The sequence below is a fragment of the Anguilla rostrata genome, chromosome 6, assembly GCF_018555375.3.
Source record: "Anguilla rostrata isolate EN2019 chromosome 6, ASM1855537v3, whole genome shotgun sequence".
NCBI lineage: Eukaryota > Metazoa > Chordata > Actinopteri > Anguilliformes > Anguillidae > Anguilla > Anguilla rostrata.
In genome coordinates this window covers 20783775-21061273 of record NC_057938.1, presented here as the reverse complement: position 1 = coordinate 21061273, position 277499 = coordinate 20783775, and the positions used below count along the sequence as shown (strand labels likewise).

At 39.1% G+C, this 277499-nt stretch overlaps 1 protein-coding gene across 6 annotated transcripts; it reads left to right on the top strand.

The window, feature by feature from the left end:
- The first annotated feature begins 62041 nt into the window (after positions 1-62041).
- On the top strand, positions 62042-265493 carry LOC135256806 (neuroligin-1-like). 6 transcript variants are annotated; one of them, XM_064338958.1, is made up of 7 exons: positions 62042-62133; positions 106957-107735; positions 159656-159715; positions 164621-164773; positions 257358-257570; positions 259256-260045; positions 260593-265493. In XM_064338958.1, exons 2-7 carry the CDS (start codon positions 107273-107275, stop codon positions 261413-261415), a joined length of 2502 nt encoding a protein of 833 aa, XP_064195028.1. In that variant the 5' UTR covers positions 62042-62133; positions 106957-107272; the 3' UTR covers positions 261416-265493. The 6 variants fall into 6 exon arrangements, with proteins under 6 accessions (XP_064195028.1, XP_064195030.1, XP_064195031.1 ...); XM_064338960.1 differs by lacking the exon at positions 62042-62133 and adding an exon at positions 62140-62691 and having other exon boundaries at positions 106995-107735; XM_064338961.1 differs by lacking the exon at positions 62042-62133 and adding an exon at positions 62140-62691 and having other exon boundaries at positions 257358-257543.
- Positions 265494-277499: the final 12006 nt, after the last annotated feature.

Below are 277499 nucleotides of genomic sequence, written 5' to 3'. Positions count from 1 at the left end.
TACGGTCATGCTGTTAATCATCCCTGAAAACCTTTCAGTTGGACGAGGGAATTTAAATGGCAGAACCAGGCCACTTGTGCTACTTGTGCTGTGCTGGCCGAATTGCCAAGTTTGGTGGCCCCGGGCCATCGGGCCATGCTTCTTGCCAAACCCTACCATAAGCGTGTGAAAGATCCAAAGGATCGTGTTAATCCGAGTGCTACACAAAGAGAATTGGCTGCTGCAGTGTGGACCCATGTGTTTTGCTGGTACCCATACTGTGCTAGTCGCTGTGAACTTTATCTTGCGATGCCTGACTAATTCACATTCCTTTCCAGCCCCCCCCCCCCCAGCTTTTTATCTGGGGATGGCTGGCTTTCATCCTTGAGCCCGTCGAGAGCTTCAACATAATAATTGCAAAAATGCTAAACTAGAAGAGAATCCTTAAAATTGAAGGATTGCACCACGCATGCAGCAGGCTACCACATGCAAATTACTACAAGGCTTCTAAGAGAAAATTCCAAGGTAATTTGTTTGCATGTAGGTCACTAGTTGCTTGGCTAACAGGGCAACGGACCCTATAGCCCTGGACAAAATGTAAGTAGGATTTGGATTTTAAATAGGGTTTCAAAACTGCGCCCCACAGGCTGCATCGGAAGCGTGCTAGAGCTGATGTGTGAGGAGTTCCGCAGGGCTACGCACAACTGGCCGTAGCAATACCCCGGTGACTCGTCCGGTCGATTGGACACCTGCGATCTTATTGAGCGTTTGAGCTGTCCTCCTGCGCCGTATCTGTGCAGCTCAGCTGATGGACAGACAGAGCGAAAACACAGACTCCCTTTTGCGCCCCTTCAGAATTGATTGCTTTATGTGACTGCACAGTAGAGATGGGCAAAATGATATCATTTCTCACTGTACCTCCAGTAAATACACTGTAGGTATTTTGCTTGTTTACTGACTAGCCCCCCTGAATAACTCGAATGCTATTTATATTCATTATTACTTCCGAGCTGGTATATATCTGTCGTGTGTGCAAAAGTGAACTTGCCCAGAAGCAAGTTGCATTTTATCAAACATCCAACATAAATGCGGAGGGATATGTTCTTTCGTTTTATTTTGTCTGCTGTCCCTACAACAAATCAGATTCCGGTCTCACAACGTCCCACTGCATGCATTCAAACAATGAATCTTATCCAAAGCTTTTATGTCAAAGCTTTTTTTTTTCATATTGATGCACTCCGCTTGTTAAATCAAATATTTGCTTGTGGCTGGAAGCTGAGGAGCTTGACATTAAGGCTTTTGCGATACAACGGCAGTAAAGCACTTTTCACCAAGTAGCTATGAATCTTTCATCAAATGTATTTCCCCTTGTAACGGTGAAATTACTGGTTTGACAGCGCCGCTGCTAGCATCAGCTCTGCCCGCGGAGAGACAATAACTCTGAGAAACCTCTGTCCACACGTGGGGCCGAGTCTGAGGGAGACTGAACTCGTGTTAATTAAGCATTCCCATTATGATTTCCCGGTGATTTCCCAGTACTCCGCATCCAAGAGACAGCGTCTTGGCAGTGGAACAGAGTGTAATGTCACTGCCTCTGTGAAACGGTTTCATTCTGGAAGTCAGACTGTCTGTGTGTGCATTCATGTGTGAAGCGCTGCATGTCAAGTACCCTAGAAAAGGAAGGCGCACACAGAAAGGCTTCTCGCATACATTGGAGCCTTACATATGCATACTTGTGTATAAGTCATGTTTTTTTTTTAACTTATTCATAATTATGGCGCTTGATGTATTTATGATGCAACGCATTCAGCGCTGTGCGATTCTCAAATGCATTGTATCTCTTGTGAGAACCAACGTGCAGTGCTTGCTTACTTGTCTATTATATTTGTTACATGTCAAGAAAGGGTGCTAAGAAAAGCCTGGGAAGTCTTGCTTTATACGGTGCTTTATGTATGTTGCCCATGTGCACACACTTTCATGTTACTATTCCTTCAAGAAGAAAGTCCTCCGTCAAAGTGCCAGCAGCACTGATGTATCTCAATAACCGTTTCTCTCTCAGGTCACAAGGTAACTGTGCTGCCATATTTTCTGGTATATAGTGGATTTGCCATAGCATATATCAAAAATTTAATTAAATAGCATGTACCAGTAGTGGCACGCCGAGATAAAAAATAATATATTGTCATAACTAATAACTCTTTTCGTAACTAAGTTCTTGTTGTTGGAATAGTCGAAGCAGATGACTTCTGCCTGTCAAGCCAGTTTCTTCAAAGATATACCAGACAGCTTGGTTTCTAAACTTTTTTACTGAGTACTTACAAAGATGGATTTAAAATTAAAATTTTATTATGTATATTTGCTAGAAACCATATCAAATGCATTAAATTCCAGTCTTGGGGTTGGGCACTGCCTGAAAGAATTACTTCTCTTTCACTCTGGTAAAATGAAAATTGACACATCCTCAGTTTTTTTTTCTCTCAGGTTCACAGAAAAACAGCATAACAACGTAGATTGGCAGCATCATCAAAAACTGTATAAAGTCTAGTAATGTAGGGAAACTGATTTGCGCTTGGCTATGTTAGCATCCAGTAGTGTACTCTGAAATCTTAATATTGCTAGGTCCATCCTTTTTCTGTTCCCAAGTAACAACCAAAACACCTGCACAATATCCTGTGTATCCAAGTTTCTTCATCTCTGACCCCCACCCTTCCTAGAGTTACCAATCAATATACAATACAGCCGCAAACTCCCCTGAGAACTTCATCTGTCACTATCCCATATACAGTAGTCACTCACCAGCTGCATATATGACAGTTGTGAATTTGTGGCCTGGATTCAGTTCACATTTTTATTTAATTTTGACGAATGTCAAATATGGTAACTCGTGCACACTGCTTCCAATCCTCACCAAATTTGCTACACAAGTGCAGTACTTGATTTTGGCACCTCTCTGCCAATAGGTGGCACTATAAGAAGTATATACATTTAAATGCCTATAACTTAAACTGTTTGACCTACCAGTTTGAAATTTTGTATCCTACATCTGTGTGAAAAATCCCAGCAGGGCTTCCAATGACCAAATGATATCTTTAAAAAAAATGGCCACCATCAGCCAATCAGATATCAGCAGCCATTTGATAGGCTTAGCAATGCCAATCATCATGAAACTTGGTGAGTGTATTGATCTCTTGACTTGGTACTGCCATCTAAAATTTTGGATCCTCCAGCCATTAGTGGGTATAATAGCAAATATGTAGGTTTGCAAAGAGTGTATCTTTGGCTGTGGTTTGCCAACCTGGCACTGTTAGCAAATAAATAAAATTCCTTTATCTCAATTGCTTGACCAAAAAAACTGAAATTTTGCATACTGTCTTCGTGTCAGTCTCCCATTGGAGGTATAATGATAAAGTCATATCTGAAAAATAGCAATGGGCTATCATCATGACACTTGTATGTTGACCACTAGGCTAGGGAATACCTTGTCAAATTTTGGGGCAGAGATGGTAAATGGTAAAAACATAAAATGTTTCTACCGTTCATCCAATGTGTCCTTACAGCTTAAAAATTCATAATTGTCACATATTGGTTGGACCCCGTTAATTACCGCTTGCAGTTATATTTGAGGAATTATGTTTGTTTCAAGCATCTTTTCAAGTTTATTTCGAGAAAATAATATGGTGTCTTTCACAGAGCGTGTCAGTTGAGAATTAATCACACCCTTGTGATATGATAATGCGCACATTCATTGATTTGTTTCATGTACATTCTGTGTGTTTTAAAAACTTCATTTTCATCTGTCAAGTCTCGTCAGCTTAATTTTCCCTAGAAGTACATAAGCCTGGGAAATGAGTAGACTGAACACACTCAGAAATCGCTTTGAATAAAATCAGTGATGAAAACCGGAAATGTTTAAAGAGGTCTTCAAGTACATTTAGGGTTTAATTTATTCATGTAGTGGTGTTCGCTGTTAAACATGATCCTGACCTTCTGGATTATTTATCTAGGAGGTGGGAACAAGGGGTTTTCCCTGTCACAGAATATCAGTTAACATTAAAAATGAGTAAGAATTAAGGAAGAGATCACAAACTTGAGATTTATCAGTAGAGCCCGGTCACATCATGGACTTCACACACGACTATTTTAAGAGAATGACTAATTCATCATTAAACTTAATAGTTATTTTGAAAGCTTTTTATTATAATACATTTTTTGGGCTTAGTGTAAGTATTTAAGTTATTGTGCTGCAACAGCCACTTCAAGCACTAAAGTCTTGCGTAATAGTGTGTTGTAATAGCGTGTCTGTCTGTGAAAATGTTGGAGCACTAAGCCTCCAGCTGTTGATTCCCAGCTATGGCTGTACCCATTGCTCAGTGCCGAACCACTTGTTCAAATGTTTGGATGCTGAGGAACAGGAACATCCTGTCTGCCTTGTAGAAGAGAGAAAATAAATATGTAAAAAGATGTAATTCAACAATGCTGCAACTAACACACGGTACACTCCAGTGATCATTCTTCAGATAAGTAAAATTATTGAATTTATTTTCCTTCCAAACATCGACTCCATTGACTATTTTATACTTTGTTGCTTAGGGCCATGTTACCCAAAAAGCATTTGTGAACATGCTGCTCAGATAATTGGATCTCTCTAGACCTTTTCGGCTCAGTGGAGGTTTTTTACTGTTTGCTTTCTTGTCTATTTCACCCCCTGTCTGATAAAATAGATTATTATGCTAATTAAATTGAATTAGTTTATCAGTTGTCATGACCTAATTTTATTCCAGCGTCCAGCTTTCTTAGCAAGATTTCCTATGTAAGCTGAACAAAACTGCTGGATGGCTCATTCGGTTAAGGCACCATACTGGGGTAAATGGATGGGCCCCGCAGTCTTGGATCAAATCCAGGCCGTGCCAGTGCCGACTGTGCCCAGTAGATCCATAGAGTGACACGCAATTGCCAGTTGCGATGCCCAGGGTATGGGAGGGTTCAGTCAGTTAGGGGGTCCACATTTTTTCACTCTTTGGCGACCCCTGCTGGTCGATCTGGTCCCTGTGGACTTAATTGCATGCCAAAACTGCATATGCAATACCTTCCTCTGACTCAGCTCTGTGAAAGCTTGGCTGTAGGCTGGCATGTGAAAGAAGCAAATAGGTTTTTTTTTTTTACTATGATCAAAATTTGGTTTTCTCATCCATCTTTTTGTCGTTTTCAAGATGGGATCTGCATCTTCCTACCTTGCATAAAATTGCATTGAAATGATTGATTTAATGTTCTTTAATTTTCACTTTAAAGCATTTTCCTTAAGAGGAATTATGTTTGATCTTATGTTTGATTTGTATAGAAAAAGATTTGAATTTATTCACAATGTAGCTAGAAAGGTATGGTTTGGGATTTTATAAAAAAGAAGAAACACTTAGAAAAATACTAGTATGTATGATCTGGATTTATTCACAATGTAGTGAGAAAGGTATGGTTTGAGATTGATAAAGAAGAAGAAACAGTTTTAAAAAACACGGCTATGATGTTATTATTCACCACAACCCTACATAACCAAACTTCAGCACTGAAAAAAGATCAAATAACACTTTGTGCTTGCTCAGTTTTTGTCTTCTCTGTAAGATATTTCAGCTGAAATTGGAAATCCCCGCAGATTACAAATCCCTTGAAAACCACACACACACACATACGCAAAGAATGTTTTTCTCCAGATTTATACTTTTTTTCTGCCTGCCTTCGATTGCACCGGCTTCGCCTCGCACAACATGGCCGCGCGTTTGTCACTTTTGATCACGGAAGCTCCTCTGACTTGGAAAATGTGGCGTGCGAGATGTTAACCACCCTGCTCTCTGGTGTGCCGTGCGCAGGCAGTCCCTCTGGCATTCGCGAGGACCTCGCGCCCCTCCCGAGCCTGTCATCCGAGCCCGCTGTGTCGCTACGTCTCTGACAGCTATGTATTTCTTAGTCAAACTGATTGGGGCTGCTGCGGTCTTAAGTACCATTACATTTTTTTTATTTTATTTATTTATTTGTTGCAAGATCTCCTTGCTTTGTTCACTCTCCTGTTCCCCAGAAATTCTGGACGTGTCAAACCAAAAGCATCAACACCACCCCTCCCCACCCCCCCACCCCAGAATGTAATGACAGATTAAACAAAGCTCTAGCTTCTATTGTCTCAATGGGTGCCTCTGCTCTGTTCTCAGGGTTGTCTCTGGCTCCTCCCCCCATGGGGGGCATACAGGCAGTCATAACATTTATTTAGCCCTTCCTGTTTTGCTTTCACTTAGATGGGTAATGATAAGGAAGACAGTTTGTCAACGCAAATCTTATCCCCACAATACCTAGTTTCAATCTAAAATGGCACCATGCTTTCACCTTACTTTGTTATTTATCTTTTCGTAACATGCTCCGATCAAAAGAAATATTAAATATTAACACAGTATGATACAGTTTATATATATATATATATATGGCAGAAAGAACAAGAACAATTACATAATTGTGCTCAATATTCCTAGTCATCAAGTTGAAAAACCATGGTAAAATAAAAAGAATAGCAAGTAAAATAACAATGTGCTAAAAGAAAATAGTGCCGTAATATAGCACCCAGCAATTATCATTAAAAGCAACTGCTCACAACTACAAAAGGGAGTGCAGAGCCTAATAATGATCTATTCAAATAAGCCTTTTTTTGGAGTTTATTACCATTGCCCTTAATGTTTCCTCGTGAAATCGCCGAGTCATGAAATCAAGTTTGTTCTACACAGCGACGGCCTTTGGAGAATATACAGTGTCTCACGTACTGTCAAACTCCTTTGTTACCACTAAGTGGAAGATGTGTGGCATTAGCTTGTGGGACTTGTGAGTAATGAGTTTGACTCACAAATACCTTCACTGCTCCTATTTTCACGGCAGAACACAGATTTATTTAATTTGTATGCTGCTTTTTGCGGATATTTATGAGGACACTGCTTTTGTTACATTCATGCAAAGGAAATGTGTTACAAGGGCATCTGCTCAACCATAATGAACAACAACATAAATTCATATGGACAAGCAGGCAAAAACCACTTTGGGCAAAATGCATTGCTGTTTACTATCGTCAGCGATGCAAGTGTCTAACCATTGATTGTTAACCATCCACCTTTTTCGAGCACTACCTGCATGTTCATGATTAGCATCATTCAATAAGAAACAGGTGATAATTCTTTGTTTCCATTAAGTCCCCGCAGTCACAATTGTGAGTGCCAATGAGCTAATCACTTTTCATTTCCCTCCACAGTCAAATCAACTTCAAATGTGCAAAGGTCAGTATTCAAATGGCAAAAAAACAATTCTTCAATGCAAATAATACGTTAAACCACACATGTATGTTCACTGCTGGTATACTGTACCTGTCTCTACTTATAGTGTACTTACAGCAGTATAATGGCTCAGAAATGGAATGGCCCTGTGTCTGTTTATAAGGTGGGATTTTTGTTCCGGAACCTTCCCTGCCGGCATGGCGCTTGTGCTGCACAGCGGGCGGAGCGGCTCGAGCGAGGTGCTGTTTTTCGCCGGCCCGCAGGAGGGCCGGCCGGCCGTAAATCCGCTCGTTCTGCTGAGCTCACACTGGGATATTCCCAGAGGGACTCCAAAAGGCGTGTCGGACAATCAATTGCACACGCGCCGGAGTGAAGTGTGTCACAATTTATGCTCGCTTCCACTGCGCTCAAGGCTGCGCTAATGCTACTATTATTTATTTTTTCCTCCCATTGCATTGCATTCAAGACCCATCCGGAAACATATTAGTGTGTAGTCACATTCAGTGAACGTGTAGTTTCAGTTTACTGTTTATCATCTGTAATTATATCACTGTATCATCTATATTACATTGTTTTATATTACTGTTTAATTATTATTATTATTATTATTATTATTATTATTATTATTATTATTATTATTATTATTATTGATAGTGCTTTTCACTTGATTTTTAAGTTTCCTGGATAGTTAACATGATCATATGCATTTGTATTTTGTGTCATTCAGTTGTTTTTTTATTTCTTTGAGGGTGGATATAAAAATGTACAACAGTATGGACTATTTTTACTGAACTGCCAATTGAATAAATTTCAAAGTACCATAAAATATGATTCTTAAACAGTTCTTAGGAAAAATTATTTCCTTTGTGTTTAACTCATCTAAACGGACATACATTAGTAAGTCTAAACAAATAAACATCATTACATACGCATGAGTCCTAGCTGGTGTGACGGGCAGTGTAGTGAGGCTGCTAAAATATGACTCTGCTGCTCTGATTCATCTACCTCAGGGATTGCTCCAATAATCAGACACCAGTTAATTAACTGTCATTAAAATGAATAATAATTCAAACTACTAAGGCTACCAAGGAGGAAGCTAATACTTTTAAGTGGAGCCTGTTTTAATCAATGGAGCCTGTTTATTAGAACAAACAGACACCCAAACACCACAATTTGTAGCACAATACATTTATTCAAAATAGTTCACATAGATTAAAAGATTATAAAGAAATATATGTGATATACGCTCTCTCTCTCTCTCACTCTCTCTCTCTCTCTCTCTCTCTATATATATATATATATATATACACACATATAATATACACTCAAAAGCAGTGACTACTGTATCTTAAGCCCTCAGGTCTTTGATTATCTGAAGTTGTTTTTCTCTGTCTGGTTGGTTTCGGATGACTGGGTTCGGGGTCCAGCTGGATTGGGGTCCTTTGTCTGGCGTGAGGCAGCAGGCCGCATGGCTGGATGATGTCCTTCAGCTGCACACTGACCCTGAAAGAACTCCCAGGTTGGTCCTTTTTATCCAGGGCTTCTCTCCAGCAATGGCCGGTTGGTTTGGTTTTCTCCCCAGAATCAATATACTGACCCCAGGCTTATTTGGGAGGCTTATTATTTCATGGCAATGGAGTGAAGAGAGTTTTTGAAAAGGCAAAGTCTCGTGTGACACACAGTTCATCGCAAAGGTGAGGCCTGGTTTTTTCCAAAACCTAGTCTGCTCTTGTTAGTAACGAAGGAAGGGCCGCGGAGCTCAAATCTAAACTAGTGCACTCATGCACTACACTCCAATCCAGATCTTTCTGTTTTAGTGTGCCGTATAAATTGTTTATGATTGGTTCAGTGTTAATAGGAAGTCCATCCCAACTTCAAAGTTGTGGACCAACTCCAGGGCATGTCCTCCATGTGCTGCTGGTACGGCCTCTGGCTGTAAGACAGCAATGAATGGACTGGTGTTCCAAATGCATTAATCATCTACTGGTAGTGTGATCATCTTCTAACCATACAAAGATAAAGTTTCAGATATGCTTTTTATGGGTTATTTGTACAGAAAATCATGGAAATGGTAGCTTCCTAAAATAAATAGATCCACAGAAATCTAACTATTATTTTGAAATAGATCTGGTTGATGGAAGGTTGTTTTGCAGAACCTGAAGCGCAAACATATCAGGAAAGATTGACATTGAACCAAAACTGTGCCCTTCAATTGAAGCGACTAAGCTAGTTTGTTTATTCATTAGGGTATGTAATGACGTTTCCATACACCGTGTTTGTGTGTCTGTTTGCTACTCTAATGTTACATAAATTTGCAGAGTAGCTCTATTGTAAGGGTACTAAATGGTCTGGTGCTCATAAGTGTTTAAGTACTTAGCACTCAGTAAAATACAGATATATCACTCAATCCTAAAGCCCAAGACAATGAAAAAGCCAAGCTTAAGACAATGGCTAGAATGGGTTGGTATGTGGGAGTCAATTATTGCAATGGGGAAACATTCACTAATGTTAGCTAAACACAAGCTGCAATATCACTATTATAGTGAGAGGAAGAAATGTACGTACTGGTCTCCACCAAGAACTCAGGCTAAAGGAACCTCAAAGGGAAATGCCTAATTGGGCATTGGTCCCAAACCCAGGTCTCCCATGTACTAACCCTGCATTCAAACCGTTAATAGGCTAAAAGGTCCAAGCCAATTATCAGGGTTGCAGTTACCTACGATAGCTGTGATTGCAACACTACTTCTTTCCCCAAGGCGGCGCCCTCATGCATTTTAGGGCACACCTTCTGTTCCCCAACGGTCCAGGCAACATGCCACTTCAGATGCTAATGTCAGAAATTTGGTAGTCACCAATTCATCAGTTTGCATACTAACGCATAAACTGTATGAGCATAAACTATTCTGGTCAATGCTGGTTATCATAAAGCCTGGAAACCTTCTGTGGCACAATTACACTCGGTGTAAGCAGAAAGGTGCCATCTTTCCAAGTGTGGGTGCAAGTTTATATTTTAGTCCAGCACTACAACACCTAATCTAAGTATTTAACTAATCATGGCCTTCAATCAAGACCTTTATGTGTAGAATCAGGTGTCTTAGTGCTGGGCTAAAACTAAATCCTGTACCTACACCAGCCCTTTTCGGGTAAGACTGAACACTCCTGGCATAGGAAGGGAGGGTAGTGGCTGTCATTCAGCTACCAGAATTGTACCTTTGAACGTGTAAGGGATATTTAAGACAAGAAGCACTTTTCAGAGGAAGGGGGTAGTGTACTATACATAGCTATGGAGCAATCTACAATCTGAACAATCCTAGACTCTTCAGCATAACAGTATTATTACTGGATTAGCATAATAGAAGAACTGGGTTATTATCCTGCAGTCCACTGAACTTGCTACATACTGTAATGCTTGTCAACTACAACTGAAATCCTCCACCACCAAAAAAAACAAAAAAAAAAGAAAAGAAATTGCAGCCATGCTCAAGCAGATGAAATCGAATCTACACATTAATTTCTTGCATGCATATTTGGGAAATTGCTAATGTGCATTTCCAACTCTGATACATACGCGTTTTCTCTCAAGGTTGTGCTTGAGAACCAGATGTATAGAGGACAAATAATCCTAACTCGCAACTGAGACACGGTGAACAAATGCATATTCATGCGAGGGTGAAAATGCAGGTGTTATACTTCAGTAATGGGAAAAGAATGTCTATTTCTGTTCTTCTACACGTAGGACATTAATCTTAAGATTTATCCATAGCTTCCATCTTTCAGCTACATGCAGCTCTCATTCTTTGCTCCCGTACAAGTGCAGTCTCTGTTATTGTACACAAATCCCTCATGGACCATTCTCTTGTGGTTTACTACTTTCACAGGTACATTGTCTGATGAAAGGAAGGCATCTTGCTCCTCCTCTGTAAGTTTATGTACAATACCATTATCCAGCGTCGTGCAATGGCGAGCTACTGTCCTCTGCACTTTTGTGTACTCACATACTCAAGACTTCCTCGTCCTATACTGTACGTTTGAGAAAAGTGTAGAATTGAATTGTAAACAGATGTTTACAATTTGTAGGGGGCAACATAGCTCAGGAGGTAAGAGCGGTTGTCTGGCAATCGGAGGGTTGCCGGTTCGATCCCCCGCACCGGGTGTGTCACCAAAGCAAGACACCTGACCCCTAATTGCTCCCAATGAGCTGATTGGTGCCTTGCATGGCAGCCTTTCACCATGAATGGGTGAATGAGAGGCATCAATTGTAAAGCGCTTTGGATAAAAGCGCTATATAAATGCAGTCCATTTACCATTTGTTGTGGTATACCTTTGGTTTCTTGAACCAATTTAAAGAGGTTCCTCTTTGTGCTTTGGGGTCCACTGTGTGCCTCATGATACCATATCTGGAATCTACATATGAACTCCATCAGTCTCTACTTTGACATCCTGCGAAATAAGAAAGACTGCTGAAATAATAAGACCAAGGTGCTTCATGTTCTTTTCACGCAAAAGCCCCTGAAGACAACAGAAGCTGTCAAATACATACCAAGATCTCCACTCAGTGGATTCCCAGTGCCTCCTGACCGATACTCCCAGTTCCTTTCCAGTAATAATGGAATGGCTTTGAGGCTTTCTTCCTCTGTTCTAGTAGTCTGAACATTCTTGGGCTTCTTATATTTGTGTAGTTGCATGCATGAGGAGTCCTGTGAGCGGAGTGGTTACTCCCAGCAGAACCGCATGCGTATAATCAAGCGCCATCCCCCGAGCAACATGAAAATGTGGTGAATTGATGAGAACAGACAGACCTTTCACACCCCTCGTGCTCTCATTTTGTTGTCTTGGACCACGGACTGGTCTGTTCTGTCTGGATGATCAGATGCTCCGACAGTGTATTTCAAAATTTTCCCCCACAAGCATACCGAGATGAAAATCCCTCAGAGAAAATATCACATTGTGTGGAGTTCTGTATTTGAGGTCTTTTGAGCTTTCGAGTCAACAGCACAGTACTGCACAGCACAGCACAACTCTTCGCTGTTAAGTGTGACTGCATGCGTCATCCAGAAAACTCCAGTGTGCACCGAATTTGTTTAAAAGGCTTCAAAATCTCTGGATATGTTGCACCAAATCAGAGCCCAATGAGAATGACAAGCTTGAACCCTGACTTTGGTGGACGTTTTGGTGATACAAAATTAAAGGGAAATTTAGATGTGAAAACTAGGCATGATTCAGATCATCAAAAGATAATTTTCCAAAATACGAATTGATTATGATTATCATGAGGGTGCATCAGCCCTTGCATTTCAAGTTTCTTTTAACTTCACACCTGTGTCTTGATATAAGTTTCTCTTACCTCTTGACAATTGCTCTCACTTCCTGTCTCACACCCTGTGTCACTTCCTGCCTCAATCTGTCTGTCTGTTTTCTCCTGACTGTCTAGGTTGCTCCCTGCTTCACTGTCACTGCCTTTTTCACAGTCTGATTCACTGCCAGTGTAGTTCCTCTTCTGGTACAGCTAGTGGAATAACAGCAGAGAGATTCAGTGCACAACATTAGGGAAAATCTCTTAAAACTAAAACTTAATATGACAGTTGCACTACAATATCCCTGCTATCTCCTAACTCAAGGCAAACTATGCCGCTTGTATCACTCTTCCCATCTGATTAATATCTCCTGTTTTTTTTCTTCTCTCTGTTTCACTGCCAGAGTGGTTCCTCCCCTGGTATACAAAGAGGTACAACAGCAAAGATTTAAAAATGCTCTGATCATCTGATATCTAAATATAATTTGTGCTCATAAAACCTGGACTTTGAATACATGCCAAGCTATGCACAAACATAGAAGGTGTTGCCAATATGGCAGCACAGGAAAAGAAATGAATACCTGAAAAAATGACAGATGAAAGAAAGTGACCACCTTCCATGGGAAAAAACAGGAAAACTTAATTGCATTTGTTGTAGGCTGTAGCGGTGTGCAGAGAGGGAAAAACTATCTGTATCTACTGAGGAAATAAAATGATCTGTATATACGGCATGTATTCAGATAGGAAAAAAAATAATAACAAAAAACTGTGGCCATGGCTTAAACAGAAGTTGTGTAAACAAAAGAAGCCTATGTACATTGGCATTGCAATCATTGTGGTTTTGAAGTACAATGTGATTTAACACCGACATGACATTTTTCATGAGGTATGATAACAGTTCATTTCATTTCAGGTGCATTTCAACATTACTCACCACATCTATTTCATCTTGAGTTCATTGCTAATAGACAGAAGAAGAAAAAAACAAACAATATTGGGCTTTTGCTAGCTAGCTACCAGATAGCAAACAGGCAAGGAAGCTAGCTACTACTAATAGTCATACTCTTGTGTTTTTCTTCCCACAAATTATGTTTGTGTTGGATGTGTATGGTTCCAAAGACCTTTTTATCTGATTGTGCTCATATTTAGATTGTTCCTACTCTTGAAAGGCTTTTGAAAGGCTATTTGTGATGTAGTGTTATCTCTAGCACAATGGGTGTTGACAGCTTGTTTTTGTGGGATGTGGACTGGTTGTTTGTCACTCTGAAATGTGAAAAAATGAAATGATTTGCCACAATCATTAATAAACTAATATAATATTAACTTTCATTACTGACAAAGCCCAGAGATTACCTGCTGTGCTACATGCAGCACTTTTTATATCAACATGCTCTATAATGTTCTATATAGTGAAATAGTTAGCTAGCTAGCTGTGCTAATTAGCAATGATGTACACAAGATCATGAAGTCTATCATGAAGCAATCAAATGTGTGCAAACACTCAAATAACAAGAGGTTATGAATTTAATTATTGTGGGTGACCTGCAATTGAATCTAGAATGTTTGTTTTTTTAAATGTGCATAATAAAAAATGTGAAAGGTTCAACACACACACACACACACACACACGCACACACATTTGGCACACATTTACACACAGTGGACTTCTTGCCATGCCTCAGGCTTTGGGCATCAATGTAAGACAGAAATGGTGGGTCTGAGTCATGTGGAAGGCTCAACAATACATATTGGAAGAAGCACCTCTTTTTTTTTTGGGGGGGGGGGGGGTGGAGGAGGGGGATCTAAACTTGATAAACAACCTGCTTATTTCCAAAGGTCAATCAATACAGTATAAAAAATATTGCTGACAAACTTCCAGTCACCTATTAACTATTTGACTACAGTTTAATACAGTAAATGGGGAAAAACCGCATCTGAATCATGAATTTTAGATCCAGACGTTACCAATGAATGAATAAGCTGCAAAGCATTGGGCTCACACCTACTAATTGCCTTATTTATTCCAACCAGGTTCACACTGGATCTGTATTGCTCACAGAACAGTATTAGAGCAGGAAATGTTAACTGTAGGTGGTAAAAAAGATTGAGAAGCAGCCGGCGATGTGCAAAGCCTGTGCAACGTTGTATAAATGAAATAACTTGCAAACTGGGTGCCGTAAAGAAAGGCTTGCTTTAGCTCTCTGGGCGCTTCACTTTGCAGATTCAATATTAAATTACAGACTTGTCTCACATTTCCACACTAATAATAACAATATGAATATAGCAGTACTTCCTTTCATTTGTTGTGGATCTTTTCCCCTTGTATGTGTAGCTGTACTTAATTGGTCTATCTGTGAGTTGATGTTATCTGTCCTTCTTGGCAAATAGAACAGTTAAGAGCATCATTAAGAGAACGCCTGAATGGGAGAGGAGGGGGAAAACAGGAAACTCAAATCAAGATGAACAATTCAAATGAGGATGGACCTTAAAGGAATATTTATGAAACGAGCTGAAATATTTTGTAATTTTGCAGCACATTTTAAGTTCAGCTTCCATAATTTAACCCTTGTGTTGTCATCAAATTATGTATGCACCATGTGCCCACAGGGTCAAAAGGGACCCACTCTCATTGGACCCCCTATGATAGCCTCTTCATTGAAATCAAATTAATATTGTAGAAATAACCTGTCACTGATCTATAAATCTGTGAATAACTGTTTTTCCTACTTCACAGAGCCTGTATTTCTTCAGCGGACACCACTCGTTTTGACTACAAAACCAAGATCATGCTGTAATAGATTTTTTCCTGTGCTGTAATAGATGTATGGTGCCTAACATTGATTATCACTTTCTGATTTTATAACTGCAAGGTTAAAAAACACAGAGAAGGCAATCTTTATACCCTAATGGTGTAGTGCTTCTATAATAATATATAAAAATTGGCAATGTTTAACTTTTTCTAGTGGTAGGGTAACTCTGGGAAATGTCATCAAATTTCATGCCAAAAAGACTACATTTAGGGGGTTTTCACTGATCTTAAACTCAGAAAAGGATCATTTCTGAGGACAAAAGGAGGGTTTAAAAGATTAGATTAGATTCAATCAAACATTATAGACACTACCATAAAAATTGTGAAATTTAGCCCTTCATTAGTCAATCAACTTGTAGCTGTATGTATTCCACCAAACAGCATTATTAAAGAATGCATTTTACCCATCAGTGACTACATTTGTTATCACTCTCATTCACTGTGGCAGTATCAGTGACTAGTTTTGGTGAAACAGTCTGCAGACATTGCATGGGTCTGTAGCCCTGGGGTATGACTCTGAGGCAGAACAAGTGCCGGCACTCCAGCTTCCGCTCCTGACCACGGGGATTGCCGCTGGCCAGCACGAGACGGTCCCAAGAAGGACCGTTTGGACAGCCCACCTGCCGGCGGCTGGGGCGGTCACGGTTGTGGTTTCGCGGATTCTCCTTTCAAAATTTCCCATGAAAATGTCCGCAGTCGGGAGCAAAAGCAGCCGTGCGTGGACGTATACTGTCTGAACAAGGCCTAAAATGAATTCCATTGAGGTCCCCCGGTGTTCACATGTATTTTTTCCACACCGTACTTTGCATCAGCTGATTTCACTAATTAGTTCCCCGGTTTCGTGGAAGAGGTTAGCAAATTAGTGAAATCAGCTGGTGTGCTGCATGCTTGGAACAACTACCTGCCAACACCATAGCCCTCGAAGGCCAAAATTGGCCTCCACTGCTGCATCAGTTTTCACACTCCAAGGCAGAGCACGGCTTGTCTTGCTTTAGTTATAATTGGCACAGGTTCACACTAGGGGTCTGGTTTGTCTTGGAACAGGAACTCTGGCTGTGGGTGAAATTACCTAGCATTTACAAATGGGGTTGGGTCCAAAATGACAAGGAGTACTGAACTGCGGTAACGCTCCACTTTAACATCATACAGGCGGTGTTTAAACCACAGTCCAATAGCAGTCAACAGGGGACTAGTCTAACGAGTTTATTGGCGCACTGCAATCAGGACTAAAGCAATTTAGTCATAATCTTATCCTACCTCTGGGAAGTACAGAAAGTCTTGTGTTAAACCCCCGCTAGTTTCCAACACATAGCACACTGCAGTTGACCCAGAATGTTTGAAGTTAATAACATGATTGCGGGGAAAAGGGAGAGTGAATTACATTTCCAGCACTTACCATTCTGACACTGACAGCTTCATTCTGTGAGTACAGAAGAAAACGTGAAATATGTACATGTACAAAGTATTTAATATGTGACTACTGTTGTAGTTAGTGTATATAGAATAGCTTGCCAGGTCATGTCATAGGGACAGAAACTCTGGGGATTATCAAGGCCAGGCTCGATATGGTGTCAGATACTAGGTACACTCTAGTGGTAGGGAAATGGTGAGCATTGTTGGGCTGAATGGCCTGTTCTTGCCATTATGTTATGTTATGCTATGTTAAATAGAAATACACAGGTATAGGTCCACTTAATGTTATGTGACCAGGCAATGTTATAGCTGCTTTCATTTGTTCAAATGGGGTCTGGTGGTTTTATAATAATGTGGGGCATGATTTCAGTACACATACCTTTACTAGGCAAAGTCGAAGTAAATTGTCATTCAATTGTGTATGATGTTAAAGCACTTGTTGCCTGCAAAGAGAGATGTCTTTCAAGATGATAATATCCCCATTCACAGAGTGCAAGTAGTTGCCCTGTGGTTTGTGGAGTATGACACTAACATATCCATGGCCTTCTCAGTCACTAGATCTGAACACGATAGGACATTTTATATGCTGGAATCATGTCTGAGATGGGATTTCCACATCTACCCGCCAAGAATCATGTTATTGACCTTTTCATGTAAAAGTCGTGTCATATACCTCGGCTGTCACTTGGAATGAAACGTTTAAATTTGAAATATTTATTCTAGATGGTCATTTGACTTACTTGGGATCCAAGCCATGTTTCAATTCCCTCGACCTCAACTTAGTATTCTGCGCTGACCAAATGTGTATCGTAAAACTTTACTGGCCAACAGGAGTATCTATAGAGGTTGCATGCAAAACAATGTAATGGGTCACAGCAGACTGAAGAAATTATATGTTTTTTAAACTTCCCTGTTCAAAACAGTGTGCGTATTTGAATACTGAAACCCAGATATCAAAGTGGTGTCACTTCAGAATCCAAGACTATGGTAGACTCTATGCCATGGGGCATATATAGGACATGCACCCTATCTTGAGGCTTCACACTGGTGTTTTCACTTTATTTTGTTCGGTACCTGTATGAAAATTCTCAGAGCTCTGAGCTTCTACAATCAACTTTTCCATTAGTGTGCACACCATCTCTGTACTCCTTTATGAGAACCAAAGGGTGACTTTAGAGGCAGCCAAAGTGTGTTGCCATACATAATTCCTGAGCAGGGTTACACTGGGGAGAAATAATATGATTTAGGACCTGTCAAAGCTTCCATTGCTCATGTCAGAGCACCCCCAAATGAAATCAGTTAGATTTCCTCCACACATTGTTACTTTTTAAATAGATTTTTCCTGTCTAATGAGAAATGGTTTGTCTTTGGAGTGGTGTTGTGTTTGTTTGTGTGTGTGTGTGTGTGTGTGTGTGTCTGTGCGAGTGTGTTGTGAATGATTACAAAGAATTCTTTTGAATGCAACTCAATGACAGATGCTTTCGCAGATAAAAGTCAAAGGACAAAGGTTCCCAGCGTGCATATTTGTTCAATGTCATGGACATCCTTTCAATGGTATTTATAAGTCACAATGAACATTGCAAAAATGGTCTTGGTCTTTTTCTCATTCTGTTACTCAAATTGCCATTTTACATTCATTTAAATCAGGAATGTTAATCAAATTTGCCATTATATTACTTTAATGTGGACCATTCTTTAAATGGATTTGACATAAATCCTCTAGAATGTTTTTTTCAGGAATAAATGATAAACATTAAGGAGTGTTGCAGAAAGTTTGTAAGCTGGAATGTCTGTGAATGGCTGGAATGCATGCCTGGACTGTCTGTGACTTTGACAGAACCTGTTCGGGACAATAAAAAATTTGGGGAAAACTATGTTTTGGGAATGTTCTCACTATAACAATGCCTTTGAACCAAATATGAATCTATCAAAAATCTCCCCCATTGTTCTGAACATATTTTCTATTGGGTTTAGTAATAAAATAATTGGTTTTCATGTAAGGTTTATTGGGGACTTATAAAAACTTATAAAAAACTTATAAAAGAGGCATGCACACATCCAAAATTTAGTGCAGGTGCCTGGTAAAAAAAGAAGAATAATGCAAAATAAGAAAATAATACCAGCACACTGCTATTATGCTCCCAAGTGATTTATTCAACTAAAATCCGTGAGCAGTGACAACGTTTTGACCGTTTCAGTCTTCGTCAGGTAAAGGTGGTCACGCGAGTACAACTGCGTACAAGTAGACAATACTGACACGTCAGCACCGCCTTCTTAACGAATTCAAGATGACGTAACAGTACACGTCGGTCATCGGACTTACCAAATAACAGAACTCCCGTTCAGTCTCTTTACTCATGAATAACACCAGATGTAAAAACAAGGGATGAAAACGCTTGTCTTCGAGTATGAAACATGCATCAGTTGATTTATGTGCAGCATTTATTGAAAAGGAAATGAGCTTTGCCTTTAGCCTTGTCAACATAGTCAAACAGCACACAGAACTATATAACAGGCAATGGAAATTGTTAGTGTCCAATGTGAGTATATATATGATGTAATCTACGGCCATTGAAAAGAGATTTTATGGCTTTGGGAGAATATTGCTCTATTTATTTGGTCTCTGTCTGAAGGCCAAGAAAAAATGACTTTACATAGAATCATGAAATACAGCATAGCATCGCATTACACTTTTTCATTGCATCTGGCTACTTTTCCCATTTTATATGCTGGAGGGACTGTATCGTATGACTACCAAAAATTGAAGATCATAAAACATCGGATCGTTGGCATCAAAGAAAAAAAGTAGGGTGCGTGGACATACAAAATAATTACATGTGCTGGGCAGAGCAAATGGTAAGATAGGGGTAGGCAACTGCATGCCTGGAGGGTGCGTGTTGTCGTGGTATTGGCTATTTCTTATTGCTCTGCCTTTCTGAGTTATCTACCTGTGAGGTGGACCAAGGTTTTCCTCCGGTAACAGGGAACCAGCTAACGACTTAGCTAACATTAATAATTTATGTAATTTTGGAGGACACTACCAATACCTTCAATTAGAGCCCAGTTATTAGAATAAAGAGTTGTTTTTGTAACAAGTCATTTTGTAACACAAATTACACACAATTTACTAAAGACACTAGTGTCATGATCTCAGGATTACTCTGAATATTACAGCATGAGTAAAGCAGACAATAGAGGCTCACCATGTTGCAAAGGTAAGCCCCAGTCTACTGAGCAAAGTCTCTTATGATGTACAGTTCCTCATAAAGACAAAGCCGGGTTTGTTCCGGGGCCTGGAGTTGCAGAGCACGAAACTAACCAACACAACCAAATCACCGACTCTCCATTCCATAAGCAGAGCTATTGGTCAGATCTGCTGTCACACGTGGTAGTCTGTGCTACTTAGGTGGGGGCTGGTTCCCTTTCCTTCATACCTTTGGAGGGGAAGGGGTTGCATTCCAAAGGGGAATTAAAAGCAACTCTCTCTCCATTTGCTGATGACAGAGACAGTTTCCCCTTGTTAAAGTGGAAGAGGTGAGAATAGGACTGTTCGACAAAGAATGCGACTGATGTATGTAAATATGGTTTGCAAGTTCGCTATGCAAATTTTGGGTGCAACCACTTACCCTGGTTCACAAGTACACCACAACAGAACTTTTCATAAGAGGACACAAGTACAATCTGTACCTGCCATTCAAAATCCTTTTAAGAAATTATTTTAGCTTATAAATAAATAAAAAATCCATCATCAAAATCATCAAATATTGGCACATAAGCTAAATTAATTTGTTACTTAAATAACTCAGCAGAAATTGAAATACACGAAACACAAACATGGGCCTCCTTGCCCATTGCTGTGAAATACAGGCATATACAGTGTGAGGTTCTATCTCTCCTTATAATTCAACATCACTCCATAAAATGTATGACTGCAGTACTGGCTGTTTTTTTTCCCTTTAGATTGTGCTGCAACATAATTTTTGACCAATTTACCAAGGGTACTATTTTCTCAAGCAAACACAATGCAGATATGAGAACCTGAACAAAAGTACACCTCATGTTTATAATAGTACTGTATGTGTGCATACATGGCTGTTCTGCGGAGCTGGAGCATAACTGAAAAAGAGAGGTGGCTGTGAGCTCCAAAAAACTGGGTTTGTTGTAAACATTTTCCGGGAATGAGATTGAATCTTCCCAAACACAATTTTGGCTGAGACGTGGCCTAGATTTTGAAATAAAAATACACCTTTTACTGAAGCCTGGTGTGAATACAAGTGACTGTAAAGTGTCTGGGGGGGTCTGTACGGCAGGATGATATGATTAATACTGACCATCACTGACCCTTAGTGTCATGGTTCCGCACGCTCACTTTGACCGACCCCACCATGCGTGGCTTTCTGTCAGTCAGTGTCCATCCGCTGCCCCCTTCACATTCATCATCGTCTGTGTCGCTGACATTATAGGGCTAACGCTATCCTGGCTGTTCCCCGCCATACAGCCATAAGGACTAACCTCTCCAAGGTAGAGTGTTCTGTATGTTTGCAACCAGGACATTGTTATTATGCATGCCTTGCAGTGAACATCTCCATTGGATAGAAAGTCAATATAAATGTAATTAGGACTCTTTTATTAATATGGGATGAAAACTAGATTGAACATCCACCATGAATTTTATCTGCAATTAGGGTTAAGAATCCTTCAGGACTGTTTCAATCAGCTGTGAAATAAATACCTGCTTGTTCAAAGCTTCTAAGGATTACTTGTTTAATTTGGGTCATACTTTTCACGATAAGAGTAAATTGCTTGGTGGAAGGTAATGTCCAAGCCATGCTAAATAACAGGAGAGAAAAATCATTTGGACCAAGCCGTTTAACAAAACAAATTTGAATTCTGTATTTTCAACTTTTAAAGTAAAGGTAATCGCTGATCTCTCTTTCGACCTAATTTACAATATCAATGGTTAACACTTTACCTTGTGATAGGCTTGTATCTGCATTTATGCAGTATGAAATTCTGCCAGTATACTTACACAATAAACACATACTGTAATAAGACATATGTAACTGAAATGTTATGTAAAATATGACCCTCTTCTATATTTAATGTGATACCTTGATTGTGAAAAGTATGTTTGCTTGGCAGAAACGCTTATCCTGGCTGTCTGACATGGCATATATTTTGTGAGTAATTCATGAGGAAACCCCTGCTTAAAGAAAAATTTTAAAGGCTATTATTACTATCTTATATGATATAACGCCCTAATGCACTGCTCTACTTGATGAGAGCACTTCAAAGATTTTGACAAATGACACCTGGTAATGAAGCCATGAAGAACCTTGCTCATTTCACAATACTAAAAGTACATGTGCATTAGTATTCACAGTCTCTGGTGCTTGTCATTGTCTTTACGATTTCAAATCAATCATGTGCACATGTGCAGGTGCTTGTCCAGTGTCAACTGAGGAAAATACATTTCCCCAGCCATTGAAGAGTTGTAGTTTTCCATCTGACTTAAAGATGTTTATTACGGCATTACATAAACCCAGAACCATACAGCAGGGCTATTAAAGAGAACGAGGCTTAGCTCTTTGAATAACAAGGTTAGATTTTCTCTCTTTTTTTTCGCTGCCTGTCATGAATATTCTAGAAAAGGCCTTGCTTATTGGTGTGTGTTAAAGCAGTGCACTTGAATTGGACTACTTCACTGCCTGATAATTCTACTTAACACAAGGTTATGTTATGTTCAAAGAGTCCTCAATATCAGAAAATAGCAGTCATTAGAACAAGGACGCAAGCAATCAGTGCAAAACCGGGCGAGCTGGTATGTGGTTCACGGCACATGCGCGTTAGTTTAGCTAAGGCGTCATTGATTGCTGATGGCTCTGCATTAGCAATGCGGTCACAAACCCCAGATTCTTTCAGTTCACAGCTTCATAGCTTAATGGATGGGAAGTGTTTATAATCCCGTCTCGAAAAACACTCTTGCATATCTGTTTCTTATATTAATTTAGACAATGTTCTTTGTGTTTGAGTGGGCCAGCAACAAAGCAATAAGATGTCCGCTAAAAGAATAAATGACGACCCTTGTATTTTTTTATAATACCTATTTATTAATTACAGATGAATGATGGATAATGACTTCATGATAAACACGCACGCACACACACATGTTAAAGCACAGGGGGTGAGCACAGCAGGTCCATTCATCCATACATGCACATTTTTTGTTATCTTTGGCAGGATGCAACGACCAAAGATCCTTTTACAGAGCTACCTCGTTCACTTGAGTATACTATCAATTGCTGCTTTTGAAAATCCCTCTTGAATTCACCATTGTTCTGCACGCTCCGTTATTTTTTTGTATTAACCTAAAAGTATTAGTTAATGGAAAGGGCCTGGCCTTTTTATTCCCGGTAACAAGGAAAGAGACCATGGCTTACTGATATTTTGCCCTCTTTTCCTTTGTTGAGCCCCCCCAAGGTCAGACCCCTGAGGCAGCCTACTCCCAGTAGGGTTGCATCCCAAAGGATCCTTCACAGTTCCCTCTTTTGTGTAGCATTGGGGCTGACCTGCTATCACCATTCCTGCCTGTTCGGCTCTTTGTGCCTGTTTTTATTAAAGCTACACGTTATATATCCTGAAGCGTGCGTGACTGTTCACTGAGCCTGTCTATGTTTTTGGCTGGGGCTGTTGCTATTGCCCCCACCACACTGCAATACCACTGTTTACTCTCAATACCCAAGGAGATGTATATATATTGATACTTGCTGCTAATGCAAGCTTGAGGGAAAGTTGGTTAGTTCAGATTAGTTCATATATATATATATATATATATATATATATATATATATATATATATATATATATATATATATATATATATATATCCCTACCTGACGATTGATGTTGTTTTCCTCCTAATGAATATTTCATAGGGTCCCTGGCCATTTTTAAGATTGATTTTATCCTGCCTACATATCCATATTCCACATTCTGGCTTCTCTCCTCTGAAAACAGCTGTTTTTGCTGAGGCGCACTGCTTATAGTGTCCAAACAGAACTGTTTACAGCTGTGCATTATGTGTGTTATCTGAAAAGCGCCTCCATAGATTTTTTGTATAAGTAGAAGTTCTACACAATTACACAAGAGGCTGAGTAACACAATGAACCCAGCAGCCTTGACGACAGGTGTGAAGCACTTGGGCGAACCTGATGGCTGGTAAACCAATAAAATATTAATTAATTTAATCACAGGTAAATTCAAATCTTTATCACACTTTTAGAATATTGTTTCCCCAGCGTTGAAGAAAATTGCTTTCTGATTGCCTCTCTTAAAAACCCAGCACACATCTCGCTATTGGTTTATGTATTGAAACTAGTTGAGAGTAAGTAGTTGAGACTTCCAGCTGGTCAATGGTATCTTGTGGTTACTTTGTAGCAGTACTAGAAGTGAAAAAAAATTAGTGTTGCTACAAATTCCCCTACACCAAAATCTAAAATGTATCCACAGATTCAGGACAGTATGATTTGCGGGGCTATATTCTCAATTGCTTATGGTGAGCCTAGATTAGCATCAGGCTAGATTGTTATCAGGACCTTGTTGGGGCTGTACCATAGCAGGTCAGTCAGCTAACTAGTTAATCAATTAAAGCTACCTACTGTCAATAACTAGAGCAGTTTCTAGAATTGTATTTTGTCATTTGATATTGTGGTTGCAGGAGGCTTAAATAAGTTAACACCTGAATTAACTGCTCTCCCTCAAGCTTGTATTAGCAGCAAATATTAGCAGTATAAATAGCATTGACAGATTCATTTGAATAATTGCAAAATAATAAAATAAAATTCGGGTAATTTTCTTCACATGTACACCACCATACTTAAATCAATAAATGACAAACTAAAGAGCTGTTCCATCCCTACTGTCCCCACTGCTGCAATAATATGCATCAGCAATATTTTGCCCATCACAAATATATGGTCACAATATTAGCACAAGCTTGTCTGATCCTTTCAGTTCCTTTTCAGGTTTTTTTTTTCTGGGCCCCGTCAGCACCTTTTCTTCTGAAAGCATCTGGTGACAAATTTACCACTTTGGCTCAGAACCTGGGAATTTTGCAAAGTGAATTAATTAAAATGACAGAGCTAATTCTCCCACACTGCATCTGTGCCAGTGTTGCCAGAGACCTATAATTTTTATGCCCCAAAACTTAACTCAGAATCTTCCATTTGCTTCCATACATTTTTAAGATTTTCCTCTGATACCTCAATTTAAATCCCATTGACTCCAATACATTTGCACTGTGACGGTTCGGGTGCTGGGACCCAGGCGCAGAGTGGGAAAAAAAACACGAAACTCAAAAAGGGGAAAATTAACAGACTTTACTAACGGGTAAACAAACAGGGAACAAACAAGGCCACAATGGGCAAAACCACAAACTCAAAAAATAACTAAAAGCAGAAAACAAGAGGGACTCACAATTACAGGCAGGGCAGAACACGGTCAGGGCAGAACACAGGCAGGCAGAGCACAAAGGAAGGTCAAACAAAACAGTCAGGAACAAAATACAGGCAGGTACATATAAGTCATGAAACAAACACAAGCAGGGCAGAACACGGGAAGGCAGAGCACAAAGGAAGGTCAAACAAAACAGTCAGGAACAAAATACAGGCAGGTACATATAAGTCATGAAACAAACAAAAGCAGGGCAAACAAACGCAAGGCAGCGGTAAATACAGTTTGCAACAGGATTGGAAACAAACACAAGCAGGCAGGAACATGTATGTCAGGTAACAAACACAAGCAACCAGCACCCGAGTCAAGGGAACAGAGAACTTAAATAGACAGGGGTAACAAGACACAGGTGAACTCAAAAAGCAATCAAACCAAAAGGAGGGGATAACAAGACACAGGTGAGAACAATGATAGAATAACGAGACAGACAATAATACAATTAACAGGGGGGAACAGGACACAAAACAGAAGTGCCGCCATCTGGCGGCCCAACAGGGAAAACGCAGACAGGAACACCGGAACATGACAGTACCCCCCCCCTCAAGGGACGGCTCCTGACGTCCCAGGAGGCCGACCCGGGGAGGGAGTCAACAGAGGGTGGGGGCTGGAGACAGGACAAGACAAGAACAGGGACAGAACACGGGAACAGGACTCTGACAGGAACAGGGACTGGACCCAGAGCAGGAACAGGGCTGGGGCAGGAACAAGACTGGACAGGACAAGACTCAAGGCTGGGCTGGACAGGACAGGAACAAGACAAGAACAAGACTCGGGGCTGGAGGGGAACTCGGGGCTGGACGGGAACTCGGGGCAGAAACAGGACTGGACAGGAACAGGACGGGACTCGGGACTGGAACGGGACGCAGGACTCGGGACTGGACTCGGACGGGGGAACAGGACTCGGGACTGGACTCGGACGGGGGAACAGGACTCGGGACTGGGCAGGACCCGGGCAACACGGGGAGACTCAGGGCTGGGCAGGACCCGGGCGACAAGGGGAGACTCAGGGCTGGGCAGGACTCGGGCGACACGGGGAGACTCAGGGCTGGGCAGGACTCGGGGAAACTCAGGGCCCGCACATCGGGCGACACGGGAAATTCAGGGCCCGCACATCGGGCGACACGGGGGAAACTCAGGGCCCGCACATCGGGCGACACGGGGGAAACTCAGGGCCCGCACATCGGGCGACACGGGGGAAACTCAGGGCCCGCACATCGGGCGACACGGGGGAGACTCAGGGCCCGCACATCGGGCGACACGGGGGAGACTCAGGGCCCGCACATCGGGCGACACGGGGGAGACTCAGGGCCCGCACATCGGGCGACACGGGGGAGACTCAGGGCCCGCACATCGGGCGACCGGGGGAGACTCAGGGCCCGCACATCGGGCGACACGGGGAGACTCAGGGCCCGCACATCGGGCGACACGGGGAGACTCAGGGCCCGCACATCGGGCGACACGGGGGAGACTCAGGGCCCGCACATCGGGCACACGGGGGAGACTCAGGGCCGCACATCGGCGACACGGGGAGACTCAGGGCCCGCACATCGGCGACACGGGAATTCAGGGCCCACTCCGGGCGACAGGGAAATTCAGGGCCCGCACTCGGCGACACGGGGACTCAGGAAACCAGGGGGACTCAGGAAACCAGGGGGGACTTGGACAGGGGCAGAGCAGACATACAGGACAGGACTGAAACGGGGCACGACAACACTGGACTGGGTTGGACAAGACTGAGGGGGAAACAGACTGCCAGATACTGGCACAATCGGGAGACCTACAAGGACAGACACAGGGACAAGCAGGCGGGGAGGCACACGGCGACACCGACGGACACACAAAGGGACAGGCAGACAGGGAAGGCGAGGGGGGAGCCCAACAACTGACATAGGGACTGACACACAGGCAAACAAGACAAAACACACGCGGACTGGCACACTGACAGACAGGCAGACAGGCGGGCAAACACGTTGGCCGATGGGCTGACGGCTTGGGGGGCAGACAAACAGGCCAACAAACTGGCTGACACACATACGGGTAGACCAACAGACAAACAGGCGGGCAGACAATTAGACAGGGGGGCCGGGGAACACACGGACACACGGTTGGGAGGACGAACACCAAAGGGAGAATGGACACCAGGGGGAGCGACGAGACCGGGGGAGGGACGACCACTGGGGGGAGGACGGACTCCGGGGAAGAGACGATCACTGGGGGGAGGACGGACTCCGGGGAAGAGACGATCACTGGGGGAAGGACCGACACCGGGGGAGAGACGACCACTGGGGGGAGCGACGAGACCGGGGGAGGGACGACCACTGGGGGGAGGACGGACTCCGGGGAAGAGACGATCACTGGGGGAAGGACCGACACCGGGGGAGAGACGACCACTGGGGGGGGCGACGACACCGGGGGAGGGGCGACCACTGGGGGAAGCGACGACACCGGGGAGGGACGATCACTGGGGGAAGGGCGAACACTAGGGGGAGCGAGAACACTAGGGGAAGCACGAACGCCAGGGGAAGCACGAACGCCAGGGGGAGCACGAACGCCAGGGGGCAAGGTGTGGACACTAGGGGGAGCGAGAACACTAGGGAAAGAACGGACACTGGGGGGCGCGAGAACACTAGGGGGAGCACGAACGCCAGGGGGAGCACGAACGCCAGGGGGCAAGGAGTGGACACTAGGGAGAGCAAGAACACTAGGGGAAGAACGGACACTGGGGGGCGCGAGAACACTAGGGGGAGCACGAACGCTAGGGGAGAACGAACACCAGGGGGAGCGCGAACGCCAGGGGGAGCACGAACGCCAGGGGGAGCACGAACGCCAGGGGAGCACGAACGCTAGGGGGCAAGGCAGGCGGCTTAGCCTGCGGGGCGGCAGAGCAGTCTGAGGCGGCCCTGCGGGACAACAGATGGGACCGTTGTCCTCTCCGGGGCTCGGGACGGCTCTGGAGGCCTCTCCGGAGCTCTGGACGGCTCCGGAGGCCCCCCCGGGACTCGAGGCGGCTGCGGAGGCTCCCCTGGGGCTTGAGGCGGCTCCGGAGGCCCCCCCGGGGCTCGAGGCACAAGTACAGCCCGAAACTTGGGTGTAGCAGGCGGCCTCCGCGGAAGGGTCAGAGCAGGCGAGGCCTCCGGGGCTGGAGGCGGCTCTGGGGACCTCTCCGGGGCTGGAGGCGGCTCTGGGGGCCTCTCCGGGGCTCGAGGCGGCTCTGGGGGCCTCTCCGGGGCTGGAGGCGGCTCTGGGGGCCTCTCCGGGGCTGGAGGCGGCTCTGGGGGCCTCTCCGGGGCTGGAGGCGGCTCTGGGGGCCTCTCCGGGGCTCGAGGCGGCTCTGGGGGCCTCTCCGGGGCTCGAGGCGGCTCTGGGGGCCTCTCCGGGGCTCGAGGCGGCTCTGGGGGCCTCTCCGGGGCTCGAGGCGGCTCTGGGAGCCTCTCCGGGGCTCGAGGCGGCTCTGGGAGCCTCTCCGGGGCTCGAGGCGGATCTGGGAGCCTCTCCGGGGCTCCAGGTGGCTCTGGGGGCCCCTCCGGGACTTGGGGCAGAGCAGGCCGTGAAGGCCGCTTCGGGACTTGGGGCAGAGCAGGCCGTGATGGCCGCTCCAGGACTTGGGGCAGAGCAGGCCGTGAAGGCCGCTCCAGGACTTGAGGCAGAGCAGGCCATGAAGGCCCCTCCGGCACTCGGGGCAGAGCAGGCCGTGAAGGTCCCTCCGGCACTCGGGGCAGAGCAGGCCGTGAAGGTCCCTCCGGCACTCGGGGCAGAGCAGGCCGTGAAGGTCCCTCCGGCACTCGGGGCAGAGCAGGCCGTGAAGGTCCCTCCGGCACTCGGGGCAGAGCAGGCCGTGAAGGTCCCTCCGGCACTCGGGGCAGAGCAGGCCGTGAAGGTCCCTCCGGCACTCGGGGCAGAGCAGGCCGTGAAGGTCCCTCCGGCACTCGGGGCAGAGCAGGCCGTGAAGGTCCCTCTGGCACTCGGGGTAGAGCAGGCCGTGAAGGCCCCTCTGGGACTTGGGGTGGAGCAGGCGACAGGAACACGGACCACAGCTGTAGGGAACCCGGCTGGGCAGCCGGACGGGACCGGCGGGACCCCCGCGGGCCGGACCCCGGAAAAATGGCAAGCCGAGATCCCTCAAAAGGGTCAGGATCCGCCTGCTGAGCAGCTGGAGGTCTGGCCGACCGGGAGGCAGCCCGACCACGGCGCCTCCGCGACCGCCCGCCCCGGGCACTGGGAGGCTCAAGCTCCCACCACCCCGATGGCATGTTAAACTAAACAAAAAAAAAAAAAAAAAAAAAAAAAACTCTGCTGGGTCCCACACTGGCTGGTTCCTTCTGTGACGGTTCGGGTGCTGGGACCCAGGCGCAGAGTGGGAAAAAAAACACGAAACTCAAAAAGGGGAAAATTAACAGACTTTACTAACGGGTAAACAAACAGGGAACAAACAAGGCCACAATGGGCAAAACCACAAACTCAAAAAATAACTAAAAGCAGAAAACAAGAGGGACTCACAATTACAGGCAGGGCAGAACACGGTCAGGGCAGAACACAGGCAGGCAGAGCACAAAGGAAGGTCAAACAAAACAGTCAGGAACAAAATACAGGCAGGTACATATAAGTCATGAAACAAACACAAGCAGGGCAGAACACGGGAAGGCAGAGCACAAAGGAAGGTCAAACAAAACAGTCAGGAACAAAATACAGGCAGGTACATATAAGTCATGAAACAAACAAAAGCAGGGCAGAACAAACGCAGGCAGGTAAATACAGTTTGCAACAGGATTGGAAACAAACACAAGCAGGCAGGAACATGTATGTCAGGTAACAAACACAAGCAACCAGCACCCGAGTCAAGGGAACAGAGAACTTAAATAGACAGGGGTAACAAGACACAGGTGAACTCAAAAAGCAATCAAACCAAAAGGAGGGGATAACAAGACACAGGTGAGAACAATGATAGAATAACGAGACAGACAATAATACAATTAACAGGGGGGAACAGGACACAAAACAGAAGTGCCGCCATCTGGCGGCCCAACAGGGAAAACGCAGACAGGAACACCGGAACATGACATGCACTGCTATTTACCCATCAGTTTTTAATGGACACCAACATTTAGGGGAACTCTTTCAGCCTGGCAACCCCGATCAGTGTAATTCATTGTCTAAGCTATGTTTCAGGTTTGTGTTGCATGTAAATCTCGTCACATGCTTTGTGCAGCTCTGCTCAGCCGTAGCTGGGCCCTGCCCCCACTCTAGCTACAGTAGACAACTGATAGGGATCACAACAGTATCAGCTGTAAAAATAATCACCTTACAATGTGGCATACCATTAATGGCGCAATGTATGCTCCTATCAAGGGAAACGTACAGGAACTGTTGTATACTGCTGTAAACAAAAATAAGCATGTACTCTTCAAACCATACCATATACCTACTTAAAATAGCTAAAGCCCATCACTTTGAAACACAAATTCATGAAAACCACCTAAATTCCAGTACACACAAAGTACACACAGTACATGTACAGCCACTTCCGTATGCTGCATTTTCAGCTGAAAGCCTAATGGATACTATCCACTTAATGTCTCTCCCTTAGATTTTGGAATTGTATACACTTGCATTTGAATCAGTGCTTTAATAACATCATTGCAGTATGCCTAAAAGCAAAAAGAAAAAAAAAAGGAATCATATTCTTTTATTGTAACGCCACTATTGATATGTACTCCCCCATCATGTAATAGTCCATATCCAGTGTCTTAATTCAAGTGTTTCTAAGTGTCCAAGCTTTCCCCTGATCTTTATGCTTGTTTTCTATGCATGCTCAGTCACAGTGGAAAAAGCATGTAACTCAAGATCAGCTCAGTAATTAACATTGCTGGTGTTATTTTGGGTGGCCATAGCCTATTAGGATGAGTTTATGCAACCCACATCAATCCCCCTGTTTCCCAGCTGAATATTGCAGTTACGTGCAGGTTTTACATATCAATAGACAACTCTCAATTCAAAAACTGAACTGAATGTCACAATAAATGCACCTGCTTTTTCAGAATGCAGCAAACATTTTTAACCATTTTTATCCTTGCATTTACTGGTCAAAAATGCACAATACTATAATTTTGAAAATGTTTTTTTTACTCTGAAATAACTACTGTTTAATTAAATATGATTTTCACCAATAGCACAGTCCACCATTATAGATGACATCATATTGCCATATATTTTTTTCAGGTTGCACTGAAATCATGGCACTGCAGTGTAGGTGACAAACCTGCCAGATTCTGGTTGTAGTAAGGTCATGACCTTAGTCACAGTGACATCATTTCCAGTTCGAGGTGGCAGGACAAAATTGGCTCCCTCTCTTGCAGGTGTAAAGTGGGCTTTAGCCGACCCAAGTTCCTTGGATTACCGCTGCGACACTTCTGAGTGAAGTGCCTGGTGCTTGCAGAATACCGCTGAAATAAACCTCTACTCCTTTCTGGTGCACTGTGTGACTGTAGCACACACAATACCTTCTCTGTCATGAGCAGGTCCATTAATGTCCACCCACTCTACAAACTTGCTCCACAAAGTGCTCCATATAAGGGTACGAGTAGTACAAGCAGCGAAAAAAAAAGGCAAAAAATTTCTAGAAGTATGTTGCTTTAAACTGTACCCTCCCCATGTGTCATGTCACAGAGGTTGAGTTACAGCAGGCCGACAGTTTGACGCGATAATCAAAGTGAGGAGTTTGGCAAAGAGCAGCAGCGTCTTACGCGACTGTCACCCACCGCCACCCCGCCCCACCCCCTGCCCAGTTGACATCCTGCACGTACTATAACACAATGAGAATGTCAAGTGCATTGTGCCCGTATCCTGCTGTAGTCAGGTTCCCAGTTCTTAGCAGACTTCAAATGTTTCGTATATATGTAGTGATGCACTGCTGGGGTTGTCCACTGTATCACGTGGTGAACAGACAGAATCAACACAAGAGGTAATTGGCTTATTGACTTTTAAACCCAGAACCAAAACTAACCAGAAAATACTTCTTGAAATAATAAATGAGAAGACAAGAACCAAAAACGTCCCCCAAAACAGCACCACCCCACAGCAGTCATCAAGAAAAAGGTTCCCCTATAGGCCTGGGATTTAGACCTTTCATAAGCCTGATGATTAGCTACTGAGCAGGAGCCATGGTAGTTATGATTGGCCACAGCTGCTGCTCTACCTGTGAGTAGGGGCCGGCACTGCCCCACACACTCAGCGGCCATTTTATTCAGCATACCTGACGTTAATGCAAATCGACTGTTTCTGCAAACAGTGAATAGTGTGGCTGAAACTCAATGTGTAAAGTAGGTAGACATGGTGAAAAAGTTTAGTTTGTTGCTCAACCTAACATTAGAATGTACAAGATGCGTGATCTAAGTGGCTTTGACCATGGTAAGATTGTTGGTGCCAGATGTGGTGGTTCCAGCATCTCAGAAACAGCTGGCTTGCTTGGATCTCCAAGCACTACAGTCTTTAGTATACAGTGAATGGTACAATAAACAAAATACATCAAGTGAGCAGCAATTTTGAGGGCTCCTTTACAAAAAAATCATGTGAAATTTGCCTTTTTGCATGCAGAAAATCACAATTTCACATGTGAATTTAAATATTCACATGTGAAAAGAACAAGACACATGAAGTCTTGCATCTTCACATGTGAAATGCATATGTTCACATGTGATTTGCTTTTTTAACATGTGGACTAGGATTTACACATGCAGAAACAAAACATGGGACATGAAAGAACGTGCAATTTGCCTCTTCAAATGGGAATTCTACGTTTTTGCATGTGATTGGCAGAAAATATATACTTTCAGCTTGTTGACCAGTTATTGCAATGAATTGTGTTCTCTAGTAGATCATACCCCAGACTAAGACAGCCAGAGTAACTTCCTAGAGGACTAATCATTTGTCCTGAAATTTTATAAGCATTTAAAATGCTAATTTTAGTTTTTTTATTCATTCATTCACAGTTGGTTGAATTAGTTGGTTGCCAAAATTACCTCAGCCAAACTATTTTTGTACTTATTTGTTTGTCAGAGGTAAATACAAATGTTGAATCCAGGCCAAAGGGTTGGGTTGGAGACTGAGTCAGAGACAGCATCATATTAATTCAAAAGTCTCTCCTTCCTTATTTCCTTTCATTATATAATCTTTTTAGGAAATCATCCTGGGAAGGGAAACAATTTAAGAGACTTAGATTCTAAGCATCATAATATGCATGAATCTACTGTGATTGAATGGATGAACTAAAATCAGGTCTGGCATCACTTGGGAACAATATTTTGCTGTCATGTTGGAGAGAAAACTTAATCTTTCACCCAGTTTGTGAAGATTTATTGCAACTATTTGTTATGTGACTGATCCTTCCCAGATCCAAAGCTCTGTGTGAAAGGAAGGTTATTATAGATCGGAGATTATGTTGTGTTTTGGGTCCTGCCGGGGGGGTACGGCTCCTGCTTGTGTCTCCTTCCCGTGCAGGAGAAACCATCAGGACCATGGACAGCGCTGGCAGGAACAGCCAGCTTTTCAGCACAACCCCTCCCTCGTATGACCCTCCTTAGAGTCATGTTCACAATTGACATCTCTGGTCAACCAAGGCATACTGAAGTGCCTGTTCACTTTCTCTTGTGACCCTGCAATAACCTCATTGCTTAATCAATTAAGCACTAGTTTGGGGCAGGAACTCCCCCCTTTGAGAAGAAAATGGAGAGTCCAATTTAATATGCTTTGAACATTAAAGCAGTTGTAAATGTTCAATTTCCATTTCAATGATCCAGTCAAATGTTTGAGTATCTAAAATCATTTACCAATGTGGTTCCAGGGAGAACGCTTGTGAGGTTCTGTCACGTCAGTGACTCTGTGAGCATAAAAACTCACCAAAACCTAAACAACTTTACTCTGACCGTAAAGATACTTTTCTAAACGACAAGACGCACTCCTTAAAGACCTTGATGGACTTGGCGCTGCACGCCCCAACCCACATCTTGTCTGATCAACGAGACAGAATTGGCTTGCTACCAAGCTGCTTTATTTTCCATCCACAGCTGTGTTAAGGAACAAGTAGAAACTTTTCCTCCAATATCTCCCTTGCGGATGGACCCAAGTGAAAACCCATGCACATCCATATTCATCTTCTGGCATACTGGCTAGGCTAATATATTCATTATCATAGCCAATAAATATAATTTTTCAAAACTATCGTCATGTCTACATTATTTCACTAAGTTGAGCTCTACAGACATACAGAACTCTGATTCTGATTAAGTTGTTAAACATAATTTGTTCTGAATAAAGCAGACCAAACATCACTATACCTCCTCCTCCTTCAATTCTCCAGTACTTATAACCTGGCAACTACTTTTATGTTTCCTGCTTCCACAGCCTATTTTTTTAGTGTGATGTAAACCCACGCTGTTTTTCCTGAAATATTCAGCCCCCTGCCTCGTCAGTGCCACAACTCCATAGCCCAATGCTACGGTCCCTTAACATTTGCTCTTGACAAATCTGATCAAACTGTAAGGACATCATTTTGTAACACAAATGTGTGTGTGTGTGTGTATTTGCATGCTTGTGTGTGTGTGTGTGTGTGTGAGAGAGAGAGAGATCACGTGTGTGTGTGTGTGTGTGTGTGTGTGTGCATGTGTGTTATATAACTGCATGTGCTCCTGATGGGAAAAGGAAAAACTCAATTAAAACAAGAAAGTAAATCTAGTGATCTATCATAAAACATCTCCCAACAAGCATTCGATTCTCTAAACACTTGACATGCAGGAAACTCCAGCATAACCACCTTCTATTGGATTATCTCATGCCCTCATTTAAATGCAATGTCAATTTCTAATCAAGATCATCGCCCTGGCAAAGTGCCAGCTTTTACACGAGAGCAGTAGGCCACATTGACAGTGTGTCTGTACTTGTGCTATTATGCACACTCGGACTACTAGCCCTCCACCACTGTATGTGCTTAATTTTTCATTACCATCAAACAAGGATTAATGAATTTCTCTAATTCCAAATCACAATGTGCCCAATTTTCAAGCAGTGCGCTAATTCACCACAAATACTGTAACTGCTCTTCAACAGCCTACAATCTGTTGCCTATTCATTGCGTTTCATGTGGGACTAGGCCTCATTCCGAAACATTGCCATTGATGAATTAAACGGCTATATTTTCTTGATTTATTGTTGCCTAATGTTCAAGTTATGCCAATTTTTAAATCGAAAACTCATATTTCAGGTACCAGTAAAATCACCATTTATCATAAATAAGCCTTTTAAAAAGTTTGTTGAAAGAATTTATTTTTGATTTTTCTCATATTGAAATTGCATCTGCTGTGATACTTTAATTTTTATTGGTTTATCTGACCTTTCGTATTTCTGCTTCTCTCCTGGTTCCAATGAATTCATTTATGTGAGAATTTACTGTCTTGTCAAAACAAAATAAAAAAGGGTTTATAAAATGTTTTACAGATTAAGATGAGTAACTGTTCTGGCCCCGGTTTTCTGAGTTAGGTAACCTCTAAAACTGAAATTCAAATTTATCAATATATTGACTGCAGGTCACCATTTTTGCATAGAATGTGCAGTGAATATAACAGGACTATTTTTAAAAATGCAATTTCCGCAAGTTCTCCCCAATATAGAATCATATTGACACTGCAACACTCATCACAACCGTTGTCGATTCAGAGAGTGCTGGCAATCATATGCACACTGTGGTTCACAAGTTTACAAGGGCATGCACAGGCATGAGTCAGAGGAAGACTCATTATGATTGCTGTACACTACAGTCACTCAGCAGACGCACTTATCCAGAGTGACGTCGAGAAGTGGAGAACAACTGCGTAACTCTCAGGAATATAGAAATGTCATATGAAGGCACAGAGGCCCATTGATAATCAATAAATGTAATATTAGCCTAACAAACAACAATTTGAAAGAAAGTACCACTAGCCTGATAAACAGTCTTTACATGGGTAAAACTATAACATTGTTCACAGGGAAATCTAAAGAAAGGGAAAGAGAAAAGTTATCTAGAGGGGCTCAGGCAGGGTAAAGATTAAGAGTACATTGGCCTTGGGGCTACGACAGCCTTTAGCACCCTAGACCCCCCCCCCCCACCCAAAAAAAAGAAAAAAAATCATAGTACAGAAGAGCATAAGTGCTAGATTTAACCCAGTTGCCCATGTTACTTACAAATAAAATGTAGCCAAATCAGCAACAGCTCACATCTCACAGTTATTGCTGCTATGAGACAACCGTGCACAATACAGAAGCAACAGCCTACCAGGCATGAATGCATAATCAATACTCTGCCCATATGTAAGCCTACTGCTTAAACAAACTGCTCACACATGAAAACACATCAATTAACCTATAGCCTGCAGTCAGTTGCGACTCAACAATGTAGTCATGAGTCCAATCCAGATTAAAATGAGCCGCAGCAATTTAGCACAGGCATACACAGCAGAGGAGCCACCTGCTTATAGGACCGATGTAGTCTGATCAGCCTAATAATCCAAATAATAACATAGCACATTACTACGGTGGCTCTGAAGTGCAAAACACAAAAACAAAAACTTTCGGCCCTGAGGTGCAGATACAACATACAAAAACAAAAAGGAGTGGTCCTGAGGTGCAGATGAAACATACAAAAACAAAAACGTGCAGCCCTGAAGTGCAAAACACAAATACAAAAATAAAATGCAAAAACAAAACTTGTAGGCCTGGAGCGCAAATACAACATACAAAAACAAAAAGGAGCAGCCCTGAGGTGCAAAACACAAACATACAAAAACTAGCAGCCCTGAGGTGCAGATGCAACATACAAAAACAAAAACTAGTAGCCCTGAAGTGCAAAACAGAAACATACAACAACAAGCAGCCCTGAGGTGCAAAAGTTTTTGTTTTTGCGTTTTGTTTTTGTTTTTTGCACTTCAGAGCCACCGTACATTACCATTCCAAGTAGTGTTGGGAAGTTTGATTCTTTAAATTAACTTACTTTCTCAGACTTCACCATTAAAGAACATTTACTTTATCAAACATATTACTCACTGTTTATTTCTGCCTTGCTCAAGCTCGAGTCACTGAGTTTCTGCTCGTACAGTAGCAAGACGTAGGTGCCCGAAACAATGTACGAAACGTGAAAGGCTATTGGCGGTGATGAGGTCCTGACTATGCATAATTGCAACTTCTGTGCAGCTGTGGCTCTGGTAAGCCATGGTGCAATCTAAAGAGGTGAGTCTTCGGGCTGCGTAGGAACGGGCAGGGTTTCTGCTGTTCTGACTGCAGTGGGCGGCTCAGGCCATCACTGGAGGTGCACTTCCTGTGCAGCTGCCGATGAACTGGCAGGTGCCTGATCAATCAGTGATCGGTCTCGATTGGTACTTTGATGCTGAATGAGCTTCAGTTTGCAGTATGATTTCTTTCTTTGTGGTTGTGGTTTAGAGCTTATATGGCAGAAAGTGGTGCAAATTTCATCAAAGTAAACTTACTTTCTAAGCAGCAAGCCTTTGATTCAAAGTATTTAAGTTAGTCCATGCCTATGCAATAAACATAACATTACCATCAATGGTACTGAACTCAGTGCACTTCAGAGGTTCCTGCTATGCACAGCCCTGTTTGATTATAGTGCCGGGGGAATCTTCCTGTCAACATTCATTTAAGCAGTAATCCTTCTGGCTTCTGATTGGATGAAGTACCCTTCCTTACGAGCCCTGCTGTCAGCAGTCACCTGCCAATACGGTTTAATGAGCTTTCTTATGTGTGGCTCTCTTTCCTCCTAATGAAAAAGACAGGAACATGCTGGCAGTGTTGGTCAGCATTCACTCAAGGTCTCGTGTTCTCCTTTGGGGAAACAACAAGAGATTTTATGTACGTTGGAGAGTCGTTGGAGAACTGTATGCCCGCAGTAAGAATAGCAATGGATTATATCAGATGCAATTTTGTGCTAAAATCAGCCAGATCAAAGGGTTTATTCTTTAAGATGGAAATGCATTGGAGAGATTTAGCCATAATAAACAACCATGTGGATGTAAATGCATCTTCAAATATATTTCCAGGAAAAGGAAAGTAAACTATTTCTATACCAGTTGCTATACATATTCAGATTTTTTTAGGGGTGGTGTTTAGCTTGATCAATGGAAAAGAATGTTTTCCAAGGGAAAAGCACAGTCTCTATTGTGTCTGTTAATGTTTACACTTAGTAAAATTTGAGTATGAAGTTTCGCAATACAAAGAAACATAGTAATGGTGAATGACAATCGATATGCATCACTAAATCTCAAGTAACCATCATCAGGAGGACACAGGAAAAAACACATTGCATCACATTGCATTGGTCATGAAAGTGTTTCCCTCAATATAACCCCTAGCCAAATTTGATTTCCCTTGTTATTCTGAGATAGTTCAGTCTGTAACTATGGTTACTGTTGCCCAAAGTAATTTTTTGCTGAAGTAACTTGATGGCTGTACTTTGGCAAGATTAGAACATACAACGGAGTGATGATATCAATGATATGAGAGTTAAGGGGTATTGCTTTACATTTACACCTTGTTTTGGCAAAGCCCTCGCCTTCATTTGATCAATAGATCTCCATAGAAAGCCGTTTACCATATATGATAGTGTTCTTTCTTGTGAATAAGCAGGAATGGTTTTAATATTTAAAGTGTAGATATATTATATTTTTTGAAAACTTTGTAATTGTACGTCTGTATATATAATTAGGCTGCATTTTAATAAGCAGTAGATCAAAAAATATATTTGTTCATTAAGAGGGTTGCGGAAATTTGGGAATCTCTGATAAAATGCTAATAATGAGAAACAGGTGAACACAGAGGGAACCCTTACCAATATCATGCAGAATGGCATCTCATTAAGGAAGTTCCTGCATTCTCTAGTGTTCCTGAAGTGGCATGGCAATGTATTTGCTTTGGAAGCATAATGCAGTAAAGTGTAATGCTTTAGAAGACCTCCAGGGCTGAAGAACATACCGTGTGACCTTATGGAATTTGTGTGATTTCCATACACATCTGACCAATTCTGTTAACTACACTACATTGTACATATTAGAAAATGCATGTACAAATGTATAACGTTGCATAAATCACACATGTGCAGGGTTCATCTGTGACTCACAGTTTCTCAAAAATTGTGTGGCAGATAATGAGCTCAGTAAATGCCCTGAAATACAGTGGCTTCCAGAACTATTTGCCCCCTTTGAACTTTTTCCACATTTTTCCTGTTACACCTTAAAAGTTTTATGCATTTAAATGTTTTTACCCCTTTGCCAACACAATAAATTCAACACATTTATGATCCACCCCCAGTAAAAACTTTCTAGGTAGGCCTGTGGTAGCAAATGAGCTTTGCACATTTACGAATGATTTACGAATCTTTGCCATTCCTCCATGCAAATTTGCTTCACCTCTGCCAGGTTAGACAGAGAGCATCAGTGTGATTTCTGGTCATATCACAAAGCTTCAATGGGATTTAAATCTGGGCTTTGGCTGGGATATTCCTTTGTATTTTTGCCATGTGCTTTGGGTCATTATCCTATTTCAAAATGAATCTTCATCCAAAGTGCAGGTTTAGAGTGAAACAGGTACTTCAATCAATCAATCAATCAATCAATCAATCATATTGTATTTATATAGCGTATTTCACAGCGATTGTCACAATATGCTTCACAGACAACCCTGGCCTAGACCCCCACAGGAGCAAGTCTAAAGAAACAGTGGCAAGGAAAAACCTCCCTGTGGCAGATGGGAAGAATCCTCGAAGGAACCAGGCTCAAGGGGGAAACCCATCCTCCTCTGGTCGGCTCAGGGTGATGCGGGTTCTCCTCAAGGATTTGCAGACTGAAGTGGGTTCTGCTCAAGGATTCGCCTGTGTTTGGCTCAGTCCATCTCGCCCTTGATGGCAACAAGCTTCCCAGTCCCTCCAACTGAAGAACTGATAGCGCTATGACTTTCCATTGAATTCAAAACTATTTGTCTCGTACTGTTATTCACATTTTACTTTTCTTTTTTTAGTCTCACACAATATCTTATATCAACTCAGTTACTGATATTGATGTTAGCGTGTATTTCACTTTCTGTGTTTTTATTACTGGACTGCATAGAATATTTATGACCCAAATAATTATAAATAGGCGTTTATAACATTTTGTCAGAATTTTCCCTGAACAATTAATATATTGCTGTCTCAGCCAACTGGGCTGGTGCAGCTATACAGTCCCATTCATATCACATAGATAGAGGAAAGGTTTACACCTACATTATACAAGGAGAAGTTATCCCTCACAGTCCGCAGCTTGCATAGTGGCTTGCATTGCATAACATCCCTGGTGAGGTGGTTGTACCAAGGATGAACAAATCATATTGCCCTCATCAGCACTGTTTGCTTGTTCAGAACGTCTAACCATGTCCCTGGGTGCATTATCTAGTGTGCGTACTAGATCACTGCAGGGAACTTCAGATCTGCCGTCATTTTAGGCTCTTTGTAAAAAATAGAAAACTGGTTTATTGCGATAAGCATGGTGAGAGAAGTGGGAGAAAGAGAGAGGATAGAGAGAGAGAGAGAGAGAGAGTTATACAGACACAGATAATTGCTAGAAAAGTATGAATATCGCCGGAATGTTTTCCTCAATGCAAATTTTGTCTACCCATGAAGATTCTGTAACTGACAGGTTTAATATAATGTACTGCTCTCTTTCAATTTTTCTTTCTTTGCATTATTTCCCAAATGCTCTTATTCACTCAATAGCTGCAATGATCTGAATCCTGTCCTGCCACTGGTTTGTCTATTGCTCTGAAAAACTGAACAATGTGTTTCTTCTATTTGTAATATGTACTTACAATTAAAATGATTAACTGCAAATAAATGATTTAATCAGTTTCCAAATAAAACACCAGTGGCAAGTTCAGGCATTTGACACAGGTGTTTTTATTCAATGTCATTTTTTTTTCCAAAGACATTTGCTTTAACTACATTACATTGAACCCAAAAAATAAAGAAGTATAAATCATGAAAGAACTTCATGTCAGGTAATATAAAGACATAGATGCACAGAACAATGAACATAGTGGCATGCTGTGGACTGAACACCAAGAAAGAGAAGAGGAAGAGAAGAGTTTAATCAAAAATATAAATTCATGCATCAAACTAAAATAAATAAATAAATAAATAAATAAACTGCCAATAATGCAAGCTGATTATTAGACTTAATATTTTCTCAGTGCAAGGGCAAAGTGTACACTATTAACAGATCATCTTGGAAATGTACAGTAGCTTTGACTTTTTAAATAATAATAATAATAATAATACAACTTTTCCATCACTGTTTGGCAATGGGGCTGTTTCTTCCCCTTCCCCCTTGGCATTCCCTCCTCCTTGATTTGTGCACCTTAAAAATAAATCACCTTTCTGTCAATATGTCAAAGTTTAATTTACTGCATAGCCGGGGAGTTGAGTTCACTTCAGAACTCGCTGTTATTTCTTTGGCGAGGGCCACATAGGGGAACAGCGAGAAATATGTCAAAGGGAGGAAAAATAAGAGGTGAGAAGCAGAGTCGGGAGACACACTTCCACACCGGGGACTTCATATCAAGATAACACACCAGGCAGCACAGGTTCCTGCGTGACAGCGAAGTGAAATGCATCGTGGGACGGTCGGCACACATGGTAAAGTGGAGCGCTCACAGCGGGGAAAGGAATCCAAAGGCTCTTTAATCTTTTTCAACAATATGGGTAGAAACAATGCAGGGACAGAAATGTAATAATGTTGTTCCTCTTTATTGTCACCTCCACCTTTAACAATGTATCTTTTATGCATGTAATGATGTTGATGACTTGTGTCGATGTATTGAATATTGTAAAAAAATAGTCACATATGCTTGTGTTTTCACGCTGCTTGAATTCGCAGCAACCAACCCCTGACAGGTTGAGTGGTGAACACATGTACAGTATGTATGGAAAGCAATCTCATGACAGGACAAGTATGAGTTCCTGCTTTTTGAGGTTTGTCAGCATACAACATAGTTTTTTTCTTTTGTCTGGAATACAAATATTTGAAACACAATCTAAGCACATATGTGGCCTACAACTGACAAGATTTTTGTAGAGTGTTCTTGTTCTCGATTCCATATCTACGCATATAAAATCTGAATGCATTCCAATGAACTAATGTGCTCATTTGAGTTTTATATTAGTAAATTTAAATTAGTTAATTTAATAGAAAGTAAATTTCCTTGATACTGTACAACTATTCTCAACTCCAGATGCTGTAAAGATAGGGAAATTAACTTTTCACAATTTACAGGAATGGATGTTAGATTGTGACATTGGTTTCCTGCAATCTGACCTATTCTCACAGCATTTGACCAGTATTGTGGTCGTAATACGTTGTGGGGACTTATGAACAGGGAAATGTTACATACTGTATCCAAACTTTTATTTATTTATGTTTGTTATGGTTTTGTCTTTAATGCTCAGTTTACTGTAAAGGGGTTGCAGTTACCAATGAGAAGTATTTTCTGCTATTTGGTGCAACCAGCAACATCATCTGACACCATCTACAATCACCCCCAGCTTTAGCTTCAGCATCCACTGAAAAAGCAATATCCAACCAAATGTTCCATACAATTGGTTTCAATTTATAAAACAATTTGCAATGTCAACATTAACATCTTTTTTCTCTCCAATTTTGGAATACGTAATCACATTTAAAAAAAAATCAGACCTCATTGCTGCAGCCTCTGCTGCCAATTCGAGAGACCACAGACAAGCATGTGCTTTTTGCTAAAGTACACAATGTCAGCCTTCACTTCACAATTTGGGCTTGCACAGACATTTATTTTCTATTTTATTTATTTATTTGACAAGGACAGTGCGCCGCTACTTGGCTGTCCTGGAATTAGCTTTCAAGCGAAATTTTCTCTGTCTGTTGTCCTGGGGCAGGTAGCTTGAAGACAGAGTTCCTGCCAACAGTACAGTGATTAATACAATGAGCATCTCAAAGACACGCAATCGTTATACATCAAGGTCAAAACGCATACCGTCATATTCCCATTGGGCAAAGGACTAGGACAAAGAAGAGGGCAGAGAAATAAAAGACAAGACACATCTTGTTTTATATTATTTTACATTTAGGGAGATTTCAGTCATCAAAGTAATCAGATTGCTGCACCGAACCTGACCAGGGAGGCATAAGTGTAATCTTCTGCTCTACAATTATCTGTAAGGGGGAAGAGGTCGCACATTTAAATTAAATTGAACAGGTACTACAAGGAGCTGAAGCTTAACACAGATTCCAACTTTCAGCTGAACATCGCATACCCTTACAGCTATATGTACATTACAAAATTAAAACTGGGGAACACAATGCACTCTGGTCGTACACAGTAGAGTGCACCTGGAAAATTGGGATCGCGTCAGATTCCTACTGCAAGCCAGCTTGTCTGCTCACTACAGAACTATAACTTATGGTGATGTTTAATTTCTGCTGTCAACACAAAACACATGACTAAAATGTATTTGTAATTTCACATGCAAACCTTGCATGAGTTTTTTTTTGGCTCAGAGACAAGACCATTACAAAGTAAACTGTAAAACCCTGGTCTAAATTTGCAACATTGATGTAACCAGCAAGAAAGCCAAGATCAGCATTTCAGTGAAACAACCAGCTCTCTAGATTGCTGTTATTCACTACATATCTGTAAAGACAGAATTAATGAAAAATCTGTCAATTCACCACATCACACACTTAAAGAAACATTCTCCAAAGATGAACAGATAAAAAAAACATGACCAGGTTATTTGAATAAATGTAGGGAAACACTGTTAGCAGTGTTTTTGTGAAGCATATATTTGGTGAAATTTATGTTGCATCGTGTATAAGGAAGTGAACTTTACAGGAAGTGAACCTCAGGCCTGTGCATGATGCAATTATGAAGGTAAATTGCAGATCTAACATAAAGGCTAACCAAATGCTAACACAAACTAAAACAAGCATCCCTAGGACACTATTCAACAGCTTGCCAATCGCCGCAGATGTTGAAGCCCAATAAACCGCAGTTCTTCATATGCTGTTGTCGTTTATTGTCATGCTTGCACTATAGAAACCCGCAGTCCTTGCAGTAACGAAAACCAAGCAAACTAATTGCATGTTCTTACCAACTCCAGCGCACTAATTACTGAGCAAGTTTGTTTAATTAAAGAGACACTGACACATTTCCTTTAAAGAGGCACATGAATCATCATCCAGGCCCTAAGAAGTCACTAGAAGCATTAAAAATGCCCTTCCAGGGTGGCTGCATATTTTTTCTTTAGTCTTGTCCCCTCCCCTCTCTAATAATTTCTCCTCATGTAAGTATTCTCCTACTCCTACTCCTACTAAGTATTTCGCATTACTCCTATACAGAGCAATCTACACAAATTACGTATTACTTGTCTATCTCTGAAACATTTTCCCCATCAGATTCCTACTGCTGTGTGTATTTGGAAAACGATTTTTGAATACCAGACCTGGAAAGGGAAATCAGAGAGTATTACTGAATGGTGGAAGGTCTGAAAATAGAAATCTAAAATGATTAATCACTGAAAATTATATTTGGTTTGAAACCAGTTAGATGATTGGATGCCCTGAAACATTAATTAGTTCACCTTGGAGAAACCAGAATGGTATGTTAGAGATCTGAAATTTTTGTTTGATTACTGGATGGAAGGAAAAAACACAACTAATGGTCTCTTTAAACTAAATTGGGAGCAAGTTCACAGTACTCTTTATTCTTACTGACTTTAATAAAATTCCTATTTTTATTGTAATTAATTCTCGTAAAATAATAAATTAAAAACGCCATTATGTTCAACTAGCAATAGCAAATCTAAAAGGACATTAAGGGAGAACTGTAACAGTTTTATACATTCACTAATTTCTGAACATACCCAAAATTTATATGGCATCATATAAGTCATATACCTAACTCATGGACTGTTCCCTTGTCCTAACCCATAATTATTTTGTATTTATCTTAAATTGATGATCTTTTTGTATTTAAATAATGCATACCAATGCAATGCTGTGCCACAGTACATATACCTTTCTTAAAGCACGCAAGACCTTAGTTTACCTGCTTCCAGAATTTTGTCTGCATGAAGCAGTCATCACCACCAGATGGTGTGTGTGAATATGAGTGAGAAACATCATAATAGCCTCTTATCTTCTTTGTATGAACTCTTTGACACAAGCTGAAAAACAGATCCAAAGCAATTAATGCATATAGGACAGCTAGCTAGTTAGCAAACCTTCCATCCCAAGATGCGTGCCATTTTCATTCTATTTCATTGCTTGCTAGCAAACCAATCTCTTGTACATTAACTAACCATCTAGATAGGAAGGAAGCTGGCTCGTATTGGCTCTCACTCATAAAATGAGGAGAATGCTTTACTTTTAACTGTTTCCTGTTACTGAAATCAGAATCACAATATCAATCCCCACCACCAACCTAGCAGAGCCAATGTTTCCACCACTATGGTACACCCACAAAACATCTCCCAAGGAGTGTTTCAAAATGTAAATCATTTAATTACCTGTACTATAGACAGAAACTTTGAAATGTACCAGAACATTCTGCCTATGAACAGTCAAATTTCAACCAATTAGACCAACATTGTCAGTAGAGCTAAGTCAGCTAGAATGCTGCAAGGTATTCTAGTTGTTGTCAGTGTTATGAATAATGATATTTTTTATTATTTGATAATTTGATACCATACCTAGAATGCTACACATTGCTTTGGCTCATGTTTGCTCCTGTGTCAAAACAGTTATCCATCAGCTGCTCTCAGAAACCAGGATACAATGTTAGACCTGAAGTAACCTGAAGTGAGTCTTTAAAAAAAGGTGGGAATTCAATGTAACATGTAAATGACGACATGACATTTGTGTCCAGAGGCAACAATTCGTCTGCACAGAGTATCATCTAACGTGAAAACGGTAGACAACTGTGGCTGAGAAACAAAGCAATGTGCAAATTCTGTAATTTCACAAACTTCAAAGAACCAGACCCGCCATTTTCCATCTGTCTTGTTTTTTGTGTTCCACCTCCCTGTAGAGATGAATAAGTACAAAAGGATTTTGCAGAGAATGAGGGAAACGGAATTAAGTTTTGCGTTTGCTACTACTACACCAGGCTTCAGTGAAAAAAAAACTGTCATGGAATCTTTTTCAACAAGATACATTTCAGTCAAGTTCTAATGACATTCTAGCCGATTTCACACACAGAACATTGCCATTAATTTTTTGGGTTGTGCTAATAGCCTCTCTTGTTCACACATCCAATGAAGATCCATTATTTTAATGGGTTGACAGCATTCACACATGATGTTGCCAGTAAATTTTATGTGAACGAGCAGCAGTAAAATACTCTGAAAGGACTATTGAAGCAGGTCAAGTGCCTAATCAAGGTGCTCTCTATTACAGTATTAATGAGGTATTTTTTTGTTAACTTTAGCCTGCTAGCCAGAGAAGCTAGTAAACATTAAGTTCTTTGCAGGTGAATTAAAAGTAAATCATAACAGCCAATGTCCTGGCACATTTTCATGCACATAGACCTAAAGGGAACTTTCAAACTTCTGCAAAGCCATATGATACGGATGTGTGACATGACAGTGTGCAGCCTACCGTGCAGCTGTTTGTAAGGTATAATTTGAGTGATGTACATGTTCTGTTAACATTCTTATTTTTACAGTAGTAACAAGCAATGTAGCTGGACAGATGTTTTAGTGAACAAGTTAAATGTTGCATGCTTCATTTGTTAATATTATGGCTTTGTTGACAGTAATATTAAAACAGAAATTTTCCATAAATGTTACACAGTCATGAGCTGGCAAAGTACATGTCCAGAACACTGACCCCAGCTGTCCTTCACACTAGAACCCTAAAGGGTAAAGATCCATAACATTTAGGGGTTAGGCTGCATGCATGGAAAGGGTTATTTTGTGAATTTGACAAAGAGCCACAAGCAACTATGGATTTCAGAAATTGTCGACATGTAGGATGTGATGATTAGACGATTAACTATACCTAACGCCTTTTGTAAGCTTATGAAATGTAAAAAAATATACATCCTTACCATGTCTAATGCTGTACTGTTCTGAAATAGACAATTCTGTGTGATGCCTGTGGAGGCCATAATAAATAGAAATCATAATGCGAACATTGACAGACCACATATAGTTGGATTGATTTACCATTAATTATGAATTATTCATTAAAAATGTATAACATGTTGAAGTTTATGCCTTTGACATGGCTGGATATGGTAGTAGTCTCTTGGCAGTTGGCAAAATGGCATGCCTGGATGCCCTGAATGGCCTGTTCTCGTCTTCAAATTTTTTTTAATGCTCTTATGTATGAAAGGGCTTCTCGGGGTTCTCTGAAATGGAGACTGATAAGTTTCCATTTCTCTTATGGATTAATTTCTTTCCAAATAAATGAATACCTTTCATGCTGCATACATGCTTCATCTATTCTTTCACAGCGAATACATTTGAGAAAAGTGGACAGTTTGCCCATTGATGATGCATTTTAATGTTTAGTTAGTGCCTTAGTTTGTCTCTAAATCGAGTCTACATGCCCAGTCCTCTCTGCTTACAAACTTAAATACTTGTCACTAATTGCCTGGAAAACAAAATATGTAAAAAGTGGTTGGAATCAAAGATGACTTGGATTGAATCAACATTTTTTTCTTAATGCACACTCTCAATTAAATACAAGGGTTAAATTTATTATTCACAGAAAAAATTTGCAGAGTTTAGCATTCACCAAACTGTGTGAATAAAAAATATGAACCTTGCATGCAATCATAAATTGACAAATTGCATTGAATCTTTATTGGCCTTGTGAATGGTCATGGTTTGGAGTCCTGGAGGTAACATCAATTCTATGGTCACATCTATACATGGCTACACTCCCAGCACTTCCTCATGAAACAGTGTGGCAGACAAAGAAATCAGTAGTCATTTATGAAACGGCTGGACGGACCTGAACCGGTGGCGTAAGTGCACAAGTACACACTTCACAGACAACATACTGTACAGGTAGTGCACACATTACACAACTCACACTTGACCACAGCTAGAGTGACAGGTAAGCCTATAAATGGACTGTGCCTTTAACACATATTGGCAGTACATTGGTACGTTGCCCTTACCTCTGACATATACTTCCATTGTTACCAAAATCCATTGTTATTTTTTATTTTTATTTTTTTTTAAACCCACAGATCACGTTTTGCTGAAAGAGAGAGCTAGCGCAGACTGATGGAGATGTTTGTGTTCCTCATTAACAATAACCCAAAGCCCACGGGCACTTGGCTTGTAATGCAGAGGAAGTAATATTGTGCCATTTAAACCCACATGTGTCACTTGCGGAGTGGGCGAAAAGAAGAGAGAGCTGCTTCGTCTCTTTTGGCTGGACTTCCTGCTGTTTCCCTATTGGTAATCAGACTGGGCATGTCATGTTGTCTTTGTCAGGCCCTGTATAAAGGCACAGCCTGCTGTGCTTTGAGGGGATAGACTTTCATGAGCTGCTGAGAGGGTTTTTTTTTTTTTTTGAGAGCCTTTTTTTCCTCTCAGACCCTTAGGAAGTTTTGTCAGTTTTTTCAGCTTCTCATTTTATGATTTGTTGGCTTGTTTTTATTCATTTGTTTTATTTTTCCACCTTCCCCGGGGGGAAAAAGAGAAAAGGTGTGTTTGCGCACACGTGGAGAGATGCACTGGAAATGATGGGTTTCAGTGGAGGCAATCCAGTGGCACAGAGCAGAGGCCATTTCGGGGGGCACAGCAATATGCTGTGGTGCAAGTTGGAAAAATGTAAAGTTTTGCCACACGGCTGATATGCAACCAGTCCCCTGGAGGGCAAGCTGCCACCCTCCCCTAAAAATGAAAATGTGAAAAAAAAATTCTCTCCTTTTTCCGCATTCATTTTTTATGAATCCAAAAAAAGAATGAGTGTTGTAACTGCCATTTATCAATATCCATAACTTTACCGCGTCTCTGTATACCCACACATTTTCCCTTTCACCAGGAAAAATGGACATATGAACTGTAAAACAAAACAGTAAATTGTGTGTTGCCCTGACGGACTACTAGCTACACTTGCACTGGGATTCAATACCAGACCGTGCGGCGGGGTCCATCAATGCATAAACACATAACGTAGAATACCTTTTATGAAGCTGATTGATTTATTTCCATTCACAGTGGGATTTGACTTCCCCTTAAAACTACACTGAACCAAACTGTTTCTTCAGCATTTCTAGCCAGCATGAGGTTTACGCAGTTGGTCGGGTTTTCTGAGTCAACAATTGTACACGTCTCTTGGGTTTACCTAATGCAGGTACAGAACAGTTCTATTGGAAGACTTTGTAGAATAAATTTACCTGAATTACACAACAGATCCAAAGGGAGGGGTTCAAGTCTCACAACTATGAAATATTACACACATGCATCTTAAATGGTTTATCCCAAGAGAACTTTTGTGGAGTTAGCATCTATATTAAAGTATATACCCATGGGCCTTTTGGTTCATAAACAGACTCTTTACAGTGCACGAGGAGGAACTGTAGCAGCAAATACATGGAGCTATACATAACAAAGCTCTGAAATTGGTTTTACATTTTCTGTACTGTCTGGGCCTCAGTAGAATAGCACAGCAGAGTAGAGCAGATTGTGATGAGACACTGTGAACCACATGCAGTTCTTATATTATGCAATTCATAGCCCCACTTGTCAGGTTTGCAAGCTATTGGCACGATAATGTTGATACTGTGAGATGTCGACCTAAATTCTGGTGACATGACCAAAGTTGTTTCTTTTGAATCACTAGCCAGCTGTATGTTATAGGTCAATGATTGATGATTGAGTTGATTCACCTTACCCATCACCCAACCTGTGCAAGGTCATGATTCGTCAGCAGATATAATCATTGGTTTATTAGTCAAGTGTGTCAAGTCAACCATGTCATTCTCATAATATTGTTGAGTTATGAGTGAGATTAAGTGTGTTATGAGTGTTGATCCAGACAGACACGTTCAGCCACAAATTAGGTGGACCAATGTATCTCCCTTTGCCCAGAACATATTATGTGCCAAATGACTCATTGAATGCTTGTTGCCTGGGTAAAAGCCATATTGTCAACAAATGTCCATGTTTGCAGAACACACGGCATACCTCTATTGACAACCCACATATATAATTCAAGCTGGCCAGAAGAGTCACAATGTAAAAAATATATTGTGGACTGTGGAGCCCATCCATGCACTAGATATTCTGCCTTGTTATAAAAAAACCTCTCGGGACTCTAGTGGTCTTGAGCAGGGGTTCCTAACAGGCTTTGTTGAAGTGCCTTGTGTTAGGTCTGATAATGGGAAGTGTTGTTGTTTGAGTTCATCCTCACATCCTTTGTTCTAGGCAACACTTTTGCATATGGTAATCCGGAGGTTATGGTCAATCTGGCAGTTATGGCTGTCCTGATGACATACCCAAGCACAGAAATACCCAGAGGTGCTTCCTTATTGTGCAGTCACTCATGCTATGTCTAAGAAACTCCGAGAAAATTACCCTGTTTTTTGACCACAGTGACTCTTTCATAGTCGAAAGTATTGTCAGTTATGTCACATTTACCAGAATATGATCAAACCAAAGAAAATCATCCCACCCGCTGTCTTATGTCTGATTTCCATAACTCAGGTGTGCCCACTGCATTGATCGACCAATCGAACGCAGAGGCCATGCTGGTAGATCATGTGTCATCTATAAAAATGCATCAGTTAAAATAGTAATTATTCCCATTGTGATCCCTCTTCCCTATGGCTTCTTGCGGACAGACGGGCACGCTTGATTGACATAAAATGTGGTCAATCTGCTGCTTTTGGAAACTTTACAAGATCTATATCATGAATGGACATGCTTAATCAAACAAAATTTTCAAAAGCAGCAGATTGGCCACATTTTATATGCACGATTGTGCACTCAAAATTTCATGGTATGGTCACATACGTAAATGTCCAATATTATGTGATAGTAACACAATGACTTTGCCAATGCATTTTGTATGGGGCCGAGCAGTCGTGGTGGTGGCACAATAAATCTGGTCTATTTTAGGCAGGGACTTTTACTTTCAATATCCAACAGATAGTGCCATAAATCTAAAGCTGGGATTTTGTCCAGATACGATACTAGTCTAATGATTTCACTTGTATGCCAATACAGGTTTCTATACAATTTGCTGTATATTTTTACATGATAGTAACAAACTTTATATGGCGCAGGGCAATTTCGCTTTCATTATATGATGGATAATGGTGTTTTAAATCTAAAGCTGGGCTTTTTCTTTGTCTGGACATGATACTGGTCTAGTGAGTTTACTGTTATGCCAATCCAGGTACAATTCTGCTTGATTTTGGAAATAGTTAAAGTTACACGATATACTACTGGAAAATGTGAATAAGCTAGTGGCTTAACAACACTAGATATAGAAAACACTACTACGATAAAAAAAACATTGCAGGATAGTGTTTAGATTATAAGCTGATCAATTGCTTCGTATGAAATCTGGTAATGAGTACTTTTTCACCACTATGAGCGTACACACTCATACTGAAAAATAATGGCAGTATGAGACCGTGGATCTCTACACTGATTTCGGAGAATGTAGACATCCATTGTTATCCTCTGAAATATAGGTCCACAGCTGCGTCTTTTGACACTGCAGACTACAGTCAAACTTTGACTGCAGTCTACCAGCAGGGGTTGCTAGTATTGCCATGCAGGTGAAACCCTACCCGACTGAACCCTACCATTCTCTGAGTGATGCAATCTGTAGGGTTACTGTACCAGCTGGTCAGCTTTGGATTGGATCTGAGACTGTGAGGCTCATCCATGCACCACAGTATGGTGCCTTAACTGAATGAGCAAACCAACAGCCCAGCATAAGATTTTCTTCAAAAAACAACTCAACTGATTAAGTTTCAAGCTTCCTGTTGTCAGTTTTTGCAGATGTCCTCAAACAGCTTGAAATTAACTATTGTCCCCTTGTTCATACCACCCAGAATGTCAAGGGGTCCTTGAAATATATCACAAGGCACTCAAGTCCATGTTATGTGGGTGTTGTTTGGAATTAGAAAAATATTGAGACCAGGGCATCTACTTGATTGAGGTTGTCCAGAAATCTTTTGATTTTATTTTGGCTGAGCTGGTTTGACACTTCCTTAGAAGACTGTGTGTGATTTGATTTTTGTTTCAAACCAGGTCTACTCTCCCTGCCCATTTTAGTGCCACTTATTCAGTTGTGACATGTCAACATACTGAAATCTTATCACAGCATGATCCTGTAAGCCTTTAAATATCCTTTCCCAGTCCCTCTACCTGATTGCCTTTTCGATCTACCTGTGCAGCCATCTTTATGACCAATGCCAGCGTGTAGTTGTAAAAACTCACTCGTTCAGTTTTCAATTCTATCAGTCATTCTTCAGAAGCATCATGGGAGTTTTTTATTACTTTATTTTGTTTTCTTCAGTTTAGTAAGCGGGTACCAGAGGTCTTCTTCCAGTTAATCGGCTAGTGAAAGTAGTCAGCCTGTGGAAGACCCATTTTGTTTTGTTGAGTATATTACTTAAATAGATTTTGTTTTGTTTGAGGTTAATTGTTATGTCAGTTCTGTTCTGCTCCCCCTTCCCGTTTTTAAAAAATGTATTTTTGTATTTTAATAATTTAATTTTTATGCTTGACTGATTAATGATGGGTGGCATTCTTGTTTTATGCTTTTTATTTCTTATGTCTCTTGGCTAATGTTGTGTGGGAGATTTTGGAAGCTGTTACAAAGACTTTAGTCTTAAGACAAAGATTTTCCTTCTTGAAGAGTGAGGGACAGCATCTTAATATCATTTGGGAGTTCAGATAAAACAGAATTACACTGCTTTGTTTATTGTAGAATCCCTATTAAATGATTTAGGGCTGCTCAAAAAAATGTTCTGAAAGAAACTTTCAGGAACGGCCATTTCACAGAATTGGTCATTGTTTTAGTTCAGTGGTATGTTGTAAAATGATGTAAGGTTTCACAAGTTTACCTTTCCTTGTTAATCCATCTTATTTGTGCATGCGGATTGAAACATTATCTTGGAACTAGTGACCTGTGTTTTGTATGCTTGTCACGTGCCTCATGACACCCCTGGGTGGGAAAGTACAGTGGGACACAGGGAGATGCAGTTGATCAGGCCTGAATATTAATTTCAGTATTAAAGGAGAGCACACAAGGGAACAAATTGATTATGTAAGTCTAATAAATATTTTTGAAAATTATTCTGGTTATTGATCAAACTACATTGTTAGCAAGATTTAATGAATTGAAAACTACATTGATTTCAAGGGTTTGTAGCTTAACATTTTGTATACAGTTACTTATACAACATATAACGTATACCGTCAATTGTGTGATTGAGTGACAGGGTTGAAGACACTATGGGAATGCTCATTGTCATTGCTTGAGGAGTCAGTGAGTGCTACGTTTAAGAGCTGAACCAGCTGAAGCTGGAGTGCTTTCACCTTCAGGAAAATTATTTTACCTGCTGGAAGGTCTTAAATGAACCTCTGCCAATATGTGTGTTGTATCTGAAAGGCTAAAGGAATTGCTGTGCAGAGCTTTATTTTGAGACTAAAATGTAGTCATACACTAACTATTAATATTAATATATGGTTCTTGCATATCTAAAACAGGCCACCTAAAATATGAAAGGTACTTGCTGCAAGAATTATAGCATGACTTCTGGGAACTCTGTAGTTGATTTAATTGGGAATATCTGGTTCTGGTTTTAGCCATGAAAAAGCAACTATAAATTAAAAGTGCATCTATTTGTTCCAATATGGAAAAATAAATAACACACAAATAAAGCATAAATTCTGCTGAATTTAATTTAAATAAGATGTACTGTACCACTGACGCTGTGTTAAAGCAACCGGCTACTGTCGCATAACTCTTTGGTCTATGGTTTCAGACTCCTGCAAAGCAACACAGGGCCATTTGTCAATTTGCGGTGGAACACCCAGATTAGGTTGTCTTGGGGGGGCTCCTATTTCAGAAGGTTGGCACATTAAGTGATCGGAGGCTGCTAGGGACTCAGTGAACCCCTGTTCAGGCTTGTTCTCTGCCTCCACAAGGCCTTTTTTTTGCTGGAAAACAACAGGCCTGATCTCTCAATCAAACTTTCTTTCATTTTTTTCTTCTTACAGACCAGGTGCTGCCCCTTCTTCTCCCATATTTTCACAGCTTCACTGGCTAATTGTGAGTTTGAGAGTTGCTAAATAAGCCACACCCAATCTTCATCTGTGTTTGTCTGCATTTGTCCCGAACAAGATTTTACAGTAATAAATCAATGGGGCATTTCCAGCCCAGGCAGAACCATGAAATGGACCCAAATCTTTTGCCATTACCAAAAAGCTGTGAGAGAATTCTGACAGTTATGGAGTCAGAGGCACAGCCAGGGGATTTGAGCAATCAGCAAAAAATGTGTATGTCTTACAGCCATATAAACTTCCATTCTGGGCTACCCCCTTCGAGAGGTTATTTTTGTCTCCCCAAGACAGGCTATTGGGGTAAAACACATCTGGGGAAATATACTGCACATAACCCTCTGCTGACGACGCTCCCATTTGGTCACTAAAATGACATGAAGTCCATTTTCAAGGAAATATGAAGGAACTTGATAAGTGGGTACCAGTGTCTGCCAATCATACACTGCTCCATTCAAGCTTTACCTTAGAGATATGCATATTCCCCTTTTTACTCCTAAATGGAATCTTGGTTTTATGCTGTAACCCTGAATAATTGCATCCGCTCTCACATTGCCACTAGGAATATGTGTGATACGGGCAGGACAAATCATTTTACTAATAGGACAGGCATATTCATGACCGTACTGATCATCTTTATTTATTGGAGGAAGGTTTCAGCTTTTTCAAAGCCAAGATTGGTCAGAACTCTGTACTTGGCTTAAAGATCATGCTGGCAGTACTTATGAAATGTGATTTGCATAACCAGGTGTTATCTTTTGGCATCAAAAAATGGTATGGGAAAAATCCAGCCAGTCAGTGAACTGCATGTGTATAATCTATATCACCCTTTTTTATGATATAGTGTTAATTTAATGAAAGGTCACAGGTACAGTAGCTTTAAGATGTTTGATTGAAGCTCTCCACAGAGTGGTGAAGAATGATCATTGAATTGTATAAGTTCAAGGAATTGGATTAAATATTGTGAGCATTTATCAAAAGGGATTTTTCACTTGCTAAGGGGGCTTTGCTGTTATTTAAGTTTTCAGCTTTCAAAAAGATTTTGTGTGTACTGAAAGACATTTAAGATATTTACAGAGTGTTTGTGACAATCTGCTGGCTTTACAATGGCTGGTATTGGAACATTAAGTAACTCTAAAGCATCTTCTAAAGAGAGATTATGCTTGCAGAGGTTGTATATATAAAAAGACTAATCACAATTACAACCACAAGTATGATGTTTATAATATACATGTTTATATCATGCCCATATTATATGAGCTGTAGGAAGTAGTTTCAACCAAAAATAAGATGAGAGAATTTATATATATATATATATATATATATATAGTTTTTTAAAACACATATACCAAACTGGAGGCATAACATCAAAGTGACTTTGAAATTAGTGTATGTTCTTGCTTCTTTAGATAATAATAATAATAATAATAATAATAATAATAATAATAATAAGGATGACTATAGTTTAAGCTATCATTAATGTGCACAGCATTTTCTTGCCATTGATAATAGACTAACTGGAAAAGTACAGGTTTTCTCCTTCCATAAATTCAGTTTAGATGTGCCCTGTTCCGATGTGTGTTCCATGTGGTAAGCCTACATTTCATTTCACTAGTTACTGAGCTAAAACCATTGTTCATTAAGCAATTTAAAAAATTTTTGCGTGCATCAGTGGCACCTGTTGGAAAAGCTATATTGGCAATTTAAGAACTATGAATTAATATACTTCTGTATTGAATGACGGCACACAAACAGCCAAATCGGCATATTAATTGCTTATATCACATTGATGAGCTCAAATATACAAACTACTAATGATCTACACTGTAGACAAACCCTTCAAATGGAATGGCACCACTTTTTCTTAGCATTGACAACAACAAACCAATTTCAAATATAACAGGACCAACATGTATCTCAAATACATGGTTTCCTCCAAGTGAACTGACAATTTTTCCGGAGGGAGGCGTTTGCCCACTGGCCCTTTAAAGTAAATGACAGTACTAGTTGCAAAAGTGGGAGAATTCCACCAAGGTTACAGTTCTGATGTTCACGTGCACGCCCGTCTCCCCAGTGCATACTGAAGCTTTGTGTGTCATTTTCTGGAAATTCTGGCCTCCTGCTTATTACACATTCACAAGTGAACCAATAGTACTTGCTCTTAAAATTATCCTGTGTTCAAATATGTGTTCACTGTTCACTGATAAATATGGAGCGATTGTTCCTTGTCCAACAGGTGATTTGTGCAATTTCAACAAAAACTGTTTTGCCTGATTAATTCTGTAGTACGGGAGGAACTTTTTAAGCACATTCATCCCAATTTCGCATATTTGTCACAGTGAATGGTTTCAGATCTTTAGATAAAATGTAATATTAGTCAATGGGAACTTAAGTAAGCACAAAACATTTTATTATTATTTCATTTATTTTATAAAAACAATTATCAAATACCCATTTCATTCAAAAAGTGGCCCATTAAACTTAATAACCTTTAGCAGCAATAACTACAACCAGATGCTTCCCATAATTTGATATCAGTCTGTCACATTGCTGTAGAATTTTAACCCACTTTTTGTTTGACTGCTGGTATTATGTTCTATGAAATGTTCTATTTGCCAAACATAATGGGACACGTGTTATCCAAAACATTCCACTTTTGACTCATCTGTCCATAGAACATTATCCCAAAAGGCATGGGGATCATCCAGGCAATTGTTTTGCAAATGGGAGATGATTGATGTTTCTCTCAATTAGCAATGGTTTCCACTTGCTACTCTTCCATGAATCCTATCCCTGAATGATCTTCTGGGATCTTTTGTGACTTCCTGAATTAGCTGTTGCTGTGGCCTTGGAGAAATTGTGGCCAGCTAGGCACTCCAGGGAAGATTCACCACTGTTACAAGTGTTCTTCATTTGGAGATAATTGCTCTCACTGTGGTCTGGTGGAGTCCCAGAGCCATAACAATGGCTTTGTAGCCCTTTTCAGATGGATATACTGTATTTCAACAAATTTTTTTAATCTCTTATGGAATTTCATTTGATTGTGGCATAGTATGCTTGTAGAAATGTTGAGGTGACTACTTCACTCTGATGGTAAGTTTCAACAAGAGTGAGATTTAGATTCAACAGGACTGGCTGCAGTCAAATCTGCCTGTGTTCAATCAGCTGAATCTAATTATTAATTAAATTTGGTTAATTGGTTGATTGAGTAATCTAAGTGGGCAACTCCCTTTTCACATGGGTGATATGGGTGTTTGATAACTGTTTTCAGTAAATAAATGAAATAATAATTTTAAAAAAAAATGTGTTTTGTGTTTACTCACTTTTCCTTTGTCTATATTACATTCTGTCTAAAAATCTGAAAGCAGTGTGAAAAATATGGAATAACAGAGGAAATCAGGAAGTGGGCAAATACTTTTTCATGGCAGTGTAGTAGAAATACAGTCTTCTCAAGCAATTGGGTACAGAACCAGGATTTTTTCCAGATTACCTCTAATATTAATGGCACACAGCTGTGTTGATAGCACCCTTCTATTTTTATAAACATCAGATAATTTGTTGTGACATGGGGCCAACAGTTATTACACACTGACAGTCATAAAACACTTCCTGTGAGGACAGCAAAGCTGCCGTTTAACCCAACCAGACATTAACATTCAGTCCACACAAAATAAATGAAGTTGCCAGAAAAATTAGAACTCTCGGTCATACTTGTACACTGCTCATTTTACACAGCGTAAACCTTGCATTCGAGTGGATTTTTGCCTGACTGGCTTATTCCCTCTGAACTCATTACATATGTATTTCGCTTTCCAAATCAATTTAATTCCCATAGCTGGTTGTGTTGATCTTGTTTCCAGTAGAACTAATGCAGACTGCTGAGATCAGTGTTTTACTGTGCGTGTTTGTGTGTGTGTGTGTGTGTGTGTGTGCGCATGTGCATGAGCGTGAGAGAGAGGATGACAGCACTGAGGTGTGAAAATGGATGGAATTTAGAGTGAGTTAATTGGTTCAGTCACAGCCCTCATCGTCAACACTAAAGTAATTATGCCATTCCTGGTCTCCTTGCATTGCCTTAAACTGTCAAACTGTCAGATCGGATGGCTGTAGAAATATGTTAATGGTTTGACTTGCCCAAACTTCCTTTTGTTTTCTGTATTTCACCTTAAACCATTTAATGGGCAATATTAGCGGTCGCGTTTACATGCAGAAGATATTCCAAATGTACATATGCACAGGGATTTTAGTGTAGGCTCAAGTGTGTAAGGCATTACTGAGTGAGGAAAGCTAGTTTATATATGTGGTGCATCTTTGCAGCATTCAGAGATGTGGTTGAAAGACATTAGTAATTGCCTAAAAGCATATAAGCATACATACATACATACGTACATTCTGCACACTTGACAACAAGTAATTGCATTGATCGCCAATTATACTGAATTACTAAACTGAGCACAACTGTTGCATTTTAACATTTACCGTGGCCCTGGCACCATTCCCTTAGTGGTAGAAAAAAAATGCAGTTAAAATAAATTATTGTTATAGAATGTAAAGGTCTGACATAATCTGATATTGTACTTTATCTCTGATACAGTTTAATATCTAATATTAATCATGGAATGAGTACATTATATTAATTAATGTATGTTCCACTTCTTTCCCCTTCCACTGTGTACCAGTTAAACTCACACAGACAGTAAGTCAGAGGAGGACATGTAAGTGTAATGTGTACGGGAGGTTGATGACGCACAGTGATACATGGACATCCCATCGCCTGAAACCACTCCTGTGCTGAAGAGCCATTACATACATTCATGTGCCACCCTGTGGGACTGTCAGCCGCAGCCAACGCTGGCATGGACCAAATTCGATTCCAGACTGTGGTGCTGCTTGTCCCATCCTAGAACAAGTGCCTTGACCGGATGAGCCACCCAGCAACCCCTAATACTAGACTTTAATCATTCTCAGATGATGAGCTTCATGAAACAGATGGCCTTCCTTCTCAATAGCATATTTACTGGTCTTGATTCCAGATGATCTCGAATACCTGGCGATCTTGAATACAGCTGCAGTCGTGTCAGGACAGCGATGCATTCGTCACTGTCCCTGTTGTTACCGCAAGCACGCTGCAGAGCACATGATGACTTGCTGGGATTTGTCAGAGTTATGAATAGCACAGGGGTGTGAGGCGACCATGCACTGCCACTGCCTGCACAGATTCCTATTAGTACTCCTGGCGAAATTGAATTACAGAGGGGTTAAGTAGCACTAACACACAGCCACACATCATCCTACAGAAGGTTGCTTTGCATGACTATATACATTTACAGGTATTTAAAAATGGAAATGGAAACAGCACAAAATGTCACCCTTCTGCTGATACCGTTCTCTTGGAGGTCCACGCAGACATCACCTGCTGCGACTTTGTTGGACATGAAACATCAGCAAGCTGAACTGCCTTGGTTACTGAAGCCGCAGCAAAACCTTGTCTTGTAGCCATGCTATTATAGACAACCGCACCTGTCCAGCAGCTTTGCATGACTCTATGCATAGTGGAATTTGTAATACCTATGTGGTAGAGTCTGGTTAGAATTAACTTGTGCCTCATTTACCAAGGTGTTTGCATTTTTCTTCATAGCCTGTATTGTAAGGAAAGCAAAGTTAATGTTTTCAAATGAAAATGCCAATAAATGGGTTAGCAGATTGGAAGTTAATGGATTTAACGGGAACGGATGCATATCAAAAATAACCTGCTGTATAAACAACTAAAATAGCTGCATAAACCACTTTGGATGAGATCTGTTATGCAAATAAATGGCTACACTGTGTAAATTTCTGAATTTATAAATAGGCTAAATTTTAATGTTTCACCTCAGGTATCAAATGCCAAAAGTAATATTAAAAGAGAACAAATGAGAGCTTATAACAATAATATTCAGCATGACTTGTGCTAGTGGGAAAAATATTTTAAATTAGAAGTGCAACATTAAGTTCTGAAAATTAGGCCCCAAACCAGAACATATTTGCAATAGTCATTGGCTGAAAATGAATGTACAATGAATCATAAAACCTGATTTAATAAAGATATGTAAATTCTAGCAATGGTTTCAGAACATGGTTCTGAAATTGAAATGGTTTTATGGCATATTACTATAATAATAATAATAATAATAATAATAATAATAATAATAATAATAATAATAATACAATCATGTTTTTGGCTAGAAGCACAAACTGACTGCCTTTTCAAGGCAGTTTTATGCAAGCTTGCTATGTCAGACAAAAGTCACCAGGGCGAAGGACAAGTACACAAGACAAGTAGCCCTACACAATACATTTTCAGTGTTAAATCAACTCTTACAGAGTTCATATCGTCCCTATTGGACCATATGTATGTATTTTGTCAGAGTTGAATTAACGCTGGACATTTTACTGTGTATGTTAGATTGAATCGGCACCTATGATAATGGAATGGCTTTTACGCTGCTTGTACAAGGTCATAATTAGAACATATGAATTTGATTCCACAGCTCCAATTTATTCATGCGAACGGATCTTTGGTGGTTTGTCTACCGAATCAAGTGACCAGTGGGTTTTTCATTTAAAAGATTATCCATAACGTATGCAAGACGCATTTTCAGCTTTAACCTTAAGCAACTAAATCAAATGATGCAATCTGGCATGGATAATAGCAATGGCTACAGTAACATGCAGTACATAATTGACAATGTGAACTAACAAGAATTCATGTCTACATTGTTCTGTTAATGAAAAGGAATCTTAATTACGCACAGTATAATGGAACTATACGAATGGTTTACACGAATTCGTACATGTAAGCATGTGAACTATATTGTATTAATAGATCATTTTTCCTGTAGGTAGCATGCATTAGCAGTCGGAATCCCAAAGCGATACCAATGACACTGCGTGCTCAGTACGGACCGTTAAGAGGTCCATGGAATTTCTTTCTGCGTCAACTGTGCACACATTTGGACTTGGGCGGAACTTTCACGACAGCTGCCTGCCAGTGTTCATCTTATCCTGAACGGGGAATTGCACGTGCTTCTGAAACACTTGGCGCACAGCTCAGAGAAAAGATGCAATTCAGTCAAAAATGTCATTCTCAGGTTTACCGTTGGCTCTCGCCATTCACCATTAATGTTTTATCTTTATATCCAGTTTAAAATCGATGAATAGAACTGCCGAAATTTTGTGTGAATGTCAGCATTAACCGCAGTAGGCTAATACATAGGCTACACCAGCAAACACTGGACATTATCCGTTTTTATCTCCAAGCAAACGATATTTCGTTTATGCAACAACTCTTTTAGGCGCTATATCGCCTTTAAACGTCACGTCTGACGTGCTCCACAGTTTGGCCTTTTGTACGTCTACTGTGCATTTCTTGTAGTCGCCGGTCAGCGAGGACTCGGAGCAACGCTGGCTCACCACAGGAGCAGGGGGAGTAAGAGGCTATTTTTGAAGTTTGCAAACAAAAAACAGCTACACGGGATGACTGGCTAGACACGAGAAGACTTAAGCTTTCTGTGCATGTTATATCCAAGGCTTTATACAAGGAGAATAGCAGAAACTGTACATCAGTCTTAATGGTATTGGCATCATAACATACTGAAGCATACAAACGCTAAGGGCGAAATTTGAGGCACTTTCGATCCCGTCCCCGACCAACAATGAAAAATAAATACAGTTTAAATGTAATTGCAATCGTGATCACGCGGGAACTTGTGATGCCTTGTAATTCTGAAAGGATAAAATAAACATATTTCGAATGCAGCCCGAATGTGCGCTGACACAGCATGCGAAACAAGCTTTAAGAATCAGGTGTGCGCTTTTTATAACCAGTGAGTCACTGCGGTCTCAGGAATACACTGCAAGACTTTGGCTTGATATGCATCATCTCGAGATCACGACCCAGATGAATTTCACCCGGATCAACATATAAAGCCTTTTCATTATTTGCTTTAAACGCCTGCCCAGCCTTCGTTTAAGTTTCTGTGCTAAGGTAAGGCTACATATTTTCTGTCGTTGGATTTTAAAAAGTAAATAGTAACGAGACATATTTCATCTTGTTCATACAACACGGTTGAAATTTTATCCATCTAGTACGTATATATATATATATATATATATATATATATATATATATATTTCAGTGCAAGAATGAAGGGTATTAAACACTGTTGCACAAAATATATGTATTGAAGACATTTGAAATAAGTACTGCACAACGCGTAAAGTGTCTGTTAGATACAAATAACCTTTTTAAATAATGCTCTCCAGCAGGGAACGTTTTATATATTACAGCGAAAAGTGCATGACTGATTGTATATATTGATAAATGTGTATTGGTTGAGACATCTATTCGATTTCAAATTAAGATTTGTTGGCTACATCTCAAATAGAGTTGTCTTAAAAGAAAATGGTTGATTACAAAACGGTCAAATATCCTATTTTACCGGATTGAATTTAACGGATTGGAAATGTTGCTAGTTTGAAAGGATTTCGAGGGCACATGCTACGTTGCAGTCCAAAGTGTTGTTTGTGTTTGCAGTCGCCTCGAATGCGATGAGAAACCGTTTGCTTGATGTGTTATGAATTCATGTGTACCTTTACTTAATCGTGTGCTCGAAAGCGTTCCTTTTGGTTTTGCTTTAACAAGTATTGAACGATAGTAGGCTACTGCATGCAATTCTTCAGAATTCTTGCTTTGCCGCAATTTACCCGGTTGTTGCCACGCCCGTTAATATTTCGGTGAAAGATGTTCTAAGTTATATGGTACAAAATACGCAGACACGCACGCACATATAAATCTCTAATGCGCACGAGGGTGGTCATATCAAACTATTGAAATCATGGGAGGCTTCTCTTTCTTCAAATGCGACCTTATGGACACATGACCTGTAGATGGCAGTGTGGTTCAGTTTTATGCGTGTACTTTACACGACACCATTTATCTTTGCTACTGACGACAGTGGTGTAATTGCTGGACTGTTACAATCTATTGACACATCATTTATTTATTAACTTTTGTGACGTGTTCTCAACATCACAGTGTAATATATGGTACAAAATACTCAAAATAGCGTATCAAAATGTAGAAGATGTACAAACAGTTATCAATTTTTAAACTTTTCACAATGGCCCTATTTTATTCATGGTAAAGAGGGCTAATTAAGGATAATCCAATTCATCAGTCGTAGACCTGCTATTCCGATGATGAATACTGGATTCAGACAACACAGTGCCATTTTGCATGGTACAGAGCAAGTGTATGCATTGTTCCACGTGCCAACTAAATGGCAAGTGTCAGATAAATCACAGATTGGCCTATAGTTTGCATATAGAATTTAGAGTATTTAGAGAGAGTATTTTCAGTATATCCAAATTTGTGCTTGTACCAGAACGACTGCTCAGATATGTTTGATTACTTCTACCTTAGGTTCACTTATCATGCTCATAATCATTCAGTACTGATAATAAACCAGTGGTCAGATGAATTTAGTGATGAATCATGATCTTGTGTAAGTGGGTACAAGTGGATGAGATGTCTGAAGCCAACTCAGTCATGCTTCTGTAAAGTAATGCTGGCTAAACCTAGCAAAACCAATCAGATTGCAGTAAACTAATCTCACAGAATCCCTCTCCAGGTACTCAAGGGGTCTAGGGTTGCGACTACATCTAGCACTGCAAAATATTCTGTGATGTACATGGTACATAAATAGTGCATTCAGCAAAATGGAAGGGGGGCCCAGGGATTACTGCTTACAAATCAATGCAAAATCATCAAATCTTTTTTGATGGGCAAAATCACAAGTGTTACATTTTCCTGCCAGAGATAGAAGATTCAGTGCTAACTGTAAAAAGATCAAGTTGTTGTTCATATGCTCCATAAAGTCTCTAAACAAGGTGAAAGACATCCAGTTGAAAGCTGATTTATTGAAGGTAATGCTTTGCTCCATACTGATTTTACATTCAGCTGTTACCCTTATGCTGTTAAGCATATGGTCCCTCCAAAATACGTCTGAAACTAACAACATTGTCACTCCATTTTCTAAAGACCTGACAACAAGACACATATTTTTACGTCTGAAAAGCATCTGCATTCTTAATTTTCCTTTAGGCAGAATGACACAAAATAGTTTCCATTCATACAGATGTTTAAGGATGCAATTTAAGTTAAATACCTTGCTTGGCTCAAATGGGAATTGAGGCTACAAACTTCTGAGTACAAATCGGTTTCTGTACCTGCTACCACCATACCTGTCCCATGACAAATTAACATGAAACCACTGTGTACATTTGTTGTGATTAACAGGGACTAGCCTATATGTGAAAACTGTTTATTAAAACACCCTTGAAATATGGTGGATTGGACTCAGAAGGGTTATGGTTTTCCTGTGTCATAAGTGCATAATAAATTCACAGAACCCATTTGTATTCTGTCATATTGTAATATGAAATGCTGTGCTTTGGGCTCTAGTTCACCTGAGATGTAATGCTGGCAAATCAGAAGGACCTAGAGCAATAAGGAGAACCTCAATACAATCTTAAGTATTTTCTTTGTGTGAGTCATTGTTTACATTTGAGCTGAAGCTCTAGGTTTTCAGATTTAGCTTCAATGGGAATGATTAGCTCTTACCTGGGGCATCCTTGGTTTGTGATGATAATTTATTGTGTAGGTGTGTTCGAGTACAGCTGAGATGATTATTTAGGGGGGCTTCTGACCTCTGAGGACATTATCAAGGGATAATTTAGCTGCATTTTACATGTAGTTGTTATGCTGATTTTGAAGGGTTTGATTTTTTAACAGTTGGACTCATGGCCTGAAATGGACAAAAATATCCAAGCCGTGCGCACCATAAACATTTTCTTTTATTGAAGTTTCACTTACTGTAACTATTTTGACTGTTGTTTACATTACTGTGTATTGTTTAAGTTTAAGTAACTTTTGCAGCTAGCTAAGAAGCTTTATTTTTACATGGCTGATTTGAGTGTGGGTACTACTTAGTCTGGGTCTGTTTTGATGTATTTAGGACAGCTTTGGGAAATTTCCAACAGACAACACAACAGACAAACTGCCATAGCTTCTAACATGACTTGTATTTCTCTTCATTTAGCTATGTATGACTGGAGACATTTGAATATTCTGTTCACATCCTAGGTGGCGCAATAACAGTCACTTGTTATCCTTGTTGCCCTCTGTGCCTCTTGCCATAATGCACACCTATTATTTTGAGGAGTGGTCTCCTCTCTCATACACACTCTGGGGTGCATCCCATTACTTTTCACTCTTCACCTCCTTCCATCCACTCCCCTACTACCACTCGTCTCCTTTCCAGAAGTATGGAGGAAAGGAGGGGAGGAGATGAATGGAGGAAAGGATAAAAAGAGGAGGTGCAAAGAAAATTGGGACAGCTTATCTGCTTCTCCGTCATCAAAGACAACGTCAATTATTGATGAAATAGCCCTATCAGAAGCTTTATTTTTTTATGAGCCCAGGAATAGTGCCATAGCCAATCACATATCTTACACGTGGCCATTTAAAGCTGCAGAATAACGTGTAAGTTTTGAGTGTACAATAACCATGAACCTGACATTGTAGTTCATGTTGAGACACTAATTAATATGTAATATTAGATCAAAGTAAACATCTCATAGTGTAGAAACATCTCAAGAAAAAAAGGTTTTAATGTAAAAAATCTTCCAAATTACTCATGCATACGAAGCGCAATCTATAAGGCATTAATTAAAACAAAATCTAGGCCTGCTGTTAAAAGTATTGATATCAAAATGAGGCCAAGTTACTACAAACAATATTGGATATCTTAACTCACAGAAATTAAGCAGGCTTTATTCCAAAGCAATGACACCCAATGCTTCCTCAATTAGGCTATTTCATTTAACTTGGCCCTTTTCATCTTACCGTATGAGGAGAATGTGATCATTCACAAGTTTATGTCACATGAAGGTGAAATAATTTACATGAAATAATATCGCAAACATTGGGTGGCATTGCTTTCCCACTGTAACACATTTGTTGGTAATAAATACATCCTTTGGAAACGGTTGAATAAATTCATTCATGCGTAATATTCATGTATAGGATAATCTGGAGATCTTCAGAATGCCGAGCTCATGGAATAAAATAAACTTTTCAAGAATGCAGAAAATAAACATTTAAATGCATTTGTATAGAGATGCAAAAGCACTGACTGACTGGATAAACAATCAATTGGCAAGGGAGTATCTGGATGGCTCTTTCAATAAATATTCTAAACATTTTTTAAATTGTGAGCTGGAAATTTTAGTAAGTAAAACTGTCTAGGGGATTTGGGAAAAAGTAATACAGCTGCAATGCTTTATAGAAGGAATCGCTCAGCGTTACCATAGCCAAATCTTTCTGTAGGATAGCCTATGAGCCATAAAAACAAGCTGACATTTTATTATCCGTTGTAGGCAATCTAGCCTTCCGGTAGAAGGAAATGTATGGTAATAACCTACTAAGCCATACTCAAATTTGGCTAAATGTCTTGCATAATCGAGGAAATTCAAGTTCTCCACCATCTTTCCTTTCTAAAGGTTGGATAGTATCAGATTCTGTGAGATGGTCTTTGCAATCTCTATGGGCGTGAGCCCGATGATGTCACCTAGAAACATCAAGAGAGTTCACCAGGAAGAGGCGTAAAGCCAAGTTTGAAGCTGCTTTGCTTGTCTCCTCCAATATTGGAGGGAGGATGGATGCATAGATTGGTTGCCGGGGCACAGAGGAGATGAGGTGAGATGTCGTGAGGGAAAGCAAGGTACATTGGGACGCACCCCTGGAGAGTCTTTAGTGTTGCTGCTGAGGCTGCAGCCAGGAGATCTGTGACCTCTGTCAGTTCCATTTGAGTTCAAGCAGCTGGCCTCCCTCGAATGATGTAAGTCCCCAAGCATACAATGTGTCATTTGACACAAACCCAACGTCGTTGGGACAAGAAAGCCACATTAGTGTATGTGCATCACTTAATGCAGTTCCTGTTTCAGAATCCATGTATGTAGGTAATGGAAACGAACCTCAGACCTCCTTGTGATCATGCACTGCACTGAAATTGCAGACAAAACAAATGTGAAGTTACCTTAAAAATTAAAACCAAAACATCTGAAAAATGGTAGAAAAATATGCGAAAAATCAGAGCAACATAGGTGAACTTTGCATCCAATGTGGTAATTCTTAGGTTGTTTGAGAGATTATTTCAATCCTCCTGTTGTGACTTACCTGCTGAGTGGTCGCCTCATTTTTGTCTGCAATTAAGCCATGTGTGCAACATTACTGTTTTGAAAAAGGGTGTGTGTTGAAAAGCATTCTGGGGATTGCTTTCTGTTTTTTCTCCTGCTCTTGCTCCAAGCATAATTTTTGCTGGGATGAACACAAAACACAGAGCTTGTGGAATAAAATAAACTGCTCAAGAATGCAGAAAATAAACATTGAAATGCATTTGTATGGAGATGTAAAAGCACTGACTGACTGGATAAACAATCATTTGGCAAGGGAGTAATTGGATGGCTCTTTCAATCAATATTCAGAACATTTTTAAAACTGTGAGCTGGAAATATTAGCAAGTAAAACTGTCTGGGGGATTTGGGCAAGAGTAACACAGCTGCAGTGCTTTATAGAAGGAATCTCTCAGGGTGACTTGGAAAATATTTCTTCACCTAAGAAATAAGATTGGAAAAAGAATAATACAATAGAACCTTAGAGATATGAAGCCTTTGGGAGTGGTGGCTGTTTGAAACTGTGAAATGTTTGGAACTTTGAAAATGAATCTCTGTTTTGCATGACTCAGGTGGGAGTTTTATTGGTGGGTCTGAACCTGGCTCCATTATTGCATTCCTTAGAAGCACTGTGTTGCACAACTTTCTGCTTGGACTATGCTTAAAAGCCTTTTTAACAACTCCCACGAGTTTGTCAACTTTGAGGAAATTGCTTGGCCAAATGCCACTCGCCAGCTTTGTAATGTGGTCATCGCAGGTTAAATGGACTGAATTTTGCATCCGGCCTTTGAGGGTTCTCTGGTATGCTTTCAACATATGACTTGTGTTATCTGATACAGTACAACTGTTGTCATTCTTCTGTGGCAACAGACATGCTGTCAGCTGACTTGACCAGTTCCTTTATATTCTTGTTTGATGCCCGTGACACATACTTCTGCCTAAACTGTTCCGCGGAGGGGATTGAGAATAATTTGAGGTCATGCGGTTTTTCCTAATGAAAACTGTCAAATGTCAAAAAAGATGTCAAAAATGTTGACTTCTCGGTGAAATTGTAAATGACATCTGTCCGATGCTCAGAGCTGTCTTGTACCCTTCTGACAGATGATTGCCCCTTGTGGTTAGTCATGAAACAAGACTGTGTTCGTTTTATCAGGTAAATGTTGATCTGTAGTTGTTGTTGTTGTTTGTGTGTGTGTCTGTGTGTTCATAAATTCCAAACAGGATATAGCTACTGAATCCGTCTGTATGAGGTATCAGGCAGATACTGGTGCACTCATTCACTCAGCGTTGTTTGTTTTGACATTGTGGCATTATTTTTTTGTTTGACATTACTTTCCTTCCCCCCTATGTGTTAGGAAAATGATTTGTTTTTATGAGGGTTACAATTATGAACTAAGTGTATGATTACCCATTTAGTACCTTGGGATCCCGCAAGGATATTGATTAAGTTAAAACCCCTGTGGGTTGTGACCATACTCATTAAACATTTTTTTTCTATATCACAGCATAGGGTGCAGCTTAATCATTTTCTGTCTGTTGTTGACAATGTAAAAAAATAAATAAATAATACAATTTAATTAAATTAAACAAAATTAAAATGACGTTATCACTTCAATCAAAAACAAATATGCTGTATAATGCAATATAATACTGGTTATTGCAAGAAATACTGTATACAATCACCCCATATTTATATACTGTACATCTGTGAGGGAACATTGAGAATGGAGCTGATGCATAATGTTGAAGCATAGATGGGTTTTGATTTTCTAGCTGAACTTAGACTGCTTCTAGAACTGTTATAGGAAAAAATGCATCTGTCAGTAATGTTGAGAAACATGTTAAAACATATGCTTTATTGTACACAGGACATGCTATCATTTTGTTTCTTTAAGTAGCTCCCTCAGGAATTTGCTTCCAGCTTGTTGATTTGAGACAGACCCAACATACAGTTAGAGAAAGATGTGTATTGCCAGTTTTTTATCAATGGAAAGTCAGAGCTATTTCCATTTAATGCCTGCTTTTTTCATCAGTGATACTACCAAACATGATGTCTCCGTTTTGTAATATCACCGTAATTCCTACATAGAGGAAGCAGTAGCAGTGGCGCTGCAGCTAGAATTTTTTTTTTGAAGCTATGCTTTGGGGCAAGTGGGCCCTTTGGCTCACAGTAACTTTGTTGAAACAAACGAGTGAAGTTGTGGCCTATATTATCTTTCAAAACATTTTTCCCTCGATACTACTATCAGCAGGAGATGAATCTTTTGCCATATTGTTCATATTCAGGCATAACACTTATGCAATTGGCTGTGTTCATTTGCTTTAGTTTTTAAGTGAACTGCTAATATGTAACGTTTTCGGTTGTTGCTAGCTCCTTTAGGGGGTCAATATGGGAGTCTCTTGCAGTGTTGTTCGCTACCCCAACTCATCTGTAGTGAGTGATACTGTAAGCACTTACGAGTGCTTGATGACTGGCTTTATAGTACGCATGAACAAGATGTTGGCATGAACGTCGGTGAGTTAGCTGACGTGCTAATCAGCTGCTGTTCCAAGAATCAGCTGGTTGCGTGCATGCAACATTGAGCTGCACTGTAAACCTGGGAACCCTTGTGAAACCCATTTGTTGCTGCTGGAAGTAGTCCTAGGGGAGACACTGAATATGGAACTTGAAAAGGCATAGGCTAATTGTTTATACTACCCCTGGGTATATACTGTACCCTGCTCAGGTGACTGGTCAGTCTATAAGTCTGAGATTTGCATATCTAAGGTTCTACTGTGTATAAAAAGGTCCTATATGCTTTCACTTGTAATAGTGCTATGTTACAGTGTCAAACAGTGGTTTGAGGTGGTGTGTGATGCTTTATGTTGACTTTGGGTGGAATCGTACAACACACACAGTAGCATTTTTTTCATACACTTTTCCCTAAATGGATAATTTCTTGCCAGCATCTTTACTAAAAGCCTCTGCTTCAACCAGGATCATGCACAGGACTGTTGTTCCTGCCCACTCTCCTTTTAGACAACATATTTGACTGCTTCTGTGGTATTTCTGTTTTTGTCCCATGCTCCCCTACAACAGATTTTCTAAAACAATCTGTTTTGCAACATAAGGTAATCCTTTTTCAGAAAAGAATAAGTGTAATACAACCACTTGTAACCACAATCAAGCCTACATTACAAGTGTAATTTCAGTTTGAACAAACACACATGCAAAAAACAAAACAAACAAAACAAAACAAAAAAAACCCCTGGCATCTAGAAATGAGCATTCATTTCTGCACATTTGAAGATGTTAGTACATACTCAATTCAGTTGTAAAGCTTGCAAATTTACCAAGCAAACTAAATTACTTTTTTTTTCTGATGGAACTATACAGTACGATACAATGGTGCCACTGTTCAGTGAGTGAAAGCATATTGGGTCTGGAACAAAATAAACACTAATGAGACTTTCTTTTCTGTGAGTTGTTAAAAGTCATAAGCTGCACTGGTGCTCATGTCCGCCACAGAGCAATCCTGAGCCTCTCCCAAGATAGCGACAGGCTGGCGCCATGTCTATAAAGCTTTGCAGAGCGAAAATTTACTCTTAGGCGAGCAAAATTCTGAGACTTGTGGAAATTTACTCCCGACCATTGAAACAAGAGTGAGAGAGCTATGTGTAAATATTCTTTAGACTTTAAAGCATTCCTAACTTGCCACATATTTAAGATGCCCCCTGGGGTCTCTTACCCATTTGAGAGGGGAATGGCTGCATTACCGAGACAGGAAAGCTGCGATGCACCTTTTTAACAGATGGTGAAAAGCTGTTGTTATTGGACGATGCTGATTAAAAATAATAAAAAATTGTAATAATAATAATACGAATAAGAATAATAATAACAACAACACCATTCATGCAGTAAAGCATTGGCTGTCAAGCCCTTCCGAGGTCCCTTTGACGAACGGCTCATTTTTATGCTACTGAAAGACATTCAGTGGTTGATGAAACTCTCTCATGACAGAAATTAAAGTCATTATAACTGTGTTTCTGGCAACGGTGATAAAGGCAGTCTGTTTTATGGGAATTGCTGGTGTCACTGAAGGATGTGCCTAACCCGCCCAATCAAAAATATACTAAATAGAAGTTAACTAGCAAAGCAATACATATGTTTACTAGCTATTTAGCAGGCATAACTTCCATCACTAGCTGCTCAGTCTGCAGGATTGTGATCGAGGATTGGACTGGGGTGGGGGGACTCCGGCCTCTTCCAGGGGAGCTTTATTCTTTTTTGGGGGACGTAACTCCCCCTAGCTTCACTGTAATTCAAACCCTGTGTTTAATGTTGTTCTTTGCCCTTTAGCGCTGCAGGTAGGTACGCATATTGAAAAGCACTTACTTTATTTTAGTAACTGAACCCTAGATGTTTTGACCTTTTTAAGTTTTACAACCCGTTCCAAGCTACTTAACCATTGTTCAAAGACAGCAGTTTCTCCCGGCAACATTGCATACATGCATAAATTCAGACTCCAACGATGTAATATGCTGTCACTCTTTGCATGCTAATCTGGTTTGTGGCCCACTGTGGTGATTTAATTAAAATATAGGTCATTATATGACATATCTGTGCATGAGTGTGTGCTGACAGTCAGATTGTGAGCTGTCTTTCTAGGAATTGGCTCTGGTTAAAATTGTGCCATTTACACCCATGCAGGGCTAGTCTGTCCTCCAGCTTTGAAGTTTGTCTGTAACTTTGACCCCCAAAGTATCCATGTGCTGGGCTGTGTTTCCAGCTCAAAGGGAAAGCGAGAAGCCTTTAAAGGGTGGCTTAGTTGAAAGCCCTGTTCTTAAAAAATGCATTGATAGCAACCACTTTCATGTGCTTAAAAAAAAACTAGCGATGCATAGTGAGGTGGTATCACTATCATCTGTCATCAGTGACTCATTGATTGGAACCAATAGCGCTATTTTCAGGCGGAGAGCAGTTTTTTCAGTTTCAATAGTTTTTTATTGCTTAGTAGACAGCATACTGCAGAGGCATCAAACTGTAGTGTAGGTATTTGTGGTTACCTTTCAATCAGCAACTCGCTAATGCCTTGAGAAAAATGTGTGTTGATTCTTTAGCCAATCAAATATTTAAATGAATCAGTGGTGCTGGAATGCATTACAACCCATCAGGCACTGCAGCCCTCCAAGACTGGATTCTGACACCCACGGCATACATTATAGGGTTTAAACCTGAAAAAAAATTATTTTGTTTTCAAATGTGGTTCTAAATTTGCTGAAATTTTCCAGTGGTAGTGCACCAGAAGCCTTTAGCAAATATAGCTAAAGGCTATAATTAAAAACTCATGAATCTATGTTTTATTATTCAATTGAAGTTGCGTCTATAACCCTTTGTATTTGCACTTTCTGATTACATTAGAAAACGTGTACTCTTCATGTGTACTAGTAGAAGAAACTGAGTACATATCTGTACAATGGTGCATAATGGGCACAGACACACAGAATCAATATAATTCCCTTTTTTATTTAGATAAATCTTTTTGGAGTCTAATTATGCAGATGGTTGTTGTGCTTGCACTAGCCCATTGTTATGCTGGTTAATACGTTCTGGTACAGTGAGTGAATACATAGTTCAGCAGAGGAGCTTATCTGCATTTAGAATGACTGATTCCGCTTAGTTCTTTCAAAGGGACTGGAGACTTACTGAATATGTATTGTAATAATTGTCAGCCTTATGAAAAAGAAAGGTGAAAATATGAAGTCTATTGATTTACTAAAATTGCATTTTGTCGATTAAGTCAACAACATTATGATCATACGGAGATCTCTGTGTTAATTATTCATTTAGTACCATTGTGCCGCTGGATTTAGTTAAGCATGTTTCTTGGGTGCCGAACAGCAATGTGCTACTGAGAAATTGTGCCCAAATAACCTTTGGGTTATGAGTCCAGTTCCTTTTCCATTAACTCACACCACTGGAACCACATGCCCTTCACAGCATTGAATCTGAATCTGAGTAAGAATGTGGCTTTTCAGTGAAAGTATGAAAGTACAGTTGCAAAGCGGGGTTATAATTACGAGAGGCTGCGGATCAGCTTATAGTTACATTGAGCTCCATAATGTTTGGGACATATTAGTTCTTGATATGACTCTGTGCTCCACAATTATAGATTTTTAATCAAGCCAATTCACATGTGGTTAAAGTGCATATTCTCAGCTTTCATTAAAGTGCATTTTTATACATTTTGGTATCACCGTGTAGAAATTACAGTGCTTTTTAGCCTATATGTAACGCCTCATTTCTTGGCACTGTGGTGTACGTACCATGGTTCCTGCTGCAGGAGATTGGATGGATAGACCAGCGTTGTGATTTTTCTGGGCTTGAGTGTATAGGCTATAAATCTTTTTCCTTGTGGATAATGCCAAGCTGAGCGTATGATTGTGGCTCTTGGTTCAGTCGTTGCTAAGCTCTCAGATGGGGTCTTGTCTTTTCCTCTGTCCGTTAGGGGCAGATAACTGTGGTATCTCCTTTTATCCAAGAAAGCTATATTTTTATGAATAATCCAAGTCAGTTATTATAATCTTTGTCCATATATTCCTGGCAAAATATAAATTCAAGCATCTGGAAAATATGTATGGCTAAATATTATAATGAATATTGGTTGTGGTGCTGCTGAACTGATCCTAGTCTACTTTCAGTTCATTTACAGTGAATGTGCTGTTGCTCTCACCTGCTTATCGTAAGACTGTTTTTTCTCTTGAACGTGTGTAATTCTAATTGCTGTAAGTAGCCTTTTGATTTATTCGGTAAGCAGTAAAAAGCCGGTAGCTAACATGTAGCCTAAGTGTTAACACAGCTTGATAAAGAGCAATACAAAATATGTTTTTTCAAAGAATGAAGTGATATTCATCTGGCCAGAACTATTGTCTGTAAAAAGGCCGCCAAACTGCAGGCAGTGGGCACAGTGCGGGTACGTAACAAAAGGCTGTTGAAAGACGTGCTACTGGTTAGTGCTTCCATAAATAAATCCCTGGCACTGAGGCAGAATTTTAGGAGCATCTAAAGTTAGACATATTGAAAATACGCACTCAAGTTAAATTGAGGAGCTAAGGTTTATCGGGTGCATTCAGGAAGAGTGCCATTGTGAGGGATGTAATTATTCTAATTGTTTGGATAGTAATTATCCAGGAAAGTAAACAGCCCATATTCCAAGTGAATGAATTCTCTCTCCTTGACTGTAGCGTTGCTGCCACATTCTCTGCTTTCATGTGAATTTGTTTAATTTCTGCCCCCTGAGCTCTGTTCACCCCGAGCATGTTTATGTAAGTAGATTCTTGACTCCATGCTCAGAGGCTGCCCTCGAGGCAATTATCCTGGGATTTCAAGGCAAGAAGCTACTTCACATTTATTGAGCACTGGGCACAAAGGAATAAAATATCACCGCCTCTCCTGTTTGTGTGAACCCTGTCCTTAACAGAGAGTCAAAGACCATTACAAGTGTTGGTCTGAAGCGAAGGTGCATAATTTCTTTTAGCATGATTCAGTATGCCTTTCTTATTGTGAAGCCATGGAGAATATTACATTTTCAGTAATTGAATGGATTTATGACTTAAGGAACACATTTAAAAAATACATTTATTTACAAAAATAGGTGTCACAATTGTTGGCATCCCTTTGATTAGTTAGTACTCAGTACTGCCTTCCCTGGAAAGGATTATCACATTGTGCATTTTCCAATACTTGATAAGGTTATAGCACTCATTTTGAGGGATCTTGAACCATTCCTCCATGTTGAATCGTTCAAAATCGTGCTTACTGACTGCCCTCTTCAGTCCAGACCATGGGTTGTGAATAGGGTTTAGGCTAAGTCTGGAGGCTGAGACGGCCAGCGGAAAACATTGATCTTGTTCTCGCATATCCATTTCATCATCAGAGCCCGACGAGTTTACCTCAGAATCACCGTCTGTGTTTCTAATTATTTATTCCACAGGTAGTGTAATGTTCCCACCCGTACGTATGTCTCACAACTGATTAGCCCTCTTCTGTCTACACCGATTCCATAACAAGCCTGGCATCCCTTCCTGCGCTCCCAAATCCATGCCACCCCCACTCCCAGGAAATTCAAATGATTGACTACGCTTAAAAAGAAAATAAGACCTTAACATTAGATCTTAATCACAAGGTACCATAAATAGTACTTGCAGAACAGAAAGTGTGTGTGATGTAGAATACCTAATGACATTCATTTGAAAAACAGATACCGTGTATGTGCATTGATTTGGTAAAACCATTAAATAATGAAAATAAAAGATATAAAGATGTAAAATAAGGTTCAGATATTTGACTAAACTTAGGTGACCCTGTGGAACTGAATACTTATAACTTTCTGCTGCTAGATCCGTGCAGTTTTTGAGCCTTTTTGCTAATTCAACTTAATAGGGACCTGAATTAGCTACAGATATCTGCAGATAACCTATAATGACCATTAAATTAAGTACAATGCATAAAGTATTCACTACAAAAATTTTAATTCCTGCTCAAATTAGCCTATGTCATATTATATTGAAAAGACAATCCATTACATTTCAGTAACCATGCTGTAAAATCACTGATCTGAAAAGCCCGGTCCCTGGGTTGCCAGATCTAAACATAACTGTCAAGCTCAGCTTAAGGGTGAAGTGTGCAAGTTTTCACTCTAGTGGCAATGGATGTGAATTGCATCAATATTGGAAAGAATAGCAAAATATAACTGGACTGATATATCGGGGAAGAAGCTTGTCAGCCTGTATCTTCATAAAGTCGTCAGAAAAGACTCAAATTATATTAATTGCTTTTATAACTATTAGCCAGACTTCAGTCATGATAATCTGGAAAATCCTGCAGTTTCCTCCTTCATTCAATTCATATGTAGCTTTTCAAGCAGGATTTACAGCTCAACTGACAAAGTAACTAAATTAGATAGCTACTTAACTTAGGTGTCTAGCTGGATTGGCAGCTAAATTAACTGATTTGCTACATAGCTAGCAGGCTATAAGGCCTCCTTTTCTTTGGCTCAAATGCTGAGGATGCCAGTGGCTCTGAGGATTAATTCTGCTTCTCACATTGTCTGCCATTGTGATTGTACCACTTAATATTGTCTCCAGCAAGATCTGAGAATTTTTAGGTATGTCCCAATATTTTTCATTCACAGGGAAATGTTTATAAACAGATGTTTATTATTTATAAACAAATATTTGGCCCGAACAGAGAAATTGAAATTAAATTTAGAGGAGCACACTATCTGAGGCAGTGGCGCCATATGGGGTTTGGGGGGTGGATAGGGTGACCTGACTGACAGGGACCCTCAAATATTGGATGTAGGCCTAGCTGTAGTAACTGAGAAGGACTGGGGTGGCTTGCGGTGGTGGGTCCCAATGTGAGATATTTTCATGGGACCCAAAGCCGTGACTGCGGCCGTGACCTGAGGTGCCAAATTTCTCCTGCTGAATCTCATACTCTGTGACATACAGATTTATCATGGCCATTTAGAGAGAAAACCAGTTCATACTGCACCTCAATAGAGATACTCGGGCAAATAAATTGAAGAGAGCACCCACAGGTTGGCAGTTGTCATCAGAGAGATGTGCCTCTTCTCCACACCAGATCTCCTGTAGTACTTTGTGGCCTATGCAGTGTGAAATGCTGACTAATGCGTGGGTGAATTGGAGGAGTACTGTACGCGTGATTCAGCTGCAGCGCTTCTTGCATGGGTGTGGCTAGCAAAGTGGTCACTCAGTTCAGTCATATCAACACAGTTTGGCATAGATGCCTACAGTTTAGTTATCAACTGTGGTATTAGTGATCACATTTACCAAAAAATGTTGAGTGTACTTTATTTGGTTGGTACTCTGCTGTCAGTGTATTTGGCTGAAGTCCATTTTTGAATGATTCCTGTCTGGACTCTTGTCCTTTCAAGGATGACTGGACTGAAGCCAAATGCAGTGTATGACTGAGCAGCAGCGGGCTTGCATTCTTGCCCTGAAAGGTCTAATAAAATCGCTGATAAGTATCCTTCAGAAATATGTCCAGGCATGTCTTGGGCAATCAAAATTGCAGAGATTTTATACTTGGCTGACATCTCTGTGTAAATCCACAGGAAGTTCACAGTCCCAAACTTCTGACCACAAATCATCTCAACAGCAATTGTACAGAAATAATCCAATCAAACTATTTTATGAAAGTCATAATTGTTTGTAGTACATACAAACATATGTGCATACATACAATGTTGAAGAATTCAATAAATGAAAGATAACCCTTCATTTTTTACTTGTTTTCTTAGCAGACATCTAGCGTTGTTTACCCATTGACCTACTATCCATTTGCACAGCTAGATATAGTAAGCAAGTTTAGATATAGTAAGAATGTGATATTACTTAGTGGCAAAATATCTTTGCCCCAAAAATGAAAACACTGATTCAGAAAGCAAAGCTGAAACAAGTTAGTATTCCACTGGATACTGTCATCTCATCAGATCTTGCCTATTGCCCATGTCTGTTTACTTCTTGGGATATCATACAGTCAGATGTTTGTTGCAATCTTTGGACCATTTTCTACTGCATAGGGTATGTAATTTGTGATCAGCCACCCGCCGTGCCTGACCAGGCACAGTCTGAATAAGGATGCACCTGTAATACCGAGTGCATCCTTATCCAGACTGCAGATGAGAGGCGATATGGTCAGAGGATAAAATTTGCTACTGAACGGATGCATGGTCAAGTCTCAGGTGAAGCAGTGCTTTGGTAGTTTACTGAACCAGGATTGTTATTTTTTTAAAATTTTAGATAAATAAATAAAATAAATATATAATGCAGCAGAAATGGATAACATATAGGCTACAATGCAACGGAAGTTGCCCTGGGAGAGTTTCTGATGATGCAATTAACTAAATAATTAAAATGAAAATATTAGTAATGGATCAAACCACACTGGAAGACTTGGGCCATTAAGAGTGAAACATCTCTCTGAAACTTCATGACTCGCTGTAAACTATCATGGAAGAAAGCTGCACAAAAGGGACAAGTGTGTGTTTGATAGCGAGCATTAAGTAGTCTGACTAATTCACTGAGATCTATGTCTGTTATCTGGTCCTATTAGTAACAAAAAAAAACCGAATTTAAATAATTTAAAAAGCTATCAATAATTCAAGTTGGTTGTTTGTTTTTTTACCAGCTCTATCAACATGAGGCATGTGGGCAAAAGTGTGAAATTGTGATTTTTATATTTATGAAATCCAAATTTCAAGCTTGAAAGTGATGAGCCAATCGCTATGAAATCATCCAATTTTTGACAAAGCAGTTCAACTTTGAAGGCACACAACTCAGCTCTTTTGATAAAATAAAGTTCAGGCGGGGATATTCACTGGTTGTCCAGACGCCTTCCTCATGCCCTGAGCGGTTTCCATGGCGAGGCTATCTGGCGCTCGCGGCGCTCTCTGTGCCTGGCTTGCATCTTATCAAGTTTATTAGTAATTCTGGTATTAGAATGTGACCTTTATACTGCTGTGTATTCGTTATTTTTTCGCCTGAACCGATGCAGCGGGGGCTGGGAATGAATGCCGTAGCCTTTGACTGTACTTCCTGGGCCCTTGTTTTCAGACAGAGGCCTTCAATTAGTGGCCCTCAGCCAGCGAAGGGGGAAAGAGTGCCAGACAGGGCACTGCCAACACAACCAGGGTTGCGGAGTGATTCACTAAGGTTGCACTGTGCCCAGTCTTGACAGGGCCCTGTGGCCATTGGAATACTAAAACCGGCAGCTAAGATCAGTCACAGTTAGTGCCAAAGAATATCATGAAGTGGAGAAAATTGCATAGAATAAACTCACGTATCACGTATCCTAGTATTGTGTCTTTTTATACGCAGTTCCTTAACGTGACCATCGTTGGTGCTTTTTGTTTTGCAACTGAAAATTTTGAGTTTCATTAGTTGCAAGCATTGCATGCAATTTTTAATTAATATTTCTTGCATGAACCCATAATATATTTACATTTTTGAAGTACTGATTGATGTACTGCTGTTTTAATATTATAAAAAATGTCAGAATTCGTTGGTAACCTATCTGTACAAGATACCTCATGTAGAGTGTAGAAGAATTAAAACCCTGTACCAGGTTGGACAGACCAAGCATTTGTAAACAATAGCAGAAGCAGCAGGTCAAATCTTCATTGTTTTTCTTAAAACAAATTTAAAAAAATTTTTTTAATAAAAACTTCAAAAGCAGCACATTGGTGAACCTCGATACTATAGACATCTACTCCAGGCAAAAGTTCAATGGTGTACCTTAAAATTAAAATAGCAAATTTCAAGCTAAATTTCAATTGGACATGCATATTAAACAACAATCGCGAGTCTCAGGTGTACTTTATCCTACTGTAGAGTTATAATTTCAGGGCACGTCGATGAGCACAGAAAAATCATCTTTCACTGTTGAGGGTTTGTAATTTTGTCATTGTTACTACATAAATATTTGTATACTAGGCTATATCTATCTGTCTGCTGTCTGTGTGTTTGTGTGTGTGCGCGCGCGTAATTATGGAGTGCTACTGTTTAGCCTACTGCTATCTTTACATTTAATGTAAAAAAGTCAACTTTGTACCTTTTCCAGTACACAGAAAAAGAAAAATCAACAGAAAAGGTTATGTTCACAGATGAGATAAATGAGACGTAGGTCGAATAAATTAATGTACTCAAGAAACATGGAAATGAGTAGAGGAATAGAAGGAGGAGTAGAGGAGTAGAATGAGGCGTAGAAAAAAGACAGTGTCATGGTGAATGCTTGAGCAGAGATGGTACGACACAGTTTCTGTTAAATGAAGGTTCATGCAAGCCAGCCATCCAAACGCATAAAGTTTGACAAGTTGGGTCCAGGCTGGGGGTGGCAGGAGAGTGGGGAGGATCTGAAAATTAACCACCAGGAAAGGAGAAACCGTGCTGCTCTGACGCTGCGGGGGATTGATGGCAACATGTAAAGGTGTACGTGTCACGCACAGACAGCGCTCTGAGTATGCTGCAGTCTGCATTGCGTTGCGGCAGAGCGTGATGTAAATACACAGAAACAGGCGTCACAATCTGTCCCATTTTGCCCCAAGCTGGGTGGGGACTGAGAGGGGCGTGGCGGCCCTGTGGCTCTTGAGCGAACCTTGGAGCGTCTGGCGCCCCCCACGTCGCCGTGACGGCGTGACCTTCGTCCAGAGGTCAGATCTGGAGACCGTAGAGGGAGCGGGGTTTAATGAGCCCCGTAGAGGGCGACTGCAGACTGACGGAACCACTGGCCTTGCGATCGCATCGGCGTCCCACCTCGCGTTTATCTATGCGTTGCGTCCATGGTGATGCAGTTTCTTTTCAGGACAAGAGGTTATGATTCCTTGTAAAGCACAGATGTTTCCTGGGAGGATTTCCTAAAAAATGGTTCCAGAGTGAAGAGTGTGGGGTACATCTATTTGAGATTTTTTTTATCCGTGCTTGAATTTGAAGAAAATAGTGCAAAACAAATTTTTGTGTTGTTTTTTTGTTATGTCTTTTTCTCTTGTGCAAATACTCCAAAAGCTACTTGGCTTTTTGCTGTGTCATTTTGAGGAGTTTAGTACTTTTAGTCGGGTAAACAGATGTGAATTACTATAAATGCAGAAGTGTCACTCTGCACTAGGAGAGCTCGTCTAGAATCCGTTTTGCCGTTTATCTCATAATGGGTAAGGTTGGACAGGCAAGGTAGGGACATGCAAAACTGCATTATACATTCCGGGTGAATCGTCTTCCTCCTAAGGGAGAAAGATATTGCAGTGCATAGGGCGATTAATGGAACAGACCTAATGTTGTGGTGTTGCTAGACCACTCTGAGAAGCACAGGAAGTGGCAGAGATTGGGAGAGCCCATTAGCGGTGCACAGGGACCGATCCCTGCCGAAGAAACTTTCTAAAAGCCTTTAGGTTGAAAGAGAGTTTGTCTCTAATGGCACAGTCCTCCTTGCACTGGCTGAAGTCCATTTGAAAATGGGCAGCATGAGTCACTCATTCCATGCCACACACACACATATACACACACACACAGACTATTAAACATGCATGAATCCAGAACAGAGGATCCTCAGGAGCGAGCAGAGGGGGAGGAAAGAGGTGTATTTTTTCCTCTTTCTCAGTGAGGCCACTGGCACTCGGCGATGAATCCATGTCTTGTCATCCCTTGGCAGTCCTTGAAAAAGGGCTGATGGCCGTATAAATACAGTAGCGCCAGTCTTGTCTATCGTTAGCCCGACCGCGTGGTTGCCGATTGGCTGCCTGCCTTTGCCGTGGCTCCTCCCAACCCTGGCACAAGCAGGAACTGTGTGGGTCATTTGTGCTACGGGGGACAAAAGCATCCCGGCCTTTTAAATGGCTCTAGGAGTTCCTTCGCAGACCCAAACACCCAAACAACATCTGTCAAATCACGGCTGGGAATAAATTACATAGGAGTGAGGCGATGCGCTCCTGAACTCTCTGCTGTCTGATTCTGAGAGAGACAGCGGCTGCTCTGCCCTTCTGGCTTGGCGTGGGAAAGGGAAACAGCAGCATAACGATTAAGACAGCACAACAGGCAGCAATTATATTAGGAGGTAGGAGGTGATGGGGGGAGGGGGGGTGGAGGGGGGTTGGATCAGTATCGAAATGAGCAGATGTGAGGGCCTGCTGGGTTTTATTGCTGCTAAGTGAGAATAGAGTACCAGTCCTTCAGCTCCACGTAGCCTAGATAGATCTTAGATATAGCTATAGAGGGTGTGTCCACTTAGCCTATTCAATCTTTAAGGGTCAGGATGTAAAAAAGGAATCGTTGAAACCATTTGTAATTGTACAGCTAGTTACACGACGCAGAGTTGATTATTACTTCTTAATCCATATATAGATGCCTGGTGGACAGTCAAATGCATCTTGGGAAATAAGGTTGAGAAACTCATGACCCTAATAATGTGGAACAAGTATTAAGTTCGGTGGTCCCCCCACGCCACCCACATCCCACCCACCTCCTCGCACCACCTGAGGGGTTTTCTTTCAGGGAGGGCGACAGGGACGTAGTGAACAACCGTCTCTGGCACGAACGGCTCTGCTGCTCCCGCACTGGGAGTTTAGCAATTAAAGGCGCAAACCCCCAAAGCAACAGAGGGCATATCCAAGGGCACCAAAACATAATGTGAACATTTTAAAACTGAAACGAGACTGACCTGAATGTCTGGTTGCAGAATGTAGCAGGTAGGGCAAATGGGAGGGCAAATCAAATCAAACTAACTTTGTCTTTTATACTATGGCACATTAAATACGTTAACTTGTTGGAAAATGTTATCCAACCAGCAGAGCATGGTCCAAAGCTTGCATGTGGCAAATAATGTTAAAACTCAAGCAAGGGGTTAGAAAGCTTTGAGCCTTGAGACTGGCTTGGGTAACATTTTCCAACCAGTTGAAGTACTTAATTTGAAATAGTATAAAGAGTGAAGTTAGTTTGATTTGATTGCCCTCTCATTTGCCCTACCTGCTATGTTCTGCAACCAGACATTCAGGTCAGTCCCATTGGCTATAAATAGCTGTATTAAATAAGTATTGTGCCTTATCAAACCTGTGTTTTGTAGTTGTTCGAATGACCATGATATGCAGTTTTGTGCGTTGCTTTGGATAAAAGCGTCTGCTAAATAAATGTAATGTAATGTAAGACCAAAATTGTGTGATCTTGCAGAAGAGGTGGAGTGGACCTGGAATACATTTCTTGCTAGCAGTTTCCATTTTATATTTTATATGGATACAATTGGATGCATCAAATCCTTATCAGTACTTTTGTGCTTCTTAAACGTTTAGCATGTGGAAGACTGTTCCGTAAAATAACATTTCTCTAATCCTTTAACAGTGCCGACTCCTTCCGGCTATCTGGCCATAATAATGTTCAATTACTGAATATTCAGCCGCAAGGTATGGGGAGGTCTGTAATATCCTGGCTGCTAAAAAGAGGAAATGTTGGTCTGCTACCAAGGAATCATTTCTGTTTTGATGGGGCATTTTGGTTCTGGTGTGAAAAATTAGCAAAACTTGACAAAAGCACACTGGTCCCTCAGTAACATCAACATCATAGTTCTTTCTGAGCGCAGAGGGTTTGATTTGCATACACTTTTGATGCAAACAAGGATCATTTATTTCGCTGCAAAGTTGCTGATGTGAAGTAAAGCAACGGTTAACTACATCGTTGGCTTTAAGACGATAGAGGGAATTGCCCTTGACTACCGCAATGAGGTTTTGAGGATGCTGCCCCATGGGCATCCGCTAACTGCAGTCACGAGAGGACGCAGCTGCGGGAGATTGTTAGATTTGCGAGAAAAAAAAAAAAAGTAACGACCAAATGGCGGCAAATTGAGCTCGACTTGTTGAATTACCCTGCCATTGAAAATAAATACTCTGTGTTTCAAAAAAGCTGGGTACCTCAGGCTGCTAAGGCACTGACTGTTCTAGAGCGTAGATGGGCTCCACTGCCTATCAAATCCAGACAGTGCCAATAGCATCTGTGGATGGCAGCCCTTCAGAGTGGCGCACAATTGGTTGTAACATCGTCTGGGTAAAGAGGGTTGTCACGCGCCCATGACTGGCTGATACAGTATTCAGCATACACTTGAAGTTATTTAGCCCGCCACATTTCACATTCATGAATTATTCTGCCGTATATTCATAGTTATTGTACTACATTGTGTTTGTGGGAAGCAGAGTGATTTCTTCAGGGCATTTTTTCCCCCAAGAAAATAAACAAATCTCAAAACAAATTAAGGCCATTAATATAGATTATAAAGATTTCATGTGAGGATAAAATGTCTTCTAGGCCGGTTTGTGGGAGGAAGTAACATGGTACAGTAAGCCCTGTTCAGGTCTGAGTGGCAAAGAGAGCCCAGGGCTTTTTCAGATTTTCATCGAGTGTCGATCGATTGACATCAACGCACTCTGTGGCCTGGACGTGCATCCATCCCAGTTCCATTATCTCCAGCACTGCTGAATGTCAGGCAGGGAGGCCATTTTTAAAATGTCTTTTTATGACTCAGCTGAAAATTTAACCCTTGACCTTCTAAGGCAGAGACTGACAAGATAAACACAAGGCTGCTGTTCTGGTAGGAGGGAAAACAGAAAAAATGTTCACATTTTCTCAGAAATGTAGCTAAGTGGTATTTTTTCCACTTTGCAATGTGCATCCATAGCTTAATTAACATAATGCTGTATATATATATATATATATATATATATAGATATATATATATATATATATATGTGGGGGGGGGGGGTGCATGTGTAAAAAAAGTGCTGTAATTTCTACATGGAAGAATGAAAATGTATAAAAATACTCTTTAATAAAAAATTGTACAGAGCCAAATCAAGAAAAAAAAAGTATTTGTCTCAAACATGGAGTTCACTATATATGTGTGTGTGCGTGCGTGTGCGTGTGCGCGTGTGTGTGTGTCTGTGTGTGTGCGTGCATGCTTCTATCTAGTATCAGGCAGGACTCCCTTTTGCTTCAGGACTGCCTGAATTCTTTGTGGCATGGATTCAAGCAAGGTGCTGAAAGCGTTCTTTGGGGATTTTGGTCCGTGCGGACTCGATCCCATCACGCAATTCCTGCAGATTTTTAGGCCACACGTTCATGCTGTGAACCTCCTGTTCCTACCTGATCCCCTTGGTGCTCTATTGGATTGAGATTCGGGTACTGTGCAGGTGATTGGAGTAGCCTGAAGTTACTGCCATCTTGTCAGCTTGAAGTGATGCATGCTTTGTGAAATGGTGCATTATTCTGCTGGAAGTATCCATTTGGACATGGGTAGAATGCGGCCATTAGGACATGCACATGGCCATCAACAACACTTAAGTATGCTGTGATATTCAAATGATGCTCGATTGATATTAAGGGTCTATCGTGTGCCAAGAAAACATTCCCCGCACCACCACCACCACCACCACCACCAGCCTGCACCATTGACACAAGGCAGGATGGGTCCACGGATTCTTGCTCTTTATGCCAAGTTCTGACCCTACCATCTGCATATTGCAGAAGAAATCAAAATTCCACAGACCGGATGACACTGAATCATCCAGATTTGGTGATCATGTGTCCACTGTAGCCTCATCTTCCTGTTCTTAGCTGACAGGAGTGGAAATGTGATGTAGTGTTCTTAACAGCGGTTTACAACAGTTCTGTTATTTGAGCATTTGTGGCCTTTCTGTTAACTTGAAGGAGGCTGCCCATTCTCCTCTGACCTCTCTCATTAATAAAGTGTTTTCACCCACAGAACTGCTGCTCACGGCATGTTTTTTTGTTTATCGCACCATTCTCTGTGAACGCTAGAGACTGTAGTGCATAAATATCTCATGAGGGCAGCTGCTTTCCGAGTTGCTGAAACCATCCTGTCTGGCACCAACAATCATACCGCAGTCAAAGTCGCTTAGATCACGCCTCTTGCCAAATTGAATGTTTGGTCAAACAACTAAACCTCTTCACCATGTCTGCATGCTTTCATACATCTAGCTCACCAAACTCTATTTTCCTTATAAAAGGAATTCTTATAGAGGCCATTCTCAGATGAGTATCAATTATCTGTAATAAACAGTGTGCCCAACGGAAGCTTCTTAATTTTATTTTATTTTTTACATAAAATAGATTAACAGTTGAAAGCATTTCTATTTGCAGGCAAGTGCATTTCAGTTTTACAGTGCTGTGTTGTTTTAAATGAGATCGCACCCTAAGAAAGTGTAAAATGGTAAGATGAAAAGTCACAAGGCCAAGTCACATGAGGGAGTGCTTGCTTACTTAATATATCTGTACCTTACCGTAAATATGATGGCTTAACAAACTCATTTATTAGGTGACTGATAGTCAATTAAACATTTCTGGAAAAAGTAGATTAGTATTTAAAAATGAACTACAGGGATCAGGTATTTCATCTGACATACCAATTAAGCATCAGTTCAGTGATCATTATGAGGGCAATTTGCAAATGCTTGATTTGTTGAAAGTAATGATTTCCCTGTGGTTTACTGTTTTCTCAGGGAAGTGTATAATTTCATTTGAAGGCAGCATGAAACATTACATTTCACACAGATGAAACATGAAATTTGAATTCAACAGAAAGTAAAAAAATCCACATACTAATAAAATATATACCAGTTGTCAATTCTAAGATCTAAAATACCATGAGGCAGTATTTAGTCTTTCAGTTCAGTCTCACAAGGGTGAATTCCCAGTACCTATTTTCAGACTAATTCATGCTAACCCATATACCTGTGATTTTGAGTTTATAGTGTCGAGCACAGTTTCCCATCTCATTTCCTGCGATTGTGGCCTTCTGTCTCCTAACTCACTCTCTCTCATAATTCCAAAGACACCTCTCCCCCCATCAGTTCGTAATCTTTCTGAAGGGAATGCTAAACATCTTCAGGAACTCCACCAATTCATTATAGCAGTAATGAGGCCAGCCAGTGAGATCTGGAGGTCAAGAATATTTTTTGGAGCAATTTTTCATGGACTTGTTTCCCACATAATGTGCATCAAATTGAAATGAAGCCCAAGGTACAGAAATAAGGTGCACACTACAACCACTGCATCACTTACATTTTGAACTGACTCAATGCACTGTGCGTCATATAGATTAGTCAAAGGACATTTCCACTTGGCCAGGGGGAAGGTCAAAAACGCTTGGATCCTTTCCAGCAATTGTTCTGTCAAGTTATGGAAAACATATTAACACTTACCGAATTGTCAATGGACATTTGCTTTCTTCCATTTTGTAGTTAATTAATAATCATTGAAATGTCATAGGTGGGCTGCCTAAATGTTTTTTCAAGCTGCCTGAGCTGCCTATAGGAAAAATCGCAAAAAAACACCACATTTGAAACAATTAGAAATGGTCTGTGCATTTGGTGCAATTTGTTCGTGAATGAAAGTTTTGACTGCTTTCAAGTTTACCCGCAACCTTAGGCATGCTAAATTGACTACAATAGAATCTGCTTAATTGCAGAAAAGACAGTAAACAAGACTGTGTGTATCGATATAATTGATACGATTTTCAACAGAAACCACCTACCTTTGCCAATTTCAGATGATTAGTGTCTTTCAGGGCAATTGTCGGTTTATTTATGCTATTTATGTGGTTGCCGTTTCACTATAGGGGAACTCCTTGCTTTCTAGTTGCGTTGGGTTCTTCCTGTAGTTGTGGCGCAGTTTTACGATGATTTCTCTTGCTAGACAACACATGATATTTGTATTAGGCTAAAGGTATTAGACAACCTGGGGGTTTTAAAAAAGCTTAAGTAGATATGATGTCACTCAATTTAATTACCCCTCCATCTCCTTCCCACCCCTCTACCTCCCACTTAGCTAAAGCTTGATAGATGAATTTAATTGTAATTAAAGCCAAAGGAGGCTATTTTGAGGGAAGTCATGTCTGAGACTACTTTAATGTAAAACTCATAAGGCATAAAACTCAAAAACTCATAAATCTTTTTGTGTCATTGTAGGTAAAAAATGAAAAAAGAAAAAGTTAAACTTTAAAAATTAAAAAAAACTACAGGTAACCTAATACTTGTCCTGTACTGTATATATTACAGTTTGCATTTTTATGGGAAGAAGAAACATTCACAAAAAATAATGTGGGAGATATTAATGCTGTGCATTTTCAGCTGGATTAGGAAGTTTAATACCCAGATATGAGCAGCTTGGTGGTTGTGCTACGTAGATGTGGGACATGTTAGATCAGATGTGTCAGAATTAGCTGTGGGAGAACAACTGGGAGTGACAAGCAGATGCAGTAAAGGTATTAAAGTTTGTATTTACCTGTTCATTTTGTGACAAGAGAAAGAAACCAATTTGTGAGATGGTAATGCTTGAGTTGGTTTGCGTCATTACAAAGATAAAAAAGAATTACAATTTCTGAACATAGAGAAATGATGAACATATCTTTAATTTTATTGGGTTTAATGATATGATTTTTTACAAGAGGTAAGAGTAAAAATGGAAAGCAGGATTTGAAAATGTGAGCAGCTGGTGAGTTCTTTTGGTAGAACCCTGGTGGAAGTGTTTTTTTACTTGACATTTGAAATTTCTCAGTGATCATCACATAGAGTTGTTGACTGTCTTCAGTCTTCAGAGAAACAACCGCAGGCACAGCAGGCTATAGGGCAAATGTGGGCAGAATGAGGCATGGCCAAAGAATAATTTGTCACCACCCCAGCAGGTGCTTCTCTCTAAGCTTTTTTGTACTTGTAATTATCAGTTTTCACCTTCAGTACCATTTTGTTTTAGTATCCCACTTTGGTTAAAGGCATACGGTGTAGGATTCTTAACTTTCAAATATTATAAAATAACCAATCGAAGGCGTATCTGTGACAATCTTTGTCTTAATGCACTTTCACCGAATCTGTGCACATTACCTGTATTTGTTATTGTAAAATGTGTTTGGGAATTATCTGGGCGTGGTGCTCTTTTCTTACATTACATTACATTAAATTACAGGCATTTAGCAGAAACTCTTATCCAAAGCGACTTACAAAACTTCTACACAGCATTTACATTGCATCCGTTTATACATCTGGATATAGGCTATACTGAAGCAATTCAGGTTAAGTACTTTGCTCAAGGGTACAATGGCAGTGTCCTACCTGGAAATCGAGCCTGTTACCTTTTGGTTAGAAGACCAGTTCTTTACCCATTGTATACTATACTTTTATACTATATGGCTATACTTTTCTGTGTGGGGAGGGGTGGATGTGGCCTACAGAGCTTGTGTTTTGGGATCAGATTGGTTTTGAGTTGGACCTAACGTTACCTCTCGCTATGCAGCTAGGGGTTGCTAGGTCAGGTGTTTGACCTGAAGTCTGTTTTGATTGGAAAAATGAGTTTGGGAGGATAAAATTATAACTACAGCAATAATGCTAAAATGATTTCAGTTTTAGATAACTAACTTCTTGTTTATTGGTGAACTTTTTTCCAGTGTACATGGATGAGGCCATGAATTTGTATTAGGACACAGATGCCAATAATATGGTACATTGTAACAATCAGCAATGAGAATGACATTGTATTTCTTCAGTATGAAAGAGACTGTACACAAAAATAAGGGAAAGAAAGAAAGTCTACTTGCAAAACTCCATTTTGTTTGTTTTGTCTCAAGTTCGTATGGTTCAAATATACTCAAATGCACCCAGCTTGTGTTTCCGAGATGACATCTCGTAAGTACTAGTTTCCAATGACCATGCGAATGCAGCATTAGTACATGTCTGGTCCGAGTAATTCATGAAAAAAAGTGTGCCGGTAGTTTCTTATGAATAATATGATGTCTGTGGCTCGGTCGAGTACTCAGGGGTGAGTGGGCGGGGTTGAAGACGGAGGAAGAGACTTTTGATTGTAAACACCGTCTAAAAACTCCTGTGGGGCATGCCTTTAAAATGTCCCTTCCACTCACAATTTTTGTGAGATAGATCTATGTCCATCTTGCTTTTAAAATAATGTCAGTCTTTGAAACCAGTACTATCCTCAAGTGTAAAGGTCATGCAGCATTCATGATGGATTTATCGAAGCTGCCCTTAAAAGTGTCATCGTTTTGAACTACCTTGATGGTTACAAAAGCTGGGAAAAAAAGCTCTCTGTTGGAGAACGTGCCCCGATTTAATGTCTGACCAAAAGCACAGGCCAAACGGAGTGTGTATTATGAAATGTTACCTGATACTCGCAAAGTTGCTCTAAGATGAATCGGTTCTTCATGTAAGAATTCCCTACCATATGGTGTTTAAAAATAAATGATGAGGAGAATCACGGTGATGAGGATGATGATATGGATGATCGATTATGATGAGTTGTGATTGAAGGTGCCAAAGCAATGGAGTGGCAGTAAGTAAATAAGCGTCAACAAAAACATTTCACACATGATTATAACTGCAATTACAAACCAGCTGTGAAAAAGTCACATTACTGAACTTGCCCTTCCTCTGCAATATGACCAACCAGATGTAAAATGTTGATGACCAAACAATAACTGAAAATATATTTATTTTTTTGGATATCATCATGAACATTTGCAAAATGTACATTGCATTACATGTTTACCGATAACCGAAGAACAGACTTAGAGGAAATGCAGTAGCAATATTTTAACTGTAATAACTGTAATAATTTGACTGTATATTCATTTAGTGGAGAGAGAGACAGATCAACAAACAAAAACAAAAGTGTTCAGCAGTTTATGTTGATTGTCTGTGATTTTCCTAAATCCAGATGCTCATTCCTTTTCCTATAGCCTAAATCCAGAGGTTCAATCTGTAAGATTTATTTATTTATTTTATTTAATTTTATTTTCGGCAAGGTCCGGAGCTCTTGAATTATTAACCTGGCAGCGCCGCAAACCCCAACACTGTCACAGCATCTGCTTGGAGTGGCGTGTGATACTTCAGCACCCCGGACAGCTCCGGGCAGAGGCGCGCTGTGTAACTCTCCAGCTGTCAGCCCGCTTCGCCGGGAGTGGGTTACGCCGCGCACTTGTTCGCTCTCCCCGGCCAGAAATAAACAAGATTTAGTGGGCGGTCAATACGTGGCAAAGAGCACCGGCTCATCACGATCCTGATGTAATTGCAAAGGAGCCCGGGGGGCTGGAAAACTCCGCCGTCATCTCTCCCTTTCCTTAATCGTGTTTTGCAGGGATTTCACGACCGGCTGACGCCGCTCGACTTTGTTCGGGTTTCCTCATAATGAGATGTTTTCATAGGCGCGTCCGCAGTCCAACCACCCTTTGCTGGTGGTCCTTAATTTTGAGTTACAAAGACCATGCCTAGGGTGGATAGACTGAATAGAGCAAATAAAGTAGATGGATGAGCAGTATGCTTTGTCACTAAACGCTGTGGCTTGAGGTGCCAATGACATATTGCGTCCTCCCTTTCACATCAATTGAGTCCTCGGGGTAGTGCACATGCTGGTCCTGTGGACATCTGTGCTTCTTCAGGCTTTCCTTAAGCACCAGAGCCACTTTCCTTCTCAGGGGTGGCGAAATATAACACTAAAATGATGTGAATCAGTGTGAACACAGCTTTCATGGATTTTTATGCATGTTTACACCATCTGGTTATAGTTTGTTCTGTAACATTCAGTAAGGATCCTATTTGTTCATGGAACTTGCAGGTCTGAACACCAGCGTTTGAATAACACGCCAAATGAAGATACGTAGTTGCAATCATTTTTTTTCTGTTTCTATATACATCTTTAGTTTTAAAGCCTGACTTGGTTTAAAAAAACTATACTACAAGTTATGCAAGTTCGTTAGTAATTTATTAGACCAGAATTAGGCCCTCAGCTGAGGAGCAGACAGGTGATTTTTCATGCACTTTTTATCCAGGGTATTAAACTATTTATGAGTCATGATGACATACGAGAAGCAAATGTATAGTAGGTTTAAAATGTGGGATTTGACAAACATGAAATGTTTATGTTGAAACCAATTTGTCAGCTGAAACAGCTAGGCCAAAAATAGTCAGTGGAACAATATATGTCTTGGCAGAAAAGGCCTGTAGGAATAGCTATCTGCACACTGTGGCTCATCCTGCTAAGTCACTGTTATGGCACATGGAAGGGCCCCAGGATTAAATCCTACTATGCCACTGCTGACTGGCTTGCTGCCCAGGGTTAAGGAGGTTTCCGTCACCTTGTTGCTCTCTAGTGACCCCTGCTGGTTGGTTGTGCACCCTCAGTCCACTTGCTAAAACTGCACATGGAGTGTCTTCCCTCAATTCATGTCTGTGCAAGTTTGGACTGCATGAAAATAAGCAGCTGGCGACATCACCTGCTTGGGAGGAGATTGCATGTTTATCTACACCACCAGCTGCAGTGATTGGAGCATTAGCTCAGCTATAAACGATTAGGGATTCCAAAATTGGGGTGGGGGAACATAAAAAAGACTATACAATTCAAAATAATGTCAGAGGTAATTGTTTTAATATGACAATTACATATTGAAAACCAAACAAAATGTGAACTGTGGTGATCAGTGCCAAAGCAAATGCTTCAGTCACAAGCTTTCATTGGTGCTTACAGCAGGGATGCTCAACAGGGCTGGTGTGTATGCTGCATTTTGTGCCAAGCAATTATTCTGTCTTACTTTTCAGAAAAGCTGCAAGAGCCAACTCTGTTTCTCTCCTATCAGATCACTGCAAAACATTTTCAACAAAAGCCACATGTGCAGTGTGCTGCTGAAGCTTGTGGCTTTAGAGAAGTTGGCATGAAATCCCGGAATAGGTTTGCCCTTGCCATGCACTTCCAACTTAATGGAAGTTCAGCAAGGCCTTGCTTGTATAGACAGAGAGATGTCTAAGTGAAAGCAAATGTTGTAGATCAGACTGTACCCCATAAAAAGGACCGCCCCTCCTCTATTTGAGGCACATAGCACGTCAAATTAAAGAGAAAATATTTGTGCCTACGTCTAGTTCCTAATACTTTTTTTTTTTTTTTTTTTTTTAACACGTAATGAATACATTGCCTTGCCAATTATACCGGGCGTTCTGCAATGTCAGTTAGAGGATGTCAATTTTTATTATATTTGGATTAACTTGGACCCCGGACGCAACCGCTAAGCACACAATGTGCCTTTGGGAACTTACGACGGCATCTGCAGGTCCGCTTAGACTTTGAGCTGATGAGGACACATGATTTTAAATCCAATCCAGCCGCTTTTTTTTTATAGTCCATAAGAAAATTTGATGTGTTTTCTGAGCAACGGGAAGCGTTCGTACTCAACAGTCACACCGTGCCTTGGGGGGTCAACAGTAGCATTACGGCAGGTACATGCAGACCGGATAGGTCGGCAAATGGCTGCTGGTCCATGCAGCAGGGAGAGGGTTATTTATAGCCGCGCCTTGGCTGGGTAGGACTAGCGCCGGGCGGCTGTGGAGGAGGAGGGAATTTACAGCTGCACCGGGCTCCCGGGAGGCATATCCCCCCCAGCCCGGGAGCATCGGCGGTTATTACCGCGCCGTCTGCTTGGCACGGGGGTGTTCGACTCGGGGCTACGTCGTCGCCACAGCCGCCCTCCCATCCGAGCCCCCGCGCGTCTCCCCAAACATCTGCCAGCACTTTTGCCCCATTTTTTGTCATTAAAAAAAAAAAAATCACCGATTTATACTATAACAGTTTTGAACATCAACGCTATTAAAGAGAGGAAGCAGCTAGCGGAGTGTTTCTTGTTTTTTTTTCTCCCCCGGCATCTCTTCTAAATGCCAAGCATGCCTTTCAGATGTTTTTCTCAGCTTCAGTCTTCAAAAGGGTTGCATTCAATCACGATTGACAAAGACAACATACGCAGGCTACAGGGGCTGGCGTGGGGTATTGCCTCAGTTTGCATTAGGCTTGGGAGTGCTCTGTTGTGCGCACTGGTGCTATGTGGTGTTTCCGCTTAGAATTTACAGTAGCAAGGATAGCAATGAACTGCTCTAGACAACAATGACACATACAGAGTTCATAAAGACATAGTAGTCTTTCATCCTGCAGAAATGTCTGAGGTCAAGACACAAAGTGGATACTATGGATATTTCTGTCAAGCATTGGTGGCAGAATGGTATAGTTTGGGAATGCAGGATCAAATCCTGGGTGCAGCACTGATGCTGCTATGCCTCTTATTTCAGTAGCCTCACTTCACAGCACTATGACAACGTCCTCATAAACCAGTGAGCTAGCTCTGATGAATCACAATCTCATGTAGGTGGTGCTCCAGCTGGACGTGGTGATTCAATCCAGTGAAACCATGACCCGTCATATTGCAGGAAAACAGTCTCACAGACAGCTTTCACATCTGGGATCAGATTCATTCTGTCAAGATTGCAATAACTTGAATAATGTTAGAATGGCTTGTTAACAAATGTCTTAAAATTACTTTTAAAATGTTTGTTTTGGGAGTTTTGCTATTTCTATCTCAACCCACAGGGCAATGATTGTTAACATAATTTGAGACACCTCCATATGCAGAATATTAATAGGTACATTGGTTAAAGTCAGATCTATCAAGGTTGCTTTTTAGGGGAATCTGGGATTGGGTTGTGTGGGAGGGTTGACAGGCTGTGAAAGTTTCAGAGTATCAGGGTAAATAAGAGCCAACTTCAAGCCAGATGGTGCCTTATAGCAGCCTATCACTGTTAGGTGAGAGTTGTTAGCAATATTAGCCATTCCTGCCAATAACTCAAATTGCTTTGACTTAATGTTTGTTACTGTTGTACTATAGCCTACTTCTTTTTCACTTATGTTACGACCCTTCTAGGGGTTAAGGGTGCAATATTTTAAATGATGTTTGATATTTGGCACCAGGAGATGTAACTAAATATATATAAGCTTTCTTGTGAGAATAATGAGAGACACACAAGGCGGACTACGGTGAAAGGGATTTTACTGTGTGGGGGGGGCTATTTACAAGTACTTACAGACATTTCCAAACATAAAACACGTCAAGACACACGACCGAGACCAGTACAAAAAAAAGGGAGTGGTGCCGAAAATAACAAACAAATACCCTAACTACGATTTTGTAATATAACTAACCTATTAACAATGCAGAAAACAAAACTTGTCTAACTAACCTAACTGCGACCCGCAGTCATAAATACAGGGGCAACACCACCACTAAACTAATGTATTTAGACAGAGCCCTTACCCTACGTGTCAACACGTGTATAGGGGCCCCCGGAACTTACCTAACACTGGTCTCTGAAGCGAAACAGGGAGGACAAAATTTCAGACCACACAACTCTCTCAAATAACACACACAACCTAGCATTTGCCCAAACACACAGCACAAATGAGGAAACGGAAGGCTCCTGCAGGAACGAAATGGGGATATTTTAAATTGAGAGCTGAGGCATGATTGGGGGAGACATGATTGCAGGAGGGAGTTGATTGGCGGATGGGGGGGATGAGCGGGAGAACTCTGATGATGGACAGCGGGGATGACCAATGGGAATAACGAAGGGCGGCACACGGACTCCTGCGGAAATGACAGCAACCGAGAGAGAGCAGAACGAAAGAGGGGAGAAAAACGCACGCCCGCATCCCACACGCGAACGTAACAACTTTGTTCATTACCCCCCTCCTCTGCGTGGGCAAATATGATCTACACATGATATAGCCATGTATGGTCATTAAATTATCGGAGACAGATTTATTCAGCCAGGTTTCAGACAAAGCCAAACATCAGGGTCAGAGTGAACCTAGACATTAATTAAATCTAATTTAGAAACAAATCTAACATTCATATGTAAAAAAAAATCCTGGACCATTTACCATTTCTCAACTTAAATTCAGACAGTACAAACAATTAAAACCAGGATCCTGCCCAGTATTGGAATTAAGGTGTACAGCAACACCAGGTTTTGGCCTGTCTCCACTCACTTCACAGTTTTAAAAGATGCAAATTATGGTTGAATGAGAGCACGGGGACGGACAACAGAACCAGTAGGTAATGCATCATAGACTAATAGGCGTAGCCAGCGAGGTGGAAAACAATCCCGCACCTGTCATAAAAAATTGCGTCTGTAACTTTTCTGAATAGTGACCCGTCGTCGATCAAGCTATCTCCAATTGCTATTTTATTGTAAGCAGCAATGGTATCTTGGGAAAATATACAGAATAGGACTCGAGTGCTGTCCTTTTGCGGTTACAGAGTAGTCAAATGATTCGACTGTATCATTCCCTGACATCAACTAACTCATTTACTTCCTCGACAAAGAACCACGTCGATGATCCACCATGAATTGTAGATGAACATTAACCAGCTACGAATGGTTTCACTTTGAATTCAATTCGACAAAGGAAGTCTTAATGATATCATTTTGTGAGTAACTTGGTGACTCTGACAGCCACATATGCAACAAGTGAAACTCATGCTAGCTATCTCAGCTAAAACTAGAAAACAGCCAGACGTAGCCTACTTATTGCGATAGAAACTAAAATTGAAAAAATAGTGCAATTACAAAAGACTAATGTTACAAATGCTATGTACAATTATAAAAACTAGTCTAACTACCAACATCGTGACAACGAACAAACTATAAAATGCTAACGTTGTTGCTACTAACTACTACTAACAAACCAAAGTGCCACATATAGAGGAAAGAATGATGTAGAAAATGAAACAAGTAAAGACTAAATAGGATTTATAGGTAATCAAATTTAAAGAAAATGAAACACTGTCCAGGCTGTCACATCTTGACTGCAGGTGGTTTAAAATGAGCAGGACAATGTGTGTAGTCGTATTAGACGAGTTGAATACATAACATTTACCCATCACTCAAGAAGAGGGGAGCTAAGGGGGCTTTGACTTGCTTATGTAAAAGTAGTTTTTACCTAATCCTACGTCATGGATGTGGGCTGGGCTCCAGGGAATACAAAACAAATCCTTTCACCTTTGGGTGGCAGTCCATGACAATTTTTTTGCACAAAATGCAGAGGCAAGGCTTAATAAGATTTTTATATATCAACAATAGAATTAATGTGATGTATGAAATTGAGAGGTTACTTGACTTTAGAACTTAAAAAATGTGCTTTAGTGTTTATTACCGTTATAATAATCCGATATTAAAAGTGAGAGAATGGGCAGGTCTGTTGCTTTAGTACAGTGGTAACCAACCCTGTTCCTGGAGATCTACCATCCTGTAGGTTTTCACTCCAACCCTAACAAAGCACACCTCATTCAACAGCTATCGGATATCTCACTGAGCTGCTAATTAGTAGAGTCAGGTGTGCCAAATTAGGGTTGAAATTAAAACCTACAGGATGGTAGATCAACAGAGTTGGTTACCACTGCTTTAGCTTTAGTAGAACCCGTATGATAACGTGTTTCATTTGAAGGTTTAACCCTGAGAGTGAACTTGTCAGAGAAAACCAAAAAAATATTTTAAAATACTCCAAAACTTTAATAATGCTTTGGAGAAACAGCAAACTGTGATAGTGTTGCACCAATTCTTTCAGCTTTGTAGGTTTGTGGGCATTCAATAAATGAGAAGCAGCAACGACAAATGTTGAAAATCAAATTTGGTTGTTTGTTAGAGATCAAATTAATGGGGCATCTCTTTGGAGATTGGAATGAATATACAAACCAAAACAAAGAACAGGAAAGTGAACCAGTCCTTGGCTGGAGGAGTCGTCCTTGCAGAATTTATAAAAAGGGCAGAGTAGCAGAAATGTGTGCATTAAAGAGTACCTTTTTTGGTGTAACTGGGGACAAGTACAATAATGGTTCTGACAGCAGCATGGAGTTTCACTGCACCTTGGTGTAAGTCTTCCATGTGTCGATGAGAGCGCATTTACTGCCCATAGCCTGATGTGCCTCTTCATCCTCAACAAGGCGTGCTTGAGCTCTGCTGTACAAGTAGCTCTGCTGCTCATTCACTCCTGTCCTTAAGGGCTTACTGCCTCAGGACAGACACACCAAATGCTATGATGAAACTGGAAGTATTGGGCTGCTTTGTGTGTTTGGCTAAGGCACCACGCTGTGGTACATGGGTGGATGAGCCCCACGGTTTCAGAAACAAATTCGGCCTGTGCCAGTGTCGACTGTGGTCCGTGGCAGCATAGTGGTGATGCACGGAAGTGGTTTAGTTGGTTAGGGATCTGCGTTTCACCGCTCTCTGGCGATCCCCACTGGTCAATCATGGACTGCATGTCAAAGCTGCACAGGAAAGGTCTTCCTCCGACCGCACTCTGTGCTAGCTCCACTGTGGGCAAAGGTGTGACATAAAAGTGTGAATTGTTGATACCCCACCAGGTGCAGAAGTGTAGGAGCCAGCAGGTGTGACAAAGTGCCATAATCAGTATGACCAACTCCAAAGTAAAAAAAAAAAAGCACAAAAACTAAAATATTTATCAAATATTGGTAAGCTTTAAATTTGCCTTCAGTTCTTTAAGAGAATTACCTTAATTATGAAGCACAGTATTTAAAACATTAAGCTCTCCGATTTTAGGGACTGGCATGCAAATTGCAGTTAGACTGGCTGCCATCTTGGAAAACTGATTAATTGTGGCCAATTGCGTAGGCTGCTGTACCACGTTGAGTGCTACTTTTACTGTCAATTGTTCATTAGATAGCTGGATGAAAAATGGCTCACATTCTCTCATGCCTTGTGGAGCAACATAATGCACTTTTTCACATAATGCAGGCTGCTCAATTTTATGGATATAGAGTTTCCAAACAATACTCCAATGACAGAATACCCTCAAAACTTCTCATCTCCCTCATCTCCACAATATTGAGAAATCGTTTTTTTTTTAAACTGTTGCAATAGGAAAAATGCATGTGACCAAACAAATTGTCAGCTCATGGTTTTACTGTCTTTTCATGCCTGTATGAGGGTGTGCATCTCAAATCAACCTAGTCTGCATGGGCCCATGTACTAATAAAATAGCTAATAAAATAAAATACTAATATAATGTTGTATGTATTCACAAATGAAACAAAATTCTTTCTTTCTGGTACAAAATAACCATCATTATTGTTTCTCTTCTTAACAAAAAAAAAAGAAAGATTTTAAATTAAAAACATGCCCCCATTATATGCTGCAGTTAAAACAACAAGATGAACAGTGCTCTTATTTCTTAATCCGTTCAGCTCCTTTTTTTAATTACATTACCAGGAGGGTAGGAAGTCATTTTGAAGTAGCAACAATCTGTTTCACCACAGCTTGATAGCCTCCTGATGCCGTGGAACAAAGATGTAAGCAGTGAGCTGAATTTAACATGCTGGAAATGTGTGACTTAAACCAAGCGCGTTTCACACAATAAAGCTGGTATCTTTGTTAGGAGTATGACCAGTCAATCAAAATTCAAGATGTCAAACATGATAAAAATTCATTATCATTGGCAAGAAACTTATTTATTTACAACTTTAAAAAGTAAAGGAGACCTTATTGAGATATGGTGTTTGAATAATTCTGTAAGCTTGTGGTTTGAACTGCCCATTCCCTTAAACAGACTGAATGTGTTAAATTGATTCCCATGAATGATCCAGGACAATCCCATAAGTACTTTTAAAACATTGACTTCAGTACAAAGTTATATGGATGTGAATATTTCTGTTAAGACAGATTTAAAATATTTTCTTTTTTTAAATGCATTTAGGGATGATAACAATGAAAACGGTGCATGTTGTAGGATGTTTATTCCAATGGCCCATTTCTCATGGACGAGCTGAGTAAGGTGATAGGAAAACTGATTTTAAGTCAGTGATTTTTGATTTGAAACAAAAATCACTACTTGAGTAAATCTCTGGTGTACTGCAGAATAATCTCATGCATTGAAAAATACAGCATCTGAGAGCATCTGGAGAAAGTAATATTTTGTCATATGCAATGGGAATTTGCCCTTTTAAATGGCACAGATTTTCTGATGAATTTAGTAATTTAGTTTTATATTTGCATATGAGCCATCCAACTAAAGAACGGGTCCAAATGACTCATGTGCACACTACGCTCACACGTCTTGTCTGGTGATGACATTTCTTAGAGCTCCCCAGGAAATTTCTGTCCTTTTTTATTCATGCTACTTCTTCACTAATAGGATTCCGTTCCTCTTGTGAATTCTAAACATCTTTACACAGCTTCTGGGCCCTTGAATTATGTGCTGTTATATCATAATCGACCATAAAATCGAATCTGTGTGTCTGCACATGCCATGTCACCAGCTACGACACACACACACACACACACACACACAAACGCACACCCCGCACACACATGCACACAATTACACAACAACTTTCTTACCTGAAGAAAAACATATTTTCAACTTATAAAAATGCAAAGTTACTCACACATACAAAGCACTGTCTATGAGTCATTAATTCAAATTTCCAAAAATCTAGGCCTGCCATTAAAAGTATTGATATCACAATTCGGCCAAGTTACAAGAAACTATCTTAGCTCACACAAATGAAAGCTGTATTCCAAAGCACATTTACAGACAGGTATTTATACAAAGAAATATACAATCATTCCCACTACAGAAAGGGGGTTGAGTACATAAATACAGCTGAGAAATATTTAGGCCTATGAAATAAATCTAGAAGCTTACATTAATGTACTCCATGCTTGTGCACACTGGGCCAAGTTACTTGAAATGATTTAGGGAACATGTTTAATTTGTGTGAGGTAAGAATAGCCAATATTATTTCTTGTAACTTGGCCTAATTTTGATATCAATAATTTAAATGGCAGGACAGGTTTAACATGTTTGAATTAATTACTTATAGACAGTGCTTTGTATGTGTGAGTAACATGGCATTTTTGTATGTTGAAAATGTGTTTTTCTTCAGATGTCATTTCTTTTTCCACTGTTTATTATGAGTAATTAATAATAGCAAAGCATAAAAATGTAGGCTGTGAGAGACATGCATACACATAAATACTTGCAAACAGACATTCTAGCGGAAAGAAACACTTAGGCATGCATTCAGTCAGTTTTACTTTACTATGAATGACAAATAAATGAGTGTTTGTCATTTAAATGGAAGTGTTTACATGGGGTATTGTGAACATGACAGACCTAGACATTGTTTGTATATATTATTAGTCTATATCCTGAGAAAGATTATATCCAGTTTCTTCATACATTGTGAAGCAGTAGAATTTGCCTACTGCCTATATTGGGACTCTTGTAAGGTGTAACAGCATGATACTGTATATTGACTAATCTTCATTTTTCAATATTTATAAAATCTCCATGGTAATGTTTTAGCAATAGCAAACGATTTGAAGTACCAACCATGACTAATGTAGCTTCTATACATCACTGTTATGTCCTCTACACCTAGTAATAGTGAAAATCCAGATTGTTGAAGACTGAATATTTTCTGTACAGCATGCTCTGAAGCCTAACCTTCAGACTTAATGAATCTGCACAGCTGAGATAATGTACGCTATAAACAAACATTTAGTTATTATACATTGTTCTTTGTCCCGCTTTGATTTGCTTCAAATTAGTGACAAATAAGAGCTGACAGCTGAAATGCGTATTGGTAGAATAGCGTTGTGTCATTGAGTGATTATTAATTTGCTTTGGAGATTCCCTTATCCTGGGTAATTGACTCAGCTTTTTTTTACATGCTGCCTGTTTACACAGCTGGATGTTTACTGAAACTATGGCTTGCCTGAGGGTATGACATTAGTGTCCCACCTGGACACCGTGGCGACAGCGCTTTGGGCCACAGGCCAATTTGCAACCACCGCGTCAATTTACAAAAGTGTACCGAAAATCCCGTGCCCTTTCATACTGTCTTTGTTCTAATTAATGGTGTTGTTTCTTGATTCGTTTGGGCTCCTGGCATTGTTTTGATCTCCACCCACGCCTGCCATTTTGAAATATTATCTCAGGGAATGGTACGGCGTTATGAGTTATGAGTCCACTGGCTGGAGCACGAATTGCGTTATTCTCACTGTTTGAGAAGTCCTTGGTAGTGACGGCTTCCCAGTGCCAGTCAAAAAAAAAAAAAAACTTAACTGCGGAAATTATCAGTGATGTGCAAGTGAGCTGTCTGTCCTCTTTTGGTCATTCTCAGACCTCTCAGTCTGTTCCTGGCAGCTTAAAAGCCTTCAAGCATCCCATTTAAAAGGCTGGTTGTGGTCATGTATGAATGCATTAAGATTTTAGATTAGCAGACTAATAGGTCTGATTGTGTAATGGGGAAGAATGTAATTGTCTCTCTCTGTTATAAAACCCGTGGTTGGAGAGGCCTGAACACCTGGTGTATTTGTTCAAAGGAGCCAGCTGTGAATGGCTTTCATAAGATTTGACTTATAATGGAATAGTGCAGGTGTCAATGGTATTCTTTGGTTTGATCATTTTGAGTAACATGAAAGTGGGCTGCAATTTCTGTTTGTGAGAATCTGTCTTCATTATAAAGTTTTATTTGTTCTTTGCTAAAATGACTGTTAGTTAATGCCAAAGGCAGAGCTGTCACAGTAGATGCAGTCAAGCAAACAGTAATCCTCTGTTTCATTGGTAGGCTTGCTAATGACAAGATATAGTTGGATATAGAAGTTCTCTCCCTCCCCTATTTGCATTTAACAAATACTTTGAAACGGAGAGAACAATTGTTGGTTCCTTTCACAGGAACACACAAAGGAAGTAAACGGAGCAGAATAAATAGGAAGGTGAACTGAGAAACTGGCCAACTTGCTTAACTGACCCTTGTTTTGTCTGAAGCTAGTTTACCTTCAAAGTGAACACCATCCAGATTAACTGTTGTTGTTGTTGTTCAGAAAGTTCCAGAATATCTAGTCTAACGATTACTAAATTTACAGTGTAATATGGTCGATGTGGATTTGTCAGTGATTTGGAGCCTGCATTGGAGTTCCGGAAGTCGAAGCCTGTTGCAGACTGAAAGACTTGAAAGGCTGAATGTTGTTTTATCAAGGGCTGCCACTTAAACAACATACATTTTTTAAAACTTGGTGGTTTATTGTCATGCACTTGGTGTAGAGCCATCAGTTATAATCTGGTGTCACATTACATTCTGACCACAGACTAGGGTAGTTTCATTTCAAAGATGCACATGTGCATGATAGCATATGCCTAAACAAACAATAGTTTTGTTCCCTGCGACTGTGTGTGAGTGTGTATATGTATATTTTTCCTTGAATTTGATTTGACAATAGACAACACCTTGAACTGAAGCCTTTGCTGCTATTGAGTAATGGGAGCTTAATGTTCTGTGCAGTGCTGATTTTTCTAGGAGAGAAAAATCTGATTCATATTTCCATAGAACACTAAATCAGAAATTCTATTGGCAAATGTCAAGAATGTCTGAGCTCATAGAATTATGATGTCTCATCCTTCGAGCTTATTACCCCGCTGTTTTGGTGGGGTGCTAAATGAATATGCATAACAGGTGTGAAATTTTTTCTTTACACCTGCATTGTGAAAAAGGTTATTTATATCCAACGTTTAATCGCATCTAACAGCGGTTCTAGAAATGTTTTGCATGAAACTGAGAATAAGACAAAAATAACTGATCTATCAAGGGTACTTTATCAAGCATAGCTACAGTGGACTCTCCTTATAAAGCAGTTTCAGAGCTTTATTCAATGTCATTTACTTTGCAAGTGAAAAGGGAAGCACAGTACTAATATTTGAATAGTATTACCTTATAGGCCTACTTTGAATAAGTGTTCTGTGTGGCATGTATTCTCTGCCATACAGGAATAGTTACCTGAATGCCACTGATATTTTCATTGTATTTGGTTTTAGATGCACTTACATCTTTGATTTACACTTCCTGCAAACGTATAGCCTATGTCAGGACAAACAGTTTTTACTTTTAAAAGCTAGGAAAGGTATTAAGAAATCTGAAGCAAACAAATATTACAATTTACAGAATAAATGAATTAAAGAACAATGAATTTCATTGTATGATTACAGTGAAGGGAGTAACTCACCTCAACCAACATCAATGCATGTAGGATCATGCTTTACTTCCTGTTGCATAACTGTTGAGGGAATTGGAGTTTCTGACAGAATGACCAATTTCCCTACATTTCCTGTTGTGTCACCTTTTATTCTCCAAAACATGTGGTTTGTTTTCATATTCTCTCACCTTTATTTTATTCATTTGATAGGATACAAGTGATAGTCTCCGTTGGTTTTATGAAGGGATAGTCATGCGGTTTTATGGAGTCTCCAAACATGGTCTGTTTTCATAACCAGAGATCTAAATAGTCACAATGAAATAAACAATATTTTGTGTGCCACTGCATGCAAAAAACCATGTCTCCCATTTGCCAGCATATTGAATGTGCTTGTGTGCATGCATGCGTGTGTGCCTGTGTGCCTGTGTGTGTGTGTGCGTGTGTGTGCGCGCGGGTGCACGTGTGCATGCATGCGTTCATGCGCATGTGTGTGTTTGTGTGTGTGTGTGTGTGTGTGTGTGTGTGTGTGTGTCTGTGCCAGGATGTGCACATGTGTGTGTGCATATGCTTCTGTGTGCATGTGTGAGAGAGTGCAGTTGGTAGGTTTTCCCTGAGGTTGAAACACATGTTCCCTGTGATTTTTGTCATAGTGCCAACAGAGGGCAGTGTCACTTTCAATTGTTATCTTGTTCCAGAAGACCTGCTTTTGCTTGCTATGGTATAGCATTGACCTTGTAAGAAATGTGTTATAAAAAATGGACAGACTGTTTCAGTACTACGTAGTAGGCCTAATACAACATCAATACAAAACAACTCCAAGCAAATTCTATGCAGTTTTCATTTGCAATTATGCACCCCAGGCAAACTTTACAGTTGACTGGCGTGAGCTCCGATTTAAGCATTCTCACTGTGATTTTTAACCAGCACGAGAGCCAAGGATCCTCAGGTGTTGCATTTCAGCATAATGCGTACATCAGGGGAATGTAGGTTAAAGGTGCTAATCTCCAGTCCTGTTGGGTTGGAAGGTGAGTGGGTGTCATTCCGGCTCAGTGGCCGATTATCCAGTGGGCTGAATTAGCTGTTTGATTTGGCGGCTTAATCGTGGCCCACATTCTGGAATAAATGAGGAGCACTTGCAGCCTTCATAGACATGGGCTATGTATCTGTGCACCGCATCATTTTACTAAGCAAGTGGAGAAGATGTGAAACATTACTTCACAACTTAAAGCGATGATTGCAATTTAACTGATGAGTTAAAAATGTCTAATTATACAACACATATATAAAAACAATTTTAAAAATCTTTGCATTGTCTTTTTTCAGGTTGATCTTGCATTTTTACATATGATGATATGATGTACTTATGTATAAGTATCTGCCATAGCCATCAAGGTTAAGAGCTTTGTTAAAGGATTTAGTTGTTATATACTTATTATGAATGTAATGCACTATAGCATCATCCACATAAATCACAGAAACCTGTATAGCAATTAATTGAAAGTCATGCTATGCAGAATTTTTAGCTTTTCTGTGGTCCAGTTTACAATCAAAGAAGTATTCTCCTCTGTACTCAACCTCACCCACTCACCTACATTTTTAGATTTATATTTGTTTTTTTGTATTGTTTTTATTTTTATTTTATAATATTTTCAAGGTAAAAATCCTACATAGTATGCCTTTAACACTTGAGTCAAGAACTCAGTGAGCTATAGAGTATTTTAGCAGAGGATCAATAAAATGGTAACACTGAAGAAAATTCTGAGTGCTTGGGTGAAATTTGACGTCACATATGCACAAGTCACACGTCCCACAGTAAAAAGAAACAACTGCATTCTTGCTTGTTTATTAACCAATTGCATCTTATTCATGTCCCCTAAAGATGCACCAGAATGGACAAAAACTGTGTGTTTACTGCTGTTTGTTTTTTCTGGCTTTAGGCTTTTACTTATTTGAATGTGCCATTTGAACTTCTTGTTTTTCACTGCTGGGTGTTAGTGTGCTGTCCAGGACAAATTCTGTTGAGGGAGAAGGCTAAATTCAGTGTGTTGTAGTTAATGTGATAAATATAAACAATTAGCATTCTGTATTCAGCTGTTGACATCTTTTTTTGTAAATGATAATTTAACTTCCATACACATACACAAGAATAGAAGATAATATTGGGAAAAACAGAAGTGCAAAGTGGTTATTAGAGCAAGGAATGCATCTGTGACTGCCCCTGCTATCGAGATTTACGCAGCCTGAAAGCATAGTGTATTCGAAAGGGTCATTGGACCCTGAATGCGTTCTTACTTGATTTTGTAATGACTCTTGCATCGTTCCACAGCATCAAGTACCGACGTTTCCACACCTATTTGCATTTAGCCTGTTTGTCACATTAGAGCCTAATTGGATAGTTTGTCCTGTATGAAATGCCTAATGTCTAATTCTCCCACTGCCCTGGAGGAATGTGCTTCTTCAGAAACACGTAAATAGTTATGTAAGCCAGGGAGTGATTGATAGGCTGCCACGCCAGTGACTGAATGTTCCCGGAGCTAATGAACCTTGTCCTGCCCATATATTGTATCTAATTAGTCATTTCATTCTTTCCCTCGCAGGATGTGGTCCTGCGGCTAAACTGGATTTGATTTATCAGCCAAGCCCCCACTGCAAACGGCTGTGCTTTTCATAGCGCCAGGATGGAAACTTAATCACCGGTAGGATGCGCCTGATGAATAGTGCTCAGTGAGGATGCTGCCACTGTGAATGTGAAATCGATGGGAAATACTTGCCATGTGAGAGAGCCTTTGACAGCTGAGCAATCCGGAGGTTCGATCTTCCTGCGTCGCGAGTGGATATAGACCGGAGTCGCTTCCTAAGTGCCGCTGCAGCGGAGAGCGCCTCCTCTGGCCGGGAGGAGGCGGTGCGAGCAAAATGGCGGCCGCAGCGCAGACGTGGGCGGGGCTTCGGGCGGGGCCGGGGCTCCTCCTCCAACTGTGGGTGCTGGGCGTGGCTCTGATGGGCTTCGCGGCGGCCCTGGAGAAGGTGGACGACGCAGATCCCGTGGTGACCACCGTCTACGGGAAGTTGCGAGGGTTCAAGAAGGAGTTGCACAACGAGATCCTGGGGCCAGTGGTGCAGTTTTTAGGCGTGCCCTACGCGGCACCCCCTATCGGAGACAGACGATTCCAGCCCCCGGAGCCGCCCACCTCGTGGCCTGACACCCGAAATGCCACCCAGTTTGCGCCAGTCTGCCCCCAAACCATCCAAGAGGGGAGGCTTCCGGAAGTCATGCTGCCTGTGTGGTTTACCAACAGCATGGAAATTGTGTCTTCGTACGTCCAGGACCAGAGCGAAGACTGCCTTTACTTAAACATATACGTTCCCACAGAGGATGGTGAGTTAACGGGAGTAACAGTGGAGGGGTTTTGCAGTTGGTTGCACTGCAGTTCAGTCCATACAGGAAATTAATTGCAATTCAATAAGTTGAAAAATCCCCGTAAGACATTATGTGCATTTTTCAATTCGTTGGATTGCATTTCAGTTCAATTTAATTCACTTTTAAAAAGCATGACCTGTGCATGTTTTTTTGTTCTATGCTTGCATGATACTGTTTTTTTGTGTTTGTGTGAACTAACTTCCCATACCACTTCACTCTCCTACCTCCTCCCCACATTATACACAAACCCAAGTAAATCCCCCCCCCACCCCCTCACAAAAGATGGCTAACAACATTATCTAATCCACTGAGTTAGGGTTATAATGATGCATCATGATGATGGCTGATGACAATACAGAGGGAACAACCAAGTTTTTTTCATTTATTTTAAATGATTGATATCGCGTTAGATGTTGTTGCATGGTCCCACATTCTATAATGGAGCCCCATGTTATTTTTTAGTCTTTTATTCATTTTTCAGTAAAAAGAATATCCAAGGAATGTGCCAGAAAACCGGGCAAGAAAATATGTAGGAAAGGAGGTATGTATGCATGCCATTGTATCTCAGAGGAGCCAGTGTGTGACTAAGGTGAAGTCCTGAAGTCACAGGCCAGATGGATTTCAAGTCTGCAGTGAGCTTTGAGAAGCAATATGCAGGTGGGCAATGGATTTAGATTAAACTGAAAAATGCTGAACCCCCAAAGTTTAAATTAAAGAGGAATGGCACCGCTGTTCCGTTGGTCCAGCCTGACTGTATTGATCACAGTTTCGTCAAGATATTGCTTTGGTTGAATGCAGATTAATTTTTGAAGAAGGAGTTTGAGAGTGCGACTGTGGGGGACAGGGAAGTCGTAATGATACACTTGATTAGATTCACAGCGTATTCACTATGGTAGAGCCATTCTATTTCAGTCTTTTATTAGAAAAGCTCCTGTTATGTTCCTGATGTATACTGAAAGTACTCAGTTGCTGCTTTCGATCAGGTGTCCCAAAAAATGGACAGTTTTAAATGGTGGTTTATTGTGACCAAGTGATTAACTAATTTCCCTCTGAGGATTAATAAAGCATAAAAATGTGACGGGTGCTGGAGAAAAGGTCCGCAAGTCGCAAATCTTGAAATCGCGCTAGGAGGCAAAAAAGGTTTTTTAATTTTTTTTTTACTGTTTTCCTTTTTTTCATATTACGAAAGTTAAAGTGTTGAAGAAGTCACTCAATAGAATAAACAACATTTTTATGGTCACTAAATACTTATAATTTGTCAGCAAAGTCAGCTTGTTTTAGTGATTCTTACAGCCGGGTTTTGGAGGCATGATGGGGGTGCAGTTTAATTAGCATGTTTGATTTCGTTGGCTATTGTCACTTTGTTTCAGTCAAGCCACCGCCCATAAATAAAGCCGTGTGGTAGTAGCCTATGTTTGTTTACTCTGTGAGGTTGCTACAATGGCGGATGCTCAATCAGTAGGTGAGAGTATAAGCTTTCTAACGATGTATAACATGTCTAATTTTGCTTTTGGAATAGCGTTTTATAGGTTAGCGTAACCAAACATTTTCTTACCATGGCATTCGCTCTATATATGGTAGCATTAAAAGACGTTGCACCTAACGAAACATTGTCAACGATTTTTCGTAATTCCTTGGAAAATACCATTATTATTGAGGACTTCTGGGCATAGCTAAGCCATATGTTTGCTGATAGACCTATCTGACATCGTTTTCTGGAGCAAAACAGAAGCGGATAGAACTGTCATTGATTTACTGTCTGTGTCTCCATCTACTGAACATAGATAAGATTTCATCATTGCTATGTAAGTATTACTGCTCAAAATATTTTGGTTATATACGTTATTTTAGAAATTGAGTGTCTTTAAATAGGTTAGTGGTATTATGTAGCCTAATGTTTAAATTATATCTATGTTTCATCTTAAACCTTCATAAGGGGCTCATATGCTTTACAATGGACAAAAAGCATTATATTCCTTTTTGGAGGGATTTTGGATTTGTTTCTGGACCCTTAGCTATTTTAGACCAGTGTTAATAATTTAGACATTTTGGGTAGATTTGGAGATGCTGGGTACACTGCTTAGTTTTTGCTTCATAGATCTTTAGTAGTTCTACATATCCACCCTTAGATTTTATGAACTTGTGGTCAAGAAGTTTTTGATCCAGGACATGTATACTTTAACCCGCAATCTCACAGTATTTCATTGCAAACTAAAAAAGGAGCAAATTCATTTTAGATTTTTTACCTTGACCATTGCATTTGTGGCACTTTATTTCTTACAAAATTATGAATATAAAGTAATCTAAGCTAGTATTATAAATGGTACAAATGTATTGCTTCATTTAAGACATTTTTCTAGTCTCTGTGGTGTTCACATCTGGAGTTATAAAGCTTTAAATAGGGTAATCCCTAAATGGACAAGGATTTACAGGTACTCTAGTGGGGGAGTGGTTGGGGTGGAGTTAACTAGCTATTGTTCCCACCCATTATCTCCCTGTGAGAAGTGTGAAAAGTTCAAGATCTTTCAAGGGGATTTTCTCTGCTACTTGATTTTAGGAGTACCAACATTCAAATAAGCATATCTTCTTCAACTATTTTCAGATTTCAATGTATGACACATCATTTGAAAGTTTATAATCTGCACTTTCATAATCTGTAAGAAACTGAAAAATGACCTTGCCCTACTTGAGGACCAAAACACCAGCACCTGTCACAAATAATGTGCCAAAATCATCTGCCAAAAAACACGGTGATCTGGTGCTTCTCAGAAACGGGACGGTAAACGGAGATGAAGGAATAGGCTACATGTGTAGCTATTCATCTTTATTGTGAACAAACTGTGAGTAAGACAACAACCGTGTCTTCATCAGAGTCCAAAGTCATCAGAATTTGGACTGTGATGAAGACATATTTAAGTCTGAAAATGTAAGTTTGGTTTTCAGTTTGTTTGCAATAAACCTGAATATTTGTAAGCTTCAGACTTATTCCTTCATACATAATTTACCATTTAGAGATTAGTAAAGTCTCTCTCTGCCTGACGAACCGGCTTAGTGGATATCAAACTCGGGCCTGGTGACTCGCCGTATTGGGTTCTGTCACTGCCGACATCTTGATCACTTCAGGCTGATCAACACTAAGGGTTGATCAACATAAGGAAGTTGATAAAGGGAATGTTTAACTCAGGAAATTAAAGCATGAGATGATCTGACTGATTCATAGTCCTGGGGTGTGATTGTGGAATATTTATTTTTCATGGCATACACAGATATTTCTGACATGATGTGATCATAGGTAGGGGGTAAATCATCATTCAGTAGACATTAAGTGCCTGATTAAGAGCAATTAACAGCTCATTAAAGGTTGCAATTGAGCTAGGAACAGAAATCAACGTACAGTATGCACAGGGTCCCTAGGACCGAGGTTGAAGACCTCTGCACTATCATATGCAGTGACTTTGAATTTGATGCAGAGCCCAAGCACGTCTGAGAACATTCTGTGTTAGGCAGCTAGTTTCTTTATCATTGATATGCAGATTACGTGGGTGGCTCTTACTGTTCACCAACCCCACCAAATGAGCACGTTGTTTAAAGAGTAGCAAATCTTGACAATTTGTGCATTTTTGATCCAGAAAATACACAGTGAAGTCTTGTAAACGGTCTCTCACCACCCCAGTCGTCTCTCACCTGCCCTTTGTCCTGTGCAACTTGGATTGTTTTGTACTTGCATTTTATATTTCCGCTCAAGACAAAAACCACCTTTAAGGTACCTTAACAGTTAACTAAGTGGAAAATGCGGAGAAATTCAAGCTGACTCTTATTGAGCTTCTGTTGCGTGAGTGCTTTCCAGCTTACACTGGATTTCAAAGATTCTGATGTGAGGCCAAAATATTGTCTTGGAAGCTTGTTTTTTTTCCTCGTGTAGCCTACACATGCATGCTTTTTAACTGTGCCTGTCAATGAAATGGCTTTTTTGAAATGAGAATTTTTCTTCCTGTAAAAATCTTTTATTCCAGTTCAGTTTGCTTGATATGGTGGTTTAAGGATTACTGCAGTCTTGAGAAAGCAAGTACCGAAGTTGAAATGAAATGAATCAGTGTAGTGTGTTTCATTGCTTTGAAGATCCAAAGTGCAGTGAATTATGTTACAGGGAAAATATCAGTTTTGAAGCTTATGAATAGCAGTCAGTGTTTTTCCACATCTACCAAACATCCCTCCTTAATACTTTGTATGCAAATAGATGTATGAAATGCGTAGAACAAATTTAATTCATATTCCTTACACATGACTAGCAATCATAAGTGTATGTGTGAACAATTAATTGTTTATTCCTGATCGCTCATGTAGGACTGATGCATCAGTATATACATCAGTCTGCGGTGATAAAAATTGCTATGCATAAAGAGGCTATAACCCAATTTTTTCAGTATAATTCAGTTGATACTACATCCATATGCACAATTTGTTCTGTGTTTCATGCTATAAGTAGGAGTACTGAGCTGAGAATTTACTTTCATGGACATTTTCATGGACAAAACTTAATTATTGGGAATATATTTTACGTCAAGCTTCTAGCTCTACTGACAAAAGGAATCCGTTCTATAGCACTGGCACGTATATGTTTATTCTAAGAGTATTTGTTTTGTGTTTCATACAGCTTGCTGGTTGATGTTTTTCCCGCTGACTTCCATTCCTGTCACGAAGATAGCTTATTTCTAACATGGGAAATATAAACCTTACAGCTATTTTTAGAGATATAACTTTTTTTGTGCAGAGGGTAAACAGTATTATTGTACTATAAGTCAAGTACATAATACTGCTCTGGTAAACAATGTCGCTCAGTTGCAGAAAAAAAGTCTGAATATTGAGTGGATCAATAATGCTGCTATATGACTGTGTGTGACTGCTGGTTTTAATACCGTTGCTTTCAATACTGTTTAGATATGACACATGCAATAGCAATAAGCCAGGGATCAGGGAGAAATCCACTAGGGGAGGATGACAAATCTGTCAATAGCTTCTGTGAAGAAATGTTGCTCTCCTGAAATCTGGGAGCTATGGCCTAGTTTTGTGGCTCCTGGGAGATGGGTCTGTGTTGTACTGCTCACATTGAGGAGGTTGAAATAGATTTTACAGCTCCAATAAGTTTCCATCTCACTGCACCTCCCGTGGGAGAGAATCTGTAAGAACAGGGATGAAAAATATGGTGCATGTGTGCATATGTGTATATGTCAAGTGTGTATATGTTGCATAGACTTGAGTCAAATAATTCTTTTAAAATTTTATTTATTTATATATATATATATATATTTTTTTTTTTTTTTTTCAGAACAAAAGTTGTCCTTCAGATGATTGGTTTGGGATAGTGGCATTCATTGATTAAAAACTGTAAAGGATCTGCAGTCTTTAGTTATCTATTCACCCAGAGCTATGGTAAAGCTGTCTTTGTCAGTATATTGTCCGGTTTCTGCTCTTGGAAAGTAAATGGGGAACATTTGTATAGTTTCATCACGCCGGATTCAATTTGAGGGCGGAAATGGGAACAAAACAACAGATCGACTCAGCATTCTGGCAGCTATTGAAAGGATATTAAGTAGCATAGCTTTCATATGTTAAATATTCATGGAAGAAATGATGAGAATCATGAAGAGCTTCTGCTTTTTTAAAGGATTTGGTTGTCAGCTGTGTTCCGGTAGAATTGCAGATGCGACGTTGGTTCTTAAATGCTCAGTCCATTACTCAGAAATAACCTTAGTCACAGCTTTTGCATGGTATTAGAAGGGGATGCTGATTCAAAACACCCAACAAATTGATAAGAAAAACAAATTATTTCTGTGGAACTCAACTGTTTTAACTGTTTCTTACTTTATGAGTAATTTCTGGCAGTATTTTTGAGAGTGGAGCAACACAAGGCTCTGTTGAATTGATAGCTGGGATTTTTTTTTTAATGCAGGTATGCAGAATGTGGGTGATTTTTCACTAACTGAAAACTGCAAATTTGGTCACTTCCATTTCTTGTTTAAGCAGATGCTTTGCCTTTACAATGCAAGGACAGAATAAGGGAGTCCAAATATTTACTTGTTGGTCAGCATCCCGATGAACCAGAATGTTGTTGAGGAATTCCAGTGTGTTTGAAGTCTGATAACGTAGGGAAAAGAGAAAAGGAGTCAACCAATGTTTTGTTTGGCAGGGCCGGTGTCAGCAGCTTCGAGTAATTCCAATCACAGCGCTGCAATCCGTTCAACAAGGCAGGTCTGGCTCGGGTCCCAGCTCCGTTGGCAATTGCTTTCATTTTTGCCGAGTTTTCAGATGAAGTACATGTGTGCGTTACACATAAACATTGTGTAGTATGCATAGCCAGGGCAGACACATCAACGGCTATTTAATTAGAATCAGCATTCAGCATCGTTATTAGGCTGGAGCTTTTGAGCAACTTGGGCGGCGAAGGCTCTCACACTGCAATCGTTCCTCCAGCAATGCGCCTAGTACCCACAATGTACACTACTTGGCTAAAAGTATGTGGACACTTGACATTGAACATCTCATGCAAAATTATGGGCATTATTATGTAGTTGGTCCACCCTTTGCTGCTGTAACAACCTCCATTCTTCTGGAGCATTGCTGCAGGGATTTGCTTCCATTCAGCCAGAAAAGCATTAGCGAGGTTGGGCACAGATTGAATGATTAAGCCTGGATTGCCTTTGGCTTTCCAATTGGTCCCAAAGGTGTTGGGTGGGGTTGAGGTCAGGGCTCTGTGCAGGCCAGTCAAGTTCGTCCTCCCCATTCTCAACAAAACTTTTTATATGGACCTCACTGTGGACCCGGGGGTATGGTCATGCTGAAACAGGAAAGAGCCTTCCCCAAAGTGTTGGGGAAGCACAGAATCATCTAGAATAAGATTGTATGCTGTAGCCGGATTTGCCTTCACTGGAACTAAGGGGCCTAGCCAAATCCATGAAAAACAGCCCCAGACCAAAGGGTGTCCAGATACTTTTGGTCATATCGTGTACCTGTCAACATCACTAATCAGTGATGTACCTTGCATCCATGGGTGCTGGCCATTCTGTAGTGCTTTGTGGCTTGTATGGTGAAAAACAATCACTAGCTCACAGGTGAGTGCCCACACCGAAGCTGTGGGTGACACAGGTCTACCTCCGAGCACAAATGGAATCAAATCTGGGAGAAAAGAACGGCCAAAGGTAAATATCAGACAAAAGCTATCAGACAAAAGGTAAATATCAGACCGAAGCTGGTGAGGTGGTAGAGCGAGTGAGTGATATAGATGCACAGCAGTATGACAGCCTCTTCCTGGTAAGGAAAGATATCGGATTTAGAAAATGGCAATATCACATGCATTGCAAAAATGTTTGCTTTACGGTTAACTTGACAAATTTTATTCAACTGAATAAACATATTACAAATTTAACAAAGAATGGAACAACAAATTTAATTCAAATGGAATAACTTTTTATATTTGAGTTATTTTTTAAAAACTAATTATTGTTATATAGCTATCATTATTTCCTCATTTTGTTTTAGTGTCTGCTTTGGATTGTCATTCATGAATTCCTTTTCTTTTCCTCTTATGCTGAGGAGGCCAGTGGCTCTTGTGAGAGTAAGGCTCTGGCTCACATTGTTTAACATTTTCCTCACCAAAACCAGAGGAGTTTTGGGCATACCTCTAAATTAGTCACTTGCAGTGATGCCATTTTGTTTATAAACCAAGATTTAGCCCAAACAGAACAATATAAAATATGAATTTAGGGGACATAAACATGGGGTGCTGAAGTTCTCCCGCTTAATGCCATTCTCTGTTAGCTGCATCATTAATTTTAATCCATTTATACCGCAAGCAATTTTTGGTCATAAACTATACCCAAGTATACTATCCATCAAGATAATATTATAACAAATATGCAGGCTTATATTGATGTGTCTCTTATATTTGTACCTCTTGTTTTTTATCATGACAAACTAAGCAGTTGGGATATCCAAATTTCTTTAATTACAGTTAATGGTGAATGGGTGCAGTGAGTGGAACAAAATGGCATGCTTCCCATGACAAAATTCTTTGGAGAAGGAAGCCCATATTCTCTTAAAACCGATGGCAAATAATGTACCTGGAAAAAGAGTGAAAAAATAAAATGGAAAAGCATCCATTAGTTTGAGTGACTTACTTCCACTGAGAGTGTATGTTGTGGAAAACCTTAGCACGTGCTGGAGTCACCTTGACATGGTACTAGACGTAGAGACCCTCGACTGTGTTTACATTAATCGCCTCTGCCTCCAGTCGCTTTTCAGCTGTTAAACTGGGGCTCAACTCCAAGCCCTTGCACGGCGGAACTGGCAATGGCAAGAAAATAAAAAAGGCCCAGTGTTAAGCAGCTTGATCTTGGTGACATTGAAGGTCTTGGCCCAGGTGTTTTGCAAGGACATTAGCCTGCTGTTTGGTCTACAGTGCAGTGTAGCACTAGTGAAAACAAGCGTTTGATTTTTATATAATTTTCAGACGGGACATTAGAGGAAAATATATGGCTTTTTTATTACCTATTGCTTTCATTGCTAAATGTAACTTAAGTGTTGTATTATAACACTTAAATTACAGCTTAGTACAGTTGTGCAATTGAATATTTATTTACAGGCATATAGCCTACTGTATAGTAGTATGCATTTTGTAGCAGTAGCAAATAAGACTGTTTGGGGACAAATTTAGATATATAATTAATTGAATATATAATTTATAACTTCTGACACTGCATCTAATGGCTGTGATTGCCAGCAGCCCATTAACTGTCTGCTCAGCTGAGCGGCTGAGTAGCTGACAAATAACAAATAATATAAATATATATAATTACAGTTTGTATGTGAAAAGAAACTCTGTCGCTCTGGCGAGCTTCCGTTCAAATCAGGGTCTTGGCGCTACACGATATAATAAGCTGTTACCATGTTTAAGAAGTATCAAGTTGACATTTGTCCGCTCCAGTACTTACTTTGAATAAATAAACGGTGCTGAATGAAAGGGGGTGGAGGCAAACATCAGATGCCTTTTGGCATTTGGTGAAGAGCTTAAGCGGTTCTTTTTTTTGAGGAAGGGGGAAAATGATGGATAGTTTTATACAGCATTCTTCCTCTGGGCACAAATTGAAAGTTACATGTGAATGACCTGCCAATTACCCGGTGCTTCAGTTCACGAACCTCCCTCTTTCAATCACACATTTCATTATTTGCATGGAGCAAAGGGAGCAATTATTTTAACTGATCTTCAACTGTGTGACAAATTGGAAATGACGACTTCTGCCAGTCAAAGCAGAAGCGGTTGGTACCTGCTGATTTGCACCGGTCTTTTCCACTATAAGAGGCAAATGCGAAACACTCATATTCTGCACAATCCATTGAATTCTACTTTTTTCCACTGCAAATGTAAAATGGGTGCAAGCTGTGAACATGTGAACCTTTAATAATTAATCTCTTCAGTCATAGCCTAATTAGTAGTCATTATATATTCAAGTAGTATAGTAGTCATATTTATATTCAAATACTGTTTTGGCCAGAGCTTGTGTCAGATTGGTGACCTGCATGGAAAAAGTTACCCGTGGGGTATTTCTCTATAATAGAAAAGTGACCCCACTGATAAAATGTGAGTATCCATTCAATTTCATAACCTATAGGCTAATTAATATAAAGAAATGGCTGTGCTATGGAAAATTTGATCCAATCCCATAAACCAAACCTACATTACAATGCATGGGTCATTTTTCTATGCTATGGAAAATAGATGTTATACCAAAATAAATATGACTGCTTGGCAATAAATCGAAATACAACGGTCATGTTTCTATGAAAATCAACACCTCATTTATACACAACAATGCATTTATGTACATATACTTACCATGTTTTATTTCTGATATTTTACCTGGTCATAATTCAGAGGAATATTGCACTAACCTGCAAACTCCCTTCCCTGAGAGCATGCACAAGTACTGCTGGGCATTAAAAATTTGGGGAAAAGGAAAAAAATAATTTGCATGAATTTAAAATATTTAATGAGCGATGTTCCATTATTTTGGGTTGCGAAACACGTGGGCTGGTTTGGATTAGAATGCTCTCTATTTATGTTTTTCTGTCCTCTCTAATCACCACTAGCTCCAATGCTTTTTGTCATCTGCATAGTTAGGCTACCTGCTTTACATAAGAAGTGGAGTAAATACTGCTGTAATTTAGTGGTGATGGCTGAAATTTTTGAGCCGTGCATTTTAACACTCGGAAGCTGGTATTTCATCTTCATGAGTATGGTTTGCAGTGTATTTAAAAAAAAAAAAACACTGAGAAAAAAACAACTGTTTTCCCCTCATAAAATGCAACCCTTTTAGACCAGATATTAATGTTGAAAATAAAAATACTGAGTCAAGCCAGCAGCCAAAATCTGTCAATCTCCCTTTCCTTCTCCAGTGACGTTGGTTGAGCAGCCGCGTTGGCGTACCTAGGGAGCGCAAGTTGGTAACGAAGGAGTAGTCCGCTGCTCGTTAAGGGTCACCCTGCATTGCAGGGTGGGAGCAGAGGGAAAGTATTCATTTTGCAGGCTGGTGGGGGAAATCTCTGGTGTGCGGTTTTTATTTATTTATTTTTACATTCCAGCATTGTACGGCAGTTATCAAAGGGCAGCGCTTCTCTCCTTTTCTAGTGAACTGAAACATCTGTTAAACGAGTGTTTAATCCAGTCCCTGTTCCCAAAGCTCGCTTTGTGAAAATCCATCGGCATAGACGCCGTTGAAAGGGGAAATGACACGACGCACTGTTTCTGCCACTCACTATGTGGAATCTTTTTAGGGAGGAACATGGCTGAATCAAATGTGTTCAACATAAGGTAGTTACCTGCTGAATTCATTTTGCCTTGACACTCAGATTTAGTTGCTTTAGAAGTCATCTACTTACAAATGAAGAAAAAAAGAACTAATCTCAAATCTAGTGAAGAAGATTGATGCATCTATCTTCGTAATCTCTCGGGTGGCTTGTCCAGTGATTGTGCTGGTTCTCTGTGCAGTATTGATGAAGGGTACTGCTATGAGGTGCTGTCTGTGACATAATTTAAGCACATGCACACAGACATGGATGCACACAAATGCACTTTATTAACACATTATTTGCTTTATATCAGTGGTCATTTTTATTGGCTGTTTCATGCAGTCTTGGATTAGGAAGACCAGTGTTGTCCAATTTAAGGATTGAGGTTCTTGAAAAAGCAATTACCTGACACAACATAGGCTATAGGCTACTATTTATTGTGTTAGGCCAAGGTACATACTGTAGGTACAGAGCAAATGGTGACTGATGTTTTCATGGTATTTGGATCCAGTCTTTACTGTTGCATTGGCTTGCTATAATCCATAACCCAGCTCTGATAGGACATTGTACTCGAAAAAACAGTATTGCTGAAAATGACTTGTGATAACAGTGTTGGTGTCACCCATTTTCAGATCCTACATTGTTTTATACTTGTGATCCTACTCCTGAAACTGTCTCCCTCCTAGCTGAAGATAAGTTGGACTGGACTTTCTTGGTACTTGAAAGGGAGACATCCTGGAAGTTGCTGGTAGAGGGCAGTCTTCCCTCTGGACCAAGCAGAATATCATCCTGGGGTGGTGATGGGGATACTGTGCTGTAGGAGATCATATCTTTTGGTATCAAACTGAGGCCCAGATTCACTGTAGTTATTTAAGATCCTGTGGCACTTATTTCAGAGTAGAGGTACTTTGGTTTCCTAGAAAATGGGAATTGGTCTTATAGTGTTGGTCTTATAATTAGCCCTAGTATATATGGGTTCTCGGTATGTCCCCCTTTTATTTGTGTGTGTGTGTGTGTGTGTGTGTGAGTGACAGAATCTGGTGCATATAGGCTGCTATGATTCACCCATATGGCTATTACACATCGGTGGCAGATCAGTTGAGTTTCTGCCCTTTCACGGTTAAGTGCTTTGAGATCCTGAGATCAGAGGGGCTGTATAAATTCAATTTAATTATTATTCATTGTCTTCATAAGAGTATGGGCGGGGGGTGGGGGGGTGGCTGAATCGTTAAGATTTTCTTAGTTTTACTGTTGTCCCTTGTCAGGCAAGTCTTTTGAGCTTTCTGTTAAGGACATTATGACAGAATAAGTGAATACAAGGTAAATGGTAAATGGACTGCATTTATATAGCGCTTTTATCCAAAGCACTTTACAATTGATGCCTCACATTCACCCATTCACACACACACTCACACACCAACGGTGAAAGGCTGCCATGCAAGGTACCAGTCAGCTCGTTGGGAGCAATTAGGAGTTAGATGTCTTGCTCAGGGACACTTCGACACGTCCAGGGTGGAGGATCGAACCGGCAACCCTCCGACTGCCAGACAACCGCTCTTACGTCCTGAGCTATGTTGCCCCCAAAGGGTTTTTGTGTTTATTTTTGTACATTGTATCTACTGTTAGCGTGTTGAAGGTCCCTGTAACAGTGAATAGCTTTTGTACAGGTGTACTGTTCTTAAAATGAGAACGTCTGGCAATTTATGTCTTAGGCAGTAATCTGTCAGCATGCACTTCAGAAATACGGTGCATTGTATTAAAATGGCAATTAAGGATTTGCTAAGTAGGAAGAAGGATGAAAAGTTCTTTCATTTATGTCAGAGTGTTGAAAATCGTTTTTTTTTTTTTTTTTTTTTTACTGACACACTTAAAATTATGGCAAACAGAGCCCATTGTTTTCCTCATGGAGTCTTACAGCCATGCTCCTTTTTCAAAGTTTTTTTTAATGAAGTTATTATTATTTTCATCTCGGTCTTATACATATGGTTGTATCATAATATTTGGTAACATTCTTAAATATTGTTTGGTCTGATTGGAGATGCTCAGATTTTAAAGGGCTGATTCTATATATACTATACTCCTCCCAAATTTTCTGCATTGATTTCTGTCTTCTGCTCTGAAACCACGAAATTACAAGAAGATTGTAAGATTCAGCATTTTGTTTCAGTTTCACTGTCATCTGGCTCCATAAACACTCATTGACCTGGGGTTAGATTTTATAAATAAGGTAGATTCGGGCTCTTTTGATGAGTGAGGACACATCCTGCGTGAATTGACAAATCCGGCATTGCGCAAATGCATTAATCGTACCTCCGGTTGAAAGCCAGATGGTCCGTTGATACTATGACTTCACTGCTCATATGCAACTCCATATTTAACACAACAAACGGCGTGCCAATAAGGCATTTCTTTTTGTTCCCCCGATAGCGCTGAGGATGAGAAGGGCGGACGATTCATGGGGAAAAAGCACCATCTGTGGGCTTTAGGATCTGGGATCACCTTCAGAACACTTGGAGGCACCCCGCTTCTGAGAGAGATCCAAACCATTTGGATTATGCGCAAAATCGCATTGGCAAGCGCCAGACAGAGCGATACTGAAGTGGCTGCTGTGAAATCCCTGTCTGGGCATGGGCTTTTGAGAATGCTAAATAAATTCTCTCTCGGAGCTGCATCAGCGGCGTTACGGGGGCTGGGCAAGAGGGGGGAAACGCGCCATGCAGATGTCAGTTCTGTCTGGCAGGGGGCATGCGTGGGAACAGATCAATGAAGCCTGCTCTTCCAAAACCAAGCGAAATGACCGTCGGCGGGTCTTGTTACGAAGATTAAGGTGGCGATGCAGTGTGATGCGGTCGTTTACAAACTGGGCTCTTAACCAGGAGGATGTAGGTTTTATTGCCTGTATCAGTTTACCCTTGAGTCAAATGCTTAACCCGTTTCACTTCAGTATTCATGTTCAGTAAGCTCACAGTGTCACAGTATAGACTGCAAAAGACCCTGTAAAAGCAAATAATGTGTTGCAAAGAGACTGTTGGTCTGCCCGTTAAGAAGATAGACACCAAAAAATGACTTCAAACATCTGGCTGTTGTTTTGACACTGCTTCCATATCAAAATTATTGCTTCAATTTCAAGACCCAGACTAATGACAGAATGCATTTCAATGGATTAAAATGCTTTTCACACATGGTCCATGTGTGGAGTTGCATTGCACAGCGACTGTTGGCTTGCTCCTGGTTTTTTCAAACAGACTTCACAGCCCTTTCAATCACTCGGTGATTAATTCCATGACAGCCAGCCCTGGAGCACTCATCAGCCTCAGAAGGCCAGAGTAATCTATCAGAATTCTCCTCTTGGCTCTTTTTTGTCACCTCTTTCTCGTCTTTGCATCCGTTTGCCTCACGTTATTCTCCTCTCGGAATACAGGATGGCCATGGCCAGGGAATGGCCAAACAAAGGCTTCTGTGAAATTACTGGGAACCGTGACACAGAGAATCCAATGATTCTGCCAGCCAACAAGCAACAATAGTTTCACAGGTGGTTGGTATTGGTATGAGAGGGAAAGTAGAGTGATGTTGTGGGGAATCTCATTGACTCCTTTAGCGTTTCCCTTTCACTTCAGGATGTGAAGGCGATGGTTTGCAGGGCTGTTACCTTTGTGATCAATGATCCTATCACAAGCCTCTGATGACCCACCGTGTACACTGTACTGGCTTTCGACCCATCAGAGATTAAGTAATTAGGATTGATTTGCGTGTTAATTGGATGCTGATCTGGATTTGATATCAGTTATCTGCCAAGTCCCCTTGTAAAATAAATGTGCTTTTGGGGTATAAATTAGAACAGTTTAAAGCTTGCTTTTCAATTTGCCTTCATTTTTGACTTTCTAATGGATTATCACCAAGAAAGTAGTAATCCGTTTCAGATTAATGCGTTGTAATATAAACCACGATCAGACACAGTCTAATTGAACAGCTGTTGAAATTTTCTTGATGTATCTTCCATAAGTTAAGACAAAAATAAGTTTAAGGAATGTGTTATCTTTTAAATTCAGTAATGTCTGTATATATTTTGGATTAATGACACACTTCAATGCCATGGTTAAAGCAGACTGAATGATCACAAGCAGAAAATTGCAAATACATTTTTTTCAACTTCTCTATGATAAACATGGAGTGAGAAAATAGTGGCCCTGCAGCCGTGCCCTTACTACTGAGTGTCATTCATGACAGTTCAGTACTGGCTGTATTTATGAATTATGACGGTGACTGAGTCCTGTGGTCTAACCCTTGAAATTCCTATAGAAATTAACTGCCTTATGAAATTATTATTAGGAATGCACTGATATGCCAATTTCTGACTGATACCAATTCCGATTATTTGAGGGTAACATTGGTCGATATTGGTTGTTTTGTGGTTCTGCTGGGGTCATTCCTATGTTCCCAGGGTCCTATGTTCCCCAGATTTATGTGGCACATAATGGGAACACGACAAAGGGTCCTATGTTCCCCAGCTCTACATAGCTATGTGTTCTCCCAGGGTCCTATGTTCCCCATACTCAAATAAAATGATAACCATTGGTTTTGTTGTGTTTATATAGCTGTTTTGAAGCCTTGTTCCAATAAAAAAACTGGATAATATTTAAAAATATTTTAACTTGAAACGAGTCAAATTTGACCAGAACACAATAGGAGGGTTAATGTGTGTTAACAGAATATTGAACTGGGGAACATAGGACCCTGGGAACACAGGACTTTGGGAACTTCATTATTTAATTATTATTCATTGTCTTCATAAGAGTATGGGCGGGGGGTGGGGGGGTGGCTGAATCATTAAGATTTTCTTAGTTTTACTGTTGTCCCTTGTCAGGCAAGTCTTTTGAGCTTTCTGTTAAGGACATCATGACAGAATAAGTGAATACAAGGTAAATGGTAAATGGACTGCATTTACATAAAACTTATGGAAGCAGAACGGGAACGTATCTATGTTCCCGTTCTGCTTCCATAAGTTTTATGAACACAATTTCAGATCTTGCCATTCTAATAAGCACAATTTTAATTACACAGTTTTAAAGTAATGCAAGTTAAACATTTATTTTTTTATGACATTTCTTCACATTCATCCAACTTAAAATGCATCCTTTCAACTGAAAGTGCATTTCTGAAATATCAGTGTTTCCCCTAGAATTTTTTTCAGGCCTGGGGGTACACACTGACAAATTCCTAAACAGACACGGCACACAGGGTGGCATGTTGAGGTGGTAGGATGGTGCAGCAGGCAGTCTGCAATTTATATTAACTTTCAAATTTATGTTTGCTCTGTATATTCAAGACTGTACATGATCACAAGGGAAAGGATACCTTAATACACTTCGTTTATTGCATAAAATAAACTGTGTAACCCCTGCCACATTATAATTAAGACTGCATACAGAGCATATTTAACAATCTTGCAAACTTGCAAAGATTATTTTTTAGAACATTCAATAAAAATATATGACATAAAATAAATTTACATTAGATTAAATTAAAGTGCCAAGGAGTAGCTTGGTCTGAAGCATTGCTATTGGAGGAAAAAATAGGGACCCACCTGGCATTACTTTGCAGGTTTGCCAAAGTTTTATGCACCTTGTGCATTAATATTATCATCCTCTAACCTTTACAAAATATTAGCAAATTATGAATATAGAAGAAAAATGTTTAATACTTGATTTCCCGTCCCCCGTTTTTTCTTACAGTGAAAGATGCCTGACTAGGTTGCATTCTGGATAGAGGTGAAAGCAAGCGAAATCTGTCACTGTTACTGTCGCAGCACTTTCAACACAAGCAGTGCTAAAAGCACCGTTCTAAAATTTCTTCTTACCGTGAAAAGTGCCTGACCCACAATTGTAGGAAATGTTGCCGCGTGGGTCTTATACAATTCATCGATAGAACACTGCAGTAATACTCTTATCGCATCAAGTTTCCCAGGCAACAACACAGAGGTTGGCTCATATTTTGGAACAGTGCCCCGCAGAGGCACCCAAGCCAAATGATTATTGATTTTCAAATGAATGGATATTTGACGCTATTTCGGCATTTAAAAAAAAAAAAGCTTTTTGTTGCCTGGCTGCCCACCAAGTCAGTACAATTGTTGGGTAAACCCTGAATATGGAAAACAAAGTGCAATTATTTTGTATCTGACAGGAAAGTGAAAACCTCTTGAATTACAAGTAAACAATAGACATTTGATTGACAGGACATAATTGGAGCTGACCATCAGTTGTTTTCAAACCATCGGTCGATGGCCAATTGCTGTATTAACGGCCGATAACGATTGGTGGCCAATCAATCGGGGCATCCCTAATAATAATAATAATAATAATAATAATAATACTAATTCAAATGAGGGAAGGGGGAGGTGTTGTTATAAGTTTAGGTGTCATCAGCATAGCCTTGAAGGGGAAATTCATGCTACCAAATCATTTTCCCAAGGGGTGGAAAATGGGATATGAATAACTGGGGGACAAGAGGGGCCACCAATGGTGGCACTGTGCTGTCTGTTGGTGATGTCTGGTTTACATCAAGAAAGTGCAGTGTGAGAGGTGCCATTTGCAAGGTGTGAGAGGACAATGTTCTCATCAGACATGTAAAAAGTAGCCCTAGGGATTATTCGTATGAGGATAAGTAAGTGTGAGGTAGCAGACAGCAATAAGTCACTGGTCACCTTATTAAGGAAAGTACTGTGACTGGTGTGAAATTCAGATTGAAAAAGCTCAAGTTCATGTGAGGGCATTTGTTCTTGGATGCAAAGTGCAACTCATGATTTTCGCTATAATTGCAAGATTGGAAATGGGTCTATGGTTCTCAGTTAAATTAGTCAAAGTTTTTCCCCCTGAATGAATGTGGGAAAACTGCTGAATTTTCAGTGCCAGTGGTGCAGGAGTCTAAAAACTTAATATCGTTGAAGAGTAGGAGGGGGGAGAGCGAGGAGGCTTTAACAAGAGGATGGACTAGACTTGCAGATGAGCTCATGTCTAGATGGGGTCTGTAGGCTTAAAGCACTTCAAGGCTTCCCATTTAAGGTAGTCAGTTACAGTATTAGATTCACAGGGAGCACTGTCTATATATAACAAAGAGCGCTCTAGGTTCATTTTGTCAGTATTGGTTTAGAAAAACTGTTGACAAGGCTTGCACTGAAGGACTAGTGGAAATGTAATTTGTGGGTGGTTGAAAACTAGACTGTTTTCAAAAAGTATTTATGAAATTAATTTCATACTTTATTTGATTTCCCATGATTTGTTTGAGAAGAATACTTCTTAATTTCTTTAAAGTAAATTAATGAGCGATGTACATGAAATGTGCAGAGCAAGTCTGGTCAAGAAACTCTTGACCCTTGGTCAGCCTCAGTGACCACATGTTCTCATACTCAAACTATTACATGCACACATCACTAACCCTCCACTTCCCCAGCTTCCACCTATTGTTTGGATCTGCTTGTATAGGCATACCTAAAGAAGATCTATTTAGCACCAAATGGGACAAAATCTGCTAAGCGTTGTCCCATCCCCATGCAACAAAAGATTATATACCGTAGAGTACTGAGTACAGAAAAAAACATACATATTTGCTTTATAATGCGCAAAAAACATTTTATTCCTTTTTGGAGAGGTTTTGGATAGGTTTTTGGACTCCTAGATATCTTAGACCTCTGTACTGACGAAATGATATGAACTGCCTCTTGAAAATTATTTAAAAGTGTGTTTCATGAGTAAAGACAGTTGATTTGTAGTTAAATAAATGATTATGTTATGTTATTTTCAGCAATGCTCAATTTAGACATGTTGGATCGATTTGCAGACAGTGTACACTAAAAGGACACTGCTTACTTTTTGCTTCATACATCTTTAGTAGTTCTGCATATCACCCTCAGATTTTCTTCTTCACAGATATAAAACAGTTCTACCTGTTTTATATATGTGATCTCTCAGTATTTAATTTGCTCACATTTGGAGTTATAAATCCTTAAATAGAAAACGCTACTTTAATGGGTGAGGATTGGCCATATTTGGCATCTGGGGTTTAGATACAAGTAACACCAGTGACAAAAATTATGGTGCAAGCAGTCATTGAGTGAATGTATAAAAATAATTTTTAATACAGCAAGCTGGCATTTCTGTGAATTAATTTGAATACTAATCAGATATTTCTCACGAGACATTCTTTTGCAGGAGGTGGCTGTCACTTTTTCCCCCCAAAAAAACTTCAAAGGAATCTCATAAATAAGAGAAATTTGTTCAAATTTGTTCAAATCTAATTCAATCAGAATTAGAACATTGCCTGTACTGTTTATTATGAGTTTTAATTTCCCATTAAACCTGTAGCTAAATAGATTACATTTTCTTAAACTAAGAAAGAAATAATGACAACAGTATCGTTTCATTTAACGAAACAAAGCCAAGAGGGTAACTTGTTGTTGCTCAAATGAGGGGGAAAAAAATTATAATGCACAAGTCTGTCATTAACTCACAACAGAATTTAAAAGATATTAAACACTTTACCACATGATGATGAAAAAACATTGTGGAGCTCAGTGTATATGAGAGGACAAATATACATAGAAAAAACCCATGTGCCGACAGACACACAATGTGACGTTCATCGTTTTTTATTGATTTCATTTTGTATAATGATTGTGCCTAGTAATTTTCATGAGACAAATTTAAAAAAATCTGATTCAGATTAGGCCTATATTTTTCTGAACAAGTTTAATATGCCAGCCAATACTAAAGTATACACTCCCACCCATATTACATATTAATATTTAAAAATAACTTTATAGCCTAATCTTTCATATTCAATAGCTACATATCTGGGCACAAGTGCAAAGTGAATGTGTGTTATTCACACAGGGCTCTTTAAGCCTTTTAGCAATGACATTACACCGTGCTCAGTGTCTTTACCAAACCATTCTCAGACCACCCCAGGAGAATGTCTAAATTTAGATCTATTTAAGCAAACTGTCCAGAAGGTCTGAGGGCTTTCAGAGCATTCACACTGTTCCAATTTTAATTATATGTATCGGGCTTGGAAAGGTTGGCTAGAACGAGCGAAGTATGAAAACAACCTTGGAAACCTGAATCAAAGCGGCATCTATGACTTCTGAACGTTCTTTCAATTCAGACGCACTTGAAATGACTGACAGTGCATACATTAAATATAATTAGCACTGATCGTCGTAGATGAGTTAGTCAGAGGGGGTTTTGTTTATGAAAAATGAGGGACGGGAGCTCTGCTGCGAGTTTCAACTTGCGGCCCTTGCCATCTGCGGTGCAATACACAAGACGCAATTAGCTCGCTGCACTAAAGACCCAGGTCCGGAGCCAAGGGAGCCAATCGTATTCCGCTCACTCTGGGGGGGTGACGCCGCCCTCTGTAGCAGACTCGCATGCTCCTCCGAGCCCTGCTACATGACCGTGGCGCAGTAGCGTCGACCGTAATTAATTGCTGTGTCCTATCGGCGGATGCCTTCAGAGACTCCAAGCACAGAGACTGAGGCAAATTATTTTAGCCTCTTTGCCATTAAGGACATGGCGCCAGCTTTTTGGTAACATTTAATGAGAATTTGCTTCAAAGAGACTTTAGAATATAAATGATCTTCAGTGTGGAAATGATATGATGTGAAGTGTTGTTTTAAATTTGTCCCCCCTTTTCCCCCCATTTGGAATCGCCAGGTTTGTGCAAGGCTCTTGAATGGACATTATTATACCCTATGCTGATTTTATCTTTCACTGAGATGGTGTTCATTTGTTAACACAGATTTACAAGTTAATTAAAATGATTACAGTACTGTGAATATCAGAGCAAATTTAATTCAAAGTTAATGGAAGATGCTGATTGACACTTGTGATGTCTTTTCACTCTTAGAACAACACCGGGGGAGGCGTAGTATCCTAATTGTTTTGGAGACGCATCTCTCACTGATAAAAATGGAAACTGGTATACTTTGAGTTGCCTGGCAGTGATTCTGCAGCTTTAACTTCAGAAACCTTGGTCAATTTAAGCCCACTTTACTCCATTGGGAGTCAACTGTGCCCCATCAATATGGACTCCCAGTCATTATTGACTAATGTCATAGACCACACTCGTACTAACAATAGAATCTGTTGGGCACACCCTATGCTCATTGTGAGCTACTTTACCAAATTAGCTGTTTAGTCGTGGAAAATTTGCTGCTGTTATCATTCTGTGTTTATATTTTAAATTTTTCATATGGGTATTTATATTTTATATGCATGTTGGTTAAATGCTGACAAGGAGTATAATAGCAGTTTAGTTATTCATTCAGTTTGTTTAACTACAATATGCCTTATGAACTTCTTTTGGACAGTGTGGAAGTAATGATGTGTGCCTCAAATTTCCCCATAGTGACCTCTAAATATGCTGTAAATGTACAGTAATTACAGCTTTTTGGTTTTTGATTTAAGACTGAGATTGATGTTATGCTTAGGGTTTCATGAACAACCATGGGTTCATTCATTGTTTAGGATAATGATTATTAAAGGGACTGTATTTACTGTTAGGTAACTACAAAATTTTTTGTAATAGTTACATTTACACTCCTTACAAGCTGTAGACAATTTGTAAAGGAATATTAATTGATTTATGTAAGTACAGAATATGTTTATGAAGTGTCATTGTATTGAACATATCAGAGAACATACTCTGTTTTGATTGTCCTGTCTTCTTCTTGTTGCCTGACAGATAATATCTGACAAGCCTAATGAATTATGTATGCTCTGACAAAACATAGGCAGGGCTACTGATCTTTGACTTTTTTTCCACTTTATTGATCCTCTCGTCCTTCCTCTTCAGATTAAAAATTGCACTCAAATTCTCCACAGATCTACAGGCACTCTAGCATACTCTTCAGTAAAGGTTTATTGCTGAGAGGCAGTTTAGAAAGCGCCAAATGAACCTGACATCCACCCAAATTTGGATACCTTACAAATGGGCTTTTGCATAACTGTAATACATTTACATAAGCACAATAACCTTTATTCTTATATTGTTCCTTTGACTTTGCTCCTGGACAGATGGTGTCAAGCATAACAATGCATGTGTGATACACTCCCTTTGTTCTAGTCATTTGTCTTCACTACCTTCTTCTGTAAGCAAGAAACCAGTAACCATTAGGCCTAATTAAACATAAGTTCAAATAAACATTGACTCAAGGCCAGTGTCTAGCCAATCCATACTCAATAACTGTCGGTCATCATCTTGAGACAATCCAGCTCAATTAAAATTCGGCAAGGTCCTCGTCAGAGAGATACGTTTTAAGTATATTTTTCAGTTTGTTGTTCCTGCCTCAGGTTCAGGTTACCATCTGGCAGTGGTGGAAGGTTGGCGCAGCCTTCAGTGTATCACATATGCGGCAGTGTTGGTGGTGAGTGGGCTAAGCTGAGAATCCTTGTCGGGCAGGGCATTGGACCTGACAGCCTGCCAGGTCGCCGTCTTCATTTCCCTTGGACTCCGTGTGTGAGCGAACCTTGGCCAAATGAAAAAGTCACCTAGAATAAATGTACCACCGTGACTGGTGCTAATGCGGCTGTCTAAGCTAATGAGACTAAGGCCTAGGTTCAATCAGCATTTATCCTTTACTTTGACTTACAATATAAATGTAAGCAAGGTTTTTTCTTCGCAAAGATGGTTTGCCAAGTTCGTTTTGGTGATTTCTGAACCCGCCAAACTGTTTTTGTAAAAAAAGAAGCACGTGTTTTTCATTTTAAGCCAACATTCAGGATAAATACTGAGAGAATCTAGGGCTAAGGATGTGTGTTTTTAGTGTGGAGTAGCGGTGTATAATTTGCATTTGCTACCTGAAGGTTATGTGTTTACATCCTAGTTGGGGAACTACTGTTGAGAAAAAGTACTTAGTTTGTTGTGTGGATACATGTAAAACTGTATACAATTTACAAATGAAAGCTTTGCAAATCACCTAGTTAGATAAGGCGGTTTGCCAGGAAAACATGCAGTTCTTACAGTACTGTGCATGGTCTTGCCAATTAAATGTGCCCCGATTTCAGGAGAGAGCATGTTGGAATCTCTGACAAAGGCTCTCATTTCATGCTTTCGTGTGGTGGGACTGTGCAGCCACACATGATAACGTTGTGCGTTGAGGAGGGTATGCTCTTCTCTGGCAACACAAAACCTCATTCCATTCCTCAAAACTGCTAAATTAGTATTACTTACAGCTAGGGGTGAGACAAAATATCGTTGTATCGAGTTTCGCCATACAAAACAATGGCGAAACGATTTGTGGCACTGTATCGCATCGTGAAATGATCACGTGATTTAATCATAATAATTTTTATTTTTATTTTACATTTTATTGTTACTCATTACTTATTCGCATGCTAATATTCTTAAAGTAAAACATGACCTTGTCCTAGAATTGCCGCTAAGACCAAGTTGCTGATGATCACAGTTGTAGCCAGGGTGTAAAATTAACACCCGCCAAATGCAAGTGATTTTGCTGAGTGGCTGGTAAATTTGAGGCTCACACACTACTGTGGCGATTGCCCAAACTTTGTCTGTACTGTGTTATCGCGTTATTTACATGGCAGTAGCCTGGCAACCCATCTCTCGTCACGGCCACGAGACTTGTCGAACTCGGCTCCTCATTGGCCGGTTCCGCCCGTTCTTTCGCCTGACTAGGAAGCGAATAAGCCAAAAATGAGCTGCCCCTTAACTATCGAAGCTTCGCCTGTGACTTTACGGGAGGATTTTAATCACAATGCCCGTCAACGCGATACACAATCTAATAGACTGTATGCCACAGAGCAGACGGTGAACCCGAGCACAAAGGTCTTCATCCGTGGTCACACGAAGACAACAAAGTAAAATAACAAACAAAGTTAATTCGCCAAATAGCTTTGAAATGGCGGAGTAACCCTACAGCCTAAACAGCGCAAAACTCAGGGTATTTTGTTTTTACTCACCCTGCTTATGAGCGGCGTGTTGGAAGCATAGAGCAGAGAGCACAGAACGACAGCCCGGCGTTTATAAGATGTCACACCGAGAGTCAACAACATTGTTGTTGTCAACATACTTAAATAAATACATGAAGTATAGCCTATTGAGTGTGGCTTATGTTTCATTTGGATCATATTTAGCCTTTAATATAGATTTTTTAAAAGTTGATTTTACAGGAGAAGTACATTGAGTCAGTGCAAATAATTGTCTTGTGTTATAAAAAGGTAATCACTGTAAATTAAACTAAACTAGGTTGGTTCTATGTGCATTAATATTTATTTATTTGTTAATTTATTTCATTTATATTCAATGGTTTAAAGGTGGTTGGCATTTGAATCCAAACATATCTTATTGTTGTTGCATGGTTATTATTTATTATTGTTAACCTAAACTTGCACTTTATTTTGAGATGTTAGAATTTGCACTGCCATTACTCAGTTCATTTGACATATTACAGTGACATTTTACATTACATTGTTCAATAAATAAGAAGACTAGTTCAATTAAGTGTTTTTTCCATTTTTTTTTAAAAGGAGTATCGTATCGTGGGAATATCGTATCGTGAACTCCGTATCGTGATATGTATTGTATCGTGAATTGTGTGTATCGTCTCACCCCTACTTACAGCCCAGGAGTCCTGCACTTGGCTCCTTCTGCCTATCTGTCTGACTACATGAAATAATATTTTTACCACAGGTTGGATCAAAGGGTAAGGTCACCCAATTTTGGTTTGCATTTGTTATGTAATTTTCTTGGCAGGCGCCCAGGTTTACTTACAGTATATGACTTGAATTTTACAGCTTTTATAAATGTATACAGCTTGATTTTTACTGAAGCAATTCAGGTTAAGAGCCTTGTTCAAGGGTACAAGGGCAGTGACCCATCTGGGAATTGAATTAAAAGCCCAGTTCCTTACACTGTGCAACACTGCCACCTGTTTGATATAATAATGGGATGTGCGCCCAGAGGAGAAAAATTCAGGGAATTTTATTGAACTGTTGGTTGGTTCTTTGTTGTCAGACAGTAGTTGCAGTGAGTGTATGAAACGGTGATAACTAATTCATTTTACATCGATTGTACTCAAGTGGAAGCAAGAAATGCATATTGCAAGTCATTGTTTTCTATTACAGAAATATACACTGACAATGGCAAATGACTATATGGCCATAAAGCTGTATGGCTTTTTATTGCCGCGCTACTACCTATTATATGGAATACATTAGAAAAATAAGGGAATGTGTTTTTAATGGGTAAACTGCTTTTAGTTTGACTACACCATGAAGAACTTTATCTTTATTTAATTATGTGGTGTCATTATAAGCAAACACACAGCTACAGCTAGCCAAGAAAATGTCCACATGATAGGTGATTGCTAACATTGGTTGCGAGCTAGAAGCCTTTTCCTCTCTTAGTTAACCAAGCTATCCCAGTGCTTTCTAAAATCAGGGAAGAACATGGTTTCAAATCACAATCAGCATTAGACATTACACTGCTGTCTTTTTTTATAGTATTTTCAGGGGGAATTCTTGAATTTATTGCTGAAATCAATGAAATGTGTCATACATACACATCAATATACAATACATACAACGAGCCTGCAATACAATATACAATACAAAATCAAGAACCAAGGTACAACACCACATTTCATGGTAGGTATGACATCCTTGTCAGTGTGTAAGTGTCCTTACAATGCTGAAGCCACTGCTAGTGTGTGTGGTCAGAAAACATAATTTGCCACACCTGGACCATCGGACCCATTTCCAGTCAAGGTCCAGCATTGGTTTAGCACAGTTATAGTTAGTGTGTAAAATGTAGCCAGTGTAGTTTAAAAAGTTGCAAAATGATTGCATTTCCAGAAGGAGAATTTCACAAGGTGGCTCATTGAGTATCCAAGGACTAGATTCTTGGTTTTGAGGATCAACTTGTTGGGTTCCATTGCACTGCAGAACTATTCCAGGACTGGGGCATCATGCCTTTGAAAGAGATAGTATGCATGCCACAGCAGGGCAGGGAGGACTGTAAAGGACAGGAAGATAGAAAGAACTGGGTGATGCGGGGACATAGGCTTAGAAAGGGGTGTGCACACCATACGCAGCAGCATCTCTGGAGATCATGGTGTCCAACAAATTTCAGCCATTGCAGGAAGGGGATCTTACTTATGGCTCCTGAGAGTAGGAAGATCGATGAGCCCCAGGCCAGCCAGGTGGCTACATACTCCAAGAAAAGGTAGTTTGTCAGAATGCGGATCTCAATGAAAGAGGTAAAGATAACACAGCGCGTCCATATAACAAGGAATCTTGTGTAGTCCGTCTGGTGTCCAGATAGGGGACCTCTTGCAGTATGCAGACAAACTTATGACGAGGATGGGCATGGATACAGTATTAATTATCCATGACAGAATAATAAGATTGTTCTAATAAGATCCATGTTTTTAAAAAATAAGGATATAGTGTGACAATGAATCCCACATGGTTTTTGCCGTAATCCATGAAAAGTATTTTAAGGGACGGCCAACATGATTTTGTAGGACGTTATGTCAAACAAACTTCCTTGACTTATATGAGGAAGGTAAAAGGTGCTTTAACTAAAACCAAACTTAAACTATTATATATTTCGGCATGAAAGTCTCACTGCCAAAATGGACTATGTAGAAATTACTGGAGTTATTTAAATATGGATTTGGTAATGCAAGGAGGGATCATATCTTCTCGGGGGAGGGATCGTATCTTCCCTATTTAAATGCACTTTCTTTAGAAGAAACCTAGTTAAAGCTAAAGATCATAAACTGGAGGTTTAGTAAACAGGTTGGAATTTACTAAGCAATGAACCTAAGAAGATATGAATGAATCCAGAAATGGGTGTGAAACTTAAAAATGATGTACAATGTAACTAACTACATGTAGTTAAGTATTAGTTGGGGCAACTAAAAAACGTGATTATTTATGGGAGGAGTAACATGTAAATGTGTTCAGTTTGAAAATGACGGGGGCTATAAGAATGCAGGCATTGTCCTGTATCAGTTACAAAGCAAATAGGATGCTGTGAGATATTTATGTGTGCTGCTTTCTTGGCCATATCCCCCTCAATCTCTATGAGACTCTCACGGATAAATAAAGGATGAATGAAAGTTTTGAAAAAAATACAGCAAAGGTATCGTACAAATCAAGGGAAGCAATATTGATTTGAGACAGTGCTTTTGTCAGACCATATTTAGGCCCTGTTTACACTCATATCAGATGCAGTTGACATCGGATTTCTGTATATGTGGTTGTATGTTTAAACTTAAAAAAAAAAAAAAGATTCCTCAACCGATTCAGTTCATTTAGACAGATCAAATTTCTCCGGTTTTTTTCATTGTCTTGTGTTCAGATGACACTCACCAAATGTGGAACACATCAGATTTATGCAAAAGTTGGATGTGCGGTAGGCGGGAAAATAAATAAATAAATAAAATGTAAACAGAGACTGTGAGTACTATGTGCATTTCTGGGTACCGCACTAAAGATATAATAAAAATATAGAAGCTCTCAAGAAAGTACAAAGAAGGGCAACTCAGTTGATTCACTGCATGAAGTACAAAGACACATTATGTTGCTAGCGACAAGTCCTTTAATGTATGCTGATAGTCAGAATTGTGCTTTAAAAGATTTCAACAATGTTTCTCAGAGTTATATGTTATGATAGAATGCTAAAAAAGCTGTTTCAAAGTGAGTGGCAACACATTAATACATTCTTAGAAATAGTCCAATAACCTTGCAGGTTACATTAGTTAGAGAGCTAATCTTAGAGATGGCGCATTAATAACAAGGTTGCTAATATGAGGGAGGTAGCTTTGCTCTCTAGCTAGTGAACATTGAGGAACAGAACAGTAAAGATCTGCAAAAGGCAACTTTAACAGTAGATGCAATATTGCGAAAATGAGTAAAGCTGTACTTTATAGCCATACACAGTTTGTTGAGCAGTTTGCAAAAAAAAATACATTTCTGCCAGGTTTATGTTTTATCCGGTTAAGTTCAGAAGTGATGTGGTTCCTATTGGATTCATATTGATGGACTTAATAAATTAAAAACAGCAAACTTTCTCAAACAGCTTAATATTCTATATAACTGTGTATTGGTTAACAATCAATACTGTGTGGAAACCGGCTGAGATGTTGTGATAAAAACATGAAAATAACATTTTCATTTTGTAAATATGTTATCCTCCCCAGAATTATGGAACTGATTAACAGGCTCACTTCTTTTATTTAGATGATAGGAAAATAGGAAAATGATAGGGAAAATAAATATTCTGTCATTGTTAAAATGATTTCGAACATGCTGTTTAAAGTCACAGAAAATAAATTCCACCCATTTCTAGCGCAGGGTTCTTTGTTGACTAACATACTGACTCAGATGATGGTGTGTGGGATTTAGATGAAGTGCATCTTGGTGTTGAAATTCCTACACAGTGATTAAAAATGTAAATCAGTGCAACATCAGTGTTCTATATGGCATAGGTGGTTGACATGGCATTATTATGTTAAACAACAGCTGTTAATTGACTTACATGCAAATAGAGTAAGTAATGAGAATTGAGTGGGATTTAAAGGAATACTGGACATTGAGTTTTGGAAAATTATAAGAATAAGAATGTCCACCATTAAATTGTGAAACTGCTTCCTTATACATTTTATTCGATACAGGGGAAACATGGAGGATTCTGCTATAACACATTTGTTCTATTTTTTATGCTTCAGAATAAAGGACACTCTGTAGAACATCGTTCAAGATGAGCCTTTTGGGCCGTCGTTTCAGTGGTCACAAGGTGAAGCAAGGTGTAATCTTTCAGTGAATCCTTTTTTATATTCTTTGTGGTTCCCTACTGTGCTTTGATGGGTTAAAATCATTTGAAAACATTGTGATTTAATGTGGCACTAATAGTTATCATATGTAAATAACTGTTGATGCCCTTAAAATGTTTAAATAACTTTTATGCAAGAAGGAGAGGTTGCGTTTTATTTTCTAGAGGAGCAAAAAGAAGCATTTTCCCCTCTGATGGTTGTTCCATTATGTACCGTGTTGTTGCAGTCCACCAATTTAATGATATATTGATTTTTACCTAAGTAGTTAATCCTGCTTGGCCTTTTCACTTTGAGCAAATATAGCCGACGTAAATTGCTGGCTTGAAAGGGTGTCTGTACCAGAGTTCTGCGGTTTTTTTAAAATCATAAAACTTAATTTTTAAGAATTGAGGAAGATTTACATATCCTATTTAACATATAATTATATCCTTTCCCATTGAAAGCATGCCTGATGTCACAATAGTGGTCTTCATTCGGTGCTCTATTGGCCTCTGGAATTCCTGGTCCCTTATTATTGTGTCTCTGGGTAGGAGTGGGTAAGCTTGACCTTTCAGCTCATAATGGATAAGGCTGTAAAATAAACATGGGAGGCCTGATCCTTTATCATCTCTCCTACTCCGGGACACTGTATGAATTTGTGCTCAGGTCGTCCTTCACACTCAATTAATTAATTAGGTGATTGGACCCATTAGATGGGTGGTATCGGTACATCCGAAACATATACTTTACTAATTCCCTAGTGGTGAAGAGATGTTTGTAACAGAATACCCTAGCCAGTGGTACACAAGATTGTTACCAGATGTTCAGCAGATGCATTTTGTAGTTCTATGTTGTATATATTGATTGTATAATGGTGTCTTTTTTAAACTCGGAACTTAATGGATCCATTAAATCGGTTTATTACAGAGTTCACTCACCTCACATGGTTTATTGGATGTAAATTAGCTGATGGTTTTTGAAGTGAAATCATAAACTAACCGGATGGCCTCCAGGTCCAGGGTTGGGGATTCCCATACAGTACCTGTATAGCTTTTTATTAATGGATTTATTTTAGAAAAAAAAATAATATTCACCAGGCAGCCACAATTTTATTTTGCTCTGGACAAAAACTGATTACAGTGGTATGCTCTGGCACAAACAACTTTTATCATCAGTTTTAGTTGACAGTGCTTTAATTGACCTCGCTAATTTATTTGATTGGCCTGCCCACACCTAGTTATTTCAATCAGTTAGTAAAACAAAGATTTGCTTTGATATACCCAATGTAAATGTTTTTTTTTTCCACTTACTGTGTGAACACAGGGTAAAGCAAGACATGCTCTAAAAAGACCTGACCCTGGGGTGGGGTGCAGCATATAACAGTCATTCATTCTGCTGTGTGCACGCGTCCATCATTCAGTGCATCCGTTGATGTTTTTTTATTTTTTATTTTTTATTTTTATGTCTTGGCTAAAGACAGAGGTTACATAATTTGTGCTGCACATTGGAGCCTTTGCAGCCAACCACTTTGACGGCAGCTGTATCACTGCAGCCATAACAGTCTGATAAATGACTGGATGCTGATTAGTCAACCAGCCTTCCCAGCAGTGATAATATTCATAATATAGTCAGGCTTAATAGAGTGTTTATGCAGAATTGTAATATGATTTGTGCCTTCCACTAACTGAAGAATTCTAGATATCGAAACACTGTAAGCAGTCAACCATAAAAATATATTTATGACTTTTTATCCTACTTTTCTCTCCACGGTTCAATGTCCAGATCTTTAAAGTTGGCTGCCTAATTTTTCAAGTATTGGTATGCGGAGAATAAAAGAGCCTTTAACTTCAGAGCAAGGCAGGATGAAATGAATAATATTCTATGTGAATTCTCCCTCAGAAATGGACTTCTCCTCATTTACTAACTGAAAAAAAACGTAAATTGCGGAGTGAAGGATGCACATACATTTTATTCTTGGTTTTCTACCCACAAGTTTCTTGTACTTGTCTGAGCTAAGAAGGATAAGGTTGGACGTACGTGTATTGTAAGACTACAAAAACCCATGTTTGGCACAGCCATGGGGTTCCCAGTACTTCACTTTGTGTTCTGCTTAAGAATACACCCTAGCCATTTTATTCATGTGATAACATGAGTTCTCTTCCCATATTACTTAATTAAAGTACGAACTGGCTTTTATAATGTTTGGCAGTATTCTCAGTTACCATAATAAGTGTTGCCGATTTAGTTAACCATCAGTTTTGAAGCACACAAAGAGTTTAAATGTTTAGTTTTAAAGTGTTTAAAGTTTTTTTTTGTTGTTTGAAAAGTATAGGCTAAATGAATAGCTTATGGTAGATTAGTCTGGTGTATCTAGGTTATAAATTGTAGGATTAGTTAGATGTGGAAGAACTGCAATAACAATAAGTAAGCATGCTGTAGAACTTTACTAATTTTCACCTTTACTAAACAACTGGATTTCAAGAAATATTATGGATAAGAACATTCCTTTGTGCATTCAGCAGGCAAGGTAATTGATATATTTTGCTGTATTTTTTCAATCTCAGCCTACTTGATTGAGTAATTATTGAGTTACTATTGAAAGGGAAAACTGATACAGCTCCGATATTTATCTGAGATTTATTGCACTGTACAACATGTGATGAATTACAGTAGTGTAGTGTGATAGATTTGGATGGAAATTAGTTCATGATTGGTCTTCAGAATAACTGGTTATCTTTGTGTGTGTGTGTATGTGTATATATATATATATATATATATATATATGCACATACATTTCAGCTTTGTTTTTAAATCTGCACAATATGTGTCCCAGATAGTGATTAAAAAGAATGTAATGCGGTTGCACTGTTATCTATCATTATGTACTGCTGTTTTAACTGGTGGTCCAGGGGTCCCCAACCTTGTTAACTATCCATTCAGGCCCAAGAAAGCTTTTGAATTGAGTTTATTGCCCTGCTTTAATTGATCAGTTGAGTGCTTAGTAGCAACAAAGACTGGCTTTCCAGGAACAGTGTTAGCACTTCTGCAGTAGACAGTGTTTGTCTTTTAAGAAAAAAAAAAAAAAGTATATTAGATTTTGACACTTAGCTTCAAATAAATTATGGAGGGGAAATGAAATCATAAAAATTAAGGCAGAAATATCTAACTTGGTCTCTAATAAATTCGAGTTGCAGTATCACTTGTCCTTAACATTGAATAGTGCCATATTAAAGCATGCTTATACTTTTTGTTGTTTGCAAAATACTATTTTTTGATTGTTGCTGAAGTTACTTAAAAGCATGAGGACTGAAATAATGTCATTTATTTTTAACAAAGGTGTGGAAAATGTGGATTGCACTGGCTCACACAGACTGTTGTCCCTCTGTCCTTTCAGGGGAAATAAAGATTAACGGATGGTTTGTGAAATTAAGTTGCCAGACCTTGAATTGATGAGGAAGGTGGTCAAGCAATCAATATATTAAAATACACTGTGATACACTACTTAAAGGCTTCTCCAATGAAGGAGGATAGATATTGCTTAACTGCACGTTAAATGATTAAATTTTATATTACATTATTACATCACGTATTGTACCAGGACAACCTTAATATTTTTGCCAAATAATCACATAAAAAATTGCATGTTTTTGAACCCAGAGCTGTTGATGGTCGAACCAAGGACGTTGGGATTTTAGCATAGGTTGCTTCCCTCATTTCTGGGTCTGCTGGCTCTCCACTTGCACTGCTAATGAGGTTTAGGTTCCTGGGAGAGACTTTGGTAAGTGGAGTCCTTTTTTCCGTGGTGGGACGTAGCCTCTGGCTTTCCGTCACCTTTGGCTCGCTCCAGCCCAGACAGTTCCATTTATAAGCCGGATGTTCAGTTCTTCCCAGCGGCTACCACAGCAACCGAACAGTTAACTTGATCTGTGTCAAACAGGATTGCCAGGGAAATGGAATCTGTTTGGTTTCTAAGGACCCAACGCAGTGAGTTTTGACCGCTGTGCCTGGCGTAAGTTCATGCGCGCACACACACCACACACACGCGCGCATGCACACACAAACACACATGGACAAACACTCGCATAGGGGGCCCCTGTGACTGCAGAAATGGTGTGCATCTGTCAACAGACAGACAGAGCCCATTCACACATGTCACCAAATCAACAGCTGATTGCTGTGTACTTTGCTGCCATGGTGACCAGAGCTTGTTATTGCAGAGCGACTGGCAATTGGCAAGTATTTTCTCCCTGAACAAAAAACGATTTCAATGGCAGTACGTTTTATTCAGCAGCTCCCTCATGTTTAATGGTGGGGACTCATTAAGCTGGATTGATTTATTAAAGCTATGCATGCATAAGTTATACACAATTGAAAATGTGAAAACATGGACACACACACACACACGTTTGTATATATGAGTAAAATGGTTAATAAGAGCATACGTCGTGGACTGAAGTATTGATTTATGCACATTTTCTAAATTCAGCGACGTGAAAAAGTAAAGTACACCGGCTTTCAATTCTATGGCTTTACATATTAGGGCGTAATTAACCCTCATCTAGTCCTAACTGTCGGAACATTAGATAAATCTGTGACAAATAATACATAGATAGATGGATAGATTTTCCATGTTCTAATACTTAAACGCATTGAATTGAAAGCGTCTCTTTTCTTTTTCACATCCCTGCAAATTCAGAATTCCTTCAGGCCTTTTTATGTGGAATCAATGTAAACCGAAGCCATTTTCTACAAATTAGAATTGTAGTGGGTAGTGAGATGAGATCACTGCTCTTGATGCCAGAAAAAACTGTTCACCAGCTGCTCAGATGCACAGATCAAGCCAGTATCAATTCCACTGCCAGATAATACGTTTTCATTATTAGAATTTATATGCAGTAACAATACAAAATAAACGGTTCTAAAATTCCATTTGCCTCTTCACTTTATGTTAATTGTCATGTATTTAAATGACAATTATTTTTTGTTATAATTAAATGAGAAAATGATAATACTTTCTGTTCATAAAATAAATGCTAAATACTATCATAAATACACGTTTCTTAGCACTGTTATGTACACAGTAAACACACGTGCAATGTAATATGTGAAATGACACAGATTTAATCAGGCATTTAAACAGACAACTTTAAATGGGACTCAGTCTCAATGTCAAAAGTTCAGTTTGGAATTACAAAGCTCCATACTTACCTTTTTCCTAGAATTTTCCTGTAGAATATATAACAGGATTGTAGGAAAATGTTATTCTAAGAGACAGGAGAGGTGCAAAAAAAGCTGTAATATTTGACGTCTGGAGGTGTTAAAGTCCTTCAATAAATTGTTTGATGGCTTTCTACGTCCTGTAAAATAACATGTTCCACTGCTGAGAGTTAGGTTGCCTTCACAGTTAAATTGTGAAGCTTTTCGCATATTTGATGAGCTATAAAAAGCAAATGTTAGAGAGAGGCCAAACCAAGCAGCCATTTTCAGGTGAATACATTAAAAAGCACTGTGAAATGAAACATGACAGAAAAACAAATATTGTTTAGTCATGTATAAAAATGCATATTAGGTGTTGTTCCGTCAGTTTTGATATGTGCAGTGTGAAAACAACTGACTAACTGGAGCATACAAATATGACATTGAATTCCATTTATTTGGCAGACGCGAACGAAGATGAAGATACGAGTGTAACATGAAAGTGCTATAGAGGATCAAGATAGAAGGATACAGGTGATAAGAGCGATCCTAGATTGAGTCCCCTGCAGAGTAGTGATAGTTTGTCCAGGTACAGTCTGAAGATATGTGTCTTCAGACCACGGTGTAACTTGGGCATGTACCAAGTGATTCACAGAGGAGTGGGGAGTTCTTTCCACCACTGGGGAGCTAGGGTAGAGAAGCTCCGTGGTCAGAATGAGCGAGAACCGTTCACCCGGATAGCAGGAAGTGCAAGTCATCCTGCAGAGCGCAGTGGTCGAGCTGGCTTTGTAGGGTTGAATCATGTCCTGTAGGTAGGCAGGGGCTGTCCTGTTGAGCTGCAGAGTCGGCCAGAGTCAGGACTTTGGACCTGACCCTGGTAGCAATCGGTAGCCAGTGGAGTGACCTCAGCAGGGCAGTGAAATGCAACCTTCTAGAACGTTGAAGACAAGTCTGGCAGCAGCATTCTGAATCAGTTATAGGGGCTGCATGGCACAGGCTGGTAGGCTTGCAAGAAGGGAGTTGTAGTAATTTGTGTATTTTCTCATTATGCATTTTAATAGCTAATTTGGTATAACTACAGAAATAAAAAATCAATTTTAAATAAATGAAGTAATGTTTATATTGTATACTATCAGGACAGGAAAGTAGAATCTTATCAGAAAATGGTTTATTGGAGTTTAAACACCCATAGCCCTTCCCATTGGGATGTAGGCTTTCACTGTGGAGCTGTTCTCAGTTGCTGCAGAGATGGCACATTCAAAATGTGCATTGCACCATGGGATCAGTGCTGATGCTGTATCAAGCTGCAACGCAATGTGTGGCATGGCTCCCTTTTATGCACCTCCTGTTTGAAAGTAAAAAAAATAAAAATACACAGAAGGTATCAGGAATAAACATATATCATCAGGAAACTTGTTACTGCATTACTCCATTTCAGCATTGTTTGAATGAATTGGCAGCTGGATGTGTTGTGTTGGAAGTATACTATATTGTTTTCAGTTTATTTTCCTATCATACAGTGGAAATTAAGTAAAAAGAAACCCATTTTACTTTGAATCATTTACTGGAATGACTACTTGCATTTCTCTAAAGTTTAAAAAAAATTTAAACAGGCTCTCATTTTGTAGCTGTAAGCCTTTTTTAAGTAAACAGTAATCTCTCAAACTGTGAATGGGCTTTCATTATAACATTTTCTTTTTCTGCATCGCAGTATAACCTGTCTGCACCTGAAAATGTTTATCAGAAAAAAAAATAATACAAAAAAGCTGTCCATCTCGCATTATCAAGCAAGAAAACAGATTTTTGTGAAAACTTGTAGTGAAATGTCAGAAGGGATGCATGTGTCAGTTAAAGAGAAATGTAAAACTATTGACCTAGGAAAATAATTTGGTCGAAGGGTTCGTGGGTACTGAGGATGGTCAGTGACTGCAAAGTAAGCTAGATATGATTGTAGCCACATAATGAAAGACACAGCATCTCTGAGGTAACATTGTGAGGGAATATTGAGAGGAGAGGAGCAGCCTGACTACTCTGCAAGTTATCCCTGATTTATACTGGCATGCAACATTTCTACAACTATCGCTTAATAAAAAATACTTATTTTCTCCTGTACAAAGTATTGAATAACAAGTTTTCTCAATATTTTGCACCTCTAGAATTTTATGTTATTTCACAGACATTGTCATACTTTGTCATGCAATATGATCGGACTAAGCTAGTTTCTATATGGGCTGTTCCAGTATATGGTGAACTTGGTTTTATCCTACCGCAAGGCCATATTTTCCTATATAGCCTAACATTTTAGCATCAACTTGTAGACTTTACAATGGCCATCACTGCTCTTAAATATCCTATATAGCCAAATAATAGGACTAAAACACAACAAATGATTAAGCATACTTAGTTTGTGATTTTAGACATTACCTTGTGAAACAAATGCATTATTACAGTGATAGTTTAGCGATACCAATGCAAAATGTGCAGATGGCAGTAGTAGACCACAGAAATTAGCAGTATGCCAGGGCGCTTTCAACCTCAATCTTAAAGTGGATGAAAAGAGGTCATTTGATTGGCTATGAGTAAATCCAGCTGCGGCACACCAATTTACATAATAAACACAGCATAATCAAGCCCATTTTCCACCTGCCCCTGCGCACATTGAGCTGTGAGCTCCTTGCCTCTGGTCGTAAAAATGCCAACATTCAGAAGCCATGCCCAGTGTGTCCATGCCCAGTGCACCCATGCGCTGCGACATTGACGGCACACACGTGCCATGCAACATTGATTCCGTAAAACAGAGCCCTTGAACTTAGTTTCTAATTATTTCCTTACTGAGAGAACGGGGGTGGTCATTCAGTTTTGCTTACAGTAGTCAAGTATATGTAGCTAACTGGTAATTATTATGGTGCATTTGTGCATCAGTTACAAAGTTCTTACTGTGCAATACTGTGAGAATCACACTATGTTTGGAGCCAACACCACATGAGCGAGTTATTAAGGGGCCATCATTGAAGTTAAGATGTGTCAATGCTTCTCTTGGAAAAGAAAATCTTTTTCCCCGGTGACTTCCTTCATAATTTGAGTCGATTGCTTGTGTAATAATTAATAAGCATTCAAGGTTTGTTCTTTGGATTGTGCTTTTCAAGTATTGAAAGCAAGAGGAAGCAAAATTATGGGCAGACTTCAACTTGGCATACTTTAATACAAATGGTAGCTTTCTGAAACTAATTTACTAGTTCATTACCCTTCCCTGGAGTAGTGATACGTAGTCATTTACACAGACAATTCTCAAAAGTGAATGCAGTTAATAGCTCTTAAAGGAACATTTAGAATTTTTGATTAAAATTCCATATTCAGTGATCTCTCTCAGTATATCTCCATCATTCTCATTTGAAATGTATTATATACCTTTGTAGAACTGTGAGTCTGTGCCAGCATTGAAAGTAAGATAAAATGCCATTCTCTTTCCACATTTGAAAGATGTCCAATAATTGTCTTTGCATTGCTGAAAAAGGCTTTGCACCTCTGTGCTGTTTTTTTTAACTCTCACTCTTTCTCTCAATCCTCTCTCTCTCTCTCTCAACAAAAAGTCTTCTCTCTTGGAAGAACTGACTTTTTTCAATCTATCTTCTCTCTTTAGGACCTGATGGCTTTTTAATTTCTGTTGTTTTGACCTTGCATTACATCACATAACGTCTGCCAAATATGCTAAAAATGACTCCAGCACTGACCCATCCTTTGTTTTGCTTCATTCATTGTTGCTGTGGATCGCTCCAGGAGAATAATGGAATGTAAATGTGATAGCCGTACTTTAACTAAAGGAAGGTTAGGGGTAAACTACTTTTGTGGAATGGCTTTTTCCACAGCAGTGAGGTTAGCCAATAAAAATGTGTTATTATGGACAGATAACTCCAGTGTTGATGTGCCATTTAAAAGAAATACAGCATGGGGTGGCTTTATCGCAATATGAATAACATCAGATACTGTATTGGCAACATCATCCCAAAAGGTTCTTGTAACTGGGCACTGCCAGAAAAGTGTTGTGTTGAAGATTACATAGCATACAAAAGGGATTTGAAGATTTTTATCGGATTTTGCTTCAATGGAGTACAATAGCCCCTTTGTATAAGTTTAAAATGAGCCAAATCAAGGTCTTTGCAGAGAAAAAGGTATTTTTTAAGACCATTTCGTTCCTTATCCCATATAGTAGCTATGCTGAGTACTCCAATGTTATATTCCTTATATCGATCACATAAGCAAGATATCAGTCCTTCATCTTTTGTAAACCATCCTGCCGTTGGATCTGTAAGCAATTCTTTTTGTAAAGACACACCTGCCACACTAATAGTGGAATGGAACTGGAAAAAAATGACAAGTTTGGGTGAGAAAAGGAATCCTTTAAGTTTTTGGAAAGTATGAAAGAGCATGTATGCTCCTGGAATATCAATGACTTTGCCAAAAGGGCTGATGCCTCATCAGTCGGAGTGTTATTCCACGATAGGCTGAAAGCAGTAATTGAGTTAGATATATATATATATATATAATTCTCTATGAATTTCATTACTGCATTTATCAGACGCTTTTATCCAGAGCGACTTACCCAAATTTTACATAGCATTTGCATTGCATCCACTTATACAGCTGGATAGAGTATATGCTGAAGCAATGCAGGTTAAGTCCCTTGCTCAAGAGTACAACGGCAGTGTCCTAACCAAGGATCGAACCTGCAACCTTCACAAGACTAGTTTCTTACCCATTGTACTACACCGCCGCCCATTTCCATATGTTCGATGTGTGTGTGATCATTTTATGACTTGTAAATGGAACATCTTGTAATCGTTAGGGGTATAGCAGTTTTCTCCAAGGCACTTACGGATTCAGGTTCCATCAAATTTCCTAAACTGTAATTGGAAAGTGAGATAATGCTACTTAAAATTTGGAAAGGCCAGTCTGCCATACTCATTTGGCCATTGTAAAGTTTTTAGGCACATTCACAGCTTATCCCCCCTCCAGATAAACGCTGAAATTGTTGAGTCACTTGCTTTAAAATAGATCACACTCGATGGAGTGTCATTGCTGCTATGGAAACAAGCCCAACTAATTAGCAAAACAATACACACCAAATTATGTGAAAGATGCACAACACTACAACAACCCTCTAAAAAACTGCAGTGAACTCACAGAGTAATACAAAGCATAAAATAACCACAGTTGTTTACAGTACCGCTAAAATTCAACATTACAATAGCTAATATGAAATGCTACTTTGCTTAATATAGATGAATAGCAGTAGCTCACTCCACACCAGATGAAATTGCGTATATCGCAAATTCATTCTTAAATGTTGTCACTGTTCACAAAGCACTCACAGTGGGTGGAAAGCTCAGGCAACTGCACTACCAGGTACATAGCAACACATTGTGCTGTCTAGAGCGTGCATAAGTACTTTCTGTACTCTTCATCTATTTCCGTGTCACAAAAATTATGTAGAGCAGGATATGTTTGATTCACAAAGATGATCATAAATTATCAATGGCAATAAGGATGGATTTTTTTTATTTAAGACCACCTGAAACCTGCCGACAGCTTGGCCTGTACACAAGCAGCTCAATGTGTAAACTTGTCAGTGACCATGGCAGCTTTCATAGTTGCAAGAGGAAGATTAACTCAACATTTTTAATGCGCAACAGAGTGGATCTTCTGTGAATTATTCATCATTACAACCGTACTAGGGTAGCCTGTCAACAAAGATGACATTGAACCTGCCCCTTGGAATTTGTTTTCTGCTATAATTTAAGTAGGCTATTTCATCATACAGAGACAAATATTTTGATTACATCAACACCCATGTTACTTTAATAAAATCACTAATTTGAAATGTTCCAATTCTTGGAAAGAAGATAAATAAGTTGTTCAGAGAAATACTGGAGCAGTCAATTTGCTGGTCATTCAAAAAATCTTGTTTGTGGCTCAATGGCAATACTTGTAGTCATTATTATTCCTGCGCCATTATTTTTGTGCAAAATAAAACATCCCTCGTAAAATGACAGGCATGTTTCCAATTAATATTATTGAATCAGCCTTGCTTAACTACCCTGCTGGAAACTCCAGTTTAGACCGGTTTAAACTAGGGTGGTATTGCGCAACGAAGGATTACTGAAATACCTGGATAACTGTTGAGTAAAATCTGTCACAGCACTTTTTACTTCAGTTTTATGTTCCAGATTTGGGAGCGTTCCAGTTTCTATTCAGTGCAGTTATCCAGCTAACTCAGTAATCCTGCTTCATGAAACAAGGCCCTGGTCAAGATGGTTTAAGCCAGTGTTTCCCAACCGGTGTGCCGCAGCACTCTGTTGTGCCGTCAGGCAAGGTCAGGTGTGCCTTGTGAAAAATCCTTTAAAAATTTTTTAATGTTCAAATGAATTAAAAAAAAAAAAAAACTTAAATGAATAAATCCAATTCACAAAAGCCAAAATAAATGTCATTAAAATGCATATTGCTTAATTAAACCCCCAAAAGAACATTTAGGCCTACTGTTGGCACGTCACATCAATGTCAGTACGTCACCCCTGGTTTTTTTCTGTTGAGAGTGGTGTGCCATGAGATTCTGTAAATTTGGAAAGTGTGCCGCGGAAGGAAAAAGGTTGGGAAACGCTGGTTTAAGCTGTGTTTTTAGCTGGTTGTACCCTGTACATATATCAAAGAATAGGGAACTTGCCATCTATATATATATATTTTAGGGATGGTAGGAGTAATGGATGAATCGATTACCTGTCAGATATGTGCTTACTCTTTTATCTCACAAAGGCTACGTACAGCTATGTATGTGTTGGAACTTGATTCTTTTTGTTAACGTATTCTTGGATATATGGGGTTTAGATTATGATCTTGGAAAGAGAAACAATGTAATTGGATAGGGAAAACTTGTTCAATGTTCATATAATATAATATTGTTTCTAAGAATGCAGTTTATTCTCTCCCCTCCCAACTCACCTCCTCCCCCCCACACACCAAAAAAACACCTAAGGAAACATTCTTGGTGTAATTAAAAGTCACGCTGATACCCTAATCTACGCATACAATATTTGGGTACAACCTCCTGCAGAGTTTAACCACAGAACATAAAACTATTTATGGGGTGTCAGCACCCAGAATGCAATAGCGGTCATGGTTTCCTTTTTCCTATGCAGTATGAATGCTAAACCACAAATTTTCGATTTAAATTATCAGCTGAAAGTTCTAATGTCTATGACATGGTTGTTGAGGCTGGCCCTTTGGAATTTACAGCCTTCACATCAGTTGGTTTTTAAGCCTTGGAGAAGAAGGGTTTTCCTGTTTTTATTTTGGTGGTGGTTGGTCCTTGGTTGTGTGATTGTTTTTTTGCTTGTTTACTGTTGTGCTGAAACTAGAAGATGGTAATACATGGTCAAGGTCTGGCGTATCAGTCTCTCTCTTTTCTGGGAATTGCAAATTTGCCTCTCATTTAATGTCTTCTGTTTTTTTAAATTATAAGTAGGGAGCCTACATTCAATAGAGAATGTATGATTGTCAATTAATTATTCTGATTGTCTCTAATTAAATTATTGGGATGGCAGGTATGCCATCCCGCCAAGTTACGCCTTGGTGGGGGCATGCCCCATACCTATACAGCACAGAGAGTTTGGCACTTTTCAGGGTTCCCCACAGAAATAACCACAACAGCCACAGACACTCAGCCCTTAAAAACATTCAATTCTGTACATTCTAACCCCATTTCAACAGACAGATTTCATAAGCAACTTCACATGTCCACACAATAAAGCCCCAAACTAAGGGGATTTTGTGTTTTCTCCTTCTTCTCATTCTTATTTTTCCTGCCGCCTATCCCACTAACAACATGTCTCCCCATTGGACATTTACCGACACCAGCCAAATCTTCACCTACACGACCCAATCAAAAACTCTCATACCGGCAGGAAATTCCCATACCTTTTTACTCTGAAACATTTCCAGTTTAAACAGCTCGTCTGCCTGTGGCCTAGTGGGCGAGGTTACAGGCTTGGGAACATGGGGTCAAGGTTCAAGCCCAGCTAGGAACATGTTTCTTTAACCTGCTTTTACCCCCACTAATAATTGTCTACTACTTCTCAATTATTGCTTTTGCTCCATATCTACCCGCCGTTCACCGAACGTATACACTGCATTATGATTAACAAAGTCACAGACTGGTAAACCTCCGGTTGAAGGATTGAATCTCGCCTTGCCCTCAGCATATAATTTCCTCTTTTACACTAACGTTTTCTTACGCTTATATTTGCTTTACCGAAACTCACTCACGGCCACCCATATGCATTTCATGACGGCAAATGTATTCCTTTTATTAAAAAGTTACACCAGCTCACCACTGTGACATTTCTACTAACTATATGTTTTCACTTGGCTACCGTACAAAACCTTCTTATCAGCAAACGCCACGGTTCTACATTCCTGTTACCTCGCTCTGTTCTCTATCTAGCCACATACAAACAATTACTACGTATGTACGTTCTGCAACTCCCCATTAAAACATTACATTTAAAATCATGACTCACTCATAACTACTAGCACTGAACATGAGAAAAGCACATCAGTGCAATAGATTTCACATGTTACTTAACCCTCCACTTTAACGACTCATGCTTTGTACAAACTGTTACATATACTGTTCGATAAAGAAACTAAGCTCGCTCATGGTCACTTCATTTACTTCGCACTATAGTCTGTGATCATATCAACCTTCACCTACGTGCCCATTCTGCTAAAAACATATTGTTTCAACTACGCAATTTCTCTTACACTGTTATTTTCTCATATGCAAAGCCTGCTGGGACATATGCATCTGCTCCTATTCTCCACTATCAAGTTTTCAGGTTCTAGCTCCAGACACCAGCAGTTATCTACATGAATTTCAATGTGTTCCATGAGGCAATTCGAAATATTTGACACTTTGATCTGACACAAAGTTAGCATGACATTGTAAAATGGTAAGATTACAAAACACAGGGCCAAGTGACTTGAAAGAATTGAGGAAATATTGGGCGTCATTTTGATATCAATACTTTTAATGGCAGGCCTGGATTTTGCCAGTCTGAATGAATGAGTTATAGACGGTGTATGTCTTGTATGTGTGATTAACTTGGCATTTTTGTATGTTGAAAACGTGTTTTTTATGAGATTTTGTCTACCTGATATAGAGTTATTTTGACTTGCTGGTTGATTCCACCTGGTTACTGTAGACTTACTGATCAACAAATTCTTGGATTTAACTGATGATTATCATTTTCAATGATAATTATTAAATTAAATAGTGTAAACGTCATTTTATATGAAGGTAAAGTGAGGGGTTCAAGCACACATTATCACTTGTGTTTAGCATTCAGTGCTGAACATTTAACATTGACTGTTGGAACCGCTGGATATATACAGAAAATATGCATATTTTTTCTTAAACGGGAGTGAAACTCTCCATTTTAGTCAGTAATATCTTGAAAAATGTGATAATATGGCCATGGAGGAAATGCTGAGAGGAGGGAGGAGAAGGGGGGGGGGGGTGAGGGGATGGGGGTGAGTTGGAGGCAAGTGAAGCTTACATACAGACATTGAAATGTCATCTGGTTGGCTGTGACATAAGATTGACTGCAATGTTATCAAGTAAAAATGCTAGTTTTGCATTTTCCCAATATTCTCTCACATAAACAAATAGCTAAGTATGCTTCAAGCTTGAAACGAAATGTAAAATCACTAGCTAACAAGCAGATGAAGTATCAATCAGGAGTAGGTCTTGCTTACATTGAAGTAGGTTTTTAATTAGATTTTTACTATTTATACGATTAATAAAGCGACATTTAGCTTGATATTTGTAAGTGAGTCAGACCGATGTGCATCAATTTAGAACAGTGAGTGAACTTTTGCTGGTGCTACATCATAGTCCCACGTGAATGGAAAAATAATGTGCCAGCCAATCAGAATTGAGTATTCAGCAAAGTCGTTTTTTATTGGTTTTGTGGGCGTGCAAAATTTGTGAGTTAAGAGTAAATTTATTTGTATCATATCTGAGACTGTGACTTTGTGTTTATTGACACAATAGGCCTAGCATTAAGGCTTTATTATGATGGAAAAACATGGGTATTGATTTGTTATGTGCACATGCATTTACCATGACACATTCTAAAAATAGATTCTTCCTCAAGCAAGCAATTGCTTTGGAATCGAGAATATTATGCAATCGCTTGGTGGGGGGGGGGGATTTCCTTTCGGCCTCCATATTTTGCTCTTGCCATCACTCCGATACAAGTAAATCCTGGTCTCATCAAGACCTTTTTCCAGAACCCTGCAGGCTCTTTTAGGTAGTTCTTAGCCTACTGTAACCTGGCCATCCTGTTTTTGCGGTTAACTAGTGGTTTGTATCTTGCAGTGCAGCCACAGTCCTGTTTTTGAAGTCTTCTGCTGACAGTAGTCACTGACACATACATGCCTGCCTCCTGAAGAATATTTCTGATCTGCAGGAAAGGTGTTTGGGGGTTGTTGTACATTATGTTGATCATTCTTTGCTCATCACCTGTACAGGTCTTCCTTGGCCTACCAGGCTTTTTGTAATTACTGAGCTATCCACTGCTCTCTTTCTTGTTAATGGTGTTCCAAACAGTTGATTTTGGTAAGCCTAAGGCTTGACCCATCTCTGTGATTGTTTTTTTTTCTCTTTTTTTTCTCAGCCTCACAATGGCTTCCTTGACTTTCATTGGGACAACTCCGGTCCACATGTTGTCAAGCACCAATAACAGAAATCAAAAATTTAAATTGTGCAGTACAGAGCCATAGATATGTCTTTGTCCCAAACATTATGAAGCTCACTATATATCCAAACGGATGACAAATTAAAGGAAAATCCTGAATAAATGAGTGCAGACACATAACGAATGCAGATGCTTCAATACAGGTGTACTGCATGATATAATTAAGCAATGCTCTGTGGCATGTATAAAAATGCTGAGCAGGCCCAGTTGACCTTGAATTTGGATCAAGATGGCAAGAGGAAAAGATTACTTTGAAAGAGCATCATTATTGGGCCACAGATGTCAGGAGGTTCAGTCACAAAGACTGCTCAACCTGCCTAATGTTTAAATAAGAACAGTGACTAAAGTGACATCTGCATTTAGATCGATGGGAAAGACATCAGTAATTAGGTTCAGAAATTGTGCTTTGATGACTGTGATGCTCATGCATAGTGCGATATGTAAGGAGAAACAGAAGAGCAACTCTCCTTCAGGTGACTGAGAATGTGAATACAGGACGTGATCAGACTGTGTCAGCAAGAACAGTCCGTCGACAACTACGCAGAGGGATATTGTTGTGGGGCTGCAGTGCATAAACCCCTCATTACAAAGAAAAATGCACATTTGAGAGTTCAGTGGTGTGAAACCAAAGGGACTGTTCTACAGAGATGTGGAAAAAAGTGATATGGTCAATCCTTCACCATATTCTCGACAAGTGGGCGAGTACATGTGTGGTGTAGACCAAGAGAATGGTAAAGGCCTGAATACTTGACCCCTACAGTTTGGTCGCTCTGCTATGCTGTGGGGGGCATTTGGGTCCACTTGTCCCCTTAGAGGGAAGGGTCACTGCAAATCAATTCAGTTATTCTAAGCAATCCCATTTTCCTGTGATGAAACATTTCTATCCTGATGGAAGTGGTCTCTTCTGGGATGACAATGCCTCCATCCACAGGGAACGAGGGGTCACTGAATGGTTTGATGAGTATGAAAATGATGTGAATCATATGCAATGGCCTTTGCAGTCATCAGATCTCAACCGTTGTCTTAGCGCTCTCCACCACCATTATAAAAATACCACATCAGGGAATATCTTTTGGAATGAAGGTGTTCCATCCCTCCAGTAGAGTTCCAGAGACTGGTAGAATCTATGCCAAGGCACATTGAAGCTGTTCTGGCAGCTTGTGGTGGCCCAACACCTTACTAAAACACTTCATGTAGGTTTTTCCTTTAATTTGTCACCAATTTATCTATATATACTAAAAAGGTGACCTGTATTATTGTAGCCTACTCATGAATTGTGCTTGCTAACTATTTGGTTAAGGTTGTATGGCAAGTCAATTTACATCAATACTTCAGTAAATGAGTCCATAATATGGCATGGATAGCATTCCCTGCCATTGCACAATTAGCAGAGCAAGACCTTCACTCGCTCCTGTTTCTTAGTGGATCTACCCCTGAGTGTTTAATACAGCCATCCTGTCATAATAATAGATACCTTTGATGGAGATCCTCTTATAGCTTTTTTAACGACTTATCTTGCTTCACACTTAATACCTGTCCCTTTTGTAATGGCTTCTTTGTTCTTTTAATTTGATGTAATGCAGTCTTCGAAAAGGAGTTTAGCTTTTCAATGAGCTTTATAAAATGTATTTTTTCAAAGAAAGTGATTGTAAAGAGATTGTAAAGGGATTTACAAGTTGTTTTACTTATTTGTCATTTTTTTTATCAATAAAGAAATCAAGGAGGGATTGAGTGATTGAACACAGATATGAGTTTGTACCAAATTAACCTTATATTTCCTTTTGCTTGTATCTCTTGAATGAAATAAGTTTGATAAACAAGCAGTTCTCAAAAATAAAGATTTATGAAATAAAATTAAATTAATTGTTTTTAGTTTTTCATTTAAAAAAAAAAGGATTTATTGAATTTTTTCATTTATCAGAATGTTTGTACCATTTTGATAAAAGCTTTATCTCTCTTCAAAGACAAATGCATTCATGTTGTGCTCTCAGCATGTGAATGCAAGTCAAATCAGCAATTATTTCAAGTAGATTATTATTTGTCTGTTCTTCTAATCTATTTTTTCAAGATTTCTTTGAGAACATCAACGTATTAGATGTACACACAAGGCAGTCAGTAAAACAATGTACTTTCTGTGTTTATTTAATTATTTGTACCCTACTTCAAATTCGGGGGTGTGACCTGGCTGACAGGCTGAGCACTCATTACAAGCATTTTCATTTCGCCTTGTCGCCCGCCATCATTCTGCCACTTGCTAATGAAATCTCTGCCGATGTTACCCATCGTAAATCCTGTCACCTCAAACTAATGAGCATCGAGGCTGTTCACAGTCAGGAGCCACCTTGACATTTTGGTTCTCATTTTCCCCCTTGCTCTCCTTGAGGGAAGTTCTAAGAAAATTACCTTCCTTTCTGTGGCATTCAGCCTTGGTGTTCAGGTGCGGTGTTAGGTCCCTTTTTATCGGAGGCTTTCTAGACCTTTCTGTCAGAAACATAGAATGGTGACGATTTGAAAGGGAATCTAATATTTATGAAGTGTTAAATTCTACTTTCGCAAGCATATGCATGGAGGATATGGGAAACAGAGATGTTTCTTGATTTGAGAGATCGGGAAAGTAATCAGCAAACCAATGTGTGTGACACCTTGAAATGTCAATGTCTGATATGATAATCTGAGAAATAGACCCAAATCTGATTTTGAAAAAATGTCAGGCTTGCCACACTTTGTGTCTGTACCGATTCTAGATGCCCATTAATGATGGTATTTCGAAGAGAGATGTCAACCTGCCGTAGGGGATAATGTTGCACTTCAGTGGCAGTGGGAACAATGCACACGAGCTGTCTCCTTTCAGTGTGTTTCTTAGGTAGAAAATCCTTGTTGTGTTCGGACAGAATAGAAAAAAATAAAAAAATCCCGTGAGAAATGTGTTGCAGATTGTTTTGAAAATGGGTCCAATCTTCTCCGGTAGTCTAATTTTGCTGGGTTTCGTGTTTGAATGTCGGTCTGTGTGGTTAGATGAGTTCTACTCTCGGGCGGTGGAATAAGTGGCGCACGAGCGTGGAGGATCGTAAGGATGGTTGCAGAAGCTTTTAGCTCGAGTCAAGAGTCAGGTGAAGCAGGTGTGTATAGAGGTCCTGAGAAAAGCATGCTGATGACACAAGATGCTGAAAACCCATTATTCCCCACATTCAAAACTACAGACCCACATGCAAGTTCAGTGCTGATAAAGTCATTACAGGGATCCATATATTTTAAATAAGCTTTTCATCAGTAAATATTCAGGCTTGAGTAGGTTGGGAGTGAATATTTGTGTCTGTTCCAACAAGTGCCACATCACATTAATTGGACTTGGTTCCATTACTGTTGTTTCTTGTATACACTGTAATTAGATCTTGGTAATTATTAATGTAGAGTTTATAATTGGCTGTGATGTAGTTACATGGTGATTCACTAACCCAAATCACAACCCTAATCTAATTTATATTATGCAGTACTGATATGGTGCTACAAGTTAATCACACAGGTCTGCTTATTGCAAAGTATGACTCAAATATACATACTGTAATGACAAGATACCAAGTGGGAAAAAAGCTTGTTTTGAATCCAGAAATCTTTTATAGGGATGAAATTCTGGAAGCTCAATTTGTTATTTTCTCCATATTTTTGGTGCATTGTTGGTATATATATATATATATATATATATATATATTAGATATTGTGCTGTATGTCTCATGAGCAGTACTTTTCTTTGAGTCAAGTGTACTCAAGATGGCACCTCAGTTTCTTTTGCTGAACGTACAAGCTAATGGTATTCTCCTAGCTAATATTCTTTATGGTATTTGAGGTCACTTCGGTCAGATGTATTCTTTATATTCTTTTTGGTTGCTAGCTGTAACTTGCTGACATACAACCATACTCCTACCCAGAAGGTGGTTGTAAGCAAAACTGTCGTCGTTTGCAAGCTAGCCAGCTAACTGGCTAATGTGAACGTACTGTACATCACTGTTTTATACTTAAAATGAAAGGAAATGACTAACTGACCATTGTAACACTCTCTCCATACAACTCTAATAAAAAATCAATTCCCTTGACACATTTATTTGCTTAAGTTTCAGCTGTAGCTGGATTCTATTTTTGAAACAGGACTTACCTTCAATGGACTTGTTAAAATGGCCTTGTATCATCACTTGGCCTATCACCCAAGCTTTAAAAGAAATATCTTCTGCAGGAACTTGCATATGCTATTCCAATACCTTTAATAAATTTGAACTAACTACAACCCTACATGGTGTTGGTAGGATCTGTTGTAAGATTTTGTTGAATTATTTAGTCTCTAAATTATTAAGTATACTGGCAGGAGCTTGAATCAACACACTATAAGGACTATATAAGCACTATAAACCAGGGGGTAAAACAGGGGTAGGTTGAGCAGGATTTCGCTGACTGATAAATTATTAAGAGTTTGGGCCCGAGTATTAAGGGTCTGGATGGTGAAATGCTGCATACCTCCAGTTCATGGTCAGTTGCATTCCTTTAGCCTAATAGTTACTCCATATATGCAGTATGCAGTCTGGGGTTTGGATGGAGGAAAAAAAAGAAAACACCTAAAACATCTTGCATCTTATTTTATTTTTTTGTTACCAGGGTAAAACTGAAAACATTTGCATTGCGTTTGCGTGGTCTCCGTATGAGAACAGGAATGACTCAATGAGGAGCCCACTTAGATCATGTTGTAGGCAGTGCGCTGTACATAACACATCCATTTTTTATGCATAATTGTCTCTCCCAGGTACCATTTGGCCTGGAATAATTTATTTGAGAATCTATCTCAAGTTGTTATCCTGAACAAAATTGGGCTCGTGGGATTTTCAGACAAAAATAAATCTATGTACTGTGAACCATACTTACAAGAGTGATGCTGAGAAACATTGATTTAATAGACTTCGTTTCATATATATATTCTGATACAGAACAGCATTTTCCAGGCCAAGTTGCTTGTGACTCGAGCCTGAAATAGCTAATGAATTAACAGTCTGGAAATCAGCCTTCCGGCTGACTATTGATTGCCTCCATCTTTAGGGTTTAAAGTTCATTTAAGTGTTTAGTGCCTCTTGAAGTGGACCAGTGGAGCGATACCTTTACAGTAAATATTATGCATGAATTTAGTCCTCTTCAGCCATAGATAAAGGTAATTAGTATGGTGATTAGACATTTGGAAATTCCTTAAACATACAGTGAGCAGCACCTATTTTTTATTTTTTTATAGTATGCGCAAAATTGGTTAAGATAAAGGTGCCCACTAAGCAAATGCATAATGTAAATGGGCAGAAAATCCTAACTTTACAGCCAGTGTCCCTGCGGCTATGTGGAAATCAAAAAAGCTGTCCATGTGCCTTCAGTTGTCCCGGTTTAACGATGAAGTACAATGTTGACAGAAGACAGATTTGATCAGTCTCCCCCTCAGATTGATGGGCACAAAGCAGTAATGTACCTGGGAACAGCTGTGCAAAGCTAAAGATGGAGTGGATCCAGGTTTCCTGAACATTAGAACAATATGTGTGTGTGTGCCACCAAGGCCATCTGTCTCCGCTCTTAAAGCTACGGCACCTAGAAATCAAGGCAAAGTGGAAAAGTTACCATCACTGCCATAGTTACCATAGTTTACGGACAGTTTTATCCTTCCCCTGGCTTTTCAGTGCATTGTACCTTTCGTCTCCTGATTCTAATTTATTTTCATCACTGTTCCTAATTTGCAACTGAACAATAGAAATGATTTTATTCATTAGCTTTATAAAGATAATGCTGGATGCAACAAATGCAAGGCTTATCAGAGCTTGAATTGCCTTTGCTGAAGAAGAAAAAAATAGATGATCCAGCTGATTGAAACATATTAACTTTAAAAATTGTTTGTGTTACGTTTCCCACTCAGGCCCTGAGTAGGTAATTAAACGTTTGAAAATTAAATTAACGTTTTAATTTTACCCCTGAGGTAACATTTTGCTTGAATCCACAAGCAGTGTTTAGAAGGACAGGGCTCATTCATGCAGTTGAAAGACTGAATAGGTCTTCATTATTTGGAAGAAGCAGTTAATTTTATATCATAATATTATAACTAACCCTAACCATGATCCCACAATTTTGTATTTCGTTTTTACCACACATGCACATGTTGTCATAACATCAAGTTTCAGCAATGTGGGGGTAAAAAATTATCAAATTAAAATAATTATTAAAGTGAACTTTTGTAAAAAAGTTTGGATAAATGTGAATGTTGTCTCTTTTTGTTGCATGGCTACACTGTGGATGTAAAACAACTGTGGCATGTCATCCATATTCCCCAACTGAGTATAATGTTCCATAATGTTCCCCTGCTCTTTCATCATTTGATAATCTGGAATGTGTTTTAATACCCATGCGCGAAAATTCAGCTCTTGTGTGAATTTTCTTTGATTTCATGTCTTCCTGCCTGTGGAATCAGGAATACTCTATGCTGTATTTTGCTATATGTACTCTACCATGACCTTTGACTTCCTTCCTGTTTCGATAGTTGGTAAATTAACGACAGTTAATCGGCAATTAATCTCTCCTTGTGCATAAACCAGTAACACATGCTATTTATGTTGCCATTTTCATTTTTTGCTAAATCCAGTCTGCTGTTAAAGCACATTCTCTCTTGGATTCATTTTCAGTCTCAAAAATCCCAATTAGCAACGGTTAAACTAAGCATGTGTATGACTTAACAAATAATTATGTGATAGGTTGTCAAAGCTGTCAAGGATGTCTACTGTTGAAACTGCTAACTGTGCTTTGCCTGCATTACTATTAACAAGTGGGGATGCTGAGCAATGTGCAGTTTACAGTAACTTCCGCAAAATGTATTTTTGTCTCTTCCACGAAGAATGTGAAAATGATTTTAAATTCTTCAAACTCTACTCTTTTTGAAAGCTCTTTTTAAATGGAGTATGTGTTTTGTGTTTTCTCTCTTTCTTGGTAGAAAAAAAAAAAACATCTTCCCTGGGTCACTAACCTATTTCTACCTGGCCCCTAATTGAAGCTTATGTAATTACATGTGTTAGACTTTTTTCCATGATAAAAGAAAATGAAGCTTTTCTTTACTTTTTTCCTTTTGCTTTTTTCCAGGCTTATATTGTTCTTGAATGCTTTGTTTCTTCCATTGTCTCCATTCTTGATCCTAGGTCCTCTTACAAAGAAACAGAATGAGGATTTAGGTGATAATGACGGTGCTGAGGATGAAGGTATTTTTTTGACGCCAGACCGATATGCATGACAAGGACTTCCCTCATTTTTTCTTCTTTGTTTTTCTTAAATTTCTTGTCTTTTTTTAAAAAAAGTGAAGATTTTTCTTCTTCCTCATTTTTTGATGGATGTGTTTTGTCTTTTTTGCTTGGTGTTTTAGGAGTATGTTAATGTTTCCTGTTGTTCTATAATATCCCTTTGTGGTAATCTTCCTATAGGTTTTTGCTTGAATTCTATTTTTTCCTTTACTTTTTTTTTTTACATGTTGCATCCCACATATACAGAACTGGTTCAAAGTGGCTAATGCCTACTATAAACACCTTTTTGCATGTCTTTTTGGTCCGACTTTTGTTTTTTTTCTATATTCTGAAACACGAAAGAATATAGAGCAAAAATAAATGCTAACAACACACATTACAGTGCTCATTGGACTGGTGCCGCAAAACATGGAACGTTTCCAAAGCAACATCATCTTATCATGTTCCTGGGTTCAATATGAAAACTAAGAGGGTTATTTAATCCTGTCACGCTGGATGTTATCATTAATATAAAAATAATCCATTTGAATAACAGCAGATGATAAAAGTAGAAAAGTTTTATATTTTGACGCCATGTTTTTTCTGTCACCTGTGGTGGACTTCCATTGCAAAGAAAGCCTGGTCTGATGGATTTTTGACTTAGAGGTGTAGCTATATGTTCAATTGAACATATACATTACATTTTATATTATATTTTAAAATAAAACTCCCCACCCCAAGTGTGAACATCTGAAATGGCCACTTACTGGATGTGCAGTCAATCAGAATGCACACGTCCAGAGGAAATTTACTGAAATTATTCAAGATCGGAAAAAATACAGACTAAGTGTGAATAACTGAAGTTATCACAGTCTATGGAAGAATATCGGGACCTTCACTAGTCATCCATTCTGCATATTGCTTGAGGATCACAACACTAGTATTTCTTTGGAAACAGGTTATGGAAGCAAGTCAGTGAGCAGCAGGCCTTTGTCAAAGTGAAGATACTTTATTCCTTCTGATTTTCTTTTTTCAAAGAAAATCCTTTTTTCAGTATTGAGAAGAAAAGTCTTTTTCGTGTGATGTGTTTTTTGGTTAGTCATGTTGAAAAGTATTGGGGGTCATCATATTGTACAAATCAAATCTCCATTTCTTTTTCAGTTCCTAGTATTATGAGTGACAAATTCTCAATAGTGCGTGGGGACGGATGACCTCGATTAGACATCTACCGCAGAATGTTTGTTTGAAAACTGTCCTTTTTGACTTTCATTTATTTGTTTCCAGATGTATGTTCTTAGAAATGTAATGTCCATATATTCATACCAGTAAGACTGCACAAGGATGCCAAGGGCAAGCAACATTTTTAGTCTTTTCTAACTTTACCTGCCACTCGACAAATAAATGGCAGGCGCCTGGAACTGAATCTGGATTCTGGAAACCCATAAAGATCAAACCCATGGAATGATCGATGGAATGGGAATCTGCATTCAGTGGATGCCACACTCAGATTGCCAGAATGCCAGAAAATGTATGGGTCAATTTTCTTTTGCCAGCCTTGGCAGGAAAATAGAGTTACAAGTCGCGACAGAACACCGGACTGGATGGCAGCTGCCACTCTTGGGGACCTGTCGCTTGACAACAGTGTCTGGCTTACAGGTCAGAGGGAGGAGCCGATGACTTCGTCTGACATTGATAATGATGTCTAGGGCTGGGGCACAGCAGTTCTTCTGCTCTAACTCTGCACTCACTTCAGTGGAAATACTGTGACAACATCAGTTGTGCAGTGGTGTAAAACTGCTTCCCACCCTCAAGATTAGGGCTCTGCACTCCCATCCGTGAAAAAAATGAAAGCAAAAACCAGTGCATTAACACAGACAGAATGCATTATTATTTATCTGATAAGGCATGCAGGCTTCTTAGTTTTGTGTATTTTTAACTTGTAACTCAAATTGCTTTTTTTGTGTGTTGACACATCAGGGTCCAGGTTTAGGATGAGCCAAATGCCAATGTCTTCATTAGCAAGTGAAGTTAATTTCAGTTGGATGATTCGATGATAGGATGATACAATACAAAGGTATTGTAAAGTAAATGGGAAAGCCCCGTGTGCTGCAGTTAAATGTGCTGTTTGGTGTGTTGTGTAGAGTGGCGCGTCGCTGTTGCTTAGCAGGACACATTGCCTGCTATTTAAGAATAAATTACAGTTGTAGCTCAGCTCAGCACTTTGGATATATTCTGTGGAGAAGGTACTGCCCAGCACTCTCAAACAGCCAACAGAGATGATTACCATATAGAGATAAATCAACTTCCAAGCCAGTGGTCAACATTTACTATTTTCCCCCAGCTCCACTGTGATAAAAGGAGATAGCAAACTTTTCAATTTCTTCTGCCTTCAAGTTCTCTGCAATCACGCACCCAGTGATGGACTGATCGCCTCTTTTAAGCCTAAATAAATTGATTTATGAATTTTCTGTCGTTTTCAGTAAATATAAGCCAAAACAAAACCGCTATACTGGATGAGAGAACAACACATTTCAGTGGTCTTTTGTCAGACTCTCTATCAACCATATATGGATGTTTAAACACTGTAGAAGTGGGACTATTCAGCAAGCAGACTATGGGGACAGATTTGACCCACCATAGATGTACTCTTGACTAGTGGTGTAGCCAGCTATACTGAAAGAAACCCAAGCTCCTCTAAAAACAATAAAAGTCTATGTTTAGGAATGGTCTTTAAAGTAACAAAGTTACTGCACTTCATGTTGGTGATCAACCCCTCAAACCCCCTGACCCCGGTCCTCGACTGCAGAACAAGGAAAATAACTTAAATGGAAGGTCTGAACAACTAAACTGGATTTCAGAAGTGGCTCCATTAATCGGAAGGCTGAAAGAAAGCCATTATACGTTGATTCAACTTATACCTGCCTATGTCTTATATCTTCTAAACAGTTCTCAACAGTTTTTTTCCAGATAAAGCTCACATTGCCAATCGAAACAATTTCACATTCAAAATACATCAATACATTGCATTATTCTGCTGTTGATGCTGCACTTTATCATACGCCATGTACAAACTGGCACAATAATAACGAAGATGTGCGTTTTATAGATGTGCACTCAATGTAGCACTATTGGTTTTTCAATTTCTGACACAATCCTGCAATTTTCAAAATAACCCTCTGAAATATGCCTCCAGCACTAATGCATGGTTCGTTGAGACTAATTTATATTCATGCTGTGATGTCCTTCTGGTACCATGGTTTAAATGGTCAAAGGCAAAACTAACATTGATCACTTTCATTCTTACAGTACTCTGAAACTTTATATCTATATCTTCGCAGTTGGCAGTTGAAATGTGAAAGCCAATGTACATACCTGTACATGGGACAAAAAGATTTTACAATGCCAAAAAAGAAGGGAAACTCTTACCTTGCTTAATCTGAATGCCAGTGCTTTTGAACACACTGCGCTTCAGGATTCACAAGTTCTCTTTATTCTAGATATTATCTGAGAAGTATGTTGGCCTGCTTTTGCAATAAGTAATAAGTCATCTAAACAGGTCATGATACATATTACACATCTAAATGTAAATAATAGGCTTAACTCAGCAAGTTACTTAACTCATTTGTTTTTCAGTGGGGTGTGCATAACCTAACCCCAAAAGAGAATTTAAGCCTTTATCTTTTTTTTTAACTTTTCCTCAATGAATGTGCAGATGGAAATTAATTTGAGTTGTGTATCCTGCCCAGCAGGTGTTCTTTTTAAAAATGCGTCCCCACCATGTGGCTGAGCATCTGTAACTGGCACCCCGATTTGGAATGGCCAGTCTTCTTCAACCGCAAACACGTTCATGCTGCGAACCGCATTGCCTATCCAGAAGATTGTAGACATCCACGGTTCTTTTTTCACAGACTACACCCTTTCTTCTGCAAACTACAGCTAAGCTTGCACAGAGTGGAGTCAGATGAAGACCTATTACATGCGGCTTCAGCAGGGTCACGAGATAGTGTTGAACGCGGATCCCAAACCAACTGAATCCTTCCATACCCTGGACTTCGCAATCGCTAACTACGCATCATCCTATGAATCTACTGGCCACAGTCAGCACTGGAACGGATTCAATCTATTATGGTTTTCTTCCATCCATAGAACATAGCTTGCGACTTCCTGGGTGAGTTGTCGCTGCACCATTGGAGTAATTTTGGAAGACCTGCCACTCCTGGAAAAATTCTCCATTTGGAGATAATGGCTCTCACTGTGGTTGGATTGAGTCCCAGTGCTTTAGCAAATGGCTTTGTAGCCCTTTCCAGATGGATGTATTTCAACAACTTTTTTTCTCATCTGCAGTTTCCTTTGATCATGGCATAGTGTGTTTGTAGAAACTTTGGGGTGACTACTTCACTGATGGTAAGGCTCAATATGAGTGAGGTTTAGATTCAACAGGGCTGGGGGCAATTTATCACATGGGTGATATGGCTGTTTGCTAACAGTTTTCATTAAATAAATGAAATGGTTTTAAAAATGTGCTTTGTGTTTACTCCGTTTCACTTCGTCTAATATTACATTTTGTCTATGGATCTGAAACCGTTCAGTGTGACAAATATGCAGTAATAGAGAAAAATAAGGAAGGGGGCAAAATAGTTTTTCATGACACTATTTTGAACACCTGTAATTATTGAATAAATTCATCTCAGTCATGGATTTTTACTCACCAGGAACATGACTTAGGGGACATGTTGCTAAGGAAACGAATGGTTGAACGTGCAAAGTCACATTTCTTTCAAACCACTAATTATAAGCCTCTGTGCTTAAATTGATGACAGTTCAAATTGAACTATCTTGTGTGGTCAGGATAAATTTCCTCTTTAATCAATTCTTTTCCTTCCCCAGACATCCGTGAAGGTGGGAGTCCGAAACCGGTCATGGTGTTTATCCATGGTGGATCGTATATGGAAGGCACTGGGAATATGTTTGACGGAAGCATCTTGGCGAGCTATGGCAATGTCATCGTCATCACAGTGAACTACCGGCTTGGAGTGCTAGGTATGATTTAAGCAGTTTTTTTAAAAATGTTGTTACACCTATTTCTGAAGCACTGAGCTTTGGTGCACAATGCTCAGGACAGCATTGACTTTACTTTGGAGATTTTTTACCATCATTTATTTTAATAATACACACTTTCTTCCAAGATAGCATCGCTTTTGAGTGGCAATACGTGTTGAAAAAATGTGCCAGTAGAAAGGAGATATATGATTTACTAAATGTCAAAATTAACGTTTTGGAAGGTTAAACAAATTAGTATCGAAAATTATTGTGGAAAACACCTTGTAAACATCATTAGTGCTAGGAGTCCACATCTGTGAAAAGCACATTTTCTTCATTGTTTTGACAGTCTGTGTGTGGTATATGGAAAAGTTCAGTATCAACAGAAATATGCTGAAATGTACTGATGCATTTTGAACGTGAAAATATTTCAATGGGCAAATTAATGGGCACGTTTCATCTGTGGAAAAAACTACTTTTGAGAAAATCTGGCAGATAGAACGTGTTGGGGAAATTGACAAGTCTTTTGTTCTTGTGTCTTGCAATGGGAAAATCGCCTTTTGGCTTTGCACATTGGAACAAGAAATGGATTCAGTGTGTGACTGGATGTGGTCAGATGCCGTCTTTACTGTTGTTCTTGAAATTAAATAGCAATTAATCAGCTATGCTGTTAGCCTGTGGTTGCTTGTCAAGTCTTATACAGTGAAGGATGTGTGTAATTGCATTACAAGCAATTTGCACTGAGGAATCTTGATTTGTTATAGCGTCTTGTCACCTCCTAGTGCTGATGCATAAATGAATGAATGACTTTAACTAGTGCTGTGGATTTGCCTGATTAACCTGTCAGTTGTTTGAAAGTAATTCTCATTCCCTTATTTAGATAATTACATTTTATATATCGGATTTGTTTTATGACATGTGTCTTCTCTGGTTGTAGATTGATTTACTGAACAACTTCTGCAAATGATTACACGCGTTTATATTTGCATATTATTTATGCAATTTAGCATTTTTGAGTATTTTTGTAATGACTTAACAAAGTAGTTTAGACTCCAGGATGTCGAGTTCAGATCAGCCAAGAATGGATAGGGTTAGGTATGTAGACAGGGGAAACTGATGAGCATACTTACTCTGAGACAATTCATAAATTCTTTCATGCTGCCTTGCACCGTCAGAGGTTGAATGAGTCTTCAAACTGATTATATTGTTAGAGATCTACCGCCTGTAGGTTTTCATTTCAACTCTAATTAGGCACACCTGATTCTACTAATTAACAGCTGAATGTGATCTCTAGCTGTTGAATGAGGAGTGCTTTGTTAGAGTTGGAGTAAAAACCTACAGGATGGTAGATCTCCAGAAACTGCATTGAGCATGCCTGAGTTGGACTATAGATTATGGAGGAACCAATGCAATATAGTGCAAGAAGCTGAATGTGTGCCTAAATCATCATACTTTTTGTGATCATTTCTGTGGCAGACTTGTTATAATGTCCTCCTATCTCAAAGATCTTTATTTTGACATGAAATCAGGGTTTATTTGCATGGTTTTAACCATGACTTCATATTTAGTTGTATATTTGTATATTAATCAAATATGATGTCGGAGGAGAATGAATTGGACTAGGGCAGTGCAAATGAAGTTTGGGCATCCCTGGTCAAATTTGATGTTTTGTTGAATCTCATGAAAAGAGGTTAACTCAACCTCTGCATGGTACAAACTTGAATGTGACATATTCCTGCAACCTTTAAAGCACAATTATTATTTGTCTGCTTGAATAAACAGGTTTGCAATTTTTTTTAAATTAAAAAATAAATAAATAAATGTAGCATGAGCAAAAGTCTTAGGCACCCTTCTGCTTGATCCATTAATACTTAAAAAAAAACTCAAACCTTGATTGACCACTTAGGCCTTACGTTAAGCCTGGTGAAGACAGTTCTGCAGCTGAACCTTCTGTTCTCACAGGCTGTTGTGCTACTCTCAACCACCATTGGCATTACAAAGCAGGGGATGGTTATAAGATGTCTAAATGTTTCCAGCTTGAAATGCAATTTCTGCTGTCATAAACATTGAGAAATGGAAGTTAAAAAGATCAAAGTCATGCATGATCTGAACGACTGAAAAAAAAAATCTCTGATAGATCTCATAGACTGGTCAGGTATTCAAATAAAAACCCACATACCACTACAAAATACCTACACAAAAGTTTAGCTGACACGGTCCACTGTGCTGTGTGGCTTACACAGAAATGTTCTGCATGGGAAAGTTGGAAACCTTTCCTGTGATCTGAATACAAAAGTCAACATCTGAAGTGTTCAACACAACACTCATAAGCCAGAGACTTTGGAAAGAAAGCACTGTGGACTGATGAAACAAAAATTGAAATCTTTGGACACAAAAATCAAAGATACATTTGGAGAAAAACAGGGGAAGAAAATAAGTTTTTTTTTTTTTTTAAAGAACAGAACACTTTTGGATCTATTATGCTTTGGGGTTGTGTGGCAGCCTGTGGCACAGGAAGCACTGTATAGTTGGGAGGAAGAATGGATTCAACTAAATACCAACAAATCCTCAAAGCTAATGTCCCAGAGTCAACGAAGGAATAGAAGCTGAATGGAGGTTGGACATTTTAAACAAGACAATGATTCAAAACACACTTCAAAATCAACTATGAACTTCTTAAAGGAACAAAAGACTAAGGTTTTTGAATCGCCTCCCAAGTCCCCAGACTTGCATATTACTTAAAAACCTAAGAATATTTCTGAACTAGATGGGCTGTGTGAGGAAGAGTAGGGAAAAAAAGATCCTAAAGCCAAAATAGAAAGATTGTCAGTTGGCTACAAGCAATGTCTGGAAGTTGTGATTTATACAAACAGGTGTTACTTAGGTACTGACTGACATGGTGCCAAAACCTTTGCACATGCCACATTTACTGTTTTATTTCTTCAACCTGTTCATTGCAGCAAATAAATCTAATTTATCATTTAGATGTACAGAATTATCTCATGTTTTGGTTGGTTCCCTACAGTAGATGTGTCAACATGCATACCTCTGTATGTATGTTGGATTATATTATGTCATGATTATAAGGCAGCAATGGAAATATAAATGATCAGTAGCTTTTAATTCCACATGGATGTCCTTCTACAGTGTGTATCTACAAGGTGGTAATTAAAAAAAATACTGAATTAAGTCACGGTGTGCAAGCCATGCATTTAAAAAAAAAAAAAAGTTTTATCTTTTGAAGTTCTAGCCCCCTTGCAAAAAATAACTTTTCATTGGTTTGAGCTGAGTGTGTCCTGCTGTCATTATTATTATACGGTATGCCAGTTGTGATAATATGCCACAATCATTTATGCACTTGCAATGAATGGAATAAGCTGAATTAACATGTGCCATTGGCATTTGTAATAGCCTGACAAATAATAACCACTTCAGATTAGTCAAAGCCTTGGAGATATAAGCATTCATAGCCATGGCCTTGAAGTATTCATGTATCAACTGTAGCAATGTGCATTAACATATAACACGTTTGGAATAAATGTTGACTCAGTTTAATTATCAATAAGCCATTTAACTTGCAGGCAATATAAATTGGTTTTCTGGTTGTTCCGTTATTTCTTGTGGTGATTATTATTCCTGCTGACTAATAGTTTTTTTTACTCTGAAAAGAATACCATAGATATTGGTGTATTTGCAATATTTCCTTCCTGTTGCAGGTGTTTAACATGCCTTTGTAGCGGGCGTAGCGTGGCTAGTGTGCTAGTAAGCACAGTGAGGTGCAGTACAGCGAAGGCCTTGTAGCATGCTTCCATCACAATACTCTCTGGCGATGCAACCCTTTGGTTCAAAACAACATTGCCGTTAGCTAGGGGCGATTTCACCTTTAGCTGACTGGTAACACATTTGTCTTTGGTGTCATTGGGTGAGTGAAACTACGAATGGGTTCAAAACTCACCTTGGGTGAGTGCTTCTCACTCACCATGCCATGCTTGTAGTGGCTGCTTGTAGCCATATTATTTTACTTTAAACGTCAGACTACACAATGGAATTTTCTGGAACATGGCAAGAAAAGTCTGACCTATTCAAAAAAAAAAAAAAAAAAAAGAACTGGATCATCCCGGCATATGCACGCTGTCATTGATCTTCTCTCAATGCCTGGAACACTAGCATAACTCTTCCCACATACACTGGTGTTGCCAATACAAACTGTGCCAAAAGAAAACAGCTCCATATGCATGATTACGTAGACAGTCAGTTATGTCCTCAGCTCTGCCTATAATCTGCTGCTTTAGTGTGTGATTTCCTGCAACAGTAACTAGCTCACAGGTGACTGCATTGGAGGATTGCTCTTCCTTCAGGTATGGTGCTTGTCGTGTGGGTGGCTCAAGACACATTTAGCAAAAAACGAATTGAGGAGGAAAAATAGAAAAACAAGTTTGTCATCAAGAGGGAGCGCATAGATTCATCCGTTTCAATCAGATAAAAAAAAATATATATATATATATATATATATATTTTTAAACAGGGGACTGCAGTTGGCTGTGCTTTTGCTTGATAAAAATAACCGTATGGAATGACTAATTTAAACATACTAAAATATATACATAAAACATAGATAGAACACAGTGGTGCTTGGAAATCTGTAACCTCTGATATTTCAACACCATACTATTTTCAGATATAATAAGCTCACAAGCTATTATGAAATGCAATAACTTGACTGCTACTTTCACTTGGATTGTCTACTGTTTCTATACAGAAAAATGTGCATTTTAAACCATAAATGCAGTATGGCGGTTGTACATTTCACCGAATACCCAGTGTTATAATTTAGTGTATTAAAAATGATGAGCTATGTAAATTGGACAAGATATTTCCATTTACAAATATCTGTCACTTATTTAGAGATTGCCTTAACAAGGTTGATTAGGTGCATGCAATCCGCACTACCTTCAGTAAAGAGTGTAGTGCCTTGATGTCCAAACTCCACAAGACTTAGGTGTACTGTTTAGGTCTTCATATCTATACGTTCCATTGACATTCCAGCTATATTCTTAATAATCAGTCATTGGCTTGGAATGTTAATATGTGATTCTACCCATTTTTGATTTATTTTTTGCTAGCTAGGTCTTGGTTAATAAAATAGAGAAGTAAAATGTCCAGCATTTGGAAATGACAAAAAATAATCAAATCTGACCTTAGACCCCCAATCATTTATGGTCCCATTTTTACTGGGATACATTGCTGTAAATTGCCCTCAAAACGTGCTTAGTTAGAGGCACGGCAGAGTCCAAGCAGATTAGGATTTATTCATCTGGCCAACGGCCCAGAGCCCAGCTCTCTGCCTCAGATAGCATTCACCTGTTTCAGAGGCACTGCAGACAAACACGTCCCCTCCCGATTTCAAATGGCAGAGGCTTGGCCGAGGCTAACCATTAACAAGATAAATTGACTGCCGGGGAGGGTCTCGCTGAACGGGGGAGGTGGGGCGGCGGGGAGGTGGCAGCGGTGTCTGCGCGAAAGGTTGGCTCTGATGATGATGTAGCCGGGCTGCGCGTGCCGACGTGCCTCTCTGCTCGGCGCCTCGGCCCGAGGCAGATCTGTAGCGAATCCTGCCTGAAACGTGTGCCGCCACCACTGCAAGCAGACGCGCCATATTAAATCCCATAGACACGTGGGGCCATATTACCTTACTTCCCTCCTTTTTTGCAGGGTTGGGGGTTCATGGCTCCTGTAACCTATGTGTGACTCTAATGCTTTGTTTAATTTTGTCTGTCTCCATGCGGGAAAGCACCCTGCCTGTGTTGCTATTTTGACTGCAGGCATTGACTGATACCATACTGTTGTTCTTTGCTGAACTGGTTGTGTAGTGTGTATACCCAGAAATATACTGTTCCTGTAGTTCAGCCACCTCCAAGGCACCACGCTTGTGTGCTTTTCCTTCTCTAGAGTAATTGATGCAATGTTGGGGAAGAACAGATGAGCTGTACAGAACTTTGTGGAATTTAATTAAACAGAACTTTAGCTCTGTTATCAATGCAGATTTTATGATCCGGTTGCTTCAAAGTAGGGAAAAAAAGATAAATAGTAGCATGCAGTCATCAGTATTAATTGGTATGATTATTGTGTCTTCTATTAAAAATATTTTGATACATTATTAATATCCCCCCACCCCCAACTAATGCACACACACACACACACACACACACACACACACACATACACACTGTGTGAAATGTCATCGCCCTTCATTTGATGAATGTTTATTTATTTGCACCACTGAAGAGTCCAGTTTGCTGCTAGGAACTGGGCTTGTAACCGAAAGGTCATAGGTTTGATTCCTGGTGTAGGACACTGCTGCTGTACCCTTGAGCAAGGTGCTTAACCTGAATTGCTTCAGTACATATCCAGCTGTATAAATTCATACAATGTAAAATGCTATGTGAAAAAAGTTGTGTAAGTCGCTCTGGATAAGAGCGCCTGCTAAATGCCTGTAATGTAATGCTGCCTTTGGTTGCCTTTCGCCAGAAGGTCGAGTCAGCCCTCAAATCAGTCTTCCGTGTGTGTTACAGATGATCGATGTCACTATGCATGTTTGAATGTAATTATGACCGTTATGGTACTGTATTTGGAATTTAAATAACAGTGTGAGAAAATTAGCTATTTTTCAAATACACAAAAAAATATATATATATTTTGCATTTGACGTGTTTGTATACCCAAATGCTTTGCCAGTCCATATCAGTACTTTGAAAAATGCATTTCAATGTGTTAATTTTGCATTTTTTCAAAGATTCTAAGATTTAAGATATGTAAGTTTAAAAAGTTGTGGTTTTTATGTGTAACTTCCCCGCAGAAATAATTTCAGTTACTATTCACTCTCAATCTCTTTCAAACCCTCGCATCTTTGAAGTTTTACATAGTTTACATGGGTTTCTGTAAATCTGGAAAACTTGTGAGTATGTTTGTTAGTTTTGATATTTTAATCATATTTCAATAGAGAATACATTTAAAAAGTAAAATACAGCAATACAATACAAAACACATACATCACAGGCAACAAGACAACCAAATTGGAATCTGCCCTTTTCCAATCAAAGTTCACCTAAATATTTTGACCAAAAACCTGGTACCACTTGCCAAAAAGAAAAAGTAGAAGAAGGAGGAGGAGGAGGAGGAGGAGGAGGAGGAGGAGTTGAGGGTGGTGTGAGAGTGGGACAGAGGAATAAAATGCTGGATTTGGCTCCTTCGCTCCATCCTCACAGCTGATTCATTTGTATCTCCTGCCAGTGTGGGCATGTAACAAGCCCCCAAGCGCAGGCAGGACAAAGATCTGAAAGCCGGGAGCTCTTCTTATGTTGAGTCCAGGAGCTAATGGCTTCATCTGTTTACTGACACGCTGCTTCATAGATAGTTGGCTGACACGGAAACCTCAGATCTCATTGACTTAGTGGGATACGTGCCAGCCACGATGAATAAGCATGTTTTGCTTTCCTGCTCAGTCCTCGCGATCGCATCTCGGCAAAGCGAATTTCACACTGTTCGTATAGTAGCTATATGACGCAATCACAGCTGTCACTATTACGCCGTGCTCTCGCAACTCTTATACGATCATCAGAGTCCGTGCCTCGAATAATGAATGGGGCGCAGTTTCGCTGTGCGGAAAGGCCACGACAGCTCTGGCGAACGGTCGTAACGAGCAGACGAGACGCGGGGCAGGATGTAAGCGCCGGGTGAGATGAGGATACGGGCTGCCATGAAAGTTTAAATAGAAGGTGTCAGTCACCGCACAGATGGAATGCTCAGCGGTGGCTGCTTCGAGCCATGCCCGTGTCTGGGGGAAATGTTCAGCATTTTACAACAGCTCCCACAAAAGCTTGGTCGTCAAAGAGCGAAGGCTGAAAACCTTGTAGGTGGCTGCAGAGGGCTGTTAAGTCTCTTGTGATATACTGGGCGGTTGTGATTCGCATGTGAACTTTAGATCACGAGTCTCAATTCTTAGCCAAAGTGCAGACTGTTCTCCCACCCCAGCACAAACAAGCCTGATTCTCCAAATAAAGATCTTGATTGAAGACAGCATTCAGTTGACTGTAAGGATCAGGTGTTTTTGTGATTATTCAAGAACAAGTCCTTTTAGGATTTGATACCCCTGCTACAGATATATATGGGTATGTATATATGGTGTTTTCACAATTATTTTCTCATTATATAACGATATGGTCTTTTAGGAAGAATAGATTGCTGAGATGCATTGGGAGTTATAGGTATGTGAGACCAGATGCAATTACCCTAGAATGGCCTACTGCAGAAATGTCCATAGCTCTTTTTTTAAACTGACACATGGATGTGAGCTGAGGCAGGGACAAGAACTCCCACACATTATACTGTGAGAGAAATTTGCCCGCCACATTTGTTGTAATTTCATGGAAGAGAGGGAAATCCAGGGAATGGACCATTATTTGCACAGGCATAGCTGAACCAGTGTGGCATTGCTCACTCAATGCTCCATATTGCTTACCCTCCAGGAAGCCATTGCAGCCTTTGACAGTGAAAGCAGTTGGAAGTTGATGCATTTTAGCCGCTTGTTATTTTTGACCTGCACACTATTTTTCATTAAGAATTAGTCATAAAGGTGGGTCTTCAACAAAGCCAGTAACATTCTAAGATGATTTTTGGTTGTAGAAAATTGTGAAAACGTTAAATTAGTCATAAAGGTGGGTCTGCAACACAGCTAATACATTCTGAGATGTTTTATGTGTAATCCTGCGTAATCTTGAACTGTTTACAGTGTAGCAGGGAACTGTTTAGTTTTCTTGAAAAATGTGAAAATTCCCCATTCAGTTATGGCAGATTTATTGCAAACAGTGGTTTGCGACCGCATCGTTGATGAGGTCAAACAGGTCTTAATTAAAATATAATGTTTTTGCTTCCTAATTATACGCTCTGGCACTGTTCAGAATTCTGGTTTGAACTTTATTATCCCGGTTTGACATATTGGCAGAACAGTCCGTAGAGACCACTCTCTGATTGTCTGTGAACATTTGTTACACTATTTACCAGCATGGCCATGCATCTCTCAGATAGTGCCAGCAAAGCCTTCAGACCTGCAGTTGTTCTCATCTCTTCAAATGCATGTCTTGTAAAAGCCGGAAAACTGCCCGTTGAATATATTAATAGTCCTAAGAGCTCATTACACAGACCTAATGTGGTTTCTGTGTAACGAGCTGTTATGAAGCACCCATCAAGCAGAATCAGGGTAGCCTTCCTTGAGGACCGAGGTGGAGAGGCAGCCATTTCCCTCTCTGTGCCGCACAGCAACAGTTTTGTTCAAGTCTGGCAGGAAGCTATTCTTAGTGACGATAAGCAGAAGACAAAATGGAGAAAACGATGGGTCCGGTGAGGAAAGGAAGTTGTCTCTTGCTTATAATCTACAGCAAGCCCAATTATTTTCACTCTGAATGTGTGAGCTTAGAGAATCCTCACGATGCATTTTACTCTACTTTACTTTGTTAATAATTTACTGGTTGCTGATTGGATGAGTGCTGAACTCTCATATTTAGACCTAAATATGGATAATTTCCAAGTAATGATGACATGCATGGGGTATCAAACATGGAATATTATTACAGATCTAATTAACAGAGCGGGAACGGTCAACAAGGAAAATTGGGGCATGTGCCTTGCTCTCCAACTTCAATTCATTGTGAAATTGTTTACAGCCATTAATTATGGTTCACTCACTGTTTTCTCTGTATAAAAGTTGTTTGTCAGAAGTGCACTGTACCCTGATGAGTTATGATGAAACATGTAAGATGTATGTTGTTATTTTATGTTGGTTTTTCAATAGTTATTGTAAGTTTTGTGTTTTTGGAATACCATTTTGTTTATGTTCACACATGTAGCCTACATTTTTATTAAGTGTAATGGCAGTTATGCCACCTCAGTGCCAATGCATAATTCCTTTATGCCATCCCAGTATCAAGCATTAGACTGAAAAGGATTCACTTTTCATGATAAATCAAAATACTATTAACTATGAACAGAGGGGCAGGCATATGTCTCAGCACCACAGCACTACTCAAGAACACAATTTGAAAAAAAAAAAAATCATTGTTTGATAAAGTTTAAAGTTTCAGTGAAAATAAAGATGCACTCAAAAAGCCATATACTGCAGAGTAAGAAAATTACACGATCTTGTAATCTGTATTGTAAAAACAGTGCAATTTTTGCAGAACAGAGGTTATTAGTAGCAGCAGTTGCACAGTAAACATGCTCAAATATATTCAGCAGTGCATGTTTGAATATTGTCATTATGATTTTTTTTTTAGATTGATTGTTTGCCTGACCCGTACTCTTTGGTTAAGTCACCAAAATAGCACAGGGCATCTGCTTTTCAGTTAAGAGATGGTCTGGGTGGATTAACATAAACAATTTATTCAACACCAAATTAGTAAAGTTCCAGAAGTTTTATAGACACACCCCCTATTGCGCTGCCTAGCCGATGTTGATGTAAATGCCTTGATTGCAGACAGCAAACTACCAAACTGGGTGGAATCAAAAAATGTTTTGTTTGTGCCAGACAAAATGAGCCACCCAGGTACTTGTGTTCTACCACTGCCACCGAGATAGGGCCCAAAATGATTACAAGACATTTCAAGTCTTCCAAAAAGATGTTCCTTTGCTGAATAGTTTTGGTTTAAGCTCCATGTAGCTCAGCAGTAACTCCCTCTATAACAAAAGCAGAGTAAAGATTAGATAACCAAGCCACCATTTTACATTAGGAACCAGCACAGGGATTCATCTGCTCAGATTAGAGTTTAGGATTAAAGGCCTACTGTATATTGTATTATCTATATGCAGCTTTAATAGTTTTTGAATTTTACAATCATATGTAATGGCATTTTCTGGTATATCATCTATGTGATTTCAGTTGTTTAGTCTGTTGTATAGCAAAGACACAACACTCCCATGTTAATGACTAATGGCTTTTTTTTTTTTTCGAAATAGAGCCATGAGAGAAGTGCTACTGTGCCCACGTTGCAAAATATCCACTATTTAAATGATTTTGCGTGCGTTCAAAAGGAAAACTGCTCCCTGCACTTACACTTAGTACAGTACATTGTGCATTTCACATAATCTTTATGTAAATGTTTACATTATTATTTTTCTTTTGTGCTCAAACAGTGGATGCGCTCCCATCAAAGCTGATAAGTTAAATGTTCATATTAAAGTGTTCAGGCTTCTTTGAAAAGTGACAGTGGAAAGCAGTACGGGACTACAGTGCTGTGAGTTAGACGGCTTTCACAGAGTGGCAAGGCCAGGCTGTGCTGTGGATCAATGGTGCTATGAATGGTCTGGTAATGCTGGCAAATCCTGTCAAGAGTGGCTCTGTCAGCCCTTAGTGAAGCCATACAACGCACAGTGGCCTTTTAAGCGAATCCTGACCATGACGGTGCCGGTTTTGACCGGGATCGCTTGGGGAGGTGCTTGAATCAACTGTAGTGTCGCTCAGGGACGGAGGGTTTTTTTTTAGACAGCGGGTTATTCACCAGCCTCTTCACACACTAGCGCCCGGTCAATTGGGAGGCTGCAGTCTGCCTGCCCTGCCCAGCTGTCCGATGTGTGTAGTCCTCCAGTGCATTACCTGTACAGCGCATCTGGTACACTGCGCAGTGAACAGGAGTAGCAGATGGCTGCCCATGCCTTGGAGTGTGCACAAGCCAGTCCGCTATCACATTCTCTCACATCCTCCCAGTTGATGGCAGTGGATTGGATGTGGCTGTTCCTTTCTTTTATAGTGAAGGAAAGTGAAAGCAAAACATATTTGAATACTGATCAATAATGAATGCAATGATCGCACGCTGCATATTCTTCCAGGGCAGTGACATGACTCAAATTAAACATTGCTGTAGTTACATTTGCCCCAATGAAGTGTACATTACATGCTCTAACATGTTAAAACATGAAGTTCCATATTTGAACAAATGTTGGACTGTGTTTTAATAAAGGATGGGTCACAGAAAATATATCTTCTCATTAAGTCAGTGCTGAAGTCCCTGCAGTAAGGTGTCAGTGGGCTGTTGAGCGTGGGTAGCTTAGATCCTATTCCTGGGCCGATGGATTGTGATTCTTGTGATATTGAGGGACTGGATGAAATGTCCACCGTGCTCCGTTAGATCCGCCTCTGAAAATCATTCCCCAAGCCGTATCTCCAAACGCCGCTACACTAGGGAGGGAGGATAACACTGGCTGTCATGTTGAAGGAGAGTCACTAGACCTCTCTGTGCATATCTGGTAAATAAAGGGGAAATAATACAACCTTGATCTAGGCACCAAGGCTCTGAAATTTTAAATGACTTGTATTGTTCTAATTCCCTCCTGGCAGCTGTGAGGAGATGGGTAGATACGTAGATACGCCGTGTGCAAGAGGGCCTCGGATAAAGCTATTCATCATGTTGGACATCAGTCGTGCATGTCAGGGCAGAGTATGCATGAGTTCATTAAGTCTCCTTGCACTTCCCCAAGCTGTGCCAAGCCTAGTGCCCTGGCCATTAGCCTCCGGTGAGCTAGTGACGATCTGAAAATTCTGGAAAAGGTCCTTGTTGGGTTGTTTAGTTGATAATCCAGCTGTTGGGCTTTTCACATTGAACAAATTGTTCCTCTCATTTTTCTTGCAAGAGAAAGACTGCTGCATCACATTTCTTATGAGCAAGTGATCTCCCTGAGTAGAAAAATGATTTAAAAAGATTTAAATAACAAAAAATAAAATTGCGGCATAAAAACTGGTAAGAGTAAAGAGTTTGTACTCCAACATCATCCATTATTTGAATAAATGAGGCCTTGTCTGCCCATTGCTTGTTAAAATTGCTCCAGTGATCCATCTGTCGGGTGAGGTGCTGGGCGGTCAACAGAAGGTGGCAAACCCGATATTTTTACAACAATGATTCATGCTGCAAAGGAAGCTCATTACGCTATGAAATATTATTCTTAGATTGTGACTACCCCCACCCCTTTGCTTTTTCCCCAAAAGATAGAGGATTGATCATCAGCAGAATCATTGAAGGTAGAAAAAATAAGAGAGCATAGGGCATTAACTGCAGTTCAGCTATTGATTAACATTCATCATTTCAAGAGGTGATTTTCATTCTGTCAGATTTGCTTATACTCTCATTTTTTTTAATCAAACCGTTGCGTGCTTACTTGATGTTGAGAGGCCATGTTCGGCCTGTTTGTTTAATCTATGAGTGTTGATTGATGAATTTGGGATGAACCCTTTCACACGCAAGTTCTTAAATATTTGCAACGGCCGCACAGCGTGAGTTTTTTTCTGTGTGTGCATCAGCTATTCTAGAATTCAACTGTTAAATCACACTAGCCTTTGCATGGTTGAAGTTGTCTTTGATATGAGTGCTGATAATTATTGTAATTATAATAATAAGTGTAACCTTGCCCATTAATGAGGAAATTGCCAAACTGCCCCCACATAACCAGATACTAGCCACCTTCACCCTATTCCATGTGACCACACTGCTGTGTGTAGCCTGGCTGTTCTCTGTTTTTCTGCCTAACTTATCTTCAGTTTTGCCTGCATTGGGTAGCCAATTATTTAATTTAGCTCAATATATAAATATAGCCTACAACAAGTACAACAACACTGGATAGCTTATATTGTGTCAGGCATGATGGGATTGTCTAACTTGTTCGCTACCAAACTGCACTGTCCGTTTCATTTATATCAATAAAATAGACGTGAGCTAATTGTGTATTGAAGATTTATTTATTTGCAATAATATTATTTTAAAATGTTTGCATGTTTTCAAATAATTGTTACAAATAGTTTGATCAGACATTGTAATGGATTCCCATGATATTTATGTACTTTTTTGGCTGGACTGCAACAGCGGGGCCAGCCCTACAAACGTGAATGTCTGTGACTGAGTGACTGGGTGAGAGTGATGAATTTACACCATTGGTCGACCAAGTTATGAAGTTACACCATTGGTCGGCCGGATCACGTGTGTTAGGTCCAGCCATGTACTAGGTTTTAACCTGGTCTTGTTGAAGGTTCTACTGATCACGATTTTCTAAAATTAAGGTAAACACATGCACAGCCATATAACGTCATCGTGACTAAGATTACTCATTTTTTCTTCCCAGAAGTCTGGTTGGGGAATTGATGGGGTTATTTTCGGAGCAAATGGGGCATGTTTATCACACATCATCTTCGGTTGAATGTGGAAAAACGAGGCAGTGCCGCAAAACAATATTATTGTCTGATTATTTTCGACTTTTGAAGAGTGTTTAGTCAATTATTTTGATTGTAGGGTGGTTTACAGAAGTGAGCCCCTTATCAGACCCCCAAAGGAAAACAGACTGTGTTTACAGTGCTGACAGGGAGTCAGCAGGTTTTGATAAAGAGACAACTATGGGCCCAATACTGCACAGCCGTAAAACATTCTACTAGATCAGCATTATATAAACCTTAGGTTTTCCATATACAATGTAATCATGTTTGGTGTTGTTGAAAAGCTGATGTCATGGGGAACAGGTTGGTGTCATTGATGCTGTGGTACAGTGGGTGCTGAATGAAAATCTTGGAACACCATTCAACAGTGAACAGTTGTGCAGTCAGCTGTTCTACAAAGGTTAACTTGGTTTGTTAGGCTTACAGAGATAATACAAGCTGGATTGTTGATGCTACTGTTTTGTTGTGATTGTGTGTTTTTCTCTGATGACTTGGGATTTTTCTTTGATCCTTGGGTATATAAGGGGGGAAGTGGAATGGTTCGGAGAGACGTGTCAACATGACTTTCTGTTTGACATTTGCGTAAGCCATTTCACCACTCACATTTTGCTGTGCGAATTTGGGACGAAAATGGCACAAAATGCCTGTTTTTCTTTAATGAGTAAATTATTTTTTACAATTCTAACAGTTATTTTAAGCCCAGTTATTTAAGAAAAGTTGTGGAAGGAAGAGGGTATTGCATTTGCGGTCTTAGAGTACCCAAAAAAGTACCGCAGTTGGTGGACATGTGGGGGTTGACCAATCCCTGACAGCTGAAACCTGCTCTAGTTTTGTCTGTAGACCCCTAGCCTAATGTAGTGCCCCATGAATAAGGCCTCCTGCCACAAGAGCTGGCACTTCTTGAGCTTCTGCCTGGCACTTTTAATGTGCCCCAGGACTTCCTGAATCCCTCCAGTGACACTCCAAATGTGGGACCATATACCACCATGTCATTGAGGTATATAAGGCACCGCTCTTGCAGTACCCCCTGGATGACATTCTCCATCAATCTTTTAAAAGCGGCGAGGCTGTTGCAAAGGCCATAAGTCCCCGGACAGTTGTGATAGTTGTGTGTTTTTGCCCTCCGGGGCCAGAGCGAGCTGCCAATAGCCACTCTGAAGATCCAGGGAGGAGGACCATGCTGAACCTGCCACATAGTTCAGGGATTCGTCAAGCCTGGATAAAGGGTAGGAGTCCTTTACTGTTCTGTCATTCAGAAGGCATACATCAATACAAAATCTCCCCTTTCCCTCCTCTGCCTTGTGTGCCTAGTGGACTGGTAGTACCCAGGGGAAGGTTGAATGATGCCCTCTGCTAGCATATCTTGCATCATCTGCTCAGCTAAAACTTGCCAGGTGTAAGGGAGGCATCTGGGGCATTGACATATTGGCCATGCATCCCCAGTGTTCATGGAATTTTGGACCAGGGGAGTGCGACCCGCATTAGCTGAACTTAGTCACAAGCTGAAGCTGTTTCTATACTCCTCCTAAAGTTTCTCCTGTTGTTCTGGGTCAAGGCACTCTTTGCTCCTCTTCCACAGGGTCTTCACTATCCCTACAGTGGCACTGTCCTTCTCAGGGTCTGCAGCCACATTTTCAGCCTGGATTCTAGCAGCATGAGCAGCCGGGTTTAGCTGGTCCCCCTGGCCTGTTGAATCTTTGGCTTCCAATCCTCCGGCTAATAGGGGTACATAACTAGCTTGTGGGGTTTTTACCTGGCTCTGGGACAGGGGGAAGCCATATGGGGTCCCAGGCTCTATGGCAAGACAACTGTCTTACAACTGTTACAATGTTTGCTAGAATCGGAATAATTCATTTGTAACGAGTATTTGAAATTGCTAATTTAAAAAAAACATTACCACACAAACCATTAGCGGTCATAGATTTTTTATTGATACAAACTAAATTTAAAAAATTCACCCTGAGGGCCGTTAGAAATATTTTGGAACTTATGTGCAAAAAGGTTAATTGCACCCTGGGGGCTATACTCAGCATCAGCACAGTTTGCCCTGCTAGTACTAGCATTTGCATTTCTGGGTGTGGCAGCGCTGGGTTGAGCTTCACCAGTGCAGGTCCACCCAAAATGAACATCACCTGGCCCATTGAGAATAGCTTCATTCACTTCCTTTGCTGCTGCATGCCTCTCATGATGTCACCGCATTTATGTACATTTCCCTCCAAGCCGTATGGAGTCACTGCCGCAGGAAACAGCGAAGGCACCTTCTCACCCATGTGGTTCGCCTCTGTTAGCAGCATGGCTAACGGAAAATGAAAAACTTTATCTCATCTCCTCACCTTTCGCTCGTCCTTCCGCAATTTTCCCACCAGTGTCTCTGGTGGAGTGTGCAGCCCAAATTCTGGATGGTCCGGTTTAGTCACATTTTGCTTCGTCCGCAGTAGATGGCAAACTAGCTAGCACAGAGGTATGAGGCTGGGTTATTCACCAGTTCTGACACCAGTATAGCGTTGCAGTATTTTTTTTTGGAATCCACAGCAATGTAAGTACAATACTTGGTGTGAGTTCTTATGCCTCCCATGTAATTTGCACCTGGTTACAGCTTTCATCCACGATCAGTCGATTGCCCCCCTGCCATTTTAAACGTCAGCATTGATATCTGCATTGATGTATACCTTTAAAAATCCATACTTGTAACCAACTGTAACACAGAAAGATGCATTCTTTACATGGACAGATTTCACAAAACAACTAACCATGATTATATGTAATCACAAAGGGGTAGCTCTTCTAAAAATAAATACCAAACGTAGTTCAGGCTGCTTACTATGTACCTAACAACTATGCACACTACCTGCAGTACATTAGCGACTGATTAGCTGAAGTATTATGCAAATCAAGTAACCAGGCAACCACAGCCGAATAGTTAATGAGCACAGATCAGAGGTGCAATAATGTGCTACATTGTTAGTTGCAACATATTTTGGCCATAGGACCAAATTTCATTAATGAATTAATTAATTCATTAATTAATTAATTCATTCATTCATTCATTCATTCATTTATTTTTGACTAGGGGTTGCACCTTGTTAAATCTTTCGAACTGCATTAGTTTACATTTGATGGTGTTGTTCATCTGACAGCAAATAAAGCTCTCAAAGCTAAGCTAAGAAGCAGGAGGTATACTCTTACTCCAAGTAACAACTGTCAAGTGTGCATTGAAGACAAAAGTAGAAAGCACACATTTTCATGTTGTGCCTTTCTTTAATAATTCATAACACAATGGCTATAAATTAATATGTATGACATATTTCACATAGAAAGTAGTATATATTTTCAATATTATATAAATGTGCATCTAAATGACCAGCCAATAGTAATGTAATTTCATGTATTATTTCTCTTAATGCTCTGCCACAGTTTTTGTATTATGAAGTGTGCAATGTTACTTTTTCAGTATTCTCAGATCATTATATATTACGTATCAAAAAGTCTGAAGCTGAACATATTGAACTCACAGTTTTTTTTCTGTGCTCTTGTTAATTTGGATAAAGAAAGTCAATTTCAAGGCTGGACGGTTAGATAATTGGCTTTATGTAGTTTATGAAAGAAGAATGAATGCATCGTAAACTCAATCATATCATGAAATACTGACTCATCTGAAACAGAGCGCATCTTATCCTTAAAGAAAGGCCACATTTGCCATCCCTGTAGTATATTTCCTCAAGGGCATTATCTTGAGACAAAAGTATAGTCGAGTATATTGAGCTGTTTTTTACCTTGTCATGCAATGTTTAACCTTACAAGGCATTCAGCATTTTGGACTTACAGTATACTGACCTGGACAGGGATAGATACGAGCAAACAGTATGAGAATAAATGTCACTACACCTTGGATGAATTGGTTTAAGGGATTTTGTACTGTTGGCTCAATTCTAAGCTTTGCAACTTTGGATGTCTCTGAAGGGACATGCTGTAGAGACCCTACCTCTGCTCCAGTGGGTGACTGAGAAAAAGGTAACTGGCTAAAAATAACAACAACAACAGAATATATTTTCCATGAGCACTGCAGTTCCCGTCTGTGTGGTGTTGGGACCACTGTAGTGACTCATTAAATTATCACCGTTAGACCCTGATTGCATTTTTATATATATATATATACAAATATACCTGATATATGTCACACTCGTCAATATCCCAACCTGCTTATACTTTAAACAGCAACACATACAGTAACAGTGACCGTAATAGCCCTCACTCAAGCAAGCTGTAAGCATGTATCATTTATGCTAAGCTAACTTAGCTGAGCTGCTTTCTCTGTGTTCTTCTATATTTTTATTTTTTATTTTTTGTACAAATCATTATCTTATGTAGGTGATACTCCAATCGGAGGTGTGATCCAGTTCAATTCAGCCATTCTAACAACCTATAACACGAAGTTGGCTAAACCATGTTAGAGCCAATCAAACTGCTGTATTTTTGCTGCATTATTCCGCAAATATAAAGGGAACAGGGACATAAATGGCATTACATGCAGCATGTAGGCTGTGTCTAACCTGCACAGAAATGGAAGACTCTCTTCCCTCATGTGTGTACTCAGCTGTACTGTCTTTTTTGTTGTTGTTGTTTTTTTTTTGGACCCAGCTGGCCACATCACCCTGTCAGCTGGAACACTGTTATGTTATGACCGCTGCTTGACATAACTCCTCTCAAGGGAACTAGTGTTTATGGATTTAATCGTTCATGCTCACACATTACTGTGCAGTTCTTTGACCTCCAACGCTTGCATATTTATTAATTTCTCACGTTGCTGACATTAAATAGGCTATAGCCTGAAGGGACTGCCTGTGTATTCCATAAAGCAGGAGGGAAAGGAAATGTCATTATTTGATAACAATTATTTTTATCCCTATATGCTTAAAATGGTCATGATTTTTTTTTTTTTGAATAGGAATGGGTTCCAGGGGAACAGAATGTCATGTAGGACTGCATAGCTACAGGCTTAAGAATCCTTGATTTTTATTTAGAGCTTTCAAGCACAAAGGTATTTTATTCAAATTTAATCAATAAAATGCTACAAAATATTATTTTTTTAAGCATTTTTTATAAACCCTGACCCAACATACTGTTGAGGCTGTTTTGAGACATAAAGCAGCCAGAAATAATGTCTTAAGTAAGAAATACATAACGTTTTACATACTTTATCTGTTAATGTTACTGCGTTTGTTCACGTTAGAGCCATTGAAAAATTTCCATAAATCTTATTAAGTACTGATCTGAAAAATTGCAGGAACATCTTACATGGAAGATCAACTCTGGCTTTGTTCACACAGGAAGCCAGCATAGAAATCTACCAAAATATTAAAGGATTAATATGCATGTGTGCTGAAACTGGGACTGTATATTTGTGCCTTTGCTGTTAAAGATGGGTGCTCACGAATGGAACAGCCGAGACTGTAGCCGTTCTGAGTCAGTGTGATTGACAACCTAATGACCTATCATTTCCCGGAGTGTGCAAGGTGGCACCCGGGGTGGTCAGTTGAATTTCTCTGGGGGTAAATGCCACCACATGCCCCCTCCTGGATACGCCAAGTCCTTAGCCAGAAAGTGAGCCATATTAAATTTTGTGTCAAAAATATTTCCAGGCAATCCCCACTATTTATGTCCCCTTTCCTTATGAAAACATTCTTTACTGTTAATTATGAACTTATCATGTGCTCTTAGCCTGTCACTGAAGAGAATAATCTACATTACAGTTCCTTGGTTGCCATAGATGGATGACACAAAGAACTAAGCAGTAATATATGCATATAATAATATCTGTTTGGGCATGGAAGACATGTTGATGATGCCTACCCAGGGTCCCCACATAATTTGCTTGTTTTCATTGATGCCCAGCAACTGATCCATTAAAACAATCGATTACACAGTTGACTCAGCTGTTTTTTTGGATCTCAACTGGCTGCTCATTTTATGCTGAAACTTAACCTGATCATATTTATGCGGAATGTTAATGATGTGTATTTATTTACAGGTCTTTAACCTATTTGAAATCCAACTATTATTGTAAGTGCAGCCGTGGGAAACCAGCAGTAAAACCAGTTCTAAGGGCAGTGGCATGGAATCCCATGTGGTATTTAGAGAAATCCCAGAGTTTCCAGCAGGGTTGTTCCAGTGAAAAGGAATGGCTTAGTCAGTAATGTTGTAAAATAGAGAAGTAAGTGCTTCAGCTGCAATGCTTCTTCTGCAGGAGTGGGCAATTCCAAACTGGCAAGAAAGATGTGCTCATTTTAAAAAATGTACCTTGGTTGCAGTTTTGCGTTGGTTTTTCTGTGACAGTAATGGGCGACTCATAACCCCTGAAACTTTCAGCCCTGTCACAAGTGGGCTGGGCCTCTCAAGCCTATGCTTCAAAAATTTCTGTGTATGTCAACATCAAAGGTATACCACGTATTAACTTCCATATATGTACGTAGGGATTGAAGTGACTGCTCTCAGCATACATGTTTTCCTGCTATTTGGGGGCGTCAGCTACATATAATCTGTCTTTTCCCCAGATTATGTGAATTATGTACCCTAGTTGCTATACAATTATGTGATTGTTACTTCCAGCAGTAAAGATAACCTGTTAAGTTTTAAATGTTTTTTATGTATTTTTTATCTGCATAGACAAAATTTGTTTCTGTGCTCAGCCATTTTCTTTTGCTCTTTTTCTGTTAGAGGATACTGACATTAATTGCTCATGCTGTTTACTTATGAAGTATTAACTATATACTTTCTGAACATGACTGGAAATGATTCCTTGTTCTCTCTCTCTCTCTCAAATAGCAATATTAATCATAACAGCAAATCATTAATAAATGGTCTCTCTTTCAAGTGTAGTTATATGCTATCTGAAGGCTACCCTACAGTTTTTTCAGCTGAAATACATAAAGCCACACTGCAGCTGTGACCAAATAATGTGTAAAAACAGAAGAAGAACAGATTCTCTTACTGTATATTAAAAATAAATACATATATTATTTATATTATTATATACTCTGTTTTCTCTTGAAAATCAGTGTATGATTTCTTCATCAATGTTTGCTATTTTCACTTTTCTAGCAAAATAGCATGGCATCATAAATCATAAATGCAATGCATTAGTTACAAAGACAACATTATGCACAACAAATTGTCATTGTTCTAATTTCTAATTGGTCACCTTTTAGAAGAAAATATATCTATATGCAATGCATTATTTGTGCATTTCTGAATGGGATATTTGGGTTTGGATGCACCCCTAAAGAAGACTAAATAACAATATACCAAACATGTGGCTGTTTACCATTATAATTGGTGGTTTATTAGTGACTGCAGGTACATTTAATGACACAATTTGCACTTTTATCAGTAGTGTTAGTTTTTGTCCGTTTTGACCAAAATAATTATCCAGTACCATAGAAATGCAGCTGATATCTGTTAACTAGAAGTAGCAATCAGAGAGCTGAATGGTCTTAGAAGTCACAAGCCTCAGGGGAAGAAGATTGTTAATTCAGACTTCACAGCACCATTCTAATACAGAAGATAATGTGTGACAGTTTTCTGTATTATATGTAAGGTGCAGATGGTCAAAGATCCCAACACATGTTGCACTGAAAGCTGGCTCTGAAATGAAAGAAAATACAAGGGGTTCACACAGGACCTTTGCTGGATGCTTATTAGAAGTGTATGCTTCCAACAGGCTGATCTGTGATATTTGCTGTCACCATGGCAAAAAGGTTGCTTGGGAACCAGGCCAGTTATGTGTACTTGCTCTGGGTGACTTGTCTCGGTGAATGAAGGACTTCTTGACAGCATTCAGTCATCCTGCTTTGTAAAAGCTATTGGAAGGGCGGTAATTGGTTCTGTAATTAAGTCACTCTGTTGTATAGCATATTGCAGAATCGCAACTGCACAGTTGGTCGTCTTCTTCTATCAAGTAATCTGCAATGTATTAAAATAGGCAGGTGTGACCCAGGGGAGGGCTTTGGTCATGTTGATTAAAAAAAATTTTTTTTAAAAAAAGTTATACACACTCAGTGGCCACTTTATTAGGTATCCCTGCTTGTGTTTGTGCTGTCTTAATATTTCAGTTTGGCAAATTTACTGTCTAAGTGTCTATAGGTTAGAAAAATGTACTATGAGCTGCTGTTCAGCAGTTTCAGTTTAGTCTTATAAAATCTAGTATTATTTGGTCTTTTTGTCCTGCATTCACATTTAGAAAGGAGCCTAAAAACAGCGAAAATAGAACAGTGTGATCGGCGAACTCTGCCAGATGGTGACCGCCTCGATAGCTAAAAGTTGTCTGTGAGAGAAAATAATAAATAAGCAAAAGGAACACAGCCTTGGGTGACATACTGGCTGAGTGCAGAAAATGTCAGGGAGTGGAGTGTCAGAAAAGGTCTCATTTGCCAAAATGTTTTGTGGTACATTTGTTAGGAAGTCCGTGACAGAAGTAGCTGATGGGGGAGTTTGACATTGTGCTACAGCTTGTGCTCTTTTGATATGGAGATGCATTGTGTTAAAGGAATATGACAATCTGACAAAGAACCTTGCTGAAACCTTACTATTTTCCAGGGGTCTGTCAATGGTGTCATGTAAGAGTTCTTTTTTTCCGTTTCCTTCCCCACTTGCAGGACAGTACAGAAATAGGAGAGGGTTGAGTATTGTACGTACCAGCTATGAATAGAATGTGGGGATTGATTATTTATTTCCAATGTTTTCATGAACAGTGGAATAAATGTGATTAGTCTGTAGCCATTCATGGTTGCGGGTTTATTCTTTTAGTGGATTCTGAGGGCGTGTGACCCATATTTGCTTTGGGCCAGTAATGTTTGTGGTATTTTCTCTTCGGAAGATGCAGAAGCTGAAAGAGAATCCGTTACTTCCTCGTAATTCTGGCTAAATTTACGTGCAGCAGATGCTGCACTTAAATTATGAAACGCACATGTATATGTACATGCGCACACACACACACGCACAGGCACACACACACACACAAAACAAAATATATACTATACACAATTGAAGTCCAGCTCTGCTGCACTGAAGAGAAGTATTGCACATACCCATGTCACAAAGGTAATAAAACATGTATTAAATTGGCAGGGGGGCACTATTTTAAGTTGGGGATCCATGAATGTCTATTGAACCCCAGAAAACTTAAACCCACCCCACCCCTGGTGGGATGAAAGCACATGCGCCCTCCCCCATGACTTTTGTTCATAGTCTAATGTGAAATAACAGGTCTTAAACAGTTTTCCATTTTGATAGCATGAAAGTAGTGCCTTTGCCACCTAGCATCCAAAATGCCTAAATGCAGTTCATCTCATGTTGCACTTTAACAACAGAATCATCCAGGGAACTGGGCAGATATTAATGCAGAGCTAAAAGACAGGCAATTACACGTAATTCAATTTGGAGGAGGGGATGTGATTGAAAATAGAATTTTTAGTGCCATCTGCTTTCAGACGTTCTGTTCTCTCTTTTGCTTTCCCTCTCTTTTGAAAATGCTATTTAGCCCTTTCCAAGGATTCAAGATATAACCAAAATGGCTCTGATGTCATTGCTTATAAACTATATAAACTAAACTTATAAAGCTTGTACTGATGAACTGAACTCGCCAGATAGCCAGGTTGTTACCTTTCCTTTTATTGGCTGTCAGTGCTATGTTTTCACCAAAGATGATGTTGCATGGCTGTTGTGACCTTTGGAAAAGCACTTACTCTGCGCTACTGATCTGTGCTACAGAAGCGAGCCAAACGTCTCAGAAATGTCATGATCTTCTAAACAGGAGGATATGTGCATTTGAGGAGATTAAGTTGGAATATGTTTTGCCGTTGGTTTACTTACTGCAGATGACTAAGTCTACATGTTGACATTTGCCCCACTTGAATTGCTTCTAAGCTGAGAGTCATCCGCAGATGCCTCGCATCAGTGTTAATGCATACGGAAATTTCAGTGCTAATCTTACAGGAAAATGGGAGGAGGGCTTTATTTTCCCTCTACAGAAAATCTATGTAGATTTATAAGCAAGGTCAGAAACATTCTTCACTCATGCCATTGCCTGAGGGTAGCACCAAGCATGTGCATCTCTGCACGTGCTCACTGCAAGCACCTCCTCGAGCAAGCCCATGAGGTCATTTCCAAAGCTTGTGATAATTAGGAAATGACATGATTGTTAGATTATTTTTTCCAAGCACTAGAGCTGTGGGAAGAGTCATTTATTCTATAGACTGAATAACAGAAGAAATGCTTCAGATGTTGATTGAAGAGATGGAGACTGATTTAAGTTAGCATGCACCTCACCCTGCAGCAAATAATAACACTCTGCTACAGGGGAATAGGTTTTGATTGGCATATGACACAATTTTCAATCTCATGTTTCTCTCCTAGCCACCCGGCCATAACCTTATCTTTAGGCCAGGGGAATAATTGTGTATGCATTCACTATGAGCTGCATTTTAGTTCCATTTTATGGCCAGTACCGATTGTCATCATAACCATTTTTGTGGAGAAGTGTTCACAAAACATTGTATAGTAAGTTTGAGGATGAAATTCATAATGTACTAGCAAATATACACTACACTGGCCATGGTTATCTGCTCCAGACTGTAACCTTGGCCATGCATTCTCTCAGCTCTAACATAATAGCAGAACTAGCCCAATAAGAGGACAAACAAGGTTCAGCTGCTTGGTCATCTGTTTTTGAGTCATATACTGTGTGTGCTACTTGAGGGCAAAGTGCATTGTAGTTATAACTTGGTTCCAATTGCCCACAATTTTTTTATTTTGTTATTTTTTTTTTTTAAGAAATGTATTTGACATTTAGACTTAGCAAGTGGTTTGTCAGACTGAAGAAGTCTAGATTTTGCCTCATGCTTTAGACATTTATTGGAGTTGGGGAATGACCTTTTTTTGTGCAAGTGTGTCCTTAGTTTCAAGCCTTGGGGAATAACGGCACAGGATTTGTTATTTTTGTGTGCATGTCCGGTCCTTCGGGATGCGTCATGAAAGCAGCTGCTCTGATAATATCGCTCTGCTGGCTCTCTGTGTGCTTCTGATAATATTATAGCAGAAAAGGTTGATTTTCTGTGGTTGAATTACTGATAAAGATTACTCTTCCAGTTGCATTTTCACTCACCCAGAGGTCAAATTCATTTTACAGAGCATTTTATCTGGCTTAATCAAACATTGTTAGGCTGTCTACTTGGTGAATGCACTGGTTTTAACGAATACGATTTGCATGTGTGTGCTTGTGTTCCTTTGGCTATCTCTATTCTTTGCAATATGAAAAAAATAGTGTAAGCATACCTTTCTGAGTTGGCACGATGTCCCATTCTGGTATTTTGCCACAGACAAACAACAGAAACTAACAAAATCTGACTGAAATCTCTTGTTCAGAATTGCTGTTGACCCATTGCTTTCACCCACAGTGAATGTCTCAGTGTTTCCACAGCTGAATGGCTAACTAACTAAGCTCTCTTTTACAACATGGAACACAGCCATATGAACTCTGCCACTTTTGAAACCAAGCGATTTCAGAGATTATGGAAAATGGCAGCTACAGTCGGATTTGTTGTAGGACTAATTTACTATTCTGTGTTCACCACAGAGGTCAGTGACTGAATCATTCTCCTGCTAATTATACTGTACAATGTAGTACACTCAGCCACATTTCACAACGTTAACATCTAGTGGCTAGCAGTTTAAAGTGCCTCAAACTGAGCTGCTCCCTTTATGCGTGAAGAATATTGCATTATTTATTCTCAGGAAATGGTATAGGAAGAATAATGTTTGCAAGCAGATGGTAAGGACAATGGAAAGTGTTTCAAACTTTCAGGCTTCAACCTCAGTGTCAGACTGGGCAATGAGGGGGAGCTGGGTTAATGTGGATGCTGGAGAAGGAAGGCTTCATAGATGTGGGAAGGAGGGCTTAAGAAGCAGTATTTTTCCATTATTTTTGTTTTTTCTTTTTCTTTCTATTAGTTTCTTTTCTCTCAACCTTAGTTCTTATTCTGTCAATAATAGCTATAAAGATATTTTAAAAGAATAGTGTTCCTCTGGATGGGGGTGGGGAGTTCATTACCTTTGCTATAGGAAATTAGTTCCCCCTGCCTTTTGCATTAAGTTGACTCATACCTCATTAAATGCGCACGGCAAACATTTAATGACAACATCCCCGTAGGCAAAGTCTGGGCCTACCTGTTGTGAACCCTTATCCAATGTCCTGATTCATTTTGGGCTGACAGAACAAACATCAAAGGCACTGGTCATTTGTATGAAACCTGCTCAGCGTATGGACTCATCAAAGTGGCAAGAGCCTTTGATAAACAGACCGGCTACACAGCCGATAAGCCTAAATTGGCTCATGGTATCATCGGTGGCAGGGTCAGTGGCACTGTGCGTAATTGGCTCGCTAAATGTCACCAGTCAAACATATTTCAGATAACGCTTACAAAGGAGAGACAAAGTATACATTAAATAAATCTAATCCAAATGGAAAAGACAGATACAGCTAAAGATTCACTATACCTTCAGAATGTACCTATAGCTTTAATGCGAAGTTGTAATCTTCCAACAAATACAAAATACTTATTTTTTTATCATAAAAATATATAACCAAATCACTCCAAAGTATACTTAAATCTGTATTTTTAAATATACTTTAGTGTTTCACTTATGTGGTTATTTGCTTCTGAAATAGCATTATTTTCTAAACACATTTTAGTGTGATATTATAGTTATCTTTGCAGGTGCCACAGCTATTGGCTAAACAGTGTAACCTAGCAATTTACTAGTTAGCTACCTATAATGTCAACAAACCATATTAACACTGTTTTCAGCTTTTCAAAGATAAAAAGTTCAATGCCTATGTCCCTGACTCCTGATGTCTTTTTAAATAAGGAAAGAATAACTGGAGCGACATAAAGTGTTTGTTACTTAGTGCACTTATGACACAAAAGTACGATGGCCCAGAGGTGCAATCCGCAATCCAAAAAGAAATCATCCTTCTTAAAAGAAATCCTCCTTCTTAAAAAAAAAAAGAAATCCTCCTAATTAAAAAGAAATCCTCCTTAAAAAAGAAATCCTCCTAAAAAATCCCCTTAAAAATAGATACTCCTTAAAAAAGAAAGATAAGGTATCGTTAGCCTATGCGCAAAGCATACTGGGAGCACATGATGTCTGCTCGAGTGTCTGACTGTGCTGTTTGAGGCTAGCGAGTGGATATGGATATATTTTCTACATAAACAAACCTTTCTTTGCGATAGCTAGGTCACTAGATAGTTGTTTTAATGTGTGTTTAAGAAGGAGTACTTCTTTTTAGAAAAAGTATTGCATCTCTGGGCCAAAAAAGTCATGTTATACTAATTATAGAGTGCCAACTTAAGTCAGAACATTTTTTTTTTGGCATATTTATACTCTCTTGATGAAATTTAAATTACTGCTTTAAATAAAAGCTTTAAATTACGGGGAGCTGTCTCAAAGGATTAACGGGTAGGCTATGTTGCTCAGTTTCATTCTCTGATTTTTAGCCATGTTATAATTAAATTTTGAGATTTCTTTTTAGTTTTTGGTATAGGAATATATACACAGGACGAGGGGCCTCTGGGCTTTCTACTCCCACCCTTGCCTGTGGAGCTGTAAACTACAGATTATTCTTTGTCTGTGTGTGTGAGTGTGTCTGAGTCTGAGTCTGTGTGCGTGTGTGGCATGCTTATGTTTGTTTATATACATGACTGAGATGTTTGGGGATGGAGCTAAGCTTCTTCAGCCGTTGTCAGTCTTACTTGTTCATATTCAGTTTATCATGTTGTTTCTGTCATACTCTCTCTCTCTCACTCATTCTTGCCTTCCCTCACTCTGTTATTCTCCATCATTGGCTCTAGCTTTCTTTCATTGTCTCTATCTATCCGTTATTAATAGTTCGTTTAGATGTGAAGGACAGTGATAAATCAAATTAAAAGCGGAGTATCAATCTCCGTGAAAAGGCCTGTGGTCGTAATTAATTTCTGTCATCAGCGTGATCAAATTTGAGATGACATAGACTCTCTATTCATGATTTTGGATACGGCAGTTCACCAACCTACACATATGCTAATGATAGGAAATGCTCCATCTTATTCACCACAGGCTCAAGTGGTTTTTGTATCGAAAGAACGCTGCCTCAGTGGTCATGCTGTGGCAACTTATCAAGTGCAGATGCAAATCTGCTTAAAGCGTATCTATATTCACACAATGCAGTAGTAAGCTTAATTTGTGCCGGAGCTTGCCAGAGCACTACTTCTCGGTTTTGCGAGGGTGCCAGTTCTGGCTCATTCTCATGTACAATCTTGAATGCATTATTTTATATATGATCACACACAAAAATGAACATCTCACAATACAGTATGTGTATATGTCATGGAAAACCACACAAAAATCTTTCTTTTCTTTGAGTTCTGATGAACTGCTCCTCCAAAAACCTTTTTTTGGTAAACCCTTTTTCCATCTTTATAAAATAAGAGATGATTCCTCTGTATTCGGATGAAAAATGCACTTCAATAAACAGCTAATGATGCAAGGTCATGACAGCTTCTTTTGTTGAGAAATGTTTTATCCACACAAGCTTAATGCATGCTGATGCAAATAGTCTTTTTCATCCTGTTCATCCTGTTGTGCTAAGCATATGTATCTTTGTGTATTTAATTTTAAATTAAAGATTTAAGATGAAATAAATGTAGTTTTCAAATAGTTTCAAAGTCCAACAATTCAAGATTGCATTGCTGCCCATTCTTACATAACACCTGTGCCTATTGTGCATGCATTGATAACAGGTATGTCCAACAAAAATAAATAAATAAATAAATAATCCTAGTGTGAGCTCACATGCAAAAACATTTCCCTTGGACCTTTACTTTTTTATGTTTCTACTTACTATACTGATGATATTACCGTTTGCAAAGTAGTAATTTACCCACTGATACCATTATTTACCTATTAATAATAATAATAATGTCAAATATTTGTTTATATTACTAGTGGTACAGTGGTTGGTAATACTGTAGAAAGGCAGATGAACACTGACGAGACTGTTCTGTCACAGTGACATGAAGCACAAGTTGAAACTGTTTCTGATTTTATGGCCTCTGCTCACTCAATACCTAAATGCTTCGCTGCTGTGTTGGTGATTCGACCACGTTATCTCCACACAGTTACGTGCGGTCTGAGGAGGGGATGCACAGATAGAGGAATTACTGCCGTTGCTTTTTCCTGTTTTGTTTCATACGGAGATTAAACTGATGTCCTGGGAGGAAATCAGCGCTAGCACGGCCTGCCTGAATATCATTAGGAGGCCTGCTGTGCCTGTGGGCTGAGCGTTTCTGGTGTCACCAGCGTCCGTGCGGCTCGAGCGGCGGCCACTCCTCAGCCAAGGAGCTGGTGGTGGTGGCAGTCCTAGTGGTGGCAGTGCCGACCACGGCCAGCAGCCCTGATGGGGAGCACTGGGTTTTAGTCGATGGCATTGTCCGTGCCCCATGACGTGGGAAAGGCCCGCTCTAGGCGATAGGGCACCTGCCCACTCAGACGCATGAGTGCTTCACTGAGCTGGTGGACTGAGGACTGCTGGCGGAACGCACCTCAGAGAATAGCCACTTGTCTAAGTTTCACTGAATTGACAGTGGCAAAGTGACAGTGGCAAAGAGACATTGTAGCAAAGAGACAGGTCTACAAATTGAAATAAACACAGCCACTTTGTCAGAGCTAGTCAGTATATTATGGAAATAAATGGCTTATGATATCTTGTGCGGTGGGGACCAACAATGGTGGTATTCTCTCTCACTGAGAGAGCATGTTTGACCCATGGGAATAGATGTATACAAGCACTCCTAGATGAGTGGCATATGTAAGCAGAAAGAAATTATAAATGCTTACCAATTGCTAGCCAGTCACAAAAGTGTAAAGAATGAATGCTTTCATATTGTCAACGAGGCTCAATTTGTCTGATTAAAAAAAAAAAAATTAAAAAAAATATGCAATAGGAATGGCGTACGGGTGTATATGGCAACATATGAAAAAAACTAAGATGATCTTGATGAGAATGGGCGTGCGGATAACAACAGGAAATTAGCGCTAAGTGACGCATCTTTGTGTACTCTACCTGGCTGTTAAATGGAGTGCAAAAGCCCGAGGTTGCTGCTAGCTGGCCAGTATTTTCTCCTTTTCTGCTCACTCTCTGTGTTCACTGTGGCCTTGCACATAATTACAAAATGAAAATGCCTTCAATTTATAGTGTACTGTAAGTAATTCAGGAGTAAAATATATTAATGAGGAACTTTGTTTGTCCTCAGGACAAAGCTTGTTTCACCGTGGTTTGTGGTGTTTTCTTTCACAAATTCTTAGTGGTTCAGAGCTTCAATTGGGCATGTATATCTGTGTGGAACTTATTAGAGGGCAGTTGCTAAGAGACGGTGAGAGTGCAGTAACAAGCCAACTGCAGTCACCATGACAAAAATCCAATCTCATTTTAAAATATAAATCAGCGTGCACACATTGGTGGCTTCCTCTTCAGCCTACAATGAGATGAGCAAAAAATGTTGTTTTCAGGCGGCAAGGCTCTCTTGCCTCAGTAATTGGATTGGGAACACCTGCATTTGCAAGGAGAACTATAACAAGCCCTCACGTGCCCATGCTTGTGATGTGAGTATCTGGTACCCTCTCATGACTTTCTTGATGATTATTTTGCCGGAAAAAGTCTAAACATTTACTTATGTATTTATTGATTTTTACTTGCTGAGCACATGTACTCATCCAGGGCAACGCAGCATAACGTACATTATGCAAATGGATGTTTCTCAAGGGAATGCGGGTCAACGTTCTTTTTCATCATTATTATTATTTTTAATGGCAGTGTCATATCATGGGAATGGAATAGCAACACCTCACAGATTCCTCACTTCCTCACTCGTGTAAGGATAAGTGTGAGAGTGTGTATTACCAGTCCATAGATTCATCCAATCAACCAAGAACAAGTTGACACATCAAAACCTTCAGCTAGCATGAAGACACTTAAATGCCCAAAGGAGGGTTGACCAGAAGGTGACCTTGGCAATAATGGAGAAAATGGGTCCATGTCAAATGAAGTGTGGAAGAACACATTTGCAGTGCCTGAGAGAAGAATTTAATGGTCACTAAATGATGCTAATTGAAATCAGCAAGAGTCCAGAGGAAAATTAGCATCAGCACACTATCTCTCATTTATTGACTGAATAATTTATTTGAAATACATTAATTCTATTGATGTGCAATAGACCCGCGCACTTGATGGATGCTCTCTGCACAAAATATGTACAAAAAAAACGTGCAGGTTCATCTTCCCGCCTGACACTTTGATTAGCCTTCTTTGAATGAAATTACAAATACTTTAAATATATGTGTCATTTCTGTCCTATATATAACTTATTTGTAAGTTCTGTCCTTGGTTTTCTTTGGGGGAAGACAAAATATTCTGCTGTATTGGACCCAGAACCCAGCATGAGGCTGGTGCTTGCACACCGTTGTGTTTTTGGAAGCCAGGCCCCAAGAGCTAAAGTGGGTTTAGATGCTCTGAAAGGCCAGCAGGAGACATACGTGTCTGGCTTACTATTGGACATTTGTCATGACCCCCAAACTAAAGTCTTTTTCTGGTGGTATTCCCTGATAAAACACTTGTTTCGGCGTAATAGCCTGCCTTATGGTCTGGAATAAAATCCTGGCCATGTAGGCACCAACTGATGCCTACAGTGCATTATTGGCTGTAGAATCTCACAAGAATGAAGTGATTTGGTCACCTAGATTTGATCTGTATGCACCAACTGGATTTGAAGTGTAGTAACATTCTTAACAAAATTGTTTTGTGAATGCAGATTTATGTTTCAAATGCCTGGATCCAGCTTTGACTCAATCAATTTGTTAAAATCAGTTTGTTTTTTTTTTTGCAGTGGCAAATTCATTTAATACACCACTGTGTACTCAAGAAATATTCCCTGACTGAATTATTGCAAAACAAAATCATGTGTTGTGTTGTAACATGGTTTTAAGATTTTAAATATAGCAACACTGCAAAGAAATTGTATGCATTTATGCACAATGGCAAATCATAAAAAAACATCTGTGACTGCACCTATTTCAATCTCTTTGACCGCAAGTATAACATTACGGGTGATAACTGAGTTTTGCTCAAATTTTCACATCAATATCTACCATTCACATTTACATACATTGGCATCATTTGTGAAATGCCTGGCACTGTGTATGCAATTGTGTACAGCTGCATCACTGCTCAACCACATTTCTGGTTGTAGGGGGAGGGGAGGGTAGAGCCACTACATTTGCACAGCAAATTATTTGATTAATCTCCAGCAAGGATGCTACCAAGCATGGATATACACATTCCTGCCATTTTGATGTAAAATGCAGATTACACAAATGAGAGACTCCCAGCTGTTGTGTGAAATGAGTTTGTTCAGTAACTTATTTGTGCAAATTTAAACTTCATCCACATTAATCCGTCGCTGAGAATTAAAACAATTAATGGAGTGCACGAAGTTCACGTCTGCTCTCCCATCAAATTTGCTTTAGCTCCTTGAGATCAGTCATTTTCCAGTTCCGTGAGATTTCAGGAATATTGATGTGGATTAATTTCCAGCTACCATGCTAGATTGGATCCGAAAACGCTTTTGGTACGAAGACTCATTTGGTGTGGTTGCTCATTGTTCATTTGTGTAGATTTGCATACTAATGAACCCGGCTGGGTGATTAAATACCATGCCACTTACCTTGAATAATGCTGCTTTGCAGCTGCGGTTGATGCCAGTGAAATGTCGGATCGGGTTGTTTACCCGTTTTGTAAAGTCCTGTTGAGAGGGGATACAGATTATTAGAAAAGAACTGCATTGGAATCCAGACGGGTTCCGAATCCTCTGTGGTTTGTCCATAACTTCAATCTGAAAATTTCAGCAGGTGCACTTAGTCTGGCTGAGATAATATTAAAATGTGTAATTCAAGCCTCACGGTACAAAACTTACAAAACAGCAGTACAAAAAATTAACAGTTTTTAAAGTTTGAAAAAGGTTTAAATGGAAAATTAAGCCTTCACTTTTCATTTGTCTCCTTTTCACAGACTGCATTAAAAACTACTTCACTATGACCTCTGATCAACCTAACATAAATTGTATGACTATTTATGTCTTACACAACATTTTCATCAAAATACATCGCTGTTCTTCATGTAGGCTACTTGTTTCACATGCATTAGCAATGGTTCAAGGGTTGAGATTGAAGGACAATATGCTCTGAAGTGCCCTGAAGTTGAGTGTTCAACAAAACCATGTTATAATATAAATTATTACATTGCTTTGTTGAATACTCTATTTCAATATTCAGTGGCTTTGCTGAGTACTCAATTCTGATTGGCTGGGGGTGTGCATTTATATTGAGTTGCTGCCTAACAAATAAATGGAAAAACACTTCTGTGTTAATGGTTTTTGATGGTCAAAACATCCCTATTTTGCAAAGGCGATCAGCTCTTGCACTGTCTTGTTATTTTATATGCAGTTCTGAGACAATCCAAAGGAACATTGTTTCTGTGCTGTAACATAATCATTCACTTAATATGCTTTTTATGGTGAAATTTTGCCTTTTCAAGACTGCATTAGCAGGTAATGTAGGTGGTTGCGCTTTGTATGATGTGTCTAGAGAGCAATCCTGCCTCCCACAGACACTGTCCAGTTGGTAGCAGGCCAGCTTCTTAACAGCAGTGACATTCAATCTAATTGCAGTGATGTATTTTTTGGTCCTGTTGCATCTTCCCCACATTTTTACATGGCTGTCCTTCTCAGGCTTTTACTTGTATGAAAAAAGTGATGCTTTGAATTTGTAGATCCGAATTAGCCTGGCACCCAAACCCTCAGCCATACTGCTACAATGAAGCAATGAAGACTGGAAAGACTCCAAAAATGGCCCTTTTTTGTACGGGTTCCCTTACATCATAGTGTAACTCCACTATCCAGATAGGTGCACATTGTAATTCTGGAAACTTTCTGTTAATATCTTAGATCACACAAAAATTAAGCTCTATTCCAAAGCAATGCTACCCAATGTTTCTTAAATTATTTCTTGTAATTTGGTCCTGTATGTTCATCTTACCATCTGAAGAGAATGTGGTCATTCAGACTTTAAGAGTACCTATAGTAATACCTTTTTTACTAGAAGGTAAACTACCGGTTCAGGATGAGCACCGTTTAAGCACCACATATGTCCATTTTGCTTGTGTATACTTTGATCAGATGTTATTAGCAGAAGGTGTACAGTAACTAAATGTCCAATGGGGAGAATTGTTGATTATGGGACTGCAGCATTTGTGATGATGAAATTGGTGAGATAAATGAGCAGAAGAAGGAGAAAAATGCAAAATAATTCAAATTTGGGGCTTTATTGTGTGGATGTGTGACGTCGTATCTGAAATGTGTGTGATTACACGAGGTCAGAAGTTACATAAGTTAATGTCATTAAGGGCTGAGAGTCTGTCATCATTGTGGTTATTTCTGTAGGAAACCCTGAAATGTACCAAACTCTCGCTGCTGTATAGGTCTATAGGGGCAAGCGGTAGCCATCATGCTAGCTTGACATTACCTGGTTGAGAGGGACTAGAATGACGCATTCGTTGCTAAATGTGATAGGGTTTGGGGTATTTGCAAGAATACTTAATCAATGTTTTCAATGCAGTAGAGTCACATATACTGAGACACTTGTTTTGATTATAATTATGTTTTTTGTTGGTCAGCTGTTGTATAAGTGGGAAAATGACCTTGGGGCTGTGCATTATGCAGCTTGAATGGCCATTGCCGGTGGAAAATTACTACCTATGCATTAAATGGCATAATGCACCGCACCTGATTATCTCTTACACATTTTGTATCTTTGTACAACAGCCTTTATCTTGTACATCCTAAGGAAATATGACCTTATTTAAGGTTTTCAGGTCAGGGTTTTCTGGTTGTCATTTAATAACAGTGAAAATGGTAGAAGCAAGGTAACAGCTAAGCTTGAAAGTCCTGGACTTTCATCTGAGGACACAGAAAAGTGGATTTCAGGAAGGATTAAGACTGGCTGGTATTTAGTCGGTACCAGGAGCTTTAATTGTACATTGTACAGTTCTGTCACGCCCAAAACCTTGGCTCTCTTCATTTTGACATTTTATATTTCAACATAATAGCTCGTTGAAACAACATTTAGGTTGCATGTTACTTTTTCCTTTTTGAGATTTTGAGCCTTCATATTAAGATGAATTGCGTTGTAGAATCAAGTGATTAATGTGCTTTAGTTTGTGCCAATAATATGTGTGAAATAAAATGAAAGCTACAGTTCAGTCATTTCCTAAAAGGTCACTGACCTAGGACTTTTAACATTGAGATCATAAATGCTTCTATCAGCAGCTTTTATAATGGATTACCAACCCTGTATTACATTCATGCAAGAGCAGCCACAGTGCTATGCATATTGAATTTCGGTAATGTGTTATGATTATTCAAAGGCAACCTTTTATGAGAATAGTAAAGATGTTTTTTTTGTTAATAAAAATGCATAACATGGAGCTCATATTTTTTAATTAGTCAGAATATGAAAAATGTAATGCCCTGCTTGACGAGATTTAAACAAATTACTGCTGGTGACACAGGTTGAAATAACTCCACTCTTGTGTCATAGAAGAAATTATATGCACATCAGCATTCATGTTCTCGGCTACTTTATCTTTAAAATGTCAAAATCAATAATCTATGCATTGGTATGCACTTCTCTGCTGCCATTCAAGCAATATGGCAAGTCAGTATACAGCCATTTGCATGTTTCCCTTGGTCCCTTGGTTTCCACAGCACACTACAAAGTCACAGCAATGTCTGTGATGTCTGAGATACTGGTGGAATACTTGATTGGGATTGCATTACATTCTCAAATCAGAATTCCCATTATTATTATTATTATTATTTATAGTAGCAGTTGTAATATTGGGCCTTTGTGCTGCTTAGTATAAAATAAAGTAAAAATATGCCATAGTGATTTTAGTTGTGATTGTTATACTTCATGCTGTGCATGTCTAGGACTTGATGATTAACTGGGTTCCTGACCATATGGTTGCATGTTTTATTTTCAGATTTAGACTTGACCCAGTGTTTCATCTTTAAGCAAAGAACTTTCTCAACCTAAATATAGGCTGTGTATAAATGGATAATGCTTGCTATGTGACCCTGATGAGAAAATAATTAAAAATGCAATTATAAATAATGTATCCCATGTTACACATAACATCTGTGCCTGGGTGATCTAATAATTGAATTAACTTTTGAAAAGGGGATTGCTATTATATTATATGCTATTATAGTACAGTTGGGAGAAAGATATATGGATTGGAAATGATTTGTTATATATTTGCAAGCACCGTGGCTCGCAGCACGAATGGTCATTTTAATGCTTCGGCTATTTTTAAATATCTGTGAGTGAGTGAGTCTGGTAAAACGGCTTTTATCCAGACATAACCAAATATGGTAATGAATTATTGGTGACTTAATTTCAATTAGGCCACTAAGCAACATGTTGCTGTCTTGGGACTTAATAAAAGACCTGGCAAAAAGTTACAGCAGTGCCCCGTTTCATTGACGTCATTGTAATTTTGCTGTAATTTGCGTGTCAATCTGAATTTTACTCATGAAATTATGTAATTTGAATATGAATAGAAACTTATTATCTGAATAATGTATGGCCATTTAATAATTAAGTACTATAAATAATAATTTCAGAATAAACAATGCTGTATAGAATTTAAAAAGCACTGTATTTAAAAAATCAAAAACAGAAAAATTGGAGTAGAAATATTCTAGCTGCCTTACAATTAAGTGTTAATCAGATTAACCTACAGGGTCCAAGTTAAACTACGTGGTCGTTCCCTGCACTTGGAACTGTTCTTCCCTCTAGGGTTTTCAACACACTTGTTCCTGGTTATGGTTATACACTTCATTGTATGTCGCTCTGGATAAGAGCGTCTGCAAAATGCCTGTAATGTAATGTAATGTATCCCTTGACCTAGACTTGTACTTACATGCAAATTGGCTAGTATGCCTCAGTCAGTATAGCCAATACAATAATTTCCTTCTTAAAGAAATATACAAAGGAGAACTTCATAATTATCAATGGCTTGTGACAATTAAATGGTTTCCGAGTCTGTAATTTGAGTGAATTAGGCTACATGATAATTTAATGTTAATTGATGGTTTGATACACACTAGAAATCTTGATTATAATCAAGGGCACGTGAGCAAATACTACTGAAATCACTGCAACATATTGCAATTTTATCGTATTCAATTTAACTAGCCCTTCAATTTATTGAATCTCCAGGGAAACTGATTAGGGACATCAATCTTTCTCAACACAGTCTTTATATGTATATTAATATTATGCAGAGCAATTTTCTCTGGACACCTCGGGCTAGGAGCATTTCAGCCCTATGTCATTAAGTGTGCTAATTCTGAATTCACAGATATGCCTTACTAGTGCAGTTTATACAACATCTTCATTTTATGAAATAATTATTTGCTATTGTATATTTTCTTAGATTAAATTTTTTAAATTATTATGTAATACTTGTCCTATATGTTGAATTCATTTGAAAATGAGAGACAGCAGCCATAAAAAAACAGTAATTTTGTGGTCAGTTGACCATTTCTCGGTTGATTTTGAAGTATGCTTGGGGTCATCCATCTGTGGCCAAGTTTTGGGTTCCTGAAGCTACAATAGATTTTGGCATACGTGTTTTAGTCCTTGCTGGAATTCATGATTCTATTAACAAGAGCTCCAATACCTTCAGATGCAAAACAACCCTATAACTTCTAAGATCCATAAACGTATTTCACCACTGCTGTCGTTTGAATATAAGGGAATTTCTTCTGGCGTACAGAACCAACTACTATTGTGTGCAACCAGTGATTCAATTTGGGGCTCATCTGACCATAAAACCTGGTTTTGTATTGGTCATCTCAGTCTACAGATGTGAACCTGACCAAAACTGTGGTTTGAATCGAAGAGGCCATTACACAAGCACACACAAAGGCATAAAAGAATATTTATTGAGGAATGATCAAAGATTAGCCCCAATGTGTTCATCAATCTCAAAAAACACTATATTTTCACTATAATTAAAAAAGTGAAAAAAGTACTAAAAAAAATCAGCTTTGACATACATCTTTGAGCATGAAATACAGCTCATTACATGGGTTGTTTATCTTGTATTGCCTTTTTTGCTTATATTCATTTAGAATGCCCATAATTTTGGTGGTCAATGAATATATGAAACACTATGTTCTTGAACATAGTAAACTCTTGTGCCTAGTGTGCCACTTAACTTTATGCTGTAAGGGATGACACTTACATTACAGTTATGTGGTTATCCATAGGGAGCTAATAATGTCCTGTTTTTTCGCCAACCTTTTGGTATGCACTTGGATAAATGGGTCTGCTAATTGATTAAATGCAAAAGCAATGTTCTGTAATTGCAAGTGTAGCTTGATTTTGGCTGAAGTAGCTGAAGTACAGTCATTTGTTTAAGGGTGCAATGGCATTGCTCATCTTTCATAGCCCAGAGCAACTACAGGCTGCCTTGTGCATGCCATTCAGTGCAGTGCTAATGCTCTGTACTCCATTAATGTGGTCACCGACAGAATGTTTGAAATGTTTGTCCATAAATTCATATAAAGTGATAATTTCAGCATCCATTTGATGGCAGGACAGAAATTCTCATTTACTTTTCCAAATGACGATAAACCAGCAAATGAATCGTGGTAATAATGTTTATCAGTATTTGGTTTTATATAATCTATCTTGTCATCAGTGTGCAATTTCTCTTTTCTCCTTATGTTTAAGGGATAAAAATCTTAAGCACATCTTAAAGCACTAGCCAGGTAATCCAAAATGCAGAATTCCTAGACTGCATTTATTAAAATCGGCAGCAGGAGGAAATGGAATCTTTGACATTTAGAAGCTGTGTTGGAAATGCAGCACTGCATCTAAATCAGCATGTCGGTCTTTTGAATGTGTTATTTTGCATCTTTTCTTCCCTGAAATAAAAGCCTTATGTCTGAAGGTTCACTACCGCACCACCTCCAGCAAAATTCATGTTCCTGACACGTTGGCAATTTATACAATAATAATCGTCTCCACAGTAAGTCTATATCCTGGCAGGAGCTTGCTGCATAGCAAAATATTCTTATATGTCATTTTTTTTGTATTACTATTTCATGGCCTAAAGATGGATTTTGTTCCTGCAAAGGAACCCACTGGTGGCATATTGAATTAATTACATGCAGTGCTCCTCCAAATCATAGAATATTTGCATCCATTATGTTGAATTTGATGGAATGAATAGGAAACATGTTGCATTTTTGTATTGAATCTGTTGAGACTCGTTGATAATTTCCCATTTTCAGTGCGGAACAACAATAAACTACCATATGCCAGTTACTACAATGTGAAAGCATTCAGCTGTCTTATCACTTTGCAGTTTGATTGGTCACTACTACTGTAGATGCTGCATGACTACACTCAAAGGATTTTTTTCTTTTGGGCCCAATGGTGCTGTTCAGGACCCTTATAAAATGTAGCAAACTGGCTAACATTGTTCTATAAATTATCCATTAATAAAAAAATACTTACTTACATAAGTGAATACTATTATTTTCATGTTCTTTTTTCAGTGTCTGGTAAAACCTTTTCGATATTCTACACAACTGACTTTTGAAGGCTCGTTGAGCTCCATTAACGCTAAACTATAATGCTTTAGTTTTTGATGCAGGGTGGCTCATACTGCTGGATACTGGATTTCAGTGTCCGGTGAGCCCCGTGGTGTCATATGAAATCCTCACCGTGACAGTACTCGCGGTGTCCGCCACCCCATTCGGTGACGGTGACATCTGGCAGGACTGTCCTTGTCACGTTGCTCTCAAGGAACTACTCTGGGTGCCTGGGTGTTTGCTGTCGAGCAGGTGGCAGCATGGCCGGCAGCACACACATCAAGCTGTCAAACTGGGGTTAAAATTAATAAAAGGATAAATAATAGATTAGTTGACTTTGCAGTGCCTGACCTTAAGTCACTTTTAAGCGATAAATGATACCTGCTCTATGACAGGCGCTGCAAAGTCAACTAATATATTATTTATCCTTTGTTACCAGAAAGCTGAAAATTTAAGACAAACCCAACAATAATAAAAAGAAGAGATTTTTAAATGTATTCTTTGGCTAGGATCTTCTCAAAGTTTAGCCTTTGTGGCTAATAAGCACTCAGATAATTTAAATGTACATGCTTTATAGTGGGTCAGCACCCAGTAAAGGGCTGCACCAGGCATGCTCACAGTCCTAATGAACAGCAGTGTAGTGAGATTAAGAAGCTGTTTCTAGCATGAGAATATTGGTCCTGACATCCATCTCCCCAGCAGAGGCCTGCTTATACTCCAAGGGCAAAAGTCTGATTTTTGCCACTGACACTGATTGTATAATTTGAATGAGATACGGCTGCCACAGTAAGAAATATCTCCAAATAATTATGTTTATTTGCTTTTCATGCAAAGATTATTAAGTTATTACATTTTATATAAATATTTACTCCATTTTTTTTTTTTGTTGTTGTTGAATGCTCAATTCTGATTGGTCACTCATCAACTCGTAGTCGTACATTTCCGGGTTTACCGCTAGGAAGTTGTATTCGAACGACAAGGTCGTGAATACCAGTGGTAAACTTGGGCAAATTCAATGATAACCAGTTGTGATGTATCACATACCTCACCCTGCTGTTAACAGTTGCTGAACAATAGCAACAGTGTATCAGATTAATGATAAATATATCCATATATCTTGAATTTATTTATATAGCAGAGTTGCCAAGTTTGGTGAGAGCATGAGATTCTGTTTTCCGTTTTCCAGCTTCTTGATATCTCAGTGGTCATATGTATTGTTCATGTGATAAATTTACCAATTGCTGATGACCACCTGAATGCAAACACATAGTATATACGATTATTATTTTCGACTTAACAAGTTGACGAGACTGACTGAATGCTGTATAAGTACAACTGGCTAGATTAAAATACACATGATGTCATTAATTTACAGCTATTTGATTGGCTGTTCAATATGCCTGTCGACTTTCATAGAAACGCTGGCCCGATAACGAGCTACTGGCCTCTGTGTAATGTTGTATTAGGTTGGTCTCCTAAGCAGGGTGAGGTCACTGGTATTTACAACTTTTTCGGCTGTTGGAATGCAACTTCCTGGTGGCGAACTTAAGGACTGGCCGAACGCAACATAAGTCACTAAAATCTTTGTATTTGCCTTGTGCAATAAGGAGACACGGAAAGGCCAGCAATGCGAGTTTCAGTACTTGGGGAGATTGGGGAGCCAAATTAATGAATCTTTAACAGAGAAGACTCCGGTCAGTCTCTTCACTGAAAGATTATTTTGAAGATTGGTTCATTCACGAACTGCCCAGCACTTACAGCAAGGAACTTTCATGAGGGCCATGGCAATTTAACACATGTGTTTGATATAAAAGGAGAGATTTTTCTCTGACATGAACTGTTTATATGAAGGTCAAATATAGTTAGGCTTTGATATCTAGTTTTAATTCAAATTATGCTTTAATGCTTCAATATATAAAACATGACGTTTCTGGACAACTGGACCTATATATACTGTGCCTATATATATATACCTATATATACATGGTACTCACTACTTTTAAGCATAAAAATGAAATTTACAATATGTTTCAACAAGTAGAAACACGACTGAGAAAAAAGGTCTTCCATTTAGTTACTACATGTACGATCCACTTTTAGCAACTGGTCCAATCCTTAGCTCAGTTTAATGTAGTCTGTCTTACAGTTGCGTTAATAAAAAGGCCACTATATAATATATTATATAGGCAATTAAATGTATACAGTACCGTATGACTCCCCTCAAGGTGTAAGAGTATTTCCTAAGATTTTAAATTATACTTTCAATTGATAAATTATGTAAATGATTTGGCAGATTATTCCAGATTTATTGAACTTCATATGATAGACAGAACTAAAAAATTGATGGCATCGGCATAATGGGTAAAAAGGGATTCTCTTTCTCTCTTGTATTAATTCCTTTGGTGTTGCAGTGGACAGGCACATGCAACACAGCTAAAATTGAAGGTGACCCTTCATTTGTCCAAGTTGGACAGGGTCTAAATTTGAAGCAGAGGATGTGTGGAGTTTAATGAATAGATAACCAGAGAAAGGAGACTGATTTAAAGGCAGAGCTGTGGAGAGCCTATCACGAATCAGCAGTCGGCACAGTAGTGAAGGCTTGAAAATCACCATTTGATTATTCTGGTCTGGCCGTCACAGTCTTGGCCTGGTAATTTTCTTTGCTTTTTAACACACAAAAGGTCTGCAAAAAAGCCCCAAGTGCTGTTTACACACCCATAGCTATAATCCTTTTATTTCTCTTAGCTGTTCTCATTTTCAGCTTTGTGTAAAGGGCCCATCAGAAAATCTGAATTAATTTGTGATTATTATCTTTATAAGATATATTATATAATGCAGGTGATATATATTTAACAGAACATTTTAAGAAAAGCTTGCACCACTGCATATCAAATCTATCAGCAGTTGCCCACTCTTTCTTTTGGGTACCCTAATACCACTTTAAGTCTTCCATCCTTCAAATCGACAAATAAATTACAGCTGTGTCCTCCAAACAAAAGTTACCAGTAGTATTTGTTGCGATATGATAGAATGCCTCCAAACTCATTGGATGGTGCTTCATCCTACAGCAAGACAATGATCTCAAATCTACTGCTAGTTTTTCAAATCCAAAAACTGGAAAATTTGATGTGATGCATATGACATGGGTCTCATATGCTGAAGAGAAAAATAGCCCCCCCAAAAAAGCAGAAGCTGAAGATGGCTGTAGTACAGGCCTGGCAGAGCAGAGAAGCTACTCTGCACCTGACGATGGCTATGGGTCACAGACTTCAAGCAGTCATTGCATGCAATTATTATTATTATTTTTTTTTTTTTTAATTGTATCTTGCTGTATCACCCTGTCTGCTATCCACTCGTTTGGGAAAGAAGATCAGAACCTATATTTGAAAATATATTTGCTGATGGTATGTTTGAAGCAGATATTTGTGCAATACTTAGTGCCTCACTTGTAATCCTCGATGTGTCATTCTTGTAACTCTTCTCTATTGCGCCCACTTCGCCATTCTTCAGTAGCTGACAGTCGTAAAATGGTCACGTTCATCAATATTAAATCAAAGATCTGTACGCTGGAAGCATGGCAGTATACCTGCCTTCCGTGCAGATTCACTCTGTATGGCACATGTGCAGAGGGATTGCACGTCCTCCATCTGTCTCTTTTTATCTTTCTGTCACTATAATATAGATTGGAACATTTGCGTCAAATCAAGAGGCTCAAAATGTCTGAGGATCTCAGAAAGTGCCTACCCCCCACCATGCAGACACACGCACACACATACACACTCGCGCACACACACACACAAGCATGCACATGCAGTCCATTTCCAAACATACTCGACATTTTAAGTGTGAAAAATCTCCCTGCTCCCCAAAAATGGTTATATTTGATACATAATTTATGTACATGGAGGCACATTCCTTAGTTTTAAATTACGGGTGCATTAAATTGATCCCCGCTGTCCTGGAAAAGAAAGCTGGGTGGCTGGTTTATATTGTGAGGAAATGTTAAGTTCTAAATACATTTAACAGTCCATTTGGATAGACATGGGTTGCAGTCTATCTGCTACATTGTTTATTTGAATGGACATAATATAATTTGAGTAAAAGTCTTTTACTTGCCAAAAAACACAAAAGCGCTCCCACTGCTGTGCATGCACACTCGAAAAAAGGCTTTGATAGAGTAGAAAGGCATAATTTATCTCGCATTCGTTCAGGGCATGAGTTCGGTCTTAACTTTTGCTAATGGATTGAAATGATTTACTCCACCCCATAAGCATCTGTTATCGCTAATGGCTTCTGGTCACAACCATTCGGCATACGGCTCAGAACAAAACAAGGATGCCCTCTCTCACCATTACTCTTTAATTCCGCAACAGAATAGCTGGCGCAGAAAATAAGGTCATCTACGAGCATTAAAGGGATCACTGCAGGAAATTACACACCACTTCTGTGTGGAATGATATATGCAGATGCCATCATTATATATGTGATGTAGGCAGTGGGATTGTATTAGGATTTTAAGGCAGTGATTGGATACATGTGTGGTTATGGAGAAAAATCTTAAGGCTGTAAGGTCAATTTGGGGGAAATGGACATCTGGGACATTGCCACTTAAGTACAAAAGTGTGCTTTTCAAAAAGTACAATATTGTCCCCAAACAAGATAAATTACTTTCAGTAGCTAAACTTTCAGCAAACCAGAGAAGAAAATCTCAGCAGTCAAACAAAACAAGAGAAGTAAGTCAAAAATTGGAATTTCCCTTTGCAGGAGATTAAATACAATAACTACACTGAGTGAGCTATCATTAATCATACCAAAATAATTTTTTGACAGATTTCTTTTTTGACTCAGAGCTAAATTCATATCAGGAGGCAGAGGGCACACTGCTCAAATTCCCTTATGTATTGTTCTTGACAAGAAGGTATTAAAGCCACCTAACTTGTACTGTTATCACTTAGCATTCAGTAACATGCCAGGAAGAATCTGGAACGCATTCACACAAATGACTGAGTACATAGAAAGTGAGAGTAGCGAGTATAAAAAAAAGTCCTGAATTATTCTTAAACTTACACTGGCAGCAGAATATAAGCCATTGTATACAGTAGATGATAAAAGTCATCCAAAACCTTTTGAGTATAGCCTCTTAAGCAGGTCAGTAAATCCACAGCCCCTTAACCAAGCATGAAAACATTTGTCAATTTACACAATGAAATATTCATTGAAAACAACTGCTTTGTACATTTCTTGGAATTCATTTTAGAAAAAAAGAAAAAAAAATAATCAAAATGTAAATGTAGTACAGATCCATGATTGGGCTTATTTTTGGTGTGCCTACCTGTGTTGGAGTGTCTGGGTCGACAGTGAGTCCAACATTTTCCTCACAGGCTCATGTTTTTTTCGGGGAGAAAGTCAAGTGCATTTTGCATTTCATAGAAAGCACCGTACGCTATGACGTCACTGTCCGCTTTCGCAATTTAATGGTCACACTTAAATCCACAGCTAATCCGCCTCGTTCAGACAGCCATGAAGGTTATGGGTGTGAGGCAGGACCCTTCGCTACAGACTGTCTATGAACAGACAGTTAGACCAGGGTACTGATTTCAGACCTCTCTCATGTATTCCATTCCGTGGGTTGCGGATTCTGCCCTCAGGCAGATGCTCTAGGGTCCTTCAGTGTAAGGCGAATGGATACGAGGACTCCATTTCCCCCTTCAGTAAAACTCCTTAACAACAGCAGGTTGATAATGGGTGAGGTCATTTATATATGAAATGAATGTGATTTTTATGGGAAAGGTCTATGTATGATACAGGTGAATACAATGTTTATATCAATTGTTTTCCAGAATTGTGTTCAAGAAAAATTTCCCCCTTGGGGACAATGATGTGAATCTGAATCTTGAATAACTAAGTGAAAACACATCCCTCTAAAGAATATTCTCAGTTGTTTTATGACATACTCACCAAAGGTACAGACACATTAGTCATTGACTGTTTCTAATTAGGCTCTTACCTCTTGTCTCCTGAAATGAACTACGCTGGCAAACCATGCACAGAAATGCACAGAAAGCTTTAAGATCAACAATAAGTTCAAAATATTCAAAGACTACAGAAACTTAATAAAATGATTTCCATGGATTAAATTAAATTAAAAATTAAATTACCAAATAGTTACACTATATTATCATTGGATTATGTAAAAATCAAATGGTACATGCAATATCCTACTGAGGATATTTAATTCTGGACAATTTATTCTATTTTAAGTGATAGTAAGAGTTAACAAAGTTGAAAAAAAATCTAGGTAGAGTGCCATGATGCGCTTTTAAAAAATAGCACTATACTCTATGTGGCTTCATTTCAGCCATAATGTGCCCACACACTTCTGGTCAGTATGGTGGGGTGCTGAAGATTCAGACAGTTTCAAACCGACTACAGTACTGACTTTAGAAGAGGGAAGAAGCTGTATGTGTAATTTCTTTGTCAGTTGTGCCCACAGAAAAATAGCACATGGTATGCATACACCCAGCTACCTTAGATTACCAACGTTAAAATGACACACAGAAGTACTTCTGAGCTTCTGACCTAACGATAGCCTGTTTGTACTATGGACGTTTACTGCTGAACAACGCACAGTGATTCAGTTTTATTGTTATTAAATTACATTTTTGGCAAGACCAACAACGGTAGTTATTAATGATAATGTCAAATTAAAATAAGGTTAAGGCTAAGTAACAGGCTAAAATGAATATAATAAAAATGGAGCCTGCCTACTTGGCACTTGTTCTCCTCGTCCTCTTGCAAGTCCCATGGCACATTTTCTCTGTTGATTGCCACTATGTGATTAATATTCATTGGGATTCTTTTTCCTTGAACGTTTTGCCTGTAGCCTTTGGAATTATACGGATATGTCACGGCACTGGTGGCCACCGCACTGGATTAGCATTTCCAGGGCCCTTTCTCCTGATTACCAAAGCTTGGTAAACATCTGCTGGTCCCTAGCATTCTGTTTTTTGCATTGCTGGGATATTCATGGCGGATGGAGTTTGTTGGTTTTATTTTCTGCTCTGAAGTAAAGTGGTAAAAGTAAGTATTTATTTATATTTTTAATCCCCTTGAAATTTTTCTTTGGTAAAATGTCAAGCGATATCTTTATTTTATGTTGTGCACAATGTGTGCCGGCATATGACTGAGGATGCTACTGTTTGTATTTATTTAGGTAAAATAAAGTGCAAACTAAATACAAACAGTTTCACCATCTGTGATGGTGCTAATGGCATCTTATTGGACCTCCTGGCACATATCCATTCACTGCACTGTACTATTAATCTATAAGAAAACAAATCGACTTTCAATGTTGAGTTCTGTTAAGAGTATTACAACGGGCTTCATGAATTGACCAGACCAGAAGGCTTGCAACACATTTCTCACAGCTATTTATCCTGTCTCTGTGATGAACAGTGAGCCTGTATTGCCACATCAGGTCTCTGATAGTGTGTATTGATTCTCTGGCCATGTGTTGCTACAATAAATGTTTGGCCTTATTAATCTATTAACTTGTCATGTTTTGGAGAATAGCTTCCTTTGTTGCTACACAGAATTACATCAGTTGATTTAAAGTACCAATTCTTCTCATAAATACTCTCTTTCCGGCAAAAGAGGATGCTGCACCTTGCACATCTATCATCAAAAAAAGAGAATTTCTCCAAAGGAGTCCTGAAAGCTTAAAGAAACTGGGAAAAAGAAGGGGGGAGAGAAGAAAATGAGGAAAGAAATTATAGCACATGCTGGAAAAAAATGTCCTGAAGCATAAAAGGCAGGACATTTGAAAAAGGGCAGTCATACTGTAGCAGTTAAACACTAGAATAATCTTGCTTTAGACAATCCTGACCATGGTGGCTTATGAGCTTAAAATAAAGACCACATTTTAACCTTTAAATTGCTCATTTCTCTCAGCTTGTTCTCCTTGATTAACACATGTAGCAATTAACTCAATACTCCATGCCAGTCAGCAGGTAATTCAATTTCTCTTTATACTCTCTCATTGATGAGAAAAAAATTGGTAATATCAATTTAATCATAATGTTGAATGCACATTTAACTTAAATGGCTGAAACACCTGGTTAACTGCATATCACATTAGCTCTGAGCATGAAAGCAGTTTAGCAATTGTGAACTGGAATAAGGATGGATAGTTTTCATGTCACTTTTTAGGCCATGCAGGGGGGCAAGATTCATTTCAATTTCAATCAATCAATCAAATTGATTGCAACACAAATCTAATGCACAGTGTATATACACACACAAACACACACACACATATTTATATATATATATATATATATATATATATATATATATATATATATATAATCACTGTAGTTAGAGATGCATTGGATTTAACAATCCAAAGTTTGACTTGTATGTATGGAAAGAGAGCCAGTTTTCACTTTCCTTGGATGAAAGTAAGCAGTGTGTGTACTCGCGTTTCCTATTGGACACAGCTGAAGATACGAAAACTGATTGTGTGTAACTGGCTCCACTAGCTGGATCGCTAGCAGAGGGTAATGTAGGGCATTGTGCCTGAGGGTTATGGCTGCGCATGGATCAGTTTTCTCAAGCAAATGCCAAGTGCTGTTTATTTATAATGTTCATGCTCATTGTACAGTGTGTCATGCCCAGCGCCTTTGTTCCCTTCTTGCTTCTTACAGTATGTGACCCTGGTGACTAACTAGCATTGTTCCAATAAGGGGCTCATCCCAGGCTTTTGTGAATTTGATACACTTGCTTGGGGGAATTAGCCTCACATGATGTTTTTGTTGGGTTTGGTTTTGATTCATGTAACTGGTTTTGTTCTTTTCAGTTAAATTAATTGGTTTTCAAAACAAACTGTAAACCTGCATTCGTTCTCCATTGCAATATTTTCCCTGTCCTCTGTATTAATTTAGTTAATAAAAATCATGTCCCTCAATGCTTTAAATCTACTTATGCATTCTGCTTTCTTTCATTTCTTTCATTTTGGTACGAAATCTAGACGTCACACTCCACTTACTATTGGTCCATCTCCTCAGACTAGTTGTGTGGAGCAGGCCCCCTAATGGCACACTCAAATCTCAATTTATATTAATTGTTTTGCTAATGAAGTGCATCATTAATAAAGCTAAATAAATGACAACAAATAAGTATTGGTTATGGGCAAGACATTAGCCTGAACTCTCCAATCCCCCCACTGAAGCTGGCATACCCTATCTGTAGTATTATTTTGGCATAGCCTCTGGACCTTTTTACTAGGGTTGAGCAAGATTCCATAGCAATTATTACTGAATATGTATTGAGCACAATAACAACCATAGATGTCATGGGGTGTATTGTCTTTTCATCTGTTTTATGTAATCATATGTGATGCGATAATAAACCCCCAAACTTGAAATGAAATGCCTCCAGGAAAAAAACAAAACATCCCCACTCATATCTATTGGGTGTTCATACGCTATCAGCAGCAAGATCATGAGATTCTGTGGAAGCTGCATGGCTGTGTGTCTGATTGGCTATCATACCAACATCCAATAGACACAAGTGGGTGTGTTCTTTTCTCCTCAAGGCATTTCACATGGTCTTTGAAGTATGGAGGTTTACCTAAGTATCGGGTATGAATAACGACAAAAAAAAAAATGCAAAATGTGTGCCTCATGTCACCAATGATTGTTATTTTTCTCAAGAAATACCCTGTATGGTATATTGCCAACCCCTACCCTTCTTTCAGAGATTCCATGTGAAGAGCAGTAGCAAGACACCGTAGACAAGGATTCATAAACATAAGCTGGTTACCTTTGTCTAATACATGCTGCATGGTGTTCATTGGCAAAAATGATTTGTCCTTATCATGCATTTGTTACACATTTGCTTAGTTCAGCTCATTGCTAAATGCCAATTGACATTATTTTCAAGTTACTCTCAATCAAGTGCATGCTAATTTGATATGTTCTCAGTGTTTCCTACATATTGCTTCATTGATACAAATGTAATTGCATGTACTGAAAAGAAAATTAGGTAACTTGCTAAAGCATACAGCAGCAGTGCTCCGCACTGGATTTAAACCCGCATTCTCCCCATTATAGGCCCAAGCCCTTAACCGCAATAACAAACTGCCATCATGAAGGCATGGCGAGCATACAAATTTTTATTGCATACCTTTCCTCTGTTCCGCTTGGCAGGAGGCGGTCAGGCCCAATTTAATCCCCTCTTTCTTTCCTGCTTTCCTGAAATCTCAGTCGTTACAGCTGACATTGAGGGAGCCTTGGGTTCACTGCCTCTTGCTGCCATCCCTTCACTTTTCAAGGGCTTAATAAAGTAGAAACGGTTTTGGACAGCAACCTTCACTGGGCAAATGGAGAACTCTCCAAACACAAAAACCCAGCTCCACTCCAATCATATGCCGCACAGCCAGGTAGGCTGCTAATTTGATTTCCTCGCAGGCATTCCGGTTGATTGTGGGTGAAAACAATGGCCAGTTTAGCTCCATTTTACTCCGCCTTTCTTTCACCGACAATGCCGGTGATGAATTGAAAGCTTTGTACGGGTTTATGGATTGGCAGGTCCGGCTCAATAAAGTTTCTCATTAATCTTGGGATCACTTGTAGTGCAGAGTGGAGAAGCCCCCCCATGTCTGTCTCCGTCCCTGTTCCCCCAATCCCAGGATGAGAGGGTAATTCATTTCCCATGCCATCCCATTCCCCAGAAAAACTACAGTAGAGGCACGCAAAGGGGGAGGGACAAAATAGGTCTACTTTGCTGGCCATGCTGTTGTTATGAACAGTGAAGCATTGGCCTCTTCCCTGTGTCCATAGTACTTCAATGTTACTGCTTCTGCCTAATCAAACATGCTGGAAATAAAGGCATTATTCTTCCAACATGATGATCTCTGTAAACTGCTCAGCTTTAAGACCATGACAAATTGATTTTTGTAATGGATTGCATTGGATGGATGGATTTTAAGCCCCTTGCTATTCTTGCCTTTTGTTGAAGAATTTGGAAGTAGCAAAACAATTGGTCATTACTGTGGAACTGTGGAATTCAGATTGACCATATCTCCCAAAATACATCTCTTTATACTTCTGCATTCAAGTACGCCCTGGCAATATTACAGTGTCTCTGCTTTGGGATATGGCTTGTTTAGTTTCTGTGAAGCATTTTGGTGCAAGTTTAGCTGTAAATTGGTATTATTTCGAAACAATATTTTGCTCCATGGAATATTTGTTAGGTCTACATATTTTCAGGAATTGTGTGTTTCTAGAGTGTATACTTTGTGTATGTGAGTAACTTGGATTATTTTGCTTTGAATTTTTTTATTTTATTTTATTTTATTTTTGAGTAGCATAGAGCCTTTGGGTTGCTTCCAGTGCCTTTCACATTTATTTAGCTATTGCACCTATTGTGTAGAATTTAACTCCAGCATTGATTATTTGGTGTGTGTGTGTGTGGGTGTGTGTGTGAGTGCATGAACTGCACATGTGCTTGAGTGTGTTTGTGCACGCCCTTCTCCTGGTCAGTACCCACAGTATGTGAAATGTGAGATCCTTCAGATAGATATTCAGCGATGCTGTGGAGGTTGAAAAGCGTCTTTATGACGACTGGCACAGGGTGAGAATGAGCCCTGAAAAAGAGCAGATGCTGCCTTAAAGAGAAATCAATAACGCCGGACCCACCTGCAGTGCTTACATCAATGAAGGTGGTGAATCTGCTCTGAGACGAAAGCCGACATCAACTGACCCTTCTGCAGTGATGTCTCCGCACTATTTACAGCGCAGTCAAAGGACCAAAAAGGCAGAACTCTTTTTTTTTTTTTTTTTTTTTTTAAACTACCCGAGTAGATTTCCATCAGTTGGCTGAGGTGTTTGCCTGTTCTTGCGGATTTAAACTTTTTACACAAAATAGTTCCGCGGGAGTCTGGGACTTTCATAACATTTAAAAAGCCAAAAATGCTTAAAATACTAGAGTTCCTACAGATCCTGGTAAGACTTTTTCCAGGCATGGAAGACACTGAGAATATCATACTAAAAATGGAGTATTCTTGATAATGTTGTCATTGTATCTGCTGATAATTTGCGATTGTGATTTATGTTTTGAAAACAACGTATTAACACATTAGTGTTACTCCTTTCTAATGTAACTGCAGCATGCATAACTGTAAGTACTCCAATGCCTAGATTGAAGAGCAGAAACTTGGCTGCATAGCTCTGTGGATTTGCAGGACAGAGCCATAAGGAAATAGGCGAGGTGCTTTGTGGCACACAGTGAAGATTTCCTTAGTGGCATCTGGTCAAGTAGGCATCCTTACCCTCAGAGCCAGAAGTTGTTAGGCTTTTGGTGAGTTTTTATGCTCACAACGTCACTGACACAAACATTTGATTAGCTTGTGATATTGGAGCAGTCAATAAAACATAGATGGATAAACCATTGACTACTGCTTTAATGTTTAGGCCTGTTAAATCAGGCTCCCTATTCCTCCTAAAACTGGTGTTCCTTGCCCTAAGCTGATGCCTAATTGATCAAGCAGTGAATTCATCGCAGGGTCGCAAGAGGAAGGGGACAGGTACGTTATTATGCTTTGGTTGACCAGAAAAGTTAATGTTGAACCTGACCAGCAGAGGGTCAGGAAGCCAGAGACCACAAATGACCTGCGTATAGCTACGCTGTTACATCACTGTGAGCTACATTGCTCTCTCACTAAAGAAATGATAAAGCACTCATTTTAAGTAGAAAAAGCTGCATTATTTAATGGTTCAAACTTAGCAACTATACTGTTCTGAGGAAGCAAGCAATGTGAAGTTAAGAATCATGAAACAATGTAAAAATATAATGTGGGAGTGAAACAACTGAAGAGATTTTGAGGAATATTTTGGGGGATGAACTGCTGGGAATCTGGATATGTTTAACTGCCGTGAGGCTTGCTTGTTTCAGTTATTTTAAGTCCTCTGATGGAAACTTGTTTTTGTTTGCTTTTTTCTGTCCACATAACAATCAATGTGGGGACCAAATGTCCTGTTTGTGACTGTATTTCAAGCCCGTCTTAGTGGCCAGTCAATAAATGAACTAATGACTGTTGGAGCGCCACACATTTGAACGTCTATTTTCAGCCTTTCTGTCTTTTGCTCCATTATGTTACCAAGCAAGATTTGTCAACGAGTTGATTTACACTGTTAGGCGTGTAGTTACTCAGAGTCACTTTAATAAGAAATGCAATTTATGATTGTGTGGTTTAGACAGGCTTTGCTAAATGCTTATACCTTTCATTGTTTTGAGTTTTGTTGTAAAAATGAGCATAGCACACAATCCTTTACCCCTAAATGTTAATGAATTCATAAAACAATTTCACAAGCACTGCCTTGTTTGAAATATTACTACCACGGTGTATTTCATGTCCTTTGATTTTTGTTTTATCAGCCAGGTGATTAAACAAACCGTTTAAGTCCATTTTAATTTCCATCTCCAATAAAGATATAGGCTAGTTTGAAACTGCAAAAACATACTGCTAAGACATATTTTTAATATTTCATTTATTTCATTTTATTAAATCAGATTTTAAAATCAATATTTATGTACTTCTGTGTAAGGTCGCAAATTGTAATGGATGACAATATGTCTTATTGAGTTTACATTCCTTTCACTGGAAGGCTTTAATGATCTATCGCAAGGGTTGTCAAAGTCAAGTCCTGGAAGGCTGCAGTGCATGCAGGTATTCCTGGCTTACTTTCAATCAGCAGTCAATTAAGGCCTTGAAAACAAGGTGTACGGATTCTTAATGACTTTAATGAATCACTGATGCTGAAACGTACCCAAAACCAGCAGACAGTATATTCAGTTCACCGGCCCTCCAGGACTGGGTTCTGACACCCCTAATCGATAGTGTTCAATATATGTTGGGGTATATATTTATTTATTTGCATAATCCTCTTGTATGCCCTATTTTCTCCAAATTTTCGAATGCATAAATACCGCAACCCCCCTCTGCCAATTCTGGAGAATGCAGACGTGCTCTCCTCCTAAAACCATTGATGTCTGCTGAAATTTCGCCAACTGAAATGCCTTCCATCCTGCCACCAAATGTGAAATAAACACCTCCAAATGGAGCCCCACCTACATGTGATCATGATTCATCAGAACTAACAGATTAACATTTGTGTTTAAAGCACATCGCTGGACGTTGGATGAGCTTTTCTCACATCAAATTGCAAATCTGGTCAGTACTTTAAGAGTCAGATGATTGCAGCTAATCTTAGAACATAATTGTGATGAAGTAATAACTTATGAGTCAGCACTACTACATGGAAACTATTAAAATAAGTTCATCAGATGTTTTACTTCATCATTTCCTTTACCAATCCCTAAAATCTTAGAGTTTCAGGTTTGGTTGATAATCTGACATTGTCTTTAAAAAAATGAAGCAATTTCATTGTTCTTATTTGAACAAACCTGAAAGAACTGACAAATGCCATGCCATCAGTGAATGCTAAAAAGCCCAGTAACAAAAATCAGCTTTTTTCCAAGAGAAGTGTCTTCCAGCATGTTTTCTTCAGACAAACATGCTCAGTGTAAGAGCACCTATGCTGTGGGTATTTGTCTTTCCCACTTGAGTAGTGGTGGAGAGTTAACACAAATTGTCATCAAATGCAATGGCTGAAACAATTTGTGTGAGTGGGCATCAACAATCTTTGATATTGAAGTAACAGTTGTTATTTATTCCTGTCTGTGGAGGGGGCATGGGAATCGGGGCAAAAACAGGATTTTGGAACATACATATAACTGAGATTTTAAAGCTTACCCGGAGGCCTTTGGTTCTGCAAGCGTAACGGCACAATTGAACATGAATACAGATGTGCCATATATCAAATGCTGTCACTGTGAATAGTAACAGGGCCACTGCTGTGCAAAGCACACTCCCCCTTGCAATCTTACATCTCATGCATATCAATGAACCTCGTGCTTTCACATTGGACAAATAAGTAAAATGATAAACCGAAAGAAGCTAACTAAAGCAGTGCAGTCTCAATATGCATGCGCAGCGCAAGCTTGCCGGAGAAAAGTCACACTCCTCATGTGTCTATTCTGGAAACTCTAAAAATACCTAATCTGTGAAATTTAAACAAATGCTTTTTAAAGCTATACCTCTGCTTTGGTTGCTCGTTTTTTTTTCTTTTTTTTTTCAATTTTCCTTTTCTTTGTCTTAAATCCACTGCATACATGGGTAAGGTAAGGTTCATGTTCTTACAGCAATTATAAGCAAGTCAAAACATTATATTGTAGTAGTTTCATGAAACCTGCTGGTGATGACGTATATTTAAAAATTTTATTACCACTGTTACTTTGTTCACATCCAGTTCTCTCCCCTAATCGTTAAGTGCATGGGTCACTGCTCAGATAGGATATGACTTGCCATTAGAAAATCACATGACTATAACATAATGTTAGGCAATACATTTGTATAAATAAATCAGTAAATAAAACCTGAACCAAATGTGCTAGTAGAAGGAAATAAGAGTTGGAGCAACTGGGGAATTATTAAGTTTAATTAAGGAATACGGTGCAACTGGTTCCTTGAATTAAGGCTACATAACCTCGTCCACATGATGCACCAGGCACCCATATTAGCTCCACCAAATGATGCCCCAGGCGCCCACATTAGCTCCTCCAAATGATGCATCAGGCACCTGCAAGTTACCAGCTGTCGTCTGCGAGAGAGGCGCTCCCCTTCTGCTCTCTCACGGCACTCTGAGGCCCGTAGTGTGGAAAATCGTCTCTGGCTCACGGGCGAGCGTGTCAAGAGTGCACTCGCTTCAGCCGCACGACTTCCTCTGTGGGCGTGGGTGGCACTGTGGAGACATGAGCGGCGCAACTGGTGACTCCACGCTGTGGAGAAAAAAGGGGGGAAGTAGTACTTCTGAAAATCAGTGATGCATGAGGCTTCATGAAGCTCTAATAATGGGTGGAGCCATAGTGTTAACACCCCTATTTTAAGCATGTGTAGTGTTCTGCTTTTTTATTATTTACTTTATTAATGCAAAACGCACCCCCCCACCCCCACCTTTCCTTTCATGTGGCATCGGGTGTTTCAGAGGAGAACCACAAGTTGTCTTCACTCTACCAAAGCCAGCAGCAGGGGGGTATATGAACACACTTGTACATAGTTGGACATCCCAAATTTCGATTGGAGATGCCAATTTTTTGAAAAACAACAATAAACATACTAGAACAGGCAGGACATACAAACTTACCAACTCAGAAGGGAAAACAGATAGTTTCGGCAATGTTTTATGCAGAACTTTTGGTGTTGAATTTATTCATTTTTTCGGCAACATTTAAGGATAATGTTTTTGGGATATGCAGTCGGTGAGTCCTGGGTAATTTTTTCCTCCAAGTTACCAAAACTGTGCAGATTATGGAATTCTGTGACCCAGAAGGATGGATAACTTCCCAAATAGTGTGAACTGTTGGGCACAGCCAAGTGGATTTGAGAGTACTTTCTTTGCATATGTCACAATCTGTGAACCCCATCCTGTACATTCAATGTTGTGCACAGTATTTCACATACATTGACTTTATTTGAGCTGCCTACCAAAATAGATTTGGCCCCGCCCAAAAAGATGTGTTTCCCCTACCATAGACTCATCCCCCCTCCCCCCTCCAACAGTTTCTAGTTTACCACAATGCAAATGCAGTCCCCCACCATCATTCCCCTCAAGAATTTCAACCTAAACACTTATATGTAAAGCAAACAGCACCCATGAACATTGTTCTTAACTTGTACTTATATTAATAAACTAGCAATAAAACTAGGTAGACTACATATAGGCCTACATTCAAAATGAGAATGCATATGTGCAACAAAAGTTCACTTTAATGTAGCATATAATTATAGGTTTTCAAAGGATTAATCTGTAGCTCTCAGATTATTTTGTCCACAAAATGGGACTCAATATGTCCATCCAGGAGACTGTTGTAGCTGTTGATTGCTTGAAGGTCACATCTACTTATGGTGTTCACCAGACCACGGTGGACGGCTGAACGTGGTCTTTTCCCTGGAGACTGCTCACACTTCATGCAGTTTAAAGATGAGTTCAGACCAAAGATTTACAATGTGACGAGCTGAAACTGGCGACTCTTCGGAAAACCCATAGTTTGCAATGTTCCAAAACTGACCTGTTCACATCAAACTTTGTTTCAAAGCAACAGGATGAGACTTTGCTTATGGTTGCCATTCTCTCCACTATCCTTTTTTACAGTTACTTACATGTGGGATGCAATACTCATCTGGCAAATATCTCAGTCAATATAGAAAAAATGGACTAAAGTTGTACCGATCGTGAGATGCTTGCTGTAGCAGCAGTATTGCTAATAAAAGCATGGCTTCGTAAGACTCAAACATCCAGTTCTTGGTGGAAGCCATGAGTGCTTCAGCGCCCGGTACACAGAGCGCATGCACAGTTGCACAAGGACCTAGACATACTATTGTTTCTTAATTTCACCTGTCTTTTGTCTGAGCAGTGTGTGTATTAGAACGAGTGTCATTGTTGATTCAGGAAAAGAATACTCATTTATCGCAAAGAAAATTTTTTATGATGTCGCCAGTGCAAAAACCACCATCCCCTCCCTGGTCCATACCCTCCCACCCCCACCCACACCCCCACCCTCCCCATCAAAACCACCACCCACTAATGAAAGTTGTCTTGGGGAAACACTAATGTGCTCTGTGAATGATCTCCTGAATGAATTCTGGTTTTGGGTTGGTCGTCATTGTGAAGATTGTATTGCAAGTTTGTTTCCATACATTGATGTCAGGACAGATATAGAGATATTTTAGTATTTTGAGGTTGACAGCCAATAATTATAATTATTACCCCAACAGTTAATGAAGACCTTTGTAAATGATTGATGATATCTTGATTATATAGAATTTTATTATCATTTTCAGGGAAAATTATTTTACTGCCACCCTGGTGCAGTTATTTTGATAAACAATAACCCATTAAATAAGGTGTCCTTTATATCAGTTTGCCAAACTTTAATGAGAACAATCCACTTAATGAGTCAGTATATCAAGTGCTGTGTTGTGTGTGTGTCTATGTGTGTCTGTGCGTGTGTGTGGCTGAAATACTCTCTCTGTCTCTCTTTTACTCCATATCCCTGTCTCTCTCTCTCTCTTTCTTTCTATCTGCCTCTGTGCTGTCTCTCCCTGTGGTTGTTATGTTTTAATCTCTCTTTTGGTGTTGGTAAAACTTTCAGGTAATATTAAATGGACAGACTAACATTCCAAGGTGCATTTTGTCCCTGTTTACACAAGGACATTCTGTCAAACTAATTAGCTGAAGAGGTGGCAAGCTAGATAGCCTGCTGGCTTGTATAGTAAGGTTGTCACAGAGTCTGATGTTAGGAAGGTCTAATTTTCTGCCCAAAATGTAATCACATTGTGCATTCCACACACCATTTAAAGTGAATTTTACGAAAGGAATTACAAGGAATTATACAAATTTAGAGTAGATAAAGCTATTAAATAATTTCAAAAGTACACTGACCATTCAGCAATATTACTTTTTTACTTTAGAAATTATTATGCTAATTTAACTGTTTACAAGCATTTTTGCCTGCACTTCACCACAATCAATGGGGTCATAATAAAAAATCTAACCACACTGAAGGCATTATTACACATTTTATTACCAGACAAACTCACTGTGAAAGGTTTTAGATGCTAATTGGTTATTATTTATTCATACGTTTGTATATTTAGGTATCCTAAAAATATTACAGCTGCCAGCATCCTGATGGACTTCAATCCAGCCATTTTGAAGCGAAATGGCGTCAAAACAAAACAACAGCAAAAAAAACAATAAAACGTGGCACTTTTGCAAAATAACGCCAGAAGGGATTTGTATTTGTGAAATGACATCTTGGATGTCATTGGATGTCTACACATCATTTTGTTTGTTCAATTCCTTTTTTTACAAGTTATACTGGAAAAGAGGCTATATAACATGTTTTGTGACATGGCTAGACAGCTAAGCCTACTTCGAACGACAATATTTTTACATATATATCTTTGCCAAAATCTTGTCTGAAGTGTGGTATAACGCATTTTAGTTTTACGAATAAGTGTTTTTTAAAATTACGGTGAAAGGGAGACATGCGCCGCCTTCTGGGTTGCGAATCCCCAGCTGCTAGAATAGTATGCTACAGCCAGCTAACCTGCTGCCAGTATACATGTTTCTGGTAGCTGATAACCAGGAAAACTTTTTAACAAAACACGATTTTTATTTGTATGCCTTTGCCAAGATCTTCTGTACAGTGTTGTAAAAAGCATTTCTGCTTTATGAATGACTGTCTTTTTTTAAATTATGGTGAAAAATAGAGCGTCAGCCTGGTTGATTGGAGTCCCCAACTGCAATGGAATTTTGAAGCCACGTGGTGATTACAAGCCAAGGGCAGTGGATAATTTTTAACTTTGCATAAAAGCAAACATTTTTGAAAACATATTTTCTGGCAAGTTAAAAATGTATATGTTGTTTTTTGATTATACTGTAGCATGTATGACATTATGCATGAAAAATAGACAGTTTATAGAAAAATAGCTTTGACCTCGCTCCTAAAGTTTTATCCATCACATTAAAAATAGCTAACTAACTAGGTCAGCTGGTTTGTCACATTTAAAGTGGTGGGCTAATTGCAATCTTTTGCCTGTATTATGACGGTGACAGTATTTTACAAATATTTTCAAATTGTGAGAATTCATGTGTATCAGCTCTAAATAAATGTCTGTTACCTACTGTACAGCTGTAGCATTGTCTGTTTTCTAAAGACAAAGAGAAGAAAGTCCTTCAACTTGAGGTATTTAGCAATTTTGTGTATGGAAGAATACTCCAAAAACACTGATTATTTTTCAGTTTGCGAATTTAATTTCAATTATTTTCCTGAACTGACAGAAGGATTTTATCCATTAGCTATTAGGCTACATGGTGTTCCTTGTTAACGATTACATACACTATTGATCCAAGCAGTTACAATTGAATTTTGCGCTGTAATTCCTGTCTTGCTGTGGCTGTCAAAATGAATTTTACTGATTATGTAACACGGTATTTAGGGACTACTCTATCACTGATTTCAAATCTTGCATTATCTGGATTAAATAAAAAATCTAGATAACATTTTTTTTGCTGAAGGAGTTTCTAAACCAATTTACTTCTTATTTTACACATTCCTTAATTTAATATAACCAAATCCCCCTTGGGATGGTTTGCATGAATGCATTTAGCTTTGTTTGTGCCAATAATGAGAAAGAAGAGCACAAATATGTTGGAGCTTCTACTGTTATAAAACCCACTTCATCCCTCTTAATTCAGCAAGCAGGTAAATCAGATGTTGAAAATTGAATATGTTAGAGGTCTATGGAGCAAATTTTAAACACAGCTGACTACAATATTTTGGGAAATGATGAACTGCTGGTTGGAAGGCATGGGTGAGTTGACGTTTACTGTGGCGCATGGGTTGGTTGTGACATGTTCATGGTAATGCTGGGCTTAGTTGTCAGTTTCACAGTGATACAGGTGGACTGACGTTGACAGGACTGTGTGTGGGTGTGTGTGGGGGTGGCGTTCACAGATTGACAGCGCTGCACAGAAGGGGTGAGGGGTTAAGTGATGCAAGTGGCCACGATCACATGTTCATTATAATTTGGGCCGTAGTAGACAGGTTGTCAGTGACACAGGTGGACTGACATTAACAGTGTGTTTCACTATTGGACCCAGAGGAATTTCATATGGTCAGTTTTGCTCCCAATTCAGCTGATTATTCACAAGGCTGTCAGTCCATCTTAATGAAAAGCAAAGGGTTATCTGCCGTGCACAATTTGTATAATCACCAAGTACCGCCGTGCCCAACGCAGACACATCTTTTCTGTGCACATCCATATGTAACAGCGGTACTCATACTGTACCCTGTCTGAATCTGAAATTATAAGTAACCTTCACTGGATGTCAGTCTGAGAGAACACTTAGCCTAATAGACGATTTCCAGATTTTAACTTTGCAGTCAGGACAGGACTTTGAATGTTTAAATATTTACTGTCCCGTGGGAAGCAGCTGTGAGCAGCACAAATGGAAAGCAAGCAAGGCCTCTGGCCTTCTCTGGAGTCCTGCATGGAGGAACGCAGTATGTAGCAAACTCGCACTTGCCTGTCTCTGGCTAGCATACCACAGGAAAGCATGTGGTACTAACGCGAGCAGGAGCGACTGACGTGACAGTGAATGCACATACACTGATCAATACAATCCTGCTGTCCTTGCCAGGACCATTTCTACAATCAGCGTCATTTCAACTGTCCATGCTGCAGTTGTCGGCATGACAAACGTACATGTGTATTTCTTTGGCATGTACAAAACACAATAAACACATCCCACAATAGAATATTTTATGGCTTTAAAAATGCGCTTAATTAATCAGCTGACTTCTTGAATTACTTTTGCATATAAATTGAACGTGGGCGGTTTGGTGTTTATTTTTCCTTTTACAGTGTGATTTTTAAGGGAAAACAGATGTGGCAGTAAGGGCAAATAAAAACATTCTCATAGCTGTCATCATCATCAGAAAAATTGTATGCAACAGCCCAGGGAATCTAATCCATTTATTTGCATTTTAAACAGGGGCTGTCCCTCCCTCTTACTGTATCCCACACAAATTGCTGAGATGAGGGGGAAAACATCAATGAAACAAACTGCTGCCATGGACAAAGAAAGACAGGAAAGAAAGAGAGAAAGGACTCTTCCCCCCCGACTGGCTCAGTTTTTTCTTTTCTTTTTTATTTCTCTTTTCTTTTTTCTCTAATGAACATGCTTCCCAAGTGGCAGGACAAGAGTGGGGAGGATTAAATTGTGCTGGCCTCTGAGGTTTCAGAGCTAATTGGCAGATTATGAAGCCATCTTCAGCTGTAATTTATGACTTCTTTCCACATGCGAGCAGAACGGTGGCAGGGGCTCTTGACCTCTAGACAGAGGGGTAGGTAAGGAGGAGGTGGAGGGATTGTAATTCCCTGACAGTTTGTTTAATTGTCAGCCGGGGCAACTGGTGAGGCCCGTCACCCTTTGATAGTTAAGCTTTGTAAAACAAATCAAACGAGAGAAAAAGGATGAGACACTTGTATTTGTTATCTTGATTCTTGCACCATTACTCTAGACAGGTTAAGAAAAGGTTGTTTTAATTTGACAGGAGATGAGCATTCTGTGCTTAGGCATCAGCACCAGAGAAACACACTTGGGGTGGGGTTTTGTTGAGAAGGTGTGTCTATCCCATTACATCCATAAATCTATTGTGTGTTAAATCTATCGTGACACTTAAGCATGTTCTTTGTGTGTGGTCCGTACTAGACGTGGGTTCAACACACATTTTGTCTTATTCATTATGGCTGTTTTTGTAAAGCAATAGTCAGTGACCACCCTTAGCTACAATTTATTACTAGCACATGCTGGATTTTAAAAGCAAAGGACTGTAGCTAACATGGAAACTGTAACAGTGTTACAACTAGAACGACTGTAAATTCATGGTTCAGCGATCTTGCATTTTACTTATCTCTTCTTTGTTTTGTTTGCAGTCTGGTATTGCCATAACCTGGGTTTTCACATGCATTTCCAAATGCCATTTATTAGGTGAAATTGAAATAATCCTCAGAATTCCTCATCGAATTGTTATACACTACAGAACCTACTGTAAACAACTTTCAAGAAGAGCCTGCAACTGACTCTCCCTTCTGTTTCCCAGTAGCTAATGTGAGAAGGCTGTTAGGAAACTAGGCCTGAAATCAGAACGAAGGTCTGATTCATTTGCGGGGCAATACTTTGGTGCCCCTAAGCAATTTCCTTAAGCTGATCCACTTCAATAGCTATCTTTTTGCAGATGGCTAATATTTAAAATGTAGGCTTCACACTGGATGTGGTGTCTGCTTAGCAAATAAATAATTCAACGTGTGGTTTTATTCCCTAAATGAGCAGAGAAATTTGCATGTAGCCATCTGAGGTCTCTTCAAAGGCTTGAGCTTGTAACAATGTCAGTAATACTACTGAGGTTTTGTAACACTGCATGTGACTGCATCCAACGGGGCAGTGGAGCAGAGTGCCTATGTGACTGAAATTGCTAATTAAATGCTAATGTAGAGCTATGGATTCTTTTCTGTTATTCAGATACAGGACTGAATGAGGATGACATAGAATGTCAAGAATCCACATCAGATATAAAACACAGAGGTTGTTAGATTTAGGCTCCTATATATCACATACTGATCACCATCATGTAATTGCACATTTGAAGTAAGTCTCAGTTAATATTGATCTTTGCGGGTACCCAATCAGCCCCAAAAGGAACAGCCTATGGCACATGGTTGCCTGAACTGTTTGAGATGCAATCCTGTACTGTAGATAAATCTTTCAATGTGTTAAATAATTGCTATCGGGGTGAAGAGTAAGCGTTGACAGGCAGATCTTTGAAGCTGTATGAAAAGGATAACATCTGGCAGTCTTTCCTTTGAAACAGACTACACTGTTGCTCTCTCACACTCACTGTCTCGTTCTTTCTCTTGCTCAGTCTCTCTCACTCAGTCTGTCCGTTTCCCTCTCTCACACACACACACATGCACACACACAAATGCACACATGCACATGCAAGTAGTGGCTATTTTGAGGAAAGGATATGATTGTAAACCTGAAGAAACAATATTCTGAATCTAATTGGGGGTTTCATGTCTACAGCAGGGGGCTCTCGCACACATCAGCTGCCGGGGGGGGGGATAAGAGGCAGAAATGTGGGAGGAGAGTGAGGGCCTAATTATAGACAGCTTGTTTGTTTGCAAGTTAACAGCTACATTAAGCACCATTGTACACCAGCAGGGTTTTCAGTAATTGGATGAGGTCCTGCTGGCTTCGAACATGTTAAATGACCTGCATTAATGGGAGAAAGTGGAGTGAAGATTTTTATATTAATAACAACGCAGGCACATTTAAACACCTAGTGATACAATCCTTGTGATTTCTAGACAATGACAGCACTGTATCTTTAAAGAACTAGGAAGTTTGAAGCAAGTATGAATTTGAAACAAAAAAAAAATCTGTGACTATTGGTCACATGAAGTTGTACTGTACGTACTATGATTTGACTTGCATTATTGCATGTTTTGACAATCAGAGGAAAATACTGTGAAGAAGAAAGCAATATTCCTGTAAAAAGTGCAATTTCAGAGTAGCCTTTTTCATTTTCAGGAATACCTAAATGACAGCAATTATGTTGGCCTACATTTTAATGAGAAATAAACATCTTTAATAAGTGCAAAATGGTCATACATTATTTCTCAATAACAAATGTGTACATAAAATGTACATGTGTGACAACATTGCTGAGGAACAAAAATGGTTGCATAATAATCGGTATGTAAAAACATCAGTCACTAACTGTATGCCTCAAAGTTACTTGCAATTTGCTTCCAAAATAATTTGTGTCTGTCTTTGCCAGATCCTCTTGTATTGCTGAGGATTGCACACACGTAATTGGATCACAAGCAGTTATCTCACTCCAATCACTGTTGATGATATTTACATATCATCACAGATTGGATCAGCCATGGCTCTCATTCCATGTACACAGACAGTATCAAGTCTCAGTTGTGTTCACCTCATAAAATTAACATATTAACCCTCAAAGCTAGACAGCTTGTGCATTAGCTAATGAGTAATTAATGTAATATTGTACATTTTCAGTTACTGTTACAGTACAGTTACAGTACATAAAACTAAATAGTGAAACTACTTAATTGATAGCTAGCTGATGTTTCAAATTGATAAAATTCAACAGGCAGATCACTGCATTTTGTCTATTTGAAATGTGCAAGTTAGATCAGTGGATTTGTGACTGGAACACCAACTAGCAAGCATTGTGATTGCACAATACAGCATATTCCCAATAAAAAAAGAAACCTTTTCTCTCACCTGTAAATCCTCATTTTTTATTGATAACCTCAAAAAACTCAAAAGCATTCTTTTGTTGGCCATGGCCCCCAGCAGCCTTAGCCATTATTTAGCCGTCAGAATGATGTTCACTGCGTGAACTGAACTGTGTTCTTGGCTATAAATAGCTGTACAAAATGAGTATTGTACCTTATCGAACCTGTGTTTTGTAGTTGTCCAATGACTATAATATGCACTTTTGTACGTCGCTTTGGATAAAAGTGTCTGCTAAATAAATGTTATGTAATATTATGTAATTTAACATTGTGGTGCTAACGAAAGGAAGATGCCAACGCACTTCAAGACAGGTAAATAAAAGAGGAATAAACAGGTGCTCAGCAGCCAAGATAGTCAAACCATAGAGAAGGACTCAATACCCAGACAACTTCATGGGTACTAGCCCGAAATGAGGAGTGCAGGAGTACACTGAACTCAGAGCAAAAGACAGTTTACTAAACAGGGGGGACTGACGTTTCAACATGTATATTGTGCTGCTAACGTTAGCTCCACAAATGTTTCATAAATCACACCACATACCCTTGTACAGCTACCACCAATTTATACTTTATCACAGCCCCTCCTACCAAACTTGTCTTTCCCAATCAGAAGCATGCATTGACATTGAAGTGCACATTAAGAAATACTGCCTGTAGGTGACATGCTGACAACTGGCAAATTGTCAGCAAATTTTGGCTGTACACTAGCATTTGTCTCTTCTGAGTGAGGCAGGCTATGACTAATGCAGAGTGAAATATTAGCTTGAAAAAAGTGTTTTTTTTCTAACAATGTCTCCTGGCTAATGGCTAAACATGTATGAAGGGTAACATAAAACATGCTTATGTAAGATGATAGGCTAACTGTGATACTGTATAACTCATGATGTCTATTAGATGTCATGAAACAATTCAAACCAACCCGAAGAAATTAGTCCCCTTGACTCCCATTCAAGTGGCATTCAGTATCTCTTGTATTAAAAGTGTACCAAGCACCTGTCAAATACTCTCACCTACTCTTGGCTCAAAAGAAGACATGAACCTTCAGTCCTTCCAGGCTTGCTTATCCACTGGACTCTGAGGTGATGTCCCTCACTCTGCACCACTTATGCTTTTAACATTGTATAACTTTCCACCCTAATACCAGATTTATACTGTACCTTCTGCTTTCCTTCATGAAACATTAGGTACTTCTTTTAGTAGCCTTTTACTGTACTATGCAGTGTCATGCATCCTGAATAATATCCTTTTTAGTGTCCCAATGTCCTAATGTCGTAATAATGCTTTAGAAATCATCCTTAAATGCATTAAGTAATATTCCAATGTATGTCCTTTAAATTGACTCCAGTTTCAGTGTTCCTAAAGCTAAGGTATTGTCTTAGGATACATACAGGTATTATTTACAGCACATAGATGCTTAATGCAGTGGTCTGCAGTACACCATTGAAATCATTAACATTCACAATTTTGTGGTATTGCTTTCAAAATCGTTCATAAATTCTTTATGCATCATTACACTGTACATCCTTTAAAGCGAAACCCTTTTCATATTCTTAATGTTCCTTTAGAAATAATTCATGGATGCTTTATGTAGTTTTGCTGTGTATCCTTTAAAGTTAAACCTTTTTCAGCATTTATAATGCAAGGTCTTGCTTTCTAATCCACATACAGAATTGATCAGCAAAACATTCTACCGTACCTACTTTAAAGTGAGATCAGTTTCAGCATTCTTAAAGCTAGGATATTGCCTTCTAATCTATATAGATGCTTTTTGTAGTAGTCTGCTGGTTAAAGTAAAACCATTAACATTCAAAATGTTGAGGTATTGCTTTTAAAATTGTGTGTGGCACACTTTTAATACTAGAGATATTTAGTGCCATTGTCAAGGGAACTAACTTCCCTCAGGTTGATTAGGATTGCTTCATGACAGTAAGTGACATCATGAGTTATGTCACAGTCAGACTAGCACCCTGCATGCGCATGTTATGTGTCACCTTTTATAACATTTAGTCATTAGCCAGGTGACAGTGTTGGTTATGTGACATTTGGCACAACATGTTGCATAAGACGTTATTTTGCCATTATTTTTATGAAGGCATATGCTGTATGAAGCATGAGATACACTTCATTTAAAGTATGACCTGCAATTTACCAGCGTAATCACAACTGCATCCTCGGTCCATACATCCCGCCGTAAAATGATTCGTATGGAAACTCCATTTAGATCTTGCAGATTGAGACAAGCTGTGCTATTTGTGTGGCGTGTCTGAGTCTTTGTCACCGCGACAAAGGTGGAGATTCGAGGTGCGTCGCTTTAGTGACAGATCCCCGCGAGACGCAGCTCGTAAGGAGGTGAAAATAGAATTGTGCCGACTGCGGGAGCTGTCAGCGCTCCAGGTGCTGTGGTCTGTAATCACCCACCCCCTCACCTCCTACCACATGCCTCCCATGTGGTTAGACTTCTAATATGTCAGCCCTACGAGAGCCACAGATGGGAAGAAGATGGTTTTGCGAGATTTAATTGCGTTACTGGATCTGTAACTAGCATCTGCTGGGTGAAGGAAAACGATCCAATGTGTCAAGGCATGCAGCATAACAGAATACGCTACTTGGCAGAAAACTGAGTCCTGTCTCCTGTGCATTCAGGCTCTGAAGTCCATCATAAAAGACCTGGTACCCTATAGCGGGTGTAGGAGTTTGTAGCAACCCGCTGTAGCGATTCGGAATAAGCAGCTCGCTCAAGGGTAGAACAGCAGCAGTCCATGTTATGCTCCTAACCCACAGCCTTCTGTTTTGACGAGCTGCCTGACTAGGAATGCATACACTATTATAAGTACTAGTTTGCTTTCAATGAATGTAAAGCAGTTTTGCATGCATCTGCTTTGCTACCATTTACCTTTCTGTGACCCATGCTTTATTGTGATATACACTCTTGAGGTAGATGAGCAAATAAGGCTTTATACAATACACAATAAAGGCAAAGATCTATGCTCATGCTAAGAAATGGGAAAGTTGTATTATTTTAGACTTAGTCTAATATTATATTCTAAAAGATTTGCTAAAAAAAAATTTTCCCCGAAAAGATGCCTGATTGCACTGTTTTTTTGTTTTTTTTTTTGGGGGGGGGGGGCATTTCTCCAGACTGAATATTTCAAGTTTATTCAGATCGTTCTGTCTGGACTGGTGGATTGTCCTGTGAATTGTCCTCTTAAAGTCAAATCAAAAAATTTCATACCATTATTTTTTTGGTCTGATAACCATTATTCTTGGGATAAATGCCTTGTTGAAAGCCTCATTCCTCATTCCTGATGGGGGGATACCAGATTTGTGGCCAAAATGTTTTGGTACTTTCTGAAGTAAATGATTCCATTAACCTTAACAGGAGTCCTAGGACCAGTAGATTCAAAACAGTCCCATAGTATCATATTTCACCATAGCTACAGTATGAAATCCTTTTTATCATAAGTGTCCTTCTTCCGATACCGAACCCACAGCTGGTACATATGGCCAAAAAGCTCAATTTTGGCCTCATCTGACCGTAACACTTACACGTTACAGTTGACGTCCAACATCAGAACTGCACGTACACTGTAACAAGTGCAATATCCCATTTTGCTCTTATGGAAAGGGTATTATATGCATTGAAATTATTTTGATATATGTAACACATGACCCACCTCAGTGTGTCTAGCAACCTGCATTGGGTCCTGACTGTGCAGCCAAAAATGGGCTTCCTTTTTTAAGCTCCTTTCCTGGTCTTGTCAATGGTACCAATATGGTCAAAATAAAAAGTCAGTCATTTTTTTGTATTACAAGAACATGTAGACACAATAGTTTTTTTCTTCCCATGTGCCAATGTATTAAGTTATTGTGTCATTTAAACAATATTTTAATATTTTGTGGATGAATCAGGGACAGTTTGCGGCACTGCCGAGTCACTGCGCATAACTATATCTCACACTCTTAGTGATGATCTGGACCCAGCCCGGACTTCATGACCATATAAGGGTCCCCCCGTTTCCCTTCTGCTCAGTCTTCGGCTCCAATTTGTACAACACGGTGGGATGAAAACTGTACTTTTGCGGTTTCAGAACACTTTTCATAAGCCCATGGAATGTCAATGGGTGACGTCAGAGTCCCTTTGTCCGTATTTTTTCAACATGCTTTGGTCCTGACAAACCATTTGGGAGCCACTTGTCAGGCACATGTATTGCTGTCCCCTGAAGGAGAACAGTGTTATGTCTCGCAACCACAGGGCTGACAAACAAGAGCTTTCGAATCCCTTTTGCTCACATATCTCATGCTGAGACTGCGGTTACTGGAGTCACGGCTGCTAAACTCCCTACTGAGTGCTGGTTGACGGTGTTTCTCCATTCAATGAACAAGACCCTGGCCTTTTCTGACCACACAAGATTCTGACTTGTGAAATTTCAGTGTCAAAGCACGGTACATTTCCCCTGTGGAATAACTGGGGGAGTTTTTGGGGGGTGGGGTAGGGGGTGGTGGTCAGGGGGTGTGGGAAGCGATTTTCTGAGGCACATCTCTGACATGGGGGAGCATCCTTGGAAGGTCCCTCCATCTGTGCCCAAGGCTTGGCGCCCTTCTATTTAACTTGTCCGTGTCATGACTGGAACAGTTGGCTCAGTGCGTCTGCCGAGCTCGCATCTGTCAGCTTCTCAGATACAAGGTCCCTTAAGCCCACGAAGGGTCTTGGGTTCACAGCAAGGCCGTAAAGTGAAACTTATTATGCGATCTGTAGTTAACGGCATGCTTTGACAGGCTGCCGAGGTTTCTTTCTGTTTTCCTGAATCAGGTACACATGACAGGTCATCTTGGCCTATGCTGAGCTGAGAATTTGATCACCATAGCGCCAGTTATAAAATTATTAACAACTTTGGTTTTCCTTGACATCTTGAATCTTCAGCCACAGCGCAGTGAAAATGTTTAGTACGTGTGCTCAACATTTCTTCTGAACGAATATTTGAGATACTGTAGTTTTCTGGTTATAAATATTATTTCCAAAACTGAACAAGTATCTGTTTTGTTACTCTGTGATATGAACAAATAGAAAGGCAAAAAAAGTTTAAATATTGACTTTCCGTATTGCATTTTTTTGATAAAATGATTACCATGGCATAGGTGTGTGAATAACAATGTCAACATTGTTGACTCACAATTAAATGCTTTGTTTTTTCTTAACAAACACAATGTTGCGATTTCATCAATAACTAAACAACCCAACTAAATAATGCAACTAAATGGCCTTTAGCATTGAAAAAAATAATGTTTGCATGTATCTGCTATTCCTGCCTCTCGATCAATGCATGCTGGGATAGGCTCTAGCACCACCCGCGGCCCTGCCCAGGATAAGCAGGTATAGATAATGAATGGATAGTTGGATGGATGTATCTGCTAGTCAAAGTACAATACTCAGTAAAATCATATTATTGTATTTGCAGAAATTGCATGAAAACTTTTTAAACAGTGGCTTGTCCATTTGTTACGTGACTTCTGCACCGTTAATAGGTAATTGTTCAGACATTATGTATCTCCTTGTTAATTAAATATTATGTATTTTCTTGTTCATTAATTCTAATAGTATTCAGAAGACTTAGTCTCACAAAGAGCAGTATGGATTTTGTTTACACTGCATCAATAAACAGTAAATATTTACTGCAGTTTTAGTGCAGTCCAATATTTTCTTAGATAAGATTTTTAAATTTGATTATAAACTTAATTAGACTAGTGTATGAAAACTGTGCATTATGTAAATTATCCACAGATGCCAACAAATAATGCCAGGATTAAAGATATGGTGTGTAATCAAGCAAAAATAGGTCTGCTGGAAGGTTTTTACATGATAGTAACATATCATTTTGCCAATGCATTTGATATCGATGCATTTTATATGGGGAAGAGCATTCATGGTTGTAACATGATAAATTTGGTCAATTTTAGGCGGGGAATTTCACTTTCAATATCGGACGGTTAATGGTGTAAATCTAAAGCTGGGATTTTGTCCAGATATGATACTGGTATAATGATTTTACTTTTGTAATGTTTACTTCTATACAATTTGACTTATAGCAATAGTACAATTTAAGTACAATTGGCTAATGTGGTTGTAATAAACTTTGCCAATACTTCCCAATGTATGTATATGATGCAGGGCAGTCGTGGTGGAGACACGATAAATCTGGTCCATTTTATTAGTGCATTTCCCTTTCACTATCCAGTGGATAATGGTGTCATAAATGTAAAGCTGGGATTTTTCATTGTCCAGATATGGTACTGGTCAAACAATTCTACTTGACTTTGGAAATAGTTGAACTGCCCACTCTGTACTGGAAAATGTAGTTAACTTAGTAGCTCTGCCCAACACTAGATATGTGGATCACTACTACACTAAAAAAACCATGTTGGATAGCGGAAAACTTTTGCATTTACTGAAGTTATACAGTAAAATGGCCTGTGTTGATTCAACTGTAACAGAGTACCTTGTGGTCCTACTTTTACTTAATAAAATATATATATGACATAGTGAAAAGCTACGTTCAGCTTGCTATTTATCTGTGCTAGTTCAGTTTGTTAGTTACCGAGATATGGGCTTGTAATGTCCGGTCCGAGTTATTGACGGGAGAAATTTACTGGTAGTTTACAATGAATTTGCATATGAGTTACTCTGTGGTTCAAGGTTTTTTTTTTTTTTTTTTTTTTTTTTTTCAGCAAATATGGAAAATTAAATCATTCTTTGCTAGAAATGTGATCTTTGTGTTGTTTCATTAGCACATCTGACCTGGAATCAATCAACATATGTCCTTATGTATGGCTTTCAAATAAATGCAAATTAAATGCATTCCCAAATAGCTTTTCCAGTTCATTGTTGAAGTTAACAAACCACAGTTTTTAATAGAAATAGGGGATCAGTTATATTCAACTTCAAAGTTTAAGAACAAACGTTAATTTGATTCCAGGTCACTGTGGTTCTAATAGATGTCTGCAGCCCAGAGGGCATCGTGACTTTAGTGGTGTGAAAGGAAACCTAATTCCAAGGCTGTTAAATGCATTTGGCTTCCTGGTGTTTATTAACTGATGTACCACTGCTAATAACCACATACTGTGAGCTGTACTCTCAGTATGTCTAATTTGTGTAAATCTGGAGCTTCTTCAGGAGTGTGTTGTAGGCAGTGTGTCTTTGCATGTCTTCTTAAGTGTGGTTCTGTGGTCAAATGCATTTTGGCAGTTGCCGGGGAAAAATGCGGAGAAGACACGGCTTGAGAATTTTAAATTAAACATAAATGAAATGTGAGCTGTCAGCAGCACAGTCTGGCAGACCCGATGTTACCCTTTAAATAGTGAATGTGATTTTCCTCCCCACGTTTCTTTGAAATTTCTTACAAGCGCCCGAAAACGTAAGACTGAATTTACTATATGCCTGTGTGCTTTTGAGAAATAAAACACTGGGGGAGTAGATTTAAGGCTTTGGTATCAATTTGATTAACTGACCAATTCATGGAAATGACTATCACTGGACATGACTTGAGTTAAGAAACCTAATTAGGCTATTTGGATTTATCAGTAGGGGGTAGATGTGAAGGTCAATCTTAAGGCGTGTGTGTAGCCGCCATTGGAAGCAATAAAAGCAGGCCCGCTCTCTGGTCTCTGAGCCTTAGATCCCACTTTGTCCCATTTTATCACACTGATATCCTGTGGGGCCTAAGACTGGCATCTTAACAGGAACACCTATTCAATGGTAAGGTGGTCTAAACCAAAGAATGTAGTCATCATTAAGGCTGTTTCAATGCTGCTCAAATATGTAACGTAATTTTTCCTAAAGATTGAGAGCCTATTTACAGGATGACATTACATGAAGTTAAATTACTTCAAGTATATTATTAGAACTGGAAGAAAAGGCTTCCATAATTAATTGGCATTTATTAATAATAAGAAACTTGAGCAATACACAATATCCATCAGTAAAGTAACAGACCATAATGACAGTGGCCACTGAATTTTATACTGACTTTCAATTCATATTATTATTATACCATCAAATCATTACACTCTCATGGTAACAGTTGTTATGAAGGTCATTTGTGAAGCATAAAGCATAATTAAGTTTATATTAGCAGCTAATTTAAATAGATGACATGTTTATGTATGAGTACATAATAGAATGCATACATGTTTGCTGTCTGCTATGATGTTTTATTGCTCCAGTTTAAGATACTTTGTTTTTATTCTTTTTTAAAGAATAAAGTTTTTTAAAGACTAAAGAATAATTCTCTCACAATTTGAGACAATGAAAAGAGCATGATAAATCTGATGTATTATTATTAATAATAATATATACATACACACATACATGCATATGCACATTTTGACTTTACATAATTTTGAACTTGCATTTCTTTAGCTGCCTTTTGTCCGTTGACCTTCATCAGAGCTTTTTTGGGTACACCAAAGGGTTTACATTTTTCAGTTTTTAATCTCTCTTAAATCTTAAATCAAGACTGGGACTTCAATCAAACAATTCCTCAGGTTATTTGAGAAACAGTCCACAGATAAATTTAAGCAATATTTACTATGATACTGCATTAATATAGCAATGTTAGATATATTGTGCACAATACATGTGTTCATGGATTACATTAATTCAGAATTACCAATCTCCAATTATCTTTTTTTTTTGTTTTTTTTTTGTTTTACTAAGGCCAGTTAATCACACACAGTTTTCATTGAGACCTGAACCTGCAAATATGTGATCTCCAATGGCAAAACTAGTAGTAATCCAGTTAATAATTAATTTCTTTAGCTAAAAATACACAGCCCTAGATGCAGTGTTCCTCCTATAGAAATGGTCAGTGAGTTCCACCAAAGCAACAACATCCCTGGTTCCTTTACCATTGGATGGAAAGGGGCACTAATAAAGTGATATAACAAATCAGTCTCAGTGCCTGAACAGAGCCTGTTCTTGCTTTTGTTTTTAACCACTTTACTCAAGATTTCCAGAGTGGTTTGCTCTGAGCTTCTTTCTAAAATACATCATTTGCTGCTGCCATGTTGCTCAAGAGGCACAGGGAGGCCATGACTCTTGAAGAGTTTGAGGTAGGTCTTGTCTTTTGTACAGTTGCTGAGTGCTGTGAGAATCCATGCCTATAGTCCTGTCTGAAAATCTCACATTGCTCAGTACAATTGAAAGATACAATTCATGGTTCAATGGCCTGATGTGTAAATGTTGTTTCCAAATGTAATCTATAAAGTGGACAATTAATATATATATATACATGTTATATAACTGTTATTGTGTTATATAACTGTACTGCTTCTAAAGTGTTTATGGTGGGTAATGATACATTCACAGACTTTTACCACTTTGAAGTGCCAAAATGTCATTCAGTGTAATTTTTCTCGGGTAAATTCAAACAATAAAAAAATGTTAGGCCTAGAATATAATTATGCTGACACAAATTTGTGAGAGTGTATCAATATATTGCAATATGGTTAGGAAATTATGTGAAAAAATTTTTTTAAACTATTTTTACCTCAGTTTTTAATCTCACCAAAGTCAGCACATGACAGACCCCTGTGAAGAACCGTCTGTCTATGTATAACAGTTCATGAGTCAGGTCTCTCTTAAATACTTGATAAATTAGTCTTCAATATCTGTCTATGTTCCAAACACCCAAAAACATAGGACTGAATTTACTGGCTATCCAAGGTCATGACTTGACACTGGTGGCAAAACAACTGGCTGTCTAAACAGAGAAGGTCATTTGTTATGACCAGAAAATCCTAGTTAAACCTGGATGTGAATGTTTACACAGACTGGTAGCAGTCTATAAAAGTAATTTAATTTTGTGTACACAGCATACCTTTATTATTGTATATATACTTTATATACTGAACATAAAATTGCATAGGAAGGTGAGATGAAAAGGGTGGTATTGATCTGTTCACTCTCGGTAATGTACTTGGTTGTTCAATAAGTGTTCATTTATCTCTAGTTATTGGGGAGTCTGTTCGCAATATGAGGATCTCTTTGTCTTGTTGCTTCATGTCCTGTTGATTCAAAGTCACTGACTACGTTTATGTGCACACAATATTCAGTTTCTTGCTATTATTCCATATGAGACAATATTCCCATTTACATGCAGCCGTACATAGTCCAATTAAACGTAAAATGGCTACACAATATTATGTCCCATAGGCTATGCTCTTTATTTACCTTTCACATTTTTTTTGAGTAGGATGGTTTCTCCCTCCATCCAAAAATATTGTATCTTTTTGGTAGCACCTTCCATGCTTGTGTATAATGTAATGTAATGTTGTGTCTGGCGAACTGCTAGCTGTTTGGGTCATGTTTAAAATGCAGTGGGTAAAAAAGACCCCACTGGTGAAAACCCCGATTGAGATGACTATTCTAAATAAGCTGTATACATGTCTGAAAGCACTCTAATAACCCAAATAATATTGGCATATGCCACATTTGGGGTATTTAATCAGAATATGCTGTTTTCATGACCCATGCCTCAAGATAGTGTCTGATTCAGAATATGAGTGTGCGTGTAAGTCCCAAGTGACAAAGTTCCTTTCCCCTGTCCTGTTTGTTTTTGACAGCATTTTGCAGTATTCTGTGACCTCCACAATGTGCATTACAGAAGTAAACTTAAAAATTGTTCTTAGAATCACAAACAAATTAGTATGTGTGTGTGTGTGTGTGTGTGTGTGTTTGTGTGTAACCAATTTTGTATATGAGTAATGCACTGCAAATGGATTATTGGAAAAACATTTAGACCAAATAGATTTTGAGCAGGAGGATAAACTTGTTATTTTATAAGGTATCAAAACAAATATGAATACATAACTGACACTCAATTGAACATAAAAACAGTTTTCACAATGCTTTTTTCACTTCTTAAATGCCTGCCACTCTGAAAACTTTATCTATCATTTTTACTTATAGCCACCCAAGGGTCAATTCATTTTCACACTGTGCAAGATCATGGCTTTTATTGACGGCCAATTAACTAACTTGGAAAGGGGAGGGTACCGATGAATTGTTGACAAATCTGTTTTACAGAATGTCTGGTTCCTACCCTACATGAGGCCCATTCCCACAGGCCAGTATCCTTCCCCAAATCTGCTCTGCACCCCTTTGGGAAAAGACTAGTCCAGATCAATTTTATAAATGTGTAGAGGTATGTTGAGCATGCAGTTGTGGCCCTCCAGAATGACATTTGGGCGTGTCATGTCTCTTGTTCATCAGTACTTGAAACCCGAAACAAGATACTTTCTAATACTTTCTAGCAAATTTTTAAAATTTATTTTATATTGCCCCTGAAGGTAACTTTTTCAAAGAACAGATTGGCCGAAAGACCTGCTTCCAGTAAAACCTCTGTGATTTAATATTTTCAGTTAAGGACAATATGAGATTTGTTCTGTGAGATGGCCTCTCTTTTATGTGGTGCAGGGCAGGGTATTTTCTGCACTCCATGTCTCCATACATTACTAGCCTGACCTTTCCTTTCCACTGCTTAAAAATAAATTATAGATGAATGCACCTTCAACTGTACAGTTTCTCTTTGGAGAATGTGGAAATGGTATCTGACAATGACATTTCCATTGCCTTCAGAAGTTCATTAGAGGGATGTTGCCCATAGGACTCTGGGTGTTTTTTAAATGCTATTCTCTGCACATTTCAAGGATGCAGGGGAGCTTGATAAAACCCAGAGATCATTAATAATATATGACCATTAATGTCTTGCTGTAAGCTACTCCTTAGTCTACCTTTCTTACCAAGCCACTCCTCAGTATGCCTTCCCAGTAAAAAAACAGCACTGTCAGGTCAAAGTCCCTAGGCTTTTGCAGTTTTATAAGGTGGCCAATCTTCTAATCCCAGAAAAGATTTCTACACTGTGAAGCATGCATCGTTTGATAACACGAGCCAATCATTTTCTGGGGTGAATCTCTGACTCCAACTGGAGCACATCCTACACAAAATTGTAATTCATGAAGAAGTAAATGACCATTAGCTTAATAACAAAATGCTTCCTTTGACATTGGGTAGACTTAGTGTCTCACATCAGTGTCCATCTGGCAAAGCTTGTGATACTATAAGTTTATGAGCCTGACCTGTGGAACTACTGGCCCAGCTTCCTCTGCTAGGGGATATATGTCCTGAGTCCCACACCATGGACTAATTTGAGGCGTTCTGGTAGCCTCTAAGCCACTCTCCAATACTAGGTTTTTCAAGGTAGTCTAATTTTAAAGGTGCTGTGTCGTACAATTTTTTCAGCAATTTTACATTATTCCACAAACACGTTGATAAGGTTTTTTAACGCTAGAACCGCCACCGGGTAAAATTTACCCATTTCTGTTTTTCAAATGTATGTAACTCTGTTTCAGTAAAAAACTCATGTCTCCCAGTCCTTGACTTTTCCTAAAATTGAGTTATTAAGCACCTCCTAATGTAAGAAAGTATAGATACGGCATGTGACAGCGCCAGTGCAAAGCCAAGAACTAAAAACGTTCACCAGTGCTGAATGCAGAAGCGTATGTGGAAGTGAGTGTAGGCAAATTCACCAATTGCCTGATGCACGTATGTAATTTTGTAGGTTTAGCTAATTTGCCATCTATGTTTGCCCAGCGCTACGTGAACGTTGTATCGATAGTGTTGTATTATTGTTGCGATCGATGGTGTTTATGAATAAAGACAACTTTGTTGAATGGATTAACTCGTATTTCTTTGTGATTTTCGTTTATTCACACAGAACTTTGTTCATATGCACGTTTTAATGCTTGATTAGGTCAAAATGTTTGAGTATAATATCACTGCATCTAATGTTGCGAGGTGAAATCATTCGTTAACGCGGTTGTTTGTTTGGTCATTTGAATATAGTTATTTCGTGATTTTAGACATACCCTTGTGAAACAAATGCGCTATTACAGTGATAGAATAGATTTTTTTGCAATATCAATACAAAATAGATGTTTTGGTAAATTTTACCGGTTGGTGGTTTTAGGTATACAACGAATCCTGGCGGTTTTAGTGTTAAGGAGAGAAAAAAATGCAATTTATTATTCAAAAATATACATTCAGGGAGTTTCTTACCCTTTGAGCTGAACAGGTCATTGGGTGGGTGTTACTGGGTTTTTTTGACACTAGTGCCCCATCTCCTGCCTACACTCCCACTCTGGAAAGTTATGATACAAGTTATGATATCAGTTGAAATCAACAAAGCATTGATAATAGTAAAGTAAACAACGCATTACAGCAGTCTAATCAGGGCAATATAAAATACATCTAAAGATAAAGAAGACCTTTACAGAACACATACAGTATAATAAATAAAAGACCTGGCAAAAGATTTTTGGAAGCAAATAGGTTTTTTGCTTTTTTATAAATATAAGGTCAAACAGGAAAGTCAGATAAGTGAGAAAAGATGGGGATGGAATTCTTCTTTGTAACACAGGACACTACAGACAATTATTTCAGGGAAAGTTTCACCAGATATGTACGGCAGTAGAGATGAATACTTGGATATTATATGACCCTCAAATAAAGACATACTGGAACAACTAGAAACTTGAGATTAATACACTTTTAACACCTAGATCGAAAATAATCAGTTTTTTTTTTGTTTTAAATAATTGATTGTGATACTCTATTATGATTTATACTATACATGAGATCTAGGCAGTATGATGTTATACAAAAAAATCAGATCACACTCAAGCACAGTGATAGATTCAGTGTACATATATGCTGTAGGCAAACTGACAAGCCAAAGATGGACGGAATGGCAAATTATAATAATTGAAATGTTCCGTATTCTTATACAATGCATTCCATTTTCACAAGGGCCAGCCATTTTAAATAAGCAGTCCATCATGGCTTACGTGCTCGTGGTTTTTTTTTCTGCATTTTCAATTATGTGAACTTTCTGAAAGAGTATTTGGCGGTGTAGAAGGTTTAGCTGCTGCGATGATGATGGTTTCATTAAAATCCCATTTTAACCCCGTATTTGTGCCAATATATAATGGCTAAGCAGATTGTCGGGCTACATAATTGTGCACTTTATATGGATGTTGTTAAGTTCTGTCTTACTGTTTTTGCTTGTGGCCCTAAATGAACTAATAAACTGCAGAGCTTTCCTGCTCAGTGGAGCCAATTATTTCAGTTATGTTTGGGACCTGACTGAGGTCAGGTTTAGAAGATGACTAGAGCAGGAGGCTTTGGTAAGGGGCACGTATGACTTGTGTGTTTTATACAACTTCTCACAGGAAGTCGCATTATCAGTCTAAACTTCATTTGAAAAGCACAAGATACATTGTGTGTCTTGTATCAATACATTTTGAAGCAAAATATAAATGGCTGATACTGGGGGCTTCATTTCTGGCTTCTTCGTCATGGACAGTTTCTTACTTAGTACCGTATATTATATTCCAATTGCAGTGTAGGTAAAATGGAAAGATATATGTGTTAGTGTAAGAAAATTCCGCATTAATAATATATGGAAACGATGCATTATTCTGCGCACACACAGGCGCCGACAGAAATTGGATGTGCCGGTGTTTAATAAAATTTGTCTGAAGGTGAAGGAAAATGCGTGTGTACTAGTACACCTGATGTGAATATAAAGCACAGTTGGGCGTGTTGTGCGCTGTATGCCGCTCATTTCATGTTTACACTTGCCTTACAGTTGATACTCTGGAAATGTCTGTTCCACCCAAAATAAACAATTCTCACAGCTCCTGTGTAGCATTTGTAATGGGGAAATGGTATGGTATTTGGTATATGGGGATATTCTGTCCCGAAAGTCATTTTAAAGACTAAACAAGCACAATTCAGTATAGAAGTACGGTAAGCAAAGACAGGAGAGTACCTGTGATTTGCTAGTTTCCTATTTGTGAAGCATTGACTGTTGTATATGCTACCCCGAGGGAATTATGAAGTAGTAAAACACAGGCCTTTGTAAATGTAAAGAAAGCCTTTTTTGCTCCACACAGCAGATTATGGTATGTTTCAGTATCACTGAACAATTTTTTTCAAAGCATTCACCTAAATTTAATTACATTACTTTTGAGCTGTTTGCTTAATCAAGGTCCCAGTGGACTCACTTTGCTGACCATGTGCATATGTACATTTAACTTAAGCAACAGTTTTAATGATGGGCTTAATGAGAGCAATAAACAGACCCCCCGACCCCCCTCTCCCTCTATCCCCGGGGATACAAGCCTACACCCTTTTGGCTAAGGCCATTTCCAGACCAGTCAGTGTTACTCACATCAGGGGTTCTCATTCCTGGGTTTTTGTGCTCTGGTTTTCAGTCCAACCTAAATTGAACCACCCATAATAGTAATAAGCTGTTATTTGTTCTTAATTAGGTGCTGTTAATGTCTACTGAGGCGTAATTCAACCTCTAAATATATATTATGTCAGAAATAGTTGTGTACGCTATTACAAATAAATGTCCCATATTTGCATCCTTGACTTTTAATTAGTCAAATTAACGAATTCCGTAATTATCTTTAATGTGCTATATAGCTAATGATTCCTTTATAAAGAAGTTACATTTTTAGTTGATGAAATTATAGACTGTCAGCGGGGCCCCAACTGGTGAATGTGTGCATGGCTGGTCACTGATACTCAACCCTTTGTGGAAAATTAAGAGCTTGAAGGCAGAGCAAACAGAAATGAGTCAAACTTACATTGTGTTAAGTTTGAGGAAAATATCATGGAAGAACTTAGATGTGAGTGTTTTGAAAAACTGTCTTTGATCAAGGGATTGACTGTAACAAATGGAGCATACACAGGAAGACCCCAGGACCAAGTTCTCAAACCCCTGGCTTTCATGACAGCCACAGTGAGCGCACTAGATATAATTTTTCTTGAAACTCTTGGACTGTGGACAGATTCATTTAAACTGTCATCCCATCTGTCAATGGTGAATTAGCTGTGACAGCAAGCCCGCAGACCCCAAAGATCTTGATCTGCCATCTGTCTTTTAGCTTCTCTCTGCTTCGAAAATTGCAAAGAACTACCCCCTGATTCCAACTTCTACTCACTATGAGACTTGACAGGATGTAAAATGCTGTGTTTCCCTTTCATTTTGACTGAGAATGTACTTCATCCCTACAAGGGAATTTGTGTGTGTGTGTGTGTGTGTGTAACGACTAACATCTGTATTGTACAAAGCAGACAGCTAGGGTAGAAATTATTGCACACATTCGCATACTTTGCCAGTGGCAACGTTCATCATCTCTAAGGAAATCATAAATTGCTGAGCTTCAACAAATTGCGTTTGATGAGATGATTGTCATGCCCAATAAAAGAAGCCTAATGAGGTGGTTTGTTTTTGTCACCATTGCTCTCTAATATGTACCTGTCAGAGTGTGTGAAGTCTTTGGAGAAGGACGCCCACGCTGAAAGCCTTTGCACAGTGTAATGTCAATAAGATAATATAAAGGTACTAGCTCTCTTTAGCGCACGCTGCACAGTTTGCTACTGTTCTACAATGGTGAGCTGCCATTGAAAGAAGCAAGGATTGGATTTGAAAAACAAAAAACAGTGATTAATAACTACTCCTTAACAGACCTGGGCCAATTAGCACTACATATGTGTTTGCATTTACTATTATTTCAATTACCTCCTCCAAATATTATTTTTTTTAAATGGCAAATTGTCAGTTACGAATTGAATGCATTTATACTTTAGGAAAGTATTGTCCAGTAATTGCAAATACTTAAAATATGTATTTTTAATAGTATTTGAAAATGAGTATTTTCACTTGTTTGGATTTTAATTAATGGATTGTATTTAGAAATGCAACCTCATTATATATCAGAACAGGCTGCCGAATGCCTTCATCCTTCCAGAGACCAATCTGTAAGTCAAAAGTTGCATATTATTGACACACTGATTCATCCTAGAAGGTTGTTAACTAAACGTCCATATTTAGAATTTGGGGTGGAGCTATTCAATCAGTTAATTTACCTAACCTACTCTTGTTTAGTAATCTCAGCTAGGCTATATAAGGAACCTGTGCTACTTGATTTGTGTAGGATGTTGAGATACTGTTTGTGCACTGAGCTGTTCTGAGCCCTTTTTCTCTGAGAATCTATCCTGGCTACCGACCCCTGTTTGTCTGAGATACTATTCTGGCTTCTGACCTCTGCATGTAAAATAGGGTCTGTGAGATCCAAGGTTGTACATCATTTTATCATGTCGGACAATATTGAGGGAAACTTCAAAGCTACGTGCAAATACTGCAATGAAGAACATACCATTCTCAAGGGGAGCTCAAGTTAAGTGAAATATTAATTTCTATATTGGATATGATACAAAATTATTTACCATGAGAAAAAAAAAATCCTTAAGTATACTTATTTTGACAACAGAGTGGATTTGTCCACAATATTGTTATTATGCCACGACTGACACCTTTTGCCAGCGTATCCACCAATATTTCTGATGCCTCATGACATTACACTGAAATATGGTCACCTGCAGATTACCTCAGTGAGAATAGCAAAAACCTTCAGTGAGCAAAAATCACCTACCAAATTTCTACCAAATCTTTGAGGGTATGTCCATGATCCACAACAACTGTACAATCATACTGGAAAGATAAACTGCTTGTCTGCTTATAATGAGCTTTTAGAAGAGTGTGTAGGCCTACTTCCTTGAAACATATCTAGGAAATTACAGCATTCTACATGGAACAAGCTCTACACTGGAGCCAAGTACAGAGTAGAATGCAATCATTGTCCCCTCCTGCGTCATAGGAAACATAATTTCCCAGGAAACAATACTTATTGAGGTAATCTAGAATTCTCACAGAGGCTGTCTAAATATTGAACTTAAAAGTGTATTTTAAAGCAGAAAAATGTTTTAACCTTCCAGTAAGATTGCTAAATTGTGGATCAGACTGTACCTTCGAAGATGATACCCCATTTTAAATTTGGTTGGTTATTTGTTTTTCATACTCTCACAGACGTACTCTATGGGCGACCGTATTTGAGTAATAAAATGTAAGAAATGTGTTTGCTTTGTTGATTAAGTTCTCTTCTACCCTGTTATGATAAAAGGGACCCCAAAATAACACCACATATGCATACTTTTTCACATTCACACTCTTATCCAGTTCTATACAAAATCCCCAAATTTGCAGTAAAGATGTGTAAACGATTGGCAAATTCATTAGACCATCTACTGTAACATTTGACTCTGTATTTTGGTTTATTGCAGCATCCTTAAAGTAAATAAAATTTTGTAGGTGCTGCCCTTTCATATCATTCATACTTATTTACTAAGGATTCACCACCCAGCATAACTACTTTTAGAGTGGACTCCTACTACATGTAACAGAACATATGACAAAACATAAATGTTCATCTTGTTTTTGAGTGTTCGTCAGGTTTAAGGTATTTTAGACATCTACAGACGCTGTGGAAAAATGGTTTTAAAAAATGGCTTTACAAAATACTGACACCAGTTATCTCAAGGACGCATTTTTTTTGTATAAGAGAATTTGAGATCATTATACTTAGTCAGTACCTGTATTATAGAAAAGTGTATGCAGTGTGGGGTTAAATTGATGTAAATGTTGTATTGTTTATGACTGGGACTTTTCTGAGAGCACACCCTTCCCAATAGAAAGGCCCCATTTTTTACTTCCTATTAGTGGCTTGTCCAGCAATTCAGCACCAACAGCAACCTAATTTCATAAAGATCATGAAACCATATGTTGCGAAACTGATTTCGTGAACTAAAGCTTGCAACTAAAGCAATTCCAACATTTTTATTTCTAAAATATTGCGATTTTGTTATATAAGCTAAGGAAAAAACATATCAAGGCATATTAGGCCTACAGGCACACTGAGAATAACACTAAAATGTTTAAAACAAGACCAAACAAAAAATGGAAAAAGTAATTAAAGAAATACTAAGTGCGATATTTTTAAATAAGTAATTTATTCCATCACAACAAATTCAGTAGGCTACACTTCTCTTTTCCCCTGCTTCCGCTATTTGGAGTGCTTTTTCACACACCCTCTCCTCTTACTCATCAAATTCGGAGAACGCACAGCTTTGGTGGTTTGTTTACTGTAAGTACGGACCACACATGAATCGGTTGCCGTTCATGAAGTCATTTTTCGCCTTATTTTGACTGCATTTGCTGACCTGACACAACATTTTCAGAGTTTATTCAAAGTCTTGATTTCAGTGAAAAACTGAACATATGTCTGAGGTGTTATCTCTACAGAGTTATAAACTCCACCCTAAAGTCTAAAGCCAACTTCATAACACGATTGCAATGAATGAATTTTGAGTGATTATATGTGAGAAATTTGTTTTGATAGCGCTAGATTGAGATCTGTATCAAAGCGACTGTCATTCAGTTGCGACTAGGAGAGAGTGACATATTCGCACCTGGGTACCAACACCTGCTGCCTATTGTCTGGCGGGGGTTTTGTAAAGAAAATGGCATAAACTGCCTAAAAAAGTTGAGTAGAAAAATGGTATTTGAAGCCCAAATATTTAGGGAATAAATTAAACGAGGAGGGTACTGCATTTACAGAGTTGGTCTAATTTTAAAGTCAAAATGCCTCTGGCCTTTCTAGTGTTAAGATGGTCTGTGATAGTTTGGATCCATGCTATTTGGTGCCGACCTGTAGGACCTTGTCTGGTTACATTGTCAAGCTCCAAAAGCCAAAAATGAAGGAGAAACTTCTTGGGTTGTCTCTTCTTGGGTTGACATCTTCTCTCTGTTACACTCGATCCCTGGTCCAGCAAACAGATAAAATTCTATCTTGGAATGACTGGGCAGTTTCTAGTGGACTGGACCCTTCACATGCTGACTTGCAAAAGATTTGACATGCCAATGCATGTGATGGTTCTTGGTCCACTACACAGTTTCAACAAAGGTAAACATGGTAACAGACGATGAAAGTAACAGCCTTTGTTCAGTGTTAAGATTAGGCAAAGGCCTCTAAAGACGATAACAGTGATACAGAGGAGGAAAATCTGGATCCTGTAATTTTAACGGAACTGGATGACATTTACATTCCTCAACATGAGAGATTCTTTCTCATATACTGCAGCTTACCATTAAAAGATGGCCTGAAGTCTGATCAACCATCAACAAGGCATTCTCCAGAGTCTGAACCATTGTCTCTCCCTATCACAATTTGTTTTTGGCCCAGGATCTCTTTGAGGGGGAAATTTGTCTACAACCAGCCAGTGCCACAGAGTGGAACTCTCAGCTGAAAATGATCAGGTCAGTCATCAGTGCAAATGACGACAAAACTGGACCTACTGCCTGTCCCCAAACCGTCCCAGCTTGAAAACTACATTCTGAGTGATGCTGTAGACATCCTTAACCTCTTTCGGATTGCCACACTTGTGCACAGGGTTCAAATGTACTGTTTGTCAGCCATATGATTTATTGCGTTAGCGGGATTTTGAACCCCCTTAGCCAGTGCCCTACAAAGTACAATGGTAAGCTGGTGAAAAGCCTGAAGAAAGCAATTGAGAACAACTAGCATGTTACCGGGAGAAAAATGGCCTTTGTGCTGTAACCACACTTCAAGCTGGCATGGAATAATGCAACTGAGAGGACTGCCCTCAGAGCATAAATCAACAACATTGCTGAAAGGTTCACCAGCAATGAGGAAGAAAGCAGCCAGCGTCTCCTCCAATGGGCCTGCCAGAAGCCCTCTAGATAAACATTTTGGCTAGGCTACATGCATCGACCTATGAGACGCAACAGATTCTCCAACCATCCACAAACAGTTTGAGGAGTACCTCTCTGTACCTCATCTTCCAACATCTGCTGACCCACTGCTGTTCTGAAAGACAAACGGAACCCAGTATCCAACCCTCAATAGAATTGTTGCTAAATACATGCATGTGCCAACATCCCCTGCTGCCATAGAGCACATATTCAACATTTCCAGTCCAGACCGCTGTTCACTGTCAGATGAAATGTTCGAAATGGTCTTGTTTTTAAAATATAATCAAGCAACTTTTCCACTGCAGTGATGAGTTTATGTATCAATGCAAATGACTGTCTGAATATTCTTATTTAAAACATATTGTTCTTTCTAACTTGAAAACCTAAGCATTTTGCTCATTTTAGCATGCCTTAGCAGTGTCATCCATTTTTGAACCAACCCTCTGTAAGGAACTGCAGTCTCTTGGTGGTGCCAAAGAAATATTCGATCTTAAAATTAATCTTAAAATTAGATTTATTTCCCACATATTGTGCAGTGTTCTGTATAAGACATTGAAAAATCACCTGGCTCTATGTGGTTGTCATTGCCTGAAATTCACAACTGGTCTGAGGGACTTTGTGGATATAGTATGTGTATTGGGTTCAGTGATGGGATAATCATGCAAACATTATTGAACTTCTTATGTAACTTATGTAGATGAAATGGTGACAAAGCAATGCATAGTTCTGTTAAGTAAAGTTGAACTAATTTAGCCTTACTGTAATAAAGCGGGTGAAAAAGGTATCTTTAATGCTCTTGTGCTAAGTTTAGGTTAATGTGTACAGAGCTTAAATTTCCAAATACATCTCATAAATGTAAATAGAAATAATTGAAAACAGTTTTTCAAATACAACAAAAATACACACTTGTATTTTCAAATAGATAAAAAGAATTACAGAAAATGTGTAATTAACCCAGATATGCTCCTGAGAAACATTTCTATGATTGTGTTAGATATCTTAGATGTGTTTTGTTATATACAAATAAATAAACATTCACAGATTCACAGACCTGTGCATTACAATGTTTATCTGTTAAAATGTGAAGTACATTGTCAATGAGCATAAGAAGTAGCAGGTGATCATTCCGGTTTTGAAAATGCTGCCATTTCTCAACTTTTGTTCTGAATAAACTGGGAATTAATATGTTGCATTGATATGTTGCATAGTTCTTGGTAACACTTTACAACAAGGTCACATGAATTGCCATTACCTAATGTAGTTGTTTTGCCAATTCATATAGGACAGTTAATGTATGTGTTAATGGTTAACTAATTATATGTTTGTCCTCGCAAATGTATAAATAATCATGTCAGTAATACATTAGTTAATGTATTTGTTAACTGCTAACTACATTTCATGCTTAATTCATGTATTTGTACACCATTAATTCATGTTGACAACTACAGTTTTTTTTTTTTTTTTTTTTTAAAGAACCGGCATCCGTATTGGGACTTAAAGACAACACCCATCTTACATTCTAAGAAATTCTGAATTAGGACAGATTTCTAAGGAACTTATTTTTGCATAACTCTGGTCAAGTCAGTTGCTGTTGAACATTATAATATGAAACTGTCTTTTGTAGATAAAAGGCCTTTCATGGATAAAGCCCCTGATGTGGAGTTAACTACTTTGCAAAAGTGTATTCATAAGCAGCATACAGCTGAGGTATCTGGCAATGTATATATAAATTCTTTTTCAGCCAAGAAGCAGTGAAGGGTATAAAAGAGGCAGCAGGTGCAGGTTTGGATATTACATGACCACATAATATCTGTCTGAGTGGAAAAAGAGCTTATTTTGGGCAAAACAACCTCTGTTTAACATTCCTGCTACAGTTGGTCATGCTTTGAAAGCTATGAGTAAAATGAGTTTGCCCCATTTTCAGAATGTCTAAAACTACTAGGGCTGAATCAAATATGTATTTGAAGTGATTTAATGCTTTATATGCTGCAAAATATTCAGAAGCACTGCAAATCCCTCAGAAAAAGAAAATAAAAATGCATCTGAAACTAACAAACTCATATAACCATTTGCCATCGTAATATCTGGTTAATGTTGTGTTTTAATTGCCTGTAATCTGTTGAAATGTACTGGTGTCTGAATCTGGAATTTGAAATATTTTAAGTTATTATTTTAACATAGTTACAGACAGCAAAACAGCAAAGATTTATTTTTTATTGGATTTTCTCAATATAACATTAAATGTGTATTACGTTATAAGGATAATATACATGAAGCATGAAAGTGTACGAAACCCAAAAATGTGAATCAAGACGTCAACTAAATCATTTTAGCATACTTCTATTACAGTAATTTTATGTATGTAGCCATGGGTATAAAACAATTATACTTACTGTTTATTTTACTGATTGGTGCTTTATTATCAGGGGTGTTTTCATAATCGGCCATTACTTTATTAATCATCGAAGTTGGTGTGTTACAGGTTATATGATGATAAAAATGAGCTTCTAAGTAGAGGCATCATTTCATAAATATGCACACACAGTGCCCATTTTTGCTCATTAACGCAAATGGCCTGCTCCTTTAAACAATTAATCATGTGGCTGCAACTCAACATATAAAGCGTACAGACATGGTGCAGAGGTCTAATGGCTGTTCAACCAAGCATTAGAATGGGCAAGATGCATGATCTAAGCGACTTTGACCAGGTGCCAGACGTGGTGGTTCCAGAATCTCAGAATCAGCTGCCCTCCCAGGATTTTGATACATTACAGTCTCTGGAGTTTACAGGGAACGGCTCGATAAACAAAAAACAACAAACAAGCAGCAGAGCTGTGGGCGAAGACACCTTGTTAATGAGAGAGGTCAGGGCAGAATGGGCAAACATGTTCAAGCTAATGGAAAGGCCACAAATGCTCAAATAACAGCGGTTTACAACAGTGGTGCGTAAAAGGGCATCTTTGAACCAACAATGCGTGAAACCTTGAAGCTTCTAGGCTACTGCAGCAGAAGACCTGACCGGGTTACAATCCTGTCCTCTAAAAACAGGAATATGAGGCTACATCGGTCACGTGATCACCAAAACTGGACAATTAAAGATTTTACATCACCTGGCCTGACCAATTTCTATTACTGCTGCAACACGCAGTGGCTAGGGTCAGAATGAGATGTAAGCAGCATGAATTCTTGGATCTATCCTGCCTTGTATCAACTGTGAAGGCTGGTGGTGGTGGTGTAATCATGTGGGGAATATTTTCTTGGCACACATCAGGTCCCTTAATACCAATTGAGCATCATTTGAAATCCACAGCATATCTAAACATTATTGCTGACCATGTGTATCCCTTTATGGCCATAGTCTACCATTTTTCAAATGGATACTTCCAGCAGCATAATGCGCCATAATGTGGGAAAGATGTATAAGAACGGCTTTAATTCCTGCGCAGTTAACCCAACGTGGATGTAAATACCATAAATTTAAAGGAGACAGTCTGCCCTTTAACCTCACGTTAATTGTATTCAAATCCCTTCTCCGTGCGGATATTCCATAAGGGCAAGAATGGCTAGTTTACCCGCGCCTGGGGCGGACGTTTGCAGTCGCAGCTTAAATGGTTCACTGCAACCTGGGATGTAGATTGTAGGACTGCATTTGTTAAGGTTTGACAGCCTTATCTCTACACAAGGCATCTCTTTAATTAATGTGACAACTGCCGTGTTTGCCATGTTGGTGCTCTTGAAATCCGGGGTCCACTATGAGAAGTTCTTTTTCTCATATATTGGCACCAATGTGGGAATGTGGGGAAGCAAATTAATAGTGAAGCAGCTGAGGTCACTTTGCTTTCTCTTCTGCCAGTATGCGCATTAGCAAATTGGCAACAGGGCCGAGTGTATTATTAGATTGTCTAAATGAATGCTTATTTAGATTTTCACTCTGTTAGAGATCTGCTAATCTGAACCAATAATATTAGTCCCCCTTATTCTTTATGGTATCAGCCCTTGGGTCCCGTTAAAGGACCAAATTGATGATAACATAAATGTGCTATATCGTTTATTTTGCTCCGTGTCAATATGTGCAAGTATGTGTTTTCCCGTAGTTTTACATGAATATAAACGTATGCCAAACTCATAAAATTGTGCAATAAATACAAACTTTAAATACATAAAGTTAATTGCGCCGGGTTAACAAAAAACATTTAAACTCAATAAGGATTTGTGTATGTTTAAGGAATATTTTGCTATGGATCAGTAGAATTGTTTGAACCTTTACGTACAAAATGCTGTTGTGTTGGCTGTTGGCATACTTTCTGGCTATCGTTGACTTTATCCTGTTGCTATGTTGGAATACAAATTTTTGGTGGTGAAGCAATATTTTCATGAACTCCCAGATAAGCGCTATTGTCCAGTTTGTCATGCTTGGGGATGAGACTGGAGGGAGATGCAGGGAGTTGCAGATGAGACTGCTGGGAGTGGGTGCTTGTTAAATGGACAGACTGCACGTGGTACTTAGAAACTTGGTATTTTGCATAGTTGTCAGGTATCATCTTCTAATAAAGCTAAAACACAGAACTTGTTGTTTCCACTCATGGAATGTCTTAGTTGAGCAATGTAAAGATGCTGGTGTCCTGGCCACTAGGGGGCTTGTGTGAATGTTCCAAACAGTTGATCTTGGTTAGCCAAAGGTTTGGCCTATGTCTCTGACTATGTCTATGTCTCGTAATGGCATTCTTGGCTTTTATTCCCACAACTCTGGTTCTTTGTTGACAAATGCCAGTAACAGACTTATCAATGGCAATAAAAAGGCTAGAATCAAAATTAGATACCTGAAGCTCTCTTAAACCTGCACTAAGGAAGCAATTGAACACACCTGACTAATCAGATACACCTGTGATGCGATTTGCCCCAAATGTCATGATGCCTGAAATGGGGGGGGGGGACTATTTATAAAAAGTGCTGTATTTTTTACATGGTGAAGTCAAAATAAAAATTCCTTTTGATAAAAGCAGAGAATGTGGAGTACAGAGCAAAACCCATTATATTTTAATCAATAAAAATTTACATGTGGTCTCTAATCTTGGTTATTCACATTTAAATATTGTGTTTTGATCAATACCTTTTATATTTTTAAATGTCATCTTTTAAAATTCATATTTGTCATTTAAATGTAACAATATAATATGTTTAATGGTCTCAGTATTTCAAGTGTTAATTGATTTATCTTGTTCTTTTTTTCCCGTTTTTAATGAATTCATTCATCGTTGTCTTTTATAAAAATACGGAATTAAACCAAATATTGGCGGCTGCTTACCACTTGGCACCCAAACGTATCACAGCCACACCCACATATTTCCCAGTTCCGCCACGTTCTTGACTATCTGTTTGCGATGTGGAATACTCATGAAGTTATTCGATCTGAAGGGTTCATAGACTTCATTTTGGTGAGCATTTAGATGCCAGCAGCTTAAAGCTTACTGCAAATGCCTTCCTGTAATTAGATTAGAGCGCACACTTATTCTCGCAAGTGTTTGTTTTCACTGTTTCCAACTCCACACTTAACTTTTAATGTGCCTTAAACAGGTTATTTGAACGGTACTCCATCTTCTTATTTTCGCCTGTCATCAAAGAGTAGATTGATGCTTTAAACAAAACATTAAGTATTATTTTTTTATGACTACCTGATATTGTTCCAGTAAAGTGGCTTTTATGTTGAATCTCTGAAAATATGTCTCATGTAACAGCTGGATCTCCATACTAATATTATGCATGGCATAAACAAAATTGACTTCATGCATTAGTGACTCAGTTTATTGCATAAATGGATTAAATGCACAAGTGCTGTAGTTCAGTTTGTTGGAGTGTGCAATTATTTTCTGCCCGTCGTACAGCTTTTTATGGAGATTTTCAGAGCTTTTTGGGGACACTGATCTGTTAGGTCAGGAAGTGTATATTTTGAATGGTTTTCACTTCTTTAGGACACATTATATTGCAGATTATGAATTTTATTACTCTATGTATTGTAGTAATGCATAGCTAAAAGTAGGGAGTGCTGTTCTATGTTCAGGTTTCCTCTGTCCCTGCTGAGCTTAGACATTATGAGCTTAAAGATTATAACTACTCTTTACTCTCAGTGATACTAGTTTAGATACAGACATTGTGAAAAAATTATTTGAAAAAACTTCAACCCTTTGGACAGCAAAATAATTTGAAATAATCTGAAACGAAACGTCAGAACAAGTTCAAAAGTTATTCTTTCATATGATGTTTTAGCAAGTGTTACGTCCCCTGCCTCTGCTGGTCTGGGTAGTGCAGGTGGAGGTAGTTGCCTGATTGCCTAGTTGCTTGATTGCCTCCACCTGCTTGTGAGCCAACATAAGCCCAGCAGTATGAGGCAGGGGAGATGTTTTTTGGGGTTTCTTTTGTGTCGTTTGTGTTTGGTAGGTTTTTGTGAAGATCCTTTTAGATCGTTTTGTGAACTTTTTGGGTTTTCTTTTGTTTTAGTTTGTTATTTATACAAATAAATGTCTGGGTTTTGTTCTTACATCAGTTTTACAGCAAGTAACAAATTTTAGTGAACTACAGGCATGTTTTAAAATTGTTCTGGGGCCTAAATCATTAATTTTTTTTGGAATACCTGTTTGTCTGGGTATGCCTTTTGTGATAACAAAAGAGGCAGTATCAGATTAATAATCTCAGATTGTAATAATAGCACTACTATGCAGTTTTCTGTAACTAACAGTGAATTCAGGAAGTCTGTTTTTTATTTGTCTTTCAGGGTTTCTGAGCACTGGTGACCAAGCAGCTAAAGGAAACTATGGACTTCTGGACCTCATCCAGGCGCTGCGCTGGACGAGTGAAAACATTGCTTTCTTTGGTGGTGACCCGCTACGCATCACTGTTTTCGGGTCCGGGGCCGGCGCCTCCTGTGTAAACCTCTTGACCCTGTCCCATTATTCTGAAGGTAACCGTTGGAGCAATTCAACCAAAGGTACAATGCATGTCACACCTTTTGCCAGTTATTGTGTCTGCATGCCAATGACTTTAGAAGATGATATGATGCTTATTTTGACCTTTTCTTCACTGTTTGCATGCTCACACATTAGTGGTCATTTTTAAAATCTTTCTATAATAATAATAATAATACTGTAATACTAACTACTACTGCTAACAATAATAATAATAATTAATTTGTATAGTACCTTTCTCGTACCCAAGGTTTCTTTACAGACCATAATAATACTCATTTACATATATGCAAAGATCATTTTCTAGACTTGCTTTACTGTAGACTTATGGTCATTATATCTGTTAAACACCCAGGGACTTTTTTCTCCTCATCCTTGTAGCAATGTCAAGCCATTAACCAAAGGGATTAGAAAACGTACGGATTTCTTTGAAAAGTGTATCTGAGCTGCCAGAAGTTTAAAGTGGCAGTAGGTCAACTGAGAACAGTTGAGAGGTAGGATTGGTGGGATGATTAAGCGGCCATATGTTCAGAGGCAATTATTTGCAAATTTGACAAAAATCACCTTCCTTTGGGAGGGGTTGCAAAAAAATGTAATGGCTATAATGGGTCAGGTTTAGTTCAGTTTAACTAGTTTAACATCTCATCGCAAGGACAACATCTGTAGAGCACAGGTCTCCCTTCACTGTGCTAGGCCAAGGGTGTAATTTACAGGGGGGGCAGGGGGGTTACAAGCCCCAAATTTTACAAAGCAAGCCAAATGCTCTCTAATAATATAGCATGATGATGATAAGAATGATGTCATATAATAAAGATGGGGATTTTCATGATTTAATTGGGCTATACTAGTAAGGCTGGGTGTTTGTCATGAAAGTTGCAAGGTGCCACAGTTTGTGACTTTCCCCCCTTTTTTTTTTCTTTTTTTTGCTATTTCTGTGATTTCCTGTTTCCTGGGCATGCCCCCAGACCCCCCTATAGGGGTTGCAGTTCTCAGTGTCTATGCATTTCAATCCCCCAATATTGAACTGAAAGCTACACCCTTTGTCGAGAGAGAATATTCATTCATACAAGTTGTGTAACCTGAGGTCAGAGGAGGTGCAGCACTGTAAGAAAAATGTTTAATTCAATTAGCATTGCTTTTTGGCCATGGCCTTATGTAGTGGGGGAAAACCCTTTATGATCAAACAGCCAACAGTGAGTTGTACTTTGGAGTCTTGTGCAGAGGTTAACATCAGCCAGAAATGTCCTGTGTTTCATTCAGTTTCCCAAAAATAATATACCACAAAATGGTCAGTATAAAATGATAAACCTAGTTTTTGAACATTTTTTTTTACATTCTGCTTAAACATGTTTCATGTTTCAGGGCAGTGCCTTATTTCACTGAGACATTTATTAATACTTGCTTAGCTGCTCAGTTTCAGGTGTTTTAAATGAGAAGGCTGTAGAGTGTTATAACTTGTTACTATATTAATTGGTATAGCCTAACTGTTATCTATTTCTACTGTGATACTTGATAATTACATTTTGTACCCAAATTAATAATATTGAATTTTCTTCTTGAAACTTCCTCTCATGTAGGTTCTCAGTTTAACATGTAAGCAAGGGATTACATGACATGAAGTCGTGTTACCCACAGAAGTCATAATTTCCTATTGGTGATGATTTGTGAAGTGAGTGTCAAGCTTGCTGTGATTTTTTTTTTCCTCCAGGATTATTTCAGAGAGCTATAGCACAGAGTGGAACAGCTCTATCGAGCTGGGCTGTTAGCTTCCAGCCAGCCAAGTATGCCCGGATTCTAGCTAAGAAGGTGGGCTGTGACCTAGAAGGCTCTTCCGAGCTTGTGGAGTGTCTGCAGAAGAGGCACTACAAGGAGCTGGTGGACCAGGATGTTCAGCCGGCCCGGTACCACATCGCCTTTGGGCCGGTCATCGACGGAGACGTCATTCCTGATGATCCGCAGATCCTGATGGAGCAAGGGGAGTTCCTCAACTATGACATCATGCTGGGTGTCAACCAGGGAGAAGGGCTAAAGTTCGTCGAGCTCATTGTGGATAACGAGAACGGTGTCCAGGCTAACGATTTTGACTATGCTGTCTCGAGCTTTGTGGATGACCTGTACGGATACCCAGAGGGCAAGGACATCCTGAGGGAAACTATCAAGTTCATGTACACAGACTGGGCAGATCGGCACAACCCCGAGACAAGAAGGAAAACTCTGCTGGCCCTCTTTACTGACCACCAGTGGGTAGCGCCCGCAGTAGCCACAGCTGACCTTCACTCCAGCTTTGGATCTCCTACTTACTTCTACGCCTTCTACCACCACTGCCAGACAGAGCAGGTGCCACCGTGGGCAGATGCAGCCCATGGGGACGAGATCCCCTATGTATTTGGGCTGCCCATGATTGGGCCCACCGACCTGTTCCCGTGCAACTTCTCCAAGAATGATGTCATGCTGAGTGCTGTGGTGATGACATATTGGACGAACTTTGCCAAAACTGGGTATGTTCGGAGAATTTTTTTTGGTTTAGAACAGGGGTCCCCGACCTTGGTATGGGGAGCAAAGGAGTCTACTTGCCTTATTTGTCATATAGTTCTTTCTTAACTGATCAATTACAGCAGTCTGTCCAGTTAACACACTTCATGGTCTTGGGTCTGAATTAGTTTCTGGTTTTAAACAAAAACCAAGAGACTCTATGACTCGTAAGACCAGGCTTGGGGACTACTGATCAAGAATGATAGAAATGCATGCCATTAACCCTTGATTTTATTTTTCTTCTGCTCATTGGGTTGCACAGATTTTATCAAGCATTTTTTTTGGCTTCATTTAAATAAAAGTACATTTCACTACTATTTCAGAAGATAGTCCACCTTCATTGTCCAGTGCAAATGCAATGTGATGAGTATGAAAAATTAGATGTGCATCATTCTTATATTCTTCCTGATTATTTTGTTTCCAGCTATATTTTCTTATATTTTATTGTTTTGATGTGCAAATGATAAATGTTCTTCAACATGTGATTTATATTAAATTATTTCTAACCTGCAGTGACCCTAATCAGCCAGTTCCCCAGGACACTAAGTTCATCCACACCAAGCCAAACCGCTTTGAGGAGGTGGCCTGGACGCGATACAACCAGAAAGACCAGCTGTATCTGCACATCGGCCTTAAGCCCCGCGTGAAGGAGCACTACCGTGCCAACAAGGTTAACCTGTGGCTGGAGCTGGTTCCCCATCTGCACAGCCTCAACGATGCCACCCAAATCATCTCCTCTGCCAGCACTCCTCCCCTACCAGAGACCACTTCCGGGACGCCAAAGAGAACCCCTCCCATGCCCACCCGGCGACCCAACCCGACCCCCTTCCCCACCGAGAGCCAGGACGGCCACGACCAGCTGGAGCGGCCATTCCCGGTGGACCAGAGGGATTATTCTACGGAGCTGAGCGTCACCATCGCGGTGGGAGCCTCCCTCCTCTTCCTCAACATCCTGGCCTTCGCCGCGCTCTACTACAAGAAGGACAAGCGGAGACAAGGCGCGCATCAGCACTGCACCCCTCAGCGGCGTACTGCCAACGACATCGCCCACACGCAGGAGGAGGAGATCATGACCTTGCAGATGAAGCACACGGATGCCAACCACCAATGTGATGGCATCCATCCACATGAGGTGGTGCTCAGAACTGCCTGCCCACCTGACTATGCCCTAGCCATGAGGAGGTCCCCCAATGACCTCCCTCTTATGACCCCCAACACCATCACCATGATCCCCAACAGCATCCAACCCCTGCACCCTTTTAGCACCTACCCCAGTGGGCACAACCACACCTTACCACATCCCCACCCGCACTCACATTCAACTACTAGAGTATAGCTGGTGTGCTGTCCACAGATGTATATGGGTCTTTTATTGCTGAGAGGGGAAGGCATATGTTAATTGGAAAGCGAAAAAACTGAACTAAACCAAAATGGAAACAATCTCTTGTGTCTTTTTTTTTTTTTTTACAGAAACGCAATTTAAAAAGTTTTTTGCTGTGGCTTCAATTGAGGAATTTCACAGGGACTGCTTGACGCAGCCATTCAGAACGAAGAACATGGGACAAAAATACATTTTATAAATGAAACCTTAATAGACATCAGACTTTACCTGTTTTTGTCCTTCCTGGAGAAAAGATGCTACTCATGTTTTCTGCAGTTGGAGTGGGATTTTGGGGAGTTGGGGGCATAACATATATTTTGAGACTTCAAAATATGCACACATGAGACATGTCTCCTTTTATCAGTTTATTTTTGGGGAAGCGTTTAATTGTGTATTTACATATCAAGATGCATATACATTAAGCACCAATGCTGTTTAAGCCCTTGGAAGGTGCCAACACTGCAGTGTGCCAACAGAACAAACGAGTATAGTAACCTTCTGGCAGATTCTTACCATAGGTGCTGTCTACTGAGAGCTGGCAGGCAGAGAAAACCGGATATTTTTAGCACGATGCGCATGACAATTTATCTGCTTAGTGGCTGTTCTGCTGATTAAGTTGTAATTAAAATAAGTTGACTTCCCACTGGATTAATTTTCATGAACTACTCCGATTGGCTCACAGGTGACAGATGCGACAGTGATGCAGGGAAGACTTGGGAGAAAGAGGGTAAAGATAATCACAGTGCATACCCAATAGGTCGAGTAAACATCTAGTTTTGTATGATGGGCATTGGTCCCACATTTTGATATCAGTAAAATACTAATTTTTGTAAATGCAGAGGACATTAGTTGTATTATTTTTCTATGTCCTTAATCATCTGATTACCCAAAGGCTACTGATCACCTCTTGCTAATACTCAATGTCACATTACCCTGGACAAATTTCCTGTTTTTCCTTTATTGCTTAATGGCTTTTCAGCATTATGAGGGTGCTGTCTAAGCAGAGGGAATAACACAATTGGCTGCTTAAAAGGTGTTATTTACTCTTGGGATTCTTTTACTTGGTGCTCGGGTTGTCATGTGGTCTTCTGCCTAAAGTAACTGATGTGGATTCAATAAATATTTTCTCTTAATTTTGACTTATAAATTTAAAATAGTTTATTTCATTGTTTTAAAAACGCATTTTGGAAAGTTCCCGATTGTTGACAGCTGAACTCACCAATACGTGCTGATGAAAATAAAAAAAACTGACCGTTACATGTAATTGTCAAAGTGAAGGACAAACATTCGTTGGATCTAGGCCATAACTTCCCCATGTTTCAATGAATGAAAGCAGCCTGCCACCCCAGCATATATTTCTCACACTAAAGTCTCAAAAATTGTAACATATATTACTTTCCTCTCTGACTTTTTTGTATATTTAAGAGTTTCAGTTCAGGGTGGTTTTATTATTTTAAGTTTTTTTATACTGATTCTGACTTCTGAAGTTATTACAGGACGTGACTTTGTCAAAGCCTATGCTAGCACTATTATCACCCTTGTGTCCTACAGACACTAGACAACACTTAATGGCTTTTATAATGCCACAGTAAATCTTCACTGAGTGAGCTAGTAGTGTTGGCCCAGCACAGTGTCTCCTACATCCACAAATTAGTGGAATCTGTTTGAGGAGGCTGGAGCAGTGGTAAAACAGTGTTCTTGAATACATGCATAAACACAAGATGTCACATGTTGGCTGGTTTGTTGTTCCAAAAACTGCCCTCTTTGGTCTCACAGTTGTCTGGTCATATTTTTGTAAAAGTGACTGTGAAGAATGCAAATCTATTATTTTCCTAAGGGCTTAGCTGTTTATCCACCAAGAAGAAAAGCACCTTCTCCTTTCGACAGCTTTTTTTCTTAGCCATCAGGTGACAATGTCAAGTAGTGATCAGAGAGCCAGATTTCTGAGGTGAAATCCCCATAGCAATCCCCAAATTGCTATTGTACTCTTGTGCAAGAAACCTAAACTTAGCTTAATCAAATGCCCACAATGAAGCCATCTGGTATGTGATAACTAGTATGTAACTGGCAACTGGGCGGAGTCAAAGCACATTCTTCACTTATAGAAATATGGGGCAGAACAGGGTCAATAATGTGACACTTCAATATTCTTAATGGTCTTGTTAATCTGTCTGTTCGTGCCAGTTATGCCATAGCTTAAAAAAGGCAATTAGTCAAACCTGTAACTGAACTGCTGATAAAAAGATATTAACTTTCTGCTGCAATTTGCGCTGTCATTATCTGAGCTACCACATCTCCTATAGCCGGCACATACTTCTGACTGATAATGGGTTGCGATACACAGGGAGGAATACACACAATACATTTAGAATATACTGAGAAGACAAAAGGTACACTCATTCAACCGGGGCACAAATAAACCAATGAAACTTCAGCAATTATGCATTAATATCAATACAAGGTTTGTTGACAGACAGTCTAAGGACCCCTAACCAGTCATATGCTGACCCCATGTGATACACCCTCAGCAAAGATGAGAACCGCTAAACACAGTTCAAGACTTGTACCATCTACAGCCCTTCCTGAGGCTCCCTGTTTTTTAATTGAGAGGAGGGGGTGGGGGGGGGGGATTAAGCTAAAGAACAGTCTCTCATTGAGCAACCCTCCTCTGAAGATCAAATTAACACCTAAGAAGCAGTCAGTGGGGGATTCTTCAAGAATTTCAGATGCTGTCTGCAGGGCTGGAAGACAAAGGTGACTGTTAATGAATGTAGGAAAATGAATGCCATTCCTCCCAATCAAAAGCATGGAGCAGTTATGGGTTAAAAGGTCAGTTTAAATCAGCTTTTACAGATTTATGCATGCACTTCATTCCCACTTTATTTTAAGATGGTGATACACCATACAGTACATTACTCACTATGTAATTAACTGCTTTATAATGTTACCTTGACACTTAAGCATTCATCAGATGCTTTTATCCTCAATGACCTATACAGCAATGTGAAAAATTAAGTACACCCTCTTCCAGTTCTATGGATTTACATATTAGAACATAACTAGCCCTCTTCTAGTCTCACTACATCCTAACAGTGAATGTATCTAACCTCATATGACAAAGCACTCTTCTTGATTTCATATCAATTTAGATGGTAATTGGCACCAGGATTAGCAGACGAGGATTGGTTACTGTATGTGTTAATCCATAGAATTGAAAGAGGGTGTACTTTCTTTTTCACATGACTATACGTAAGTGCATATACCAGATTTGTAACATCTATGCAACAACACTGACTAATTTGGAAGAGGATGTTGATAATAATATACTGACCAAGCTGTAACCCATTTAAGTAAATGTTTCAAGTTACAGTTACAGAGCAGTTACATGTGTCATTTGTGTACATTGAAGTGTAGCCTACTTACTGCCCTTTTAATTTGAACACCTGCATTTCTCTGTCTAAATTATGACTATTCTACGGAATATTCTATGGTATTTCACAGCAGATCATAAGAACTAAATTCAGTTCTCATATTTATGTTTTTAGCATTTGTTAAACATTTAATAATTGTGTGTATTTTTTTCTTTTTCACATTGATGGAAAATCAAGATATATAATCATTTTGTCACTGATTAATGTGCTTTGTGATTCTTTACAGAATTCCCATGCTGGCACAAAGGCACTTTCAAAATGTGACCTATTCTTTCTTTTTTTTGTTTTTTTGTTGACGGAATGTCTTTATACAGTCCTCAGCATCCCATTTCAGTTGCTTTGTATGGGGATCAGCTTAATACAGTCAGCCATCACAGACATAGATTTTTGAAGCTATTTACTTTCTTGTGACAAAACAAACGGATCACATGACTTATGTTTATACAAAAAAAACTGTCAGTATTTGTTTTTTGTGAGCGACTAGAGAAAAAATAATGCCTAATGTCAGTGAATATCAATAAAATGTGGAAACATTTTGTACAGCCTTTCAGATTCAGTTAGATACTGACTGTAACACCAGACATTAAAGCTGCTCAAAGGCACTGTAAACGTAGTTTGATTATTTTTGTGTCTGTGATATTTATTCTGATCTTTGATTCCCTTGCACATGCTGTGATTGCTTCTCTTGGCTTTCTCTAAATGGCATATTATAATAATCATTTTCAACTGGGTTTAGACTTTTTTTTTTGTTCACACTGTAAAATGTAAAAAGTAATGTTTGTGCTTTTAAGTTTAAGTTCCCAAAAATAAATAAATAAACAAATAAATAAATAAATAAATATTCTCCCAGCCATTGTTGCAAGGCAAAAGCTTTTGCAACTCACAGGAAAAAAGCAAATATATTCAATAATTCCTTATCAATAAATGTAACATTTGTTCCATAGTTTGACATGGCGAAACATTGTGAAACACATACATTTCTATTGATCCTGTCCAGTAACATATTATCATATTGGAACTTACCCATTCATCCCACTAAAGTGCATGTGACCAAGGCAATTCTACAGTGCCAGTTTCAAATAAAAGTTTTAAAAAAAGTAAAATTCTCAAACTTATAATCTTTAGTGTCCACATTACCTTGACGTTGATTACAATATATTCTCATGTCGCTGGTCAACTACGTTGTTACAACCAGAAAATGTACTCACAGTGCGGCATTCAGAACTGAAAGTCCAGCTCAAATAATATTTTGAAATATGACAGATCCTTCCGTCAATGTAATCCCTGCATTTTTTATTTATTTTTAAAAAACCATCAATTGTTACCAGTATTTAGATCAGGATTCTTCTTCCACATGATGATATGATATGCAAGTTTTGAAAATGCTAAGAAATTCAGGGAGGAGATATGATGTGCGATTAGCAAACCCATTCTAAACCATTTAAAGACATGGTACAATGTTGACTAATCATGCTAAAATGTATTGTAGAATTAAGTTTAATTTAGCACCAATCATTTTTGGTGCTACACGTGCGAAATTTAGGAAAAAAAGCAGTTCATCACAGACACCCTGGGATGCCAGCAAACAAAATATCTGCAATGAATGCATGTTCTAAGACTTCTGTCTATAGACTTACTTCAGTGTTTTTCCAGCTGTCTCACTCTCCCATTGTAGAAAACTGCCACAGAAAATTTGCTATCACCACCAAAAGTCTGCTACATTCAAAAAGGTCGACGTTCAGGGGACGAGCTGCCGTGTTCTGGAAACGTGTTCATGTTATTCCTGTTATGCTATGTTATATATTGCTAAATCGCCTTTCCTGATTTTCAAAAATTTCCACTCCAACATTCTAAAGGAGGCGAGTGACATACAAAGAAACAAGAAACATGTTGAAGCTCAAGAAGGAGAAATAACAGTTGTTGAAATTGTGTTTGTAAAGGCACTGTAATTTATATCAAAGAGCTGGTCAAACATTGTTTGATCAACAGTTTGCCATTTTCCATTGTTATGTATTCTGGAACATCATACGTTCCTCGGACAATGAGCCTTGGAATTTTATTTTACTGCAAGAATTTTATAGCCTTAAATATTCGCTGTATATTTATGCAATGTTTTGTTAATAAAGTTGTTGTATTAATATGTTTACCTGGTAGCTTAATATTTTGTCTCACTAAACATGTTATCTTAAGTGCAAGGTGATACTCTGTCAGATGCAGATTGCAGTTAGGTCTCCATTCAGTGCAATCGCAGTACACTCTGTCCTTAACTTTGAGTTAAGCAAGTGTTAAAGCAACTTTTGTTAAGGCAACCAGTTAACACCTGCCCAGAAACTCTGGATATAGCTAAAATGAACCTTTAGCTATATCCAATATGTCAATTCGCTACCAATGTATAATTGTTCGAAGAAAACATATATAAATTATATAATATTATATTATAAAATATATATATATATAATAGTAGACTCAGCTGGCAGCAGTAATCTAGTGTTTCAAACAAAATAATATTTTTCTATTTTGTTCATCTCACAAAGATAAGGGCAGATTGCTTTGTGTTTAGATTCAGCAGTGGTTATTCAAGACAAGGGGCGCTGATACTATACTTGTCCTTGCATACTTATATACCAGTTTGAATGACTATAGATTTAGCCTTTTAGTTTTAACAGTTGGTTACTAATGAATACTCAAGAGATATAAGATACACTCTTAGAACTCTTTCAACAAAATTCCACTTATCAGTATTTAGCATTAAAAAATAGAGTGTAACAACTTCCAACACCAGTCTTTTGCTAAACATGTCCAAAAAAAACCCAACATTTTTTCTTGATTCTGTATTGTTATTCCTCGATGGTTTAAAAATAAAATACACACCTCTAGTTTGTATGTATGGCCTTCATGGCTCCAGTGAATTGGTCTGTGTTTTGGACATCAGTGGATTTCATGAGACTTTTTAATATTGTTAATAAATATTATTAATATTTTTAACTGGCTGAGGCTGTTGTCTTCCACTTTTCTTTTCTTTTTTTTGTAAAAAAACTCATTTTCATATTTTGAGATCTGCAGGGCAATATCAGTAGATTAAATCATATGAATGTGACAAACTGTAATTCTTATGCATCAAAATGATGGCTTCAAGTGTCAGCCATGCTCTATTAAATCTAACCACAAGTGTGATTTCATTAATTTGACAAACGACGTGATAGCATGCTATATCATATTGTGCACAGGACATGACACAGTGTAACCTTCTGATTAGGAATGAGCCTCAATTTACTCCATATTACTCATCTCATTCAGGTTAGGTAGAATGTATTTCATACTGGATCTCCAGCTTTCTGGAAACTGTTAAAATATTTCCCAACCCTGTTCATCATGTTGACATGCAACTTGTACAGATTAATTTCCTTTCAGAGACCCAACAAATAAGTCTCAGAATTTCATGGTGATTCATGAACCATCATGAGCACCATGAGCTACTGAATGTTACCCTTGCTGGCAATGGTATGAATATTACAAAACAGCAAAGGCTATCAGTAAAAGACAAAGTGCCTTGCCAGAGTGCAGGACATTCACTGCAATGGATATGTAATTGAAGCCCTGATTTGAAGTTTTTTTTTAAAGAAAAAGTTTGCTTGTCTAGACATGGTACTGTGTTTCACATAGCCATGCCTCTTTAGCTTTGCACTAAATTTCCCAAATTCCTTCTGCTATTTGTGTTTTTTTAGGTATGGATTGGACATCAGTGGCTGGTGGGCATGAGATATTGTATGAAAGTGTAAATCAACTACCTTTTCATCGCCAGAATAACGAATGCTAAATCAACCTTTCATTTCCCATTGTGCTTCTCCAAGTTATTTAATTTAAAGTAGGTCTGAAGAATGTAATGCAAGATTGCAATTTACAAGGCATTTGGCAGACACTTTTGGCCAAAGTGAACAAAAAGCATAATAATTCAAATGAAACTAATAAGTAGCTACAGTTCTATTAGTTATATTATTTTCTAGTTGCATCTAGGGGTGCCATGATGGTGCAGTGCATAGCACTGTATCCTTACAGCAGGATGGTCCTCAGTTCGAATCCGGCCTGGGTCTTCTGCATGTTCTCCCCGTGTCCATGTGGATTTTCTCTGGGTATTCCGGTTTCCTCCCACAGTCCAAAGACATACAGGTAGGCTAATTGGAGACCCTAAATGTGTGAGTGAATGGTGAGTGAATGGGCTGTCCAGGGTGTATTCCTGCCTCTTGGCCAATGCATACTGGGATAGGCTCCAGCACCCTAGAAAAAAAAGTTAGAAAGCTGCCTGAAACTCTGTGACTTTGGCATTGAATAGTGTCTCCACAAACACACTTCGGACAGTGCTTGCTGTTCAGGGCAACATTCATGGCAACACATTTCTAGAGTTGACATGGCTTCACATTTTCCACAGTTAGCAGAAGCATATAGTTGCTGTGTTGCCTATCACACTCTTGCAGCCCCCAGTGGTGTATTTGGGCTTGTAACAATAGGGAAATGTTTCCGCACAAACATACATTAAATGCAATGCTTCTTGAAATACAAACAAACTGCTTGTTCTAGTCATGTGTCACTGGTAATTATAAATAACAGACTAACTCGCTATTCAAGTACAGTATATTTTATCTTTCCTTTTCCAATGGATGGGGAACAGAGGACTGTATCTGAAGACAAAAATGTGGAATTTTCTTAATATCCTGTCCACTAAGAAAGGTTTTTTTGCGGGGAATTAGTGGCTCTAGAGAGTGGGTGTGCCCACAACACTGATGGACCACCAAAAATGTATTTTAAGGTGAAGTTCCCGTTTGAAGACTTATAGACTGTTCAAGGTTCCCAAGTCCTTATATGGCCATCACAGCCATGCTGCAATCTATCGTATTGTTTGGATTTATTGTATTCTACTTATGATGAAAAACAGGTTCAATATAAAAAGGTCCCTGAGAGTGCTATTTCCTGGCTTTATGTCAGCTTTGTTTGATTAAAAAACACTGAGCTCCCAGAAGGTAGCCATTTTCTTCTCTCCATTTGTCAGTTTATGCAATTCAATATCCATCATCAAAAGACCAGAATTAGAATTCATGCGATATAGTTCACCGCAGTTGTTACATTAATGTTGACCCTAAGGTAGGGCAATTAAAGTAGAGCATGAAAAATGTACTTTTATTCTGCATGAACAACATTAGACAAAGTTAATGAAACTTAACTGAAACTGAAAAAAACTGATCTGAACTGAAAAAAAGTTAATGAAACTTAAATGAAAGTTAATCTATTTCTGTAACACACTGAGGTCAAAACTGGGGGAGGGGGGCTTTCAGGGGCCCAGAGAAACTGAGCTATGCCAGTGCCTGTCTGATATTATCAGTGTTGGAGCTAACACAAGAGCCAAAACGCAGGAAAAAACTGCATTCTGTAAACGCAGAGCTTTTATTTTATTTTTTATTTTTTATTACAACGTGCGTTGACCCAGACTCCTGTTTCTTTGAGTTAATTGTCTTTCAGTGTCTGACATTTGTGTTGCTTATTGATAATCATAATCATAAATATTTACACAGCTGTTGATAGCGTTACAAAATTCAAAGAGAAGATGTTATACTCTAGCTTGCTTGCTCAACATGAGTAAATTAAAACAAAAATTGCTCCCTCGGTTTTTTAATATTATTATTTTTAATATATTATAACATTTTATTCTGCTAATCCTGCTGTTCAGTCCCACTTCTGTTTACAAGTGGCATAATAAAAGTATGAATGACACATTTATTCTGTAAATATTATGGAATATTATGACAAAAATATATTTTTATACAATAAGTGAATTAATGTAAAACGCAATGGCATTCTGCATTTAAAATACACAGCATTCCATGGGCTAGCGTGACCACTGATTTTAGTCAGATGTATTTTAAAGCCTTTTAACATTACAATCAGGAAGTGTTCTCTAGTGTTTGCTAAGGAATATAAGGAATATGGCCATTTCACTCAGTCACTTTTTTTCCATATTACATGCAAATGCTGAAATCTGATTGGTTAAGGTGGCCATCTGGTTAAGGCTTTCCGTCTAATGTTATCTAAATGGGGGAAATGTCGTAGGACTAGATGCATTTTTAGTTACATCTTTCAGAGATGTACAGAAACCAATATGGCAACATGACTATGTTAATTGCATGTAAGTTTGGCATGGTCAAGACAACCCATTTGAAAACCTTCAGGCCTGTATCCTTTATGGTTCATTTATAATGAGGGCTTTTGCAATTAATTTATTTGGTGGTCATATTGGATATTGCGGTTCATTTTTCCTACAGATGGACCACATCGGAAGCTGCTAAGGTTCACAGGTTTTTCTGTTAATTCACATGGACTTTATAGCCATATTGGAAGGGCTAAATAAATCCACAGTAATGGGCATTCAGCGGTCCATTATTAGATAGAGATATTAGAGGGGCTCTGTTTTGGGGACAATGGTTGAGGAAACATGTCTGGCCTCCAGTGAAATTGTTCACTTTGTCCTGTGCAAATGGAATATTTTTTGCCTCTGCCCAGTTTTGTAATTCTGAGGTCTGCAATAACTGCATTTATGCCAATGGGATAGAATGATGCAATGGGGAATTCAAATATGGTCATTTCAGCTCAGGAACAGTTTCATCTTGTTTCTGGGCATCTTGGGTGAAGAGAACCAATTGAAAACTGCATATACTTTTCAGATTTACATTTGCATTAACATTTCAATTGATATGAAGACAGTATTGACTGTAAGAACCTCTCTCCTTTTCCCCATTGATTATTACTGTATTTAATGGCTTGTTATCTTCCCCAGGAGAATGTAAAACTACACATTGGTTCACAACCCCTGTCATTTATATAAATTCTAATGGAATATAATCCACCTCTGTATATTGTTTCATACAGTATTCTCATTTTTTGGAATCTAACTGCAATGTATAGTGAGGAGCCTCTGTATTAGCAGGTAAACTATATTCACAGAATCTTCTCAAGTTTATATTTTAATATAAATAGTCCAATTTATATTTCATATCTAAAATCTCTCTCCCATTCTCTCTCTCATTCTCTCTCTCTCTCTCTCTCATGCAGATGTAGTCATATACATGTAAATGACAACTGCATCTATTATTGGGATATTTTTTTAAGTTATTCAGAGGGGTGCGGCTTGACATCCAAACGAAAAAGAAACCAGTTGAAATATAGTTCACAGAATTCATTGTTAAGAAGAAGCTTTGCTGCTCACACTGGCATCCACTTCTGTTGCTTCTTTTGCTTAGTTCCTGATTCAACAGCTGTACGATATATCTCTTTCACATTCCTGGTGCCAGAGCGCATGAAAGAAACTCATTATTCAACAAAGAAAGCCCAAGGTGCAACTAGTAACAAATTAGGGATGAACATTCAAATGGTTTATAGTCATTACAGCTTTACAAAACGACTGGCCATTAGTGCATGAATGATGAAATATAATTGTTTAAGGTGGCCATCTGTTTTGTCATTATTATTCATTTATTTTTCAACCTTATGTTGTTTGAATTGGGCAAACTCTGTGAGCCATATTTGCTAAGCATGCTGCAAGTTACCGTCAGGGCTGCAAAATTCTGGGTCACCACGTTTTAAATTTAGTGGGGTATGAACTAAGACTGTTATGTAAATGAGCACAGCCACAGCAAGTTACACTGCCAATATAATGCATGCATGTCCAGCGAGAAAAAAAACTGCAATCACAGTTGCCAAAAAAGTTTTAGATTTTACATTTACTCAGAAAATATTTAGCCTAGCATCACAAAAATGTTCTTCAAACAGCTTTGACTGAAATAATGCTCATAAGAAAAAATTCATTTCTGCTTCTGTCTCCAATCCTCCATGCACATGGTGTTCAGTAGCCCCATTCTCGGATGGTAACACCTGCTTTTCCCTGAAAACAGACAATTACCTGTGCTGCAATGGCCACCAGAAATGATAAGCTGTAATAGGTCATATGCATAAATTTCCATTCTCTCCTCCCATATTTTTGCAGTTCAACATCAGAACAGCCTAAAATTTGTATGCATTTACTCCAACAAGCAAATTTTAGGGATGCCTTTCTCTCATTTTGCCAGAGAAAACCTTAGTGCGTCAACTTAGTAAGCACACTTTTTGTCTTGTTAGCATCTACAAACGCCCTGCATATCTTTTTTTAGTAAATATGGCCCTGCAGGAGAGAGTAGATGCAAATTTTGTTATATGCAAATTTTGGCAGAGCAGCGGAAAACCCAATATGGCATTCCAAGCATTTCATAAATGAAATATACGTGTGCCATGGCCAAGAGAACACATTCACAAACTTTCAGGCTTATTTCCTTTATGATTAATTTATAATTACGATTTTGCAATACAAATTTGATGGCCATATTGGATTTTGTGGTTTATGTTATCTACAGATACACCTCATCAGAACCTGCTTAGGTCCATGAGTTTCTGTTCAATCACATTGACTTCATAGCCATATTGGGAGGGGGGGAACTAAATCCAGGACATTTGTTGGACATTTGTTGCTGAAACATGCCAAGGTGGGAGTGGAATTGTTTATGTCTTTCTGTGCAAACTTCCCGATTTGTTGGTTTTGTGGTAATGGCATTTTATGAATAAAGACATTCATGCCAACATTGGTTGGCACAATGGGGTGTGTGTTAATAAAAGCATTTGGCTCTGTGCTAATTTGGAGTAACTCCTTTCTGTTTTAACCCACCCAGACCACCTCTTAACTGAAACACAGACACGCTGCGGTACTCTGGGAACTCTCTACATGTTTTAGTATCTCTTTTTAGTTGTTTGTTATGTTTACTGTTTATATTAGAAAACAGGGTGGAGTTTATTAGTAGTGCCCAGTCTTAAGGTACAATGTACTTAACAGGATTACAAAGTGAACACACACACACACACAGGCTTTTTTATTTCTCTGAACAATTTACTGCCCTTATGTACATTGTGGAGGACACACAGATACTGTTAGGTCCTGTAAACCCATTGTATTCACATTTGTAATAACTAAATATAGTTATATTAATAAAATCATGCCTTAATGTTGGAATTAATAGGGGACGATATTGAGTGGTGCCCTATAAAAGGGCAGTGGGCAGATAGCAACAAGGCAAAGAATGTTCCCCACATTCTGAATTGACTCCCCCTGTTGACTGTTTTACTAAGATAGATCATTTGCATTTATGTAAGAAACAAAATGCAGACTGTTTTTCAAACAAAGCAATAATTTAACATAAAAATTCTTATATTTCTCATATTTCATTATTATGTATAACACTTCATAAACACTTCTGGCGTTTGTCGATTGAACTAAATTTTTGCACATTAAAATGAAACTCCCTGGATTTACCATGAGTGGCTATAACACTTTCGTAATCAATAAGGGAGAAATAGTACAATTACCTAACATTATACAATATGTGTATGTAGTAATTGTTCTTTTTGAAAAAAAATATTGCATTTGGACAAAAAGTACATGTACCTCATTTACTTATTTACATCGCCAAACCAGACTATCCTAACGGTATGATTCCTTATTCATTGAGATTCAACAGGTACGTAATCAACTAAAATCTAGTTCATTAAGAATTTAAATTCATTAAAATATTTTAAAATATATATTAAATACAAAAAATGTACAACAAATCATGACTTTTCTGTGTAAGAATACATGTATGATAATATATGTATTGAAACTGTGTCTTATATAATATATAATATATAAGGCAAAATATATTCCACAAGCATTGAATTCATGAATTAGTCAAATTGGTATACTTTTCGAAGCATTACTGACATCACATACATGTCACACGTGTGTGCGTGTGTGTGTGTGTGTGTGTGTGTGTTTATCTAAGATCAAACTGGGTTATTCTGTCTCCTCCCAAATCTATTTGGCATATACAGTATGAGGGTTTAATGAAGGACAACTGGGAACAATTTCAAAAGAAAGAAATACTCTCTCTGCAGCAAAAATGACCAAACCAAATCCACCAGTTAATCCTTCAAAAAAACCATCTTGTCATGGGGAAACTGAAGCACTTATAAGCATGCCTTGTGTTTCCATACCTCTTCATCACAGCTAATACCACAGAGCTCATGGGGGATTAATGGATTGGTTCACCTGAATACACACATAGAAGCAAACAGGTGTAGAGACCGAAGGGGAACAACAATGATATGGTGCCAATTATGGTTTTAGCCAGTCCTTTTTTAAGAAATGTATTATACTGTAATGATCAACAGGGTATTACTCTTTTGTGTCTTAATTATTTGTCATTAGAAGTCATTTTAACATTTTTCAGAAGTTAAATTAGTGCAGTACAGTACATCTGAAAAGTGGTAATTTTCACATTGAGTTGACCGATCCATTATGACATCAATCATTTGAACACACACAATATGTCATGTTTCACCTCAGATGCTCAACTCCAAAAAGGCATTGGAATACATTAAGCCAACCTTTGACAATTTCATAAAATGATGACCTTTCATATACTAAAAAAGGCTTTTGGAAAAGCTGAAGATGAAACTGTGTTTCTCTACTATTCAGATAGCACATGTAATAATATAAGAACATGAATCAGGTAAGTAGACTGTTCAGCCATTATTGACTTATGCAAAGTAGTCTATCAAGTAACTTTAAATTAAAGTAGGTCTGAATCATCAAGTGCTCTTCTTTTTTTTAAATTACCGCAACTCGTGTAATGTGTAGATACTGATATTTTTTATGTGGTGGAAGACATGTTGGTTTTTTTTTTTTTTTTTACCTAATGTGCACGTTGCCCTGCTGAATTATACTGGTGTATGAGTGAGACGGCGGTGCAGTAGATAACACTACAAGAAGGTCCCAGGTTTGAATCCTATGTGGGTTTTCTGAGTGTGCATGGTCACCCAGTGTGCACACAGGTTTTCTCTGGGTACTCTGGTTTTCTCCATGCAGCTTAGGCTCATTTGAGACTGTAAATGCACCCAATGCATGCTGGGACATGCACCAGGCCCCGAACCCAAGCCCCAGTCTGTATGCTTTACTGTTAAAACGGTCTCTAGATTTTAATATTGTTCCCCCCATAAAATAATCATATTATTTCCCACATGCTGATTTTCTATCTGCCTGCAATTAATCTTATTTAGGTTCTGTGCAACTTCTGGATTTTTTTACGCCTTCTTGGATTACCATAGTTGGTTCAAAATAGTTTTGTATCATTACTGTTAAAACGGTCTCTAGATTTTAATATTGTTCCCCCCATAAAATAATCATATTATTTCCCACATGCTGATTTTCTATCTGCCTGCAATTAATCTTATTTAGGTTCTGTGCAACTTCTGGATTTTTTTACGCCTTCTTGGATTACCATAGTTGGTTCAAAATAGTTTTGTATCATTTCATAATTTATGTATTTGTCCCAAACATCTCAATCAAAATTCTTTATTTAAGTAAGAACAAGCAGAAACTCGAACATAAATTATTGCAGGACTCACACAGTACCTTGTTCAGATACAATCTCTCCAACAGATGCTCTTTATACTAGTCTACCTTGCAGCTGATTTTGAACCCAGCCCAATTTTGAACCAAACTTCGGTAAATCCTATTTTCTATTGCGATTATATTTTAACAATGGGACTTTCATGTGATACTTATTAAATTAAAATATACAATACATTAAGCCTGGTTTGAATGGAAGCATTTTGTTGCTTCCTCAAATAAGTCCAGGAGGTTAGTTATCTTTGTAAGATATGTTCTTTTTTTCAAGGAATAATTCCAACTTGTACCTCAAGACAAATTCTAAAATTTTACCATTAGATTCTGGAAAATAAGAACGCTGCAAGGGAACTCGAGCATCATGCAGAAACAGAACACAAGGAAGGAACTGAAAAATTTGGAGCTTCATTGTGCAGCTGTGTGAACTTTTATCTGTATTGGTATGGGGCCTGCCCCGTCAAGGTGTAACTTATGGCATACCTGCCACACCAAGCCCCAAGTGTTTTGAGTAATTTTGGATATATGACATCAGGGCCTACTGCCTTATTTATCTTAAGTTTATCAATTTATACATACATACTCTGTATTGGCTCACCCATATATTCAATAAAACATACTTAGCCAGTTTAAGAGCATATGCAATTCAATTAAATAAACCTTAAATGACCAAATAAATAAATAAATCAGGTAAAGGTGTGGCCTGAAAATGTGGTCCCAGTGTTGGAGGCGGGTGTAAACGTACTCTTTGCAAGTGATTTGTTGTCCTGTCTCCAACTTCTTAGTTCGCATTGTTTTAATATAATACATTACAATTTAATTCACAGCAAGTTTTAAAATAATTTAATTTGTGAAGTGTAATGTCATCACACTTGATTCATTCCACACTTTGGAATAAAGGTATTAAATAATGTAGTCCTTTCCAAGTGTTGCCTTTAATGTCTTTGGCATATAGGTAAGTATAAAATGATTTTTATACACTAATTAAGAGAGGGGCAAACAAACATTAATTCAGATAAGGTGTTCAGAGTAAAAGTAATTTCAACTGCAAATAATATAGTAGAATGGTGTTATTGGTTTACAGTATTACATACAA

Bases quoted from the DNA above. Each gene is read 5' to 3' on its own strand.
- LOC135256806 (XM_064338958.1), top strand. From the start codon at position 107,273: ATGGCGGCCGCAGCGCAGACGTGGGCGGGGCTTCGGGCGGGGCCGGGG. The intron at 159,716-164,620 runs GTATTTTTTTGA...TTCCTTCCCCAG, and splicing joins TGACGGTGCTGAGGATGAAG to ACATCCGTGAAGGTGGGAGT. The intron at 164,774-257,357 runs GTATGATTTAAG...TTTGTCTTTCAG, and splicing joins CTACCGGCTTGGAGTGCTAG to GGTTTCTGAGCACTGGTGAC.